The 281,339-nt window shown below is 41.1% G+C and overlaps 5 protein-coding genes and 1 long non-coding RNA gene across 13 annotated transcripts; 2 read left to right on the top strand and 4 right to left on the bottom strand.

Annotated features, from left to right (window-relative positions):
* Window positions 1-239: 239 nt before the first annotated feature.
* TRPM6 (transient receptor potential cation channel subfamily M member 6) lies at window positions 240-125,781 on the bottom strand. Its single transcript, XM_045022164.1, has 39 exons — window positions 125,432-125,781; window positions 102,159-102,238; window positions 100,529-100,567; window positions 91,715-91,895; window positions 88,022-88,235; window positions 85,335-85,459; window positions 82,881-83,052; window positions 81,077-81,251; window positions 78,299-78,422; window positions 76,302-76,374; window positions 76,078-76,178; window positions 68,586-68,720; window positions 66,200-66,253; window positions 64,264-64,404; window positions 62,809-62,946; window positions 61,147-61,427; window positions 59,313-59,541; window positions 58,992-59,147; window positions 54,995-55,135; window positions 53,235-53,363; window positions 49,916-50,167; window positions 46,844-47,018; window positions 45,974-46,088; window positions 44,249-44,448; window positions 38,970-39,102; window positions 35,948-37,098; window positions 35,664-35,776; window positions 33,608-33,731; window positions 32,317-32,414; window positions 29,244-29,302; window positions 27,611-27,636; window positions 22,588-22,638; window positions 19,712-19,777; window positions 16,783-17,069; window positions 16,450-16,532; window positions 12,838-13,043; window positions 9,787-9,838; window positions 2,142-2,248; window positions 240-961 (listed from the first exon to the last, which is right to left on the bottom strand). Exons 1-39 carry the CDS (start codon window positions 125,630-125,632, stop codon window positions 837-839), a joined length of 6,312 nt encoding a protein of 2,103 aa, XP_044878099.1. The 5' UTR covers window positions 125,633-125,781; the 3' UTR covers window positions 240-836.
* A 12,450-nt stretch (window positions 125,782-138,231) lies between these two features.
* On the bottom strand, window positions 138,232-144,206 carry C6H9orf40 (chromosome 6 C9orf40 homolog). The gene is made up of 2 exons (XM_045020253.1): window positions 143,826-144,206; window positions 138,232-138,390 (listed from the first exon to the last, which is right to left on the bottom strand). The coding sequence occupies exons 1-2, from the start codon at window positions 144,204-144,206 to the stop codon at window positions 138,232-138,234; spliced, it is 540 nt and encodes a 179-aa protein (XP_044876188.1).
* On the bottom strand, window positions 138,255-176,717 carry CARNMT1 (carnosine N-methyltransferase 1). Of its 6 annotated transcripts, XR_006580289.1 has the most exons (9): window positions 176,506-176,717; window positions 173,589-173,784; window positions 172,380-172,543; window positions 160,036-160,176; window positions 152,383-152,561; window positions 149,557-149,670; window positions 148,823-148,926; window positions 148,345-148,518; window positions 138,255-138,390 (listed from the first exon to the last, which is right to left on the bottom strand). XR_006580289.1 is itself a non-coding variant. In XM_045020520.1 (8 exons), the coding sequence occupies exons 1-8, from the start codon at window positions 176,715-176,717 to the stop codon at window positions 148,478-148,480; spliced, it is 1,164 nt and encodes a 387-aa protein (XP_044876455.1). In that variant the 3' UTR covers window positions 145,143-148,477. The 6 variants fall into 6 exon arrangements, 5 of the variants coding, with proteins under 5 accessions (XP_044876455.1, XP_044876454.1, XP_044876457.1 ...); XM_045020520.1 differs by lacking the exon at window positions 138,255-138,390 and having other exon boundaries at window positions 145,143-148,518; window positions 148,810-148,926; XM_045020519.1 differs by lacking the exon at window positions 138,255-138,390 and having other exon boundaries at window positions 145,144-148,518.
* Window positions 176,718-179,389: 2,672 nt separating this feature from the next.
* NMRK1 (nicotinamide riboside kinase 1) lies at window positions 179,390-194,960 on the bottom strand. Of its 2 annotated transcripts, XM_045020526.1 has the most exons (9): window positions 194,713-194,960; window positions 193,068-193,128; window positions 192,149-192,239; window positions 191,091-191,139; window positions 189,132-189,303; window positions 188,954-189,025; window positions 187,223-187,329; window positions 182,940-183,024; window positions 179,390-180,556 (listed from the first exon to the last, which is right to left on the bottom strand). In XM_045020526.1, exons 2-9 carry the CDS (start codon window positions 193,094-193,096, stop codon window positions 180,553-180,555), a joined length of 609 nt encoding a protein of 202 aa, XP_044876461.1. In that variant the 5' UTR covers window positions 193,097-193,128; window positions 194,713-194,960; the 3' UTR covers window positions 179,390-180,552. The 2 variants fall into 2 exon arrangements, with proteins under 2 accessions (XP_044876461.1, XP_044876462.1); XM_045020527.1 differs by lacking the exon at window positions 179,390-180,556 and having other exon boundaries at window positions 182,936-183,024; window positions 193,068-193,130.
* LOC123372446 lies at window positions 187,264-192,222 on the top strand. Of its 2 annotated transcripts, none has more exons than XR_006580291.1 (3): window positions 187,264-187,362; window positions 189,194-189,321; window positions 192,006-192,222. It is a non-coding gene; the product is annotated as an uncharacterized LOC123372446 (long non-coding RNA). The 2 variants fall into 2 exon arrangements; XR_006580290.1 differs by having other exon boundaries at window positions 187,280-187,414.
* A 172-nt stretch (window positions 194,961-195,132) lies between the features above and the next one.
* On the top strand, window positions 195,133-221,985 carry OSTF1 (osteoclast stimulating factor 1). The gene is made up of 10 exons (XM_045020525.1): window positions 195,133-195,384; window positions 207,722-207,768; window positions 209,803-209,853; window positions 209,951-210,014; window positions 214,961-215,014; window positions 215,545-215,652; window positions 216,174-216,223; window positions 216,337-216,415; window positions 216,876-216,974; window positions 221,009-221,985. Exons 1-10 carry the CDS (start codon window positions 195,351-195,353, stop codon window positions 221,065-221,067), a joined length of 645 nt encoding a protein of 214 aa, XP_044876460.1. The 5' UTR covers window positions 195,133-195,350; the 3' UTR covers window positions 221,068-221,985.
* The last annotated feature ends 59,354 nt before the right edge of the window (window positions 221,986-281,339 follow it).

A 281,339-nucleotide genomic window follows, 5' to 3' on the forward strand; every position in this document is an offset into this window, starting at 1 on the left:
GGCCCGTCACTGCATCCAAACTGCACTACAGAATCACTAAAAAGCATTTTCCCAGGTTTCTCCACACTGAACACACGGGGGCCATCTATATGGCTATAGAACTCTTTATGCCTAAGCATTCATACATTGTTTTACTGAAAGCAGGGATCAGGTAAGGTAACAGAGAAATAAGCACCATATAATTCCTACTTGGGCAAATACAACTTTAAAAAAGCAGCCCCCTTTATTTTCCAGCATAAACACCACTCAGCTTCATACCATCTTTCCAGCTAAGGCACTGAAGTACAAATGAACTTTATTAGCAGGTAATGTAGCCCCCTGTTCCAGTCTCTTTACTAAGCAGTATTACAATGAAGTACAAAAAGATTCAGTGCACTGAGGTGTGTAACTAAAGAATGTCCTTTGGAAAACATGTGCCTCACTTGCCCATAGGATATTCAGCTATGGAGGATGGAGCAATATCACTCTTGTGCATTGTGTGTCTATACTGTAATCAAAGGATGCGATTATAGCTTGTGTAGACATATTCCATCTAATCTAGCTAGCTTGGTTCCAGAACAATAAACCCTCAGTAGCGTGAGCTTCCCCCATGAATAATTACCCAGGGTTCTAGGCAGGCTCACACAAGCCACACTGAAACTCTTGCTGCCACAACTTCACTGCTCCTGGGCCTGACCTACATTAAAGCTAGTTCAGGAATGCCACTCGACCTACAGTCCTACCCTGGGGTTACAGTACAGACATACCCTCGATTTTGTCCTTTCAGACTGACAGGTGGCAAAACTAACTGAGGTGTGTGATCACGCATTCAAAAGGCCAGAAGTCATCCTGTTTGATCACAAACGGGTGTAATTTTCCAGAGGCTTGTCATCAGTAGCAACAGCACTCTCTGCTCCTGCCTCTGTCTCCACTTTGACAGCTGGATTGAGCCTTGCAGGGGTGTAATCATTTCTTCGCATATCTGTGGAGGGGAACAAATTCAGTGACATGGACAGTAACTGTTTGGAGAATATACACAGACTAAGCATGAGCCAGACCCTGAGGGTGAGAGTAAGGGGCACATGAACCCTATATTGGGGAGAGGGAGCTGCTGCACTGACCCAAGAAACATCAGACCAGAGTGGGAGGAGATGCATTAGGGGAGGACCCATGGAGAGGCAGAAGGAGGTGGGGAACTTACACAAATATATTCTCCACTGTCCTACACTACTAGTTAATCATATGCAAGTCCTGCCCCTTCCTCCCCCATCCCAGTATCCACTGGCCACAGAGGCAAGCAATCTGAAAGATAATATTACAACTCCTGATTCAGAATGAGGCAGCTATTCAAATCAAAGTATTTTTCATTAGAAAAAAAATACATAGATGGCAATTCTCTCTCTTTCATCCGACACCATATTACAACACTTTTCACCCAGAACTGCAATTATTTTTGACACTCTGAGCCCCGTAAAACAGATCTGATCTGCATCACAATGAAAAGTACATTGCTAACAAATATAATGTATGTGATAGCTGGCTCCAAATATATGGAAAGCAAAAGCTGTGATGTATGGAGCCAGGTTTGAAGGCAACATCCGCAAGCAGAGAAAGACTCACGGAGATCTCTCTGTGGGCTGGTGCATTGCTGATTTTTACGGAGTTCCTCAGATCCTTATTTAAACACTAGAAATTATTGTTGTGGGAAATGTATTGATCCCATGGAAAGTGATCTATTATTTTACATGGAGAAGAAAATAATTGAATGTGTGTTTAATGGTAGGGGTTTACATCATGAACTCCAGACCTCTGACTGATGGCTTCTAATTTAAAAGTGACAGCCAGGCAAAAGAAAAAGGGAAATGGAGTGCCAATCAGTGCAGTGCAGCTTCACCTGTGCATGGAAAGGGAGCTCCAGATCATCAGCTTTACTCCGGAAAAAGATAATGTGTCAATGTTACTTAATCACAACTGACCAGAGCTCTGAGTAAATACCCATCCTTAGTCATTTCAGGACCTTCGTTATTTTGCAGTTAGACATGGACTGGAAATAAGTCACAACAGTATGCCCATTGCCCAAGATGCCACCCATACCAGCTTCTACAGAACACTGTTCTTAAGATGGATTTGCTGAGGAACATATAAAATCTTGTAGTTCATACCAGGAAGTTTCAGTTTCCTGCAGCAGGAGTTACAACGGTGCTTTGCAATGAAGTTTTTAATTGCATGTTCCCCTAGGTTTGCTGGTCCAAATACCATCCTTCCAGACCTGGAAGAAATAACAGAATATCAGTGAGCTGAAAGTTAAAGAAAGGATGCTCCTTATGCATTATCCCCTGGAATTCTACTCTTTAGAATGTAGTGGAGCTGTTTCAGGGATAAGTTATTCAGTGAGACCAATTTTTCTATGTAACAAACCAAAGTACAATCAAACCCTTTTAAATAAATGGGGTCAAACCTTGTCTCCAGTGCACAACTGGGGAGATTAATGAAGTTACCCTCCTTCAACTCAGCCTATGGAGGAGTACCAGGTTACTCTCAGAGGTCCAGCAATACCATTGGCCACTGTGCTCTGTCTCCACTGGGGGAATCCCTGGTGGAGTTACTCAGTCCCCACTAAAACCCTCTTGACAGAATTGTGCTCTATGGTGCTCAGGGGGCATGGGCTCCTGGTGTGGACCTTCCCCCATGTACCCGACAACAGGACCAGCATGGTTGTGCTGCACCAAGTATTCTCCAGGTCTACAGAATGAACGGGATTGTGGGAGACATTAAGGTATAAACCGGAGCTACCAAAGAGGTGAAATTCAATGTAACTTTGACCTGATTTAGGAGCAGATCATTTAAACAAATACAGTTCCAGCATTTGCAAACAGAAAAAGGTTTCCTAAAACAAGCAGAGCTCTATTTACACCAACACCTGCCAGAAGTATAGGACTGTTAAGGATACAGTACATTGCTAGTAAACAAGGCTCTTCAATTATCTGCTTCCAACTGTACTCATTTCTGTATTCCTACACTTTCTGGGCAATTCAGCAATGTAACTAAATTCATTTGTGGAAGCATATTCTGGATGAAGCTGACAAAATAACAAATAGAAGTAAGATAAACCAGACATGTATTAGAAGAACTGCATAATTATAACAGATTCTTAATGTAGTCTGAAAGATCAGTGTTCATTAATTTTAATCTTTCTCCACCATTATTCTTGAGGATTTAATTGACATTCTAGACATCATGGAACAGAGCACATAAGGAACACTTCCAAAGAAACTTTATGAAAGCTAATATTTTATTTTAATGACATGCAGAGTGGAAACAACACATTTTAAAATCTGAAATCAATTATAGCTCAGAAAAGCAGGCCTGAAAAAAAGAATCTGACTCTCTCAAATCTCTACTCTCCATGCAAAAACACATCAATCACCTCCGAGGAGAGCAGCTTTCAAAAAGGGCATGGACAAAAATTGACTTTTCCTATATATGTGTATAAAATGAATCTCCATTTCCCCTGGAGAGAAGTACAGTGGCTACAATGAAGATACGCCAAACCTAGAAGGGAAGGCCTGATAACTTAATGTCTGGCTGACAAGCAGTGACTGTTCCCTAACTTATTCAAGGAAATAACACAAGTAGGACTCTTTCTAGTGTCCTCAATGGCTCCTTAGTGCCACAGAAATAGAGTAGAAGCTGCATAGTATTAAAGTGCCATCAAAGCACTTTGAATAACATGGTACGTGGTAGTCGTTTCTGGCTTTTGGTCCAATCTGGTAAAGTGCCAACAAGTTTCAGTCATAGGCACTCTTGCAAGTGAAACACATGCTAATGCAGTGTGAATCTGTCTAGTCCTGTTCCCCCCCCCCCCCCCAGTGCCTAGTTGGTAGTGAAAATTGTTACATCCTGCCAGGAGCACCCGGAGGCACTATTTAGCAGAGAATGCCTCCCAGATCTCTGGTGTACAGGAAAACACATGAGATTGCAGGGACTGAAACTGTCTGGACACTGTCCCTGTATTTTCCTGGCAATAAAGTTTCAGCTATTTATATTTGGGGCTGGAATCCAAACTGCATCAATTGTCACACTGCACACCCAGGAGCAGCGCCAGAGTTTCTGGTACCCTAGGCAGAATTCGGGGGGGTGGCATTTTGTGCACTCCCCACGGGGCTCCTGGAAGCTTCCGGTTCCACTCCCATCGTGCTGCCGAAGAAGGACCCTCCGCCGAAATGCCGCAGGCGACAGCAGCAGTCATTGAGCTGCTCAATTGCCTGCCGCTGTTTTCCGAGGCACGTCGGCAGAAGGTCCTTCTTCGGCGGCACGACGGGAGCAGAACCAGAAGCTCCCATGTGCCCCGTGGGGAACACACAAAATGCTGGCCCCAAATCCTGGCACCCTAGGCGACCGCCTACGGTCGCCTAATGGAAGCGCCGGCCCTGTGCACACCTCATGTACCGCACACATGGGTCACATCCTTGGCTGACTTTGATCAGTTTAGCTCTGTTGAAGTCAATGAAGCTATGCTGATTTACAGCAGCTAAAGCTCTGGCCCTGGGTTTAGTATTGGCCACCCTTTCTAAATACGTCTGTAATTTTAATCACTGAACTAATGTATAGAAAACTACAGAACTGTTGTGAGAAATAGCATCAGACCATCGTAGGGGGGTGGGTCTTGGCATTAAGAACTCCATTTTAAAGGCAATGGTAGAATGCATGAAAGAAAAGACCCATTATGAGATAATGGCATAAATCTCCCACACAAATTACTTTAAAAATAAACCCCAGGATCAATGGAACTAAACAACACATTAATAATAATTATAATGATTATTAGTAGTAATAAAATATGCATCAGCCCCATCAGTCAGATGTCACCCACTCTCTTCTGGTATCTAAGAGAATGTGAGCTCAAAGATATGCCTTTGAGCCTTGCTAGCAACTTTTCAAGCAGTGTGCAATTTTTGGAGAAATAAGTCATCGATAAATGAAAATATAAAACAGACCCCGATATTGCTGGAATTTTTCCCTGGTGAGTGAGTGAAGGAGAAAGTTAAGAGTGCATTTTAAAGATTTTTTTTTTTTTAGGAAGTATATCTCTGGAATGATCACTTTACACAAGTATGTTGCTAGCTGCATACAGGCTCCATCTGTAGCTTCATTGTTGTATTCTCTCAGATCACCAAGTCAAAACAATACTGTTTTGCTCTTGCTGTTCTTAAGATTTTCCCTAACACATGAAGCACAAGCTGGGTTTTTTGCTTCATTAATCAGTGTCTGCTATAACTCATCTTTAGCTAGCAAATCGAATACCTGGCTATTTTTGGAGATAACAGAGCAAACAAAAAGGATTTTGTTCAACCTTTAAATGCAAACTCTGTAACTTCCTTTTATTAATCTGGGTGTAATGCTTTAAGTGCCCATAAATGATGGAAGGTACTTAACCCTTATTAACTGGAGTTCTTCAAGATGTGTGGTTCCCATCTGTATTTCACTGTGGGTACACATGCATTCCATGTGCCTGAGACTGTAGTATCCATTGGTCCATGCCCTTGCTGATGCTCTGTGCTGATTGTGTAAGGGGAAAAGTGGATCAACGCCTCTCCAGTTCCTCCTCTTACCACAAATCAGAAATGATCTTTAGCAGAGAAGAAGGAGGGCACATAGTGGAATACAGATAGGGACCACACATCTCGAAGAACTCTGGTTACGAAGGGTACGTAACTTCCCTTTCTTCTTTGAGTGCTCGTCCCTATGTGTATTTCACTGTGGGTGACTGACAAGCAGTACTCAGCGAGAAGGAGGGCACAATGATGGAGGAGTCTGGTTGTTTGTAGAACAACTGCTTTCATTCCACTATGGCAACAAACAGTTGGGGTGACTTTCCGATCTGTTTTCTTCTCGATAGGTAAAATGCCAATGATCATCTCACATCAAGGGAATGGTGTCTTTTCCTTTGCTGGCAGCATGGGGTTTTGGGAAGAGCAGAAGTAAGTGGATAGTCTGGTTTATGTGAAATTCCAAACTACTGTAGGGGTGAATTTTGGATGTAGTCATAGCAAGACTTTGTCTTTATCCAATAGTGTGTAATGAGGATCTGCCATTAGGAACCACAGTTCACCTACCTGCCTGGCCAAGGTGATGGCAATGAGGAAAGCAACCTTCATAGACAGATGAAGCATTGAACAGGTAGCCAGGGGGTTGAAAGGTGGCTTGATAAGTGTTGAAAGTACTAAATTAAGGTCCCATTGGGGGGTTAGTTTTCTTGTTGGTGGGAAAGCTCTAATTAAACACTTTTAGAACCTGGAGGTGATTGGATAGATACAGAAAGTCATCTTTTGGAGGGTGACATGAGCTGATTGCCTATGGGAAAACCCACATCGAGCCAAGGGAAAGACCCATCTTCTTGAGTGTAAGGAAGTAATAAAATAGGTAGTTCTGATATCTTTGATTAGGAGACATACTGTGGTGTTGGGCCCAGACAGAAAAATGCTTCCACTTGGCTAGAGAACATTTTCTGGTGGAGTTCTTTCTGCTTTAGTGAGCATGGCTTGTACAGTTTCTGAATAGGAATGTTCTAGATCCAACACCTATTCAAATACCAACCCGTGAGGTGAAGAGCTTCTCAGTTGGGATTTCTGATCACGAGTCAAGAGGACCTGAAAGGGATGAATGTTGATGGATGGCGGGGCTGGCATATGCAGGAGACCTGGGAAGCGGAACAGTTCAGGCCATTTGGACACAATGAGAATGGCTCATGCTCTGTACTGTCAAATCTTCCACAAATCTTGAGGAAGTAGCGGTATAGGAGGAAAGGCATAGTGCAAATGGTCTACCCAAAGAAGTAGGACAGCATCACCTCTGAAGAACTGACCCTGATCTCCCTTGGAACAGTATGTACTGTACTTCCCGTTTGTCTGGGAGCAGGTCCCAGGTAGGCTCCCGCTGACCAAAGATGCTGTTTACCACTGAGCTGTGAGACACCCATTCATGATCAGTGGCAAAATACCGGCTGACGCTGTCGGCCAGTGAATTTTGGGCTCCAGGGTGGTATGCTGCTGATAGGGTGATTGTGATTCTTCCAGTTCCATACATTGACCACTTCTATACACAAGGGAATGGAACTTACTCCTCCCTGTTTGTTTATGTAGAATATGGTTGTCATATTGTCTGACATTATGAGAGAGCATAAGATTGGATTAATGGCAAGAATGCTCTGCATGCTTCTCTGACTGCTCTGCATTCCACGAGATTTATGTGCACTCTGGTTCCCAGGCCATCCCAGTGCCCTGTGCTATGTGACTGTCCATGTGCATCCCCCAACCTAACAAGCAGGCAGCTGTGATTATTGTCCTGTTGGGTGTGGGGGATAGGAAAGGAATGCCCATGCATACTTGTGCAGAATCTTTCCACCAAATCAGAAAGGCCCTTATCTTATTGGGGATTATCACTACAGTGTTCATGCTGTTTGCTCAGTATATACACTGTTTGAAGCCAAGCGTACAGGCATGGAGGTGGATGAACGGCGGTACATAAGTAGATGATGGCACGTTACCTAGGAGAGTAAGGCAAATCCAGACCAATGTCAGAGGATTGTGCATAACCTGATTTATTGGGTTGCCCATGAGTTGGAATCTGTCCAACTCAGCAATGGAGCTGAGCCCTTGTTTTGAATCTAAGGTCACGCCTATGAAATCTATAGTTTGAGCCAGAGCCAGGATAGACTTTTGCATGTTCACAGAGATTCCCAGGGATTCTAGGAGATGGAGCAGCGATGAGGCTGATGTTATGACACCTGAATATGTCCTGTCTGTAAGAAGCCAATCATCTAGACACTGGAAGATAGTAGAACCACCCGGTCTAAATTGTGTGGCTACTACAGAAAATAATTTTGTAAAGACACTGGGTGTAGTTGCTAGACCGAACGGGAGTTGTGTTGTGTGTCCTGGGCTTCCTCTAAGGGCATTTACAGCTCTTCTGCCACTCTCTGAACCAGCTCTTGGAATTGTCAGTGGTCATCAGGAAGAGACAGCGAGACTGGAGCAACCACTTCATCCTCCTCTTCTTCCATAGGCTCAGGAGTTTCCCTTTGACCTCTGGGAGGAGAGGGATGGCAAGACTCCCTATTGACTCATATGGACTCTGGGTACTGTGCGTATGGGTCCTGTGGCCCCAAGTAAGGCCAGTACGAGGGGTCAAAAGTAGATTGTCTTATGTTTGTTGTGAAACACCTAGCACATATTTGCAATAATACATATATAGTATCTATAATCAACCCGTGATAGTAATTATTTATTAATATTGTGTGAATGTTTATTAATTACTAACGGTATTGATAATACAGATAATATTAGTAAGAATGGTGGTTTTGGAGACAGGAGATCAAGTTTTTACTCCCAGTTCTGGAATTGACTTGTTCTGTGCCCTGGGCAAGTCATTTAATATTTCTGAACTTGTTTCCCCTTTTGTGAAATTGGGTTAATGATATGTACCTAGTACTTAGGGTGCTGTGACATCTAACTGGAGTCAAGACTTGATCTGACACTCTGATCCATACTGCAAAAGTCGTCTGTCTGTGGAACCCCACTGACCTGGGGCCTCCGTGCAGGATTAAGGGCTTGTCCACACAAACATTTAGTTCACACAAAGCTGAGGTGTGACTATACCCCTGACTTGGTCTGCCATGAACTACCTGATTCCGTGGGACCTAACAGTATAATAGTATGCCTTGATCTTCTCTGCTTTGAAACATGAGTAGATTAAAGTGCACTGACAAACTTTTGGTGCACATTATCAGGGTCCACATGAACAGTTAGTATGCAGTATATTCACACCCCAGCTTGCTGTTAACTCAGCGTTCATGTAGACAAGCCCCAAGTGTCATAATTTAAGGTCAGAAGGGGCCATTAGATCATCTAGTATGGCCTCCTGTACACCCCAGACCAGAAACAAAACCATTTTGTCTCCCCACACAGAGAAGTGAAGTTCGGGAACAGCCTTCCAAGGGGAGTAGTGGGGGCAAAAGACAGATCTGGCTTCAAGACTAAGCTTGATAATTTTATGGAGGGGATGGCATGATCGGATAGCCTAATTTTGGCAATTAATTCATCTTTGATTATTAGCAGGTAAATATGCCTAATGGTCTGTGATGGGATGTTAGATGGGGTGGGATCTGAGTTATTACAGATAATTCTTTCCTGGGTGATGTGTGGTGAGTCTTGCCCACATGCTCAGGGTTTAGCTGATTGCCATATTTGGGGTCGGGAAGGAATTTTCCTCCAGGGCAGATTGGCAGAGGCCCTGGAGGTTTTTCACCTTCCTCTGCAGCATGGGGCACAGGTCACTTGCTGGAGGATTCTCTGCACCTTGAGGTCTTTAAACCACGATTTGAGGACTTCAGTAACTCAGACATAGGTTAGGGGTTTGTTACAGGAGTGGGTGGGTGAGATTCTGTGGCCTGCGTTGTGCAGGAGGTCAGACTAGACGGTCCCTTCTGACCTTAAAGTCTATGAGTCTATGGATCCGAGCCATTGTATATGAATTGTTGTGTATATAAAAAACACTATTAACAATCCTGCTGTGAAACCAGGAATCTTGTGTGCCCAGTCCCCTCTCCATTCTCCTAGATCACATATAATTATTCAGTTGGAACTACACCATCTGGAAAAAAACAGAACTACTACATTCAAATCAATATTTAATTCCTGACTAAAAAAAAAAATCAAAAACACTCATTAGCTATCAATTGTCTGAAATGAATTACATCAAACACACCATGTTCTGAAATGACAGCTAATAAAATGACAATAAACTTACTGCTTGCCTTCAGGTTTAATAACAGATGGATCTGTCAGGTCTTCCCCAACACCTACAGTAAATTAGAAGAGAGTGTTACAAGCAGAAATTGTTTTTTTAAATATCGTGTTATAAAATCATAACCAATGTAAATATCAATTTTCTCTGTAGACTCTAAATTTACACTTACGGTAAAAATAAAATGCTGTAGCTATTTGTTAAAAATAGACAGACAAATGCTAATTGTTCTCACCCCATTCCTGATATTACATGCTCATGGATTTATGAATGGATAGGCTAGAAACTTACCCAAATGGCTCTATACTATGAAAGCATAGAAAGAGTTGCCAAAACTGTTGTAACTACAGTAAAATGAGGCCTGTACTCATGTTGAATAGCACCTTATTTCATTATTAAAATCCTGTTGATTTCATTAGGACCACTCACGGGGAAAAGTGCTATTCAAGTGAGCAAGGGTATCAGAATATGTCTCTTTATTTAGATGTGATGTGAGGATGCTGGGGTCTATTCTCCACTTTGGTGGTGGTTATAGTAGAGTTAGACAGGTAACTCCAATCAGTGCTAATAGGCGTTTTGTGATAAATGAATGGAAGAACAGTTTCCTTTGTGCTAAACTCCTCTCCTCAAACCAATGCCCCATTAGGGCTTATGGGATTCTACTTTAAAAAGTCATTGCCTTATATCTGAGTAAATGATTAGGCTGCTGATGTACAGGAAAACTTCCATGAACATTAGCATCCAATTATTTTAATTCCCAGGGTCCATTAGTGATGAACTCATGTGCTGCAATGGATACAGGTAGATAGGTGGAGAATAGCTATAACTATTGTGCTCACCATATGTTAAAACACCTGAAAATTTGTAACACATTCCAATGACAACGGGCCTTTGTTAATACAGAATATATTTAAATAAAAGTATAATAAATATAGATATTATGTGTGTGAGAGACAGATTTTTTACACACACACGCCCCTTTAGTTGAAGCTTTCCAATAGACAGACTAGTCTGCCTGGAATTCCAATTGGAACAGATTTTGTGCTCTGATTCGAGAGCTCCAGTTTAGGGACAGCCAATGTAGTATGGACAACCCAAAACTCTGACCCATACTTAAGTCAGACCTTTTCTGGGGTTTAAAAGAATTTTGTAAATAATTTTACTCCATTTTTTTCACACTTCTCTTTCCTGGTTTGGGATGGAAATGAGGGCCTCAGTTCTGCAAAGATTTATGCACATACTTCCCTGTTCCAGGCTCAAGCCAGTAGTACTCCTGCCAATTTCAGGAGTACTGTACTAAACCAAATTTTAAAAATAAGGGAGGAAGTGTGGCTCAGTTCCAATATGTTATAACAAAGATACACAAAGTCTTTTTATAAATCAAATAAGGCAAGCATGGATTTAATGGCTGATTTTGCTTGACCAGGAAGTCTTACTGTAATTCACAGCTTCTGAATGCTGTAAAATGTAAATAGGATAAACCTATGTCTAGCAGTGCAAATTGCCCTTGACAGGATTGAGAGCCAATGATGTTTAAACTGCTTGATGGATGGTGTTCATTTTCTGTACACAGTCAAATGTTTATTTTTTTAAATATACCATGTTCCCTTTACACATGTATTGTAAAGTGATCATACCACATTCTGTGCTCTTTTGAGGAGCCACTAGGCTCCAGGGCCGCCCGGGGGGGGGGCAAAGGGGGCAATTTGCCCCGGGCCCCGGGCTCCGCAGGGGCCCCCAAGAGAACAGCTGAGGCTCCCGCCTCCGCCCCTCTCCTGGAGCCCTAGCGCATCAAGCGCTGTCCTCAGACAGCGCCGCAGCGTGTCTCCGCCAGGGCCCCTGAGCTCCGCCCCGCTCAGAGCCGTGTGGGGAGGGGGCGGGGCTGGGAGCTCCGGGCTGAGCTCTGCTCCCTCCGCTCGGCGTGGAGCTCCCAGCCCCGCCCCCTCACCACGCGGCTCTGAGCGGGGCGGAGCTCAGGGGCCCCGGCGGAGACACGCTGCGGCTGTCGGGCGAGGCGCTGAGACTCCGGGTGAGGAGGGAGCCGGGGGTAAGGGGCCGGGGCTGGAGGGGGTTGGCTAAGGGGCAGGGAGTCCTGGGGACAGTCAGGGCACAGGGAGGGGGCAGAGGTTGGGGGAGTGGTCAGGGGGCAGGGAATGGGGGGGTTGGATTGTGGGTGTTCTGGGGAGGGTGGATAGGGTCAGGGCTGCCCAGAGGGGGCGGGGCAAGAGGGCGTAGGAGCATCTTCGTTCCCGGTCTTCGCTGGCGGGGGGTCCTTCCGCTCCAGGGCGGAAGGACCCCCCAGTGGCGAATTACCGCCGAAGCGGGACCCGCCGCCGACGTGCAGCCCGGTCTTTGGCGGTAATTCGGCGGCGGGGGGCCCTTCCGTTCCGGGACCCGCCGCCGAAGTGCCCCGAAGACCCGCAGCGGGGACCCCCCCCCCCACCGCCGAATTACCGCCGAAGACCGGGCTGCACGTCGGCGGCGGGTCCCGCTTCGGCAGTAATTCGGCGGCGGGGGGCTCCCACTGCGGGTCTTCGGGGCACTTCGGCGGCGGGTCCCGGAACGGAAGGGCCCCCCGCCGCCGAAGACCCCGGGCCCCCGGAATCCTCTGGGCGGCCCTGCTAGGCTCTGTGAATAGTTCTCAGAACTGCAACTTAAACTGTTTACAGTTTTATTAATGAAAAATATAAACAACAACTGATGCCAGTTTTCAGCCTTCTGATGAGAAAAATGTGTTTTTATTGCAAATATTTAACAATCTTCATCAACATTAACATGTGAAGTGGGTTTTATACAGCTAATTGAAATGTTACTGCGCATTGTTTTAGTACACGGTGCTTGTACACGTAAACTAGATATATGGGGCCAGATAGTGTTCTCATTTACACCTATATAAATTTGGAGTAACTCCATGGATGTCTTTGGAATTGCTCAGGATTTTTATGGGTGTAAACGGGAGCAGAATTTGGCTCTTTTTCTCTAAGTTGAATTCAACGTTGTTTTCTTATTGGCATCTCTAAGTTATATAATAAACTGTTCCATTTTGGCAGTCACCTTGCAAATCCAGGACAAGGAGCTCCCCTCGGGTGTACTCATAGGTCCAGTGAGAGAAGGCCAACATCATCTCTTCCAGCAAATTGCTGGGGGAAATCTCATCCCCGTTGTTGTTGTTGTACTTGCAGAACTCACCCGTCATGTACTTCTCTATGGTGAGCCACTGATTGGCTGAATGGCAATATATTAAAAAAACCTCCAGAAACCTGTGGGTAAAAATGCTGTCAGTCAGGAGCTGGCAGGATGATGAGTGCCCTCACAGTCAGGTCACAATTATTACCGAACAAAGCAAATATACTGAAAAGTGGGACACTACTCCACCATTTACAAACTTCAAACCTCTTAGAAAACTCTCAGCAGCAGAAGATAACAAATGGTAGATAGCAGGGAGTCATTCCTGAGACACGTAACCTACTGGAGAAGACACTTCAGAGAATGATCTCAAAACAAAGCCCTTCTGTGGACAGGAGTGTCAGTGAACAAGAAGCGTATGCTGAGTAAACCAGGAAATGCCATTGTTACACTAGCTAATCTCTACAGCACCGTCAAGGCTATAAGCTAAGGGTGTTATTCCCCTGTTCACATACACATACTTGCACTAGCTCTCATTGATCTAGCACAAGTATAAATAGTAGTGTATCTGCATTAGCAGGGGTAGCAGCAGTGAGGGCACAGGCCAAATTTCAGGCAGGTTTGTACTTGGCACAGTTAAGCCATGCCTCCATTGCCGCTACTCATGCTATCACAGCAACACTCCTATTTACACTTGCTCTTGTTCGAGAAGAGCTAACACAAGTATATGTTCTCAAGCAGGGGAATCACTCCCCTACCTCGTAGTGCAAGCATAGCATAAATAGATGGACTGAAATCTTTAAGATTAATTAAAGAAATGCCCTTGAACAATGAGTGCTATAAAATGCTAAGTCAGGACCCCTTTGGAAAGTTAATTTATCATCCCGCACCATTTTGTAAAAGAGGTGCAAAGTTGCACTCCTTCCCCTGCGAAAGCCTGATGATATTCTCCAAAATAACAAAAAAAATCTTCATTTTTATAAGGCACACTTGGACTCATAGCATGCACTATGTTACACCTGATAATCTACTCAGTGTAAATCAGGAGAAACTCCACTAAAATCAGTGGAACTGGGGTTTACCCCTGTGTAAAACTAATGTGAAAGGATATTTAGTGTTTAGGTTCTCTCTGTTAAGATGGCTCAAATCTTGCTTTCTTCTGCAGAAAGGAAGGAGTAAATTTATGTATGCAGTTTACTATTGTGAGGAAAAAACTGTTTTGTTTTTGCGTTTTTTGGGGGGAGGAGTTGTCTTTTTGAGGGGCTGGGTTCCTCTCAAACTCAAAAACTTTCCTCAAAATAAACCAGTCTAAAGATATCCAGTGACCAGTAATGCTCACAGATGCCACAGCATCTAAGTAATGGGGTGAACAGGGAGAATATTCATAGACTTTAAGGCCAGAAGGGACCATCCTGAATATCTAGTCCAGTGGTTCTGAATTTGGGGTACACGTATCCCTGGGGGTACGCACAAGTCTTCCAGGGGGTACATCAACTCATCTAGATATTTGCCTAGTTTTACAACAGGCTACATAAAAAGCACTAGCAAAGTCAGTACAAACTAAAATTTCATACAGACAATGACTTGTTTATACTGCTCTATATACTATGTACTGAAGTGTAAGTATAATATTTATATTCCAATTGCTTTATTTTATAATAATGAGAAAGTAAGCAGTTTTTCAGTAATAGTATGCTGGGACGCTTTTTGTATTTTTATGTCTGATTTTGTAAGCAAGTATTTTTTAAGTGAGGTGAAACTTGTGGGTACGCAAGACAAATCAGATTCCTGCAAGGAGTACAGTAGTGTGGAAAGGTTAAGAGCCACTAATCTAGTCTGACCTCCTGCATATCAGAGGACACAGAACCTCACCCACCCACTCCTGTAGTCGGCCCATAACCTCTGGTTGAGTTACTGATGTCCTCAAATCTAGACTTCCAGATGTCAAGTTACAGAGAATCCACCTTTTACCATAGTTCAAATGAGCAAGTGACCTATGTCCCACTCTGCAGAGGAAGGCAAAAAACCGTCCAGGATCTCTGCAAATTTGATCTGGGGGGAAATTCCTTCCCGACCCCAAATACTGAACCACAGTTCTACATTTCCTAAGGGGGAAAAATATGCTCATAAAGGTAACTAACTAATAAACAGCATATAGTGAGATGGAACTGGCTTGTGTAGAAGTGTGACTGCTACTGAACAAGCAAGAATATTTCCCAAGAGTATTTCTGGGTACTGGGTAATGGAATGTTTTTGGGACAGGATAAAATGCTCATGGTTTCCACATCTGATGGTGCATATTCACCCCTGATATACTAGTGATGTAATACAAAGAGATCATATCCATGCCCACTGAATAGAAAGACTCCCACTGACTTCAATGGGCTCTAGATTAGGCCTTATATATATATTCATAGATTGTAACACACATGAGGTCACCATTCCCACAGAAGCACAAGTTTTAATAGTGGCATTTCTACAGATGGTATAGAAAAAACAGGGCTGTGCCAAAAACAGAAGGAAAAGTATTGGTGCACATAACAAAATATATGCCCTAATTACGGGTCTTCAAACATCTGGGCTCTCATACTTTCCAAACCAGACCTGCTCATCCCTCCTAAACATGAGGGTTTGCTTTTCTGAAGTGGAAAGCTATTTTCACTTTGATAAAACTTTGATGAGCAGAAGGCCTTATATTTCCTGTCATACTCTGTAAAGTTCCTTGTAAAAGAAACAGTAAAACTTTACTTTAAGGACTCAGTAGCAAATATTGATCTGCTTTACCATATGAATACAGATCTATGGGGATGTTCAAATTATAAGCGATTCTTTACGTGCACTCTCTCTTCAGGCCACTGGAAACTAGTTCACAACCCTGAAAGGATCTCTCCCCCTGCAAAGCAGCTACATCTCAGAGCAGCATGCTCAGCAGAACTGGAGATCAGCTGTTCTCTCACTAACACCTTGCCTTCCTTTTTGCTCAGTAAGGGCCTTTTCCAAAGGCCACTGAAGTCAGTGACGGTCTTTCCAATTATTTTTCAATGAACTTTGCTTCAGACTCTTCTTTCACAAACTTCTTCAACGCCAACAAGCAACAGATACACTTAGAAAAATTCTGCAGTGTCTCTAATTCATCTATATTTATTTTATTTACTTATTTCAGTTTAATTAATGCGCAGCATAAGCCCTATACACTTTACAAATATTAAAAGCATGGACACAATTTCTTTTTGATAGGCATCTATTAAAAAAGCCTCCCTAATCTGCCCCAGTTAATGCACTCCACCAAATCCTTTATATTTCCCCAAAATTCCCTCACCCACCCAGTCAGATGTTATCAACCTACCCCCTCCATAAAAATAGGAAAAAATAGGCCTTGAAAGACAGTCAACAAAGCTGGGCTTCGTCAGACCACAGAGAAGGGGAATAAGTTCCCTACTTGAGAGGTCCCGCTGAAAACTCCCTGCCTCCAGTGCCCAAATGTTGCAGAAGGTTGTATTTAGTCTTTTCCACCTCGCTCTTGAAAGGCCGTTTCCCTACCTTGGGGTATATGGAATGCTATGTGGCTTCAGTTGGTTGAAGGTATATATCAGCTTCTGAGCAGCCCTTTGTTGTTGTATTTCCTAAACAAGAACACATTTATAGGTATTACTTTTACGTAAGCCTATAAAGAAAGGCCAGAATATATAAAGAAAGGAAGTGCTCCTTACTAATCATAAATAGGAGATGGATTTTTTCCATGCTCCTCTCTCCAATAAGGTTGTAACCATAATTAAACAGCAAGTCACTCCAGGCTGGAAGTGTTTACATGTACCAAACCATTTCATACCTGCCAAACTGGGCTGGACAGTTTCCCTGCAGGTTTATACTTACCCTCAGGCACAGATGTAGCACTGTACCCTCCCGAAAGATCGTCTGCCAGGTCTGAACCACTTCAGGAAGAAATGACTTCACAATGAAGACTTGTCCCAACTTCAATATATCATTCTCAGACCAGGTACAAATGACCTTCATGGCTCTCCGGAGACCTCCATCCATCTCCTCTTGGGACAAGACCTGGATCATTGCAGCCATCCCACGCTGTGACCAGGACGACATGCTTTTATCTAGGTTCAAAGGCGAACTCTCTTCTAGCCTATAGATTGTCACCTCCTCTCCAGCTGAGGTCGAAAGAAGTTTTATTTATAAATATCACAAATCACAGGAACACCGTTTGAGACTTACCTTTCTTCCCCTAAAATAGCATATAACTTTCTCACTTTACAGTACTTAACAATATGGGCTTCCACTATGCTACCGTATTCCTGAAATATCATCCAAGTCTTCTATTGTTCACTAAGGTGATGTTCAACCCTGTTCAGAGGGCCAGCACAACAACTATGGACCCCTTAAATTACATTGTCTCTCTATTTTGAGGATATATATGGTACATAGAGTTTGTACTGGTCTTCTTCATAGGGATGAATTCCAGCCTTCAGGCATGCTTCAATACAAGCTAACTGCCTTGGTTTAAACCAGTGGATCTTACTGAATACAATTGAGGTCATTTTCTTCTTTTCGGAGGCTTTTCTCAGTGTCAGCAGACTTACTGGATTTTAGGGATGATTGGGTCTAAATATTTGCTTTTAAACAAAATATGCTGAGACTCACTGTCTCCCTTTTAGGCTGTATTTGTATAAAAGAAGATTATTTATCTTACAGAAAACAATTAAAATCGATACTACTCATACCGTTTTTCCCTTTTGATCTTGCTTGCTTGTAAGAAGCAACACCGTTATCTTCATGACAATTGTAAAAGCTAATGGTTGGATTTTGCCACCCTTACTCACACTGAGTAGCACTTTGATCCATGACAGTCCCATTGATTTCAACTGAGTTATTTGAGAAATCAGACACTAATCAACATGAGCAAGAGAAGCAGAGCCTGCCCCAAACTAACACACATAGCTGGGAACTAGTGAGTCCTCTGAATCTAGAAAGAACATCAACTTTCCTATAATATTTAGGGTTCTGTTTTAATATAAACTAAGGGTAATGAGAAGAAATTAAGACAAATAAGCATGGAGATTTAAGTTTACTATTTTAAATTAAGAATTTGACCTTGTTCCTAGAAATTCCTATGTCATCTCTATTGCACAAAATTTCAGAAATTCTATCATTCTGCATGCAGAAAGCATCTGGTGAGATTCAGCTCAGTCTTACACTCTGTCTCACTATGTAGTTAAACAGTATTCTGCCTTTGACAGGGGAAAACTATTCATTATTATCTTCAATAAACTAATATATCAGGCCAGAGTTTTAAAACCTGCCCTCCCTTTTTGTGACTGAGATTATTTGCAAACTCCGTTGATGTAATACAGACATACAAACACCTGATCTGTGAGCACTTTCAGGTACTTAATATCTAACATTGCCTGGATACACAAATAATTACAGGTGCCACAAAGGAGGCCAGGTATGAGCCAGGCTAAAAATCAGGCCCACTGTGTACAAATGTTCAACTGAATAGAATACTGACCAGAATTATTGATAGAATAATTAAACATTTACAAGTACCATTTCTATGTCTTAAGCATTTTATACAACATCCAATGGATATATTCTGCAGTAATGGTCCCAGACATGAGGGATCTGATTCTCCACACCATTACATAGATCTTATATCAGCTCTGTTAAAATTGAACCAATTTAACAGAGTGGAGGATCAGGCCCTAAGTTTTATCATCAAGATGTGGCAGGTTTTTGAAGGGTGATTACTGTAGAATACTGCACCATTTCCTTAATAAAACAGAAACTGCTAATAAAATGGATAAAAGAATAAAAATCCTTCAAATTATGTATCTATCAGTTTCATTGTTTGGAATTCCCTCCACACAAAGGAACTCCGCAAGTGAAGGGTGGATTTAAAAACCATATAAAAAAAGCCCCATAAATCATGGGTGAAAAGAAGCCAAGAGGAAAGGGGAGACTTGTAGGAGAGACATGAGCTAGCGCAGTAGATTTCAGTCTTGGAGCACCCTGCACAGGAGAGTCTGGTCTCACCAAGTGGCCTGGAAGAAGGACTTGGATCCACAAAGGGACTTTGGCTTTGCAATACTCAGCATTGCAATGCCTAACTTTTAGGCACCTAGAAAAATCACTGCAACAACACTATGAACCACAAAGCCTGAGTTAGGCACCTGGGCTCCCTACACAATGAATGGGGAGAGACAGTGGCCTAAGAATGAAATCCACAAAAACCAGCAAGCTAGGTGGGGAGCCACCTAAGCTAACAAATGGGAGATGCCAACAACAGGGGTGCATCTTAAGACCCGCTCCTCTTAGGGAGTTTGACACATAAGTATGGCTGTAGGGAGGTATCTATCTGCCTATCCCAGTGGTTAGAGCACTCACTAGGGAAACCCAGGTTTAATTTCTCCCTCTGCCTCATGGGGAGGAAAGATATGAACAGAGGTCTCCCCACTCTCAGGAGCGTACTTTAGCCACTGAGCTATGGGATATTCTGATGTGTATGGCTCCCTCAATCTCTCATGTTGAAGTTGAGGATAAATAATTAAGGAGTCATTGGACTAGGAGAACTAGACCCTGGGTCTCCCAGGTGGTGCCTTAGCCAACAGGCTATAGAGTCATTCCCTTTGGTCCAGGGTGGTGGTTACAGAAGTTGTTCCTTTCAGAAAATAAATGTAAATTATATATACCTAAATTAATCCAACCTATGAGGTTTCTTAACTGTATTCTTTAAAAAAAAATCCATGCTATGATTATAATACATTCAAAGCAGAACAGAGAAACTGGCACTCACCAAAGAACTGGACCGGTGTAAATGGTATAGTCTGAGCAAGCCTCATTAAATTGTTCCTTTCAACAGCTGCAAACAAAATAGACAGTTTCGCTATGCTGGGCTAGCATTGGCTTGGCTGATTTTCAGAAATATTTGACAGTGTTTTATTGTAATATTACAAAAACAAGTACATTTTGTTGTGGCCAGCCTTTCCTCTAGCTATGTATATCACCTCTAGCACTATGACATCTGAGCATCAACCAAGTGATTATGGATTTATCCTCACAGTATCTAAGAAGCAGAGAAGTACTGTTAGCCCGAGTTTACAGAGATATGAACTGAGGCACAGAGATTAAGTGATTTGCCCAAAGTCACACAGGAAGTCTGTGGTAAAATCCAGAACTGAACCCAGATTCCATGAGTCCCATCCATTGCCACAGACACAAGTCCATCCTTGCATTACAAATGAAAAAAATTAACCCAGAAGCCTCCGAAAACATCTTATTTTTGTCAGCGTCTGGATTGCGTTGAAAAATATCACCTAATTAAATAACATGCCCCAATATATGCTGAGTCAAATTTGTCGCTGGCATAATATTATCAAAGTCAGTGGAGTTGTGCCTGTCCATGGAATGAAAAAATTGGATACTATTCATTGTAACTATGGCACAGTCTCTGAACTTCAGATAGCTGTATACTGGCTTATGTTTTATCCAAGGTTTCTCATGAAAGGGTCTAAGGAAGTGTGGTCTACAGGGACATCTGCTGGTAGGTTCTGGACAATTCTCCTCCTCACCCGAAAGCACAGAAACCTGCAGCTTTGTAGCAATCTCTGCGCATTTTCAATTTAGGAATAAAACAGCATAGTGGGCAATCAGTGTCCAAATGATTTATTCCCTGCCAGACTTCCAGTGAGTTCATAAGTATATAAACACAGATTAAGTAGTACAGTACAAATTAACTGAAGAAATCCACTCCAGCAAGCAAGAAGAAAGAGGGAAATTACAGTGAATACTGTACTTCATCAAGATGGGAGGTGACAGCTATGAACAAACCATTGCCCCTGTCTTTTCTGGGCATTACAGCTCAGTTCCTTAAGTTTTCATCAGTTGTGAAACTAAGAATTTTATTGCCAGGGCCTATTTTTTTTCCTTCATCATTTGCCAAAAAATACCTGAAATGGCCTCACTACAGTGTTAGATATGAAATTAATATACAGCTTTCACTAGGGGGAGGGGAGGGGTTCTCTAGTGTGACTCTACAAAGTGGGAGCCACAGATGATGACAGAAAAATAATTAATGTGCTTGTGTTACGGATTCACAGGGTCTGGTGTGCCAGACCCCTAGGATCCACACAGTTCCATATGGGCAGGCCCTTGGCCTCCATGACTCCGAAACTGGGCCTTTGCATGCTAGCAATTCTTGTCTCTCTCTCTCTGGCTCCCTGCAGCGAGTCCAGCCAACTGTGGGAGACTTGTTCTTTACCCTTTCAGGACACAATGTTCTAAGTATTTGCTGTGACACCAGGCAGCCTTTTCAAAGCAAGGTAACAATTTATTAGTCACCTGACATATAGACTCTGAAAGCCCTTAGGTCTATAGGAAAGAAAAGGTTAAGACATAGTCTAAACAGTCTAAATCCAGTGAGCCCTTGAGCCATGCTGCTGTAGGAACCATTTCTGCTTCCTTTCCCTGTCTCTGTTCCTTTGTCTTCAAGCCAGGTGAGAAGCCTATATCTCTAGGCATATGTCTACACAGCAACTAGACAACTCAGGCTCACAGTGCTTGGGCTGCAGGGCTGTCTCATTGCTGTGTAGACTTCTGGGCTCAGGCTGGTGCCCAGGCTGTAGGAGCCTGAGAGGTGGGAGGTTCCCAGAGCTCGGGCTCTAGCCTGAACTTGGAATAAAGTTACACAGCAGTGAAACAACTCTGCAGCCTGAGCCCAGGTCAGCTGTCATGGGCCAGCCACAGGTGTCTAGTTGCTGACTAGCCATACCCTATGAGCTCATCTGTTAACACAGCTACTTGACACCTTTCCCCTATTCTCCAGCGCCTTTGCTCTGCTCTTGGCTACTAGTGCCTAAGGGTATGTCTACACTGCAGTGCAAACCCAGAGTTAGTAGAACTTGAGTTAGCAGACTCTGGATTTGTTAACCTAGGACGTTAGTGTCTACATGCATTTGTAACCTCAGGTTAGGAATTGCTGAACCCTGGGTTCCAGCATCTACACTGCATTATGTGGACTTGAGTCCAACCACTCATACCCTAGGGTTCCTATTGCCCTCCCAAAATGTGGCCGCTCTAGCCCTTTATTTATTGTGCAGTGTGGGAAAACTTGACTGTCCACCAAACCTGACTGTCCAGAGAACAAAGAAAGTCCAATTGTGGGATTGTGGAATGCTTTTAGTGGATGCCCAGAGCATGAGTCCTGTGGGGCTGCATCTACACTGCAAATCAATAGGGCTTGAACCCTGGGTCCCATCTTGGCACAGGCTTGGACCCTCCACTCACATGGGATCCTAGGACTCTGGGTCAGCACAGTTTATGTGTAGATAAATGGAAGGGGGGTTAGGCTTGAGCCTGAGTGCGAACCCTGGGCTTACATTGCAGTGTAGACATACCCTATGTGTGAACATCCCAGACGTTAAGATTGCCATTGTCTCTTCTGGATCCTCCATTCAATGCATAGGCTGTATTCAGTTTGCTAGTGACTCTGATCTCCAATCAGATAGCTACATGAGTCCAACATCTTGTCCCTTTCATCTATATTCAATTAATATTAGTACAAAGCACAGAGGGAAACTGAGGCATGCATAAGAATAAAAAATATTACCAGAATTTCTACAGCTTAACAATGGGTGCAGTTGCTCAGCTGTCATTCAAGTACCTCCTGCTTACCAGAATAATGATGGTGCAGGTCCTGAGGTGTTTTCAAGGAGACTGAGATTTCTGAAATTATTTTTAAAGGACCATTATGTTAATTATTGTAGCAGAGATAAATGCATGATTTTGAATTTATTCCCTTCAAGTTTGTCATGAAACAGATTAATCAGAATTACTGGCTCAGCATTCTAAAGAGAGGAATCACTAATTGACGTTAAGTATGTTATAATGTATGGTATGTTGGCAGTTTTCAGTTATCAATTTAATATAGCCATCCGACTTATTTATATAAGGAAATGAAGGGAAACTAGCAATATTAACCTCAAGGACATGTCGTTTCTCTAAGCCAATTACACCTCTGGGATGTTAAAAGCACTTTGCTGTCCATCATGCTTCACAGAATCCCAAAGGCATGATTTTTGCAACTCTATACTCAGTCATTAAGCATTCTATTAACTGTGCTATTACATTAAAGTTATAATAATACAGGTCCATTAACCCATGACATCTAAAATGCTGTAAAAATATAAACAAGTAATTTATTGGCAAAATTAATTTAAAGAGACACTGTCAGGTCAAATTTGGTCCCAAATCTATGCTTTATAAAACAAGCTTTTACATTACCTAAGACTAATAGAAATGTTTCCATTATATATTTTAGTTCATTTTGTTCCAGAGAAAAAGGAAGTTTACTTACCTTATAGTAACTGGAGTTCTGTGTATTCACCATGGGTGCACATGCTCTCTATGTGCCCAGGATCAGCTATACTTTATATTTGGGAAAGATAGTATAAGGTGGATCTGTAATAAGGGCCCCAAGTTTGCCTATCTTTCTGATTGAGGTGATAGCTCTCCTCATGGTTATCTTCATTGCTAAACATAATAGGAAGCAGGAGGCCAAAGTTCAAACAGTGAGTTCCTTTAGGTACAGAGAACCAGATTCCAGCTCCTAGCCAGCACTGACCTTGACACCACCGGGAATGTTCCCATAATGCATTTTTTTTAAATTGTTGTAGGATGGGTAAAAATTGAACATTTTTTCCGATGTGGGATCGAAAGCATTAAAGGCTGCGAGACATACTCACTGTGATCTCAGTGAGAGGCCCAAAGATTTTAAGGAGAGAAGATAGTCCAGGATAAGGGAAATTCCAACCTCTTCTGGGGACAATTGATTTTCATGGTACCAAAGGGGAAAGAGCTTCCATTTGGCTATGTAACACATCCTTGTGGAGGGCTTCCTGCTATTGAGGAAGATGGCTCAACCTTCTTCAAGCAGGATCTCTCTAACCCCATTACCCATCCAAAAGCCACGCTGTCAGATGCAGAGGTGCGCGGTTGTGATAGTAGATTTGGTGATGTCTGTAAGTGAATGCATGGATGGGAGGTCACCTGGAGAGCCATCGTAACTCAAAACTGTTTCAGCCACCAAGGAGCGATTAAGATTACTGTCACCTTGATTTTCCTGCAGATGCATGGTAGGAGGGAGATGGGAGGAAAGGCATACATCAGTGGATCTGACCACTGTATTAGGAAGGCATGCCCTCTAGAGCTGCATCCCTGTGCATTGCGAGAACAGTAAATTCTTGTTTGCCTGGGTTGGCAAAGAGGTCCCAAGGGTGGGAATTGCCACTGAAGACAAATCCATTGTGCCATGGATGAGTGGTATTTCCATTCATGGCTCTCATGAAAATGCCTGATGAGGCTATATGTTAAGGAGTTCATTATCCATGGTAGGTGCGCTACCAAGAGGGTGATAGGACTCTGGAAGTACCAATTTCATATCTGTGCCACCTCCCTGCAGTGTGGTGTGGACCAGACTCCCCCGCTCTTTATATAGTAAACCAGGAGTCAGCAACCTTTCAGAAGTGGTGTGCCGAGTCTTCATTTATTCACTCTAATTTAAGGTTTTGCATGCCAGTAATACATTTTAACGTTTTTAGAAGGTCTCTTTCTATAAGTCTATAATATATAATTAAACTGTTGTTGTATGTAAAGTAAATAAGGTTTTAAAAATGTTTAAGAAGCTTCATTTAAAATTAAATTAAAATACAGAAGCCCCCAGACCGGTGGCCAGGACCTGGGCAGTGTGAGTGTCACTGAAAATCAGCTTGCGTGCTGCCTTCGGCACGCATGCCATAGATTGCCTACCCCTGTAGTAAACCATGGTCATATTGTTTGACCTGACTTTTATGAGTGAATTGGATGAAAGGCAGGAATTGCTGAAATGCTCGGTGTACTGCTCATAGCTGGAGGTGGTTGATGTGGCACATGGACTCTTGTGGCATCCAGGAACCCTTAGCTGTGTGGTTGTTCAGGATATGTATAGATTGCTAGGTCCTTGATCAGGGCTGGAGGAAAACTTGCTGGAGTCTCTGGTATGGAATCTGTCAATGCAGGCTTGGCCATGTGGGTGGTACTGCCAGTGCAAATGGTGAGCACTCTTTACAGTCCTTGCACACTTTAGTGGTTGGTTCTGGAGCACAGGGAGTGCCTGGTACCATTGATGCCTGCCCACATTACCCTGGAGCTCCAAGCACTCCAACTCTGAGGTGTGGAATGCAGATTTGACCCACCTCTTAGGAGGATGCCTCTGCTTAGCCTCATCATGCTTCCACGTCACAGAGTCTTTGGGCCTGGTAGAGGAGTCCACCACTGCTGACAGGGCACAGCTCAGCAGCTCTGGCCAATGGGGCAAGGAATGATCTGACTGCTGTCTCATGGCAAGTACCATCTCATGCCAATGGAGTCTGAACTCCTAAGACTGCCTAATCCATGAGACAAAACAGCGGCAGATCTCACACTTCAATGTGACGTGTGATTCCCTTGGGCAGTGGAGGCAGTTCTGCAGGTCACTCACCAGAAAGACCTGGGGGCAGGAAAGGAAAGGCTTGAAGCCTGAGACCTTGGGGATAAATGCCCAGGCTTTGGGGGAATAACAGGAGGAAACATCCCAAACCCCAATAACTAACTACACTAAGACATAACTAGCTAGACTATTTACAAGAGTAGAGTTTTGAACAAGCTATGGCATATAGACAGAGGAGAGTTCAGTCCCAGACAATGAGCAGTAGATGAGAAACTGAAGAGGCGGTTGCTGTGTGGTGCCACTTATGCCCTTGCTTTGCAGCACAAGTTGACATAGCAGCAGACCCACATACACTGCTACTGAAAAAATTCTGTTCTGGGTGCACAGACCCAGAGTGAATACCCATAGGGACCAACACTTTAAGAAAAACAGTTACTTGGTTGCACTGGTGGGACACTATCAACTTGAAAATCATATTTGTCTACAATTTTTCTACTATTGTTTTGTACAAACAATTTGTGTACAATTATTATAATTGAAAGAAGTTTCGCAAAAATGGTTTATTTGTTTACTTTACTATTTGACAGCACATTTCCACAGTTGTTGTGATGCTGAAGATCATTCAACAAGTTCTGCCAACAGCAGCAGAGTTGAAACTGAAACTGTAGTCACAGCAGGGATGTACAGGAAGAAGAGGGAGCATTCAAAATATTTGGTGTTGTTCTTGACCGGGGTGGCGGAGCCTTCCCAAAAGTGGGGGGCCAGGGGCCCCAGCCCCCACTCCCTCTGTGTCTCTACCCCTGCCCCCTCCTTCCTCCCGAGGCCCAGTCCCTGGCGGGCCGGAAGCCAGAGCGGGCCGAGGAGCTGTGGACTCTCAACCTGCCCAAGGTGAGGGGGCCGAGAGCAGTTCCCAGCCCATGTCCCCACCCCCCGAGTCCGCTGCCCATGGCAGGTGGAGGGTCCATGCTCCGCACAGCTGCCTGGGCAGCTGTTACTCCAACCCAGCTTTAGCTGGGGTTGGGGGGCCTTGGAGCCGCTGCTGCAGCCCGGCCATGGTAAGAGCCACCAGGGAAGCAATGGGGAGCCGCAGACCCTCCGTCTGCCCTGGGCAGGGGTCCTGCTAGGCGAGGACACGGGCCAGGGGCTGCTCTCGCCCCCCAACCCTGGGCAGGTGGAGGGTCCATGGCAGCCCACAGCTGCCCGGGCTCCCCAACCGGGCTCCAGTTGCCAGCCTGGCCAAGGGGATAGGGCCCATGGAGAAAAGTGGATGGGCCAGGCCCCTCCACTTTCAAAAAGTGGGAGACCTATGGCCCCCTGTCCCCCTCTCCCCCCCACCCCCCGTTCTGGCACCCCATTCTTGATTCCATCCAAAATTCTCTTGTAATGATAGGAGGACACAAAATACCTTAAAAACCATTTTAAGGAATTAAAAGCCAGTCTGCTCTTCAAGAAACTTGCATCTTTAAAAATAATCAGTTGCGACAAAATTCAACTTGACAGTGTCTCTTTAATATGTGACTGTAGCATCTGCAGCCCAAATACCCATTGTACTACCCACTGTGAACATAAACTTGACTAAAAAAGGCTACATACAAAAGTTCTACATTTGTTGGACAAAGTCATCCTTCAGATTCTTGAGTGAATATCAAAGATGTTTGAAAATGTATTTACCATCTTTGACATTGAACTCCTGCACTGACAATGCCACAGTGGACCTGATCCTTCAAGGAGAGTTCCACATGCAGAGGAATTGCAGAACTGAACCCAATACCATTTACCAGAGAGATGGCTGCAATCGTGACTGTGCTTAGAAACACATTTTCCCCGCATTGTAATCCGAAATGTTATGCCAGACTTAACCATCAGATATATGTCAAGCTTCCTATTTAATCCAATGGAACTCTCTTGCAGTCCAAAGGATAGAATTCATCTGTCTCTTTTTAAGTACAGCGCAGTTAATTCCTGCTGAAAAGTGTGTGATATTTTATATTACTCGGCTGAGCAAAATCGATGGACATTTCTTTTAGCCTGGGGGAAACATATCACATTATTTGTAGTTAACTGTAAAGATACAATTCTTTATGCTGGGTATTAATTATTGTTAACCCTCTTCCTGTTTACCCTCCATGCTTACAATGGAATCACTTCTCCTCTGGTTATGTATTTCAGAATTGTAAAAGTAGGATTTACAAATAAGAATTAAAGACAAGTAATAATCAATCAAAAACTTACTGTCAATGCCTTTTGAACTTCTCAACCTGTTTTAGAATCAAGCATAGGAAATTATGCTTCAAACTTTTCTGTGATTAAACAAGCAATGACATGAAAGGATTTGAACTATGTGAATTCAAACTCACAAAGATTTAAACTCACTTCATAAAACACAAGAACCACTAGCATAAAGTTGTTTTTGCTTTGACATACAGCTGATCACTTGTTTGTGCTTACAATTCTGGGTCACTGTCTTCTTTAGATAACAACAATATTGTTTAAAGAGCACTTCAATCAGATATGAGTGGTGGGTGGGTGGATTGTTTGCTTTTTAATTTTAACCTACGTTTTGATGTGCTGGCTGGTATGTGTCCCACTGCCCACTACTGGAAGAAATCAGACTTGCTCAATTTTTTGCAGTTGCCTTGCACTTTGTTAGCTGATCTTTAGGGAGGCTATACTGTAAACCCTACTGCTACTGATATTTAGCAGTCTCTGTTGCTTCAAGTTAGGGTAATCAGAGAGCAAGTGTGAAAAATTGGGATGGGGGTGGGGGAGTAATAGGTACCCATAGAAGACAAAGCCTGAAATATCGGGACTGTCCCTATAAAATTAGGACAACTGGTCACCCTACCTCAAGTTGATGGAAGCTTTTTGCTTGAGGGAGGGGGTAAAAAGACAAAAGATTATGGGCATGATTCTCCTCTTACACAGGAGTAAATCAAGAGTAATTATACTGAAGTCAGACCAGTGTAAGTGACAGCAGAATCAGGCTCTGTGAGTTCAGTTCTCAGTTTAGCATGTATGCAGGGTGCCTACTGCCTGCAAGTATGCCACAATGGACTGTTAAAAAAGAACAGTATTTTTCCTCTCATGTTGAAATCACGTGGAATGTGGCAATTGCTTTGTGCCTTTTATTTATTTTATCAGGGATGTTACTAAGTAGTGGGGATGTATACTGCAGTGATGAACTCGAGAGAGAGAGGGAGAAAGAGAAGCACACACGAAAGTATCCCAGATATTAAGACAATTATCAAGCAAGCTGAAAAAACATCCAAGAGGTTTGAAGAAATAAACAAGAAAACTGAAGACACTTTTCAAGCTAGTATGATTTTATTTCACTTTGATCAAAGCTTAACCACCACCAAAATCTCTTTATAGAAAGCAAGCCAAATATTTTGCAAATGCAGACAGACTTATTGCCAATGCAGAGTTGGTAGAAAGGATTTTAAATCAGAGAATGACAGCCTTTCATGATTTTTGTTATTTTAAAAAGAAATATACAATTTATGCAGCAAAAGCAAATGTTGCCTTTCATACTCTAGAAGATTAGAATAAGTAGTTAAGATGCTGTGGTGACTGAATGAGAAAATTAGATAATACTGGGATAAAAAAAAGATAAAAGTATTGATGTTCTTTCTAAAATTAGAAGTTATATTGGAATTATTAACCTTTTATAATTAAACAATAAACCTTTATTTTATTGAAAAAAGTCTATTGCCTGAATCCTTCATTTTACGTATGCACAAATTCCTCATGCTAATTGTGCTATAGAACTAAAATGGAAATCTGCAATATCTACAGAACTGGGTTACAATAGAGTCTACTTTTGTAGGTATGCGGCAAGTATCTTAAAATAGTTAGGAATACATACGAGGAATTCCTGCTCAGATTATTCTTCCTGGTGGTCCCAATCATGCTATTACTCAAATCCTGAGAATAAGAAAAATTATGTTACAGGTACATTCTATATATCACTGGCCTACGTACATAATCAGAGCAACTCAAAGCTACCAATCCTGCAAACACATATGCATGTACTTAATTTGACTACCATGAGTGGTCCCACAGAAATCTAAGGGTTTCATAGCACTATTAAACCTACACTGATTTGGAACATGAAATTGTCCTGGTTACAGTTTTCCATAGAATCTCCATGCATTTAGGTAGATAGTAGAATAATTTAAATGATCCAGCTATATCAGACTGCACTGTGGAAAAATTCTAAGTGTATGTGGAAGGATTTTGCAGTTTAAAAACTATTAGGGAATTTCCCTTTATAGCAGAAAAATGAAATATATGAAATATAAATATTTCATGGATAAGTTCTTTAAAATGTGTCCTACAGTGTTACACTAGCAAGGGGTGATAATTGGGGGATTTGCTTAACAAAAGCTTATGTTCAAATACATTTGTTAGTCTCTAAGGTGCCGCAAGTATTCCTGTTCTTTTTACTGTGTCTCGGTTTTCCCTATGTGCTGCATGTTTAACGAGGTGGTGGGAGAGGGTGTTTGTTGTTGCAGAGGACCAAGTGAGACCTCGCCTAGCTGCCTGGACCCTGGACAATGGCTTGGACACAGTGGATCAGGAGGCCCACCCCATCTTGGAAGCCAGATTGGTTTGCCCAGTGAGAGAACAAAGGGCAGAAGAGAGAAGGTCCAGGTGTTCTGGTTGTCCAGGAAAGAATACAAAAGATGAAGGAAGGGCTTTTGGGGAAGGTGATATAAGGAGGTTGGCTAGAAATAAGTTGCTTCTGGATTGGTATAAAGAACAGCCTGAGCCCACCTGGACGCTGCACAGGCCCAGATGGACAATGCTGAAATTTTCTATGTTAGATGCCCTAAGAACTTTCTGTGCTGTGTTCAGATGTACAATAAACCCTTCTTTTTTACACTGGCTGAGAGTGACTGCAATCTAGAGATTGGGGTTGCATTGCTGTGTCACGGTGTGGAGGCCCCGGGGTTCCAGAGTGAATGGACTCCCTGAGGGGGCTCACAGAGAGATATAGGCATGCTGAAGGCTCAGAGGTGCAGTTCCAAGAGGTGGTAGAGCCCAAGGCTTATTGCGCCAGAGTGTGACTCCTGAGGTGGGCTGTCAAACTGAAGAGGCTTCCTCCCAGGGACCATACAGAGCTGAGAGAGCATGGGTCCTGCGAGGCCATGACACAAAGAAAACACATCACACATCTAACAGTTTGAAGCACCAAGCATGGTGTATTTTTAAGAACTTTGGAGTTTGTCAATATGATATTTAGATTTTATATGTTTCATTTTGGTCAGTCAAAGGTTCTTAGTCCCTTTAATAGTGCAAAACCTTCCAGCTACATCAGGGAAAATGCTCCTATAGGACAATCTGACTTTGGGATATTCTCATGTATTAGTCAGATATGTCAATATTCCTCTGAAAACATCTGACCAAGGCAAATTCTTTTCCCCAAAAAAAGAGTGCACCAGGATTCAAAAAGATCAGAGACAAGCTTTTAAGACAAACTAGATAAAACTCATCTTTAAATATTACCTTAATTTAGTTTTAAAATTAACTATCTCAGATGTTCTCCCATGTTTTAATCCAGGAGATTACCTTTTGCATGAAAGTTCCGCTGGTAACAGGTCACCTCCCCACCCACAATCCATTGGTTTGTTCTCAAAATGTTTAATCTTGTTAGGCATAAGGAAAGACCAATGTTGATCCACAGATTGGTCTGAGGAGCACTAACCCAGGGAAAACTCATTTCTTAAAAATAGATTATGCCCTGTTTTAAAGATTTATTGAGAAATTGATTTAATCCCAAAATTAACGTTTTACAGAATCTAGGATCAGTATAAATGTTTCTATAATTTCTTTTTCTTCAATATAAAAATCTTTTGTTTAAACTTGCTCTGTTGTGTTTGGAACTCAAACTACAACACTCTGATACTACAGGAAAGTCAAACAGTGAAACTGACTAGAAACAAAGGTTTGACTATCTAGTCTACTTTCATTGCCACCACTGAACATCCTAGCTCCATCTTCTTTGGAACCCCCCTTCAGGTAGTTGAAGGCTGTTATCAAATCTCCCCTTCCTCTTCTCTTCTGCAGACTAAACAAGCCCAGTTCCCTCAGCCTGTCCTCATAAATCATGTTCCCCAGCCCCCTGATCATTTTCATTGCCTTCCGGGGGACACTCCCCAATTTGTCCACATCCTTTCTGTAGAAGGGGGCCCAAAACTGGACGCAATATTCCAGATGCGGCCTCACCAGGGTTGAATAGAGGGGAATAATCACTTCCCTCAATCTGCTGGCAATGCTCCTACTAATACAGCCCAATATGCCATTAGCCTTCTTGGCAACAAGGGCACACTGCTGACTCATATCCAGCTTCTCATCCACTGTAATCCCCAAGTCCTTTTCTGAAGAACTGCTGCTTAGCCAGTCTGTCATATAAGGTTGCAAATCAGTTCTTATAAATCATAATTTTTAAAAGACAGAGATTAAGAAAACCACACTAAATACAGTAGGAAACACCTTTGCACTAGAACAAATATTTAAATCTCACTTTGCATACAATAAATATTGTCACCTAATAGCTAAGAAGATGAACTTGCCAAAGGTTGCCTTCGTTCTCTAATCACCTCTGCTCACACATTCAACATCAGACTGTGTATTTGCTTAATGGCCTAGAGAATTACTAATAAATGCTCACCTTTCTGACCATCATCTTCACACACACTCCCATTTCATGATTCACTAGTTTAATATCCTACTTTATTAATTGTTGCTAAGTGTTAAAAGCTATTAATTATTCATTTACTACCACAGATGTTCCCTGCCAGCATGAAATGAAATTTCGCACACATCAAATGGTGTCTCGTTAGACAGAAGCTCAGCTGATGAAAATCAGTGTAGCTCTAAGGAAGCCACAATAATTTATATGAAGATTTGGCCCATGATATGTCCTCAGGTCTTACCTCTTGAGACTGCCTCAGAGAGTCACAGATTTGCAAAGAGTGCCTACCAGTTTCTTGATTTTTCATTTTCTGATGCATATAACTGAGACGTTCCAAACCTAATCAAGAAAGTAATCAAAGAAAATATATTTCTAAAACTGAAATGAAAAGCATTATTACTGTAAAATAAACACCATAAAATATCTGTATGATGCATTACTCTAGAAGCCAACAATATAAAAGCAACAATGGAATTTCACAAAACTGAAGTAGATTGTTCCCACTTTCTGTTAGCCTACAGGTTCCAATAGCCCAGGCCTTCTCATACTGTGATCTATAGAGCACCAGTGCTCCATGGTGCTTTCCCTGGTGGTCTGCAAAACGTAATCTAAGAGCTGTGTAGAGACAGAGTCAGGAGATAAAGTGATCTGTGGGAGGATCTCACTCTTAAAATGAGGCCTGTATAAGGTATAGCAGTGATTCTCTAGCTCTTTCAAGAGTCCGAAATGTCATTCCTTAGAACTTGACCTAGACCTGAAGAAGAGCTCTGTGTAGCTCAGAAGCTTGTCTCTCTCAAGAGAAGTTGGTCCAATTAAAGATATTAACTCACCCACCTTCTGTCTCTAATATCCTGAGACCAGCATGGCTACAGCTACACTGGACGCATTACTTAGAATTTATCACTCAAATACAGGTGACATAAATTTACTTCTCAGTGAAGAATGTATTCTGAGCAATGACATTGAGTAATCTAAGAATTTTTGGCCAATTATCCATTATGCTGCAAATGGAAAATGGAAGGTTGGTACATCAAATGGATTAAAATTACCAAAAAAACAGCTAATATACCAATGTATACAGTATCATAGTAATACCTATGGCCATAAACCTCTTCAAAAATTACCAATAACAGCTAGATTGTGCTTGTACAGTGAGATGCTGTGATATTCCAGAAATTCTCCAAGCCAGGAATCATGCCTCACAGAGACACAGTTCCATTCCCTAATCCCTGTTTAGTCCTAAACGGTAGTAATCTGCTACAGTACCACAACAATAGCAAGTTACTACCCCAACTCCTGGAACAGCTCAACTGTGGTGGCCAGCAAACTGGAGGAAGATGGATCCCAGGCTCCACCCACTCCATGCTTCTGTCTGCCCATCCCTTTGAGTGGGGGGAATGAGTGTGTGTAGTGTCTGCTCACAATCTGACCCTATAATTTGCCTCCCGAGATGGTAGTGATTGGTGACACTTTAGGCTGTTACTGGTTTATTCAGGAGTTCTGAGCTTCATCAGCTGAAGAATGTTACATACTTAGCTGATTGAAATTAGATACAGTTAGCCAGTTCTTGTTGTATTTGTCTTCACCCAAGAAACAGCTTTCTGCTGGTTCTGAGCTCATTTGGGTGCTCTGGGGACAACCATCCACTGTAATCACCTGGCATGGGACAGAAAAAATTGTACTCAATATTATAAGACAAGCAGCTCTGCAGCTCCTATGTGGCATGATTCTTAGAACCATTGCAAGAGGAATACCAACAATAATTATTTTTACTTGCATCAGGTCTCAAAATGCTTTACAAACAATGTGAAATATGTCTCAAAATACCTCCATGAGAAAGACAAGTGCAGCATACCCTTAGTTATCCTAACCTCCCCTATCCAAACACCCCTGGAATGCCCCTGGTGCCCTGTTTCAGATTTCAGACCTTCAGAAAAAATGATGCTGAAGTAATAGAAGTGGTTTATCAGTTTTGCCCAAGGCCAAACAATTGAACAGGGGCAGTTCAGGGACCAGGGCCGGCTCCAGAGCCCAGCGGGGCAAGCTCCTGCCTGGGGCGGCCCTTTCCCGGGGGGGCGGCAGGCTGGGCCGGCGGACCTGCCGCAGTCATGCCTGCGGGAGGTCCACCGGAGCCCCGGGAGCAGCGGACCTGCCGCAGGCATGACTGCGGAGGGGACGCTCAGCCGGCGGCTCCAGTGGACCTCCTGCAGGCATGACTGCGGCAGCTCAACCGGAGCCGCTGTACCTGCGAACCGCCCGCAGCTGCGGGAGGTCCAGCCGAGCCGCGCGACCAGTGGACCCTCTGCAGTCATGCCCGCGGGAGGTCCGCTGCTCCCGCGGCTCGGGGGCGCCTCCCGGGCATGACTGCTTGGGGCGGCCAAAAACCTAGAGCCGCCCCTGTCAGGGACAAGGAAGAGCAGAGGCTGTGAGGGAAGCAAAGCTGGCTGAAGTGCTTATATGGTAAAGCAATTCCGCACATAATATTTTGTGGAACAGCAGAAAGGAACTTGAAGGTTTTGGTGTCCTGTGGGTCTTTCAGATAACTCAGGTTACACTGTATTATTCTTCCCTTACTATAGATTGGTAAACTGAAACACAGAGAATTGATCAATATTAGCTGGCAAGTGACAGGGCAGAGGATGAAACCTAGGGTTTTCTCTCTCCTAGATTCCAGCTCTAGCCACTATGAAATACAATAATTGAGAAAAATATATTCTGTATTTGCTACATGTTGCAGAAAACACATTGCACATGTATAGAAAACGTTACAAAGCTGGTCAGCTGATATTTAAAATGAAAGTCCTGTGACTTTTTAATACACAATCTTTAAAATATAATTGTTTATCATGCTGTCTAGTGATGGGAATCATCACTTCAGGGTTCTATTCATAACTCTGGTAAGGCTGCACAATAAGCCATTATTAAGTAAATGAGTTAAACCTTCCTCAGCCTCAGTTTTTTCATCATTAAAATGGGGATAACCAATCTCCAGCTCACAAAGATGTTGGGAATCTGTTTGTAAAAAAATACTGATGCACTCCACATTCTCTTAAAAAGCAGCTAGGACTCAGGGAATGGGGGCATTGGGTTGCTGTGGGTCAGAGGCAAAGAAGGGGCTTTTCTTTTTTTCTGTGCAGGCTCCCGTCAGAAAAGCTTGGATCTTGACTATCAGCAGCTGGGCATGATTGAAGCTGCTCCTTTCTTCTGTCCCAGCCGTTATTCAAGTGCACCCTCCCAAACCCTTGCCTTAATCAGGAAGTGAGGACAGAGTCTTTACCACACAAAACTGATCTAGGGCCTGATCTTGCACCCTTTGAAATCAATGGTAACCTCTCACTGACTTCAGTGGGTGCAGGATTGAGCCACTAATTATAAATAAAGATAATTTAAACAAAAACAAAGCAAGACAATAGATTTGGGATTAATTATTTAGGGGCTTTCCAGTTTGGTCATGACTGCAGTACTTTTCCAGGGCTAAAACCCTAGTGGGCGTTAATGCTAACTTTACTATCCCCTACTACAATACTGTCACTAAAGAGCTACCAAAGCATATTAAGAACATGGCATTCAGCTTACACCTGTACCTACCGGCACCTGAAGCGTTTTTTGTTTCTTCTTCTCCTTCTGGGATTGTCTGTCTCTGTTCTGTTGTTTTGCTTCTGTCCACACAGACGGGATCAACTCAGCAGATTTTGATAGCTCTGAGGGTAAAGAAAAACAAAATTAAATTATTATACAACAGAGATTTGATTAGAAAGTGAAGGTTCGATAAATAATATTAAACTGAAGAATAGTCTCCATCCTTTCCCCCATGCAGTTCCCCAAACCTCAGTGAAAGATGCTATCATAATATAATATTTTAATATTACTACCTTTGGTTTTGCAGGTCTTCCCCACTTTCTCTCCCTTGCGGGATTGAAAGCTGCTGCTCTTGTGGAAAGTCCAGTCTCTCCTGAGTGGGTTGATCCAGAAGATGGTGCTACGCTGGCCCATGGGCTCAGGCTCTGAGGTGTCACTGTCATATCCTGATTTGTCTGAGTTGTAGGAGAAGGATTTTGATGCTTTGATCTGGACATGCTGTGGAGTACCACGGGTGCAGTTGCAGTCACTGTTACAGGTGGAATGCATGCACGATTGCTGCCTATTCTCACTGCATAAAACTCCTTTTTCATCCCCTTCAGAGAACCCCCAGTTCACATAACCACCTCTGCTTTCCTCACTGGGGTTGTGTGAGGGCACTAAGGTCTCCCTGTCAGTGGCAGATGGCTGGGGACTCACAGAGTGCTCCACCACAATCCCATTATCCTTCTCAGATGGTAACTGAATAATGGAGTCCCATTGTCTCTCTTGGCAATTTTTTGCCTTTTTTTCAGTGAGATTAGTACTCTGCAAACTTTGGTGCAATACAGTGCTACCATGGTTATTTTGTTGCTTAGCTGCCAACTCATCTCGCCTGTACTTGGCAGGAGTGCTTGGAAGGGACAAATTCAAATGGACCTCTTCAGTGGAAGCAGCTCCCTGATGTGGGACCAAGAGGAACTGTCCATATCCAGGGGTTGATTTACTCTCAGAGGATACCCCAGAAGTGAGTGTGTCACTTTCTATTTCTTGCTTTTTCTGGATGCCTGCTATCTTCATGTCCTTGTAGTCCCCAGTTTCAACAGTGTGGCTATGGCACTCTGATGACCATTGACTTCTTGCCAAGTTCCTTAGAAGGGAAGGAGGCATGCTGTAGTAGTTGTAATTCTTATCATTCAAACATTCCAAACTGCTCAAAGTCTTTGAATACATGGCATTATTCCAGCTATGTGGCAGTTTCCTACAGGCTCGGTGCTTTGTCTCAGCCAGCAGGGCCTCTTCTACCTGCAACGTGTCTACAGCAGAAATGACTTTTAGGGTATCAACAGTCAAGGCAGAGAGGTCCTGCAGGTGTCCTAGCTGGCTGTCCAGGGAAAGCAAAGAGTCTTTGATGTAGAACACCTTCTCATGCACTTCCTTCAGCAGCAAAAACATCTCCTCCACTCTAGGGGAAAACACACCCATATTAAAAAAATAAACCAGAAATCTTTGTATTATTTTATTTCTTTATTCCAAATGATGAATGAAAACATTAAAACACAGAAAATCTTTACCATTCTCTAATTAAAACAATCCACTCCTATTTTTCTACCGTGATTTCCATCTTCATAAACACCTCCATCTGATAATAAACTAACCTGATTCATGATCTACACTCAGAATTACTGGGCTAAAAGCTAGAAAGCCTAAAATGAATTTTACACTGACTTTTCCCTGGGGGGGTAAATCTACTCTAATAATTAACACAATCAAATTAACCACCACTCCCTGGCACAAAGCTAATGATCAGGAGAACAAGAGAGAACTGGAAAAGATGGGTAAATTGCTTGTGAATCTTTGGAGGTCTCTTTCTTTCTTGTGAAAAAAAAACAACACACCTCTAAAAGAGCTCACAGGACTACAGATTAGTTTTTTTGATTTCTCACATATAAAAGCCTGGTGGGAAAAGAACTTTTTTCAAAGGATCTATCTATTTGCCACCTTGGTTCATATTTTATACATCTGAATGCTACCTTTTACTTTCTCTGTAGACTTCATCTGCCAGTCAAGCAAAGTATTTTAAGACCTTCAAACCCCTAATGTACATTGTGAGACGTTCCCAACCTGAAATGATCCAATAAATTAATTTTAACTAAATGATTTTCTTAGTTTTAGCTATAGATAGATTAGATCATATAATCTCTCCATATGTCATCCCACCAATGAACAAAGGCATTAAACTAGAGGCAGGCAGTACACAAGAGGAACTGCATTCTATTAGCAGCAAGGTATCTAAAGGATGCAGTGTTTCTGGAAACCTCCAAGAATCTAAATCAGCCGCTGTGCTGAACAGAAATCATGCTACAAAGAAACCGTGGTCATCCAAAAATGTTATTCATCTAAGCAGTATTCTTTTAAGAGGGATTCTTTCTATTCTGCTAAATATATTTTAATTTAACTGATCTATTGTTTATCAGTTCAGTTTTCAATTAACTCAGATCTTCCTGGTATAATAGAAATTTGCTATATGGACAAATCTATCTTTTTATTGGCTTTATTTTTTTACAAGACTCATTCAGTTTCTTTTAGGTATTTTGGTTTGGTATGTGGAAAATGAAGTCCATGAATAGGTAATGTGTGAAGTGGGCTATATTTCACTAGGCGAAATAACTTTATGCTAATAACTCAATGGTGACACTTTGTAGGAGATTTTCAAAAGCGCTCATCATTGGTCTAACTCTGCTTCCATTGAAGTCAACAGGCGTTTTGGGGACTGAGGAAGCTGAGTTAGGCCAGCATTTGTGCTTTTGTAAGTCCCGACTAGCACACCTTTGACACGTTACGACTAGAGAGAGGAAGTGTAGCCGAAAGTATAACAAAGGTAATTCCATACGGGCTGTAGCTATTAGGCCTCCATATCATGAATGATAGGTATACATCATCTAGGGTCACTGTGAGAAGAATGCTTATCACTGGTAATTAATAAACCTGCAAATAAAAATGTGTTACGCATGCTCAACCCCGCTACCATCCTCTTAGTGGTACATAGTTTGCAAAGATAAAATGGTGTGATTCCCTAGCTACACCCTCAACTGCTCATGTGCTGCACACATGTGGGAGTGCATTTCTGCCAGAACCATTAACCAGTCACACTTTGCACTTCGTTTAAACAGATACATTATGGATGCAGGGTGGGAGAAAGAGTTATATAAGCCCTTTCCTCTTTCCCTGCACACATATATTGGAGCAACCATACTTTGTACTCAAAACATTAGTTAGCCAACAATCTTTTATACCCATTCTAGGTAGGTTTCAGCAGCAGCAAACCCCTCATACCTTTCTGATGTTACACGGATCCTTTCACTGTCACTGGAATTCAAGCTTTCATTCTTTTCATGAAAGTACCTCTCCACACACTGCTCCTCAAACTCGTGAAGTTTCTTTAAGTCCTCATCACTCAGGTAGAGTTCTAAACAAATAAGATGATAGCTGGTACCAAACATACTGACAGAGAAATTCATTTGTCCTACTTTACTAAAAAAGAAAGAAACTGTTAAAATATATTTCCTTTAATTTCTTGAAACTGTGCTTATATATGGAAACTAGTGATGTGTGTACATTCCAAACGTGTATATGTGCTTTATAGCATCTTTCTCAATCCAAGGAAAGAAAGGGCAGCTGATATAAGCCCTCTTGCATGTTGACTCATTTTATAAAAAGATTTGAAAATGCACAGCCAAATAACTCATCTTACAGATACTTTTTCTCTCCAATATTTTCATGCGCTATGTTTATATAGTTATACCTAATACCCAATACTTTCCATTATACGACTTACTTATGAGGCTCTTCTTTCATATGACTGCTCTACCTTGTCTCAAAACATTCTAAAGAGAACTTACACCAGCTATAGCAACCAGGGCTCTTTACACTAAGGGGGGGTTCGATCTAAGGTACGCAACTTCAGGTCGAAGTACCTTAGTTCGAATTACTTACCCGTCCTCACGGCGCGGGATCGACGTCCGCGGCTCCCCCGTCGACTCCGCCACCGCCGTTCGCGGTGGTGGAGTTCCAGAGTTGACGGGAGCGCGTTCGGAGTTCGATATATCGCGTCTAGATGAGACGCGATATATCGAACTCCGAGAAATTGATTGCTACCCACCGATATGGCGGGTAGTGAAGACGTACCCTCAGTGTGATAGGTGGTCATGGAGTTCTTTTTCACTTAATTGCTTTCAAACATTCATATGTATACAAATATTAACCAAGGGATATTGCAATACATATTTAAATGTACAACTCCAGATACATGTAACAAGCTTGGCATGCTTTGAGACTATTCTTACAGCAGAGCAATAAAAGATTTTTTCACAAAATTGGTCAAGTGTAAGCTACTGCTAAAACATGTAAACGATATCAAGCAATTAGTCAGTCTCCGGAGAACTTCTCTTCAGGATATTTCACTGTTTTCTTCTCCACATCTTCCAAATTCATTTTTTTCCAGCAACTCCAAAGTGGATTTCAACGCTCCAGAGATATGTTTCTTCATGTATTGGGATTCTCAGATTTAGGAACTCTAATATCTCCGTTCACACAATGCATTTGGCAAAAATTTTCTTTAAAAAATAGACCTAAATTCCTTTCACTTGGTCTTCAAATTCTCTTTTGCCATTGTCTTTAGCAACTATACTGCAATGGACAGCATTTGTCAGCAGTTACCACATAGTGGTGTCTGAGATACCATAGTTTCCCACTACACTGTGGTAACTGTGCGGAAACTGTGAGGCAATGGTTAGCAACGGTTGACATTAAAAGATTTTATTGTGTCTTTGTAATACATGGTACATCCTCTATTGGAGTACTACATTCTTCTTTGCAGTGGCCTGTACTCAGTAATCTAATAGGTCCTTCCCATGATCTTTCTGCACTTGTCTGGATGATTCCACTTACCATGCCTTTGTATATGCATTCATTTTCCACTGGGTGGCACTGTTTCCCTATGTCCTGGGTAGACACTGATCTACAGAACTTTAACTTGATGCAGAAAAAACTTGCTAAGCTGTTTTGGATGTAGTTTTGCTTTGTAAGCAAATTCAAATACCTGAAATAACTATCTGAAAAAATGTGTGAAGCCAAGTCAATAGCCTCTTTATTCAAAAAACCTTAAAGTGAGCCAAACAGCTCTTTTAGGTTTTCTGTGCCCTACAAACAAGCTGTCCCATGTGCCAGTTTATTCACTTCTGGCATGCAAATATTCCAGAGGAACATTACTACTTCAAAGGAATGATGCTGCATCCTTCCACAGCACAGGAGCTGAAACAAGGAGTAGCAGTGAAGTGGTCAAACTCTGACTAGTTAATCCTGAATATGGAGTCAATTACCAGTTCTGATCATGACTGATATCTTTAGGGATACATCTTCAGCACAGCAAGCACAGATTAGCAATAACCTGGGATGTGTTTGTGAAACACCCCGTTATAAGCATAAAGAATGCATACTGCAATGCACTGTATTCCAAAAAGCATAAAAGTTGTCCATTACTGTGGAGTAGAGAATCCTGGAGCTAAGTAACATCAACATTGGTGTCTAATTTAAAGAGGATATTTTGGATGTGGGCAGGAAACTACCTAGGCAGGAACTTCCTGTTACTTATATTGTTCATTTGCATAACCAAATCTTTTGAATAGTTTCATTTTATGGCTTCTTTAAATCTATAAGTAGCTTTTATTTACTCACGCTGAAATAGGGGTCATCAAATATCATGCTTCTTGTCATAATTGCCTGATTGCTATAGCAGCCAAGAAGGAAAACTCCACCTGTGTATAGCACTGCACCATAGGTCAGGTGCATGGGTCAGAAATTGCATTCCCTGAAGAATCAGGCATAGATTCCTGACCACTATTAACTATTAGACATCTCTGTCTATTTAGGTATTTATATGGCCTCATCATACACTATCTTAGAACGGAATCATTAATGGATTTTTTCCTCTCAATACTGAGTATTGTCTTCCTGGGTGAGGTTCAATGGCTTGTATTATGCTGGAGGTCAAACTAGATGGCCATAATGGCTTTCAAATTTATAAATGAAGGTACAATCCTGTGAAGTAAGGACATTTTATCCCAATATTACAGATGGGGAATTAAATGACTTGTTCAAGATCATGCAGGAAGTCTGTGGCTCAACTGGGTATTGAACCCAGGAGTTCTCAGTCTCAGGCCAGTGCCATATTCACTAGAGTACTCTTCTGCCCTAAGTTGTTGGCAGTAACTACATTTGTAAAGCCCCAGACTTGTATTGCTGTTTGCACCTGGGGCACATTTACGTGTGCATGTGTAATGTCTTACAGACAGAGTTGCTGGCGCGTGGGTTCACTGTGGTGAAACAGTCTGCAAATTGCACAGTATAGATGGGATGCTGGGAAGTTGGTGAAATAAATACTATGTATACTGGGAATGGCAAGTAGTGTGTAGTCACTGAAGGGGACCACTTCCAGTATGGGCCCAAACAATGTTATTTTAATTGGCCTATGTGCTGTTTCACACCTTAATTTCCTGTGGTGATACAAATCTTATATCTCCTATCTTTTTTTTTAATAATGTAACTGAAATATAGGCAAAAGGATGTTTTAAAAGTAGTAACCAAGTTTGGGAATCCTCCCTTAAACCTGGATCTTAAAAACGTAATGGCCAGAACTGCTGATCACGATAATAATATGTCCAAGGCCATTGCATATGGTATGTACAGTAATAAACTTGCAATTCATTTGGTTCAGGAAATAGCAGAAATAAAATCAGGGTTTAGCAGAATGCACTTTGGAACAGCTGGTACCCATCACCCAACTCATATCCAAACAAAGCAGTGAGATGGTTATACCAGCATTGCAAAAACAGTTAAGCTATGGTGGGCTATCCTAGAGGAGGTTAGCCTCCAAGCCACGGTTCAGACAGTAAGTTTGTTGTTAATGTGTATACAATTAATAGCCACTAATGTGGTCCTAGGAATATGCTGCTGAGTAATACATCTTAAAAACAAACAAAAAGAGAAAGAAATATGATTAAACTGAAAAAGTTGTATCTATAAAAGAAAAAAGTGTGGAATGTAGACTTATTCTGAGCAAGGGCGTGCAACAATGGACAAAGTATGCATTCATGGTAGCCTTGTAAATATTTAAAATATGCAGCTAGTAGAAAAGAGATAGTAGGGCAATAAGCAATATGCAAGAGATAACATAAGTGCGGTGAATGAACAGCTTGTGATCTGTGTCGAGATTGTTTCCCAGAAACTAATGAACCAGTTACAGAGCGTGTGATACAATGTAGAATAGAAGGCACATGTGGCAGTTTGTTTCAGAATGTGCATATAAGCTGATTAATAATTTTATACTCTCTGTGTGGTATACTTTATCCATCCCCACATGAGTCTTATCAGCTCCATATAGTTTGACTGAAGTCTTGGGAAACGAGTGGATAAGGTCTCAGGGGCTACCAATTGGATATGGTCTCAAAAGCCATGCTAACATATCCCTGAGTGGACAAGGTGTCAGAGGCTACCCTAACACACATGAATCAGCAGGGGGGTGGGATGTCCACAGGAAGGAAAGAATAGCAGGAAGCCTTACTGGCCCTTGAAACAGAGATAATGAACTTTGGGGTGATATGATGGAGCAAAAAGACATTTGAGTTGTCTCTCACTTGAGGGATTCAAGGGTCCAGAGCTCTTGAAAACACAGAACATTTGATCCTTCAACCAAGAGGGTTGAAGTCTTTGGGAACCAAATATAGGTGAGGCAAAGATTGTATCTTGCTGAAATTAATTTTTAATCTTATAAGTGTATTTTTACTTTTGTTTGCTTGTAACCCAGTCTACCTTTATTCCTTATATTTGGTATCACCTACTCCCGTGTCCTTTTGTTAAATAAACTTGGTTTCATTTTACTATAAACCATTTCAATGTTGTGATTGAAATAAGAGTGTTGTCAAACCCCAGTTAAATTAGTGAGCTGTAGCGTATTGTCTCTTTAAAGGAGCAAGGAACTTAATAATGTCTGTCAATGTTCCAGGAGAGGACTGGTCAGCACTGGGGGATTCAGGAGTTGGGGTTCACTGACTGTTGCCAGCAAGGAAAGGTTTGGACTGGCAGAATCAGGGAGTTGCCACAAAAATTAGCAGTACCAAAAAAATCTCACTTGCTCAGACAAAGGGGGTAACACTGTAACACACAGTTCTGGGAACCTCAGCAGATTGTCACACCAGCAGATGATATGGGGGAAATTCAGAACTGGGGAGGTGTTGGGCTTACTCTGCAAAAAGTAACTGGATGGTGGAAGCCAGGGTGTGACCTGCATACTTGTATGTGGGCTGTTAGCATCAGGGCTGTGAGGCACAGCAGCATAGCATACAAGGCACCCAGAGTTGCAGGGCAGGTGGTGACACAACCCCTTCCTGGTCTGGGCTGATAGCCAAATTAGGTCTTACAGTACAAACCTCAACAAGTGTCCCTTTCACTCTCAAGCCCACCAACAAGGCGGTGGAAGGCTAGCAAAATATCCCTATCGCTTAGGGATTCCTGTAGGCCCCCCAGCAGAAGGCCTGGAAAACTTGCCCTTTGCTTACTTAGTCCAACATCGCCTTCCTCTTGATCCAGCTCATTTGTGGGACGATGGTGGCAGATGTGGTTTATGAGGAGGCCAATGTGGCTCAGAATGATGAAAGGTGGTGGCAACCATGGCTTCTCGTAATACGTCATGATGTAGCGGTAACGGTTGTATTTCCAGAGCTTGTTTGATATGGATTTCATATCATAATAAACATTACTGTAAAACAGAGAGAGGGGAGAAAGAGAGAGGTTCATGTGAGGAACACATGATAACACAAGATGCCTGTCTCCAGATACACTGCACTATTGAAACAAAGGGCCCAATTCTAAAATGGGGTAAATCAGTTTAGCAACTTTAATTTAACAAAGCAGCAGCAGGTAGAGGCAGACAACGCACAGAGGCTGACATTTTCAAAGCTGCCTCACAGATTTGGACATCCAATTCCCATTAAAATTAATGGGAATTGTGCATCATACCCACTGAGGTGGCTTTGAAAATCTCAACCAGAGTGTTTCAAGTTCCCTCCTCCCTGTCAAATAATCTCAAGAATTCAACATTGCCTGAATATCTGAACTGGATTAAATGTCGGAATCAGGACTGGCAGCCTTGGAAATGGTTGTAACAAAACAATGCTGCAGAATGGAAATTGTTCTTCAGTACTGGTTCCTCCACTTCCCTCTCCATGCCTCCTTCCACCAACACCCTACAACAGGTGGCAGCAGTTCAAAAGACTTTCCTGCAAAGGGTTCTTTGGGGTCAGTGACACTGCTAAAGTTGGCACTGAAAAACCATCCAACAGTTTATTGTACAACAACAGGCCAATGCTCTGGAAATTGACCTTCAGTCTTGAGGCACAGCTTTCATTTCAATCTATTTATAACTTCCTTGTCACACCTGGCTCTTGAAGACCCAAAAGTGAATCATAACAACACCAGTTCTGTTTTTGAGAGAATAATTAGATGTACTGCTAAGTCTGTACTGAGGATAACCAATTTTTGTCCAATGAGAAAGAAACCAAACTGCAGAAATGTTGGGTTTAGCACATCATTGCTATTGAAGATTTAAATATAGAAATAATTCACACTGCAATTTCACAGCTATATATGAAAAAAAATCCATGCCTTGCCACAATTTCAGCACAGGAATTTCTGTTTGGGAATGGAAACAAAGATGGATGTTGATCATTCAATTGCCTTGAACTCTAATCACTGCATTTCTTCAAGTTGATTTTTTTTTTAATCTATGGCTGAGAATAGATTTGAAAGAATTTCTCCACTGAAAAATTGAAACTATAGAATAAAAAAACCTAACTGTTTAGAAGGTTTGGATTGTTCTTCACTGTATTTCTCTTTTGCATTAACAGTCAGGAGAAACTGACCTCAGTGCAATGGAGGGGTCTCCAGGAAGCCTCTTATTAAAATTCCACCACCAAACTGGAAGAGAAATTGAGGTGATTACTCTGTCTTTGATGGCACCTCCCATCTCTGGATGCAAAGGATGCCAGATATGATTTACCTTATGATTCTTAAAAATAATTATTAAAATCTGCATTTTTTATTTAGGGTGGATTAGACTGCACCAAAATGACAGAAACCTCCACCTGTCTACAAGCACATGTACACCCTGGAAGTTAGGGGTTTATCATGGTCTAAATGGGGGGACTTTTGTTGGAGTGTCCTGTAGAAATATCTGTAGGATAGCCACTGGTTTGGTTTTGCAACGACATATCATTGGTACCTACTTAAAGAAAGCAATCAGCAAGTTGACCATGATGATGTACTGTACAAAGAGGTATACAGCTTGGAGGAATGGCGTCAGGAAGGACCCAGGAGGGCAGTCTTCATTTAATTCACAAGCTTCACAGAAAGGAAATGAAAACCACAGTTACCACATAAATCAGCATAGCCATGGTAGGTTAATATTTAATACGTGTTTCATTCTAGAAGGACAGATCTCATCTGGTGTAAAGCAGGGAAACCTTAGTGACTTTAGAGGATCTGTGCTAGTTTATACCAACTGAGGAGTTTTCCCTTTGCTTTTAAGAAAAATCTTAGACCTCTTCAAATCACAAATCAACAAATGTTTATTTGTTACAGGTTTTTGTGGGGGGCTGTTTGGGTCGATGGGGGTTTTGATGTTATGAGTTTAATTCTTGCTGTGGTGAAAAGGCTCTGCAGTATTTATTCAAGATGGTCAGATTTTGGATTGACTCTAAGGTGCCACAAGTACTCCTGTTCTTTTTGCGGATACAGACTAACATGGCTGCTACTCTGAAATCAATCTCCTCCAGAAATTCATTCCAAAGCAGGTTCTCCTGAATGAAAAATGCTTTGTCACTAGCTCTCACATGCTCTGTCATGGGCTTTGTGACTTCATTTACAAGGTTACATTTGAGGCTCTAAAGCTGATTTAACAAAGATCCTAAAGGGAATATTCTCCTTTCTGATCACGCATGATATAGCCAGATAACATAAGATGCACACTGAAACCAACATGCTTTGAGGAAGTATGGACTTTATAGCTGGCCCAAGCTGTATGGCCCAAATCCAGCAAAGCACTTAAGTGTATACTTAACTTTAAGCACATTAGTAGTCCCATCAAGATCACTTACCATCTATTTCTCCAGCATAGACCTCACCAAACATCATCCAATAGGGTTGGAATACAATATCTCGTGCGAGAGTCCAGGTGGGAGGCTCTTCTGGGGAAAGGATCGCCTTTCGTGATACCCCAAAACTCAGCAACACTATTGCCATCATAATCACAATATAGAACATGTTTGCTGTCTGCATGGAAAGATGAAATACAGATAGCTGTATTAAAATAGCGATATTCATTCTGAGTGGGACTACAAATCACAGCTTTCACTTATATGTATTTAAATAATAATAAATGAAAAGTAAATGAATTCTTTACATTGGTCTTCATGGCTGAGGATGATAGGGAGATTCCCAAACCTGAGCCATTCTTTTTAGGTGACAAATCTGAGGAATTGTGCCAGATTGAGGTGTTATTAGAGGAGGTTTTGGAATAAATTGATAAACTAAACAATAATAAGTCACCAGGACCAGATGGTATTCATCCAAGAGTTCTGAAGGAATTCAAATGTGAAATTGCAGAGCTACTAACTGTGGTATATAAGCTATTATTTTAATCTGCTTCTGTACCAGATGACTGGAGGATAGCTAATGTGACACCAATTTTTTAAAAAGGCTCCAGAGGTGATCCTGGTAATTACAGGCCTGTAAGCCTGACTTTGGTACCAGGCAAACTGGTTGAAACTATAGTAAAGAACGGAATTGTTAGACACATAGGTGTACATTATTTATTGGGGAAGAGTCAACATGGTTTTGTAAAGGGAAATCATGCCTCACTAATTTACTAGAATTTTTGAGGGGGTCAACAAGTGTGGACAAGTGTGATCCAGTGGATATAGTATACTTAGATTTTCAAAAAGCCTTTGACAAGGTCTCTCACAAGAGGCTCTTAAGCAAAGTAAGCTGTCATAGGATAACAGGGAAGGTCCTCTCCTGGACCAGTGGCTGGTTAAAAGATAGTAAACAAAGGATAGGAATAAATGGTCAGTTTTTGGAATGGAGAGAGGTAAATAGTGGTGTCCCCCAGGAGTCTGTACTGGGACCAGTCATATTCAACATACTCAGGAACAATCTGAAAAAAGGGGTAAACAGTGAAGTGGCAAAATTTGAAGATGATACAAAACTACTCAAGATAGTTAAATCCAAAGCAGACTGTGAAGAGTTACAAAGGGACCTCACAAAACGGTGTGATGGGGCAACAAAATGGCAGATGAAATTCAGTGTTGAGAAATGCAAAGTAATGCACATTGGAAAACATAATCCCAACTATACATATAAAATGATGGGATCTAAATTAGCTGTTACCACTCAAGAAAGAGATCTCAAAGTCATTGTGGATAGTCCCCTGAAAACATCCACTCAATATGCAACAGCCGCCAAAAAAGGTAACAAAATGTTGGGAATTATTAAAAAAGGGATAGATAATAACACAGAAAATATCATATTGCCTCTATATAAATCTATGGTCTGACCACATCTTGAATACTGCATGCAGATGTGGTCGGAACATCTCAAAAAAGATATATTGGAATTGGAAAGTGTACAGAAAAGGGCAACAAAAATTATTAGGGGTCTGGAACTGCTTCCATATGAGAAGAGATTAATAAGACTGGGACTTTTCAGTTTGGAAAAGAGATGCCTAAGGCAGAATATGATAGAGATCTATAAAATTATGACTGGTATGGAGAATAGGGTTGCCAACCCTCCAGGATTGGCCTGAAGTCTCCAGGAATTAAAAATTAATCTTTTATTAAAGATTATGTCATGTGATGAAATCTTCAGGAATACAGCCAATCAAAATTGACAACCCTAGACTGGAGAAAATAAATAAGGAAGTGCTATTTACTCCTTCTCGTAATATAAGAACTAGGGGTCACCAAATAAAATTAATAAGCAGTAGGTTTAAAACAAACAAAAGGAAATATTTCTTCACACAGCACACAATCAACCTGTGGAACTCCTTGCTAGAAGACGTTGTGAAGACCAGGACTATAATGTGGTTAAAAAAAGAACTAGATAAATTCATGGAGGGTAGGTCCATCAATGGCTATTAGCCAGGATGGGCAGGGATGGTGTCCCTAGCCTCTGCTGCCAGAAGCTGGGAATGGGCAACAGGGGATGAATCACTTGATGATTACCTGTTCTGCTCATTCCCTCTGGAGCACCTAGCATTGGCCACTGTCAGAAAACAGGATACTGGGCTAGATGGACCTTTAGTCTGACCCAATATGTGCATTCTTATGTTTTTATGTAATATCATCATTTCTTCAGGAGAGGGAAGTCCAGGTTTTATTTCCATAAATTGGCTTGGCCTTATTATCCCCTAGAGGTGAAATTCATGCCACCTCAGAGAGCCAGTATGAGGTCTACTGATCACTCAAGTCCTTCTTAGAATGCGTAAGTGGCAGTGGCGGCTCCAGGCACCAGTGCTCCAAGCACGTGCCTGGGGCGGCAAGCCGTGGGGGGGTGGCCTGCTCGTCCCTGCGAGGGCGGCAGTCAGGCTGCCTTTGGCGGCATGCCTGTGGGAGTCCCCCAGTCCCATGGATTCAGCGGCAATTCAGCGGCGGTTACGCCGAAGACGCGTATCCACCTTTTCATGCTCTCTGTATGTGTACATATATCTCCTCACTATATGTTCCATTCTATGCATCCGAAGAAGTGGGCTGTAGCCCATGAAAGCTTATGCTCAAATAAATTTGTTAGTCTCTAAGGTGCCACAAGTACTCCTCTTCTTTTTCTAAGGTACTAAGTCACTGTCTGCCACAGGTAGAGAGGATTTGTTTGTTTGTTTTTTCCTCGCTGTTTATCAGAAAGCTCAGCTAAAATGCAGCCTTTCTCTGAGGAACCAAGAGAAAATTTATCTGTGGATAAATTCAAATAATGAACAAATTAGCAAAAACTGTGCTCTGATCATGGACAACTTACCATCAGAAAGAGAGGCACAACTTGTTGGTAAAATACTTATGAATTATTAGTCCCGCTCTAGACTGGCCACCACTCCCTTTTGTGTCCATTTCTGAACTTTACTTGTCCATCATATTAGGTGCCATAAGAGCAAAAATGCTACCCTGCAGTCAAATACTCACCATTTTCCCAATCATCATCAGATATGGGCCTGCATGTTGATTTACAGCAAAGAAGTCAAGGAGCCGAGCATACCAAAATATTATATCCAAGCAGTAAATTAGCCTCCCTACTGTTTGAACAGGAGGGTCAGCCCAGCGTAAGCCAAAACCAGTCACAAACAGGATGATAGCTATGGAATCAGTGAAGTTCCAGTACTCATAAATCCACACCTTCACCTTTTGGCTGAACTTTCCTGGCTCTGAAATAAAGATCTAAAAAGAAAGTGGGAAAAAAAAAATAACGGAGGCCAATAAAACCCTCACCCTTCAGTCCTCACCCTGTCTGAACCATCAATTGGTACATGGAAATACTTGATTTATGGCAAGTTTTTACAGTGAAAGTTCACAAGGTCAGTGCTCTGCAATTCCATGATTGCTGGAATTTGAAATGAAACAGCAATGATCATAGTGCTCAAGAACCCCTCTTGCCACACCAAATAGGTTAGTTCTCTCTATTGAGAAATGAATTCTACTTCTTAATTCATTCACTGAGGAATATATTCCATAGCAGAAAAGAGCAAGCAGTATACAATTGTTAAGCATGTGTATTTTTTTGTAAACAAGTATGGGATTTGTTTGGAGGAGAAATGGTCATGACCTACAGAAACCCTTTCAAAAGCCCCACAGTCATGGAAAATACCAGCCCAACCCTGCTGACATGAAAGTAATTAATGTGTTTTAGTTTAGATCTGAAATACAAAATAAGGTCTTTGTATGCCGATTCTGAAAAGGGAATGTTGGAAACTAGGAAGGTAGAGATTGAACTGTTTGCTTCTTGAACTGTAAGGGTGCCCCAAAGGGATTTTCAGCTTCACTAAGCAAATGTGTGAAATGGAATCTTTGGAAGACCATAAATAAGACCTTTACACATTGCACGACTGAGGCCAATTATGCACTGCTATGGAAGATCAAACTGATAAGGAGCAAATAAAAGAGAGATTTTGAAATGTTAGGCCCTGATCCTGCAAGAATTTACTCATATGAGTATCTTCATGTAAATGACAAATCCCATTGAACTCAGTGGGACTACTCACATGTGTATAGCTACTTACATGAGTATTTGCAAAGATCAGGCCCTAAGGCTGGAACAGTTCCTTGATACAATCTAGAGAAACACTTCTGCACAGTCAAACATAACAAGGCCCTGAGGAATCAATCAGTTGCATGTGTAAGACACAGTGTTACTTTTCCAGTAGACCAGAACTGGTATATGGACTAAGAAATTCTCCTGTAAGTCCCGTTTAATAGTCTTGATTGACATGTTTCTGAACCCACAAACAAGATGTGCCATAGCACAACTGTGGCCTCTGAGACGCTTGGTGTTTCATACTGTAATTTTTTTTTAAATCAGATAACCCTTTTGTGTCCTTTTGTCATTTTTAACCTCATATCCAGTCATGTAACTTCCACATCTGTTCCAGGATACGTCTACACTACCCGCCAGATCAGCAGGTAGTAATTGATCTATCAGGGATCGATTTTATCATGTCTAGACACAATAAAAATCGATCCCCGATCGCTCTGCCATCGACTCCAGAACTCCACCGTGGCGAGAGGCAGAAGTGGAGTTGATGGGGGAGCGGCAGCAGTCAACTCACCGCCGTCCTCATGGCCAAGTAAATCGACCTAAGATATGCCAACTTCAGCTATGCTATTTGCATATCTTACATCGACCCACCCCCCTAGTGTAGACCTAGCCCCAGATTCCATTTTCTACTCTAGATTTGGACCTCCCTTTGAAAGCCTTAATGTCCTCTTCCTCTTTTTTGCAGGGGTCACACTTCAAAAGTTTCTTCTGCTGTGAGAGATAATAGTGTTCTAGCAGAATTCTCTACTTTCACTACAAGGAATTGTCTCAAATTGGTAAAATATTTAAAGGTATCCACTACACTTCCAACAGTAAGTAAAGCATTCCAACATAATATTAAAAATATTTATGGTACTTATTTTTATTTTATTTATGTTTGTTTTTTGTCTGTCTAGCTAATACTACAGTCAGATGAAGAGAATTTTAGATTATCTGTCTAATCCCATAAAATAACGTGGAAAACATGCCACTGTTTTCGTCACTAAAATCATGTATGGCTTTGGAGTGCAGATTGTACTTATTATAGAGGATCCAATTTCAGTAATGTGTTTTTTTCACCTAACAGTATATTTGTAGATGTTTCTGTGTGTGAAGTGCCATATTGTCAATTTGGGGAGCTAAAGTCCTCTATGTTTCCACAGAACATAATGCAGTACAATCCATATTCCATTATCAATTAACCAGTGGCCTAACCCAAGATTTTCAAAAATAGGTGCCTTGATTAAGGCTGTTACCTCCATATTTAGTCATCTAAATAGGTTTATTAATTTTCAAATGTGCTGGGCACCTACCAGTTCCCATTAGAGCTCGTAAGGAATTTTTTGACAACTGTTTTAATTGAAAAATGTCAATTTGCCAAAACCAAAACTGTTGACATAACATTGGTTTCGATATATCTCATGACTGGACAGGTGGGTTTTTTTAAAAAAGTTTCAGAATAATTTAAATGTTCCATTGCAACATTTTAAAACAAAAAAAATCAAATTTTCCAGTTTGAAATGACTTTTTGTATTGAAATTTAAGCTAATTAAACTATATACATGGAGAGATACCTATCTCAAAGAACTGGAAGGGACCCTGAAAGGTCATTGAGTGCAGCCCCCTGCCTTCAATAGCAGGACCAAGTACTGATTTTGCCCCAGATTCTTAAGTGGCCCCCTCAAGGATTGAACTCACAACCCTGTATTTAGCAGGCCAGTGCTCAAACCACTGAGCTATCCCTCCCCTTCATAAACTGAAAAGTGGTGTGGGTTTTTTTGTTTGTTTTTTAAAGGAGGTCAACATTGAAATGAAACATTTCAAAATAATCAGAATGAAACATCTGACCCAAACCAAAAAAAAAAAATCAGTTTTTGGTTTGTGAAAATTTTCAAGATTTTGACTTTTTGTTCCAATTTGGGAATGTAAAAATGGTTGAATTCTCAAAAATATTTGAGGAGCATGAAAACTATTTCCTGCCAAACTATTGTTCCCACTAGCTTAGGTGCCTAAATAGGGATTTAGGAGGCAAAGATTAGTCACCTATTCTTAGAAACTCAGTCCCTAGTTTGTAATTAACTAGGACCACTGAAAAGTAAAGATCATACATATTTCTTCTGCTAAACCCTTTGGAAAGGAATCAAAGAATCTGCAGTCATTATCATTTGTTCTCTAGAGATGTAGAGTAGAGAGAGTGGAAAAGGAAGAGCTCACCTCCCTGACTTTCTCAATGGCAGTGGTGAAAATGTAGATAATTACAAGCCACTCTTGCACGCTAGGCCTGGGTTCCATCTTCACCAGCACAGTATAAGTGAACAGCATGAGAAATGCCAAGTATGCCATCTGCAGAACACATAATACACATTCCATATGCATAGGTAGCTGTGACAAAGAAATTAGAAACTCTCTAGACACACAGCTAAGAGGAAAACCAGGTGTGCTGTATAAAGAAACAAAATTTTGTCAAATTAATGGGACACTATCAAGCGCTTGATTCTAAAAATTTCCATCAGCCCTTCAGATTGCTCTGCCCTTCTGGGAAATGTCCTCCAGAGCTTTATCATCATTATTTTTTATTATCTGTATTACCATCCCCCCTTGGGAATTCCACTCATGAACTAGGACCCCATTACAGTAGGTGTTGTACAAACAGAACAAAAAGACAGTTCCTACCCCAAAAAGCTTAGAATCCTAGTAAAAGACAAAAGATAACAGATGGGTGCAGACAGAATGATGGGGAAGTAACAAGGAAATAATTAGCTGATATTGTCTAAATAGACCAGACAGACACAGAGTGAGGGAAGGGGTGTAACACATAAGCAGAGTGAACAATGTGATGGCAGCAAATGTCATGTTAGTTCTGAGAGACCAGTTTTTTTGTGTGGGGGGAGGTTGGGGAGGAGGAGTCAGTTAGGATGGGATCAGGTAAATGGAAAGAAAAGTGAAGGGAAAAGCATGAGGGGGACAGGGCAGAGGAGATGGGGCAGTTGTGGAGTGAAGTTGAGGTGAGGAGACTGTGGCTATGTCTACTCTTGGAGCTGGGGATGTGATTCCCAGCTCGAGAATGAGAAGACATACTCACATGAGCTCTCATGGGAGCTAGCACACTAAAGAGAATAGTGTAGCTGCCATACAAATGTATGGGTTTCTTACTCAGGGTGGCTAGCCCATGCTGCCACTCACCGCTGCCTGTGCTACCGGGGCTACCACAAATATTTTTTAGCACACTAACTCATGTCTACACAGGCTGGGAATCACTCCACTAGCTCCAAGTGCAGACATAGCCTGTGAGGGAGGAGAAGGGTCGGCATAAACAACTAATCAGCACAGAGCAAAGAAAGCAGGGAACATGCTACTGTTTTGCCTGGCACGTCCTACAGGATGGTATTTCTGGATGGCTGCTCTCTGCAGTTGTCCCCCAAGGCCACAGGTGGGGGGAAGGGTCCAACTGCCCCCAAGATGTGTGGGTGGCTTGTCTCCCCTGCACAGATCTATGTCCAGGAGGGAGTTGGGGGAGGAGTTTTGTTTTACTCCTTCCCCTCTCTTAGTACAAGAGTCCCTGCTTTGGCTGCATCTTTAAAAAAAATGGTCTCTTTGGTTTATTGCCAAAATATTCAAGAGAAGACATGGTAAAAACTACTTTTCCAAGTTATATGCAGCACACATTCAAAAACCACAAAGGCTCCAATCCTGCAATTTACAATGTGCAGGCAAAATGCTGCAGCTGTGCAGAACCCCACTAAAGTCAAACCAATGTTATGAGCTCATTCTGCTGGTTCTCGAGACCTAAGATTTGTACCTACAATTAATTGTGAGGATGAAAAATGGAGGCAGGATCCACCTTCCGCCTCAAGAGTGGCTGCATTTCAGTGGTAGGTGAAGTGATTATTTTATATACATATATATTTTGTTAAAGGTTTAACAGATGCTTGAGGCAATATTAATATCTAGTTATTCTTATTGCAATGACCAACCGTATGAAACCAGAACTTGACAATTGGGGCATTGTAGAATTCATAGACTTTTCTAGTCCTCGGAAGGCTTCCGTGCGCACTGTTGATGGAAAAGGTCTGGCTTTTGTCTGGTTTCTCGGGTCCCCTTTCTGCATCATAATCCTTTTTCAAAAGGAAACAGAGTTTTAAAGTCAGACAACATGCTGTACAATGAGTACAACAATTCAGCCACATTAACAGAAACACAGGGAAACTTGGAAAGGCAACTCTACAGTAAACACTGTGTGGTATATGCAGAAACAATTAGCATATCTCAGTCACATGCAGTTGCAATTGTCTTTTGCAAGAAGCAACACCAGATAATATTCTTAGCATTACACTTAACTGTGAATAAACAAGGTTCTTTTGTTTCAAAAGGGTGGTCTTATGGTTACAGCACTGGACTGAGAATCAGGAGATCTGAATCTATTCCCAGCTTTGACACAGATTTCCTGTGTGACCTTGGGCAAGTCCCTAAATCGCTTTGTACCTCACTTACCCAATGTGTGAAATGGGGATAGTAATAATTCATAATCTGATAGAGATGTGGTGACTATGAATCCATTGATGTTCACAGGACATTCAGATATTACAGTGATGAGCACAACAGAACAGTTCTAAAAAAATTTGGAATATATAATGAGAGATAAGAACTAAAGGATTGCAAAATTATTAACCTGGGGAATTTATTGTGATTTGGACAATGTGCCTGATTAAGGGAGCATGAGTGAGTCAGCACCATTCTTACACAGATCTGGGCACATAGGCAGGTCCACTTTGCTACCTCCAAGGAACAGATAGGCAGAGCCCTGCACCCACTGACCAGTGTAGATGAGCAGGCACAGGAGGGAAGTCATAATTTGCTGGTGGTATTGGCCCTCGATATATTACTACCCACCACCAGCCCATACAATTTTCTTAAAGTCTTAATAATGGCTTCTGCCAATTGAAGAAGAGAAAATTGTCCCATGAGAGGATACAACTTCTAGTTTCAGCAGACTGAAGTATAATTTACAACAGGGGTCGGCAACCTTTCAGAAGTGGTATGCCGAGTCTTCAATTATTGACTTTAATTTAAGGTTTCGCGTGTCAGGAATACATTTTAACCTTTTTAGAAGGTCTTTTTCTATAAGTCTATAATATATAAGTAAACTATTGTTGTATGTAAAGTAAATAAGGTTTTAACATGTTTAAGAAGCTTCATTTAAAATTAAATTAAAATGCAGAGTCCCCTGGACCGATGGCCAGGACCTGGGTAGTGTGAGTGCCACTGAAAATCAGCTGCACGCGTGCCATAGGTTGCCTACCCCTGATTTACAACCACATGTGAAAAATGCACTTGTACTGAATCTGTATATCCTGGAACTCTCCTGTGGCTTTTTTATATTGTTGTTCATCTCAACTCAGTTCCAGAAAATTCATAGCTAATCTTTCCAGTTTATGGAAAAAGAATGAACACTCAACACTCGATAAATGATGAAGCTAACAGTAGTGCTTCTCTAGAAAGGAAACCTTCTTGTCTCATTCAAGTCAGATAACACTCACTCTACTTTGTTCCCTTTACGTGCCTGCAAGGGGTCCCGGCTGCCCATAATTATAATTGGCCTTACCTCTGAATTGTAGCTGTTATCTAACCAGTAAGAGGCCTTTTTGAATTGACGTTATTATTCAGACCCTGCAGGGCACAAGTGCATCCACATTCTTCTGCCTCTTAGAGAGAAACACTTCAGAATTGGCATTGCCATGTCTGTTGTGTTTCTGAGGAAGTTCTGGAGAAATTTATTTTATTTTAGGCAAATTGAGAGTTAATTGTGAAAGAAACGTCCCAAACATTTCTCTATTTTTATGGATCATAGGTGAGGCTGGGAGCACCGTTGCCTTAATAATTTCCTATTATAAAACCCTCTTCTCAGATGCTTTTAACTTTGCCAGACTTAAACAGTTCGGGTTGAAATTCTCCATGAGAGGTATCTGATTCAGGCTGCAATATTATGGAAAATTTCAGCCAAAATGGTTCAGCCATTTCCAAAAATGAGACTAGGGGAAAAAATTGCCAATGATGAAAAATTCTGGTAATCTTTTCTGTGAAGAGCTCTAGTAGTCCCTTGCGTTGGAGTAGGAATTTGAAATTTGACTGGGGGTGGCCTGTGTGTCAGGGATGTGCCTTTTACTGTCCCTATGAAAAGCTGCCTAAATTTGGCCAAATTATAAGTACATGCTCAGGAGAAACTTCCTAGATTTCAGCAACAAAATTCCCAGAAGATTCTGTTCACACTAGGCATGCTACAGCCAGGGGATTTCCTTACAGTTGCAGCTTTGAGCTGCTGTGAAATGTGCTGGGTCAGGGCACCTAAACTAATAAAAAAGAAATTATCTCTGCTGTGCTGTCAATCATCGAGGGGCTGAGACAGTGTGGAGGACGATGTTCCCTGATTCAACCAGGCCTGCGGAGAGAGACATGGGGAGCAGATTGGTACAAGGGGATTGGGAGAGATTGGGACTGATTGGGCAAAGATATTTGGACTGTGAGCCAGGGAAGGTAATGGGGGATGGGGGAATGGGAACCAGTAGGTAGGTGGGAGGAGACTAAGGCTGGATGAGATCATGTAATTCCAGCCTGTATCATAATGCATAGGCACAAGAGGACCAAATTAAGGTTGCACGGGCAACCTTAACACTGGCATTTCTAACTTTTGAGCACTTGACTTTAATAATGGAAGCAGCAAAGAGTCCTGTGGCACCTTATAGACTAACAGACGTTTTGCAGCATGAGCTTTCGTGGGTTTACCCACTTCTTCGGATGCAAGACTTGCATCCGAAGAAGTGGGTATTCACCCACGAAAGCTCATGCTGCAAAACGTCTGTTAGTCTATAAGGTGCCACAGGACTCTTTGCTGCTTCTACAGAACCAGACTAACACGGCTACCCCTCTGATACTTGACTTTAATAATGTTCCTCTAACATTTTTGTCTGTGTGAAATGTACATATATATATATACACACACACACACACACACACACACTTGATATATAAATAATACATACATTTATTTATCTATCTAGATACTTATATGGCTACTATCACCATATAAACACCATAACCATGCTCCTCACAACAATGAAAGAATTTTATCCTCCCAATACTGCTGTGAGGTAAGGCGGTATTACCTCAGTATTACAGATGGGGAAGTGATTCACAAGATACATTAAGTGATTTGTCCAAGGTCACACAAGAACTCTGTGTCTAAGCTGAGAATAGAACCCATGTCTCCTGAGTTTCAGTCCAGTCCCCTATCCTTCCTAATTCTTCAGGAATATATATTGTTTATAAAGTGATAGAACAGATCTTGCCAGACTTGCCTGTCCTTGTTTGGGGAGAGAGAATCTGGATGGGGGAAAATGTGTGCCGTGTTGATTGTTCTTGTGGACAGATCTGTGGCCAGCTGCCTGGGTAGACTGATTTCAAATTGCCACCTTTTTAAATAGCTGGAGGATCCCATCCACTCCAGCACCAGCTACCCAGGCAGCACCTTTCATTTATTGTCCCCTTTCCAGTGTGTTGAACCACCAATTCTCTGCTAGCACCCTCCCCGCACAGGCCCAAGGCTGCTGTACAATGTGGGTAAAGTCTGAAAATGTCCAAACTCAACCCCAGACTGGGAAGAGCCTTTGGGAAAGAAATTCCAAAACTGAAATCACTTGAACATATGTTCCCCCCAAACTCTCATCCATTCCTTACACCCTCTGCCCCATAGTCTTCTGTGTGTGTGTGCGCGCCAAACTTACTTACAATGAATGGGACTAGTTGAAGAGTGAAGTCTTACTCACATTGAACAAGGGAGATGGTAATAAGCTTTCTAATCTAAGTCTTATAACCATTGTAGCATTTTAAGACAAAAAGCTTTCAATGGAAAACTACCAACCCAGATGTTATCCCTGTTTTGTGAAAATAAATGCTTAAAGGTGATGCCAGACTAACCAGAGACAACTCATCTTTAATGGTGGATGGGCTCTGATCACTGTGATGCCACGTGAACTGATGAAAGTCCTGGAGCTGTGGCACATGGGACATTTCTGCCTTGCTTTTAAACTCCAGCATCAAGATGGTGGGAGGCAGAAGAATACTTAGAATGACCTAAAATAGAAACACAAGTCTGAGGAGGTTCATTCAGCATGCATGCTGTCTTTAATGTGGGACTGCATTAGATTAGGACAAAACCTAGCTACATGTAAGGAGAAAGTATGCTTCAGCATAATTTTTCTCTGTGGGTTTAGATGAGGCACAAGTCAGTGAGTTTACCTTAAACCAGGAGTTCTTCCGCATCTTCAGGCGTCCCATCCACATATCAGTTAGTAACATCTGTGTGCAAGTGTGAGACACAAAGGTCCGCAGCCCCACGGACACGGCCAGTTTCAGGCAAGTTGAGTTGCTCCAATTTTTCAGCTCGGAGGTCAGTAGCTTCATGGCCATCTGCTCATTCTGTTTGAACGCATTATCCAGCACATCTAGGGCAAGCTGCCCAAATTCACTAGGACAGACAGAGAAAAAAGAAATCACCATCTTACAGTATGGAGGAACAACCACAACTGAAAATGATCATGAGGTCACATCTCTAGTTCAAAAGCTTCTTTCACATGTGGTAAGATATGAAATTGTATTAACTATGACTTCCCCATATCTTCACACTGTCTCAGCATTGCATCCAGAGGAAAAATAATTCAGGCAATAAATCTAAATCTCTCCTCCTAATCTCAGGTTTTCCTCTACATTCCTGGTCCCTGATCTTTAATTAGCCTCATTGTGTGGTTTCACACACATGCCATATAGTTCAGCCTATTATTTCATTCAGTAATGCACTTGCCAACATGGTACACAGGCACTGTGCTCAACTGCGTAAGCAGCCTCAGACTGAGTCAGATCCTAAGCACCTCTCAATGGGAGTTGAAGATGCACAGAGCCCTATAATTGCATGTAAACAAAGATAATAATTTGTCCTTGAGCTCGGAATCTGCTCCATTATGGCTATGAAAGTACAGGACATTACATCAATAAATGTCAAAGTGCACTACCTGATTAGGGAGCAGTTGTACATTTCCTGATTTCATGATACAAAAACCTAAATACTGAATATTTAACAGGTATTCAAAGAATGAAACTAAAATTTAAAAATTGGAGGACATAATAAAACTGCTTGGGCTCTTCAACAAAGTAGCTTCTTTGAGTCACTCAGCTATGAAATCAGCACATTTCTCCTTTAGGCCTTAAATAGACTAGGATAGGTGGGATATTAGTACATGTTAAGTTACACATATATACTAATACATTTGAAAAGCCTTATGTAGACCTGGCCTTAACACATGCTAAACTATTCAAGTTAAAGCCTAAAGAGAAGTTTAGGCTTTAACTTCACCAGTTTAGCTTGGTATTAAAGGCAACTGTCCTTGTCTACTTCAGACTTTTCAAACGTGTTAGTAAGGCCTGGTCTACACTACGCGTTTAAACCGGTTTTAGGAGCATTAAACCGATTTAACGCCACACCCGTCCACACTAAGAGGCCCTTTATATCGATATAAAGGGCTCTTTAAACCGGTTTCTGTACTTCTCCCTAACGAGAGGAGTAGCGCTAATATCGGTATCGGATTAGGGTTAGTGTGGCCGCAGATCGATGGTATTGGCCTCGCTCTGGACAGCAATCTGAACTCGGATGCAGTGGCCAGGTAGACAGGAAAAGCTGTTTGTTCTATCAGCGCTCTGTTACAGAAGACAAAATTCAAAATCATTTTTAAAAAATCTCCAGACAGACGCCATAGCAGGAACTCAGCTCACTGCTGCGTGACAAGCGTAACGGAAAGCCAAAGAATCAAATGGTCACACAAGTGGGGGGACAATGCTATGGTAGCCCAGGAAGGCTTAGCTAATATATACTAACATCACTCCTTTAAATCCTCATGTAGACAAGGTCTTAGTGTGTCTCCTTCATATATTAAACTGAGCAGATAGCAAAAAGTGTTTCTTGTACATTTCATAGCATATGCAGCCACTGATCTTACAGGTTAGCTGATGGAAAGAAAAATATCTAACTATTCTAAACACTGTAGATTTTTATTAACTGTAGTGAAGGAAGAACTCCTACTCTGAGTACTTCTTCAGTTCTTCCGAGGTGTCATCCACCATGTTGCTCTGTTTGGCTTCACGTGCCATTGCTCTATAGAGTTTGCAAGCCACGACTGCCTTGACCATGGCTTCCTCTCCATGCTGCCAGAAGAACATTGCCATCTTCTGTCTCTTCATTAACACTGCCCAAACCAAGAGGTCATTATAGGGGTAAATAAAGCCAGCTGACTCATGGTCCTCTAAGAAGCTGAGTTCATCTTTTGACTTCTTCCTAGACTTATGAAAAGCAGTTGACTTTTCCTGTAAAACAGAAAAATCTGAGCAAGTTGCTGCATCCTGAATACATGTAATGCATTATTAATTTGGTTGTTCCTCGGTCATTATATAGATAGGACATTAGAAGAATTGCTAAGATAACATTCAAAATATGAATATAAGCAGTAGCTTGGATCAACAAAAGCAAAAAATGCACTGAGGAAATTAAATGTGATTTCCACATTCTGAACCTGTGTCCCAGCTTTTAGATCCTGATCCAACCAAACAGGGAGTGCCCTCCACTCCCATTGATTTCATTAAACTAATTTTACTAGTGCATTAGTCTACTTATGTCACACTGATGGAAGAAAATGGACTAGTAAAATCAAACATCAGTGAGAGAGCTGTGACAGCTATCTTGATTTTTAATATATGTGTCACATTTACGGTAAGTTGTGTATTTATGGTATGTTGTGTTTGGGCCTGAACTGTCTCACATTAAAATCAGAGGGGGAAATCGGCTTCAATAAGACTGCTCTGATGAGTAGCCCTCACTACTGAGGGCCAGTTTGTGTCACCACAAACTGGCCCTCAGGAATTCTAATGAAGTCCCATGGACTCAAAGACTTTAAGGCCAGAAGGGACCTTGATCATCTAGTATGACCTCCTGCACATCGCAGGCCACAGAACCTCATCCACCCCTGTTATAGACCCATACTCTCTGGTTGACTTACTGAAATCCTCAAATCATGATTTAAAGATTTCCAGTTACAGAGACTCCACCATCTACTCTAGTTCGTACCAGCAAGTAACCCATGCCCCATTCTGCAGAGGAAGGTGAAAAACCTCCCAGTCTCTCTACCAATCTGACCTGGGGGAAAACTCTAGTTTTATGCTGTTATCTGAGAGAAGAATGTAATTCTTTTTGTTATCTGTACCTGACACAATTTCAAGAGAAAATATTTTGCCATCTGCTTGCAATTTACAACATCAGCTCTTTTCTCAAGGGGATTATTATTGCCACTTACATAAAAGTTTCTGAGAGGTTTGGGGCAATTAAGTCCTTGCTTTCAATTCCTATGCCTGCATCCAAATAAGAGGGTTTTTCATCTGTGCTTTCTATTAGGAGATTTTGGCAATGTTACATTTCAAGGGATGAAAGCCCTTATCAACAAGGGGACGGAGATTAACGAGTTTCATTGAAACAACTGGAGCTTTACTGTAAGATTGTAAAATAGCAGCAATTGTACTTCTTGAGCTGTGTGAGATACAACCTTGATGTCTTTGGTGTTTAGAGAGAGTTAAGCATGATAAGCATCCAGCCTGCATCTCGCATGTCTAAAATAACTCTCTTGACAAACTGATCTAATTTTTCAGTCTATTGTATCCCTAACGTATTCCCAGCATAAGCAAGCAATGACAGTACCTTGTATTTGTAAGGCTGTGCTGTTCTGATGAACTGAGAATGCAAGGTGTTTTCAGCAGATTCAACTCTGCTACCCATCTGATTATTATGACAAAGGGAGTGATGAGAAAGGCTCTGAGCAAAGCTGGAGACCACACTCTAGTTCCAAAGATATCCCACAAAACACAAAGAGAAAAATATAAATTAGGGATGAAATTTGCCTTCATTTATCTTGGTGATCTACCTGCCAGCCTAATAATTATTGTGCAATTTCTGGAACTTATGACATCAAAGAAAAATGGCGTATTTTGCATTTGGTGAGAATGCCTGTTGATAATAACCCTACTCTTGTAAAAAACTGCCATAAAATATGTAAGACTCTCAAGTTGTCAGAACCTCCTATTTATATTCCTTCTACCAGAAAGCATCTCTATTATCTCTGGGGACTTTATTCAATATTAATTCCAAGGGAAGATGACAACCTACTGAATTGTTAATACCACTTCCTGCAGCTCTTAGTTTTTTGAAGACCTTATCCTACTCAACCATGTGAAACTTGTGAAATTTGATGAGTGCTATGGCTGCAGAAAATTGAGGTTTCGTATTCAGAAAGTCAACTGGCACCTCCAATATTTTTGATTAAGTACAGTATATCCCAATTCAGAAAATTAATTGAGTTGCTATGTCTTCATTTTTTCCATTAATTCTATAATTGTGTTGTATAATTTTCCTCTGATTTCCTCATACCAATTTGAGCATTTCCATTAATTCTGACAGCAATACATTGTGAGTTTGGCTTATGGAATTACTGTACTTAAATTTCTACTCTGAAAACTCAGTATGGAAAAAAAGAAACCTTCTTACTCAATAGATTACTTTTTTGTGTAGTCAGCTTTATACCTGATTAATTTACTGAAAAGTTTGGACTGCTTTTCAGTTGTTAGTTCTGAAGGGCCAACACAAGAAAATGAGAGTGAGATGGATTCTATATTTTTCTGGTGCATCATCAATGAAAGTTATTGGTTTGTATAGCCAACACTAATGACCTAATCCAAACCCATTGAAATCAGTGGAAAGAATCCCACTGATTTAACTGCACTTTGGATCAGCTCCCTGGAAGATAATGTCATCTCACAGGTGTAAATGAGGAGCCACCAGCCTGCAAATCCTTTCTTACAGGGGATGATGAATGAGAAAATAAAAACCCAACTTGGCTTTCAGAGGCCAGGATCAGTTTGCTGAACAAGCAGTTAACTTAAAGAAACACCTTTTTACTTGTAAACGTATCAAGATTGATTGGGAAATTATTAAAAGACATTAATGGTAAAATGGCATTTAATGTCATTTTAACGGTTACTTTTCAGAGCAAAACCATACTTGAAGTGAAAAGTATTATGATTATTATTACCTAGACACTTCTGACTATTATATTTTGGCTGCTCCCAATGACACAAATAGCCATTTCATTGATGTTACCTTGCGTTTTCTGTAAAGGCTGTTGTACAGAACTCTGAAATGTTTCCTTGTGTAGCTGCTCCGATAAGCTCCACCTATCAGATACTCTATCACCAGCCCGATATCAATCAGTGATATCTTATAGTCCAAAGGAAGGGCACTCTGTAAGACAAACATTTACAACATTTTATAATGCTGTTTTATACAGCAACCCACGCACCCAGTGTGAGGTCCATGGGTCCTGAACCCAGCTTCCGGGCCACTGCTGCATTCACAACACCACCTGGTGGCTCTACTTGTGACTGAAGAATCGGGACCCCTAAGGCTTACTCTCAACTAAAGGTACCACCCATAGTGCACTGATTGGAGGAGCTCCATAGTCCCTGATTGGGCAAGGTATACTATTTAATCCCGAAAGAGACATACGAAGTTGTTTGTGTACAAGGTGAATTCTGGCTTATAGTTGCTACAGAGCCTGCCATCCACTACCTGACTCCTGGCCTTGTCCGAGTTCCTGACTTCAACCATGTCCTGTTCCCAACTCCTGTCCTCAGCCTCATTCCAGTCCCTGAACCCTATTGCCCTGGTTTCTGACTACTCCAGCTCCACCCCTAGGCTATGGATCTTTGGCTTCCAACTCAGTGCTGGCCCTTGGCTTCAACTCCTGTTTTCTGTCTGAGCCCAGGCCCAACTTTCGGTTCTGACACCTGGCAGCTGACTCCAGACCTGTTCATCGGCCTTGATTTCCTGAACAACTTGCTGACCTCCATGCCACACTGCCCAAGTCTTGGTCACTGGTACCAATCTTCTACAGACCCTGACACCCGACTAGCATGAATTGAGTTGTGAAATCTTAGCATAAAACTCCTAAATCTGACAGAGAACACATAGATTCTTCAGGCATATGACGCTGCTATAAAAGTAAGACAATTAAATACCTGTCAACATGTTATGCGCCAAAATTGGTAAAACAATGTCTACCATCCATTGCACTCTAAAGTTTATAAGTATGTATATTATAATAACAGCATTTTGTGACATAGTTCAAACATAGGCAAGACCAAACTGCACTGTAACAATCAGGAGAGGAACATGTCAAAACATAATCCCCAACACAGTCAAATAGATAGGCCCTCAGATAAGTAGGACTCAGAAGTGAAAACAGATTTGAAGTGAGCCACTCACTGGGCCAATCAAAATTAACTGCTTCAGACAGGTCATCTTTGAAGCATGGTCTACTCTTAAAATTTGATTAGGCTAAAGTCTAATTTGAGCACCATACTTAAGACAATCTAATCCCCAGTGTAGATGTGGGTAGGTCAGCAGAAGAATTTGTTTTATCCTACGATGTGTATACTTGGCAGACACAGTGAAATTAATCCAGTCTTAGATCTGGCCATCTCTTGCACTTGACATCAGATGCAAAAAGAACAGCCTCACTGCTTCCTATATTAGCAATGTCACAAGATACAAGAGATAAGAAAAGTTTGAAACAGATTAGCTGTTGCTAATTCCTCTCCAAGCAGTAATTATTCACTGCCACCTTCTGTTCTCCTAGAGTGTACAGTTTACAGAAAGAGTGTTGCACCCATCAGAATATTTTGCTGTCACTGTTGAGCAAGGCAATTCTTTTGACTGAAAAAAAATGGTTAAAACAATGAACTGTGGCAGGGTTACTGCAATGGTTCCCCAAATCCTTGATGTATTTAATAATGAGAGTTTGAACAGTTGTGAGGGCAAGCCATTACATTAAGGTACAGAACCCTGAAGAGCATTTCATAGATTTGGGGAATTAATGGGCTAAAGACAATTCATTCAGTAGATATAAAAAATAGAAATAAAACCATCATTTCTAATTCTAAACCTTCTACAATACTATCTGATGGCAATTTGTGTCACTAGATCCTGGTATATTAAGTTATACTCTTTGATTCCCAGACTTTCAGATTTAGATTACCTGTTTTACATCTCGAACAAGATGATGCAAAAGTAGATTTGTTGGTCCTTGTTTCTGTGATGTTAATCAAAAGAAAAAGAAATTAAACAAATGTGCATGTTTATGCATTACTTTCAAAATCTGTGAAAGAGAGCTGTTTAGAGATCCACAGGATAACCCGTAGTTATTCAAGCTTCCTGCAGTTCTACAAATGGCCTTCAATCCAAGTCTGCAACCAGCACATTATTATCACAGTCCTGGGCCTCTCCTAAGATGAGACTAATTGTCTCCTTTGCGAAACTGTATGACAATTTTTAATATGGGGCATGTACACCAGCCCAGGTTAAAATCTAAATTCATTTTTCATGACATTCAGTTTGAAACAAGCTGTCAAGAATTGAAAGACTGGTACATAGAACCAAGTATCCCCTGCCTCAAAATCTTAACATCATAATTACAGCTGATCAAAATATTTTAATTACAACTTTCTGAGGAACAATCGTCTTTCTTCAACAATGAAAAATGTAATTTGTTGTCAATTTCTTGATTTTTTTTGTTATTATTTTTACATTCAAATTTTTTCAGTTCAGATTTGGGGGGGGGGGAAGCTTTCTCCCCCCACTCCTTTTTTTCTATGGAAAAATTGGAACAAATTTTTTTTCAGATATGTTCACCATTTTTGATCAGCTCAAGCAATAGTACCGTTGTAACGCTGAAAATGTGTTGTATTTTGTTTTCCTTTGTTAAATGTGTTGGGTACCTTTTATTCACACATGAATGAAAGCAAGTTACAATTTTTACCACTCAGGCACAGTGTGGAAAGGGCTTTGGAGTACCCATCCCTTAGTAGAACCTCTGCGCATTCTGTCTATTTTTTTGCCCTGAACGGAGGGTGCAGACTTTACAGGCATACAGCTGCATTAACCTATAGAGAGCTGAAGCAGAAGCAGGGTCCTCAAAGCAATGTTCTCACTCAAGCCATGCATTGTGTAGCTCGAGGTCTTTCACTTCCCCCTCTTTCATTCCCATGAGTCCAAGGTGGAGAAATGGGCTTTGCCCTGAGGCAAAGAGTAGAGTCTGGTCATTGCAAAAAGGGCTTTGAAATTACCCTTCAAGGGTAATGCTTATCTTAGGGGACAGCTAAAGATCAATCCTTTGGGCTATATTGTAATTCACTTACTTTTCTTAAGTAGTACCTTACTCCAAAAGTACTCTCAATGGTTTCAATTGGAGTACTCCAGGAGTAACATACTATTCAGTGTAAATAAGGGTGTCACAATATGGCCCATAGATTGCAATATAATTCAGTAAAAGCCGCAGCTTCCCAGATTTGTGACCAATTTTATTAGAGTTGACAGAAGTATAACAGGCTGCTCTGCAGAAACTAGTGCAGTAAATGAACGTTATCAAAATAGAAAACTGAGGGCTATATTTTTAGGATTTCAAATACAAATGAAAATTTAATTCAAGTGGGTCAGCTTCTTGCCAGAGGCCTTCCATTTGGAAAAAAAAATACTCTCCCCATGGTAGATGCAAAAAAAATAGTCTTGGCCTAGAAAGCACTAAATCAGTTATTATTTAGGTGAGACACTACTTTAAACATTTTTATTGGCCCCATATTGCAAGATGACAGTAGTGCAGGAAAGAAGACATGCATCAGCGATATTTACATTCTTGCACCTTCGGTAGCCACTTACAACTTACAGTCTGACTTGGCAGCTTTATATACCCACTTTGCCTGGATGTAACTGGCTATGCAAAGTGCAGGGCAGGGGAAAGCCAGATCCTATAAGCTACATTTTCAAAAAGGTTGTACTTCTGAATTCGGTATCTATGTCTACACTAGCAATTGAACAACAAAACTTTTGTCTTTCAGAGGTGTTAAACCCCCTCTCCCCTGAAAGACAAAAGCTTTTCCGCAACTAGCGCCAATGTGAACATCGCATTTTCAGCAGGAGCACTCTCCTACCGACAACGCAAATGCCACTTGTTCAGGGTGGAAGTTTCTTGTTGGCAGGAGAGCCGACAAACAGCAGCTACACTGTGCAACTTTTAGCAGCACGGCTGTAGCGACACAGCCATTTCGCTAAAAGCTGTGTAGTGTAGACACAGCCTCAGTTAAAAACAGCCACTTCTTTTGAACAGCTCAGAAACTGTGAGCCTGTTTGGTTGTCCTTGTTCAGACATTTACACCAGTGCAACGAGGGTATAAAACACTATGCCCCACAGATTGCAATATAAATGGTAGCATTTGCACCCACTTTACACTGGTGTGACTACATAAGGTGCAAATCAATAGGGAATCAGGCCTTCCAAGTCTGCCATTTTTATCTAGTCTGTCTGTCTGTCCATCCAACACCTAGCTCTAGCCAGAAGTTACTTTGCAATGGGGTTTTTAGGTACTCACTGTATTGTAGAGTTCTTCCAGTCGGGATATAGTAAGGAAACGGTGCAGATTCACTCCATGCTCTATTAACAACTTTACAAAATCCACCCGGTCCATCACTAAAGCATCCAGCATTGCCTGTTCCAGGGAGCCAACCTTCAAAGGGTGAGGGAGAAGGGGAGGAAAAGAAGAAAATGAGAAAAATAAATCATTCTGGATTAAATAAAATAAACCCTGAACAAGAGTTAAGGATCTATTTATCTCAATGCTTTGTCCTTATATTTCATGTGTACTGTAGAAAATAAAAATATGTTAGAAGATGCATCTGTGTAAAAATCCAGTGGGGAAAATGATTCTGCATAAACCAAACCTTAACAAAGACATCTTCAAATTTGCCTTTACAAGCATTGCACAGACAGTGCATTTCCTATCGGCCTTCTTTTTAAGTCACTTCAGCGACAGCATTTAATCTGTCATAATGAAAAGACTTTCTGATTTGCCACATAACAAAAAACAAAGAAACTCTATGAGACCAAGGTATTTAAAAGGAAGGCTATATTAAAAAAAAAGAGAAAGAATCTATGGTAAGATAAACTTTCTGAAAATTATATTTGAAGATGATAAAAAAAAAACGGTGTAACACAGAACAGTATCTACATTAAAATGGAGGACCCAATTCAGAAAGTGCTCCAAGCATAGGACTTTCATTTACCTTAACAGAATTTCCATATGCACAGCAGCTAAGTAATTGGGCCTCTGGAGTGCTTTGATTTCAAAAATATTTACTTTGCTTCTACTAAATATGCATGCGTGCATACATCCATACAAATAGGAAACTATGTATGCAAAATGCATGTTTTGGTGTGCAAACTGGGAAATAGCCAATACCTATTTTGCACACACAAATACTTCTTCCAATGTGCAGGTTTATATTTTGTGGATGTAATCTATTAACAGATGTCTAGTATGCATTAAAAAAGATTGTCACATTATGGCTGTGCAAAGTTTGTATAACATTAAATTACTGTGGTTGCAGAAATTTTTCAGTCTTTGTTGTACAATCTATTTGATACTGAGCTTACATTTATGCAGAAATGTAGTTACAGCTGATTATAATCATTACCTGTTGAACTTTTAGGACAACATTTTTAAAAGGAAATGGTCCACAATCCATGCATAAGTGTGCACTTTCACTTGTACATACAAATACAATGAAAGTATACACAAATCACTTGGAAATTGCTGCCTTTGTAACTGGCAATTTGAATACACAGTAGCCAGGATAACTGCACAAAAATGTAGACCCTCCCTGTTGTGTATTGACTTTGGGCCCCACTAATTAAAAATGTGTCTTTTAAAGTTCACCAGCAGAGAGGTTTTTTTAAAAAAACAATAAAAAAAACAAAAAAAAATGGGCTTGTGCCTGTCTTTTGTTTCTTTATGGTGTATAATGAAAATGTTGCTGTTGAAGGTTTTTTTCTGCTTGTTTTTTAACTTTGAAATATCAGGGATCTAGACCAGGCCCAGGAAGGCCATATGTTACACGAGAAAATTAATTACTGAAAAATCCACATCTCTGCGCAGCGTAGTTACGTTGACTTAACCCCCAGTACAGACAGCACTAGGTCAACAGAAGAATTCTTCCATCGACCTAGCTACTACCTTTCAGGGAGGAGGATTGCCTATGCTAATGGAAGTATGCAACAGCAGTACAGCTGTGCCACTGTAGTATTTCAAGTGCAGACAAGCCCTCTATTTTTACTGGAGAACAAGTGAGAGTATTAAGAGTTATTTATTATAAACTCTTAAGGCTTTAACTGAAGGGGTGCAGATATTCAATATTTAACAAAGGTTTCCTTCACTCAAAATGTTAATTAATTACTGAACTTAAATAAGTAGGAACAACAACAAACAAAAGCCAAAAAAAAGTTTCCACAATCTCAATTTAAAAATCCCTTCTCTTACCAGCCCAGTTTTCACTTTTAAAAAGCAGCGAAGAGTCCTGTGGCACCTTATAGACTAACAGAAGTTTTGGAGCATGAGCTTTCGTGGGTGAATGCCCACTTCATCGGATGCATGTATTCACCCACAAAAGCTCAGCATATGAATGCCTCCAGTGCATTTGTGATCTCTTCAGTGACTGTCTCAGCCATACCGAGCACTTTCATAGAGAGGAGAGATTCTCTGGAGGCTGAATCAAATACCTTCCTGTAAGATAATTTGATCTTTCCAGCCACCCTTCCAGTAGTGTCATATCCTGAAAGAGCATAGAAACCTAGCAGTGTGGCAGCTTTTATGGTCCAAATAATAGGGACACATTTATGAGGGATATACTGCGATTCTGTTCACCACCAGCAAAATCTTGGGTAGAGTCTTACAGAGATCACTAAAACATCTGTGTCTTGCGCAAAAATCAGGAGTTCAGTAGCATCTCTCTCTGTGCCACTGATGGCATGCAAGACAATTTAAGTGTCAGAATCCTCATGACAACTAGCAAGAAACTCCTCTGAGCAGTGTGAGCCAGCAGCTTCATTATGCCATGCAGTGACAAAATTCTTCAGGCAATTATTTGAATACAGGAGCATTTCTCCTACAGGGCATGCAGTTGACTTGTCCTTCATGTAAGTATGAGATAGTAGCTTCTTCATTGTGACATTGGAGATATTCATAGAGTCAATGATTTTGTATTGGACAGGTGCAATACCATAAAGTCTCTTCTTTCTGGTGATATTTTAATTGATTCCTCTGCATACATGTCAAACACGAGCTGGACATCATCACAGGTCTAATATTTTCACTGTGACCTCATAATGAAGCGTTCAGCCAAATCTCAGCAGGTGTTAACAGTTTCTGGTTTGTCAAGAGCTTGTACGTCATCCATACCTTTTATGATTGCTATGCTGAAAGGCTTCTGTTGTCATAAGGTACTGGTCATGTTGTCAGTAGGTTCTGGCTTAGGAAGATGCGGCAAAATGTGCACAAGTTTGTTTTTCGCCTGGCACCTACACATTGTGCTGTCACATTCAAACATCAATTGTGGTACCACAGAGAACTCATACTTTCCCAAAACCTCATGAAGATCAACATCACGCTGAAATCTGGACATGAGAAGACCAAACAATGACCTATGTGCAGTTACCTCTGTATTAGTCCCTGCCACCTTCACTCTGGCTTTTTAATTTACATTCAAGCACCGCTTTAGTTTATTCTTCTTCATTGGAACCCACAGATTGATAGAGCCTTGAATAATTCTTTGGATTTTGATGGCTTCATGCAAGTCATGACCCAAAGTATCCATTGCACTGACATTTTAGCTATCTTATCACTGAAGACTGCTTTTTTCATATTAAATGAGCTCTGGTCTATCATATGCAAATAGATTGTCAGTGTGAGTAAGTTTGTCCAGTAGCTTTAAAATTGCCCCTTCTTGGCATTTAACAGCACCTAATGACTCTATATGGTGCTTGGTCACTTCTGAGGAAGTCATCCCAGCTACACTTAATATTGCATTCAAAACTAGGTGGAGTTCTGAACTTGTCAGGAAGAGTATTTGGATGTTGTGTTATGCCCACCTAACCCCAATGATTTTAATTCATCTGTTTTCATGTTCCTGGGCTTCGTCTGAAACAAGTGCACAGAAAGGAACTGGCAATCTTTTAACAACCCCATTTCCTTTTTGAAACTCCTCCCATCTTCAACTTTTTCCTGTTGCACTATGTACTTCCTCTCCAACCTTGCCAAATGCAATTTATGAGTGCACTTCTTACAGCTTATAAGGTGCCACTGCGTGTTGTGTTTAACCAGGTCCTCCACAGTAGTAGCTGAATCTTTGGATACTGACTAGTAGTAATATTTGTCTCCCCATTGATGCCTAAAAATGATCATGACCAAAAGAAAAACAAGGGTTTTGTAATAAATTACTTTGGGAGTGTAATTAAGTATGTTATGTAACTATGTGCATATCATTTGCAGATGGATTCTAATAATTTTTGGCTGGAACAATGCCTCATTACAACTCTTTTGGCATAATAAGCAAAGCTGATCATCAATACCACTGAACACCTTCTTTTTCCCCGATGATGGCAAACAATTTGAAGCATTCCATTTATAGCAATCAGCAATTTTAACATGAATCAGATATCATGTTCTGAGCATTAACTGATAATACAGTACTGTCAGTCGAGGGCCACAATTTAACACTGTGAAAGCTATGTGTTTGGCATCAGGGCCGGCGCAATCTATTAGGCGACCTAGGTGGTCACCTAGGGCACTAACATTTGGGGGGCGGCAACTGCAGCAGCTGGACCTTCCGCCGCCTTTGTTGGGGGCAGCATTTCAGAGGCGGGACCTTCCGCCACCGGGGGTGGCAAAAAAAACTGGTGGCGCTCCTGTTTGGCATACTTGTGTAAAAGTATAATTTTAAAAAATGTTGATTTTTAAACATTTGCTGGACTATATAGCTACATAATTGTTCATCAGCAGACCTCTGCCACTTCTGTACAGAACAACAGATAGCAATAACAGGTTGTCCTTCTCTGTGGGGACCAGCACACACTTTGCCAGTGGGTTCCACATAAATTTGCTGAAAGCAGAGGAAGTGCGAGACTCAGGAATCTTGGGTTCCATTCCAGTCTCTGGAAAGGAATGTTCTCCAGTGCTCACTATCCCTTCTGCCTGTTTCCCCATCATGTCCTTATACCAGACATGGCTACAGAGCTTTCTTATATACACCAGATGTGTTCATCACCAGATCCTTTAATGCTCTGCCAGATATGGCTGAGATTCATTTAAATAAGGTATTTTACTCACTGTGTCACCTAAAGGCTGAATGGTATAATACAGTTTAACATTCCATTATGCACCCCAAACTTGACCTCTAATCATAGAATATCAGGGTTGGAAGGGACCTCAGGATGTCATCTAGTCCAACCCCCTGCTCAAAGCAGGACCAATCCCCAGACAGATTTTTGCCCCAGATCCCTAAATGGCTCCCTCAAGGATTGAGCTCATAACTCTGGGTTTAGCAGGCCAATGCTCAAACCACTGAGCTATCCCTCCCGCTATACTCCATCCCCCTCCAATCTGTCCCTATACCAGACCTGTTTCTTCCCCACACCCACTTCCTCATCCCAGCCCCATTCTTCTTCCCTATCCAGTCCCAGTCTCTACCCCTCAAGCTTCTCATTCCAGTCTTTGTCCATCCCAGTCCCAGTAACGCCTTCTGAGCTCCCCCCAGTCCCAGTCTTGACTCTCCATGACTCCTTGTGCCAGTCTCTTAGCCCAGTCAGTCAGTCCCAGTGGTCCCTTGCATCCTGGCTCCTTGCCAGATTTGTCTCCCTAACTCCTTCCCCTCCCCCCGCCACATACATACACATATACATTGGTTCCCAATCTCCTTATCCTGTCAGACCTGGTCTTCCCCAACTGGCTCTCAGTTCCCTCCCCCATTTCATTCACCAGGCTCCCAATCTCACCAAACTCCTTGTCCCATTCTACTCCTTTCCCTCCCCCAGGCCATCTTTTATCCCCTCTTCAAGTCAGGAGGTTTCCTCCTCCACGCTGCCTGGGCACCAGCAAGGCCATCATTGAGCGCACAGGAGAGTCATCCTCCCTGCTCTCAGTTCCAGTGTCTGGCCTCATCCAGGTCTGAAGTAGCCAAAAGCAGCAATCTGCATAATGTACAATCCTATGTCTTATAGGCAGTTATGTTTAACCAGGTATCAACGTAAAAGAACCAGTTGTAGATACTGCAGACGACAGTCCACTAATCACCACTATTAGTGTTTTTGTGTGTGCAAGAGTGTTTTTAACATAACTAAGGCCTATAAAATGAGTCAGAGACTGATTGTGATTAAAGGACTTTGCCTCGCTTGATTTGAAAGCATGATAAAGAGCTTGATTAGATAAATGATATACTAGCTGGTCACGTTTTTCAAACTAAATAGTAAACAATACAATACAATTTATTATATCCGTTCTCTCTATTCTCCTGACACATTTTATTAAGTTGCTAATTATTTTTAACAAAATAAAAAGTCATAATCAAATGCAGTTTGAAGAAGGAAAGTGACAAATGGAATAAGAACAATTAAACAAAAACTTTTAGCTCCTTGGAGTCTGGAACAATGACTTTCCTAACCCCTAAAAGCAATGAGTGAATTCAGGCCCTTGCCCCTCTGAAGTCAATGGAAGTTTTGCCATTGGCTTCAGTGGGGCCAGGATTTCACCATGTGTTGCAGCCGAAAATGTGTTTCAATGAAACTAAAAGGATGCCAGCAGATCTAAAAATACCTCAATAAGTAATTCTGATATTGAAACATACAATTATTGCTTCAACAAGATGCAAATAAATGTGTATATTGCTTTTGTTATTTTTAAGTTGCCGGGGGGGGGTTGTACTCTATTAACAAATAATACCATAACAGTTTGAAAATGAAATCTATTTTTAATTAACTGCTTATCCTCTTTTGTTAGCTTGCAATGGTGTATTATTGAAGGTCACTAATTTATGTTGGGCTAGTCATCGTTTTTAAGAATATCTAAGCATCTGTTTTGGAAACAAAACAATGTACTGTCATTTTGGTCTGAATGTACCAACCTTGACAATGTCCCTGTAAATGGCATCATTTTCACTTAAGGAGAATCCAAAGATCTGATAGAAAGACAGAAAATAGCTAGAAAATAGATGTAGACAGAAGAAAAAAGGAGGCAAAAGGAATAGGAAGACTAGATATAAACCTATTCCTACTAGAACTGTTTATGTTGAAAGATTTGCATCTACAACCAGAAAAACATTAACTGCAAAAAATGAGTCACCTGTGTAAGAAACCAGCATATTTTATTAGTACCATCAGACTTGTTTGAAAGACTGACACCTACCAGAGCTCTGTGTTGGAGATGGGGATGGCCTCTGGTAAGCTTTTAGCATGTGTGCAGGTCCTTTTATTGTTTTTAATATGTTATCTCTATGATGCTTTTGTCCTAAGAATAAATGCAGTTTGCTTTGAGAAGACTGGTTGGCAATTGGTGTATGTTCTTATGGCCCCTAGAGAAAGAGTTAAACACAAGTGCCAGACTCTGGTCACACGTGCTGGAAAATCACAATAGTGTGCAGAGGGACTGCCAGCCTAAACCCTCAGTCTAAAGGGAGCGAGAGAGAGAGAGAGAGATGCTGGTCTCTGCTCCTACAGAAGTGATTGCTGGGAAGCCTAAAACCTTAAGTGGGTGTCCAAGGAAGACCCGGGGGGATGGAGAGGGGGGGATTCAGGAACCTAAACAGAAGTGAGGAACAAAACTTAGCTTGAACATTCCATGTTGAATGCCCCCTAGAAAAACTTTGCATTTCCAAATACTAAAGATGCTGACACCACCAGACAGGTATATGAACTCAAACTCCCAAGTTACTCATCAGACAGAGTCTGTCAGATGCAAAGCAGTGGTGAAAACACAAGGAGAATTAAAAAGCTTTGCTGTAAAAAACAAACACATGCTGGAAAATAAAATTGAAAAGTACCTTCCAGTCTTGTCCACAAACCAATATATGTTTCTTGGCAATGTCCAGTCTATTCCATGCCAACGCCAAATTTAGCTGATCTGATGCAGATATATTTGTACCTAGAAAACAAGAAAAGGCTCCATTAACTTTCATACATTAGCTTCTTTTCCTTCCTTTCTTTGAAAGGGCATGTCAATGAATCTGTAGGTCATAGGAAAACAGAAGTATTGTTAGAAAAGTACCTTTCAGGAGTGCTGTCAGGATTGCCAAATCAATGTCCTGCTGCTCCTCTGACTCTGCATCAAATATGGTTATCTGTCAGTGTTGCAAAAGCACGTTATTTTGGGGAAGGTGGAAAAGTCCTTCCAAAGAAACACATGGGTTTTCTTTCTTGACCTAGTGTGCAGTGAAATAAGTTGCACAGCTCTCAGCAACGTTAACAAAGATATCTATAAATGAATGTATCTCCTTGTGCACCACAATGAAAATGTACCATTTAGGGTACGTCTACGTCGGGGTAGGCAACCTGTGGCACTGTGCCAAAGGCAGCACATGAGCTGATTTTCAGCACTCACACTGTCCGGGTCCTGGCCACCAGTCTGGGGGGCTCTGCATTTTAATTTAACTTTAAATGAAGCTTCTTAAACATTTTTTAAACCTTATTTACTTTACATACAAGAATAGTTTAATTATATATTATAGACATATAGAAAGAGACCTTCTAAAAATGTTAAAATGTATGACTGGCACACAAAACCTTAAATCAGAGTGAATAAATGAAGACTCAGCACACAACTTCTGAAAGGTTGCTGACCCCTGGTCTACATTGTAATTAAAAATCTACGGTTGGCCTGTACCAGCTGACTCAAGCTTGCGGAGCTGTTTAATTATGGTGCAGATGTTCAGGCTAGGGTGACCAAGTGTCTGGTTTTCGACCGGAACACCCAGTCAAAAAGGGATTCTGGTGGCTCCGGTCAGCACTGCCGACCAGGCGGTTAACAGTCCAGATGGCAATGCTGCACAGCACTGTGCCCCAGAAGCGGCCAGCAGGTCCATCTCCTAGACGAGGGAAGCCATGGACCTGCTGACCACTTCCGGGGCGCAGTGCTGGAGTCAGGATAGGCAAGGAGCCTGTCTTAGCCTCACTGTGCCGCTGACCGGGAGCCACCCAAGGTAAGTCCACACCAACCCCCTACTCCAGCCTTGCCCCCAGCCCAGAGCCCCCTCCTGCACCCCAAACTGCTCATCCCCAGCCCCACCCCAAAGCCCAGAGCCCCTCCCACAACCCAACTCCCTGCCCCAACTCTGAATCCCCTCCTGCACCCTGAACCCCTCATTTCTGGCCCCACCCTGTAGCCCACAACCCCAGTTGGAGGGTAGGGGAGAGAGAACCACTGAGGGAGGGAGAATGTAGTGAGTGGGAGTGGGGCCTCAGGGATGGGGCGGGGCTAGGATGATCAGAGATACACTCTTCCTATGCAAGTGTTGTGGCACAAGCCATAAAGCAGGAGCTGACCTGGGGAAGGAGAACCACTGTGTGGAATTGGCTGCCTTGGAGAAAGAGAAAAGGCTGCCTTGGAGAAGGCTCTGAAAGAGAAAAAGGAGCTAGCTGAGAGAAAATAGTGCTTGGAATTACAAGTAATGATGCTGGAACATGACATGGAAGATTGTGTCTCCAGATTTCCAACATGGAGAAAGCGTGCTGGGAAAAAGACCAATTGATCTTGGAAGTTAGCCAGCTAAGAGAAGTGCAGGAGGGATGGCAGCCAGGAAAACAGTCTGTCCAAGCTTGATGTATGGCTGTAAATGGTAGAACCTGCGCTGCAGCCAAGCAAAGCTTTAAGGAGGGAAGGAGATGTGTAGCAGGGTGGCCGTCCCATTTAAGAGCCAGGAGGCCTGGGGCTTGCTAGCCAGCTCTGTTCAATCAGCCTGCCTGTACCAGAATTAGCTGCTTCCCAGCCTAAGGGCACTGGACTAATTGTGCTGAAACACCTGGGTCTCATAAAAGGGATGGGAAAAGTCAATTTGGGAGATGAAACACTTATGAAACCTCCATTAACACCAATCAGACTGTACAGAGGTAACTGAGGACAAACTTTGGCCTGCTATATTTATATCAGAGATAATATTACTATAGCCTCTGTGACCAGGCCAATCTATTTCATAATCAAGAAAAAGATCATAGTTTTATAGCAAATGAAAAAGATTGTAATACAAATCAACAAGCCATCATACTCACAGATTCTCTGTACACCATACACTCCATCAGCATTTGAAATAGATGAATGGACTGTTTCTGCCCAAAATTAAAGGTGTTCTGAATCATTACTGATATCTCCTCCTTCAGCTGAGGGGGCAAATCTCTGAGGAACAGATAAGTACAAAGACAAGAATAAATTGTGCCATAGGATACCTCATCTCACTGATCTCTTTCTCAGAAGTTACTCTGACAGAAGAAACTTGTCATAACAGAGTAGGCTAGTGGATACAGTAACGCATACTTTGTCTTCAGTACGATATTGCCTTCACCTTCCACAGCATCACTCATGCATAACAAAGGCAGGGCATAGACCAATATACAATATTTGTTTAATACTGTATTTAAATGTTATGAACCAATGTAAATGCAATCAATGGCAAAGCTAATTAGTTTGAAAAGTATTATGAATACTAATGGTAAAAAATTAAAACAATTTAATGAAAAACAGATTTCAAACTTGCTTTTGCAATTTCTTTCTACCTTTTAAATTATGTTCACAAAATTTAATTAAAGTTGCCTGGTATCATACTTTCCATTTATTGTTCACTGGTTTTTTCTTATCTTTTTCCATCTTTTTTCTCATTTCTCCTTTAATTAAAAAAACTTACTGGAAAATAAAATAAAAATAAATAAAAAGAACAAGCAAAAAAGATATAAAAGTATGTTACCAAAAATTGTACTCTAAAAAGCTAACAAACAACATCAAAGAGAGCTATAGAACAAAATATATATTACAAATGTTTAAATAATGACAACATTGTGAATAAGTCCATGAACATTTTCAAAAATGGACAATTTTTCACTAACATTTTTGATTTAGAAAAAAAGTCCATTTTCCCATGAAATTTTTTTTTTAAATATCCATATTTGTTTAGATTTGAGGTGCATCGATGGCCCTGAGCTAAGGTTGGGCTTGGGCATAGATGTGGGCTTTAATTGGAGGCTCCTGGCAAGTTAGGGCAACATACTAGGTTTAGTACTGGGGCCAAAAGGGGACCCCAAACTAGATTCAGAATTGAGGACAGATTGCAGATGAGGGACAGGGATTCAATATGGCCAGATGGCAGCCCCAGGAAGATGTGGGCCCCAGGTTGTTAGAACTGAAAAGTGTGGAGAGGGGACAGGATTATGCTTGGAAACTCAGACCTAGGGTTCATTTTTGATCTGAATGGGAGCCACAAATTAGGTTTAGGGATGAGGTCAGATGGGGGCCTCAATGCAGGAAAATGACTGGGACAGGATGAAGTCCCCCTGATAGGGTAAGTATGGGCTAGGGAAAATCAGCTGGTGATGCAGGGCTGGGGTTAGAGTTAATGCTGGTTATTAGCCTTGGGCAAAGATTGGGCCCGATTGTTGGCCCTGGGGGTGGGTTAGGGATAGGGCCAATGGCAATCCTGGGCTAGGTTTGGACTTGGAGTCAAGTGCTAGCCACTGCCAAGTGTTATGGTTGGGACTGGCTGAGCATCCAGCACCCACAATCAGTGTCAAGGTCAGTACTGGACACTGTATTCTATAGGGTAAGTTTCTGTTAAGGATCAAGCTGGTCTATGGCCCTGGCCTACAGTTGGGGCTGGGGTCAGTTGGTGGCCATGGCTGAAGGTCACAACAGGGTTAAGGCCAGGGCTGGTCAGTGGCTGCAGATTAGGGTCAGAGCTGGACCTGTGGGGCTCACCAGGGATAAGGTCAGGTTTGGGGCCTGCAGGTGTCCATAGGGTTATGGCTTGGAATGGAGCCCTCGGGTCCTTGGGGATAAGATTGAGACTGAAGCCTGCAGGCATCCCTGGGATGTAGGCGTTGAAATGAGTTGATGACTTTGGGATAGAGTGACACCTAGGATCACAAACTCTAACTATAGATAGGACAGAGCTATAGGCTCAAGCATTAATACTGGCCCACAGATGACTAGGTGTCTCAACACTAACCCTAACCCACAGACCTCTATGGTCTCCAACTCTATCTCTCACTGAGAGAGGCCTACAAGCCCCAACCCTAACCTTGGAAAACCTCTGGCCTCCAACCCTAGCCCTAGACCATTGAAGTCAGAGGTCTCCAACCTAAACCTGGGCCAGGGAAGAGTATGGGCCCAAACCCTATCCATAGCACGTGGAGACCTATACATTCAAAGACTAACTCCAGAATAAGGAGACCTTCAACTCTAACCGTGGCACAGCAAGGGCTACACATAGAAATGTGAAGAACCCCAGGAGGAGCAGATGTGAGGCTGGGGGAGCTGGACTGGCATGAGGTGAACTGAGAGGCTAGGGGATAGTGAATGAACTTATAGGGACTGGGTGAGGACAGAATTAATTGCTGGACATAGGACAAGCAGATATGTGAATGAGAGCTCCTTAAGCAGCAACCAAAAATCACCTTGCCCAATATATTTAGGATGGTAGGCAATGCTAAATGTCTCAAATAAAACACACAATGACGTTGTGCAAGGGGATTCCAAAAATTAAAAAATGGATCACCAAAAAATTACATTTTATATATTAACCATTTAACAATCATCTCATTATTTTTGTGCAAATCTTGTTATTTTTATCACAAGGGAAATTCCATATGAGAGGGTAAATCTAGGAAAAGGTCACAGGGGCTGGAGGGGTTGTCATCAGGGGTGGTATCAGAACCCTGGAGTTCCTGGCAAAGACTACTTCACTACATTTCTCACAATTGTCTGATTTGGAAATAGGCATTTTCACCACCACCACCCAATAATATTAAAAAAAAAAAAGGGTGCAGCGCGCAGCTACTCACCCTGTATCTGCTGTGTGTTTATGAATAAAAGCCAGAAGATCTGCAGCTCGGCCAGTGCCCTCACAGACCACCACAGGGACAGCAGGAGTATCCCTCACATATTCCCAAACCATTAGGATCACGTTTGGGCCTCCTTCTACCACTAGCCCAACCACTGGTACACCTTGTCCCATTCCTGTTTCAAACCACACACAACCAGTTACTAACAGCAAAGTTATCACTCCCACAGCACACATCATAAACATAGGTCTGTCAGCTTGTACCTACAAAAGAAACCATGAGAGATATGTCTTAATTGATAAAAACAAAACAATGCCTTTATTTCTCCCACTTTGCATCAGGCAATTCAAGGCTGTCTCAAAGGAACTCTGCCATTAAAACAAAAGATTATTGAGAAACTGGGCAAGACTATAAGCAGGCCTGGGCATGGACTCATGAGTAGGGTGACTAGATGTCCCGCTTTTATAGGGACAGTCCCGATTTTTGGGTCTTTTTCTTATATAGGCTCCTATTACCCCGCACCCCCTGCCCCGATTTTTCACACTTGCTGTCTGGTCACCCTACTCATGAGGAAGGAAATGGGGCACAAGAAGCCTTCCCTTCTCTTGCATGGCCTGCAATAGCAGTTCCTGTGAGTTCTGCTTGCAAAATTTATGCATGCATAGAAAAAGTGACTGTGCATATAAATATTTGCACACACTCAGGAGCAACTGGGTGCTTTTTTTAAAAAATTGTCTATATGCTATGTATTCTGGGGAGAGGTGATTTTAATAATTTGAAATAGCTGGTAGTTGGGTAATATTACAGTAAACAAAAATGGACATAGCAAATGAAAACCTAATATACAATAGTTACAAATTTTCTTTTTTTATATCTATAACTGAACAGGAAACAAAAAACATGAATGGATTCAGGAGATTCTTGGATACATTTCTGTGCTTATAAGAGGTGAGTAGGTAAAAGGAACCAAGGACTCAAATATTACAGTTGATCTAATAGTGTTTCTTTCTAACATACCTTGTGATTTGATCATTAGACCAGCATCAAGCTTTCCATAAATCACTGATGATGGTCTTATTACATGAAAATAAGTACTTTACACAGACTATAAAGACATATTTTATGGTTTCTTTAACTCAGGCATAAATGAAGTATTACATGTGCAAACAATTCCACAATGGAAATGAAAGTTGTGAAACTTGCCTTTTGCTTATTTCACAGACACAAAAAATTTATTGGACATTCTGACAATTCCTCTTTTGCAACCAGTTATTGCACTGTTTGCCAACAGCAAAAATGACAGCTGTGCAATACAAAAGAATTGCAAAACGTGAACACATTTCTTTGAATTTCACTGTATTTGACATTTTTCTCTCTTTGTAAATGTCTGGAAAATATTTGAGAAAGTTACCAGTGCTGTCATAAAGAGTTATGAAACAGAAGCCATGCTCTACTCTGGCTTTCTAGAACTCCAGATCAACATTTTCAATTTTTGGGTGCCCAATTTGACAAACTTTAAATGGGTCTGATTTTCAGTGTGTGATATCAGACTCATCATAGATGTTCCAAACTGGGAATTCAAAAATGGAAGCACCCAAAGTCATTAGTGACTTTTGAAAAAAAAAATTGTTCCTTTCCTTTTTCCCCCCCCCCTGAGTATTTATGGCTCGATCCTTCAAGATGTTGAGCCATCCTCACTCCCACTGAAATCCATGGAAGTTGAAGACACCCAGCATATCACAGAAAGTCCTCAGCATCTTAATAACCTTTTAACCTGTGATAAATTAGACATTATAATACTCACTGGTGTGTATTTTCTGAAGGTTTAAGTATTTCTCGAGATTCCTTCTGAGCTTCATCTCATTGCCATATTTGCCCACTGTCCCATCATCTGCCAGTATGAAATGGGAGTGCATGCTGTTGAGGGTGCTCAGCTTGCTAAGAGGATTGCTGAGAGTCTGATATAGGCAAACTACCTGAGAAAATCAAAAGGAGGCTGAAGTAGTGTCACCTGGCACGTGACCCGACTTTTATATACTTCATTGTTACATGGTAAACTTCTAAAAGTTTCTACCACACCTGGGGGAAAATTCTCCACATCATTCTATGGGAGACTACAACTGGTCTATCCTCTCCCCACTCATGGAACTCCAGTGGAGAGTACACTGGAATCAAGATCTGGAAGATAATGCCCAAAATTATTTTTCTGTGTACTGCTGCTTGGCCTCACTGTGGACCAGACTGTGGTACGCTTACTCACACTGAATAGTACCTTGCTCCATAACAAGTCCCGTTGAAGTCAATTTGAGGATTAAGAAACTACCAAATGTGAGTAAAAGTATTACCATCTGGCCCTATACTGTGAAAGGCAACTATGACATCTTAGTATTGTTTTAGAGAATACATACATGATCGCCAATTATTTATTCATTCATTTATGACCATTTTTACATTCTGAATTCTAGATGAATGGAAATCTTTAAAAAATAATAAATCTTCATGTCTGTGCAATATATAGTGAATGGAAGATGATATTATTATGGAGTCACCCCCAAGTTAAAGTTGTCAGAAATTTCAGCTTGTTTTGTAAAAATCTTAATAAGATGGTAAACACAAAACTTACAATGTAAACTTTGAACACTATTTAAATTTTCCATGGTGTTTTGATGAAAATTGGCTGTCTCCAGAAAAAATAATAGTTCCAAAGTACTGTAGTTCCTTTCTTAAAGTATTTTACAGGATTATCTAACTTTTTTGGGATACATTTGCAAAAAAAAAAAAAACTATAGCACTCTGTGCTTTGCACCACATATTGCTCTTAATCTGCTGATTAATAAAATATCAGTTATGAACCCCATCCTAGAAGGCAACCTAATATGAGCTGCAACCTCATTTTACAAATCAGTTAATAGAGAAGTTATACAAGGACACTGTGGGCACAGAACCCAGGGCTTTAACATGTCAATGCATATTTTAGCTAGTCAGCCACACTGCCTTCCACAATGAATGTGCTTTGGTTATCCTATCTAACCACTAAATCATACTCTTAGCCCAGAGCCAGAGCTATAGCCCAGCATTCCTGATATCCAGCTATCTAGCAAACTGCTGTGCAACCCACAGAAAAAGTTTGTGCCAAATCCACCTCTAGCAGCGGAGCCTTAAATAGGCACTAGCAATTACTGTTGTACATCAAGTGATAGAGATTTAAACTGAGGGACAAGGGTTCAAATCCTGATGTCCCCTATCTGAGACATTGTTATGGACATCCACATATTACAGATTTTGTTTTTAGAGTTTTGTTTTCAAAAAGAACTGGTTTATTTAAGTCACACAATGAAAAACTATCCTGTAACACATATTTGTAATTAAGGAGTACTACAATTTGTAAATTATAGTGTTACACACCAAAATACAGGTGTTTTTATATTTCTGCCATTGGCATCTCCCCCTCTTCTATCTTTGACCTTAGAGGACAACCCACTGAGGTACAACAACCCTATATTACAAAAAAACCTAGGAAATGAACACAAAAACCTCTCTTAGTGATAGTTCAGAGATACCTTGCTCTCTAGCACAAAATCGTAATAGTAACCTCAGCAATGTTAAGGCATTATTATTATTACTATTATCATTACAAAAGCACTTAGGAGGCCTAATCATGCTCTAAAGTGTACGTTTAATGAAGTTGGCGTACTTTTTTTGTATCTGTTGGAAATGGAAGTGAAAGCCTTATGGAGTGTAGGAGTGAGTTATCAACAGTGTTGCAGACAATATGAAAGCAACAAGAAATGCAGGAGAATTTCCCCTTAACTTGTTATTTCCATACTTTTTAGGTTTTGAGTTGGTGGGTCATTCCAAGTCATCCTTAGCTGTCATTAAACAACGTTTTTATGGGTTTAATATTATTAGCACTGGTTGGGAATTTGCTGTCAATTTTTTTTTAAAGGAGAAAATGTAGTTTTTACAAAACTGAAATTTTCCACATAAAAAAAGTCAATTTTTCCAATTTTTTCAATTTTTCCCATTTGAAAAAAATTGAAACAAACATTTCATTTCAGGTCTACACATGTCTGAGCTGCTGTAGTGCCTTATCAGAGCTTGTAAGGTGGGTGCTTTATGCCTTTATTCCCCCCCGGGCTGGACTACATCTTCCATCTGGTCACCAAAATTAAGATATATTACAGTGGAAACCAACAAGTGGATAAGAAAGCTGACAGACTCTTGTACAAGTGACTGAATGAAAAGTTAATTAACTCACATCTTTTCCAATCAGGTCCCTCTGATTCTCAATGATACCCCAAGGAGGGATTCCAATGGCACAAATCTTTCTCAAATATTGAGAGGCATGAGCTTTCAATGCGTCCCCCACATGCCTGGACACTCCTAAACAGATAATCGTTATTATTATTCTACATTTAGATTCCTGCTACACAACTGTGATCAACACTTCCAGAGTTGTTTCCATCATCTATTTTACTCTATAGTAATTTAAATGTAAGTATCATTACACACTCTATTGATACTATTCCTATAATCCATATGAAGTGTGAGGTTTAATTAATTGAGACAATAATATAGTGCCCCATTCCTCCAAACTTGCTCACGCTTACATGTGTGTGTAACCAATGGGACTATTCACATGCATAAGGTTAAGCACAAGTGTTTTCAGAAATAAGGCCAAAATTGACATCTTCTTTAGGATTTACTTTTAAATGGTTAAAAATAAAAATTAGATTCGATACTTTTAAATAACTTTAAATGGATATCAAGTTGATGTGCCCCAATTTTTGAGAATCTTTTTTCAAAATTAACTAATTATTTTTGGATATTTTCACCCAGAAGAAACTTGTTATTTTATAAAAGTCCAACATAATAAATCAGCAGCCTCACACTCAACAAAATAACTTGAGTAAAAAAACAAAAACAAAAATTGGTAAGGAAACATTTCTTTTTCAAATTACCAAGCGGTTATTACAACTAATAGCAATTAAAAATGATTTTATTATTATAAAAAAAATACCTGGACTGTGACCTTTTCTGATTTTTGAATTATAGAATAGCTAAGAGAACTAATGCATCTTTCTTTCTCTTGTTTATTATCCCCTTCCAACCTCTTCTAATACACACTGAAACAGTAATTTCAAAACTGAGTTCCTCAGGCCACATTATGATGAATGCCAGCCAGTGATTCAAGGCCTGATCCTGATCAATGGTGAGCACTCATACTTAGAACTGGAAAATTGCTATAAAAAAGGTATGAGAGTATCACTCACTCACTCACTCATGCACATCACCAATTCACTTTTTTAGTATTCCCGACCCGCCTTTGGTTTATTCCAAAAAGGGGTTTAATGTGGTTTAAGTAATCCACTTCAAATTTACATCTTTAGTTTATCTGGATAATTTGCCTGAATGTCCCTGTGCAGACAAGCCCTTAGGCAAAAGGCATGACCCTCAACTGGTGTAAATCAGCATTGCTACACTGATTTTCAGGGAGCTATACTGATTTACACTAGCTGAAGGTCTGGCCCATTGTGAATAGTTTGCAAACAACTCATGGTAAGCACACAGATTTCAGACAGTGTTTCAACAATTTTGAACAAGCTAATCTGTTAAAAAAAAAGTCTGTTTGCAGAGCATTTACAGATAACAGAGAAATGATTAAATTCATCTAATAATGTATAGGTTATGAACTGTTGCTCTACCATACTCCCATTAAAGGTCTCAAGACCAAGAGTTCAGTGATATGGTAAAGTCCCTCCCATAGATTTTATAAACTGTTATTGCCATTTCCATTACAGGATATTGCACAATAGCAGAGTAGTATAGGTTATTTGCAAGCTTCCCTTAGATCCAAATCTTCCTTGATGCATCAAAATCAGCATGTTCCCTATGAGAGATGACTACACTGAATACAACTAAAGAAGCAAGATTACATTCCTCAAATGCTGAAATAAAGAGTGATTCTTTAGGGAGTTTCAGTGCATTCACAGGTTAGTTAACAGAACACCATAATTTAAAATACAACAAAGAGTCCTGTGGCACCTTAAAGACTAACAGATGTATGGGAGCAGAAGCTTTTGTGGGTGAGTGCCCACTTTGTCAGATGCATACTTATGCTTATGCTCCAATACATTTGTTAGTCTCAGGGGCGGGCTCTGGCGGTCGCCAGTCCGGCGGCTCCGGGGGACCTCCTGCAGACATGCCAGGGGAGGTTCCGCTGGTCCCGCGGCTCCAGTGGAGCATCCGCTAGCATGCTTGCGGGAGGTCCACCCAAGCAGCGGGACCAGCGAACCCTCCGCAGTCATGCCTGCGGAAGGTCCGCTGGAGCTGCCTGCCACCCTGCCAGCAAATTGCCGCCCCAAGCGCGTGCTTGGCACGCTGGGGTCTGGAGCTGGCCCTGGTTAGTCTTTAAGGTGCCACAGGACTCTCTGTTGCTTTTTACAGATCCAGACTAACACGGCTACCCCTCTGATCATTTAAAATGCTCATAATTATAAAACTGAATGAAATCTAAATAAATGAAATTTTGTTTAAAACAAACACTTGACTAAAATAACTAGCAGTTGATACAGTATTAGGGCCTTAACCATTTTACTAAAGTAGATCAAAATCTATTCAAAGGCAAGCACTCCAGCCATCTCTAACTGGTCTGCAGTTTGCTTCTTATGTCATGCATAACATGATCAGGTCTTTTTTCACAGAAAGTGCTAAGAATGCTGGTCAAAACTGGAGCAGCCTGATGATACACCCCTGTCTACTATGCCCTCAAAATATCTGTTTTCTTTTATTTTTATTTCCAAATTATAGTTTCTTATTTTGTGTTATAAGTACCCCCAAATTACTGCATTACATCAATAAATTGTATCATCCCTTAAGTCTGTACATATGAGAAAAACAAAGAGCAAGTATTAGATGAAGAGGCAGATAGATAAAAAGAATTACCACTGTTGATGCCTTCTGTTATTATCCATGCTCCTGTAGTCTCAGCAGCTTTGACCAACCCTTTGCTGAAAACCTGTTTGACCTTAGATGGAAGCTTGAAGTTTTGGATGCCTCCATGAACAGAGATCACTAGCTTTGGCAGCTCCATCTGCCATTCTTTCACCATCAGATGCAATAGCTGGTCCAGTTTGGTGTCATAAGAGGTTCTAATATACTGGAAGAAATACACTCATGTATATTGCATGTTTCTTAAATAACCAAAACTAGACATGGTGGCACCTTAGAAAGTTCTCAGTTCTAAAGTCTTCAAGACCTCGTTGTGAAAATCCTAATGTTTCACAAACAAAGGGACTTTAAAAAATGAGACCTTCTGGGAATAACATAAAAGTGTCCAAGTCATTGAGACATACATATAGCCATATACATCTCCCTAGTTTGCAAGGTCTTTGTCTCTTCTTGTTTTTTACAAAAATATTTTACTATTTGAGTTTCTAGCTCTGAGTTGGAGTCATGGTCTTCCTGCCCTAAACAGGGAAAATTCCCTTTGTGGGGTTGTGTGTATGGCCCACCTAGAGGAAACAACACATCTGTGATTTGCCAGGCTGCAGTTTGTGAGGGTGAGCCGGGGAACCCAGGACTGATGATTGTCCCATGTGAGGGTGAGCAGAGGAACTAGGTGCTGACGAATATCCCATGTGCTGCACTCCATGAAGGTGAGCAGAGAAACGAAGTGCTGAGAAATGTCTACCTGTTGTACTCTGCAGATTTAGGCAGCTTAAGGAAACATTTCACTGTCACTTTGTGCTTCTCAGAGCACATCCTACAGAAATCCCCCGAGTCAGGATCTTCAGAAGATGAAGGGGATCGCGGGGTTATTTTTGCGTGCTTTATGTTGGGTGACTCTCAAATGCAGACTGATATTTCATATTGACAGTCCTGTGAAGAGGGACTGTGTGGTTACTTTTTGAACAGCTTTCTGACCCTGAGATAGAGGGGGTTCAGGTGCGACGTTTGTGCTGGACTGGGTCCAGAGGGGGCTTCTCTGGGTCCCATGCTTTGTTCAAGGGAGATTCCTAGATGTGGCCTTGAGATAAGCTGACCCCACCCCAGGAGCACACCAGGCTCCAGTCCTGGAGGTTCAAATTGGGCCACTTGCTACACTAGGAGACAGAGCTGGGCTGACAGGAGTAGTTCTGGGCTACTGCAGGGCTGGCCAAGCTGTAGAATGGAGGGAGGGGTTGGGGCGAGGGCCCCTTATCAGGCTCTCATTGCTCTGTCTGCTCTGGAACACTATTGGTAGCACCCCGCCTCTGCAGCGGTGTGAGGGAGGGGCTGGGCAGCTGTTCCACAGCCAACAGCTGTGGCTAGCATGGGCTCCAGCAGCTCGGCAGGAAGCTTCCCTGGCCCTTTGGTACAGTACTTCAATCTTCACTCCTCAGGGATGGAGGGATGGGGTCAGAGGAAGAGAGTTGCTGATTGTGCTGGTTGGAGGGCTGGTCCCCTTGTCTGTGCCAGACCCAGGGAATTTTGCTGATGAGGTGCTGCCACTGCTTCTTGGGAATACTCCTGCTTGGAGACAGAGGCTGCAGGAAACCCTGCCAAAACCCTGCCACAACCTGAGCACTTGAGAGAGGCCTGGGCCTCCACAAAAGAGGCACAGATCTCCATGCAGGCACTTAATCAGCAGGGAGGTGCACAAGACAGTGTCTGGCTCTCCCTCTGTTCTGAGCCCTCTCTGCCATGCTGCATGCTACCCGGAAAAGCAGGGGGCACAGAGAGGCCTAGGGACTCAGAGAAGAAAGGGGATCCTTTCTGCTGATAAAGGCAGATCCTGATGGTCTGGAGATTTAAACCATTTTTTTCTTTAAATTTGCTCTGCAGTAGGAGAAGAGCTGGTCTTCCTGCCTGCAACTGGAAAGGAAGATGAAATCCAGCAGTTTCTCAGAGGTGGAACTACCCTCCCCTGCCTCTGATTGACAGGTTTGATCTGTCTATGTAGAGCAGAGAAACAGTCATGGATCTGTGGACCCCATTGTGAATAAGAACCAGCCTGTTTTGATCACAGTGTACAGTCTGGGTGTGTGTGTAATTCTGTAGGCAAGTTAATGATAGAAGGGTAAGGTAGGTGTCATTTGATTAGTAAAAATCTACAGAGTCATAATTTCAATGCTGTCACCCTCGGTGGATTGGCAGGAGGAGGATTTGCTGTCCTCTCAGGTCCAGGTCCTACAATTGGTGGAAAATGTATAGCACAATGTCCTTGGAAATGGGTCACGTTGGGTGTTTTGAAAGCCCTTTCTCCCACGACCACCATGGTACCAACCATGACAAACCAAGAACAATTATGTAGATATATAGTCCAAAAAATATTTGTAAAAAAGACACCCACGCAAATGACATTGTGTTTCACCTCGAGTGGTACACCAAGAATGTACGTAACATGTTGCATCAAAAGGTAAAAGCAACAGAAACAAATATTGATTTTACCAATGCAAACTGTGTGGCTCAGCCAAATTCATAAATTGCATAAATTTTATCAGAAGGCATTTGATTCAACCTCCAAAGACACTCTCCTCACTCTGAAAGTGCTTGGAATGGCTGAGACAATCACTGATGAGATCATAAATGCACTGGAGTCATTCATATGTCAAGTTTACCATTTGAAGACCAACATTACAACACTTGCAAAGTTACATTAGTGGTTGTTTTCCAAGAAGCAGACAAATGGCCAACAAGGGGTACATATCTACCTGCTATCAAAAGGGCAAATTATCAAGAAATGGAATGGCTCCAGGCTGACTGAATGCATCTAAAACTACCCTCCCCTATAGGGCATGGGTATGTCTTGGAGGATGCACTGATCCCACCTGTCTTGTATGAAATACCATGTTCTCCCAAATCAATTCTTCAGCAAATGAAATGCTTGTGTGCAAAGCTCAGATGCTCATTTCCCTGAAAACATTTGGCCAACAGCCCGCCCTGTAGGGAAATGTGTGAATGTGGCCCAGACAAGGATCAGTGTGACAATGCGTCTAGGAGTGGTGCCCTAGATGGAGAAGATAGGACTTTGATGAATAAATATTTTCAATCCTACTTCTCAGGGCTAACTTCCCTAGGATTATCAAAGATCAATGTCTTTCTCTGTGTAATCACTGCATCCCTGTGTTATGATATAATTTTAAAAACATTCATTTTTTAAACTTTTCTCAAATACATATTTGTCTAGGTTTGTCATGTTTGGTATCATTGTGTTCATGGGAAAAAGGGCTTTCAAATGATACCCAACTTGACCCATCTTGGATGACATTGTATTATCAAAATTTCCTCCAGAGGACCCGGGGCTGAGAGCCTGGAGGTCAGCGAGTTTCCCATGCCATGCCACAGATGGTGACACCATTAAAATGACAATTCTGTGGCTTTTTACAAATCAAATGACACCTCCCTTACCTCTCTATCATTAACTTGTCCACAGAATGAGATTTTACTACGTTCTGTTCCCAGACTAATAGTGCAACATCCTTTTACTGGGCCACTTTGAACTTGGTCTGTTTTCTTGTTTCAGCCAAACAGTTTGAGGTTCACCCAGTGCTAATTTTAACTTATCCATTTTCTTTATCATTAGAATAGTAAAAAGAGAATTCATGTTAATCCAGCATTGATAAAATCAAATAAAGTTGTAGTTTACAGGCAAACCTTGGCATGGTAAGTGTGATCTCCGTCTTGGAAATTGATCGTTCCAAATGAGTCAGTAGGACTTGTATGTGTATGCTTCTGGACAGACCATTCTTCATTCTCCCTCTCCCTGGTAGGCTGGTAGACAGGAGAACTATAATCTATCCCAGGATGGTCTCCAATCAGCCGTCCACAGCAACATCTCAAATTAAAAATAAAATCATGCATTACATAGTTTATCTCAAATACCACTTGTTAAAATTGCAAAGATGGCATCACACTACATAGCAATCTGCCATCAAATTAAAACAATAAGGACAAAAAGACATGGAATAAAAATCACCAAAACACCTTGATTCCTATGCTGAAAAATTGTAGCAGCTATCGCTGGATCTTGTCTCTTTCTTACACTTTGTAAATGATTGTATAGCTTGCCACATCCATAAGTTATTAATAAATTAAACTGAAAGTTGAATTTCAGGCTTACCATGCGCAGCCTTGTAGATGCCTATGTTAAGATAAATAATGGGATTCTAAAATGGATTATGATGATGATGATGATGATTAATTTATTTGTATTGTGGTTGCACCTAGGAGCGCCAGTCATGGACTAGTAGGACATCACAAGGACAGGGCTGCCCTTTAACTGGATAGAGAGTAAGAAGAATCTTTATGCTATTTTATCTCTTAACTACTACTTAACTGAATGTAATAAAGTACGTCCACTGAAGTAGAATGTTAATGACACTTTAGCAGAATTGCATTTGGCATAGAAAACCCACAGCAGATGACAAGTTCCTAGTCTCGCCTTCTAGCTTAGTTTATTAATACACCTGGCATCTTCTCTGGGAACATTTCAGGTTTTAAAATATTCTTGTGATATTCTAAAATCTGCCATGCCCTTAGCAATGTTCTCCCTCTGATCCCATCTATTTCTATAGGGAAAATCTGGCCAGTCTAACAGCATTAAAAGATAGGAGTATTTTTAGTGTCCTAAAAATCATGGATGAGCAAATCACTCATTTAAGAGGACAAACTATTCTGAATTCCAATCCTTTCCCCGAATCAACCCAAAATTTTAAAGATTCAGATTGCTTTCATAAATCTGCACCCAGCAAGCTCCTACCATGTCCCTTAATTTTTGCCATCCACCCAAAAGCCTTCCCCCAACCTTTCCTTCTCTGTAGTACCTCAGCAGCCCCCAAAATATTTGCACTTAATTAATTCTTGAGCACTTCTGAAACAAACCATGTACAATTTAAATCAATAGTTGATCCAAGGTCCACAGTAAAGACCAGATCTGCAAAACCCCACAACGGGATCAAAGTTAAGAGGTTTATGGAAGTCTTCCAGAGAGACAGGGAATCTTGTGAGTGGAGCCCTGCGCAGATACAAATTTTTTATCTACATCCAATCCACAAACATGGTACATGGATATCTGCAGATTAGCAGGGCTCTATTTGTGAGGAGCTGAACATGGGAAGTTGGGGATACAGAACTGGGTTCTGTTGCAAAAGGGAATGATGGGAGAAGAGAACTGACAGGGGTTGGAATGGATAGTTCAGACAAGTATCTCAAATTTTTACCACTTATCTGAGCCAAAACCCCAAATCTTTTAAGGTTTGCCCAACACTGTTAAAAGCAGATTTAAAAATTATTACAAATGGGAATGGTTTGCTACAGAGAGAAAAATAGCTACAAAAGAGAGGCATAGGCATTAAACAAAGGCGGAAGATAAAAAATAAGTCTAACCAAGTGAAGGAGGAAATAGCAAGAAGAAAAAGAGCAGATAAGAAAGCAATACAGAACTGAAAAAAATATTTTTAAATGATCACCAACTCTCTTTTGTAAGAATCCAAAAAGAGGGGGGAAAATTACATCAACAATGTTTAAAACAGCAGTGTCTTTCTACACAAAACTTAGGACAATCACCACCTCCTGCAGATCCTGAGATATCTGAAATGCAGACTTCCTGGTCTCTCTACCACAAATGACAGCATAAGGTTTGAAATAACCATTGCATTTTAAACCTTTCTTTTTATACTGTGACAGACTGGAGTATCATCTGAGGGAAATCATGTTTGAAATACATAATTAGTAACAGGATATTAGTCTTTCCTCACATAATACTCTGATTAAACTAATAATTAAGCTAGGGAAAACAGAGTTGCCACAGAGAGAATGTAAAGCTACCACATCTGAACCCTAATACATTGTATTCAGCACAGCAAGGTCATTGTTGGCACCTAGAGACTGTTTAATTATACATGCATTCAAAACTCTTTGATATAAAGCAAATAAACTGAATAAAATTTGAGCTATTCAGTGTCCTACAAATGCAGACTGGACGATGAGTTTGGAGGAATGAAGACTCATATAGGTACTGAAAGTAAACTGGTACACACAGTGGAGAATTGAAGAGTTGTAGAAATGTAACTAGCCTCACTATTGCTTGTACAATGATGCTTGATTAAAAGTCAGAAGGTAATGAGGGCTCAACCCTTGAAGAACAAAACATAATGAGACAGCTTAGTAAGTGCTCACCTCCAAGACAAACAAGCATTCCACAGTCTGATTCAATATATAACAGTTGAGAGAAGTCTTTGAAACAAGGAAGTGCCACACAGACACTAGGGGTTTGTCTTGATTGGGCAAAGTGTTCAGTTTCAGTTGGGCTTAGTTAACATGTGCTAGCTAAACGCCATTTAAATGTAGCCTTTCTCTGAGTCAGGACAAACCCTGAAGTATCAACAGAAAACACAGACCTGTCAAAAAGAGACCAGGGATGGACAGGCAGACACACGCACACATAAACACAAATTCTAAGGTGTAGCGTAATGGGACAATTTTATCCTGCCTAAGGGAGACTTTCATTATTCTTAGAATACTTAGGATATATCCTACATAGCTTTGATTGTATTTCTCTTATTGAACTTGCTTCTAAAGATAATTTCGGAATTGTTCACTTATTTTGGTGTACGTTCTGAAAGCTAGAGTCAGAGACAAAGAAAACGAGCCCCTGGATCCAGATATGTCAGAACGAGTACACAGAAATACCCGCCTGGGCCACTCAAGTCAAAGGCATAGACCATGGAAATCTAACCCCTGGCTTATGTCAGCTGCATCATGGGGAAAGCCTAAAGAGCAAAAGGGTGGCAGTCATACCTTTTCTCCAGTTTTTTAAAGTTGTGCTGTCACACTGGAACCAAAATCCGTTAGACGCTCGTGGAAGTAAGTTTTCTACAATACGTTTAGGTAAATTTTAAAACAATCATTGGATCTGATTAACCCAGGTTTTATGTTGCCTTATGCCCTCCCAAAGGCAGATAATCCACCAGGGTATGAAGTTGTAGCAGCACAAACCAGCCACAAATTCGGTTATTGTGAGGCTGGAGGCCTTGGAAACTAACACAGTCCAAAAAGTGAGCCATGCTGCCTATTTGGAAAGAGCATGTGGCCAGAGTGTGTGCTGGTTCCTCACTTCTCAGGGGCTCCTAAGGACTACCAGCAGGAACTACAGTTATTCCCCCAAGGAAGAGGCAGTGGTGATATTATTATTGGGTGTATTATTGCCATGCAGTGAAGTGAATTTCCCCTGCAGTCCTGGGGGCTTAGCTCTTAATCACACTGTTCCAGTTTCTCTGGGTCTGGATCATACACTCTTTACTTCTTTGGAAATGTTGCAGACACATTTTTAAGTTGTAGCAAAATGTTTGTTGCTCATCTTTAAAAGAAAGAAAGAGAAGGGGAGAATCTGGACATACTTCTGTTCTCCTATGGTCCTGAAAAGCCCTTATGGGCTCCAGTATATGTATACTGGGACTCACATTAACATACCCTTATGTCATTACTGCTTCAGGCATCATACTGAACAACACAGAGCAAACAGCAATCCAATAGCCAAGGTGTGCATGAGCCAGCTATTGAAAGCACAATGGTTAAGCAGGTATATGCAGGAAATGGAATCATAGCACTTAGAAGTGATCAGGTTCACCAAAACTTCACTGGTGTTTTGCAAAGGCAATTTCAGCACACACAATAAACCACTATCAAAATATGAGCATACACTGACCATCTTATACATTACAGAACTATGCCGTCAGCTATTCCTATAGCTGCAGATACTAGAAAACTCAGCCTACCCTATGGAGAGGGTGATTCATCATCTGACACTATAAGTTATTCCAATGGACCTGAAGCTGGAGCTCATAGGTCCAGTGAAAGCTTAGCAGCTTTACAACAATCAGACCTTATATTAAGGGGATATTTATAAACAGTTTTAAAATGGTTAGATGTTATAAGTTTGTATAGGGTACAGGCTGTTATATGCACTTCCATGGACATTATAGATGGTTATAAGCAACCTCCTGGACTCTAGAACAATTGACTAACCATATATTCAAACATCCATTATGCAGTTATTTACCCTATGCAAACTATTTGCAAATGTGCACTTAAAAGAAAGTGTTATAATAATAATGTATTTCAAAGGAGCTGCTTTGTCTTATTTAGGCTGATAGCTCAAGCTAGCACACAGAAGGAGCAGAAGGATAGATGGATCCAGTTTGGGGAATTCTCCCTTGCAGGAACAAAGGAGTCAAGGAGGAGGTTTAAATGATGTGGCAGTAAAGCCCAGTTGTGATAGCTGGGGAAGGTTGAGAGCTCCACAGCAGAGCCAAGGAGTTCGCAAAGTAGGGCCGTATGTAATGCTGACAGCAAGTATCACATTCCCCACTGTTTCAGAAACTGACTGCAGCGAACATTCAAGTATCGTTGTAACAGAGACTGTTTCTACAAGGTCACTGCAGAGCTGGGAAATAGTCACTCCTCCTGCAAAATATGAAAGCCTCAGCAACAGCACCGAACTTGGAGATCTCCCCTGGAGAAAGAGTAAATGAGTGAGGCACCAGACACAGCCAGATCAAACCGACCTTACCAAGGAGCTTTCCTCATTCTCGGTGCCCCTTTATAATGATATGCATAAGAAACAGTGTCATATAAAGTGCAGTTTACACAGTCTACAACCCTTTGACAATTACAGTGAGAGTCGTCATTACGGTCATTGCTTCATAAATGTTGCTTGAGTGGGAGCCGATTTCCAGAAAAGGAAATGGCTGCATAACACATGCACTATAAACATAAAAAGTATGTTCCACAGATAATGAAAGCGCTGCAAGTGCCTAGATTAGACAGACAGAGACACCCTGTGACTGATTAGCATATGTCTGTATGTGGCTATATCAGTCAAACCCCACTCTTTTTTGTAAACACCATTTTAATTGCAAAATTGTGCTGTGCCTTCACTTCTGCACTGCGGCCTCCATCTTGAACTGAAATACCCACAATGTGTAGGGGAAATTCTTGCTCCTAGCAGACTTCTAACAATAGAGAACAATCTTGGCTTTCTATAAATGGAAGCTCCTTAGAACAAGGAACAGGTTGTAGCCCAGGAAAACCAGTTTTCCAAGTCTGAACTTTGGGTGGGAACTATGCAATGAATCACTTGAAAAGAGACTTGAAGCCCCTCAGAGGGGTCACCTGATAGAAGGGACATGAAGTTCATAAAAGGACAAGTTCTGCTCTGAGTTGGGTCTTGCTCTCCAGCTACCCATTGGCTGACAAAAGACAAGACTGGGTAGATGGAAAGAGGGTGCACAAGAATCCAGGATTCCCTGGAAGGACACTGCCTATGACCAAAAGGTCCTCGAGAGGGGTTGGGAAACTGAGGCAGGGTCTTGCATGCAGGATATGCCTCAGTTTCCCAATAGATATACATAGCTCTGTATATCTATTGTGCTGTAGCTGTGCTTAAAAGTGTAAAGTCTTTGTGTTACTTCCTTTAACTGTCACAAACTCCCTGAAGGGTGAGACAGTAACCCAGAGAACCCACAAGGGTGGAGCTGTGCAGGTGTGCTTAAACTCCTGGGGAAACTTGGGTCTAGAGCACCTACTGTCCCATGCCCTGAGAAGGGAAACCAGGAGGGGGAGTTTGTATCTCGTGAGTGCGTTTAAGAGCCAGACCTGGAGACAGTGCCTGAATTCTGTTCAGACTGGTAAACTTAAAAGCTCATGAGATCCAAAGGTTTGGATCCAATACAGCAGCCTGGTGAGCATCCAAAGGGGGAAGTCAGTCTGGGCTGTAACAGAGCCATTATTGAGTTGCGCTTGCAAATTGATGCTGCTCAGAAGCATGTGTCAGCCTTTCCAATGTATTTAGTAAAGTTGGTAGAATAATGGACAGAGTCACCTATATAGTCACAATTAAACTACTCAAATTTGATTAACAGCTATTTATGAGGTCATGCCATTCATTATTTGAAAATATTTGTATAACTACTGGCACTCACTAAAATGTTTGTAAACCTTGAGACCACGTGTCTTCCTTCTGACATGTCATAAACAATCCAATTTGAAAAGTAATTTGCCCAAACTATAAGGCCAATATTTACAAATATAACTAGTGCCATCTGGAATGATTTGTGAATGATGTCTAGACCAAAGTAGGCCTAAATTGGTTGGATTTTTGTCCCAGTAAATACAGTTTTAACCAGTTGTAACATTTATCTCTGTATTGAACTTTGCCAGAAAAATCCTTTCAGAATGAAGATTTGTGCTTATCTTTCAGCTAAAAACAACAACAAAAAAACAAAATCTTTTATTTTGAAAAATGTAGCTGGATGCAATTTTTATATTTATAAATGTAAATGCTGAAAAGTGCACACTAAAAAACAAACAACAAGTCACAATCATTGGACCCAGTTCTTATTTTTCCCAGTGTGTTAGCCATTGGTTTATCATGCAGTAACTCATGCAGTTTTGTTTCATTTTCCAGATTCAACAAACACCATAGCAGGAGGACTGGGAAGGAGACTTTCAACGAAGAACAAGTGCCAAGAAAGGTCAACATTCTGATCTAACAGCCTTTACAGTAGCTTCTTAAATGCACACTAACGCGAGCTGTGCACAGGCACTAATGTTAATTTCAAAGGAGGGATCAAAAATCTGATGATGAACATAAGTAGTATGAATATCAGCTGCCTAAAAAGACCACTGCCCTATCAAAACACACAAAACTATGTGAAGTCCAGTGTGCTCCCCTTTCCCATCTGCAATGTTATACAATTAATATATGACCATATAGATCATTGTTGCTACCACTGTTATACAATTGCAACAAAGGTTGTGCAAAGGTATGTCATGTAAGGTGTCTATGAAAAAGTTATGGTTTGCTGAATATAATTATCCTACTTGCAGAAATCATTTTTTATCTGAAGTTATTATGAATATTGACAGTATGCCTGTATTTCAAATGTGTTTGATCCTGTGGTCCCACCCACAATGGAGTTTAGTTCTAGTTTGGCCAGCACATTGTGAAGAGAGTAGTCAAGTTGAATGGCCCATCAAAGAACACTTAACTCACAATGGACTCACAATAAAAGAGGCTTTTCCTCACCAGATGGACATTCCTGTGGACATTCTAGCTAGAATATGGGTAATGGCCTCTGCTATGACTCAGCGAAGCATGCAAGGGCATGTGACCCTAAACTCCATCTTGTTACTTGTATTTTTGTATTTTTCCACAAACTGTGCTAAGGGCTTTGTTTGGGAAAATGGGTTTCCCTCCACATGGCAGAAGCTATAAAAGGCCCTGGAAACATCTCCATTTTGCCTCTTTCCTGCTCTAACCTCTGGACTATGGACTTATACTAATGGAAGCATTCTAACCAAGGGACCGAGGACCTTCCAAATCATTTGGAAGCAACCAGAGACTTGACAAGCCAGCGGTTTATTGCATCACTGCTCCAAGCCTGAACCAAGAACTTTGCAATTATTGTATGTTTTTGATTCCTTTAACCAACTTTAACTCTCACCTTTCTTTCTTTTTATAAATAAACCTTTAGATACTAAAGGATTGGCAACAGCATGATTATTGGGGAAGATCTGAGTTATATATTGTCCTGGGTGTATGGCTTGTCCTTTGGAATCAGAAGAACCCTTTTGTTAGATGAAATTGGTTTTAAATAACCATTCATCATTAAGTCTAGTGTCTGGGTGTTAAATCCAAGACTGGAATTCCTAAGGAGGCTGCATTCCTGACTTCCTGTTAGCCAGTGTGGGGAGACTTTTGTTGCTGGTTTGGTATATCTTATGGAAGAATAACCACCAGTTTTGGGGTATGGTTGCCTTATTTCTCAGCAGCTTGCCCTGAATTTGATATTCTCCATTGTGACCCACTGAGGCACAGTGACACCACCTTAATAAATTAAAAGAAAACAGACCAAAAACTTTCCTAGTGGCCTCATATCTTTTACACCTCCAAGCTGGTTTCTACAAAGCAGGAGCCTTGAACTACCAATGTTATCTGCTCATGGCAGATGCAAGTCCCAAATATTTGGGGGCGGGGGGAAATGTGGTGGTCCTTGCATGGTTCCTCCCACCCCCTCCCCAAGGATTCCATTCTAACCACTTTCCCTCTCATCTGATTCCTATTGCCTCTCACATCCCTTCCACATCTTGTGCCATTCAGCATATGGCTGGAATTGTTAGCTGCCTAGGAAGGAGTTTTGTACTATTTCTGCCTGGTACCCATCAGGGCAGGATTAAGACAATTTGCCACAGAAATCTTTCTTTGCACATTTCCTAGTGTGTAAATTCAGTCTCAGTATGCAACTCACTTTAGCAGAATTTATAATAAATTCTTCCAACAGACCCCAGAAATTCTGTTCTGATCATTTCAGTGGCTGACACGTTTTGCCATTGCTTGCTGGATTAAGAACATGAATTGTTTCTTTAGCCCATTTTAGAAAGCATAGCATCATATTTATAAGGTCTTACCTGATTAAGTTCTGGCATATCTGGCATCCTGCAGGACATCTGGAGGAATATATATCAATAAAACAATGTATTATTATATACAAGAAAATATCTGTAATTTGATGCATCAAATATATTAAATACTGGGTAATAAAAAGACTTGTGGGAAAATTTCTAAGCAATGGCATTGAAACTTGTGTATAAGACTGTAGTCATCATCTGAAGATCTATTCTAAAAGCTCAGTGTTTTATTTGGAATTTTAAACTGTTATACTATTAGTATTTCATAGCTGGAGTCATCATCATCCTAATAAGGCATTAAACAGTTTAGTCTCTTGAGGACTGAAATGCTTTAATCTAACCCAAGATATTGGGATAACTGGGTGAAATTTAATGGCCTGTGACACATAGGAGGTCAGACTACATCATCGAATGGCTCCTTCTGGCCTTAAATTCTATAAAACCATGAATTATCATTGTTTATTGAGCACCATCAATGCACTCAGTATTATATGATCATAGTACTATCCCCAAGAAGTTTACAATCTTAGGATCTGATCCTACAGGCCTTGTTTAGTCAAAGATACCACTTAATTAGTCATAAAGCTTGCAAGGAAAAAAAAAAGTTTGTTTTGTCCATTCCTCAAATGAGGGTTGGAGCATTTTAATTTCTGACTCTTTCCAGTGTTCTATGGAAGAACAACATGATTCATCTCACTTCTCAAGACAGAGACCTGCTGATAAGGATACTGGCAGGGCCGGCTCCAGACCCCAGCGCGCCAAGCGCGCGCTTGGGGCGGCGTCACGCGGGAGGGCGGCAGGCAGCTCCGGTGGACCTCCCGCAGGCATGCCTGCGGAGGGTCCTCTGGTCCCGCGGCTCCGGTGGACCTCCCGCAGACGTGCCTGCGGGAGGTCTCCCGGAGCCGCGGGACCAGCGGACCCTCCGCAGGCACGTCTGTGGGAGGTCCACTGGAGCCGCAGGACCCGCGACCGCCAGAGCGCCCCCCCTGCGGCATGCTGCCCTGCTTGGGGCGCCGCAAATCCTAGAGCCGCCCCTGGATACTAGGATTAATAGTAGCTTTCTTCTATTTAAAGCAGGTTCTACCTTACTGTTTCACACAAGGTCACATTTTTGGAGTAGGAAGGAGAATTTCCATGTACCAGTAATTTGGTTCTGTGAACTGCATCACACTTTTCCCTCTCAGTCTATCTCACGTGGAGGCTAGGCCACATTTTTAGCTACCAGACTTAGGGCTACATGTCTGAAAGACCAGAATGGTCAACAGCTTCCAGTTTTGGTATGCAACCAACAATGGGGCTGTCATCACTTTACAAGCGTGTTGACTGAACCGTCCATGAAACAATTAATGAACGACACTGCAGCCCTACCCTGGTTATGACTTTTACTAGCCATCAAAGGTGGCTAAATCCTCTCCTGTATATAACAGCATCTGTTCTACAGTATCTGCGCCTTCCTTAATATTTAAAGAAAACATTGGTGTGAGCTTCTAACTGCATGGCAGCAGTGGACATGCCGCAATCATGTAATTGTGGCACTGCAAAACTGTAAGAACAGTATCCACAGTATCCCTATAACATCTATCAATTCTCTTTCAACATAACAAAAATAAAACTAAAACCACAACTATACCTGTGAGGATCTTTTGAGCTGGGTATAACTTTTGCACACTCTCTTTTATTGAAGACTCCTTCAATCCAAGATTTCTGAGACTGGAAAATAATGCCAAACATAAATACAGTCCTGTACCTCAGAAAGCAAAATAAATAATTACTACAGAATTTCTACAGTGCAGGACCTGTAAAAGATCTCAGAATGCTTTACGCTACGATGTGTGTGCAGTGTAGTTCTAGCAATGTCAGTCCTTGGATATTAGAGAGACTAGGCGATTGAGGTAATATCTTTTATTGGACCAACAGAAGTTGTTCCAATAGAAGTTACCACCTCACCCACATTATCTCTCTGTTACACTATGATGTCAGGAAACCAAATGCCAATTAATATTATCAAGGAGCCCAAATGAGAACTCTGCATCAGAACAACACCAATACCCCACTCCCAAACTTAGAGGGGTTCCATCTGAACCTGAACTTGGTAGTTTGGATCCATCTCTTATTAATAAATGTGAAAGTTCACTCAGGGGAGGTTTAAGACTTACTTATAGCAGATGAAGTATCTAGGACAACCCAGAACTGGGGTGAGATATGAAATAAATGCCGATCTGTCAGTATCCTCCTTCTGGAGGATGTATGTTAAATGTCTAGTATGTGGCTACCTTATTAAGCCTGTAGTAACCCTGGAAAGGTGCAGGCTTTGAATTATCATCATTATAATAAACTTTTCTGAAAGATAGGATTGCAATTTCTCATTTTATAGATGGATGTAAAGAATTGTAGTTGTCCAGTTAAACATTTACTGACATGAAACTACAGAAAAATGCTGGAAAAGGCCTCTCCAAGAAGTTAATCCAACTTTTACTGACGTCACCAGAGTCTTTCCATTGGATAAGGCTCCTAGAGAAGGGCTATAAAATGAATTAGATATGCACTGTTCTATGTATACTTCTCATGAAATCGCCCCAGGATTTTTTTTCAATCACATGATTTATTTCAAGACCAAAAAAAAAAAAAAATCATCATCATCTCATGCTAAACTTCACTCTTCTGTCACTTTGCTTTTGGTACTTCTAGTTCCCTATTCCCCATCTACACAATGTCTATCTAGATAATAAAATGTTGAGGGCAATGATGTGTCTTCATACTTACAGTATTTATAAAGGGCCTATCACACTCTAAGAGCTATGTAAAATAGTAAATAATAACAAATGAGAATGCCAATAATTCAATTACTAGAGTATACGGTTTGGAGTCTTGTAGGCAGAGTTCTGTTATAACCCAGAATAATCCTCTTCAGCTTGTTTGATTAAGCATCATATTTCCACTAATCAGGAAAGTGTCTGTTATTTTTTAAATTCACTTCAAAATCCTTAAATATCATCATTCCAAACACAAATCTACGGCTGTTGATTTGACTGATGTACAGAACGTCAAGAGCTGTGTAAAATGAGGTGTAAACATATCTAAAAGGTCCCCTTTTGACTCCTCTTGAAAGCAATGGGATTCTTTCCTTTGAATAATAGGAGCTACATCAGGAACTTACTAATATTAGAGTTTGTAAGAAAATCAATATAAGAAATCTATTTGTGTGGCTATTCGTCTGGGAACTGCTGCATTTAATTGAGGCTAGTCTACTTGTATCTTAGAAAGATGATGAATGAGGAAGTTTGATAGGAGCTCAGAGACACACAGGAATATTAATAATCTCAGAAAGAAATTCATTGACTACAAATTTTAAAAAGAAGGCATGGAAGTACAGTTCACAGAAAATGTTGAGTAGGAGTTGCATGGAGTAGTTTATTTGATAGCAGGTTTTGTATATAAGTTTTCAGAAACCATTTGGACACATTTCTATTAGGAACCATTACGCCTTCATGCCTCCCAAACAATTCCATCCTTATTTCTTGAGCAGTCAAGCAAAAAATTGAATTGACACCATTATAGCGTCTGTGGATTCCAAAAATCCACCACTGTTTCCTATAAATAAAATTCTAAGCCCATCAAAAGTGGCAGAGAACAGCATGTCCATTAATTTACTCACTGCCTTGAGGAAGAAATCACTTTGCTGAACTTGTTAATTAAAATTACTATGTTAGGGTGACCCCATAGCTCCTTGATTAGTGCTGTACAGTACAACATGAGAGATCTGGATTCAATCTCTTGCTCTCTTGGTGGGCAACACCTGGAATCACTGACAAAGGCAACAAGGGAAGAAAATCTAAGAGAAAAAGGAATTCAGGAGAGCTGGCCATTTCTCAAAGACACAATATTAAAGGCACCACAGCAGGCTATCCTATGCAAAGGAAAGATAGGAAGAATAGTAAGAGGTGAATATGGCTCTATCAGGAGCTCTTTAATGACCTGAAAATCAAAAAGGAAATCCTACAAAAAGTGGAAACACGGACACATTGCCAGGGGCGGCTCTAGGCATTTTGCCGCCTCAAGCACGGCAGGCAGGCTGCCTTCGGCGGCATGCCTGTGGAGGGTCCGCTGGTCCCGCGGCTTCGGCGGACTTCCCACAGGCGTGGAACCTGCGGACCCTCCTCAGGCAAGCCGCCGAAGGCAGCTTGCCTGCCGCCCTCGCAGCGACCAGCAGAGCGCCCCCAGTGGCTTGCCGCCCCAACAGAGGTGGCTCTAGGATTTCCGCCGCCCCAAGCACGGCGGCACGCTGCGGGGGGCGCTCTAGTGGTCGCCAGTCCCGCGGCTCCGGTGGACCTCCCGCAGACGTGCCTGTGGAGGGTCCGCTGGCCTCACGGCTCCGGTGGACCTCCCGCAGGCATGCCTGCGGATGCTCCACCGGAGCTGCGGGACCAGCGGCCCCTCCACAGGCACGTCTGCGGGAGGTTCACCGGAACCGCGGTCCCAGCGGACCTTCCGCAGGCATGCCTGCGGGAGGTCCGCCGGAGCCACCTGCCGCCCTCCCGCTGGGACACCGCCCCAAGCGTGCGCTTGGCGCGCTGGGGTCTGGAGCCGGCCCTGCGCCCCAAGCACGCGTTTGGCGTGCTGGTGCCTAGAGCCGCCCCTGCACATTGCTAAGGATGATACAAAAGAATAGCACGAGTATCTACAGAAAGGCTCAGGCACAAAATGAGTTACATCTAGCAAGGGATAAAAAGCAATAAGAGGGTTTATAAATTCATTAGGAGCAAGAGAAAAATGGGTTCAGTACTGTTCAAGAATTTTTATAACGACTTAGATAATGGAGTGGAGAATATGTTTATAAAATTGGTAGATGACATCAAGCTGTGAGGGGCTGTAAGCATTTTGGAGGTCAGGATTAGAATTCAAAAGGAGAACTGATCTGAAATTAACAAAATGAAATTCACTAAAGACAAGTGCAAAGTACTACTCTTAGGAAGGAAAAACATCAAATGCACAAGTACAAAATTGGGAATAACTATCTAGGCAGTAGTACTGCAGAAAAGGATTGGACGTTATAGTGGATCACAAATTAAGCATGAGCCAACAATGTAATGAAGCTGCAAATAAGACTAATATTCCGGTGTCTGTCATCATGGTTGTTGTGTCTAAGAAAAGGATGGCAATTGTTCCTCTCTACTCAGCACTGGTGAAGCCTCAGCTGAAGTGTTGTGTCCAGTTTTGGAAGGCACACTTTAGAAAAGATATGGAAAAACCGGAGAGAGTCCACAGGAGAGCAACAAAAATGATCAGAGATTTAGAAAAACTGACATATGAAGAAAGATTAAAAATACTAGATATGTTCAATCTTGAAGAAAGATGACAGAGAGATACTGATAAAAGTTTTCAATGGTGATCACTTGTTCTCCATGTCTACTGAAGGTAGGACAAAGATAATCAACTTAGCCTGCAGCAAGGGAGATTTAGGTTAGATTATAGGAAAAACTTTAAGGATAGTTAAATGCTGGAATAGGTTATGATGGAAGGTTGTGGAATCCCCATCACTGAAGGTTTTTAAGGACAGGTTAGATTAAACCTGCCTCAACAAAGAGGAATGGTCCTGCCTCAGCACAGGGGGATGGAGCAGATAACTAATTGAGGTCCTTTCCACCCTTATATTTCTATACTCAGCCCTGAGAGACAGGTGAGATCCTAATCTGCTTTCACTTCAATCTATGAGCAGCACTAACAGGTCATAAGAATAATTGTCCTTTTCAAGATCAAGAGATTAGTAACTCAAGGTGTCAGGTGACTTTCCTTAGGCTACACTATTTCCAGGTATAACCAGACCAATTATTTTGATTTCCCAAAGGCATTCCCTTAGAACGAATACTATGGTCCAGCAGTCAGATCCAGCTCTATAGCATGTAGTTCTAGTGGAGATCAAGTGTACTCAAATCATCCATAGACGTCTTACTCCTGGGGGCATTCTGCACCAAAAAGTTAAAAATTCTCTACACAATATTTTAAAATTCTGCAAATTTTATTTGTGAAAATAACACTACATAATCACGCCAGCTTCAATTATTTTGGTAATTTATTTTAAAATACCTGTCAGTAAATATGTCTGTAACAATAGAGACACACACTAACTCTTTAAAACTTAATAGCATATGTTATCACTTGCCTTGTGTAAGGCAATGAAGAAGAATTTAAAGTAAGGCAGGCCCAAGGGGCCCAAAAGAGAATGGTATGAAGAGAAGTTTTGCCTGCCTTACTTTAAATTCTTATTCATTGCCTTACACAAGGCAATTGATAACATATGCTATTAAGTTTTAAAGAGTAGGAAAAGATCAAACACCACATCATAGCCATTTGGTGAAGTGTTCAAGGCCAAAGGACAACTTTCAGCTTCATGTTGTCCGGAAGCATAGAAAGAAAATGCATTAGACAAGGTAACTAAATGTAGTTTTCCTTATTTTTCTGTATTCCTTACTATCAGCTTTTAGTACCACCTGTGATGGGTTTGGTCACAGAGACCCCCTTGGGATTGTCACCTGATGTGCTGAAACTACCTCTGAGCCCATTTTCTTTGTCAGCTTGGGACTCCAAACCCCTGTTATTTTGAGCCAGACATGCTAGCCTGCTGCAACACACACCCAGGGTCTGAACCACGCCCCCAAAGCTGCAAACTTAACTGAAAACAGCTCAGCAAGTACTCCTGTCTCCAGCACCCAGACACCCAGCTCCCATTGGGATCCAATCCCCAAATAAATCTGTTTTACTATGTATAAAGCTTATACAGGGTAAACTCATAAATTGTCCACCCTCTATAACACTGATAGAGAGGTATGCACAGCTGGTTGCTCCCCCAGCTATTAATCACTTACTCTGGGTTCATTAATAAACAAAAGTGATTTTACTAAGTATAAAAAAGTAGGATTTAAGTGGTTTCAAGTAATAACAGAGAGAACAAAGTAAGTTACCAAGCAAAATAAAACAAAAAACACACAAGTCTAAGCCTAATACATTAAGAAACTGAATACAGGTAAATCTCACCCTCAGAGATGTTCCAATAAGCTTCTTTCACAGACTAGACTCCTTCCTAATCTGGGCCCAATCCTTTCCCCTGGTACAGACCTTGTTAGTTCCAGCTCAGGTGATAACTCGGGGATTTCTCATGACTGGCAGCCCCTTTTGTTCTGTTCCACCCCCTTTTACAGCTTTGGCACAAAGCGGGAATCTTTTGTTTCTTGAGTCCCCACCCCTCCTTCTAAATGGAAAAGCACCAGGTTTAAGATGGATTCCAGTCCCAGGTGACATGGTCACATGTCCTGTGAAACCCCAAGCCTTCATTCTTCCCAGCCTGACTCACAGGAACTTGCAGGAAAGCTCGCAAGTAAACACAGCCATTGACAACCAATTGTCCTAGTCAATGAGAGCCATCAAGATTCTAAACTGCCATCAGTGGCCCACATTTTGCATAATTACAATAGAACTTCAGAGTAATTCTTCATATTTCTAGTTTTAGATACAAGAATGATACATACATACAAATACGATGAACATACTCAGTAGAATATAAGCTTTGTAACGATACCTTACAAGAGACCTTTTGCATGAAGCATATTCCAGTTACATTATATTCACATTCATTAGCACATTTCCATCAAACATATAGAGTGCAACGTCACACCACCAATCCATTCTGAACTAGCATTAGATTTGTACATCTCTTAAACAAAAAGAAGCTAAAGATAGACACCAGATGTTCTGGGTACTTCCCATAACATATTTGCATTCCTTTAATACACAGCCACTTTTTTCAGTGTTTAAAACCATAATGGCAATCATCATCCCATAAAACGTAATCCTCGGGTAGCTGACCACACTAATTCTAATCACAATGAGCCAAGCCTGAAGAGATCAATAGGAAAAATCCTAATGTGCTTTGGATCAGGCCCCAAAGACGCAGTCCTACTTCAATTCAGGTCAATGGCACAATTCCCATTTACCTCAATGGTACAGGATCAATGAATTTCCTTCTAAAGCTGGGAAACTGTCAGAGGGTATATGATTCCCAGAGTCCCCACCAACCCCTACAGCAGCATTCACATCTCTTGTGTAATTCCACTTCAGAACTCTTAATAGCTTCTCCTAAACCATTCGTTAGTACCTCTAAATAATACATTTCAAATTCTACACAATTTCAAAGCTGGATTGAGAGAATAAGTAAGTTTCCCCCTGCACCAGAAAGGAGCAGGAAAGAACTGAAAATTCGCCCCTACAAATATTTCTACATTATTTATTTTTTATTTATGGGATGAAATGGTCAGGCCCTTCTACAGAATTTAAATATATATAGTGGTTGTATTATTTCCATGTTAGAGACAGCAATAATAGGCAACAATTAAAAGTTTTGGGTTGCAGGATCATCTGAATTCAGGTTTAAGACATGCGGTTAAAACAAAATGCAATAAATCTGAACTTATGAGGTTATTGCCTTCACATCGAAATAAGATACATTAAAGTACATGCAGTACAGATTTTGTGATGTTCTGATGCTTGTGAGACACTGTCTAGTTCCTTAGACAGCAATATAAACAAAAATCACAATCAACCAAAAAAGTAAATATAACCAAACCAAAACTGGGAAAAATAAAACATAGGTTTGCAACTATCCTTCTCAATGAAGTTGAGCTCCCTAGTTCCTGTGCTAAAGGAGATGGAAAATATTGATATATTTTCATTTACATTTACAGCCAGATGCTCAGCTGGCATTAACAGTCTATGCCAATTTACACCAGCTAAGGATCTGGCCCATAACATTTACTGAGCTCTGTTTCTTAAGTTAATGCTTTGATGAGGCATCTAGACTTGCATGGAGTGATCAGCAAAAAAAATTAGCTAGAGAATACTGCATGTATTTTACAATTGAGTAAGGACTGCAGGATTTGGCAGCTAGAATTTAAAAACAGATTATTTCTCAGAGTCATTGTAATTAATTATTTAACACACTTACAGCTGGCTCCCATACTACTAGCAAGGTGCAAAGGAACTGCATTTAGGTCAAGAAATGCTGACTAATTCACTATATTTTCAAATATGTCAATCTATGATGAAAAGTGGTGCTTACTTTATTAATTTTCAGACTGGTAGTTTGAAGTTTTGATTTTGCATGTCCTCATCAAATTGTGCCTGCGTATTCCATTTGAAATCATAGGGCTACTCCTATAAAAACAAGGAAGCAGGATTTGGCCCTCAGTCTATAATTTATATCGGTATTTCCAGATTATGAGTTTTCTGCAAATTTGGATAAATAGATATAAATAAAATTGTTACAGGTCACTCTGCTTTGGACTGATTGTGTAGTTTTCTGTGGCTTTTCTGTATAGTCAAAATGCAGTCAGTGTTTGGGGTATTGATGCTTTGGGCATAGAGTTCAACTATTCAGCTAGCCAGTAATATGCTTGCTTCTTCTAAATTCCAAATCTTGCTCAAGGTGGCTATTCACAACGCCCCAAATGCTCTTTATCTTATTGACTTCACCAAGCAAAGAGGTTCCAATCAACACACACCATTTTTTAAGCTACTTCTGGACAGCTGATTGGACAACCTGGATTTTTACCTAGATGTCTTGACTAAACATGAGCTACTGTTCCTAGAACAGCGCTTGGGGCGGCAAGCCACTGAGGGCGCTCTGCTTAAGTTCTGGGGGTTTTTTTGTTTTTAAATGAAAACAGGAGTTCATAATGTTCATAAGACTGATAGGTGGCTGGGAACAGGGGCAGGGATAAAAGAGAAAACACAATACACCCTAATTAAATGGCATAAATAGTTACTGAGCTGAGGGTCACTTTGGTTGGGGGCATTGTCAAATGGTACAGTAGGTACTGATTCAATGTAGATTAATTATAATTAAAGTTTAAATGATTTGGAGCCATCATGTTGTTCACATTGTTAGCCTATGTAACCACATGATCTTATTTCTGTCATTCATTCTCCCCGCCCCTTCCCTCCAGTTGTTTGTTACATTCATTTGTTGAGTCTTGTGCTCCACATGGGCACAGCAGTCCACCTGCACACTACATATTACAAGATAGGGGCTTAGAGTAGAATTTTGAAAATTGTTGTCATACAGCTGCCCCCAGGCAGGGTACCCTCAAGTAGCTGATCACAGCACAAGCAGCACAACCTGCAATGGTTTCCTTTGCTTCATTCCCCAAAGCCAGACAAGTTGCCCATCCTCTTCTCCACAAACCAGACCATTGGCCATCTCATCTCATTGGCCATCTCATCAGCCCAGGAAAGGAATGATGTCCCTCCAAAAGTTTAATAAAAGCCCTCTTCCAGGCATCATTTATTAATATACATGCATCCATTTGCAGGTCCCTCAAAGTGAAACTGTTCACAAATCCCAAAATAAAACAAGCTAAGAAAGAACAGTTCATCAGTTCTGTCATCCCTCTCCCAGGACCCCACCTCTGCAGGTCATCTACCTGAGAGGTCACAATCCTTGTTCCATGATATCTGTGCCCCTATTCCAGGGCCTCCACCCTGCTGGCCATTTTCCAAGCTTCTTACAACTCTTCTGCCACAACCCTCATCTCAGGGCTTCTGCGAGCAGGCTCCCCACAGCATTCAATTCTCTAGGCCTCCTTTGCCTGCAAGTCTCATCGCTGCTGAATTCCTCCAGAATCACCCTCTTCACTTGAATTCAGCCTTCCCCTGGCTAAGTCAGATCTTTCCCTTTACCTGGGGGCCACTGCACAAGCCTCTGCTTGGTAAGGTTCCCCAGCTCCAGCCAGTCAACTCTCTCCTGTTCTTTCTGTGCACTAGCACTCCCACCCCCCGAGCTCCCCACTCCTACTTTTGCGGGGGGGGGGGGCAGCAACAGGAAAGAGCAAGTGCAGAACTAGCAACTTGATCCAAGGAACCCTCAACAGTTCCCAGCAGCTGCTGCTCCTTCCTACATCTTCTTCCTCCCTGTCTGAACTGCCTCCTGGGTTTTTAGAGATGCCAGATGCTTTCTATCAGGCCCCATTGGGAGGTGGCTAATTACTCACAGGCAAACAGGACCCATTCCTTCTTCAAGGGGCCAATCATCCTGTAACACTGAAGCAATTTAAGTGCCTAAGTCCCATTTTCCAAAGTGACTTAGGAATCTAAGCTGCCCATAGGCCTTGTCCACCAGTAAAGTGGTACAATCCCCTCTTTTGGATGATGTAGTTGTATCACTATAGGAAAGAGGAATAAACTATACCAGTATAAGATACCTTGATTCCGGTATTACTGCATGCACACAAGGGCTCGTCCTGATATAACTATTGGTTAAAAAAAAGTCATGCCATTAATTTTAATAATTATGCTGGTACAGAAATTGTGCGTATACCAGGCCTTAGTTTATGAGCTCTTTAGAGCAGCAGCAAAGTCTTCCTGTGTGTTTGTACTCCACCTACAACAATGGAGTCCCTATTATTACAGCCCCCCGTCAGGATAACAACATTTCATTAAATAAAATAATCAATGATACATATTTTTAGTAGTCTTTACTTCTGTGGGTCCTGCAGAATCAGCACAGCTGAGAGGAAGCAAACTGGATTCTACCTTTTCTGTGGAGTCAACAAAATTCCTTAAGTTCCAGCTCTGACCCTAAGAACCCCTCAATGCCCACTGGCAAAGAGTTCACTGTCATGGATGGATATAAACTGTTCAGGAAGGATAGGCAGGGCAGAAAAGGTGGGGGAGTTGCGTTGTATGTAAGAGAGCAGTATGACTGCTCAGAGCTCCAGTATGAAACTGCAGAAAAACCTGAGAGTCTTTGGATTAAATTTAGAAGTATGAACAACAAGGGTAATGTCGTGGTGGGAGTCTGCTACAGACCACCAGACCAGGGGGATGAGGTGGACGAGGCTTTCTTCCAGCAACTAACAGAAGTTGCTAGATCACAGGCCCTGGTTCTCATGGGTGACTTTAATCACCCCGATATCTGCTGGGAGAGCAATACAGCAGTGCACAGACAATCCAGGAAGTTTCTGGAAAGTGTAGGGGACAATTTCCTGGTGCAAGTGCTGGAGGAACCAACTAGGGGGAAAGCTCTTCTTGACCTGCTGCTCACAAACAGGGAAGAAATAGTAGAGGAAGCAATAGTGGATGGGAGCCTGGGAGGCAGTGACCATGAGATGGTCGAGTTCAGGATCCTGACACAAGGAAGAAAGGAGAGCAGTAGAACAGAGACCCTGGACTTCAGAAAAGCAGACTTCGACTCCCTCAGGGAACTGATGGGCAAGGTCCCCTGGGAGAATAACATGACGGGGAAAGGAGTCGAGGAAAGCTGGCTGTATTTTAAAGAATCCTTCTTGAGGTTTCAGGAACAAACCATCCCGATGTGTAGGAAGAAAAGTAAATATGGCAGGCGACCAGCTTGGCTTAACAGTGAAATCCTTGCTCGTCTTAAACACAAAAAAACAGCTTACAAAAAGTGGAAGATTGGACAAATAACCAGGGAGGAGTATAAAAGTATTGCTCAGGCATGCAGGAGTGAAATTAGGAAGGCCAAATGACACTTGGAGTTGCAGCTAGCCGGAGATGTTAGGAGTAACAAGAAGGGTTTCTTCAGGTATGTTAGCAACAAGAAGAAAGTCAAGGAAAGTGTGGGCCCCTTGCTGAATGAGGGAGGGAACCTAGTGACAGAGGATGTGGAGAAAGCTAGTGTACTCAATGCTTTTTTTGCCTCTGTCTTCACAGACAAGGTCAGCTCCCAGACAGCTGCACTCTGCAGCACAGTATGGGGAGGAGGTGACCAGCTCTCTGTGGAGAAAGAAGTAGTTCGGGACTATTTAGAAAAGCTGGACGAGCACAAGTCCATGGGGCCGGATGCGCTGCATCCGAGGGTGCTAAAGGAGTTGGCCGATGAGATTGCAGAGCCATTGGCCATTATCTTTGAAAAATCATGGTGATCGGGGGAGGTCCCGGATGACTGGAAAAAAGTTAATGTAGTGCCCATCTTTAAAAAAGGGAAGAAGGAAGATCCAGGGAACTACAGGCCAGTCAGTCTCACCTCAGTCCCTGGAAAAATCATGGAACAGGTCCTCAAGGAATCAATTCTGAAGCACTTAAAGGAGGGGAAAGTGATCAGGAACAGTCAGCATGGATTCACCATGGGCAAGTCATGCCTGACTAAACTAACTGCCTTTTATGATGCGATAACCGGCTCTGTGGATGAGGGGAAAGCAGTGGATGTGCTATTTCTGGACTTTAGCAAAGCCTTTGATACAGTCTCCCACAGTATTCTTGCCAGCAAGTTAAAGAAGTATGGGCTGGATGAATGGACGGTAAGGTGGATAGAAAACTGGCTAGATGGTCGGGCTCAACGGGTAGTGATCAATGGTTCCATGTCTAGTTGGCAGCTGGTATCAAGTAGAGTGCCCCAAGGGTCGGTGTTGGGGCCGGTTTTGTTCAATATCTTCATTAACGATCTGGAGGATGGTGTGGACTGCACCCTTAGCAAGTTTGCAGATGACACTAAACTGGGAGGAGTGGTTGATATGCTGGAGGGTAGGGATAGGATACAGAGGGACCTAGACAAATTAGAGGATTGGGCCAAAAGAAATCTGATGAGGTTCAACAAGAACAAGTGCAGAGTCCTGCACTTAGGACGGAAGAATCCCATGTACTGCTACAGACTAGGGACCGAATAGCTGGGCAGCAGTTCTGCAGAAAAGGACCTAGGGGTTATGGTGGACGAAAAGCTGAATATGAGTCAACAGTGTGCCCTTGTTGCCAAGAAGGCTAATGGCACTTTGGGTTGTATAAGTAGGGGCATTTCCAGCAGATCGAGGGATGTGATCATTCCCCTCTATTCAGCACTGGTGAGGCCTCATTTGGAGTACTGTGTCCAGTTTTGGGCCCCACACTACAAGAAGGATGTGGATAAATTGGAGAGAGTCCAGCGGAGGGCAACAAAAATGATTAGGGGGCTGGAGCACATGACTTACGAGGAGAGGCTGAGGGAACTGAGATTGTTTAGCCTGCAGAAGAGAAGAATGAGGGGGGATTTGATAGCTGCTTTCAACTACCTGAAAGGGGGTTCCAAAGAGGATGGATCTAGACTGTTCTCAGTGGTAGAAGATGACAGAACAAGGAGTAATGGTCTCAAGTTGCAGAGGGGGAGGTTTAGGTTGGACATTAGGAAAAACTTTTTCACTAGTAGGGTGGTGAAGAACTGGAATGGGTTACCTAGGGAGGTGGTGGAATCTCCTTGCTTAGAGGTTTTTACGGTCAGGCTTGACAAAGCCCTGGCTGGGATGATTTAGTTGGGTTTGGTCCTGCTTTGAGCAGGGGGTTGGACTAGATGACCTCCTGAGGTCCCTTCCAACCCTGAGATTCTATGATTCTATGATATAGCAGCACTGCCTATCAGGCCTCACAAACTCACTATACCTAACACATTGATGTCATGGTATTTATCTATAAAGAATGTTGTGTAAAGAATTAAATGAAAACTTATACTGGTCATCCTAATCATTGCATGGTGTACGTACAGGTAACAATTAAAAAGTTGTGGGTATGTACTAAAAATATGCTCAAACCATGAAACAAGCCAAGCTTGGTAAACAAGTTTGTCCAGACAAGGAATTTTGATTTGCCTGTCTGCATAAGTCTGGAATGTAAATGGAGCAGGGTAGGCCAAAGCCAATGGGATCTAACATTTGCATCTAAACTCAACAGGAACAGCAAAATAACAAGAGGATGAGAAAAGAGTCCCTGGCACCAGCACTGTGGGAACCAACAGCAAGAATCAAGTATCAGAGGGGTAGCCGTGGTAGTCTGGATCTGTAAAAGCAGCAAAGAATCCTGTGGCACCTTATAGACTTACAGACGTTTTGCAGCATGAGCTTTCATGGGTGAATACCCACTTCGTCGGATGCAAGTAGTGGAAATTTCCAGGGGCAGGTATATATATGCAAGCAAGAAGCAAGCTAGAGATAACGAGGTTAGTTCAATTAGGGAGGATGAGGCCCTGTTCTAGCAGTAGAGGTGTGAAAACCAAGGGAGGAGAAACTGGTTCTGTAGTTGGCAAGCCATTCACAGTCTTTGTTTAATCCTGAGCTGATGGTGTCAAATTTGCAGATGAACTGAAGCTCAGCAGTTTCTCTTTGAAGTCTGGTCCTGAAGTTTTTTTGCTGCAGGATGGCCACCTTAAGATCTGCTATTGTGTGGCCAGGCAGGTTGAAGTGTTCTCCTACAGGTTTTTGTATATTGCCATTCCTAATATCTGATTTGTGTCCATTTATCCTTTTCCTTAGAGACTGTCCAGTTTGGCCGATGTACATAGCAGAGGGGCATTGCTGGCATATGATGGCGTATATTACATTGGTGGATGTGCAGGTGAATGAACCAGTCATGGTGTGGCTGATCTGGTTAGGTCCTGTGATGGTGTCGCTGGTATAGATATGTGGGCAGAGTTGACATCGAGGTTTGTTGCATGGATTTGTTCCTGAGCTAGAGTTACTATGGTGTGGTGTGCAGTTACTGGTGAGAATATGCTTCAGGTTGGCAGGTTGTCTGTGGGCGAGGACTGGCCTGCCACCCAAGGCCTGTGAAAGTGTGGGATCATTGTCCAGGATGGGTTGTAGATCCCTGATGATGCGTTGGAGGGGTTTTAGCTGGGGACTGTATGTGATGGCCAGTGGAGTCCTGTTGGTTTCTTTCTTGGGTTTGTCTTGCAGTAAGAGGCTTCTGAGTACACGTCTGGCTCTGTTGATCTCTAGCTTGCTTCTTGCTTGCATATATATACCTGCCCCTGGAAATTTCCACTACTTGCATCCGATGAAGTGGGTATTCACCCACGAAAGCTCATGCTGCAAAATGTCTGTTAATCTATAAGGTGCCACAGGATTCTTTGCTGCTTTAACAGCAAGAATGCTTTTCAAAGGTTTACTGAACTATAAAGGCAGGGGGAGGGAGAGAGACATGGTTATCCATCACTGAGGGAACAAAGAGGTCAGCATCTTCTGTATCCATGAATGGTGGATCCCCAGCCATGTGGGTTGGTGATGCTGAGAGGTGGCTTTATGGGAAAAATTGCCTTAGACAACGATTGTAGCCTGTTAAATTTTAGTCTCTAGAAAGTGTGTTATACTTTTGTTTTATTTGTAACTATTTTCGGTTTGTATTACCTTTGCTTATTATCACTTAAGCTCTGGTCTTTTTAGTAAACTTATTCTTGGCTTTATTATAAGTTCATCACAGTGCAATATATTAAATTGCTGATCCCCAGATGATCTAACAGGGTGGTGTGTATATGGTCACTTTGGAGACAGCAGATTTGGTAATTTCTGGGAGCGTCCAGTGACAGGGGCTGAGTACTTCAGAGGAATGCTTTTTAATGAGGTTTGGGGTCAGAGTGCACCTAAGGGTAACCTGCAAGGCAAAACAGAGGCTGGCAGAGCTTTAGAGGAGATGGGGGGGAGGGGCAGCTATCAGACTGGCATGTACATAAGAACGGCTGTACCGGGTCAGACCAAAGGTCCATCTAGCCCAGTATCTGTCTACCGGCAGTGACCAATGCCAGGTGCCCCAGAGGGAGTGAACCTAACAGGCAATGATCAAGTGATCTCTCTCCTGCCATCCATCTCCAGCCTCTGACAAACAGAGGCTAGGGACACCATTCCTTACCCATCCTGGCTAATAGCCATTTATGGACTTAACCACCATGAATTTATCCAGTTCCCTTTTAAACGCCGTTATAGTCCTGGCCTTCACAACCTCCTCAGGCAAGGCGTTCCACAAGTTGAAATGGAGATGACATACAGTTTAGTTCCAACAAGTCCTCCCTCACTGAGGCAGGGGGTTACAAGGTAACTCACACCAAACCCTTACACATAAAGCCAAAGACAGTTATACAAATGTCACAGTGCTTTGCACTATTTTATAACCAGCTGATTATCCCCCAACTAGTAGTAGAAAATGGAGAAGGTCTGGTTATATTTCAGCCTCACTACTACATTCCAATATTTTGGAACAAAAGTATAGTTATGTTTACTTAAATATCAATATTATGATATCAGTAATCATCACTGACCCTGTTTTCTTATGCTCCCTTCACCAGGCTTCAGGAGCAGCAGAGCTCCCTACTCAGTGCCAGCATGAGTTTGTAAGCTTGTCCGTCGTGTGTGTGTGTGTGTGTGTGTGTGTGTGTGAGAGAGAGAGAGAGAACAGTATGTCCCCATGCCAGGAGAGAGGGGGGTAAAAACAGTGCAGTGCATCCCCCTTTGGGGCGAGGGATGAAAGCAGCATAGACCCCAGCACTGCTCCTGCTCTGCTGGCTCTGGACAGTGTATTTCTGTAAATGGCTGCCCCTGTGTGGGAGTGAGGACAGACAGCCCAGATGTGCCTGCCTTTAAGATGCAATACAGGCAGGGTACTTGCTTTTTGTGTGTGTGTGTGTCTGTGCTGCTGCCTTATTGGTTACTTCCAGTTTCACACGGTGTCTGGTTGACCAGTCAGTCCATAATTCTGGTGTTCATATATTTTAGGTTCTTCTGTATTTGAAAAGTGGATTCAATTTCCTTACTGAAGTCATCATTGCAACTTTCCATAGGCAGACTTTCCCCTGTTGGAGCACTAACAGAGCAAGAGCCAACACTATCCAGGGATGAATCTGGCCCTAGGACTATTAAAATCTATTATGTTTTGTTAAGACACCAGCCACTGTGGTACACAGAAGCAACTGAGAAAAACAGAATGACAGCAGAATAGAATTTGTTGTTGCCTAGTACATTTAATACTTAAGATATCCCAAAGTTCTTTACAAATACATTAGACTCTCTTTTGCCTTGCATCTTATACATTTACTAACATTATGGGGTTGTGCTTTACACCTACCTTGAACTCATGTTGCATTGGTGTAAAATAACTAAACAAGATCAGGGGCGGCTCTAAGCCCCAGCACGCCAAGTGCGTGCTTGGGGCGGCATGCTGCAGGGGGCGTTCTGCCGATTGCCAGGAGGGCGGCAGGCAGCTCCGGTGGACCTCCCGCAGGCGTGCCTGCGGAGGGTCCCGGAGGGTCCGCTGGTCCCGTGGCCCGGTGGACCTCCCGCAGTCCACCAAGCCGCGGGACCAGCGGACCGCGGGACCAGCGGACCCTCCGCAGGCATGCCTGTGGGAGGTCCACTAGAGCCGCCTGCCGCCCACCCGGTGACCAGCAGAGCGCCCCCCGCGGCATGCCGCCGTGCTTGGGGCGGCGAAATGTCTAGAGCCGCCCCTGAACAAGATACAGGGCAACAGAGAATCATTGCCAGAAAGGCAGTCTATCTTCCAAAGCTGCACAGGTTCAACTTTAAAACAGTTTTTTCAATGATTTAATTATACCCGTGCAAAGTACAATGTGGCACTCTGAATTTGATTGATATATATTATATAAATAATAAAGTATATACAAGCAATTAAATTAAGCTAAATCAGTATACATCAATATAAAATTTAAATTGAATTAAGAGTGTCCACACTGTGTTTTGCACTGGTTTAGCCAAGTCATTTCAAAACACGTTGTTAATTAAAATGGTACATCTGAACAGAAACAAGGGGTAAAAATTTCAAAAATGCTTAAGTGACTTAGGTGACTAGTCTCAATTTCAAAGGAGACTTAAGACCTTAGGTTTCATTGATTTTCAATGGGACTGAGGCTCCTAGAGGCTTTTGAAAATGTCACTTTTGAAAATGGGGCTTTTAGAAGTTTTACCCAAGGCTAAATGTGGAATCCTGAAAGTACTTTGTAATAGCGTGCACATGCACCCAGACACAGATTTAGTGAGATCAGACTTTGTTTTATGGACAGAAAGAATATTGACCCATATACTTTGGTTATCTGCTAGTCTCTAAAACTATTATTAGACCTTTATACTTCCACCTGGATTGTCACAGACATAGAAGAGAAATCAGAAAATATTTTAAACTGCTATTGTCTTCCTTTGTTCTCCCTAACCCTGACAGATACATAGGTACATTTAAAGAGATGGAGTCCACCTCACCAAGAAGAGGAAGAGCATCTTCGCACAATGACTTGCCAACCTAGTGAGGACAGGACAGCTTTACACTAGGTTCAAAGGGGACAGGTGACCTAAGCATAAGTATAAAACAGGTGACATTAGGGTGACCAGATGTCCTGATTTCCCGATTTTTGGGTCTTTTTCTTATATAGGTTCCTATTATCCCCCACCCCAGTCCCGATTTTTCACACTTGCTGTCTGGTCACCCTAGGTGACATTAACAGAGAAATAAATGTTGGGGAGAGGGGAGACATGAAAAATTACAATAGGATCATAGGAGCAACAAGAGGGAAATCAGTGGGGGAATCTGTTCAACAGCTCAGATGTCTATACACAAATTCAAGGAGTATGGAGAATAAACAGGAAAAACTGGAAGTATTAGCACACAATCTAAATTATGACTTAATTGGCATCACAGAGGCTTAATGGGATAAGTCACATGACTGAAATATTGGTATAGAGGGGTGTAGTTTTTTCAGGAAGGACAGGCAGGATAAAAAGGGAGGAGGTGTTACACTATACATCAAGAATATATTTACTTGCTCTGCGGTCCAGAATGAAGTCAAAGGCAGACCAGTTGAAAGACTCTGATTAAATATAAAATGGATAAAAAATAGGGATGACATCATGGTAGGGGTCTACTATAGACTATCAAATCAGGAAGGAAACGGATGAGGCATTTCTAGAACAAATAACAGAAATATCCAAGCCACATGAACTAGTAGCAATGGGGAACTTTATCTACCAGACATTAGTTGGAAAAGTAATATGGGAACACACACAATTTCTGGTAAGTTCTTAGAATGTATTGGGGATAACTTTTTGTTTCAGAAAGCGGAAAAAGAAACTGGGGGCAGCCATTTTAGACTCAATTCTGACCAACAGGGAGAAATTGGTAGCAAATCTGAAAGTGGAAGTTAATTTGGGTGAAAATGATCATGAAGTGACAGATTTTGAGATTCTAAGGAAAGAAAAGAATGAGACCAGTAAAGTAAGGACCATTGGTGCTGACTCTGTGGGTGCTCCGGAGCTGCAGCACCCATGGGGAAAAATTAGTGGGTGCTCTGCATCCACCAGCAGCAAGCTCCCCCTCCCACCCCATGTTCTCCTTCCCCCCTGAGCGTGCCGCATTCCTGCTCCTCCGCCTACCTCCCAACGTTTCCCACCTGGCCGCCGCCAAACAGCTGTTTGGCAGCATTAGTAAGCTCCAGGAGGGAGGGGGAGGAGCAGGAATGTGGCGTGCTCAGGGGAGGAGGCAGGGAAGAGACAGGGCCAGGGTGGAGATTTGGGGAAGGAGTTGGAATATTGGCAGGGAGGTGGCGGAGTTGGGGGTGGACTTTGGGGAAGCAGTGGGAAGAGGTGGGGAAGGGGCAGGGCCTCATGAAAGCGGTGGAGTTGGGGTGGGGCCAGGGGCAGAGGTGGGTCAAGCACCCACAGGAAAGAGGGGAAGTCAGTGCCTATGGTAAGGACAATGGACTTCAAAAAAGCAGGTTTTAAACAGACTCTGAGAATTGTTAGGTAAGGCCCCAAGGGAAGAAAATCTAAGGGAAAAAGGAGTTCAGGAGAGCTGGCAGTTTCTCAAGGATAAAATATTGAGGCACAACTGTAAACTATCCTGATGCAAAGGAAAGATAGGAAGAATATAAGAGACCATCAGGAGCTCTTTAATGACCTCAAAATCAAAAAGAAATCCTACACATAGGTGCAAACTTTCTAATTTCCCCGGGGGTGCTTGACCCGTGCTCTGTCCCAGGCCTCCCCTCCACCCCATCCTTGCCTTGCCTCTTCCCACTCCTGCCCCGTTCTGCCTCCTCCCCCTCAGCGCCTCCTGCATGTCACTGAACAGCTAATCCCGGCTGGTGGGAGGTGCTCAGGGGGAGGGAGAGGAGCTGAGCACCAACTAATTCTTTCCTGTGCATGCTCCAGCCCCAGAGCACCCACGGAGTCAGCACCTATGATACTAGGAGGAAAAAACTTTCTAACTCTAAGCATAGTTAAGTTCTGGAATTGGCTTCTAAAGGAGATTGTGGAATCCCAGATTTTTAAGAACTCATTGGACAAGCACCTGTCAAGGCTAGCCTAGGTATAATTGGTCCTGTTTCGGCACAGGGGGCTGGACTTCATGACTTCTCAAGGCCCCTTCCAGCCCTACATTTCTATGATTTTCTAAACTTGACTGAGGAGAGAGAGTGTTAAGGGGGGAAAATTCCTTTTCCTAGAACTGCTCACTAAAAGATATCCTACACTTCCTCTTTAACATCTGATACTGACTACTCTGTGTAAGATGAAAAGCTGGTCTCTTCCACCAACAGAAGTTTGTCCAATAAAAGTTATTACCTCATCCACCTTGTCTCTCTACATACTGCACTAGACTGACATGGGCAGCTCCTATTTTCCTGAATATAACAGTTACAAGGACTTCAACAACAGTCCCGTATCAATGAGCAAGCGTATTAGGCAAACCTCAGCTAGTGTAATAGCTGCTTGCAGTGCTGTTGTAGCTGTGTTGGTCCCATGATATAAGAGAGACAAGTTGGTGAGGTAATACCTTTTACTGGACCAAACCTGTGGATAAGAGAGACAAGTTTTCAAGTTTACACAGAGCTCTTCTTCAGGTCTGGGAATTGTACTCAGAATGTTACAGCTAAATAGGAGGTGGAACAGATTAGAATAGTACATATTTCATGGGACCAACCATTCAAGGTGAAGTGGTCTGTTAGCATTTAGTGCACTGGATGAGGTACACCACATGTTGGGATAGGCATGTGTAGGACCCATGGATCTCGTAAGGTGTGTTGTGGAGGGTGTTGATCATTGTAGCAGAGGAGATGTGTCTGGGGGGTTTTCAATTTGTTGTTCTGGTACGATCTGGTGCCACTTTAAGTTGGCATGTCCTGGTCTGTGGGGAGCTTGCTTCTATGATGATGTTAGAGCAGTGGTTCTCAAACTTTTGTATTGGTGATCCCTTTCACACAGCAAGCCTTTGAGTGTGACCCTCCCCCCCCCCATAAATTAAAAACACTTTTTTATATTTAACACTATTTTAAATGCTGGAGGTGAAGCAGAGCTTGAGGGTGGAGACTGACAGCTCACGACCCCCCAAGGGGTCAGGCCCCTCAGTTTGATAACCCCTGTGTTAGAAAGGTTTCCGGGGTTGTTTGAAGGCCAGAAAGGGAACCTCGGGAAAGATTTCTTTCAGGATGTGGTCCCCATCAAGTATAGGTTGTAATTGTTTAATGATACCCCATATAGGTGGTGTGGTAGGTAGCAACCACAGGTGGGCAGTTGGAGAGGGTTTCATTTCTGTATTGAGGCAGGTTTTCTCAATGTACTAGGTGGCCCATGTGATCTACTTCTGTGGTGGAGTGTCCTTGTTTGGTAAAGGCAATTTTAAGTACATTAAGGTGTGTAATTTTCCTCTTTGGAAAATATTCTGTGCTATCCAAGTGCCTGGCTGTCAATAACAAATTGCTAGGTGTGTTTGGGCTGGTTACTGGATCTATGAAAGTAGGTGTGGTGATCTGTGGGTTTCTGGTATATAGTTGCCTGTAGAGTTCCATTGTTGAAGCTGATTGTGGTGTGGTCCAGGAAGTTGAGCTAACGTGGGAGTGTTCTAGAGATAGTTTAATGGATGGGTTGAAGTTGGGGTGGAAATCTATGAAGAAGTTTAACAATGTGATAAGCAGCAAATGATCTAAATTGCCACTATGTGGATCCTTATCACTTCAGATAAACACAGTAGGTTCCCAGATTGTTATAATATACCACAAGCAATTCAAAAGGAATCCAGTAAATTGGTTTGAAAACACAAAATGTCCTTCCATTAAAAATAATTAAACCATAGCCAATAATTCCAATCTTAGATACTTAAAAGTTAGACCCCTAAAGCCATATTTAAGCGCCTAAATAAAAGTAAGCTGATTGTAGAGGTGCTGAGAACTACAACTCCCATTGATTTCCATGAGAGCTGTACTGCACAGCACCACTGAAAATCAGCTCTTATTTAGGTGCCCAGATAGGAATTTAGTGGAATAGAGACCCAAGATGTAAAGTGTTGGCCCCATTTTTAGTGGAGTTCAAGAAGATTTATTTTATACTTTTAAAATGATATTCACGCACGATTGTTTGCACAAAGGCATCGTATTTGACTGCAGATATATCTCTCCTCTTAGTGGCTACAAACAATACTGAATTTTATTAACTGACTCAGAAGGGATTATGCTTGTGATCTATTGCCGAAGGATGCAAAACAGATGGGTCTATATAGCATGTCACCAACTCAAACTGCATGATAAGGACTGAATAAAGACTGGGAGTGGATGGGTCACTACAAAAACTAATTTTCCCCTGCTGATACTCACACCTTCTTGTCAACTGTTTGAAATGGGCCGCCTTGATTACATTGGCCTCATTAGCACTACAGAAGTGATTTTTCACTGACCTCCCACTTGGTAAGGCAACTTCCATCTTTTCGTGTGCTGTCTCCTGTATCTTCCACTCCATGCATCTGATGAAGTGGGTTTTAGCCCACAAAAGCTTATACCCAAATAAATTTGTTAGTCTCTAAGGTGCCACAAGGTGCTGATACAGACTAACACGGCTACCACTCTGAAACCTGAATGGTATGTGTTTTTCTTAAAGCTACAGATCCTGGAAGCATGTGACTCTCATCTCTAACTTTTTAAAGTCATTTGTAGAGATCACAGTTGCACAGAAAATTGAAATCCTAATGACTCAAAAACCAGAAGGCAATTTTTATATAGTGTAAAACCACAAGATGTTTTGGTGCCTGACTCAGGATATTTGAATACTTGGGGTTGGGAACACTGTTGTACAGTGCTAGTGTAATTAAACATCAGTTTTGCTTGAGGCCTTTGGCTACTACCACAATACAAATATTAAATTAAATTAAATTAAAAAATGAGGAATCTGATGGTACAAGTCCATATCTACACAAACGTCTACAATCATTAGCACCAAAAAAACAAAACAAAACAATTTAAAAAAAACACATGAAAATTGATTTACATTTAAGTATGCTAGAGTGTAATGTTTTCTCTCACAGCATGGAGACCCAAGGAACCCATTCTCTCCTCCATGTCATTTTTCACTTTCAAGCTAAATGTGTTGTTGGTTACAAATGAATGTAAACGTTACTCATTAAACACAGCTACTCATTAAACAGCAGGTAATATCCCCAACCAGCGCAAAAAAAAAAGTGTCTTATCTAAAGGCATTGTAGATCCATTAGGTCAACTGCTCTAGGGAGACGGATATCCATTCCTTACTCAGAGGATAGTCCCATTTAAGTCAATGGGAGTTTTGCCTGATTAAAGACTTTGTTCTTTTTGTGTTTCTTCAGAATCCCTTCAGCTCTGTCCTCATCTCGATCCCTGCCACGGAATAATTGGGGGATCGTTTCTCCGCCACCCCCAGGGTTCAGTCTGTGTAAATCCATTTTGATAACGCCAAACATACACTTTACATCCACAATACATGGCTCATTGTAGCACAACACAGAGCAGTAATAGAACCTTCCCCTACGCGATATTAAAATGAACGGGGGGGGGGGGGTTGGAGAGAGAGAAAAGCTTTCAAGATACAATAAATCACATCAAAGCAAATTAGGGCACAGAACCAGACTTGCCGCACCCACGTTCTCTCCCTGGTGCTGCCTAAAGCAGCTGGGCTGGGTGCTTGGAACAACTTTCCATCGCTTGGAACGTGGGTCAGCTTGTAAAGGGTTGCGGGCAGAGATCCGGGAGGAAGCAGGCGAGCCCTAGGACCAGGGAGGAGAAGCTGCAGAGGAGGACAACTAAGGATCGCAGCTTAACACGCCCCCTCCCTCTCCCCCCGGAGACGGCGGGACTCGCCTTACCTTCAGCGGGACTTTCATCTCGTCCTGCTTCCTCCCGCTCGCCGGGGGCTGGGAATCGGGACTGGTTTGCAGGTCTCTGTGCTCACCCCGCCCTGACAGCCCTTCGTGAGCAGGGTGTCGCCATCCCTCTCCCCGCCTGCTGCTCCTGCACACCGAGCCTAGCTGCGAGAAGAGGAGGTCCCTCCAAGCGGGCATCTCCATCTCCTCCTGCCGGGCTCCATAAAGACTTGATCCTTAGACCACTGCTGGAGAGGGGGTGGTTAATGTTCCACTCCCCTTATCGGTGACTTAATCTCTCTTTATGGCTCATCTTCAATCACAAGGCTCTGCAGGGCGCTCGCGGAACAAGCTGTGGCTCATTTGCACAGCAGTTTAGCAATGAGTCACAGCAAGGTCACGGTGTGCATCATCCATGCTGAAGTGTCTTTGCTGCGTCTCCTGCCACAACCATCCCAGCATGACACACCCTGAAGCATCGCGTTGCTATTATGAAGTATAGGCAGTAGGGTGACCAGACAGCAAGTGTGAAAAATCGGGACAGGGGGTGGGAGGAAATAGGATCCCATTTAAGAAAAAGCCCCAAATATCAGGACTGTCCCTATAAAATCGGGACATCTGGTCACACTAATAGGCAGGGGAGGTGGGTTTTTTGGGAGGGTGGGGGGTTTGAGTGTTTGAAAGAACAGTTACAGTTTAGGGATAAAATCAAAATTTCACGAGGAACCAGGTATGGTGTAAAACTAGGTTTGGGTGCGGGGAGGTTCCAAAAAAATCCTGCAAAGTTTCAAATTTTTGAAAAATAAACAGGAAAAAAAAACAATTTTTGATACTTTTTCCTCTCACTTTCCCAGCTCTACCAGAGATGGTGGTTAAGTAACAGAGAGCTGTACAAAAGAGCAATGACAAGATTTTTTTTTAAATTGTGTAGCCCTCTATACCAGGTACCCATAGGCAACCCCCTGCCAAGTTTCAAGTTTTTTCTCCTAAACATGGGGGTGCTAAAGCATCTCAAAGAAAAAGGTCACCATGACTTTTTACCATGGGCAAAACAATGTATTTTTCTCTAACCTCATTCTCAAAACCAGCCGAGTCACTCTGGGCGACATTTTCCAATAAATACATAAATTCAGCCTGAGGCACACACCTAGCATGGAAATTTTCAGCCCAAACAGCTCAATCTTGGTAAACTATAAACTGGGTCTTACAATGGGAAGTGTTCGACAACTTTAGTAACAGACATTGCTAGTAGCACTGCCTATAATGTAGGTCCTGGCTCTGCAATGAGTTGTGCACAGGTATATCCTAGCACCCTCATAGAGCCCTATAGGTTTCATTGTGGGTCCAAGCAGGAGCACACATCTGCCTGTGTTCATTTCAGTGAAGGACGGAGGGCATTTGGCATTTTCACAATTCCATGTTTCTCACACCTCATTACAAACTATATGAATTCTTTCAGTCATGACAGATTTTATGTTTTCCTTGGCATTGGACAGGGCTCAGTGTGGGTTCTCTCTAATACTAATTGCATAAAATCTTTTGTAGTATACTCCACCAATACAATCACCTTAACTCTGTTGTAAACTTTACCACCACATTCACCAATATCTGAAACAAGGATTTTCTAAAGACCCAATATTTGGTACCTCAGGATATATCTAACCTCACATCAGCTAACTCCGGCTTGTGGGGCTTGAGCTGCAAGGCTATAAAACTGCAGTGTAAATGTTTGGGCCATCAGCCCATGCCTGAATATCTATATTACAATTTTACAGCCCTGCAGCCTGAGCTCTGTGAGCATAAGTCGGCTGACATGGGCCAGCTGCAGGTGTTTATTGCAGCGTAGACATACCCTCACAGACCACTTAACTATCATTTTAACTATCAGGAATCTATGCATATTCTACCCTTTTACCACATTATCTCCTTGTGTCTGAATTACTGAGATGTTCCTATTACAATTTTCCTAGAAAATCAATCAATCCTATTTCAACGGGACTCACCTTTAAATCAGAGAGCTCATTTACCCATTCTTTGTCTTCAGTGTATCATTTCTTATCTATAAGGTATTACTAACAGCAACAACATCTACAAGAATAGGTGAGCTTAGCCAGGGGCTCTCTTGTACCCATTAGAATCAAGTCTTCAGAGTGCCATATTCCCTGCTTCTGATATTCCACCTAAGTGCAGTATCTTCTTTTGACCACAATCCAGATATCATACAATCAGAACTGAACCAAAAAGATAAGTTTGAGAACAGCAGATGTTCTTTTCCAGCTTTGTTAAGGTTATAAGAACTTCTCTTCAAAACAAAGATGATTTTAGGGAGACTAATATCCACTTGTTTCCATGCCATATCCAGAACATATATAATATATGTCCACTATGGTCTGATGGATCAAGCCTACTGTTCAGGAAATATACGAAACCCAGGATACTTCACCAGCCTGGCTTTAGCCGGGCAAGATCTACTATAGGAATGTCCATATTTAATTTTGTGCTGAAAGAGCCAACACCCAACTCTGACATACATACAAAGCTGCTACATAGGGAACTCCCAACATGTTTCTTTGTTTCTTCCTCCCCGAACACAAGCTTTGGAAATAGGGTTTAACTTTCACCTTTTCCTATGTACTTGGGCAGAGAATAAGGGTAGAGATGAAAACAAGAATGAGGAACAAAATAACTGAGTCATTACGCACATTGAATCTATTTCCCCCTCCCCCCCCCCATGTTAAGTATCCTCACAGCTTCTTGTCAAAGTGTCTTAAATGGGCCATCTTGATTATCACTACAAACTTTTTTTTTCTCCTGCTGACAACAGTTCATCTTAATTAATTAGCCTCTTAGAGTTGGTTGGGCAACTCCCACCTTTTCATGTTCTCTGTATGTATATATATCTCCTCACTATATGTTCCATTCGATGCGTCCGATGAAGTGAGCTGTAGCCCATGAACGCTTATGCTGAAATAAATTTGTTAGTCTCTAAGGTGCCACAAGTACTCCTGTTCTTTTTGCAGATACAGACTAACACGGCTGCTACTCTGAAAATAATTATTGGTAACAATTGTTTATATGGTTCCTTTCTTCATCTCTACATCTATGAACCCTCATTTGAAAATCTTTAATCCTAGTAAAGATCCTGCTCTAGGCCCTGAATCAGGTTAGACCACAGGCAGAATTCTAAGGTAGAGTGTAATGTTCACATTGAAATTTGTCCAGGAAATAGGATTACACCATTACTCCTATAAAAGTGGTCTATTAACTTTATATATGTAATGGTAATTATATTCATAAACTTTTCATAATGCAATATCTCTCTCTCTCACACACACACACACACCCCATTTTATCATCATTAAAATACATTACACAATCTTAATGTAATGCAAAAAGTTGTTATATTGGGAACAGAGATAGAACTGGTCAAATAAAGTTAATCAAAATGTATTTTTTCCCTTACATTATTTGATAAATACTGTTTAGGCCCTCATTTAGTAAAGCATTAAAGCTCATGCTTGAGTTTTGATCTCAATGAGATTTAGCACATGCTTAAGAGTTTTGATGAATCAGGGCCATAGAGCCAGGTGAATAATTAAAAATATTTGTGTATATGAGTTCTGCAAATATTTTATTTGTAATTTTTTCTTCAGTATTTGCCCAGATCTTATTTGGAATATATTTAAAAAAAACAAAACAAACAAACAAACAAAAACCCTGAATTTGCTTTGTCTTTCCTTGTGGTAACTAGAACATTTTTAAAGTTAATTTTAATTAGCTCTAGTGTTCACCTAGCTGTTGAAGGGGTAAATATAACCAAGTGTATTAGCTGAAAATTCACTACACAGCAGTAGTTAACACGTTGTTGCTGCCAGACATCTCTATATGGATCAAGGACCATCCAAACCGTGATACTGCTCAGCAGCACTTTCAATATTTGTCATTAGAGGTAAAACTTAATGTTTTATTAGACTCAAATTTTTTTTTTGAGTTTACAAAATCTTTTGGAATTCATTTAAACAGTTAAAAAAACATAACTGCATTTGTTTCTTTACAAAAATAATAAAAGTTATCTAAAAATGATCACAGCTGCCCAGGCAAATCCTAACATAAGAGGACAAACTTGGAGGCACCTTTAACTCTTGAACACAAAGGCACAGCCACCTTGGTCCCACCAGCTTGGGTTCTGCATTGAGCCCAATTCAGTCAGACCCAAAAACCAAATAATTCAGTCCTTCAAGCACTTGTGTGTAAATTTTCTCATTTGAGTAATCCCATTGATTTAAATGGGATGATTTATGTGTTAAGTACACAAACATTTGAAGGATCTGGGCCTTAGTAAAGTGAAACATTTTTTCTGGTCACAGATATTGATGTAGGAATATTACAGGTTGAGAATGGGAGGATGGTACCTATACATACTACATATTTCTACAGTGAATAGACCATTTGTTATGAGCAATCCATCCATGTTTTAAAACTGTAAAAAATGAAGTTTAACATTTAGAACTTTGCTTTCCGCAACTATCCTTTCTGTAATAAACAAACAGTACTAGTACCTCTCCATGGTTCTGATCCTGCAAACCTATGCTCATGGGAATGAATAGTCCTTACTCACAGGAGGAAGAGTTTGCAAGATCAAACTTCATGAGATGAGATAGTGTACAGCTTCAAGGGTTCTCTCCTAGTACCTAGGTTTCTTATAGGATCAAGTCCATATTCTTTGAATAGTTGAAGTGCAACTATATACAAAGAGAGCTGAAGTGTGGACATGAATATGTTATTATTGGAAAATCTTATCATGCCCTCCAGAGTCTGCAAGTTCAAGTCCCTGCTGAATGGAGAGCAAAGTGGTCTCTTTTAAAGTAATGAGATGTCATATTAATTGTGTTGTACCTGTTGTCTATGGTTATATTGTAACAATTAATTGCTAGTTCTTGAGTGGCACAGAAATATTTGGTTTTAGTAACTGTGCCACATCTGTAACACAAAAATGAACTTTAAGTTGTATCAAGGATAGAAACAAAATACAAAGAATCAAGGTAATGGGAAATAATTTAATTTTGGTTAAAACTGTCTAGAACAGAAAAAGATACATCAAAAACTGGGAAAACAAACCCCCAAAATTCAACTTTCCCATCAATATTTTACAAGCAATTTAGAGCCTGATCCTGAGATAATGAGTGAGCAAGCTATTATATTCTTACGTATTTACTCTTTTTTTTTTTAGGTGCTCAGTTACTACAATTGTGGGTGTCTCATAAAAACTTACATAAATTAGCAGACAGATGGATCAATCACTGACAAAAAAAGAAATCCAACTACTTTGTTTTTGAGAATGCTATTTAAGTTTTCCTGATCTTAGGAACATATTAAATCCTGGCCCCACAAAAATAAACTGGAGCTTTGCCACTGATTTATATGAGGACAGGATTTAACCCATTGTATACTCTTTTTAATTCATTATCTGTTGAAATATTGCTGTTTTGCTGAGTGATGCTTTTCTTTTTTCCAGTTTTTTTTAATAGAATTTGTAACACACTGCAGGCGAAATTCTGCTCTCTGCTGTGCAAATGGTGCTCCCATGAACAGGTCAAAGGGAGTCACGTGCTTGCATATTAGTTGTGTATGTGAATACAGGTATTGACCTCTAGTAGTATTTGTATTTTGATTCTCTACGGTGAAATGAAAAGCTATTTTTAAAAATAAGTAACTTAAGTCCCCAAATAAATACAAAATATGTATAGATGTGGAGAGTACAAATAAATATATTTTTAAATAATTGGAAATGATTGTCTCCTTCATTACTTATCTGCTGAGTCCTAAGGGCTTAATCCTGCAAACGCTTACTACTAAACTTAGTGTTTAATACTATGGATGGCCCTATTGAAGTCACCATTTTAGTGTCTAAGTGTCATGGCAATAAAATACTACTCTTTTAATGTCTGCAGGATTTAGCTCTAAATTAGAATATTGTTTTTCCCCTGCAAAAACTGATGCTATTTCTATCTCTTATAGTAGAACAATACAGAAGAAACAAAGACCTTGAAAATCAGGTCTTGAAAGGCAAAATGTTTCTTATTTTTATTCATGGGGAATCTGAATGCATATATTCACACATAAAAGGGGAAAACCAAAAAATTCTACTACATAAAATAAGTTAAGATTGAGAGTAGTTATCAGTAATTGAAGGGCAAAACAAACAAACAAACAAACAAAAAACAACCAACCAACCCAAACCACCACCTCCTCATACTAAAGAATGATAATGCATAGTTAAGGCATAAAAGAAATCTTAACCTTACCTTGTAGTTACACCATGCAATCATATTGCTTGTGATTAAGGCATTTTAGTATTTGGGTTTCAGTTCAAGCTGATTTTTTAAAGTCACTTCAGTTTGGATATTATTCATTTTAAGAGGTTTTATTGGGGGGGGAAGTGGGAGTTTACACTGCCCCCAGCCCCTCGCCTTCAGGGTGTCACTATAGAGTGAAACAGAGTACAATTTGGCTGTCAACACTGAACGACTTTGATGCACCTGATTATAAGAAAAAAGCTGTATATTTTCCTCCTTCATGCCATGTATTCCTCCTTACATTGCATGTTGTCTACAAGGAAGTACAAAGTTTTCTCTGAAGCATAGTGCTCCACCATTTAACCATAGAAGGTTTTCCATCATTCATAAAAATGAGTACTTAAAAAGCACATTAATAACTCTCTAGTATGAGCATAGTAGCAAGATTTTATGATACTGTCTGGTCAAAATATACTATGATTGACAACCGACAATTGTAAAACTGTGCGACATTTAGTCTATATCTCTTATTTATCAAATTAATGTGTACAGCATTTATATAATCAGAAGCAAAAATTATCTGTTTGAGATCCCAAGAAGAAAAGGGAGAAGAAACAAACTAACAAAAAAATTACAGAATCTGGAATATAAAAGGTCACAAAGGAAATCCACTCTGCACTTTCCCTTTATAAAGAAACAGGAGGTTTGACACTTAAGGTTTGATCCTATGAGACTACATTATATATGTTTCAATGTAATTAGAAGCATATTATGCATTATTCCAATCAAGGGCATTATAAAACTCAGCTGCGTGTGGCATCATATATTGTGTAAAAGTTCATGTCTATGGTCCTATATATAGAAAACAGAGATAACTAACATTTTCCTTCAAGTTTTCATTGAGGCCACTACAACTTTTTCTTTTAATTTCTTCTTCACAGCCTCGTATTTCTCATGCAGTTTTGTTTCCATGATATTCAAATCAGATCCCTAAAAAATTCTGTCATCATAGAACAAAGAAAAGGTGCAGTACTTCACAAGCCCGTTCCCACTTTCATCAGTTCATTCCAAGAAAATCCAAAAGTAATCTATCCGATTGCCCATACAGTCAACTATGAAATGATATTATCAGAAAACAATTTTCCAGTTTTTCAGATGCTAGCAATAAATAGCATTAAGGAAACTGTTTTTACTTCAGCCAAGAAACAGTCCATAACACTCTGGAATAATTTGCATGGTTTTAATATAGGAAGAATGGTTTTAAGTACATTTGTTCAATGATATTGGATACCATTTCATTGCACAAAAGTGCTCAAATTACCTTCATATTAACAGAACAGTTCACTTAAAGAGAAACACTGATGATTAAAAACTGCATTGCTTACTGTATTGAAATCAAATCCCATAATAAAATATGCAGTTTAAATTCAAGATCATTTTAATGAAGCAAACATATTCTTGTTTTCACTAGTTATTGAAAAGCAGAATCATAAATTAAAACCATAATACATTAGAAATTTCATCATACATTTCAAATGCCTGTTATATACAAATTCTTAAATATTGCCCCTAACAATAACTCTCATTCTTATGAGTTAACATACTTACCTTCTTCATTCCTATGACTAATGAATAAACTTCATGTAGCCTTCAGCCATTGAATTTTAGACTGAAGTTTCCATCCACCACACAATCAGATAAAGCTTGCTTTGCAACTGCAGCTAATGGAAACAGTGCTAAGAAACAATTACTACAAATTTCCATGTGCTTAAATTGAAAGGCTTTCAGAGAGAGAAACAGGGTGATGGACTCTGAAAACTCTGGTGAAATGTTTTTACTGTAATAAAATTGAAGAGCTTGTGTTACCTTGTAATCAGGAACTTGTGCCTTGATCTGCCTTCAGTTGTGAATCACAGTAAAGAAATGATTAACATTCACGTTGTCACTTGCTTGAATTTTCAGCAATGGTTCAGGATAACATTCCAATGAAAACAAAATTTTCCGTTTTACAATATTGTGTATGTACACTGCCACCTACAGTGTCAAGGTTATAACTGTATGCTCTGAAATAATTAACCCAGCCAAATGTCCAGGTTGGTCTAAAAGTTATTTAACATCCTAAGAACATAAGAACAGCTATACTGGGTCAGACCAAAGGTCCATCTAGCCCAGTATCCTGTCTTCAGACAGTGGCCAATGCCAGGTGCCCCAGAGGGGATGAACAGAACAGGTAATCATCAAGTGATCCATCCCATCACCAATTCCAGAGGCTAGGGCCACCATCCCTGCCCATCCTGGCTAATAGCCATTGATGGACCTATCCTTCATGAATGTATTTAGTTCTTTTTTGAACTGCTATAGTCTTGGCCTTCACAACATCCTCTAGCAAAGAGTTCCATAGGTTGACTGTGCGTTGTGTGAAAAAAATACTTCCTTTTGTTTTAAACCTGCTGCCTATTAATTTCATTTGGTGAGCCCCTACTTCGTGTGTTAAGACAAGGAGTAAATAACACTTTATTTACTTTCTTCACACCAGTAATGATTTTTTAGACCTCTATCATATCCCCTACTTAGTCCTTTATTTTCCAAGCTGAAAAGTCCCAGTCTTATTAATCTCTCCTCTTGCGACAGCCATTCCATACCCCTAATCATTTTTGTTGCCCTCTTCTGAACCTTTTCCAATTCCAATGTATCTCTTTTGAGATGGGGCAATCACATCTGCTAGCAGTATTCAAGATGTGGGCATACCGTGGATTTATATAAAGGCAATATGATATTTTGTCTTATCAATCCCTTTCTTTATAGGATTCCCAACTTTCTGTCTGCTTTTTTGACTGCCACTGCCCACTGAGTGATGTTTACAGAGGACTATCCACAATGACTCCAAGATCTCTTTCTTAAGTGGTAACAGCTAATTTAGACCCCATCATTTTATATGTTATAACTGGGATTATGTTTTCCAATGTGCATTACTTTGCATTTATCAACATTGAATTTCCATCTGCCATTTTGTTGCCCACTGACCCAGTTTTGAGAGATCCTTTTGTAGCTCTTCGAGTCTGCTTGGGAGTTCACTCTCTTAAGTATCAGAGGGGTAGCCGAGTTAGACTGGATCTGTAAAAGTAGCAGAGAGCCCTGAGACAGCTTATAGACTAACAGACGTATTGGAGCATGAGCTTTCGTGGGTGAATACCCACTTGTCCCACGAAAGCTCATGCTCCAATACGTCTGTTAGTCTATAAGGTGCCATAGGACTCTTTGCTGCTTTTATCTTAAGTAGTTTTGTATCATCTGCAAATTTTGCCATCTCACTGTTTACCCCTTTTCCCAGATCATTTATGAATATGTTAAATAGGACTGAGCCCAGTACAGACCCCTGGGGGACACCAGCATCACCTAAGGAACACAAGAATTGCTTTGTGACACCAGCAGTCCATCCAATCTAATATTGTCTCTAACTATGTCATACCAGATGCTTCAAGAAAACGTGCAAGAATTATGCTAGGGGCCTGTTAGCACGTAAGTGTCTTCCTGCAAGCTCTTCCCCCGCGAACTCACCCTAGGGATCTTCTACATGCTTTACTCCTGGGGGAATTTTGCACCAAAAAAAATAAAAATTCTGTGCACAACATTTTGAGCTGGCTGAGGAGATATCTGAGCCATTAGTGATTATCTTTGAAATGTCATGGAACACAGGAGAGATTCCAGAGAACTGGAAAAGGGTAAATATAGTGCCCATCTATTTAAAAAAAAAGAAAAAAAAGAAAGACAACCCAGAGAATTACAGACTAGCCAGCTTAACTTCAGTATCTGGAAAGATAATGGAGAAAATAATCAAGCAATCAATTTATAAACACCTAGAAGATAAATCCATGCTGACTTGTTACTTATCAAGAACAAATTGTGTCAAACCAATCTAATAGCTCTCTTTGATAGGGTAACAAGCCTTGGGGGTAGGGTGGAAGTGGTGTATCTTTACTTTAGTAAGGCTTCTGATACTGTTGCGCATGCCCTTCTCATAAAAAACCTTTCACCAACTAGACACTTAAAGGGGTGTTGTGCCCAAAAGCCATTAAGTGGCGTGATTTGTGTTCTAATCTTGAGAATGAGAACAGTTCTGAGTCTTGTACTAAAGAACACATGACCTAAGAGTGAGAATCCTGCACAGATGATATATAGAAAAGAATGATGTATTAGTAACCAAATTTGCCTTTTCAGCATATACAGTGTAAGATATTTAATTTCACACACACATTTTTTTTTTTAAATTCTCTATTCTTCTGCCTCACATTTTCTTACCTGGAATTTTGAAGGTAACTAGGACACCTTTTGAAACAGTAATTGGTTCTAGTCAGTGTTTGGTTCAATAGGCTGCTAAATAACTGGGTAGTGGAGTATGACTGTAACCTTTGTTAATGTGCATGTGATTCATGTTTTACAAAAACATCGCCAGAAATATGGTCAGCTTAAAATATCAAATTAAAAATAATTTTAGGTACTATGCTTGCACCTGACTCCCTTAATAGTTTGTGATTTTATATTATTTTCCTATGATTTAAAAATGATTTTTCTACTTTATTGTTGTATAAATAACCCACAAGAACTTATGTAAATAGGGGAACTCACCACACACAAAGATGTCATCAAATCACAAAATAAAGAAAAAAGAAAGAAAAATCTTATTTTCTACTAACTTCTTTCAGTTATAGTAAACATAGGTGTTATTGAAAAGTACATAATTTTTTAAAAACTTTATGCACAAAAGTGATTTTTAAAAAAAGTTGACTGTGTCCCTTTAAATCCAAGATGCTGTAAAACTTAAATAATAAAAATTGAACAGTCAAAATAAACAATGAAAGCATTAAAAATGGACCTTGATATAGTAGCAAGGATTAGAGCATTAGCTACACCTCTGGAGATGTAGGATCACATACAAATTAAAATGAAATTTATTGTGTTTTGCTATAGTGCAACTGAGGTCTAGTCAAATAAAAACACCAATACAATCATACAAATATCCAGCAATACTGGCCACTTGAGTTCAAGAAATCTATTTAGGGGAACACAGCAAAGGGGAACATTGAGGAGAGAACCAGGATACACTGAAGCAGCATGGTAAGGAAGATTTCCAGCAAAAGCTTCATGCTATGCCCAGGTCTAGCCCCTTTCTTCACCTCTGTGCGCACCACAAAAAATGAATTCAAGCTGCACACAGTGTAAAGACTGAAGACAAAGTACAAACACTCAAAAGGATTTTCCAAATGTTTACTAAGTAGGCCATCCAACTTAGTACTGTAAACAAACATATCCAAGCAATAACAAATTACAATTATGTGAATAACATTCTGAAGACAGAAGAAAAGTTGGGTAGTTTAAATATAGTACAAAAATGCTGAAATATACATTGAAAACTTTATTGTTTTTAACAAAATAAGTTTTTTAAAAATTCACCAAAAACCTTCTCAAAGCAGATATGATACCAACAAAAATATCTCGTTTCCACCATACTTGGAGACAAATCACATGAAATCAAAGTTCACTGATAAGACATCTAATTTCAGCCAATTATTACTGACAAAAGTCTATTAAATAAAAAAAAAAAAAAAAAGCTCTAATGTCCCAATCCTGCAGCAGCACATTAATTCAATGGGACTACATAGGTGTGAAAAGTTATGTACATGCTCAAGTCTTTGCAGGCCCAGGACCTAAATCACTCAACCCTGAAAAAGTGTGCCTGATCATTTCACACTGCTCTTCATGTCAGCTTTGTACATGTCAGGCAGTTCAACTCCACAAAATGTTCTAAACCCAATGACACAAAGAACGGGAAAAGTACTAACTTGAGCATGTGAAAAAGAAAACAAAATACCCACTAGCCACCCACTGCTTCGAGTTATCACTAGCGAGAAGGTGAAGTAACTTACGGCAGCTCCGAGCAGAAAAGAATATCCCACCATAGTCATTTCTGGTTTGCACAGAAATCTGATTTTTGTTTGTTTTTGTTCAACAGCTAAAGCAAAAACATCAGAAAAGGTTGTAAAGGTGGCTGTTTTGGTGTAGTTTTTTAAATAAGTGCATGGTATAAAAATCTCACTTTTATGTATGTTAACTACATCCTTTCTGTTCACGGCAGGAGGAATGTTTTAGCATTTGTCTTCTACTGGTAATGCTCCAAGCTATTCATTTTGCTGGCTATGAAAGTCCAGAAATAAATTCTGATTTTCTACAAATTATTACACATCCATGTTTTCAAATATTTCTGCCAGTCTTGTGTCAGTAGCCTTATCTTCATTGTATAGGTAAATTCACTTTTCCAGTTTATTGGCAAGTGTCCAACAATGACCCTTCAATGTAAACAAACTCATCCTTACTTGTGCAGATTGACAAAAGTATAAAATTCTTTTTTCAAAATGTCAGAAACATACTTATTGTTCCAAAGTAGTAAAAACCTGAACACAGACAGAAACAAGCCTCCTCAAAATAGATTTGCTACGAGGAATTAATTACTCAGGTCTCCATTTCAGTCTCTATGATTTCAGTCCTGGAAGTAGTTCTTGCATCTGTCATGTTCTCCCCATCTAAGTCCAGAATGACAGACAGATCAATAGCAGGTAACGGTGCTCTCCAGTACTGGAATGAGTTGTATTGCCAAAATTCTTCCTTATGCTTTGGAAATAAAACACAATGTGTTAATGTATGGCACTTCAGTAGAAAGAAAAGAATAACCCCCTTTGCAAAAGAAACTGAACCAAGAGATATTTCCCAGATGGTTTTCGGGTTATATATTTTACTTTCTTAAATGTTTTAAATGTAATACATTAAAAAATAACGGACAATCCTAACCAAATAATTTGCTTCTGTTTTTGGCATAATTATTTAAATATTTTTGCTGAGGACTATTGTATTATCTTTGAGTACCTTGTGTACAACCATGTCTACTGCAGCTCAGTTCGAAATACACGAACACTATGGACAATATCAAAGTCTGAGACTCATGAGACGTTTCTTAGCTTAAGGAACATTCAAGAACATTTCCATAAGTCAGGGGTGGGCAAACTATGGCCTGCGGGCTGTATCCGGCCCCTCAGGATTGCCACCCCGCGCCGCTCCTGGAACCGGCCGGCACCACGTCCCTGGGTGGCCCCTGGGGAAGGGAGGGGCAGAGGGCTCTGTGCACTGCCCTCATCTGTGGGTTCCACACCCGAAGCTGCCATTGGCAGCGGTTCCCTGTTCCCGGCCAATGGAAACTTCGGGTGTGGAACCCATAGGTGAGGGCAGCGCGCAGAGCCCTCTGCCCTCCCCCAGGGGCCGCAGGGAGGTGGTGCCGGCCGCTGCCACCCTGGAGCTGCTCCAGGTAAGTGGGGCCAGGCTGGAGCCCACACCTCTCCTACACCCCAACCCCCTGCCCTGATCCCCCTCCTACACTCTTCCTGCATCCCAAACCCCTGCCCTGAGCCTCCAACACCCAGCCCCCTTCCAGACTCCACACCCCTTCCTGCACCCCAACTCCCTGCCGAGCCCCTGCCTGCACTCCCTCCTGTACCCCAACTCCCTGCCCCAGCCCTACATTCATAGCCCTGCATGCAATTTCCCCACCCAGATGCGGCGCTTGGGCCAAAAAGTTTGCCCACCCCTGCCGTAAGTGTTATCAGTTATGAGAATCATAAGTATTTCCCCAGTAGAGAACTGAATGCATCTATGGTAGATATATTTAAAGAATGGTAGCTACAGTGAAAGCAATATATTAGAAAAGATTTCTAATATTTTCTGTTCATTTTTTCTTTCTACGTCTACATATATGCAAATACAAACAAAGCAATGTTAATAATGAATTTTCACCAGGGTATATGATAAGCAGTGCAGATGACACTGATAAGACTGGAACAAATTCATTACTGATTTACTCTACAGACAGATTTGTTACAAAACTGTTTTTTTCCCTTTCTGCTAGCAAATCTGCTATCTGTTTTTAGCCAGAGATCATTACTCAAATCAGCAGCATTAAAGTTAACGGAGTGAAACACTCCATGCAAAGTATCAGAAGGGTAGCCGTGTTAGTCTGGATCTGTAAAAGCAGCAAAGAGTCTTGTGGCACCTTATAGACTAACAGACGTTTTGGAGCATGAGCTTTCGTGGGTGAATACCCACTTCGTCAGATGCATGCAAAACGTCTGTTAGTCTATAAGGTGCCACAAGACTCTCTGCTGCTACTCCATGCAAAGACTGTTTCTGTTGAAGAAACACAGACCATAAAAAGGGAACATAAGTAAACCTCCAAGTCATCCATTGTGGAATATATAAAATATCTGTTATGTATAAAAGTTGTTCCTCCAGACTCATGATTCCTTCCTAAACTAAGGGACTAAGCAAAAACAATTACTCCTGTCACAGCTTAAAATGACATGTATTTTTGTATAATTTTGTTTTACTGTATTGTTTCTAATACTCAGAATCTTGAAACAATTCTTTCCATTTCTAATGGAGTCTGAAATTAATATGGTATTTCTAACTACTGAACTGGCATCATTCAATGTAGACATGGCTTTTAAAATAATAAAATTTTGCACCCTCTGCTGGCTCCGCAGTAGAAGAGAACAAAATGTGATCAAATAATAACATGGAATTATCAGGCAGTCATTTGGTGTCATAATATTAAGTGTTTGAACTCAACATGCAGTTTTTATGACAATCTCTAGCCATTCTGCAAAGCCTACATTCTCACACATGTGCACAAATGCATTATGTTTTCAGCTAACAGCACTTTATCATCATCACCATCATTTATTATTTGTATTACCATAGTGCCTAGGAACTCTAGTCAAGGACCAGAACACCATTATGCTAGGCACTTTACTGCTTACTATCACAAATTGTGTTTTTCATTTATACAAGTTCTTTGGAAACAGACTAAAACAGCATAGTATGCCCATAAGCTAGATGCCCGTGCCACAAGCAGTAGAACGTAATGCCATAGAGATAGAAGAGCTATTTACTTTTTAATTGGAATAAAGACAAAATTGCATTTATAATATAGAGGACTGCAGGCATCAAAATCTTTCAAATTTAAATTTTTATATTGCATAGTATCAATGATGCAAATAAGTAACGATTTACATTGTCAAAGCTTACACAGGCTTCAAACAAGTTAGGGTATGATTGTGCTAGGAACTGTACAACCATCTAGCAGACAATCCCTGCTCCCAAGTGGTTACTATGTAGGGCCCCAATGAAAAGAAGTCACATGCTTAATTTGATATGGGACCACTCATGTGCTTAACTTTATGCATGTGTGTAAGTTGTTGTAGGATCAGGACCTCAGCTTATTTATCTAAAGGAAAAAATAAACATAACAAAGAGAAAGAGTCTCTCTGTATCATGCACAACCTATACTGCCAAAGAAAGGATAACTTCAGACCACAAAAGATCGCTGCATGTGCCAAATGCTAGCAAAAAGAATGTGTAGGAAAAGGTCAGATCTTTTGTATAACCTTGGAATATTTTCAAAATAGGGTTTCAAAAATCCACTTGTCAAGGGTAAGTGGAACGCCTAAAGGCCTTAAACCATCAATTTCTGTAGAATTTAATCTTTGGTTTTAAAAGACTGATTTTTCTAACTCTACCGGTACAAAGATAAACTCCCATATGTGACAAACTATGCTGTTTTCTTGAGTTTGCAAAAAGTCAGCTCTAGGACAAATGCAATTATTCACAGCTTTGTTTTGCTACTGTTATTATGACATCTATAGGAAGCAATACAATTGTGAATAACGTCAATTTCATTATGCTGCTGTTTGGGCGAGCTATGAGCAGTAGAAACCTCAATGATGGAGTTATCTGTGTGCTGGACCCCTAACAAACAGGTTAGAGGGGTAGAGTAACCAAGTAGCTCTGTTATCAGAAAACTCCACCTCTTCAGGAGTATGTATGTCTGATCAATTTGAAGCTAGAGGATACAAAAAAGAAAAAAAAGCACCCTAAGCAGAGTTTATAGAAACTAGTAAATTTGTCAAGACTTATTTGTCAACATATAGCCCAAAAGATGGTTTAAAAACAGAAATTTACAAATATTTATAAAATCTTTCTGCAGAATTTTCAGTAAGTCATATTTATCTCCTTAGTAAGACAGAACAAGGTATGTTTACAGTCTTCTATACAAGAAAAAGGGTTTACATAATTACAATTAGTAATTAGAATTACTCTGACTTAAGGTAAAAAAAAAAGAGATAAATAATGAACTCAACATTTCCAATACAAATCCTTAAACCAACGTGCTACCAAAATACTCAATGGAGGAAGGAGTCTGTCTTTTCTCCTTCCAAACAGAGATATGTTCTTGTATGAAGCCTGGCCTAGTATGGCTTTTCCATTGAATTGAAAAATCCTTCCTCACTTCATTTGTGGGATAATTCTACACATTTCATATGTACATTTCGGACCATGAGGGAAAGAAAGAGGAGCAGGAGAAGATAACATGACACTGTATGTGGAAATCAGAAAGCCCAACACAGCTCTCAGTTGAACATAGTTATGTCTTCAAGGACCCAGATTTTTAAAAATGGGTACCTAAAACTGGGGTCTTAAGTCTATAATTAGCCTGATTTTCAAAAATACTAAGGCTCCAAGAACTCCCCGTAATTTGGTCAAGGCTTCTATTTTCAGTTAAAACATCTAAATTGGAAAGGAGATGAACTAACAGATCTTTTCTACCCCCAGCTTCTATGATTTATAATTGGGGAGAAGGTTTTACAGTTGTTTTATTTAGGAATTTCTTTCAGCAAAAGTTAAGTGTTTTAGAACTATTGCCTACCATTGCCATTTAGTTTCATTTTAGTTTTATTTTTCTGCCTTACCACAGGTTTAAAGATATGCAACAGGTTAGAAGTATGTACTTTCCCCCTACGTTATAATATTGCATATAATGGACAGTATCACAGATCTGCGAATTGCACTTTTATCATAATAATAATTGAATTGATACTTATTTGTGACATCTTCCCACTGGACCTGTTGCTTCAAGTGGGTCACTCTGGCAGCACTGCACAGAACAGCTGTGCCAGGGAAAAATTTCAGTGAAAAATTAGTCTCTGAGAAACCTCAACTCTTTGGATTTAGTAAACCAGAATGCTATCAGCCATTAACATTGTATATCTTTAGGGCTCCTCGTGTGTATTCCAATGGTGAAGTGAAGTCAAACTAAACTGTCATGCATTCAGGAAAAGTTGGGTTTTACCTTCTGCCTGGAGAATGAGTACAGAGAGGGGGAGTGGTGTTACAGGTCCTTGTAGTGTCCCAGTGGGATGAAACACCCCTTGAAGGAGGCATGCGTAATCCATGGAAGACTCCATTTACAGGAGGCACAAGCTACACAGAAATCTTAGAAATACAAAGTAAGGTACCTCATCTAGCTAAAATTAGAGTGAAGTCTGTGCACTGTTTTAAACCAGTACATTTTGTGCAGCGGTGGTGGAACAATCTGTATAGTGGGGGGTGCTGAGAGCCCTTGAACCAAACTGTATACACATGCATGGAAACTACTGCAAGCCAGGGGGTGCTGGACCATACCCTAGTTCCAGCACCTATGGCTTTGTGGTTAGAGACTAATGCAAATAACCTTTACATATTGCCCAGCTGAAGAATCGCTTGTGTAGGAAAACACTAACTTGGTCCTGCTACAGAAGATGCTATGTTAAAAAGCAGAGATGGTAAGGCTCAACCTTCAAACATTATCTACACAGAAGCAGCTGGGAGGCGCAGCTTTATCTGGACAGTGAACCACTACCAGGTGTTTCAAATAAACCCAACACTTGTTGGCCACACCCATTAATGGCACGTGTTTTATGTGGCCACAGAAGAGAGCTTGGTGTGAAGGGAGCAGCTGGGGATGAGGAGGACACGCCGTGCTTTCTGCACGGACTTTACCAGGCTTTTACTCATGCGGGAGACACCCCACAGAGGAGCGGGGTGTGTCCGAGTCTCTCCCACCCCGGCTTTCCCCTCAGTGCGTGCAGCGCCGGGCACAGGGGCCCTGACCCGCCGGAACCAAGCCCGGGCTGCAGGCTGGGACTCTCCCGAAGCCGTAACAGCCGCCCAGCCCCCTTTACCTCCTCGGTTCCCCGCTCTTCCCCCCGAGGATCCGGGCTTCGCGCCCCCAAGCCGACGCCGCCTGCCCGCATCGCCTGTTCCGCCCGGGGCCCTACGTCCCCCCCGCGCTGTTGCCGCGTCGTCCCTCTCGGGCTGGCGGGGTCTCCGGACCCACCCCCGGGCTTGTTGCCCTTGAGTCCAGGCCGCTTCCCCGGAGGCGCCTCGGCCTCCTCCAGTTTCCGCTTCTTGCCAGGGCCCCCAGGGACCGCGCGGACGGGGCTCCACAGCTCGGGGCCGTCCCGCGGCCGCCTCCCGGGCGCGCGGAGCAGCGGCGGCGGCTCGGGTAGGAAACGCTTCCAGGGCACGTGACACACTAGCGGCTCCGCGTGTCGCTTGGCCATCGGGGGCTGAGCGCGAACGGCTCTAGCAGGGGAGCCGCGGGACCTCCGTGGCGGGCGCGGGCGGGGCGGGGCTAAACGCGCATGCGGCTTACGGGACTTCTGCCCTCCCCTCCCCTGCCGCGTCTCGCAGCGCCCGCTAGGGGGAGGGCGCATGCGGCCAGGTCGCTGGTGCGCCGTCATGGCCGCCAACTCCACGCCAATGCAGGGGCGAGACGAGACACGGCCACGTGTTTTGGGTATTGCCGCGTGAACCTCTCGCCCGGCTGCTCATTTCTCTGTCACCCCGTCCTGCGCCTTTCTCGGGTTTAGCGGCTGGAGGGAGCGGGGGCCCGAAGCTACCCAACCCCACTAACCACCTGTAATTTACCAGGGTCCAGCTGCTTAAGACCCCTGTTATAAACTAGAGCTGAGAAGTGCTGATTTGATTTAATCCCACCCAGGACAGAGGCGCTATACTTCTGCCACTGTATTTATCTTGGCCCAGGGTGGCACCTCCAATTCACCACCCGGGTCCAGCTGTGGGCATACTAGTCACATGAAGAGGGATTTAGTACATCCCTGCTTGGGGACATAGTATCTCTGGGGATGAAGCTCAAATCTGCATACCTTTTCGCAGCTTTATCCCATTACAAACTTTGCTGTTGCTTTGGCATAACTGCTTTCCACCACTGGGACTGATTATGATTTAGGCTTGGGATAGAGCAAGCTGACAATTCTAGTAAAGATTATCTCAATAAAATCAGTACCACACAGGGCGCAGACTGAATTAAAAGGTCAAGAGTGATTGGGCAATACCGGTAATATAGGTTTAAAAAGACTGGTATGATCAACATTTACCCTAAATGTGCCTTATTTCAACAAATTTAAAAATGAAAAAGGCTTTTTGAATGTATCTATGTATAAAGGATTAGAGTAGATTGTACAAGGGGAAAAAAGCCACAGGAGACCATTAGTTGCCTTCTAAAGGCAGCAAGAGTTTATTTATTTTTATTTCCCTTAATGGCAGCATCTAAGCTTTCAAGGGGCTTTACTTGAGATTGGACTAATTTATTTTTATTAAAAAAAAACAAATCTGACTTCTTTTAGAAAGTTCAGACTACCTACAAGTAAACCTTTACTGAAAGCTGCTGTTAGTCCAATATGTTTTCTGGATAGGGATTGGAGCAGAACAGTTTTTAAAAATGTGCAGGCTTTATGCTCCTAGACAGCATTTAAAATAGTAAATGCCTTTTTGCCCATGTGAACTTTAAAACTGTACTTTCAATTAAAGCAAAATTGGAAGCATGAAATATCTGCCTTACACAGAAAGTTAAAAATGACCTTGTCAATGCCAAGGTACCACAGCTAGATGAGTGAGAGATATTTTACAATTTATGATATTTTAAACTCTCTATTATCCAGTCCCATTCCATGGAAACGGCTTGATTCCCTACCATACCTTTTTTACTTTTAAAAGGATTTTCAAAGGGGATGATAGTGTAGCTAAGTTACCATTAGATTAATGTAAAGAGAACAAAGCAGTTAATTTGATCCTTCCTCTAAACACAAGCCATTTAATAATCACTCGTAGAAAATATTTATATAACTTCAAAATACAAAACAATTGTATGAAATTACAATCTGTGGATTAATATCCATCTAATTTACTTTAGTAGGCAACTTACAACAAGGAAACACAATATTAGAGGTAGATTTAAAGTACCACGTGTAAATTGCCTTAAAGTTCCAATCAAATATCCAACAATTAACCTAGGTATGCTGAAACAAATATAGAAGTTGTTGCTAACAGCCAGAGGTGGAGCACACGGAGTCATGTGCCCCCCAGATTTCTACCAGGGTTCACACCAGAACATCAAAAATATAAGGGCTGCTGCAGAGGCAACTCATAACTGTTGATATTGCTGGGGCACAATTTAATGGTTCTGTAGTGAACGCTGGCAGCAGAGGCAACATGTGCAGTTGGGAGGGCATGCCATATGGCCTGGTGACTGCAGCATGGCCTCACAGTCACTCGTTGAGCCTTCTCCAGTGCAATGCAAAGCAGCTTCACAGCACCTCCCATCTCACAACCAGCTCCCTGCCCTCTGGCCAGCCCCACCTTTGGCCATACACTTCCAGTGCAGCCAGGCCTTTTGCCACAGGATCCCAGCTCCCTGGACTCTATTCCTGCCTTGGTGATGGACTCAGAGCTGGGACAAGGCAGCTGGGTCCAGTTCTCAGGGCTGCAGGTGCAGTCCCTGCACACACACATGCCTGCACAGCTGCATGAGGTTAAATGCAAGTCCTTCCTCTCTGTATAATGAGGTATCCCCACCTCACTCCCAGCAGCGCAATGTGGCTTGTAAAGCACTTTGAGACACTGCTGGAGCACAGCAAGCTGATTGCTGCTCTAGACATGCCCTGTGAGCCAGCCTCAGACCCTATCCATGCTGCACTGAGACCTTCAGATTTCTGCCAGCCTGGGGGTAGCTTTGAACGAACTTTGGTCCTTGGGCAGTAGCCCTCCATCTATCCCCCACGTTTAGCAGGCAGCTTACGCTGTCTGGAGTGGGCTAAGCCCCTATGCCCTGTCTGTGCCCCTCAGCCAAGGGCACATGCAGGAGGCCGCCCTACCTGGCTGCTGCTGCTGCCTGTGAAAAAGGGCAGGCGGTGCCACTTGCAGGGAAGAGGAGCCAGGATCCCTCAACCCTTACTCTGCGTGGGCTAGGGTTTGGTGTCTTCTCCTCCTCCTCCTCCTCCTCCTCCTCTCTGCCAGATCCCAACCACAGCTGCAGGTTCCCTGGGCTAGTGCACAATGCTCCCTTAACCCCTTCCTGCCTGTACTGCAGCTGGGTGACAAGAGGTGGCTGGTTTATAATCAGTGGGCAGCAGCAGCCTGGAGGCAGTAGCTGCCTTTCCATCATGGGAAGTGACGGAGCTGCTTCCAGCAGCAGGTATAAAGAGGGGGTAAAGGATGAGCTCTGCAAAGACACAGACAGGGGCAGGGGCAGCTCCTGTGCAAGACAAAGGAACAACACATAGGATTTGCTTAATTTTAAACTTAGTGACTCCCCATTATTACAGCACAGCCATACACTTTGGGCACAGTTGTCCCAACTGTGTAACTGCTTTCTAAAAAGAAAAGAAAGTAGCAGGATTTTTCTATTGTCTAATAATCCTTAAAATAAATGCTTCAAACACTTTATTTAAGCAACAGATAAGTTACACTGATAAACTTCAAATGGGCAAAGTGAGAGTGCAGTTCCTGCATTAGCAGACCAAGTCTTATTTTCGTTTCAAGGTTAATTTACTCCTGTTCCTTTGTGACATGATGCTTTGTTTCACTCCATACTATGATTTCATATATCAATATTCATATTACCAAAGCCAACAAACTATTAGAATAGATTGCTAAGCTTAGCCTGGCCAGAAAATTATAATTTAGAGTTTCTAAAATATTTTATCTTTTGTTTCTATTTTCAGTCCTACAGAAAATGGTCCTGGGAGCGCTAAGTCACAATGAATGCAGCTTTCAAGAAACATTTTAGCACTGCTCAAAAATTTCAGATTTTGTAAATATTCTATTTTTAAATTGATGTTAAGAAATCCTTCTCTAAACTGTGGCTGAGCTTGTATTATACCTCTAAACATTCACAAAGCCACAAGGAAAAATGAAAACAATTAGAATTTTGTTTAAAAACTGAGGCAGAATACACAAAGAACATTTTTTGTTTTAAGCCTCAGATCGAAAGTGGAAATAACAGTCCCAGTTCTGATATCAAACACAGAATTGTACATCCTTTCCAACAGATCTTGAGAGCTGTAGATTGTGCATGTTATATACAGCTGCAGATAAAAGGGAAATTATTTTGGATTTCGGTACTGTTGAATAATTATTAAACCATTTTTATCAGGACAACCTCATGGCAGACATTAAAACAGGAGTTTTATACTTGTGAAAATGGGATGTTTGTATGCACTCTGATGAATGAGGGCTGTGTATGTGTACATTTTCTTCCATATTCACTAGTACAGTACAAATATGCATGGCACAGTATATATCTGGATAGCAATACAGGTATTAAGAAAATAGACACTCTCAAATTCCTGTTAAGAATAAACAAGGCACCACTGATTTGAGGTTGTATCCAGTCATTACCTAGTCCATTGTGTGTTGTAAATTTTAGCGTTATCTCCAGCATTTTTTCTGAAGAATCTATTTGAAACACTGCAACTCTGGTTTCCTAACCACAAACAACACACATTCATAGTAGTATTTCATCATGGATAGTTCATTCACAGTGTATGTAGACAATACAGATTCTTTCTCCACCTGAAAATAAAAATTGAAGTTTTCAGAATATTTTCTGAAATAGCACCTGAAGCAATTCCCTCCAAAATGTGTATTTCTCCTCTGAACAGGCATCACTGTTATGTGTTTACAGTCAGTATTATTTGCCCTTTAATGAATTAAAAACCAGACAGCTTAAATATAAAACTACAACTGTCAACATAAACATGTAAGCATCTTAAAAGTTAAAAATCTATATTAAATAACATTTAAGGAAAAGCCCTAGTATGTATAGTTTTGGTTGACTCATCTACTCCAATAAGCATTACTCACAATCTATCCGTACCTCTAGATGGAATCCGTACTGTAATATAACATTTTTTATATCCTCATAACTCAATTCTATAGAAAGTTCATTTGCCAAGTTTTCAAAGTGGTAAAGGAGAGGACCTAGAATACAAAGATAAAGGGATTCAGTAACACTAATACCAATTTTATTGTCAGAAGTAAACTTTTATCTAAACTTTTATATGAAGTCAACTCTGTAGCATTTAGGATAAATATGAAATCAACAAAGAAAAAATATGACACCCTGAGCTGTAAACTAACTGATAAGTAGAGCTAGCTGACAGCTGTGCCACTTTTCATTATTAGCCTGTTTTCAGTTGCTTACAGCTTTAGCAAACTAAAGTTTCAGAAACAAATGGTTCAGCCATCTGAGATAACAAGATTGGGGGAAAAATACATTGTTTTGCCAATGTTAAAAAGAAATGGTTAAAGAATTTAAGAAACTGAGCACCTCAGTGCTTTGGAGTATAGATGTGACACTTTGGAGGGTGCAGTCCTCAGGCCAGGGAGATGCATTTTGTTTCCTTATGAAAATTCACTCAGATTTGGCTGAATAATAAGAATCTGAAAATCACTGTTGACACGTGCAGAGGCTTGAGAGAATGGGGTAGGTAAAAATGCTGAGGCTATAAATGCTGAGCAGGACTTCCCCTGCAACTGCTCCTCCCACTCACCAGGGGCCATTGGTCATGCCAGGCAATACAACTGAGAGCAAGAAGATGAATAATTTACCTAAATTTATCCATATTCCTCCTGGTTTGAGAATTTTCCATATTGTGTCAATGTAATCAATGACATTATGCGCTGTATCTATGAAGAAGCAGGTTGCTATGCAGTCCCACATATCTGTACAAAGAAAATACATTATCGAGTGCACATGATCGGCTGCAACATCAATTCTCTGTATAAGACTTTACCGTTGGCTTGTATTTAGCATTTAGTATCAGAATATATAGATATTTAGTCACACCTAAGATCAGCTTTAGCTAACAGTAAAGAGAATGGCTAGAAATTGAATATTTCCTGACATTTTATTGAAAGGAAACCAATAATACTGTGTTACTGGAAAAGCAGGACAATAAAGGTATGCCTACACTGCAAGTAAAAACCCTGGGCTGGCCCGTAACAGGTGACACAGGCTCAGGCTGCTTAATTGTGGGGAGACATTTGGGGCAACGCTGCAGACAGAGCTCTGGGACCCTCCCACCTCGTAGGTCCTAGAGCCTGGGCTCCAGCCCAAGCCTGAACATCTATACCACATTTAAACAGCTGCTTACCCTGAGCTTTGCCAGCACTGGGTTTTTAATTGCCATGTAGATCAGAGGTTCTCAGACTGAGGGGCAGAATACATCCAAGGGAAGGAGGGTGGGTGGGTGTGGGTGTGTGTGTGAAGCTTTAGAAAACACAAACAAAAAAACCTTACTGTGGACATTTTACTCACAGCAATGAATAACTAGAGTAAAGCGGATTCCTCTGCACATATCAGGTTTTCAGATGACACAGTGCATTTGACTCTACATGGCGCTGTGCCAGGGGCTGCTCCAGGCCCCAGCACGCCAAGTGCGTGCTTGGGGCGGCATGCCGCAGGGGGTGCTATGCCGGTCGCCGGGAGGGCGGCAGGCAGGGTGCCTTCGGCGACATGCCTGCGGAGGGTCCAGCTAAGCCGCAAGACCAGAGGACCCTCCGCAGGCACACCTGCGGGAGGTCCACCGGAGCCGCGGGACCGGCGAGCGGCAGAGGGCCCCCTGCGGCATGACGCCGTGCTTGGGGCGGCAAAATGTCTGCGCTGTGCATTTTGAGATTTCCATTAAACTTGCACAGTATTATACAAAGTCATTGCCATTTGTACATTAATCTGTCTGCTACGATGCAGTGTGCGTATTTAATTGTAAGCACGGACCACAACTACAGTTTTGATTTTGCTCTTATTACAGTGGATCACTCGTGCCACCTGTGGGGGGGGGGGGTGCGGCTCAAGCAAAAAACAAAGCTGAAACTGATTCGAGCTAAACACTGCTGCCGCATACATTGGTATATGTACTTGTGTGACGGGAACAGGGATGTGAAACTACTACACATACAAAGAAGGGGGGCATGATCAAATAACTTTGAGAACCACTGTGTACACATAGCCTTGCTTAATGGAAATCTGGCCCTAAGGCTCAAGAGCTGATACTTTAATTTAATTAATTGATTTTACACTCAATTGAGCATGGATACCACAACTGTGTACACAAAAGTAGGAAAACAAAAATGTACCCGGACTCTGGGCCTCTTTAGTACTTTTAAAATCCAGAACAGAAGGCTGCCCATCATCAAAATATTTGGTGATTTCACTTTGAAATATCTTTATCCAAAACCACAATTTTTACTTTTGTATTTTCTATTGTATTTAACCTTACTTTAAATTAATGCTTTGCATAGATATAAGGAAAGTCTTTTGAAGTGCAGATTTCCTTTTTCCATCCTCCCATATTCTCTGAAGTTATGAAAGATTAGGCCGTTTTAGGTTCAAAAAAATATTTTTTTGAAAACATTTATTTTTAGATTTATTTCTGACTTACAACAGCCTTCATTCCCTGGTTTGAGCTACAAACATCTGAACAATAGCAGGGGGCTGACTACAAGCCACAATGCCTGTGGGAAAAGATATTACTACTTCTTAAGAAACCAGCGTTTAGCAGGGCAAAGGTCTATTTAAAAAAAAAAAAAAGGCAGGCCAAAAACTTGCTAGCTCAAGGAGAATAACTGTGGGTTCAAACATGTATGCCAAGTGCAAGGAAGGAATAGCACCAGCTGGTCATTTAGTATAGACAAGTAACCTCTAGATAAAAATAAGAAATCCATCATCACTTCCAGTCTTACTAGTACTAGGAACTGAGGTGGAAAATATTTAAATACAGTAAGTACAGTTATCTTCTGTACATGAATTAGGGGAGAAAAATTACCTCGTCAGTTGCAACAAAAATTATTTATCTAGACAAATTTCACAAATGACAATAAGGATGTTTGTGTTGACAGGAACATTGTGATCTTTCATAAACATTATCCCTTCGCACATCCTTGAAATACTGGTCATTGATAGTTAATGAATATCTATTTGTTTTATTTGTAAATAATTGTTTTAGTAATAATTTGCCATGTTGTCAATAAATAATTAGACTTCACTTCATTTATATCCATGAAAAGCATAGGCTGTTTATATTGTGTATTTCTTTAACATCACTCTTCTAATTCAGGAAAGAAAATAGACACGAAAGATCACAGTGTTGTAAGTTGTCCAAGATATCACCATTCTCATTAAAAGAGCAGAGCATATATAACCCTACAAGGATACAATTTAGACACTTAAATATGCTAGAGCACAGGTATAACTTTTGCTTCTTTCAATTCAATTCATTTTGGTTGAGAAGAATCTAGGTGTAATATACAACTTTAGTGCCTACTTTAATGATCCAAGGCATAATTTGGTTTTAATTTTAAATAGAATTCTATTCTTCCATACTGGGTTTATATTTAGTGTGTTCATGAATTCTGACCTCTAATTTCTCTACTTACTGCACTCTGAGTAAATTTCTTGAAAATCCCCTGCTGTCATAGAAAAGTTTGCACCAGAAGGAAGACTGTGGGGGTCAACATCAGGGAAATAAACTGGTCGTATCTGATCAGCAGATCTCCTGTTATTGCTAAACTGATGAATCCAGGGATAAAGTTTATGAGAGTTAATTTCAGAGCATCTGCAAAATATGAAAGTCAGAACGATTCAGTTTCAACTAAGTGCTCACGTATTACTTAGAAAAGTAGGTGTTTTGCATTAAAATTGGTAAGTATAAAATGATTTGATTTTCAACAATATGTATGATGAATTTAGTTGCTAATCTGGATGTTATAAAGTATTTCTGTAGGCTTTTACTTAGGTTATTATTCCAACTTCTTCAAGACAAATAAAACACAGTTTTATTGAAAAGGGGGGTTTCTTCTTTTTGCTTCCTGTATTTCAACCATGTTTTATGTCTAGCTTAAAAGAAAACCAAATAGTGCAGTTATTTCTGTAAGATGAGAGAAAATTGCCATTACATATGTTCAATTGTGCTAAACCATTAGAATTCTCATTTGTTCATCATGGAAGAGCGTACTTGTTTATTTTATAAATAAAGAGAAGGGTGATGACTTAAGTCCTTTCTTATTTTTATATTTTCCTAAGAATACCTATTTTCATTCTAGATTCTTGCTAAGAGTTGCCTTTCTTGAGTCAGAATAAAAGAGACTTTGTGGCACAGAACAATAAAAACATTTTTCTGAAAGGTCATCCTTTAAACAAAAGTATGTATTTAGATTATTTCAATAGATCCGCAAAGTAAAATAATTTGCCACTGGGCAGTTTTACTAATATCATTTGAGCATATACATTTACAATAATGCAATTAATCTTAACAGCCTCATGCCATTCCTCTTTCTGTACACTGCAATGTGGACTAACACATAGCAAAGTAACATGGAACCCTTACAGACTATTTCCACTATGAAAAATGATTTAAATGACACGCTTCTATGAATTCCAACTTTTGCACAGGGGTCAAGGTGAACATTTTGAATGTTCAATAGTAGGCCCAAACTGAGGAAGAGCTCTGTGGCTTCACAAGATGCCCATGAAGTTACATCTAGGGAGCAACCTTTCAGAAGTTGTCTAGATAAGGGAACACAAGATTTCCTTTTCTGCGGAGGTATGCCCCTACTACTGACAATTTTTGAAAAGGCTGCTGGGGAAGAAAATAGGCTGAAAAGGTGCACTGTGTACTATAAATGGTCCTGACCAACAGTAAAATGTAGGACTCTTTCGTGAGATTCGTGGATCGCAATATGGAAATGTGTGTCGTGAAGGTCGAGAGCCAAGAACCAATCCCCTTGGTCCAGTGATAGAATTATTGCTGCAAGTGTCAACATTTTGAATTTTTGGGCCTTCACAAAGGTGTTAGTTGCCCTATATCTGGGATAGGTCTCTAACCCCCAGTCTTTTTTGGAAATACCAAATACCAGGAAATACCTGGAATAAAACACTCTCCCTCTGTGTTGCACAGGAACCAATTCTACAGCACCCAAGAAGAGGAGAGCGCATATTTAGTTTTGTAGCAGGTTCTTGTGAGAGGTGTCCCTGAAGAGGGACAGGAAAGGGGTGTTTGTAAGCAGAAGAGAAGTAAAATAGATGGAGTACCCTATGGAGTTGATCTCCAAAACCCACTTGTCCATAGTGACTGACTCCCAAGCCTGCCAGGTGTGGTAAAGGTTGAGAAGTAGGTGGTTTTCTTTCCTGGAACCTCTGTCTCTTTCACTTAGGTTCATATGGTATCTGGGGGAGCTCGAGAATTGGGCAGAATGAAATCTCTTCACCAACGGGAAATTACTAAGCTCTCTCTTTTGGGCAACTGTATGGAACCTGAGAGAATGCAAAGTATCCCTGGAGTCCTTTAATGTATGCAGAGATTCATCCATGCTGTCAGTGAATAATTTAGTATTGTTAAAAGAGAGGTCTTCGGCCGTATTTTCGACCTGCTTTGGAAATCCTGAGAGCTGGAGCCAGCAGGCCTACCTCATAACTACTGCTGTAAAAATCGAACAGGCGGTAGTATCAGCATCATTGAGGGAGCCTGCAGAGGCCTGAGCAGCTGGCCTTCAGCAATAATTGGCTGGAATTGCTCTCTATGTTTTAAGTATCAGAGGGGTAGCCGTGTTAGTCTGGATCTGTAAAAGCAGCAAAGAATCCCGTGGCACCTTATAGACTAACAGACGTTTTGCAGCATGAGCTTTCGTGGGTGAATACCCACTTCGTCGGATGCAAGACTTCCTGTCAGGGCCACAGGATTCTTTGCTGCTTTCTCTATGTTTTGTTAGTAGATGCTCAATAAATGAGTTCAGCTTGACATAATTTGTACGATTGCACTTTGCCATTAACAGCTGGTAGTTGGCAATTCTGAATTGCAAAGTACTGACAAATACGATTTTCTACCCAACGGGTCGAAGTGCTTATGCTCCTTGTGGTAAGTCACAGATTTAGCATGGTGTTGCCTCCCACATTCATTAACTGCGTCAAGCACCAAGGAGTTAGAAAAGGGATGAGAAAATAAAAATGTCGAGTCCTTAGATTGAATATAATAATTCTTATCTGCTCGCTTGCATGTAGGTAGCAAGGGTGTGCCATATAACCTTTGCAGGGTCCAGTAGGGCCTCTAACAGACAAGGCAATGTGGACAGATGAAGCTGTATGAAGGATGTCAAGCAGCTTATTATGGTGTGGCTCTTTAACCTCTCAGGAGGAATCTGCAAAGAATCCACAATTCTATTGATAAGTTCCTGAAACTGCTTGAAGTCATCCACCAAGGAGGGAAGAGGTGGCATAGCTGCCTCATCCAGGGATGAAGGAGAGATGTCGGCTGGTGGAGAGACCTTTTCATCAGCTCTAGCTTCCTGTTTCTCAAAAGGTTTCTTCCCGCAGTTCTGGTCTGCTAGGGAGGGAGGATGATGACTATCTTTGTGAGTAGTGGTTCTCAAGGCCTAGAAAATTGCTGATGATAGGATGCCCAAGGGTCCCGGTATGGCCAAAGAGGTTGTGCACATGGCATGGGTGGAGGCATCCATGGGTGTTCATACCAGCAAAACAGTGGTCGGGGCCATTTCTGACAAGTGACACCAATCTCCTCAGACATCTCTGGAAAAGAGCCTCAATAGGAATGGAGGGAGAGCTTTGCAGAGATATTTGGGAGACTGAGGCAAGATCTTCATCAGAATCATCCTCTTCCAAATCACTCTGTCGCTGTGGAGTACTGGAAGAAAGATGAAACCATCAGTACTGAGTGAATGTCTGGAAGTCCTCAGTAATAGGAGTAAATCAGAGCCATGTAATGAGGAGTCGGGCATCTCGGACACAGCAAAGTCGCAGGGAAAGCAAAACTCCTGTGATACCAAGTGTTGTTGGTACCATGTCCACAGCCTGCACTGAAATAATAGTGGCTGAAGGAGTTGACAGTACCATGAATCTCAACTGCTTCAAGGACAATATAGAGCTGAGTGCGCTTCTCCAGTACTGGATAAGAAGAGAAAGAGCTCTTCTTGAAGCCTTGCTCCACTGATAGTATCAGTGACCTCCTGGAGCCCAAGACTCAGCATCAGTGGTCCCCAAACTTTTCAGGGTCACACACTCCTTTACCTGTCTGCGCCTTGGCTGGAAGTGGGGCCGTGGCTCCGGGGGTGGGTGGGTGGTGGGATGTGCAGACAGCAGTAAGGAGGCTGAGCTGGCAATCAGGGCCCCAGGCACAAGGCCAGGAGCTAGGTGGCTCTCCCTCTCCACCCCCATTGGGGCCTGGCCTGGGCTCTAGCCACACTCCACCCCCCCTCCCGTGGGCACACCCCACAGTCTGGGGACCTCTGCTCTACAGTCTTCAGGTTTGACCGTATCTGAGGAATCAGCAGCCTTGTGGGTACCAGGTCAGAAAGCAATGGGTGCTGAAGTACAGGAGTAATCCGCGATCACAACTTCTTAGAAGCAGATTTGCTACATGAAGAATCTCGAGGGACGGTCTTTGTGAATATTATGGGAGGAATCTTGGGTCTTCCTCTTAGATGCCCTCAAGGAGCGCAGTTCAGAAACAGTGAAGGCAGCAGACTTATTCACAGACCGGTGTACACAGGGAGTCCCCTGGCGAGGGGCAGAGGCTAGGTGCATTGAGATCTTCATCTGTGGCCTAAACAGAGACTGGGAATGGTTGGATCTATATTTCCCTATGTTAAGTTCTCCTCACACCTTCTATGGGCCATCTTAATTATCACTTCAAAAAGTTTTTTTTTTCCTCCTGCTGACGATAGCTCATCTCAATTGATTAGACTCTTCCTGTTGGTATGCATACTTCCACCTTTTCATGTTCTCTGTATGTATAAATATCTCCTGTCTGTGTGTTCCATTCTATGCATCCAAAGAAGTGAGCTGCAGCTCACGAAAGCTCATGCTAAAATAAATTTGTTAGTCTTTAAGGTGCCACAAGTACTCCTGTTCTTTTTGATCTCTCTGTTTTTCTGGCTCTAGATTTTAATGCCAGAGAGCACTTTTGGGAAATAGGAGATTCTCTGAGACAACAGATGCACCAGGACTAACCGTCACTTATTGGGATTGCCTCCTGGCACGAAAGGCAACATTCGAGACCAGGAGATCCCAGTATGCCCTCCAAGAAAAATCAAACTCACATGAGGGGAGAATCTATCTAAAGGATACTAATAATAATATATATATATTTTTCCCTACTACAGCCAAAATTACTACTAAGTACTAACTACTAAAATAAACCTAATGGGACACAGTTGAGGTAAAAACACAGACAACTGCTAAAGCTCCATCTGAGACCGAGAAGGTTGAGCAGGAACTGAAGGCGGTTCACCCGCGCAGTGCTATATAACAGCACAGAGCATGAGACTAAGTAACATGCATGTGCAGGCTGAACGTAGACTACTACGAGAAATCTTCGATCAAAGGCACAGGAGGCTCAAGCACACTTAGAATGGAACGCCCATAGGGATGTTACTTGAAGAACCAGTGGGTTACAGAATATATTAATTATACCACATAACTAACTGGGGGATGGACTAGATGACCTCTTGAAGTCCTTTCCAGACCTTTTTATGATTTTCATATGGGAGAGGACTTTGCATTTAGGGGTCTCAACCCAACACAGGAAATCAGATGTATTAATCTACACATCTAAGAGAGATCACTCATTTATGAATGCTAAAAGTAGGAATACTGAACATAAGCAGCCTCCCAACCACCAGATATCACTGCCTCCTCTACATTTGTCTGTACGTATACATCTGTTGGCTCTTGTTTATACTTAAGAGTATGTCTACACTGCAATTAGACACCTATGGCTGGACCGTGCCAACTCACTCGGGCTAAGGGGTTGTTTAATTGCAGTGTAGACATTGTGGCTCAGGCTGCAGCCTGAGCTCTCGGACCCTCCCACCTTGCAGGGTCCCAGAGCTCAGGCTATAGCCTGAGCCCAAATGTCTATGCCACAATTAAACAACCTCTTAGCCTGAGCCCAAGACAGCTGGCACAGGCCAGTCACAGGTTTTTAATTGCAGTGTACACACAACCTTAGATGATAAACTCTTTGGGGCAAGGGCCATTTTTCTGTTCTGTTTGTATAATGCTATCACAGTGGCGTCCTGGTCCATAACTAGGTTCCTGGGTGCTACAGTAATTAAAAAAAAATAAAAAAAATTGTAAGTATAAGAATCAAAGTATTAAGTGTTTTCACAGGTATGTGTCACATCAGACAGATGAGCCAGTCTACTGGCAATCTGGTTCCTTTTGACCCTTGGGAGATAAAAAATGTGATATCCTCCCATATACTTGCTGGCATTCCAGCTCAGGATAAGAACAACTTTTGTATCTCCCCCCTTCCACCCTCCACATTCAGTTCTCCCTCTAAACAGCTCATTGGTAGTAGGACTGGCTATTTTCTTTCTGGAACTGTGATAATAGCCAACCACTCTTCTCTCTCTGCTTCCCCATCAAATTCCCATGGTTCTTAAATTTGCATACAATAATGCTTTTGAATCAAATGTTAACTTCGCTCACTTAAATACAAATCTGAACCAAGTGTTTGATGGCAAGCATGTCCACAGAGGGATGTGATTTTAATTACTCATTAATAGTCCATATCAGTTTAGAAGTATGCAAGTGGTTTGAGTAGATGCTCAAGGCAAACAATTAGATAGGATTTTAGTATCCATCAAAAACTAGCTATATTACCAGCATGTTTTTGAAACTTAATTTTTTTTTTTTCAAAATGTGATAAACAAGATATGGACAAAGGAAAAGAGAGGAATGCTATCTACACTTTAAATCTAGATATAATCCATACGAGTCCATTTTACTAAATTAAGCACCAGGGTTTGTTTGTTTTTTTAAAAGTCAGTAAATAAAAACGCAAGTACCAAAAGAGAAAATATTGAATGATAAAAAAATGGTTAGCAACTCACTTCATATGTGAAGCTTTTATAATCTTGCTGGAACAGATTCTGAATTTAGAACTTCTGCAGTGAGATCTTTCTAAATGAAATTTAGAGCATTAGCCAGAAATTGACTAAAAATGGCACCAGATTCCTGCTCATATCATTTTTCAGATAATGTACTGTTGGAGATAGCTGGTGAGGTACAAAACAGAAAGCAGCTTGACACCTGGATAAAGAAAGATTGGAGCACTCCTGATTCAGTATTGTTTTGACTTGTCAACTGAAGATTAGTTATGAAAATCATTCTATTCTATATAGGTTCTTACACTGCGCTCATTAACACACAAACCGAGCGCCTTCCAGTAGTGCGTTCAGCAACATGACTAATATCTGTCATTAATGGAAAATGAACATGGGACATCAACGTGTCATGCTTCTAATTACACATGGTGTAATGCTTATAAGATAATGTTTCTGATCATAGCCTCACTTAAACTTAACATTTATAGTGGATTCTACCGCTGTGAACCTATGAGTAATTAGAAGGTGTAAGCAGCTGCTAGATGAGAAAGCTTGCCTAATAAGTGTTTTGATATTTTAATAGCAATGAGGCATCTATTTATAAATTTTTCTGTCAAACAACAAAAAATGTATACATAAAATTAAATAAATACTTTGGAAATTTGCCTTAACTTTTAGTAATAAATGCAACCTATTTTATTTTTATTTATAAGTTTTCTTTGGTGCTTATCACCATAGTATCAGAACTCCTTGAACATATGAATCAATTTATCCTCAACATCTCTATGAGATGAGAAGTACATCCATTTTACAGATTTAAAACAGAAGCACAGAAATTATATAACCTACTCAAGCTCAAACAGGAAATATGTGGCTGAGCCCAGATCTCCTGAGTTCCAGTTCAGTGCTTTAACCACAAGGCAATTCTTGCTTCTACAATCTTTATGACATACAGGTATGGATATAATAAATTTCCAAGTCAAATTTTGGAATAATCTCCCATTCCTCCCTCCTACCCTCTTCCAGACATTTACATAAAAGCAAGAGATCTAAAAGATGTGGTTACCTAGATTAGGGATTTTGGAATTTATTTTGATTGGTTATTACTTTGTTAAAGGATTGGTCACTGATCTTTGCCTCCCTAGTACATACAGGTTGCAACCAGCAAGTAAAATATAAGCTAAGTACCTGTTGAGTACAAAATTAGAAGAAAAGAGCATAAAGAGGCTCCATTCATTTCCTTGGCAAGCATAACCGAGCATAGCTATTTCCCAGGCCAATCTACCTAGCCCAGCACCAGGTACCAGGATATTAACTTTGGAGAGATCCCTGCAACAAAACAAAAATAGTAGTTAATCCTTTATCCAATATGTCTTAATAGAATGTCTATGGGTCTGGCTAAATACTGTGGTTTTCATATATTTAAACAGAGATAATTCAGTAAGAATTTTCATTTAAACGTTAGGATTTCTCTGTAGACAAATCAGACTTGTTGTGAACAGGTGCCCCGGGGGGAAAAAAACACTATAACAGAATAAGTTATGGAATCTCAAGAGTATTCTTTTCTTTCTTTTTTTTTTTTTGCATATTAAAAAAATCTATAGGCAAAAACCTGATTTGTGAAAAACAACATTCACACCGAATAAAAGGTAAAATAATTCACACTTAGTTGTGGTATAATACAAAATTAAAAGAGAGCTATTCTTCAAATAGTTTTCTTAACTTTTTAGACCATCCCTGTAAAAAACAACTGTATTTGTTTGTAAAGGTGACATGCAAAATTAAAAAAATGGGTTTGTGCCCCATGCCCCTCCCTCCGCTTCTCTGGATGCACAGTGACAACCTATACTTAGTTTTTAAATATTAGAAATTCAGGTCTTGTTTTACCCTAAAAGAGTGCTTTTCCTTAAGGACTACGGACAACTGCAGACCTAGTAGAAGCAGCAAAGAGTCCTGTGGCACCTTATAGACTAACAGACGTATTGGAGCGTGAGCTTTCGTGGGTGAATACCCACTTCGTCGGATGCATGTCATGCCCACGAAAGCTCATGCTCCAATATGTCTGTTAGTCTATAAGGTGCCACAGGACTCTTTGCTGCTTTTACAGATCCAGACTAACACGGCTACCCCTCTGATACTTGAGACCTAGTAGAGTTTGACATCAGAAACATAAAACAAATAAAATCATATGAATTGACATGGAAGTATTCAGATGATTAAAAATTGTCTGTTGATATATTTAGCTCAAATACTTTTTTTTACATTCAGCACCCCCTTTGATTATGGATTGGACAGCTTTTTCAAACTTTATTTACATCACTGCAGGGAGTCTACCATAAAAACAGAAAAGCTAAGACTTGATATTCCGGATGTTTCTAGAAAAGAACAAACAGACAAAAATTGAGGGAGGAAGGAAGGGGGAGAAAATTTCAGGCCTCTTTTATATATTATAAAAGCAAAAAAAATAGTGTGCACTCAATTTCTTCCTCCCCCTTTGCAAGTTACCTTTAAGTCAAGAAGTCATTACATGGATGTAACTAAGACTTAAAAATCGCATCCAACTGGTATGCAGGACAACACAACTCCAATTTTCAAGATGTGGAAGTGGGAGAAAATTAAATGCAGTCTTCAGAATATTGAGAACCAGGTGACCAGAATGGGCACAAAGAGTTGATGTTTCCAAAACATAAAGAGGAGTGGGGAAAGTCAGCTAACTTTGGAAAGACTGGCTTTCAAGAGACAAATCAGAAGGCAGCGAAGAAAGTGCTGACCAGCTTTAAAGATTGTCTTCTTTAAAAAAAGATCATGTATGCAGTGTAATTATAGCCATGTTGGTCAGGTAATATCTTTTATTGAACCAACAGAAGTTGGTTGAATAAAAAATATTACATCACCCACCTTAAAAAAAAAGTTACAAACTCATTCTGTGACACTTGTTCCACTTCAGGTGTGTGCGCTCAGTGCACTGTTGGAGAGTTTCCCCTCAGAAGTATCCATCTGCTGCCCTGCGCTAATGCATGGTGGTATACTGGGTGGAGCCATCCCAAATCTACTCACTTCCTTTTTACTGGAGAGAATGATATGGAGGGTGACACATGGTAGAATGGACATATGCAACATATATCCAAGAACAACAGTTACGAAATAGGTTAATAACTGTTTCTTCTTCAAGTGACTGCACATATCCATTCTACTTTAGATGACTCACAAGCAGTTTGATCCCACCTCCTGCTTGGAGCCTACCTGAATAAGGACTGGAGGACCACACACCCAAATATGGCATCATCTCTAGATTGCTGAGTCTCAACAATGTGAGGTAAAGGTATACATTGAAGACAAAGTTGCTGGATTTTGAATTTTCTTTGATCAAACCTCTTCCTGGGGCATTAACCACAGAGCATCCAGGCTGTCAGGTGGAGGACCTGAAGGTTGGGGAGGAGGCGGTGACTGTGGTCCTGGGAGACCAGGTCTTTATCCGGTGGTAGAGTCAGCGGATCTTTGACTGAGAGGGATAGCAGAGTGGAAAATTAGCATTGCTGATATCACACTGGAGCTGTAAAACTTTGACTTGGGCATGAGCCTGCCTCATTTTCAACAATATTCTTGGTATGAGTGGGAGTGGAGCAAATGCATACAGGAGCACACTTGCCCAAGGCAACAGGAAAGTGTCCGTGAGGGACTCTGGACTGTGACCTTGTTGAGAACAAAACCAATTACACTTCCTGCTGACTTATGTTGCAAAGAAGTCTACATAGGCAGTCCCCCACAGCCACAAAATGGATGTGGCAATGTCCTGATGGACAGACCACTCATCATGACTGGTAAATGATCTGCTTAACCAGTCTACAAGACCATTCTTCACATTTGGAATGTGAGAGGATCTGAGGTTGATTAAAATTGGTGATGCGCAAGTCCCATAGCCTGAATGACTCTTGGCATAGCAGAGTCAACAAGGTCCTCCTTGTCTGTAAGTACATGTAGACTTCTCTTGATATGAGGAAGGAAGACTTGACAAACTAGTCGAATGGCCCTCAATTCTCCGACGTTTATTTGCAGAGTTAAATCCTGTGTAGATCATAAAACTTCTGTCTGCAGAGAACCCAAGTGAGACCTCCTACCTGAAGGCAGAAGCATCTGTAACTAGGGTTAAAGCTGGTTGAGGAGAAACAAATGGCACCCCAGACATACACTTGAGGGGTCTGTCCCCCAGCCCAGCGTTGCCAGAATTTGAGTGGGCATTTGCACTACCACTTCTAGAGGGTGATGATTTGGCAAGTAAACTGAAGCCAGCCATCCTTGCCATTTCCTGAGATGGAGCTTGGCATATGCCCCAGAAGCCTGAGGCAATTTCATATTGTCATGGTGGGATGACTCTTCAGGTCTAAAAGGATGGCCAACATCATCTGGAATTGTAATTGAGGGACAAATGTCTTGGCTTCTGCAGAGTCCAAGACTACTCCTATGCACTTTATTTTTTGCACTGGAGACAGGACTGACTTCTCTGTGCTGATAAGCAACCCTAGTGTATCAAAGATAGACTGGATAACAGTCACGCTGGATAGCAGCGGAGTCTTGGACTGGCCTCTCACCAACCAGTTGTCCAGATAGGGAAAAAAACTTGAAATCTTGATTTTCTGCAGAATGCCACCACCACCGCCACACAGTTTGTGAACACACCTAGGGAGCTGAACAGGCCAAAGGATAGGCATGCAAATTGATAATGGCATTGGTTGACCACAAATCTCAGGAATTTCCTGGGGCTCTGATGTATTGCCACATGAAGACATGAGTCTTTCAAATTGACGGTAGCATACCCATCTCCAGGGAAGAGATAATGGAAGACAACATGACAATGTAAAACTTTATCTTTTTCCAGAGAGGTCTGTTGAGCTATCGCAGGTCTAGTATGGGTCTGAGGTATCCTTTTGCTTCTGGGATCAGGAAATAGCAGGAATAAACTCCCTTTTCTATGAGAAACTGCGGAACCTCCTCTATGGCTGCCAAATGGAAGAGAGATTGCACCTCCCAAAGCAGAACTTCTTCATGAGAGCGGTCCCTGAAGAGAGACTGGGAAGGGGCTTGGATAGGGTGACCAGACAGCAAGTGTGAAAAACCAGAATGGGGGGGTGGGGTGGTATATAGGTGCCTAGCTAAGACAAAGCCCCAAATATCAGGACATCTGGTCACCCTGTGCTTGGAAAAGGCGGGACAGAAATTAACTAAAGGGTATATTTTAATTCCACTGTACTTAAGACCCACTGGTCTGCAATGATTTGAGACCAAGCACTTGAGCAGGTAGATAGCAGGCTGGTAAACAGAGGGGTAGGACCGGCTGGCATGATGCAAGGTGCTATACTGTCCTTGACATAAACATCAAAATATTTGCTCAGAACTCCTAGTCTGTCTGGATGAACTAGAAGCTGTTGCAGAAGAAGGGGAAAGTCTCCAATAACCTCTGTTCTTTTTCCTTGTTGGGTCATGTTAGTGAGGAGTGAAAGCAACTAGTGATGTGGCTCCTGAGGACAAAACTGCTATTAAATGCCCAAATATCAGGCTATACAGCCTGTCAGTCTGCTCAGAGAACAGCGACAACCCTTCAAAAGGAAGGTCTTGTATAGTTTGTTGGATCTCGAGGGAAACCTGGCAACTGGAGACATGAACATCTGTGAATCATAATGGCTGATGCCGTGACCCTACCAGCAGAGTCGGCAGTGTCCACCCCCACCTGAACTGAGGTTCTAGCCACTAATTTACCCTCTTCAACAAGGCAAGAAATTCCTGTCTCGCATTCTCTGGCCATCTGTCTCTTTTTAATATACCGTACCCCAGAAGTTGAAGTCATAGCACCCTAATAATCCCTGCAGTTAGCAATCCTGAAATGCAGGCCAATCATTGAATAAAGCTTTCTGCAACGGGTCAAGTTTTGTAGCAGCCCTTGACTGAAAGGTAGACAGCTGTTGCCCTTGGTGCTTTCTCATTGGCAGCTGAGACCACAAGCAACCCCTGAGAGAGGTGGGTGTAGAGGTGCTCAAACCTTGGAGAGGGCTTGACAAAGGTCTGGCTGGGATCATTTAGTTGGGATTGGTCCTGCTTTGAGGATTAGATGACCTCCTGAGGTCTCTTTCAACCCTAATCTTCTATTATTCTATGAGGGTACATGATATCTTCGCTCATTATGTGTGTGTGTGTGTGTGTGTATATATATATATAAAGAGAGAGAGATACCTATCTCATTGAACTGGAAGGGACCCTGAAAGGTCATTGAGTCCAGCCCCCTGCCTTCACTAGCAGGACCAAGTACTGATTTTGCCCCAGATCCCTAAGTGGCCCCCTCAAGGATTGAACTCACAAACCTGGGTTTAGCAGGCCAATGCTCAAACCACTGAGCTATCCCTCCCCCCACTCTGATGTAGGGGAAGGAAAGACAGAGTCTGCCACAGAACCCTGGTGGGCTCCAAGATAGCTACATTACTCAGCGTGCCACCCAAGAAGGCCTAGCAGTTGCTAAAATGTCAATCAGCTCGCGGGATGACATGCAATACTCTTTCACCTGGATATCCAAGGCAGAAACCACCCTTTTTTAAGAGGTCCTGGTGGGCCCTATAATCATCCGAAACCACTGCCTCATCAGGTAATGAAGAGGCCAAAGCCATAATTGGCTGAGGTGGAGCCTCCTCTGGCCTTTCAAAAGGAGAGTCACCTGAGCAATGTCTTCCTGCATGGTACTGAGCATCATACTGGGCATGGACTCCTGGTTCTGAACACCTACTTGATGTCACAGAAGGGGGCGGGCATGGAGAATACTCAGACATCAGTGGGAATCCCAAAGCGTTGCAGGATGGCCACTGATAAAGCCCAGGAACTCAATTACTTTTGGCCCATGGATCCCTATAGGTTGGCCTGAAAGGGCCCTACTGTGCATACAAGAAGTGGTAAGCCCTCAGAGGGAAATGGCAAGGTACATGACATGACTGTGAGACGTATGAGCAGACCTTTTAGTCTGAAGATAAATCAGCCTCTTCTGACCAACAAAGGCTGGGGGGCTGATCCTGTCGGTGCCTGTTATCAGCACTGGGAGCCTGCGGACGACAGCACTGGAGAAATCATCGCTGGCTTTCCTCTTCACAGCACTGTCTGATCAGACATTCAGATATCAGGAGGTGTCCACATTATTGAACACAGTATTGTAGTAGCTGGCAAAGTGTGACCTGCAGTTGTTGGTACAATCTGAAAGGACATCTGTACCATGAGCAACACCGGTACCTAGAGGCTGAACAAGTCCCTTGTCGCAGCAAATGCCTTCTGAGTTGATGGCACAGGGATAGCCTCTAGTGGGTGGGTTGAAGCAGACTGCACCAATTAGCTCAATGATGCCATTCAGGGGACGGTCTCAATAATGCCTGTGCAGGAGTCAATGGTCTCAGCTTCAAATTGACGATTTCCATTGTCTGCATGCCTGCCAGCCTTCAGTACAAGGGATCTCCTTTTCACTGATGTTGAGTCCTTGGAGGCCAACTTGCAATGTTTCTTTCTCAGCTCTGAGGAAGACAATCAGTGCTGGGACTCAGCCAATAGAGGTGGAGCACTCCTCACTGAAGCCAAAATGCTTTGGCACCCATTCGAAGTAGGAAGTCTCTGAGATGGTGGGAGCAGAACTGACTATCAGGAGAAATTAAAGTCTGGCCTCTCTGTGTTTCTTGGTTCTAGTTTAAAGTCCCTGTAAATTTGACACCAATCCCTGACATGCAACTCCCCATCACACTTCAGGCAACTTGGGGGAGGAAGGTGTCTCTCACTAGCACTGGTTTCTTGCAGGAGTGGCAGGGCTCGTATCCTGGTGACTGAAGCATGCCTTGGCAATGGTAACAGTACTCAGAACAGGAACTGAAGTGTTTAAAAAGATAAACACTAAAAAGAAAATTTAACTATCACTAACACTATAAACTACTAACCTATCAGTGCCAGTAACAAGGACTGGGACTAAGGCAGAGATGATGTACTCTATCCAAGAACTAGAGTGGTGGTAATAGAGATTTTGAGGAAATTCCTTGCACCTAAGTGAATGAGCTCTAGCCAATGACTGGACTGCTGTTTGCTAACTTTTAAGGGTTAAACATTTATTCAGTTCTTGGATCGTGAGAAATTGATCTCTATGTGCCATTGTACAGATGGAGAGAGATGTCATAAAATGACAGAGAGGATAACATGAGAAAGCACAAATCTAGTTTGTGGACAATACGCAGGATAAAGTGAACTCTCTCAGTGCATTTGTTTTCAACCTTCATCATGTTTTTGCATAAGAATTATTGTGAGTTACAACTTACTGAGACACAGAAAGATGTTTTTGTATTATTATTTGTTATCACTAGTAGCTGTGTGATGGAAGCAATGATCAGAGGTCTGGACCAATGATGCTGAGATTTTTCAAGGTTCTGGAATTAGGAATGTACATAGGCAAATATAAATAAAAAAAGTGCATTACATGTACAGGAGGACTTTATTTTGTGCAACATTTATGTTTTCAAGATGTGTTGGCTATTTTATAGACAATGAGCCAGATTCTAAGCTGATCTTTTCAGAGGAAGCACAGAACGCAAGATACAGCTCAAGAGGACTCGGGGGGCAGAGGTGCTTTTACTACATCCTTTCATCTCCTGGATTTTGAGCTGCTCAGGATACTGGAGTGACTCCCAGAATAAGAGTATATGTCCCACCAATGAGGTTGCTCTAATTTACAGCTGCCAGTGGAGTCATTCTGCATCCCAGAATTACAGGTATAGTGTGTCATCAATCCCTCTCCTGCTCTTTGCATCTCCACTCTGCCACACAGCATGATCCTATAATGGGGGCCATTTAGAATGGCAGTAGAGGGCCACATACATTTGCACCGCACTGAAGGAATTACGTATGGGCCACAGTGAGGGCTGGAATCTGGCCCAATATGAGACTAGAAAACAAATGATGATATGATACCTGAGTTCATGGAGCTATAAACGAGCTGTCAATGTGGCCTGGGCATTTCTTAAAGAGAGAAAATCTGAAACCAGCTATGTCAGATCCTCCTGTTCATTGTCTAGACAACTGTGCTACCTTATAGAACTCCCACCCATTTTATTCTTAACAATGAAGTGCGTGAACCAATACAAATGATTCTAACTAGGTAATGCATGTATAATTCTAGCAAAACAAATTTTAAAAGAAACTAAACGGTGACTCATTGTATCCTGACAGTTCTCATACTGACAACCGTTCAACTTTGTGTATATATTCCCCGACATTTGACATCTAGGTGAATCTGTTGACAACACCAATCTCGATAGCATTCCTTAAATAACGAGGAGTCCTTGTGGCACCTTGGAGACTAAATTTATTTGGGCATAAACTGTCACAAGGACTCCTCGTTGTTTTTGCTGATACAGACTAGCACAGCTACCACTCTAAAACCATTCCTTAAATGTAATTTTCTAGGTGAGAGGTCACATTCATACCAGAGTTTCATCCTCAAAGTGCACTTAGAGCAGGCCACCATAAAAGAGAATTCCAGGAGGACACATGGCCATACTTAAAAGTTTAAGAGTTATTAATCTGTATATAGTTAGATAACAGTCCCATTTTCTAAGTCTAGCCAGAAGTTTTACCCATTGGTGTGATCTCAAGATCCTGTGGCTGCTTTTCCCATTAGAAGCAAAGAAAAAAAAATTAATTTTCAGCTTCCAACATCTCTAAGATTCCCACTTCCCAACCTTCTATAACCAACTCTGATGGGAGAAGGGGAAACACCATCTGCCCCATATTAAACAGCAAGAGTACCATAAACACTGCACTCTGCTCAGATGGAGCACCTTGCATTCCCTTCCATATCTTAACAACTTGATTCCTCCTGTGAAGGGAAGCAGCTGCTCCCCACCAACATCCAAAAAGAGGAACCAGGTTAGTAATATCCTTTTTTGCCATACAAGTTTCTTTTTCTACAGAGTGGGCAAGGATGTTGCGAAGAGAACACTGCACGTAAACTCCAAAAATAGATGAATGTACAAAATGGGTACTACTCTGTACTGCATCTGTTGCCCCAAAGAGGCATGATATTCTGAAGCCAGAGGGCTTCCAGATTCTAGCAAATAAACCATACTATATACTAAAGAGAGAAATAAATGTATTATGTAAGCATCACTCACATTTCCATCATTGAGTAGTCTTTTAAACATAGCAAATTCTTTTAAATTACTATAGTATGCATTAAAGAAATCCCATGTATAGTATTAAAACATAGAAAAGATGTTTGTACTTTTATTTCACAGAAACTCAGCTGAAGTGTAACTCAGATATGATTGAGTGGCCTAAACTGAACCAATGGTTAGATTATTTTTAGTGACAGCTAAAGGGACTAAAAACAATGCCAGACATCCAATTAGTATTTTAGAACAAATATCTTGGTAATATAGCTACTAGGATGGAAGTGATATCAAATATTTTGTCTGGTAAGTGAAAAGAAATAACCCTTAAAACCAGCATGTATCGTTGTCAACTGAAGTCAATCTATGCCAGGATATTGCTTCCTACATGTACGTGTAAAGTTTGACTCGAGTTTGTTGATCACAAATCAAAGGTTTTGACTTTTACCACTTCAGGCATACAGTGTTAAGACCCTGAAACACAGCTAGCTTTTCCATGGCCAGATTAAAATTTTTCAAAAATTTTAACCTGAGTTCTGAGGGTTAATTTTTAACATTAAGACCATTACTCTTAAAATTAGTTGAATACGATCCCTCCTTTAGCTCTGCATTGGAGACACATCTGTACAGAAACTTCAATTAACTTGCAGTGGCTGATCCCATTTCTTTATTTATTTGTGAATTTATTCAGTGCATCTGTTCACACTCAACCAATATCTTTATTGTATTTCTAAACTATGGTTGGCCACAGTTATTTTAAACTACTAAGCAGTTTATTCTGAATATGTAACTGTGAAGAAACCATATTTTCCTCTCTATCAAAGCCATTTGACATAAAAACATTAGTCATGGCTCCACAGTTAAGGTTTGGGTGAGTTCTGCATTTGAAACAGAGATTTAAGTTGCAGTATGAATGAAGAAGACAATGTATCTTCCCCAAAATTAAAACTCTTTTTCAAAGTACAGAATGAATAAAAAGTTTTAAAATATTTTTTAAGCAAATGTTTTTCACTATTTACCAAATTTAACATACATGGACTCATAAGTAACTGCTTTCATCTGTGAGTTACAAGTCAAAAAAAGATTTAAATTTTCTTTTACATCATTTTTCCTGCTAAGCACAGTGCACTTAAGATATTTGAAGTGAAAAGCTTAATAAATATTCTCCACCTTTCATCCAATTTGGCTTTCATATAGAAAACTGCTTCAGAGTTGCCACTGCAAATTCAGTTACAGGAACTGCAAGTGGTTTTGGGAGTGACACACCAGCATAGCCTGTATACAAAGCAAAACTAAAAGAGGGATTCCATGAAGCCAAATATAAAAAACTTGTTAGCCTTTAAGACAGATTTGTCTGACACAGAGGCTCACATTTCACAAGAAAAAGCCACTGACAATATTGATGCTTGAACTGCACTAACATACCTATGAAATTTAGAACCATATAATAATGCATAAACAACTGCAACAAAGGGCGACTTTCTATGTTTATCATTTTTATGAGGGAATTTCTAAACAGAAGATAACTTTACTTAAATGTATAAAAACTAAACTTACTGTACCTTTTCTATAAGAGAAGACATTCCTGAATGTCTTGTATCTAACAAGGGAAGAGTATTCAAGTTATATTTTTGAAAGTGCTATACAAATCTCATCCTCCAATGAAATCTTAGTGGGCTAAGTCAGTGGTTCTCAAACTTTCCAGACTACTGTACCCCTTTCAAGAGTCTGATCTGTCTTGTGTATCCCAAATTTCACCTCCCTTAAAAACTACTTTCTTACAAAATCAGACATAAAACTACTAAAAAGTGTCCCAGCACACTATTACCGAAACATTTCTTACTTTCTCATTTTTACCATATAATTATAAAATAAAGCAATTGGAATATAAATATTGTACCTAAATTTCAGTGTGATACTTGAGCCTGTTTTTCATGTCTGAAGCCTGAGCCACAGGCAGCAGGGCTGCAGCATGTAACTTAGCTTCCCGGGGCCCCCTGTGGCATGGGGCTCCAGGCAACTTCCCTGCTTGCCACACCCTAACGCTGGCCCTGTACTTGCGATACCTTTAAATCCATCCTGACATTCCCCTAGGGGCTGCAACCCCCAGCTTGAGAAACACTAATCTAGATGAGTTGAATATGTGTACTACTGGTTGAGAGCCACCGGGCTAAGTGTTGCAGTAACATTTCACCTCAAGACAAGTCAAACCAAAAAAATTTGCTGATCTCTGTAGCTTGGATGTTTGACCGCATCAAAAACACTTTGCTGTCTGTAATGGTCAGCAGCATCTACTGCGGAAAACCAAATGACAGGTAGCAAGGAATATTTATAGGCCAGGTTGGAGGTGAACTGTTTGTACTATATGAGGGAGTGATTGGCTGTAGCAAGCTTAGGCTCTAGCCAGAGCTATCAGTCCTCACTTTTATAAACACCAAGTTCACAAATTAAATTAAAACATAAGTGTCAATACTGGCCACTGTTTTTCCTCTTTAAGTTTAAAAGTGAAATTATATATATTTATGACAATTACACCGATTTAATAAGTAACTAAATCATTTATATTTATATTCTTAGGAAATGGATTTCATTAATGAGTAGTTTTTTTGTTGTTTTTCATTTTTACTACTATATTACTTTTGGTAAATAAATTTGCTCTTTTTAGGTTGTTGCCATATCGGCATTCATCCTACAGACATGCCTCACTTTTTGTCAAGTCATTTATCAAGATACACACACAAACATGAGAATTTTACAAGATGCATTGTATCTTGTGTCTGAAATCAATATTAGGCCTGAACACTTGTAAACAGGATTGCAAATGTAATAAAGCTATAATAGGGGTGATAGGAACCTTTTACTCCTTTCCTCTCTCACCAAGAATAACCACATTTTACTTCCCCTTCCCTTCGAGAGTTCATATACTATGGCCTCCTCTTGAGCTAAGGCAAGCTGGACATGGATCCTACCACAGCACTCTCAGCAGCTGCCAAACTGGAACTTTGATTCCTTGTATTGTGCTGCTGTAGAATCACTAGGCTTAACCATATTACAACTTTTTGAACTCACATAATAAAAACATATTTAGACCTATCAATATTGGCCCAAAGAGAGACAATACTTAACTCTGTTATTATTTCTAGGTTTAACGTTTTGTATTCTACTGTACTTCCCCTACCATACAAGCACTTTTTGTTTATGCAATTAACCCAACACTATTTGCACTTATTTTAAAGTATTTTTAAATTCAAGCTTTTTTTTCCCCAACCAGTCTCTACAAACTTTTTACAAGTGGCGTGCAACGTGGAAAGCCTATATATTTTCTCTTATAATAAATCTTAAAAACAAAGCACTATTTACCATCTCTCTTTTGGAAAGTTCTTTACAATTTCATTAATGATTGGCTGGTAGCAGGAATCTCTCTCAGGTTTCCCCGTTTCACTCCAGTCTCTTACAAACTGTTTCAAAGTGGACTTTAATTTATCCATGTCAAACGTAGAGGCTGGCACAATCTTCCCATTTTCCTGATTAAAGGGCAAATAAAAGTTAGACAAAAAAATAAATCCAGAAAGTTAAGATGTCAAACAACCTTAGCTTTGAATACTGAAACAGACATGCTGTAGCAGCTATATGGGTGGTTTAGGTTGATAAAGCACTCGCCTCTCACCTCTGGGACCAGGGCTCAAATCCAGCTTACAGTCATATATGAAATGAGTTTGGTGGTATCAGCTCAGCCCTCAATAGACCAGGGTCCACATCACAAAATCAATATATAATATAGCATAATTCAGCACAACTGGTAGTCCTTATTCAGGAAAGGACAAGGGGTGAGCTAGTATGGAGACCGAACAACCTCCCACTCTGAGAGGGAGGTCCCTCCAGGTCATTGATGAGGCAGCATGGAGAAGCTCACACTGGAGCTGCCCAGAACTGTACCCAGCCTATGGATACAAAAAAAAAAAAGAAGACTTCAGTTTCCGTCACTGCCAGTCCCTTAAGCTTCATAAGTGTAAAACGTAATTTAAAAAAATAGATATGGCATACTAAAAAAGGTAGATCACGTATGGGGGGAAATTATGATAAAATTGTACAGAACTATAATACCACAAATAGTTAATTTACCTAAAACACATAGGTGATAAAGAATGTTGTAAACTAATGTACTAGAAAAACACTATTTATGATCAATGCAGCCAAGTGAAAGGTCAACCTTAAAAAAATAACTTGGGTAGAGTTAGAACTCCATTGGAGTTCTATCATACTGATCTGTTACTAAGAGTAATTACTGATACTTGCCATAACAGATAAGTACTGTTCTCCTGAGTGATTAACTGTACCTCTATATAGAAAAAATAGCCAGAGATGCCTTTATTGAAAAACTATACAATATAATTCATCAGGCCTATAAGACATGCAAAGGTTGGGGGCAAGGTAATTAAGCAAATATGAATTCGTAAGGGGAGGGACAAAAGAAATGGAAACCTGAAATGAGAAAAAGAAATATAAAAAACTAACAAATGTACAGAAATTTTTACTTCTGAAATATGAAAAGAGTCCAATTTTACATACATCTTCTCCATATTCTTTATTTTCAAACATATGTTTGCACTCGTTCACAATGGTCTGTAGGATCTCTTGGTTATGATCAATGCATTTCCGAATCTTGTCCAGATGAAGAAGAAATTGAGGAAGTAGGTTTTGTTGGTTAGCTGGGAGGGATCTAAACTGTCTCTCTGTTCTGTTCACTTGCTCATGCATATTAGTTCTAGAAAATAAAAAAGTTAAGGTCTGTCAGTATTTAGCTTCAACTATAAATGCAAAGAACCCACATTTGAAGATACCCCAGATTACAACTATCATAACTTCTCCATCTTTACTCAAAAAGCTTAGATCTCATTTCACAATAATCCTCTAACCAAGCCAAAAAACCTCAATTCCTAAGAATTTTATAGAGAATGTGGTTATTTTAGACAGCAAATTATGAAGCTGTTATCTATTCCCAGATCTGTGCATGTTAGCATCACCATCAATGGCACTGGTTCACAAACCAAAGTCTACGTTGGTTTTAATATCATTAGAAATTCACGGAAACAGACTGATTGGACAAACGGTTTGAAAATATCAAGCTTTTAACTGTGCATTGAAACAGTAAAGAAAATAATATTAAAAGAATATACACTATGCTGCATAAGATACAAGGAACTCACTTCACTTTTAATATCACTGTACAGATCCTGTAAAGACTTATTCACATGCTTACCTTTTCACACTGAACAGTCCAGTGAAATCAACAGAACTACTCACAATATGGAAAAATAAGTATGTGGATAAATCACTACACAATTGAGGCCTTAGTTTTTTACCTTGAACCACTCATTAACAAAAAAGTTAAGTATGAACACAAATTTCATTGTAACTACATAGGATAATGTTGCTGTTTTCATTTTAAATTCTAATCTGTACACAATTTTCAAATCAATATAATTTAAGGATATTCTATAGCAAGTTTAAGAACATAAGAATCCACATACTAGGTCAAACTAATGGTCCACCTAGCCCAGTATCCTGTTTTCTAACAGCTTCAGAGGGAACGAATTTAAGAGGGCAATTTATCGAGTGATCCATCCCATCGTCCAGTCCCAGCTTCTGGCAGCCAGAGGTTCAGGGATACCCGGAGCATGTGGTTGCATCCCTGACCATCTTGTCTAAAAGCCCTTGATACACCTATCCTCCATGAATTTATCTAATTATTTCTGAACCCACTTATACTTTTGGCCTTCACAACATCTCCTGGCAACAAACTGCACAGGTTGACTGTGCATTGTGCAAATCTGTAGCTATTAATTTCACTGGGTAACCCCTATTTCTTGTGTTACATGAAGGGATAAACGACACTTCCTTATTCTCTTTCTCCACACCATTCACGATTTTAGATACCTCTATTGTATCTCTCTTCTAAACTGAACAGTCCCAGTCTTTTTAATCTCTCCTCACAGGGAAGCTGTGATACCCCTAATGATTTTGTTGCCCTCCTCTATACTTCTCCACTTCTAACACATCTTTATTGAGATGGGGTGACGAGAACTGCATGCAGTATTCAAGGCATACCACAGATAGATAGATAGATATAGGCATTAGGATATTTTCTCTTTTGTCATTTATCCCTTTCTTAATGGCTGCTCAGACAGTCATGTAGACATTCAGTCCCCTGAATTAGAACTTACTTCATTCACAGTTTACATGGGTATCTAAAACCACTCATTTCATATTTCTATATTCAAGCATTTGGATTGTTTAAGAGACACCCTTTAATTTCAATAACCTTGGTACAGGTTTATAAAAATAAAGCTATTTGAAACATGTTTTATTGACAAGTTATTAAATATGGGGCTCATTTCAACTCAATCTGGTTAAAGCTCTTTGAAAGGAATTGCAGAGGAGGTGGTCCTATAATTTAAGGATCATGTCTGGTACCTAACATTGTTCAAACGAGACAATTGCACTATAATGGCCCAAGTTGTTAAATCAGTCAATTGAAATATAGGAAGTATAATGTGGATCATAACATCCCAACTCTGTTTCATGTATTTACACTTGCTAAAAGGTTCTACAGTGACAGAGCACATGCGATTTCCAAGATAATGTCACAAGCTTGGCTATAAACAGTTGCTTTCTCTAGATCATTTTTTTTTTGGTTAAAACTAACGGATGTTTCTCCTCTGTTCTACACATTTGGTAGAAAATTATTTTTCAGGCTTTCTACTCCAGCTTATTGTTTTTTGAAGGGTCATAAACCACTATTCTGGTAGGAAAACAAGCTCAGAAAGTTAGTTATATCCTTCAACGTTAGTATTGAATACAATGCTGTTAACAGGCCTGTTTTTCGCAGTGTTTGCATAGTCTGTAAAGTTCAATTTCAACAGTCCAAAATAAGTGTTCATTAATAATTATATACTTTTACATTTATTATCCAAACTCAATCAGGTTCACTTTAAAAAACAGAAAAACGTACTGCTCACTTCATCTCCCCTAATTAAGCAAGTTTGCCTTAAGGGGAAGATATGAAGACCCTTCAACACCACTTCAAGTATTTCTCCAGCTAACAAAGAACCGGCTTGACCGACATGCTCTGCTATCACTTCTGTACATGCACTCAGCTCCACTTCTAAATAATTTTCTATTTCCACAGTTATAAGAGGAAAACTAGAAAACGGTCATGGGGGGAGAGGGATGAGGAGCGCGCACACACCGGTGGCCGGGGTGCATGGGAGGAAATGGGCAGAAAGGTTACACAGGCAGTGATTTCCTGGCTCCACCTGGCTGGTTTCTCGGGCTCAGGGCAGGGGAAGACCCGGCCTGGGAATTGGGTAGGGGGTCTCGTCTCTCAGCCTAAGGAGGGAGCCGGCCAGGGTCGGGGTCTCTCGGGTTCAGGAAACCTGGGGGGGCGGCGGGTCTTTGGTCTTCCGCGGAGCAGGGTATCGGTTACCCGTAGTATCGGAAGGCGTTGATGATTCTCCGGAAATGCTCCCCCTCCAGCCGCTCCTCCTCCTCCTCCTCCATCCTGCTCACCGTCCCCTGCTCCGGCTGCTTTCGCCTGAGCCGCTCGCTGCTGAACGGCACCTCCCCGTCGTCGCAGCCAGCCCGGTCTCGCCACGGTCGCTGTTCCCCCCCATCCTCCTCCCGGCGCCCCCGGAGCATCGCCCTGACCGAGGTGCGTCCTTCTCGCCTCAGGGCCGCGGCTGCAGCGGGAGCTGCGCCTTCCAGGACAGGCCGCACGCGGCCGACAACTCCAACGCTGTCCCCGCCCGCTTCCGGCACCAGAGAGGCGCACGCGCCCCCCCGAGCACTTGCTTTATAGGACACGAGGACACCGCCCTCCAACGGCGATCTACAACGGGCACGGCCCGCGCAGCCGCAGAAGAGCCCGTCCGACCCCTCCTACCAGCTAGTGAGTGATCGTGAGACAATGCGAGAAGAGAAGAGTCAACGGCCTAAGCACGGACTGTCGCGGGGGGAGGGGTCACCCCTCCCCTCTACTGGCAGGGTCCACCTCTGCTTCTTCACAGTGTGTCGGAGACCATGGGGGGGCTGGAGCAGCTGGACCTGGCTCTCACAGGCCAGACTAGCGTGTAGCACGGCCCCAGGCAGGGGGAGGTAGGCGACAGCAGGGAAAGGGGCAGTAGTTTGTAACGGGGGGGGGGGGGGGGTGGGGGGGGAGATGAGTCAGTGGTGGCTATTTTTCCATTGAAAAATACGTTTGAAGCGATGCCATATCTATCTGTAAAGAAATAGGGGGCGAGGGGGCAATTTCCCCCTCTCACCATGAGTGGCCAAGCCCTTGGAAAGAGCTTGGTTGGATACCCTATACCCAGATCTACAGCCACTCTTTTCTGAACCTGGGTACTATATAATTCTTAAACATTAGTGCTAATAAAAAATTTAAATCTGTATTTCAACAACACATACATTGTGATAGGCACTATAACACTATTGGCCTCTGCTCCTTTTTAACTCCCGGGCAGCTTTGCTGTTAATTGCACAGGAGGAAGGCCTGTCCTGGAGCTGGTGAGTCCTAAGGATGGACCATAACACAAAAAAAAGTAAGAGCAGAGAGTGTGTGAGGAAGGAGTCGTCGTGATTATATTAGGTGGTAATGAGGATGGTGAGGGCCAGGCACAGCAAAGTCCAGCGTCTTGTTTAGATGAAAATGAAAGATATCTCTGGCCACTTGTTCTATTTTATATTAACTTTAATATAACTTTATATTTTTAGCACTGTAGGACTTGAGCTCCTGCAATAATACAGCAGAATGCTACATGTTACACAAATGATAGTAAATGATACACAAATGATGTCTTTTGGGATATTATTATAGCATAGATATATTGAAAAAATATATAAGAATATGCAGGGGTACAGAGGTGTGTAAATAAGATCCCTCAGATACAGAAAATCTGAGAATAGAAGGCAGATAACCTTAACTGAGGTTGGAGTTATAAGGGTATCTAGTTTAGAAAAAAACATCATCTATTGCAGTAGCCCTCAACCTTTCCACACTACCGTACCACTTTTGCAGGAGTCTGCAATGTCTTGCATATCCCAAGTTTCACCTCACTTAACTACTTGCTTACACAATCAGACTAAAGTGTCACAAAATACTATTACTGAAAAATTGCTTATTCTCATTTTTACCATATAATTATCAAAGCAATTGGAATATAAATATTGTTCTTACATTTCAGTTTACAGTATACAGAGCAGTATAAACAAGTCATTGTATGAAGTTTCGCTAGTTCTCTGTACTGACTTTGCTAGTTCTTTTTATTAGCCTGTTGTAAAACTAGGCAAATACCTAGGTGATTTGGTGTACCCCCTGAAAGATCTCTGCGTACGCCCAGGAACATGCATACCCCTGTTAAGAACCACTGATCTATGGTAGAATACATTGCATTGTAAAGATATCTTTAAAATACAGCTCAAATTTATAAATGTATCAAGGATCATTGCTCTTAAGGATTTAAAGTTAAACTAATAGGTTATAACCATTTCTATTTTACCTTCTCCAACCACAGTTAGGAATAGAACCCAAATCTCTAATGTAACAATCGCAGTTTTATCTGTCTTATGGTACAGTACTTATACCCCAGAGACAGAGATAGAATCCAGGATTTCTGAGCATCAAAAATAAGAAATTTCTGGCAAGTATCAGCTAGTTTAATACATACTTGCTTTGCTATCATGTGACTGCACACCTCCCTGCAAAATAAACATATTTTTTATATTTATATATTTAAAGCCATTTTTTGTTCTTGTAAGCCATTTGAGAAAACACAATTAGGGTATATTTTATTTTTTGTATAAAATTGAGATACAGAAGTTCACATTAGAAAGTATTTCATCTTAAACATATTTCTACATACACTTTACACTGTGCTTCTGTTTTAGTAGATCACCACAAATATATTTTCTGTTTACTATTAACAGTCTTAATATTGCATTCATGATCAGACAGTCAAGATGGCTACTATATTATAGTCGTCTGGCTAAAAATATCCAAACAAAAACACATTTCTGTGCTACCAAAATTCCTGAAAGTGAACAATTCTAGAACTTTTAGGGCTGGAAGGACCCTGTAGTAGGTTATATGGTTTGCACCTTTGGTTTGAGTAGAATTAAGATATCTAGACCAGGGATAGGCAACCTATGGCATGCATGCCGAAGGACGCACACGAGCTGATTTTCAGTGGCACTCACTGCCCAGGTCCTGGCCACTGGTCCAGGGGGCTCTGCATTATAATTTAATTTTAAATGAAGTTTCTTAAACATTTTTAAAATCTTATTTACTTTACATGCAACAATAGTTTAGCTATATATTATAGACTTACAGAAAGAGATCTTCTAAAAATGTTAAAATGTATTACTGGCACGCGAAACCTTAAATTAGATTGATAAATGAAGACTCGGCACACCACTTCTGAAAGGTTGCCAACCCCTAATCTAGACAATCCTCAAAAGATAGTTTGTTTTCAAATAGTTTTAAGTCCTCCCTGTGTGTATTTATTATATGACTGGGAAGCTGGTATTATTCCTTAGCTGATCTAAACCATATATTTCTGTTCTCTAATCACATTTATTTTTTTCATTCATTTCTAGTTAATCATTTATGATTAATGAGAATCTTATTTCCTTCTCCTCTTTTGTAGCATCTTTTTTGCATTTGTCTGCCAGAATCTTTTACAACTCAAAACCTCTTATTTTCCAGGCTGCACATTTTTCATCAGATGTTAACACATCTGACCCACTACCAACCTCTGTTCTTATCCTACAACTCTTTCTAATAGCTTAGTAGTTGCTCTTCAGATTATCTATATCCTTTCCACAGTGCCCCAAACAATACACAATACTCCAGATGCATTCTAACAAACACCATGTGAAAAAGGAAGAATTCTGTTTCTGGTCTCAAGTGCAATACCTCTATTTACATATTTCCAAAATGGCTTTTGCCTCTTTAACCACATGTCATTTAATATTCATATTTAATATTTTATGAGCTATTACTTCTATTTTTCCCTATATTACTAATGTGCAATCACTTTGCTTTTGTGATTTTCAATTCCAAAAATATTTTACTTGCATATAAAAATTGTGCACATAGCGTATACCTATGGAAGTATATTTATGAAATATCCAGGGCTATATTTCCATACATTAAAGTAATTTTCAAATTCCTTATATTACATGATTAAATATTAAATCAGGTTGAAGTTTGTCACAGGGTTACAGATGCCACTCTGAGCAAGGCTATCACTTTAAAAATACTGCACTAGTCTACTGGATGACCTATACTATTCATCAATATTTATAAGTCTAACAGAAATAGCAGTCACTACAGTACAATATGGATTGTATAAACTGGTGTTACTCATGTACATACAATAGATTGGCAAAGTGATCCATCCAGACACCATAAAATTGACCCTGAATCTCTACTGGAAAGAATCCCAACTTCTCACATGGCTTTGCTGTGACCTGCTCACCTTAAAAAAATAAAAGTAAAGATATCAGTTCACAGATATTAGATGGCATCTACTATGTCTATCACAATTCTTGTCACCTGCCTGAAGCTCAAAATGTTATTCTTTCCCTCTACTGCTCAAATCTTGTCAAACCTCAATTTTTTTGCTCAAAGTAATATGTTACCGCTTTCTCTCAAAAACTTTCAAATATCTCTCTTAACTCTGCAGTTATCCAGCAATTGATCTATCTGTTCCAGATCTGAAGCAGTTGTAAAACAAGTGTTTACATTTAGTTTGTATATAATCCACATTAAGATACTAAACGTCTCTCTCATTCATAAGGATATGGCACATATAAACAATATCATTGACTGTATTTTTAATTATTTTTCACTTAAATTTTTATTTTTCAGTTAATGTTAACCTGCTTCACTGTGAATAGCTAGTATTTGTGATGACCTTTTCTGCATGCCTATTATGAATGCTATGTACTGGCACAAACCATAACCAGGAGATTTCTTTGGTTGGGGTTTTGCTACCTCATTTCCCCTCTCTCTTGTTTTATATATATATTTTAATAGTAAAGATCAGCCACAGCTCGGTATCCAGTTATCTATATCATGTAGTGATGTATTTCAAAATTTAAAATTCAAATTTTAATGGATTTTGAGTTACAAAATAAATGTATAGATCTTGCTGATCAGTCTATATATTCACTACACTGCATCAGTATCAAGGAGGTGGTAAAAGCATGGCACATGTTATACACCAGGGGTTCTCAAACTGGGGGTCGGGACCCCTCAGGGGGTTGTGAGGTTATTACATGGCGGGTTGCGAGGTGTCAACCTCCACCCCAAACCCCGCTTTGCCTCCAGCATTTATAATGGTGTTAAATATATAAAAAAGTGTTTTTAATTTATAAGGGGGAGTCTCACTCAGAGGTTTGCTATGTGAAAGGGGTCACCAGTACAAAAGTTTGAGAGCCAGTGTTATACACAGTAGGAAGACCAGACTTATGGGATCAGCTATTAAGACACAAACTTTGCTTTTTCTTTCAGATAAATATGCACTGATTCTTCCACTAGAGTTATTTTTAAGCACCAGTGGACACATTATTTGACAGACTCCTGTTAGCTTACTGCTGCAACTCATTTAACTACTGCTTAATTAAAAAAAAAGCTGTGTGTTCTGGTTCTTCAATATTTAAATCATTATTTGAGAGCCTTCCTATTCTCTCTAGTGAATAAATGCACAGGCCTAATTGCCTAATTGCTCCACTTAAGAAAAGCAGATGTTTGCGAATCTGGGGGAACATAATAAAAAGGTTATTCCTAACATGCAAGCACCAAAAAGAGTGAGAGCAGAGAAGAGATCTAAAATGATAAAATAACTCAGCCTTTCAGTGGGGTCAAAGAACCTGGTCAAAATCCAGCTTAAACAGAGTGCCATAAGGTCTTCGCTGACCAAGCAGCACCAACATAAACTCAGTTTTTAAAGTTTTACTTTAAAGCCCACCCATAGCAAGTGATTAGTATACTCTATTGCAGGGGTGGGCAAACTATGGCCCATGGGCCAGACTGCCCACGAACTCCCACTGGGAAGCGGGGTCTGGGGCACCGGGTCAGGGGCCACAGCACATGGCTCGGCCCCGCTCCAGCACTCCAGCCGAGGCGCTGGGTCGGGGGCTGCACCACACAGCTCCCAGAAGCCACGGCATGGCCCCACTCCGGCTCCTATGTGCTCCAATGGCCCCCTCGGCACTCCAAATGGAGCTGCAGGGGCAGTGCCTGTGGATGGGGCAGTGTGCAGAGCCGCCTGGCCACGCCTCTGCATAGGAGCCGCTTGAGGTAAACGCCGCTCGGAGCCTGCACCCCTGAGCCTCTCCCCATGCCCCAACCCCCTTCCCGAGCACTGACCCTCCTCCTGCTCTCCAAACCCCTTGGTCCAAGCCCAGAGCACCCTCCTACACCCTAAACTCCTCATCCCCAGCCCCACCGCAGAGCCCACACCCCCAACCAGAGCCCTCACCCCCTTCTGCACCTCAGCCCCAATTTTGTGAGCATTCATGGCTCGCCACACAATTTCTATTCCCCAATGTGGCCCTCAGGCCAAAAAGTTTGCCCACCCCTGCTCTATTGGCATACCACAGAAGGGTGAAGGGCTAAGCCAATACTGGTGTACTTGGAATCTATGGTTCCAGAGAGTCCAAGTATTTTAGATCTAAGGTTCAGACCACAGCTACCCTTCTATTTATTTAGCTTTTTGCTTCCTATTTAGACAAAACATAAGAGTTTTGTAACACAGGACATCAAATGCTAGGTATTTACATTATCCCTTAATATTGGCATAGATTTTTGTTAATGAGTTCCCTTATCCTGTTCCAGTTTCCCATTAGATGACTTACTTTTTCCATGCTTCTAGCTCCAGCACTATATCATTATAAACATATGAAAAGAGGTCTTCCTCAGATTTTGTTCCATCCAAATAAACTGAGAAAGAAGGGGAGAGAAAAGTCGTCACAATATTAATAATTCAACTGAACTGTAACTTCCTATAAATTTGTATAGGACCCAGCAAAATCCCAAATGGCATCTGTAGGTGCTATCACCATAGAAATCAAGAATACTTCCTTTCCTCTCCCAATATCGCTTAAATAGAAGTCCCATAAATAGGGAATCAATCCACCCAAAAAATACCAGATTCTTTTTTAAAAATACATAGTCTATAGATGTCCCAAAAGGACAGAAATCCTATTTTATGGTAAGCTGAGAAATTCAGCAGAAATTTGGGAACCATTACTGCCAGAACTTGTACAGCCAACTAGAAAGTGGAGAGTTAATGCAAATTAATATTCTGCTGTGGCCCACTATGTATGTAATCTTCAGGACCTCCAGCTAAGTTGTAATAACTCTCCTAATGGGGAGAGGATACAATGATGAATGTGCTGTAATCTCTAATACTCCTGGTTGTTTAGGTTAAAAATATATATTATATATTTACTTTATTTATTTGAGTGGGGCAAAGACAGATTCTTTGTGCTATGCATGCTCTTTACTACTTTCCCCATCCCTAAAGGAAATAATGACAAACTTGACAAAACTGTTTTCCCTACCCAACTATAAATATGGATTGGTTGAAGTAGTCCAGGTCTATATTAGAAAAGGATAGATATATTGACAGATCCTCCTAGTGTGGACGCAGCCTATTCAACTGGCAAAAAAGTGCTTATCCCAGCTTGGCAAGCGGATAAGACAGGGTTTCTCAAACTAGGGGTCGGGACCCCTCAGGGGGTCACAATGTTATTACACAGGGGGGTCGTGAGCTGTCAGCCTCTACCCCAAACTCCACTTTGCCTCCGGCATTTATAATGGTGTTAAATATATTAAAAAGTATTTTTAATTTATTGGGCGGGGTCGCACTCAGAGGCTTGCTGTGTGAAAGGGGTCACCAATACGAAAGTTTGAGAACCCTTGGGATAAGCTATATCAGCAAAAACACTTATGTCAATATAATGGTCTACCTGCAAAAGCCCCAGTGTATAGAAACACTGCAAAAAGAAAAATCAAGTCACACTCCCAACTGACATTGCTATCCCAGCAAAAAAAAAATTCTCATGTAGACCTGACTCGAGGAAAAGTTGGATATGGCTCCTTCATTGTTCCTTTTTGCAGGACTGACATTTATTCTGTCATTAAAAAACATAATAAAATCCTCACCAGACAGAATATTTGAGAGATTTTGAGAATGCTGATTTGAGTCTCTCAGCATCCTTCTGCAGCCCCCTGTTATCTGAACATGTCAAATTTCACGCTAAGCAGGGTTTGTTCTGGTCAGTATATGGATGAGACCCCTCTGAGGAACAAGAAACACTCCCACTTCAGCCAGTACAACACTAGGCAATTCCTCAGCATAGCATTAAGAGGGCAAGAGGATCAACAATGAAAGGCTGGGATTGCTGGGGACAATATCATACACACAGGGTTCCTAAGTTATCAGGGCTTTGGGTACCACTAGCTTCATTTCAAACTGCTGAACCTCATTTTCTCAGATTGCTGAGTAAGAACACATGTTGCAGGTGGTTATTTAATAAATTCTTCCATTTTCTGGAACCCTACATTCATTTTCCATAAAAGATCCAGATTTCTGGAAATAGTCCAGCATCTTCTAACTACAGATTGGGGATGTCAGTCTCCCTGGGCACAAGATATAGGTTTCTACTCAATTTCATAGTTTAAAAAAAAAAAACAAACAAGTCCCATAATTCAGCCTCTCATTCAAGAGAAAAGAGCAGCACTCCCAAAAACACAAGAAAGCAGATTCTCGAAGGGTTAAAAAACGCTACTGCGGACAGAGTAAAAAGGTTGTGTTTTTTTCCACTTTTAAACAACAAGCTTTAACAAATATAACAGCTAGACAGTTTTGTTGTCTTTTTTTAATAAAAAAGCATACATACTTTGATGCAATAAAATGGAATAAACCATTCCCAGAGTAGTTATCAGTGGTACACAGTCATGCCGGAAGGGCATAACAAGTGGGGTCTCGCAGGGATCAGTTCTGGGTCCGGTTCTGTTCAGTATCTTCATTATGATTTAGATAATTGCACAGAGAGTACACTTATAAAATCTGCGGACAATACCAAGGTGGGAGGGGTTGCAAGTGCTTTGGAGGATAGGATTAAAATTCAAAATGATCTGAACAAACTGGAGAAATGGTCTGAAGTAAACAAGATGAAATTCAATAAGGACAAATGCAAAGTACTCCATTTAGGAAGGAACAATCAGTTACACACATACAAAATGGGAAATGACTGCTTAGGAAGGAGTATTGTGGAAAGGGATCTGTGGGTCATCGTGGACCACAAGCTAAATATGAGTCAACAATATAATGCTGTTGCAAAAAAAAGCGAACATTATTCTGGGATGTATTAGCAGGAGTATTGTAAGCAAGACACAAGAAGTAATTCTTCCGCTCTACTCTGGGCTGATTAGGTCTCAACTGGAGTACTGTGTCCAGTTCTGGATGCCACATTTCAGGAAAGATGTGGACAAATTGGAGAAAGTCCACAGAAGAGCAACAAAAATGATTAAAGGTCTAGAAAACATGACCTATGAGAGAAGATTGAAAAAATTGGGTTTGTTTAGTCTGGAGAAGAGAAGACTGAGAGGGGACATAATAGTTTTCAAGTACACCTCTAACTCGATATAACGCTGTCCTAGGGAGCCAAAAAATCTTACCGTGTCATAGGTGAAACCACGTTATATTGAACTTGCTTTGATCTACCGGAGTGTGCAGCCTTGCCCCCCTGGAGCATTGCTTTATCGTGTTATATCCGAATTCGTGTTATATCGGGTCACGTTATATCGAGGTAGAGGTGTATGTAAAAGGTTGTTACAAGGAGGAGGAAGAAAAAATTTTCTTAACCTCTGAGGACAGGACAAGAAGCAATGAGCTTAAACTGCAGCAAGGGTGGTTTAGGTTGGCGATTAGGAAAAACTTCCTGTCAGGGTGGTTAAGCACTAGAATAAATTGCCTAGGGAGGCTGTGAAGTCTCCATCATTGGAGATTTTTAAGAGCAGGTTAGACAAACACCTGTCAGGAATGGTCTAGATAATACTTAGTCCTGCCACAAATGCAGGGGACTGGATTAGATTACCTCTCGCGGTCCCTTCCAGTTCCATGATTTTATCTGTAAATCAGTGTCAAGATGGGTTACTTCTAACAGTGCCCCAACTAAAGATTATGTCTGACTATATGTCCCATAATCCAGCATAATCCATTTGAAAGTGACCCAAAGGAACAACTCTATTTCTGAGATGATCCTTCAAGGCCTTTTTTTTTTTTTTAAAGGCAGTTTCTATTCCATCCCCCATCCCATCTCTTACACACCCACTGATTTTGAAACATGTGCTTCAGCTAATTCACACATTTATTTTGTCACAGTTCATCCTAGTAGAGAGCCTGTAAGAGGCTCTATATACACCCGATACACAGGGCCTTGCACTATCTCTTGCCATGGGGGTGAATTTCACCATTAACCTTTTTGATAAATATAAATCTTTAGTATGATATTGATCAATACAAGAAAAAAGAATTTAACGCCTGATCACGAACAATGTTGAGCATGCCTAACTGCCATTCAATACAAGCTGAAGGTGCTCAATGCCCATCACTTTGCTGGAAGTGCTCTACATGTTGCAGGATCAGGCTCTAACAGCGTTATAAGTTTGGCATTATGCAAACTTCCCTACATAGCTCCACCAAAGCACCAAAATCCTGACATGTCTCATGTCAGACTATGTAGTGGCTTATTAATGTGTACAACTTGGAGGAATCTATTAAACTTATTCTATCTAAAATCTAAATCAGGATTATAAGCCACATCCTAATGGATCAACCCAATGAGCCATATAACTCCCCAGAATTTTTCTAGTTAACCACACACACACAAACTGGTTTGTCACATGGAGTTTAGGAATCACTAGTGAAGGTGACCAATACATTTTTGTTTATTCTTGTTACTCACAAAGGTGGGTAATCTCTACAAGATTTTCTTGCATGAAGATCACTTATCTACAAGCAGACAATAAATGCATCTAACACTGCTGCATAAATGCCAAAAATAGAGTGACTTGCAATAATCACTACTTTTAATAATTTTTATATATTTAAAGATTATGTATACCATACCGATATTATTTGTATTTTCTTCCATTTCCCTTTTATGTTTCAGATACATAGGCCATACATGTCCATCGAAGTATCCTGGTCGATCTGCTGGTTGATAAACTCTGGTACTACAGAAAAACAGATTTGCTTTCCTGTGCAAGGTTTACATTTTTTTTCCTGCTGTGCACTTATATACCCTTCATTGTTTATTTGGTAAGAATATCTATCCAAAATATTAAGAGAGGGAGGCTGTGTAACTGCTGGTCACAGCACAGGAGACTCCTTAGTTATAACAGGATTTAGCATATTGCTCACATGACCTCCATCAAATCACCTATTTCTGCCTGTCATTTCAACTACAAAACTGGATAAGAGCAGATTCTTTTTGAAACAGATGTTGCATCTTAATTAAACTTCATTGCATAAGTAAGTTACATAAGAATAGCCAAAATACATTGCAATCACAGATAATATTTTTCACATTGGTCTAAATTCTGAGAAGTGACTAGCGATTTTGGTTGCTCAACTTGCAACACCTGAGAGCACTGGCTCTCAACCTTTCCAGACTACTATTCCCCTCTCAGGAATCTGATTTGTCTTGCGTACCCAAAGTTTCATCTCACTTAAAGACAACTTGGACTTGCTTACAAAATCAGACATAAAAAAAATAAAAAAGTGTCACAGCACACTATGACTGAAAAATTGCTTACTTTCTCATTTTTACCATTATAAAATAAACCAACTGGAATATAAATATTGTACTTACATTTCAGTGTATAGTATACAGAGCAGTATAAACAAGTCATTGTCTGTATGAAATTTTAGTTTGTACTGACTTTGCTAGTGTTTTTTATTTAGTCTGTTATAAAACTAGGCAAATATCTAGATGAGGTGATGTACCTCCTGGAAGACCTCTGCATACCCCTGATTGAGAACCACTACCGTAGAGGTTCTGATTTTCAGAAGTGTTGAGTACCCACCTTTTGATGATTAAACTCCTTTGAGGTCTCTTAAATTGGGCTCCTAGAAAGAAAGGCACCGAAAATCTACTAGTCACTTTTCAAAACACAGGCCATTATGAATATGGGAATTCTGCAATCAGTGAACCAGATTCTGACCTTAGCTACACTTGTGTCATTCTAGAATAAAGCCATCAACACCAGATTTGCAACAGTTACTCCAGATTTGCAACAGTTACTGAACACAGAAAGGGGCCACTATCTAACTTAAATAATACGCAACGTAAATGCATGTCAACTCTGCCACTGAACAGCATTGTAGTGGCACAGCTTCTTGTAGATGCAAGAGTAAACACTTTGTTTCTGTCCCCTCTTAAACAATACTTAAGTGCAACTGTACTGTAATTAACCTATATTTTAAGTTCCTTGGGCAAGGAGCTTTTTACTGTGTGTCTGTACATTGGCAGTCTGAACAGTGACTGGTGTCCCCATGCACAACTACAATATGAATGATAAACAAGAGATGGATCTATACATTTGAGGGGTACAGACGCTGTTTGAACATCCCTGGGAACCACAAAGGCTCTACCTGCAGGGATGGAATAGTAACAAGGCAAAGCTCACTACCTCAGCAATAGCAAGATCACAAGAAGGGACTGAGGAGAGTCAGCAGACTCTGCTCCGAGTTGTTACAGTTGGTAGATGTGTGAGAACACTGACATACAGGAACCTTTCTATCTTACGGGTACTAGGGCACGGTGATCTGCAGTGAGCAATAATTTTAAAACATTACCTCCTTCTCCTCTTGCATTCTTCATATGGAATGGTCAGAAAATATCTTCTATCCCATACTTCATTAAGAGGCCTAAGATGACAGCATGTTTAGTCATTTTGTTTCCTTATTCACGCCCCCATTTACAGTTTATATTAACGTGACATTTTAAAGTTATTTGTAAAGTAGCGTTGCTTACTCATAGTTATACAGAAGAAAACCTTCAGCTATTAAAATGTGAACTTCTTCTGTACTTTTCAGATTGACAGGTGTACTCTTTGATTCTGCTGTTGAGACAGAAGAGCCTGTTGGGTTTTTCATCCATGAGCGTATGCTTGTCACCATTTCCTCCATATAAAGGGCATCAAGTACTAGAAAAGACATAAAAGGTTAAGTTAACGTGTTTTTGTTTTGGCTTTTCATTTTTGAGTTAAGCAAAAACCCTGTCAAATAGTTTAAGATCTAAATGTAGGTCTTAAGTAAAAGAAGCAGGGTTAATTTAAAAGAAATGGAAATTTAAATGTTAACATTCCCATTTACTACTGGAACCTAAAACAACAGCACTGAATTTGGGCATGTGAAACAGAATGTCCTGCTGATTCATCTAGTTTCATTGTCCAAACTGAGTGAAGTTCAAAAGTTCAACTGAAAGTTACATAGCTGATGAATGTTGGTAGTAAACACAGAATTCAAGATTTAGGCTAATGTTATAAATAGCCAGGTATTAAAGGAAATCTTAGATCAGCTGCAGGATATTAAACTGTAGGTTTATAATTAGAGATGGCCTGATGGCTAGCCTAGAATTTAAAGTTTAGATCCAGATCTCAAATTGCAATTGGACTCATTTTTAGTTATAATCTGCAGTATAGTCCTGAACTCAGTGAGACTTCTTGCATGAGAAAAAGGTTGAAACTTGGATCTGATCATGCTTGATTTAGGATCTGATTCTGGGAGGTGCTAAGCAGCCTTGATTCTCAATCACTTCACATCAGGAGTTGAGGATGTTACAGGAAGTGCTCAGAACCTCCCAGGACATGTCATGAGGTGCAACTCTACAAAGGGGGAAAAAGGGACAACTATTTAAATTAAATTTCACTATTTGCTAATTGATAACTTTCTATATTACATCTGATTTCATTTAACTGGCCTGGAATCAAAATATAACTACCACTCACTTCAAGGGGGTCAGAATTTCACCTCTGGAATGCAGTTCTAAGTTACTGTCAAACAAGTTATTAATATCTATATTTTAATTATTTGGTTTTAAGGTGCATATTGCTTGATATGGGCCAGATTCTGATAGTCATGTTGACAACGTACTCCACAAGTAGCCCTATTAAGTTAGCGGGGCTACTTGTGAAGCAAGAGGCTACCCGAAATGAGTAAGAGTGCCAGAATATGGCCCTAAATGACCAAACAAAAATAAACATTTAACACTGTAAAATGGTAGAATTGGCATTAGGTTTGAAATCACAACTATAATGCTGTTCAGAAGAGTCTTAATATTGACAGGTTAATAAATTGACAAGGTTTCACTATAAGCAACAGACAGTTGGCTGTGTCATACACTATAATTTAGAAGACCAAGAATAGAGAGAATAAAGTCTGTTGCAGACAGTTTGTTTAACTAGTATTAACTAGCCTCTAGAAAAGGAAAGCAAAGGATGAAGCAGTTTGGAGACCCACCACCTCAGAACTTTAGATTCATGCTGTCACCAGAGGAAATGTTCATAATACCCTATGCTAAGTGACAGCTGTTTCTGGAGAAACAGAAAGGGCTAGCTAATTTGCAAAACAGAAAGATATAAAGTCAGTGATAAATGCAGGAAGTTAAAATATTATTGCTATTCCATAGTAATGGTATTGTGTAATAGTCAAATAAAGGTATACTATATTAAACTGTCCAGTATAATGATGATGAACTTTTAAAATACTGACTTTTTCTGTTAAATTAACATCCTGAAAAAATCCTCGATCAAATTGCGCTTTCTTTATTTTGTTGCCAGACATACCCCACTAACCATTTTTTAAAAACAAAGTAAAACACTGTCCCCACTGATGACTGCATTGATCCAAAAGAAACAGACACTAAGGTTAATAAACTACAGCTGACATTTCAATACATAATGTTCACAAGCAATATACCCAATTTACTAACCATCATATTGCTTAAATCCATGTTCATCTATCTCTACTTCAGATTCTGGCTAGAGAGAAAAAAATAGGCAGTTATCAGGTCAAAAGGCAATAGTAACCCTATTACTCTGAATTCACTTGTGTAGTATTCATGGTGGAGATGGGTAGAAGGCTGGAAAGCCAGTGTGAATGGCTTAGGCAGAAGGGTTAGGTTGCTAGGATATGAAGCAGAAAATGTAACATGGGCAGGGGGAGAAACAGGAAGCCAAAGAAGCATGTAGAGTAGGGGAAGACAATAGTAGAATATTCAGTGTTTAACATAAACAGTGGATTGCAACATAGCAGGAGTGTTGCCTGCCCGCCCCCCCCAACTTAATCTTGATGTATCACTAGGGTCCCCCAAAATTACTCTTCAAATAAAATATAATTTTTCCCACGTCCCCCTGAAATAGTATCATCCAGGTAAGATTATTTACTAATCTACTGAAATTGATATTGATAATATATTACATATTATATAAACACAAGCATCTCTGGATTTTAATATTAACTTCTGAATAAACTACAGTTTCACTTGAGAACAATAACCCCATCAGGAACAAGAACAGGCCCTTCTGTATAGATACAGAAACAGTTATGCTTTTGCATTTTTTAAGATATGAAAAAAACCAAGCAACAAGATTTAATTTTTTGTTGCTATTTTATTTCTATTTGTTGTTTTCTATCTAGAGTTAAAAATAAGCTGCAAAAATAATATGAATTGCAGTAGCATGACACATTCTCTGAAATGCATCTGTTTCTCTACTCGCCTTTAAATATAAATATCAGAGGATGCAGTGAGATGATTATTCTGTTGGTCATGTTCCTAATCTTTTTTTGGCAACTGAAAGCTTTAACATTATTATAGCATTCTTAATTATATTTTCCTCTCTTCCAGATAACAGTTTATATTGACTCCATAAACAGGATTCATTTTAAATTGTCACATACTAGTAGATCAAGAAAAAATAATATAGTCTTGCAGGAACTACATTTAAAGTCTACTTTTGTGTATGAAATCATTCCATCAACTCGGGTTACCTTAAAGAAGTCATCTTGAGCGAGTATACTGCAATTTGGAAGCTGTTTCCTAAGTCGTTTTGCCAGTGTTGTTTTTCCCCCATTTGTCACACTGACTTTGAAAATGGAATAAACAATGTGTCAGGACAAAAATAATGCATAACATAGGAGTGCAATGTGTGCTAGCAAAAAGGCAATTACAAAAAGTTAATTTTATTCAGAATAATTTGCAATTTCCTAACATTTGTTTGGAAAATACTTAGTCCTGCCATGAGTACAGGGGACTGAACTAGATGACCTCTTGTGGTCCCTTCCAGTCCTACGATTCTATGATTCTATCATTTAACTCATTTTAGTCAGCTTATATGACAATGGAAAAGAGGAAGACTAGCGTTGATGTCTGAAAGGGTCAGTCTATAGTGGAGGGTGGAAAAAGTTATCAAAAATTAAACCAGTGGCATAGCTAGGAGTGGAAATTTTGGTGGGCCCTGACTTTCAGGTGGATAGGCAATGCCAGACTGTGCTAGCTCAGCTTCTCCCCCAATGCCACGCCCTCTTCCTGGCCCTGGTACCCCCAGACACAAGGCTTCACCTGCCAAGCTGTGCACGTGCATGGGGCGGCTCAGAAAATGGCATGGCAGAGCTCCGGAAGCTCTGAAGGGCGGGTGCATAGCTCCATCCTGGATTGCTCCGGGGCACTGAAGCAACACTATACCCCTGCTCAGATTTGGGTGGGCCTGGATGCTAACGGCCCATCCAAGTCCATCTGTGGCTACTCCCCTGAATTAAATACAACTGACAGTATAATATTAAGCTTAAGTTTTTAATTACTTTAAAAAAAAGACAGCTATATTCACACTCAGGGATTGTTAGATCACAATATGGAGTTTGAGGCAATATTACATTTTTGTTTTAAGAGACTGAACTTGTTTGCACTTACCCGCCAAGTCCAATGACTAACACCTTCATAATTTGTGTTCTATCCAGTTCCCTTCTTTCCACTCTTTAAAATAAGAACAATGAACAAACCTTTTGGACAATGACAAAATCAGCTGCTACACAGGAAAATACCAATTACCACAAAAGGTCTTTTAAAGGTTTTCAACTTTTACCACTTCTATTCAGCTGTCTTCACAGCCTTACTATGAGGGCTCCTTTAAGATCTAACCTGCAATTGCTTACTACCAAGCATAGTTCTTACTGTCATGAGCAGTCCCATTGCAGAAAACAGGACTACTTAGCGCAATAGTAAAGTGTTTGCAGATTGGGCCCTTGAAAGTAACCTAGGGAAGAGGGGGAAAATGAGTGTGTGTCCTGTTTTGTTTCAAGGTTTCTTCTGGGAACTACCTTTTCTGCTTTTATTTTTAACATTACAGTATCACAAATATCAGATCTTGTCTTTCCAATTTTTTGAAGGATTTTTTTGGACACTGAGAAGTGTTCCTTGGGCACTGTGACACTTTGGGGGTCACCCAGACCAAATTCTTCCATCAACCTAGCTACCACTTCTTGGGAAGGTGGATTACTTATGCCAACGGGAGGAGGTCCTATCCACACAGAAGCACTGCAGGAATGCAGGCATGCACTGTAGCATTTTAAGTGTAGACAAGCCCTTAGCAAATAACAAATATTTTATAATGAAGATCAATAAAGGCTTTTCAGTGCAGGTAAACTTTGACTCAAAAAGAAACACTAGCTGACAAGTCAGATACCATCTACAAATCTGAAGAACTTTGAACTCATTAATTTATGTCACTGTCTGTATCAAATATAGTCACAATTTAAGGGAAGGATTCCAGAGTAAATAAAGCAGGCAACTTTATTTGTGTATGCGTGAAAAATAAAGAAAAGTGGAAACCAAAAGTGGGTAGTAAAATATTTTGTTTGCAGTGTAATTGTAGCCATGCTGGTCACAGGATATCAGAGACACAAGATTGGTGAGATAGTATCTTCTATTGGCCCAACTTTTGTTGGTGAGTCAAATTTTCGAGGTAGAGCTCTGTGTAAACTTCAACGCTTGTCTCTTTCGCCAACAGAAGTTGGACAAATAAAAAAATTACAAATATACCATCTTACTGCAGATGGTAAAGTTATCATCAAGCTTACCATGAGCAGCCTACAATGCCAAACATTAAGGCACCAATCCTCCCAACACAGATGTACAGAATTAGTACTTTAATTTTGCATTTCCTATTTTTTCAACTGCTATTTTTAATTATGCCACTTCAAAGTACTGGTATATCTGTAAAGTATTTGCACAAACGACTTCAAGTGGCACAGACACAAATCACAGATCACACACACACACACGTGTAAGGAAATCCACAGAAAAACAAGGTTCCGAGAGAATTTTCAACTTTATCTGCCAATTTGGCAGCAGTGTCCATCTGCAACAGTCACGAGCCGGTGCGTGATTCCATTCACTGGCGTAAGGACAGTACGCGCAAATATGCCCTACTACAAAATACATAACAAGTGCATTTGAACTAAGCGAACGGCACTGCTGGAGCCGTGGCTCGGATTTCACGCGATGTTAGGGTGTGTAGATGGCTCCGCGGCGCTAGGTCCAAGGCGACCCGCGTTATCTGAGCTGCCGAGGCCTCTGTCGCCGCTTCCCCAGGCCGGTGGAGCGCACTGCAAGGCTATGCAGCGAAAGCACCGATTATGCAGCCAGGTCACTCGCTCCCCCCTCCACGAACCGACGCACCGCGGAGCCCTGCCCCGCCAGCGGGTACGCGCCCCCCGCACAGAGGCTACACCGCACCTCGGGGGACGAGCGCTCAGGCGCCCTGCGCGCGGAGACAGGCAGCAGCCGGCTCGGCTCGGCGCGCCCCGCCCCACCCCACCGACTGTCGGCATTGGCGGGCTCAGGAAGCGCCCGGCCCACGCCAGGGTCAGCGAGCGGAGCCGCCCGCCTGGCGCCACGCGCGCGGAGATTGGTTGCCTCGCGCTCCCGGGTCCGCCCCGCTGTGCGCCTGGTCCCGCAGCCGCCCCTAGGGGGAGCAGCGCCCAGGGGCCGCGCTCGCTGCTGCTCCGGCTCCTCTCACTTCCTCATCGAGCCCCGGGGACTCGCTGCTGGGACCGCCGCCGCTCCGCCTCGAGCCCCGCGCCCGCTGCAGAGGAGGGGCTCTGCCGCCGGGCAGGAGCACGGACCGGCCAAGGGCAGTTTGCGGGGAGGCGGAGGAAGGGGTTTCCCGGCTCTGTGCTAAGCCAAGCCGCCGCGATGTCCAAGCCGCCACCTAAACCAGCCAAACCAGGTAAGGGAGCGGCCCGTCGCCGCGCGCCTCCTACACAGGAACAGCAGCCGCCTTGCACCCCGCCTGCACTTGCATTACACGGGGTGCAAGGCGGAGCTCGAAGTTCGTGCTCGGTGCTAGACACGGAGCTGGGCTCTGACACGTGGGCGATGTTTTTCTCGTTCCCTTTTTATTTGTCCGGTGCGGGGCCACCTTTGCGATGTGCTGAAGAGGGGGTGGGATGGGGAGGCTGCTCGGGCTGGCAGAGCGCCGGGGTGGTTATGGCTCCAGAGCGAGGGGCTTCCTTTTTATCTGGGACGTGGCTCGGGCTGTCACTGTCAGAGCGCACTTGCTAGTGGCCGAGGAGAAGTAGGAAGTGAGCTGAGCTAGTCCCTGGTAAGAGGAGGAAGAGGCAGAAGCAAATGCAATTACTAGTGCTCTGGAGATCATTTTAGCGAACTCGGTGCTGCATTACAGTTGCGGAAGGACGGAAACACGCCTCGGTTAAAATGCTCTTCTAAGGCTGGTTGCTGAACAATCTGCAACATATGCTCGGAGACTTATTCTGCAATTAAGGCGTGTCAAGCTAGAAAGTTGAAGTTGATTGTCACGGGGGTGCCTCCACGTGGGAAGAGGTGTCCTAACAAGCACCCTCCTTGGGAGCAGATTTCCTTACTTGCGATAGCATTCTGTGATTTAATACTTGGTACAAATCTGAGACTTGTGCCTAAAAAACCAAGATTTTTTTCAGTCGTCATTACAAAGAATGTATTAGAGTTGTGACAGTAACTGATGAAAGGTCAGAGAATGATTTGTGAACTCTCAAGGCTTGATTAGTAAAAGTGTGTTGAAATTGCCAAAGCACAGAAGACTATCTTCTTCCAAAGCCTGAAAACACTGTCCTCTGTTGAATGGAGCCCAGGATAAGAATCCAGGACTCTATAGGAGGTATGATCTATTGGGATCAAATGACTTTTAAGGTGCTTAGTTGTCACCCTTAGACTACTGAATTTTCTGTCATTTGCAAATATGTGTCAATATCCTGTTGCTTACATTTCCGTTTAGGAAAAGATGCTATCAAGATGATTCAGTGCTTAATTTGTAATAAAAGAGGTGCCAAGGCCTGAGCTTTTTTGTTACTTTCGTAACTGACATAATAAATGCAGAGGTGCCAGGACTTCGAACTGCCAATCCTAAAAGTGCCCAGGCTTAGCTCTGGCACAAATTAAGCATTGATTAGATTCTAAATCTAGTTTGCTGTTAAGTAGGGAATGGTCTGTTTCCATTTAAAAAAATGCTAAACACTTTACTAGTTCTTGTATTTTCTAAAATAAGTGTGTGAAGTAATTGAGGGTTTTATATATGCTACAGCTCTTTTTCTCCTTTTTAGACTTTGAATTAAAAATGGTATTTTATCTGTCATGTAATTTTCTTTAAAAAAGAGGAAGAAATTAACTACACCAGTCTGGATGCTTATGCAAAGGAAAGTTATCTGGTGACTTAAACTTCTTGATAGCATCTCTTTTAAAAAGAGAAATTGAAAGCTATAATACATGCTGGGTTTATTCAAGGAAGTAAATTATTTAATTATAAACAAACACACATTTTGTGAAGCAATGCATATTTACCAACGGAATCATGGCTAATGAGCCACCATCAGTTTTGGTTCTGTTAAAATTAACAACAAAATTGTCATTGGAACTTAGAAATCGCCATATTGGATCAGACCTATGATGTATCTAGTCCAGTATCCTGTCAATTTTCAGGAAGGTGCATGAAATCCCACAGAAGACCGAGGTGGGATAATCTGCCCCCATGAATGTCTCATCCCATTCCTTAATAGGTGGAGAGTGGTTAAGCCCTCAAACATGAGGTTTTCTATCCCTTCCAATAATCTTTTTAGCATTAACTGTCAAAACTTGGGATATTGCTATCTATACAAGTGTCCAGACCCTCTTTGATTTTTGTGAAATGATTGGTCTCCATGATACCCTGTGGCAGTGAGTTCTAGTGTAACAGCTTTGTTTGAAAAAGCATTTCCTTTATCAGTTTTGACTTTGCCACTTCTCAGTTTAATTGAATATCCCCTTGTTCTTGTGTTTAGAGAACAGAAGCTTTGCCTGTTTATCTGAATGGAAGAAGGAAGGGCCTCTGCGCAGGACATGACCCTTAACCCTTACACAAATTTAATCTAACCAATTTCCTGAATAATTTGCAGGATCTAGCCTTTAATGTAGTTGGAATTGGTAACATCCTTATTTAGATGTTACAAAGTTTGTTTTAAAAATCTGTTATAGTTTTTTCAATGACCAGAAAATTCCATATTAAGTGCTGTATTTTGGGGTAGATTATACTGTATTTTTAACAGATAAGAGGTTGAATCCCTATTTTAAGTGCAGAACTCAACTCCAAAGTAATTGTGGAGCTGTGACTGGTGCCTCTAATAAAATTACCACGTGGTCACTAATATATTTTTCATCTTCAATATCTTGGCCACTTACTGTATTTCTTGAAATACTTAAGTACTTAGTTGATGTTGTTGACTAAATAGCCAATTTTTAAAAGTAACTTCTTTGCATTTGACTGTTTAAAGTCACACAAGCAAAACCCCTTGTAGGACCTGAAAATGGACATTCCCCTATCAAACTATTGCCCCCACAATGAACACACACCACCCATTAGGTATATAAATATTATTCATGCCTTTATCACCTCTTGGCTGGACTGCTATACCTGGGCATGCTGGCCGGCCCCAGCCAGCCTGGGTCAGGGTACAACACCAGGAATGGCAGGAGAGGGTCTGGGGGCAGAGCATGGCCAGGGCCACAACAGCTGCTTGGGGAGGCAGAGCCTATGATACTTGCCACCCATGGGCGACAGCTTTGCACAGTTGGCACAGTGGAACTCAACGATAAGAATAAAAGTTTGTCTGGGTGGGAGACGGATCTTTCTCTAGGACTTGTCCAAAAATTAAGGAACAAAACTCCCCCAGGAAGTAAGGGCCATTACAGACCTCACTTGTTTCCATTCCAAGTGTAAGACCCATTTCTTTGACCTTGTCTTCTCTAACAAACACATAGCAACAGCTATATTTAAAGAAGAAATAAATAATAATAATAAAAAACACCAAGCAAGAACAGCACAAAAAGCCCTACCAAAACAAGACATGCCACACACTTCTCCCTTTGGGGAGAGGAGGAGAGAACAAATGTGACAGATGTATACTCGCATAGCTTACTGCACTATGGAAGGCAGTCAGATGATGTGGTGATGAGCACAGTAAAGAATAGAAAATAAAAATCAGCTGGGCATTTAAATGCCAAGTTTCAGCCTGTGACTGATGTTGCCCTTCCTTGCTGAATGCTAAGTCCCTTTGAAAATGAGGCTTAAAGAAAATGCTGATAGAACTATCACTGTTTGTCTTCCTGTGAAAGATTATAGCTGAGTAAAATTCAGAGGATTCCCAGTAGAGTCGACCCAGTTGTCGGAGAAAAACTCAGTTCTCGCTTTTTGTTTGGGTGCAGCAGAGTCAGATACTTTATTCTGTTTAGCAGCTACAACAGGGAGAGAGTGCACTAGGACATAGGGTCTCCCCTTCTTAGACAGGTCTCTCAATAGGTAAACAATTACAACAAGCATTTATACTTTTGTTACAGACAATAATAAACAACAGCTGCATTTTGTTTATACATAGGTCATCCTGATATCTTGTTTTTCTCACTTCTGAGAGACGCCAGTCTATCTACACAAGGTCAAAACAACTTCTCACACAGTTCTTTTCTGCTCGCCTCACACAATCCTCGCTTCTAAAATCTTGCGTTATTAGGGTTACAGTTAGCCTAACTCGCTAACAAAGACTGTCATGCATTAAGATCCCTTACAAATCCCTGTCAGTTCTTTCTGTACTTCCACACAGTTTTAAGACCCAAGTGTGTATGGGTAATCTTTTTGTCTTTAATTATATTAATCTTCTAATTTACCAGACAGGTTAGTTAGAATTTCTTTTTTTTAAAAGGTTTTTCAATGAGTTTTGTAATCTGTAGATCTATATGTAGAGATAAGAAATTATAAACTAGATTACCTCTCATACTTTCTAAAGGGATATTCAGAGAAGTTTTTTAAATTGACTGAGCATTTCTAAACTTCTTAATTCTTGAGAGAATGCCTTGTGCAGACATAGTTTTCACTGCAATAATTTGTCAGGCCATTTCAGGGACAGGCTGTCGGTCTTTTTTTTAAATGTATTAAGAAGCCATTTTTATATGAAGGCTGTATTGTGCTTTTCATCTCAATAAGGCTACTTGTATTAGCCTATAATACTATCATTGTCCTATGAATCTTTGTTTTGTGGTTCTAAATGTTCTGAAAGGTACCCACTCTAACAAAGAAGAAGTAGACATATAAAGCTATGTGGACCATATCCAGAAGTATAGTTTCCTTGACAATTGGATACTCTGTAGCAGTTGTTCTCCCCCTGGAGCACCTCCTGATGGTGGTTGGTCACACTGTGCTGGTTTTTATTGTTCAGAGCTGCTAGGTGTTCTGTCTGTAAAGCCAGGCTTGCATAAGGAGTAGCAAGTCTAGCTACCTCTACTATGGGCTGTTACTAAATAAGTGAAGTAGAAAAGAAAACAGGAGCTGTCTTCAGGTGTTGCAGCCATCACCAGCAGAGGAATGTCCAGAAAAGCAGAGCAGAAAGAAGAGAAAGACGAGGTGGCAGAGAAGCATTTCTAGTAGTAGATAGAAATTGAACAGATGAGAGGAAGAAATAGTTGGCCTTTTTTTTAAGAAAGAAAAATCACAATGAAGATATTTAAAAATATGTAAGCACTCTCCTAATATCTGTGTTGCATATATGCAACAACTGTAGTTGACACAGGGATGATGTTATATGATTGCAAATTGGAGAGGGGCTGAACCATAAGATATCTATTAAGAATTAGGAAAAAAGATTGAGAACTCCTGGGAAGAGGGGGGCAAATGAAGATTACTTCAAAAAAAGAATCCCAAATAAATATATATAAACTTTGCTTAACATCTGAAAATTTAGTATTGGACAACAGCTGTATATGTTTAGTAATCCTGTCACAATCTATTATAACTTCATTTGGCATGTAAAATCTGATGCTGCCTCCCTCCGCCCAATCACCGCCGACTCCATGTTTGGGCATCTATGGTCTTTGGGAAATCATATAACATGTTTCTCATCTGGTTAAGCAGAGAACCTGGTTCTTGGGTCAGTGGAAAAAGTCTTTCCTGGACAAGGGATTGCTGTATTTATTTTCTTTTATCCCCTGTGAAAACTTTGTTGTCTCTACTCTGTATGTGCTAGGAAGCAAGAATAGTACAATGTGCCCTATTCCAGATATGTCTGTTCTTGGCAATTCAAATGAGGTGAATGAGAGTAAGATGAAAATTTCAGTTATATTCAATAGTCAACACTATGCAAGTGTTGGATCCTCCTTTTTCTTTCAGCTACTCCATTCTATCCTCAAAACACATGGCCCTTTTCAGAGTTTAACATTTAATTTTTTGTGTTGAGGATATTAATCCTATTTACCAAAATTGCAAACCTGACAAATTGAATTGCCATTGCCAGCTGTGCTCTTGGATTGTGCACTATGTCCAGTGGTGTTTCTGAATGAGAACAATACAGGCAGTCCTTGACTATGACATTAGCTTACGATGAATAGCACTTATGACGTTTCTGAATTGACCCATGACAGTTGGTTTCAACTTTACGACGCTCTGTCCTGTAATGGAGTGTATTGCAGTTCCGAGTTACGACGTTTCGACTTACGACACAATTGGTTCCTGAAAATTGCGTCGTAAGTCCGAGGACTGCCTGTACATAGATCTGTGGCAGACTTCTTGGAGTGTGCTGTTAACAGCTAAAAATGCATTACTTCTACATCCTCCACATTAAATAACTTCTGTTGTTTGTTTACATAGTCACATAGGTGTACAGAGCACTTCTCAGAGAAGAGAAGAGGCCCTGCCCCAAGAACTTTACAGTTTAAAATGAGATATTGGATAGGGAAGAGGGATGGCAAGAGGAAAACCGAAGTATACAGAATAAGGTTATGCGGTCATTTGTGGTGTAACGTATGCATAGGGTTAGTTCCTATTTTTGACAACTTTTATAAGTGTTAATTGTCTTAATGCAGCCACTAATAGGTCTTCACACTTGCAAACAGGATTGTAAAATATCAGTAGTAAAACTACTAAGGTTCTTGTTAATTTCATGGTTGAGCTAAGAAAAGCTGAAGAAAAGGCACTGGATCAATCTCATTCCCCAGAAGGTAACACTGCATTCATTCATACTTGGGAAGTCTTTGGAACCAGAGGAATGGGTTTTTTTTTCTGTTTTTTAAACAAATGCTTACATTCTGGATTCACTGATTGTTTAGGCCCCCTTGCTAGCCAAAGAAAACTTTCTGCTAGCCAGACATGACTAAGAAAGTGGATTTAAGGAGTACTGTATTGCTGGGTTGTTGGTTTTTTTTAACACCCCCACACACATACACCATCACCACCACCACCTTTATTATACTGAGCAGCTTACATAGGAAATACGAACTGATATTTCCGGCCCCGGTCTGGACAGTCATTGCACTTGGGTGGACTGCTGTGCCTGTGCAGAGCCCAGCTCCATGTAAGTGCAGTAGTCTGCTTGCATACCACAGATTGCAGGATCAAGACCTCTGTGAATAAATGAAGTTCCCAATATTAAAAAGTGGGACACCTGAACTTCACTTGTAAAGTTATTTGCAAGTAAATCTTATGTTAAATAACTTTTCATATCTTTTCCTTGATGATATCCCAATACTGTTTGTTTTTAAAAACAACTGTTAAACGCTCCTGGCACCTACAATATTTGAGGTGCTGATTGATACAGTATTACTGTAGCTAAGGTGCTCTATATAGGCCACCATTAGCAAACAGATATGCATGGCCTTCCATTTTGCAAGTTTATCTACATTTAGTCAATCTGTTCAACAGAATACTCATCCAGACCTATGCATTCAGTGGGACTTCTTGCATTCATAAGTCTTTGCAGCATCAGGATATTAAATATCCTGCATTAAATACTATGATGGATGCATTAGAAATACCTATGATAGACCTTGGTAGCTTTGCTAGGGCTAACAAATTAATTTCCCTAATGTAGTTCCAATGAAAAATTTCAAGCAGTTGATTTTTGTCTGTTTTTAATACTGAACCTTTAAAATCCACAAAGAAGAACTACTTTGCATGAGTCTGGTGGTGATAAAAATGAGACAAGTGATACCCAAGATCACTTGATATAGAACAAGCAGGTTCTGTGTAAAATTAAGACCACTGCATCTTAATTCTGATTTGCAACATCTCTGCTATACTAGTTCTGGACCTGAGAGATTCATGAGTTCAGATTGCACAAAGTGGGAATATTAACAGGGTGTCTGCAGCAGGGTGGATAAAAATCAATTACTTAGTAAAAAAAAGTTTTTTTATTTCGGATTTTTTTGATCAAATTTTTGAGGGAAAAAACCTCTTAATTAAAACTCATATCATGGAATAGGAATTATAAATTCTAATTCTATAATATCAGACAATATATTCATGTAATGTTTAAGAAAAGTTTTGTAAATGAGTTCCAATAGTTCGTGGATTAGGGACCCAATTTTATGGGGTTCCAGGGGCTTCTGTATAGATTATTTAGGTTAATCTTTCCATCTACCCAATGGGACTCAGTGCTCAGTCTAGAAGATACCATCAGAGATGTTTAGTTTTGCAGTTCTCAGACTGTGGATTTGTGTCTCCAGAGATAACAGCAAAAATGTTTTTAAATAAATAATATATAGAGGTGAGAAATAACAGACCTCAACCCTGTTGTCTCTGTGCAAATTTGTGTACACAGAGTCAATCCCTTACCTCTCTCTAGAAGTGCAAAGTTTCAAAAAGTTCAATGAATAGAAAATCGGTGGGGGCAGAATAGATCTAGATAAGGAGAAGAAGTGTGGAGATAAATGTGAGAAGGGAGGGAAAGGCAGTAGAAACAAAAGTGAAACTGTCTGAGCAGCATATTCCAGAAGTCTTGAGGTCTTTCTGAGTGTAGCCTTCATTGATTTGAGATCTACCATACCATTCTCTCATTAGAAGGGAAAACCTATAATGAAGCAGGCTGTAAAAGAGACCCAGTTTGGGAATAAGAACCATTCAAGAAATATATGTTTGTAGATCTTTTAAGAAAGTCACACCAGTGAACTGGTGGAAGTCACTTACGCACTTGGATTCAGAGACTGTTGACGTGATAATCTCACTTTTAACAGCAGTAGCTTTTTCTGCCAGTGCAGAAAATGAAGGTGAAGATGACTGAGTTAGCTGCAGAAGCCAATATTTTAAGTTTCTCATGTTGACCTGGCTCACAGTCGATTTTTTTTAAATTTCATTTAACTATTTTAATTAAAAAACAAAAAAAACACAAACCTGGTTTTTAAAAAACTTGAATTTTTGAATTTATTAAACATTAAGTTAAAGTCTAAAATTCATATGCTTGTTTTGTTAAAATATTATATGTTTGCTGTTGAAGAAAAAAAATCCAGAATACATAATTGTTGTTTTAGTTAAATAAAATTATTTAAATGTTTGTCTGGTGATGTTCTCCTAATACAGCCTGGCAAGAAACTCCTCCAAATATCAGTGATTAATCTGCTGAACTGGAGATAGTTCACCTCCCAATGACTTCATAAATATCTGCTTCAGTTACCTTTGGTAAATGAAATAACAAAACAGTCATTATTTTCTGATATAGCTATAAAACTAATTGGAAAAGTTTTCAAAATAAATCACTTTAAAATATATAGTGTGTACCTTCTAAAAATGAAACATACATCTATCTCTGAGTTGTGAAGAATATGTATTAAGGTTATAACAACCAACAAGAATGCACTTTTATGTAGAAATCCATGACTAAATCGAGTCTTCCTGACTAGTGATTTAAATCAAATCCATCCTAGTCTGCAGTGTTGATTAGGGACTCTGGAAAGAGCACTTAACTCTTTTCTCCTCACTCACCTGCCCCTGCAACCTTTTGTTTAAAGGCAAATCATTCTCCTACCCAATTACTTCCTTGGCCATGGATTTTGGAACACTTGTGAGGTATTTCCATGTCCCCAACTCATCAGGGAGTTCTGGGAGATGAGGCAGGCAGGAGCTAATGGATCTAGTGCTGTTCTGAGGCCTGGGAGGTATTCCTTTCTTCCCTACCCTCAACCCCATGAATATCTAGAGCGGCGGTGGGCCCGGGGGCAGCATCCAGCCCTCCAGATGTTTTAATCGAGCCCTCAAGCTCCCACCAGGGAACAGGGTCTGGGACTTGCCCCACTCTCGCATTCCAGCTGGGGAGTGGGGTCAGGGGCTTGCCCCAGCCGTGCGACTCCCGGAAGCAGCGGCATGTCCCCACTCTGGCTCCTACGCGTAGGGGTAGCCAGGAGGCTCTGCATGCTGCCCCCGTCCCAAGCGCTGCCCCCCACAGCTCCCATTGGCCAGGAACAGCGGGCAATGGGAACTGCATGGGCGGTGCCTGCGGACAGAGCAGTGCGCAGAGCTGCTTAGCCGTGCCTCCACGTAGGAGCCGGAGTGAAGACATGCTGCTGCTTCTGGGAGCTGCTTGAGGTAAGTGCTGCCCTGAGCCTGCACCCCTGACACCCTCCTGTGCCCCAACCCTGATCCCCCTCCCGCCCTCCAAACCCCTCGGTCCCAGCCCAGAGTACTCTCCTGCACCCTGAACTCCTCATTTTTGGCCCCACCCCAGAGCCCATACCCCGAGCTGGAGCCCTCACCCACTCCAGCACCCCAACCCCAATTTTGTGGGCATTCATGGCCTGCCATAAAATTTCCATACCCAGATATGGCCTGGGGGTCAAAAAGTTTGCCCACCTCTGACCTAGAGCATGATCCAATATTTATGCTGTGTGTTGGGGCTAGGATTTTACCCAAATCAATTCTAGGTACCTGCTCCCAGATTTTGAACTGTGCCCAGTGAAACCTAATGGGTGGAAGGATGATGGTGATGACTGTGTGCCAGTTTCAAGGCACATGATTCTAGAGCCAGCCCAGGGTTAGTTTAGTCCATTAGAAAATTAAATAAGCCTGAGAGCATAGAGGTGCTGCATCAAATCTCCCTACACCAGGTGCTAGAATAGTGATTTATGACACTCAGGGTATCCCTTTAAGCTAGTTAAGATGGCTTACTGGCTGTTTGGTGTTGCAACAGCAACGCAAAGCAGTCACAGTAGTAGCCAGAATCAGGTCCCTGGAGTCCTATTTTCCTGTGGGAGAATATGAATAATACAGTCAGTGGGAACTGTTTGTATCCTACAGCAGGAGAACTGGGCCTCTGAATTCTAATAGAGAGTTGCATCAACTCACCCTGCCATGCACCAGCTCCATTAAATATTAGTTTATTGCTTTACTTTAATGTTCATTTTCTAGTCAGAAGAAATAAACAGCTCCCCAGGCTAATTTGTGTTTCTTCTACTTCAGAAGCAAAACTTATTTTAACCAAATAGAGTTGATAGCTTTCCCTCCCCTTCCTCTCCGGAAGTTCAGCCTCACTCAGATGTTGAAATAAGTAGCTTCACACATAAGGGATAATTTTTTTTGAGGGGTGGAGCTGAAGAAGAGGAAGACAGGGAATGTGTTAGCAGTGAGTGTAATAGAAGAGGGGATTGTTACATGGTAGCATGTAAAAACTGCAAGCTAGTACGGAAGAGTTGGAATTGGAGAAAGGAAAGAACTGATTAGAAGAACCCTAGTGTGAGAAAACTGTGGCCTCTTGTCAGGAAAACACTAGGCACTTATTTAAAAACAACCCTCCATTAATACTACTGCGATTAACACAAATTACAAGTTACTCAGAGGAAAAAAATCCTTTTTCTAATGAGACAATTTTTCTTTTTTAATTACATTATAAAACACAGTTTTGTACTCATCTTGCTTGTTTGTAACAGAACATAGTCACAGCACTTCAAAATGCTGCTTCTGATTTGCCACTGCAAGCCCTTTAAAGGATTGCATTTTTGTAAACTGTATTTGCTATTCATCGTTTTCAAACAAACCACTTTTTTAGTTGGAAAGAGTCTTAGAAGTCTCTATGAGCATCATGTATCCATGCCTATTAGTAGCATTTTATGGGAGCAGTAATCCAGAAAGGCTCAGAGAGAGCCAGGTTGGCCTTATGTGGTTCAGTTGTATCCTTTAACTTAATTAGCAGAAGCAGGTCATTGATTAGAGAGCATCAGTAGTTAAACAAATCATTTACATGTTCTATGATAGACTCACACTTTAAGGCCAGAAGGGATCCTCATGATCATGTAGTCTGATCTGCACATCAGACATTCCTGTAATAGGCCCATAACCTCTGCCCGAGTTACTGAAGTCCTCAAAGCCTGATTTAAAGATGTCAAGTTCCAGAGACTCCACCATTTACTCTAGCTCAAACCAGCAAGTGACATGTGCCTGAGATTGCAGAGGAAGGCCAACTCCCCCCACAGGGTCTCTGCCAATATTACCTGGGGAAAAATTCCTTCCTGCCTCTAGATATGGCACTCAGTTAGACCTTCAGCATGTGGGCAGAGGTGATACATGGGGGTGGGGGAAGGGAGGATGGTATGCAGGGTCAAGTGCTGTCCCAGATTGGCCTGCCACGGGAGGGAGAAAGGTTCTGTCATCCTGCTGTGCCTGCACCTGCCAAGCACGCTCAGTCCCTGTCAGCAGGGCTAGTGCAACCATTTAGGTGACCTAGGTGGTCACCTAGGGTGCTAGGATTTGGGGGGCGGCATTTTCTTCGGCAGCAACCGCGGCGGACGAAGATTCGGCTGCCCCGGTTGCCGCTGGCATTTAGACAGAGGGAGCTGGGGTAGGGGAGCGCAGGAAGGGCTGCCTGCAGCAAGTAAGGGGGGGGGCAACATGCAGGGGAACTCTCCACCCCAGCTCACCCCTGCCCTGCCTCCTCCCCGAGCACGCCGTGGCTGCTTCACTTCTCCCGCCTCCCAGGCTTGCGGCTCCTAAGCTGATTGGCGCCACAATCAGCTTAGGAGGTGGGAGAAATGAAGCAGCCACGTGGTGCTCGTGTGCGGGGCAGGGGTGAGCTGGGGCGGGGGGAGTGCGGAGCTGCTGTGGGGTGGGGGGGAAAGCAAGGTGGAAGTTTTGCTTAGGGCACAAAACATCCTTGCACCGGCCCTGCCTGTCAGAGGAGGAAGTGCAGCTTTGATTTTTTTGAGCTGGATCTGTAATGCTGATGATGTATTCTGCCCTAAGGAAGGGAGAAGTATCTCCATTCCTCTGTCATTAATGTTTTTTCTCTTCTTTTTAGGACAGGTCAAAGTGTTCAGGGCCCTGTATACATTTGAACCCAGAACTGTAAGTATTTAGGTTTTCATATCACTCATAGAACAAAGTGATCTAATTGTGTGGGCTAGTGCATCAGGACTCTAAAAAAAGCATAAACAGCCTTGTTACACTGCTATATAAATAAAAACTAAATGATTGGTTTAACAGAGCTATAACTAGTTTCCAGTGCTAAACAAGAATTCACTGTCCATTTCTTACTCAAGCTCAGATTCCTCGACATGCAACTTCCATTAGGTAATGCTGTGAGCCCTGGTGTCTCCTTGGTACACCATGTCCACAATAGAGGATTAGCAGATTCTGAGACTTGGGCTCATTTATTTTTCCTCTTCCCAAAGGCAGCATAAAAATTCAGCAGGACACTAACCCTCTGCCCCTCCATCATGGTTGCAGGTTTGAGGGGCTACCATTTCTTGCTCCTTGTCTAGTCCCATTTAATTAGGTTAATTGGATTGGTAGTGAAGAGAAACCTAAACCAAATCTCCCCTAAAAAGTTTGCCATTTCGTACTCATGCTGAATAAGCACATCTTCTGAGTAGCCTTTGCCAGAAGGGCTACTGTGGAGTCCTGCCAAGAACTTAAGGTGCCTTTCCCTAGCAGAATCCCCAGGATAAGAAGAGTATTTTCGGAGGGTTTCTGTTACAATCAGTAAGGTGGCAGTACAGGAGTTAGTTATCTTTTTGAAGTCTGGCTCCTTTAGAGTAGGTAAAAGGGTGTTAACGAGGCAAATAGGAGTGCAATTCACTGCCAAAAACCTGACAGAATTAAAGGTTATTCACAGTGCCTTGTACCCTTCCAGAATGTTAAGTGTGATTATACTCAAGCCTCTGAAAACTAGGAAATAGAGTTACAGGATAGCAGTTTTCAAAACAACTGAAGCGTGTGTGTGGATTTTAAGAGCACTTTGAAATGTTGGCTCTTAAAACCAGAACTTTTGCTTTCAGGAGGAGCTACTGCAGAATGCAGGCAGAGAGCAGCTAATATCTACACCCCATGTTCTCAGAAAGCTGCCGAGATCAACACTTGAACTCCTAGTACATGAGTGCTACTTGGGCATGTCTGAGCCATTCATTTACTGTGGTGTCACACTACCTACAAAACATTGATTTGCAGTAGAATTCCTGCCTGCAGCATAAACACAAATGACTTTCTGTGCCTTGTCAGTTTGGTGTAAGCCAAATTGTAGATCCATTTTTTATGCCGACTAACTATTCAAATATTGCTTTCCAACTGGGCAGTGGGTGCCAGATCCTAGCTGAGATCAATACCAAGGGGATGGTTATCAGTTTGGGGAGGATCACAGCCTTAAGTAGTCCCAGGTAGGCACAAAAAGTTAAGATATTATTTTAAGATTATTTTAATGTTTTTGGGAGGGGGGGAGAGGAGAAATCTGTATCTCAGAAACCCTTTGCTCAAACAATCTCAAATTTGGAGGATCCTATCCTGGATCCCCTTCATCAGTTTCCAAGACATTTACTTGCACTGTGTAGATTTTAGAGCATTTAGAAAATTGGCTATTAAACGGTAAGCTGTCAACCTTCATGATAAGAGTGTGATAGCCCCACTATAACACCTAAGATTTCACACACACACGTGCCTTCCTCTGCTTTTCCCCTTCTCCCCCCCAAAGTCAAGTTGTTGAGATGTCTTAGAATCTTTGGCATTTCCTTCTCCACACTATTTTTGTTTTTTAAAAACTCGATTGCATGTCATCACTACATGCAGATAAATGACAGATTCCGTTTGCCCAAAAAATGTGTTGTGTAGAATAATTAAAAAAAACCAATACCCTAGTTACTCCCCATTCCACTTAAATTATTGCATTCAATCCATGGTAGGAAGATGACCAGCTTCCTCTTCTAGTGTACATGCCTCATACATTACTTACTGTAGTTTGACTTGCCAAGAATGTAAATGACTAGCAAGCAGTTGACTTGATACTGGAGATTTTGGGATGGTGCAATATTACCACAAAAACTAAAGGTGCTGTGCTTCTTTCATGTACTTGCTTATCTCTTCACACATTTATGTAATTTTTTTTTTCAGCCAGATGAGTTGTATTTTGAAGAAGGGGATATTATCTACATTTCAGATATGGTGAGTAACATTATTTCAGTAGTGGTGTCACATGTAGACTGACTAAGTTTAAAATTCAAGACTGTTCCTTAATTTTTTTCCCTCCCTTCCTCTCCAGAGTGACACAAATTGGTGGAAGGGAACCTGCAAAGGCAGGACTGGACTTATTCCAAGCAACTACGGTAAAGTCTAGAATTTATTTTTCTCTTCATTTACATGTCACTAAGTAGAAATTACTAGATATGATTATTTTTGGACACTGGTAACAATGCTGAAGTTAAGGGTCCAGTATCAAAGTACATCAGAATACTTAATCAGCATTTCTCAAGTACCTATCACCACCATAGGTAGACACTGTATATAGGTTATAAAATAAAACACACACCTTTGTGACTGTCCAAATATGCAGGCAGTTCTCTGTCCTACTTCTTGCTTTAACTATTGGTTTCCCACTCTGGTATGCTGTCAAGTTTTGTTATGGTTCTTTTGGAAATGCTTTGACTAAGGGGTGATCTTTGGTGGTAGTAGGACTGACTATTCTAGATATTTTTCTTTGTGGAGGATTTCAAAAAGCTACATCTGGCTCACCTTGGAACCCCTTCAGTCTATACATGTCTGTCAAAGGGCATCTCTGCCCTATAGCACCTCCTTCTGGCCAAGAGGCTCTTTAGAGGCTTGCCTGAGTTTCCCCTTAACTCAAGCTCCCTTAAAGTCTACTCCAGTGGCTCTCAACCTTTCCAGACTATTGTACCTCTTTTAGGAGTCTGATTTGTCTTGCGTACCCTCCGGTTTCACCTCACTTAAATACTTGATTACAAAATCAGATATCAGAATACAAAAGTGTCACAGCACATTGTTATTGAACAATTGCTTACTCTCTCATTTTTACCATATACAGTCGAACCCATTTATCTCGACCTCGGTTAACTTGCCAATCCTATTAACTCGAGGTTTTACAAGTGGAACCGCCAAACTCCCTCTTTATCTTATGGGTTTCTCATCCCTTATGTCGATTTGCCCAACCCTAATATCTCGAGCCCGGCTCCCCGCGTCCCCAGCCGCCCGCTCCCTGGCTCTCCAGCCGCGCGGTTCCCCAGCCGCCCGCTCCCCGCGTCCCCAGCCGCCCGCCCGGCCCCGCATACCCGGTCCCTGCCCGTCCCCGCCCGCCCGGCCCCGCATACCCGGTCCCTGCCCGTCCCCGCCCGGCCCCGCATACCTGGTCCCTGCCCGGCCCCGCCCGGCCCCGCATACCCGGTCCCTGCCCGGCCCCGCCCGGCCCCGCATACCCGGTCCCTGCCCGGCCCCGCCCGGCCCCGCATACCCGGTCCCTGCCCGGCCCCGCATACCTGGTCCCCGCTTTGCCTGCCGCCTGCCCGCCCGGCTCCGCTTCGCCGGTCCCCGCTTTGCCGCCCGCCCCTCCGCCCGGCTTCGCTTCGCCGCCCGCCCGGCCCCGCATACCCGGCCCCGCATACCCGGTCCCTGCCCGTCCCCGCCCGTCCCCGCATACCTGGTCCCCGCTTTGCCGGGCGGGCGGGCGGCGAAGCGAAGCCGGGCGGAGGGGCGGGCGGCAAAGCGGGGACCGGCGAAGCAGAGCCGGGCGGGCAGGCGGCAGGCAAAGTGGGGACCAGGTATGCGGGGCCGGGCGGGACAGGCGGGGGCGGGTATGCGGGGCCGGGCGGGCAGGCGGCGAAGCGAAGCCGGGCGGAGGGGCGGGGGGCAAAGCGGGGACCGGCTCCGCTTCGCCGGTCCCTGCTTTGCCGCCCGCCCCTCCGCCCGGCTTCGCTTCGCCGCCCGCCCGGCCCCGCATACCCGGTCCCTGCCCGTCCCCACCAGCCCGGCCCCGCTTACCGGGTCCCCGCTTCGCCCGCCCACCCGGCCCCGCTTACCGGGTCCCCGCCCCGCTTACCGGGTCCCCGCTTCGCCTGCCGCCCGGCCCCGCTTACCGGGTCCCCGCTTCGCCTGCCGCCCGGCCCCGCTTACCGGGTCCCCGCTTCGCCTGCCGCCCGGCCCCGCTTACCGGGTCCCCGCTTCGCCTGCCGCCCGGCCCCGCTTACCGGGTCCCCGCTTCGCCTGCCGCCCGGCCCCGCTTACCGGGTCCCCGCCCCGCATACCGGGACCCCGCTTCGCCTGCCGCCCGGCCCCGCGTACCGGGTCCCCGCGTCGCCGGCCGCCCGGCCCCGCTTACCGGGTCCCCGCTTCGCCTGCCGCCCGGCCCCGCTTACCGGGTCCCCGCTTCGCCTGCCGCCCGGCCCCGCTTACCGGGTCCCTGCTTCTTTGGCTGCCCGGCTCCGGGTCCCCGTCCGGCTTCGCCAGATCCAGCCACGTGCAGGCACCGCGGTAAGAGGGCAGGGAGGGGGTGTTGGAGAGAGGGCAGGGGAGTTCAGGGGTGGGGGCGGGTGGATAGGGGTTTATCTCGATCATCGGTTATCTGGACTATTTTTGGCAAACCCCTAGGCCGGCGACATAACAGGGTTCAACTGTAGTTATAAAATTAAATATTGTACTTACATTTCAGTGTATAGTATTTAGAGCAGTATAAACAAATTATGGTCTGTATGAAATTTTATTTTGTACTGACTTCTCTAGAGCTTTTTATGTAGCCTGTTAAACTAGGCAAATATCTAGATGAGTTGCTGTAACTTCTGGAAGACCTCTGTGTACCCTCAAGGGTACACATACCCATGGTTGAGAACCACTGGTCTACACAGTTTAGATATTTAAAATGGACTGCATGAGAGGATTTTTTTTATTATTAAATCCCACACAAAGTCTTTTAAAAATAGAACTCAAGTTTACACAGTCTTCATCCATGAGTGTTTGTCCTCTTTACCCCAGTCACAATCTGGGCACAGCCCTTCCTCCCTGAGGGTTTGTCTTCCTGTGTTTCCAGCACCTCTTGCCTGGAGTTAAGCCTTCTCCCTGTTAATTCAGGGTCCTACAGGAGCCTTCTTACTCCCTGCAGTGTCTGCAGACATCTGACAACCCATCTGCAGCTATCTCCTCCTTTGTAAAGTCCAGGTGCCTCCCCTTAAAGCCCAGCTGGTGCACTGAATCCTGCTCCCTTTCTTGCAGGCGAAAGTCACTCTGTGACAGTATATTTTAAATACATTGTGGTAGACAATCAACTGCTGTGGTGGCTCTGAGAAGATGTCTGAGATAGCATAAGCCTGTTGCTTTAAAGAGATTTATAAATCAATACCAGAATCTTTAGCTGACTAATAATGAATAGGGAGCGAATACAAATTGCGGAGTACCAGCGTATTGGGCTTCCTGTGCTTCTTTCTGCTTAGGAAATGGACCACTGTTTTGTTTACCAGCTGTGACTTCTTTGTGAATGTCCTATTTAACCATAGGTAGAGTGGGCTGTAACAATCCAGTGTCTTGGTGACAAAGTCATGTCCTACTGCGATGGTGCTGACCAGTTCCTCAAAGTCTTTCCTTGTTCAACTACCACCTGAGTCGCAGCCCCTGAGCTTGCCTACCAGCTCAAGTCCCATTCAAAATCCAGCTGGAGGAGGTGCCCACCTTATAACTTTTATCCCAGTGGTTACATCAGTCACCTGAGATGTGAGAGACTCCGGTTTGATTTCCCCCTCTCTGCCACAGGGGGAAAAGGATTTGAACACGGGGGGGTCTCGCACCTCTCCAGAGAGTGCTCAAACACTGTGCTATGGGATATTCTAAGGTGGGGATCCCTTAGTCTCTCCTGTAGAAGCTGTTCCACAGTGCCCAACCCCATCCCTAAGTTACTTTGGGGCATAGTACATTGGGCTGAACACTGATGTAAACTTAGTATGGATAAATGAGAGACAAGTTGCAGGAGGTCCAATTGAGGGTATATGCCCTGATACAGCAAGCATACCTGTCCTATGATCTTGTGCTCCATCTGCTTGACCTGCAGAAGCACAAACTGAAAACCAATGTAAATTTGAGAGTACTGATAGTAGGGAGATATTAAGTGCCATAATAATTGCATCATCATAAGGAATTGAGGGGGAAAAATAGTCATTGGAAATAGTACAAGATAATGGGAAAAGAAATTCAGGTTTCTGAGAGAAGTACAATCTGTATTGAATAAAAAGAAGAGTTCTACTTCACATTGTATAGTGCTTTTAGTGTACTGTAGAATTAAGAAATTCTGTTTCCAGAGTGGCTAAGATACAATGATCAAATTCCACTTTTTCCTCCATATATTAACAGCATTTGTGTGTATAATCAAAGAATCTTGGATTTGCATCTTTACTTTGATCAGGATTAATTAGGTACTTCAACCTATGAAACAGTGCAGTTATAAACCACTGTTTGGGTGATGATATCAATGGAAGACTCAAAGAAGGTCTGGATAGCACACAGGATTTGACAATGGAATTAAAATCTTTTCATGTAAAGCAGGGACTCCTACCACCACATTCTTCAGAATACAACTGACATGTCCACAAAGTTACCTAATGCACCTCAGTTTTTCAAAAACAAGCATTCCATTTGCAAACCAACTTCCTGCTGCACTGCTGTAGAGTTTCATTAGCTTTGCCACTTCCCACAGCAATAGCATAGCACCCCAGGACAACACACACACTTGCTTTACCCTGGGCATCTGGAGCTCACCCCTCACCGCCTTCTGATCTTCACCAATACCAATCAATGCTTTTCTCCCCATTCCAAGTTTTAGCTGAAAGAATTCTCACAGGAAATGCAGTCTTCAGAGTGCAGCTCACTAGATGCTGGTGGTCAACCATTAGAGTCACACAACAGGCACTTCACTTACATTAGGCTAAGAAATACCATGTGTGAAATCTTGGCCCAGTTGAAGTTAGAGGTAATTTTGCCATAGATTTCCAACAGAGTCAGGATTTCATCCTGGGACCTCGAGCTCAATTAAAAAAAAAAAAAAAAAAAAAAGGCTGTGGAAGCTAGTGTGCACAGGAAGTAGAACAGTCTCAGTGACCCACCATTCTTGACCCTACTTTCACAAGAGACAGGAAGACCACTAACCTCAGCACTTTCAGAACAAAATGCAAAATCTACTTCTGTACGCTAGTCTCTTGGACTTAATTAGCAAGAGTCTGAAAAAATAATACACAAATCTTTACTATGAGAAACTGATCAGAATTTGTGTGTTTCATTTCAGTGGCTGAACAAGCGGAGTCCATTGATAACCCATTGCATGAAGCTGCCAAAAGAGGTGGGTGTGGTTTGGACTGTGATTTCTTGGACTTCTCATTTTGAGAATTTTAAATTTTGTAATGCCAAAAGAAGTCTTTTTGTGTGGTTTGTGTATGTGTGCCAACAAAGGCATTTTATTTGAATTTTAAAGACTGAATGTGCTGCATATTTTGGCTGGTTAACCTGAATATTTTGAATACATTTGGTATCTAAATTCTGCAGCACTGAGTAGCAGAGTGGGAGGAAAAAAGCGAGGGACAAGAGGGTAGGGAAATCTTTTTACCAGATTGTACATGGATGCAATCTATGTTTGTCCTATTCCATCAGTGATTAGCTTTTAAGGTGGGGAAAAAATTGTCCTCTTAAGGTGTTTAATAAGTTGGGACTCTTTTTTCCCCCTCCATAACCTGTAGCAATAACTAATTACTGCCAAACACTGTTTCTAATGAATTGCTAAACAAAAATTAAGATCTAATGCAACATAGCATTCATACTGAGCTAAATGCCTTTCATGGTTCTGCTACTCAATTTGTTTTCTATTTGTTTCAGGAAACCTGAGCTGGCTGAGAGAGTGCTTGGATAACCAAGTTGGTGTAAATGGTTTAGACAAAGCTGGAAGCACAGCTTTGTACTGGGCTTGCCATGGTGGACACAAAGGTACAGTATAACACTCCATCAACTCTACTGATTATGTTCCAGTTTTCTCTATTTGCTGGGCTAATGGACCAGTTACTACTTAATCTGCTGTAATCAGTAACAAAGTCTATACTCTTATGTAATTCAGGTAAGCAATAACTAAATAAAAAACAAACAAGCCAGCACCGATCTCTCAAATGTAATGTGTTTTTTAAAATGGAACATCTTTAAATCCTTTTACTTTAAAAGCAGACAGACATTCTTAATCAGTATGATTATAAAAAATGAGAGGTGAAATGCAGGCTGCTGAGGGGAAGAGCAAAAAAAATGGTGTTTGTCACTGAGGTTTAGCTATAGAAGTGAAACATTAATGTATTTGTAGTGCTTGCTCAGCAATCTTCACAGGCTTTAATGATGTGGATTTTCTCTAACTGATTGGGTTTAGAGTCTCTCTGTGCAATCCTGACTTCAGTGCTGTACTTGGAATATAAGAAAGCAAGTTTTGGTTTCATAAAGTTTTCTTTTTTCTTCATTTTATGTAGATATAGTGGAAGTGTTATTTACACAGCCAAATGTAGAACTAAATCAACAGGTAGGAAGTTTATCCATTCAAACATTTACAGTACTGTTATTGTTAATTCTTTGTGCAGGCTGATTATTTTTTGCTGTGTTTTAATCCTCTTGCTTTTCCCTGTAACTCCACAGAACAAATTGGGAGACACAGCTTTGCATGCTGCTGCTTGGAAGGGTTATGCAGATATTGTAGAGATGCTACTGGCAAAGGGTAAAGATCTTTACCAAGATTTCAATACTCTATGTGTGGCAAAGCTGCTTCCTGTGTGTAAATCACTGCTGAGTTTGTAATTTGCATATTTTATAAATTTGTTTTCTATAACCTGGTTCCTAGCTAGACCAGCATATCTTTGTAAACCATGCAAACCCTGGAAGTTGTCTGTACAACAGGCTGACCTGTCCAGGGTAAAATTTCACTCTGCTGTGGAAGACAAAAATAGGTACCTAAACCCAGTTAAGCAGCAAGGGAGCTCCACAGCTCCTAAGTAGGAGCCTGATCCTAAGCCCATTGGGTATCTTTCTATTGACTTTGGATAAATCCCTAGATGAACTCCCCATTGCCCTTTCCCATCAGTCATGCTGACCAGGCTACTTGTATGAGAAGTGATTTCATTTTATTAGTTTTGCTAGGACAATATTTTTGAACATATTTGGAATTTCTTTTTGTAAAGGGGCAAGAACAGATTTAAGAAACAATGAGAAGAAATTGGCTCTGGATATGGCTACCAATGCTGCCTGTGCTTCCCTGCTTAAAAAGAAACAAGGGACAGGTATTGTTTGTTTCTCACTTCTTTGTTCAGTTGGGACCACGGGGAGCCACTCTCTGACAGAGCTAGAGTTCATCAAAGCAACTCCATTTTGATGAACCACAGGAAATTCATCAGAACTCAGCTTCTAAGTCACCGGGAGGCTAGGGAGGTTGAGGAGCATGACTATCCAGGAGGATCATGCGATTGGAGACGGGAAAAGGAGAGGACTCCTGGTGTAGAGCAAAGATGGGGATCTCCTGTGGAAGCAGGGCATTCCTGGAGGATGGAGCGTGATGGGAGGGAGAAGTGGGAAAGAAAGGAGCTGTACTCTATACTAGTGGTTCTCAACCAGGGCTTCAGGGCCCCTTGGTAGGGGCGGCGAGCTGGTTTCAGGGGGTCTGCCAAGCATGGCTGGTGTTAGACTCATTAAGGCCCAGGACAGAAAGCTGAAGCCCCATCTCGCAGGACTGCAGCCTGGGTCCCTGAGCTCCAGCACCTGGGGCTGAAGCTTGAGCAACTTAGTTTCACGGTGCCCCTCGTGGTGTGGGCCTCCAGGTAATTGCCCTGCTTCCTACCCCTTAATGCCAGCCATAGCTTTTACATGGAGAAAAATAGTTGTGGTATAGGTGGGCCGTAGAGTTTTATACTATGTTGGCGGGGGGGAGGGGCCTTCAGAAAGAAAAAGGTTGAGAACCCCTGCTCTGTACTTCATGTGGTTAGCCATATGAAATGTTCCCATGCCTATTTCTCCCCCCACAGCTTATCCCAGAAGCAGAAACCACTTTTCTGTCTGTCACAACCATCCCGCTCCATTCTCCTCACAGCCTCCTGCTGGCTTGAGAAAGGGAGTTGTGCTCTATTGTTTGTCAGAATATAATCTTCCCACAACCCACTCATATCCCCACTTCCCTGACTTATTAACTTTTTTAAAACACATATATTCTCTCTCTCTCACACACACACACACACACACACACACACACACACACACACACACGGCAGTTTTAAAAAGCGTAAAGTTGGTTGTTCAGGATCAGGGAGGAGATAGGTGGACTGTGGGAGGAAGTAGAAGTGAGATGGGGAACCTATATGGAGTGTAGATGGGGTGGAGAATGAGTGGAAAAGGAAATAGGATGAAGTATATCTCAGCAATGCAATCTAACTATCTTAATTCAAATTTAGCAACAGTTTTGTTTGGAGGATAGTTTTATGGAAGCTTAACTAAGCAAGGAAGAGCTAGTACAACCACCCTTAAATAATGTTAGTGAAACATCTGACAACTCCTTAACTTTGAGTACTTTATGTAAGTAAGTTAAGGGGTGGTAGCATAATACTCAATTTCCTGCAACATCAGAATCTCTTGTTAGCTTGGGGTCAGAAAGAAACAGCTGTAACAGCAGCCACATTGTTTTTTCCTCAGTTCCTATACATTTTTCTAGTGTAAATTACTCTCCATTAGAAGTATTTTTTATCTTCCTCTTTCAGAATTCTGGGATTCAAGCCATCTGCTACTGAATTCTTCTCTGTTCTAAGTCCCTATTAGTTACATTACTTTTTCATTTTCCATCTCCAGAAACAGGGGCGGCTCTAGGGATTTTGCCGACCCAAGCATGGCAGGCAGGCGGCCTCCGGCGGTCCAAACCCCCCCCCCGCGGCTTGCCGCCCCAAGCACGCGCTTGGTGTGCTGGGGCCAGGAGCCGCCCCATCCAGAAAGCTAATCTTTATTTCTGGAATATTTCCTTCATTCCTTCTAGACAACTGTGAAACACCAAAAAAAAAAAAAAAGTCCTCAATATCCACCTAATCTATCACCAAGTTACCTTTACTCACAATATATAATTTGTAATATTGTTTGCAGTTTTCATTTCAATGTCAGTCTTTAACTTCTTGCTCACTTCTCTCCTTTACATAGATCTTCCATAATCTTCCCTCTTGTCAATAGGGTCACAGCTACATGCGTGCTTTTCTTTTTCCCTGAATTTTTCTGATCATTCATATTGGAGTCTCTTCTTCCCCTCATATTATGTTTGTTTCTCAAATGCATATGCATCTATTGAACTCCTTGCAACTTACATTTCAGTACTTCCTATGTACTTTTTCAGGACTCTTCCTGTTCCTAGTATCAAAGTATCCAAGTTTAGTTCTGCTTTCAGTATGTTCCCTATAGCATGAATGTGGCATATTTATAGCTTCTGTGGTCTGCTTTACCTCATTTTAAAATATTTTAATTTGTGCAAGTTTTTAATAATGCATTTGTACTTAATGGCACTGCATTCAATTGGTTTATTCTTTCCATAAACCTTATTTTTAAAGCATTAGGAACCCTCTTCTTTTGTTTAATGTCAAATCATAACAGCTGTGTTTAAAAGTTTGGAAGATTAGAGGAGAAGAGTACTCAATATAAGAATATTTGAGAAGTTCTGATATTTGAAAAGTGTGATGCACTCCACAATAGTAAACTCAAGACATGATCTCTTCCCCAGAAAGTTTATACTATAATTCAGGCAAGCAAATACAGTTAGGGGATAAGTATTCAAATATAAAGTTGCAAAGGGATATTAGAGATCCTTCATTGGAAGGCTGTAGAAAAGGTAGATTTAAAGGAGATACATGGTTGGCAGAGAGCTGCAGAAAGATACTGAAGAGGAGGCAATGAAGGGAATTAGAAAAAAGATGGGAAGAAGATAGTAAATTTCTCGCCTTTCTGAGCCTTAGAATGAGAAGTAGGAGGCTGACCTTGGTACAAAGGTATTTGGAAGGTCCATAGCCCTTTGATAGATAAGGCTGTGTGGATATTTGCACTTACAGCTGGGACTAAACCTTTATTAAGCAAGATGGTGTATATTCCCCACCTTTACCACCCTAACTCTTGAGTATTACATGGATTTTCTGAGATTTTTAAAACAAGTACTTTTGGGCTCCTGTTAGCAAAACAATTCCCAAGATCAGAGTTTAAAATTGACTCACTTCTCAATTACTCCAAAATATAAGACATGGGCTGGCTTACTAAGCTGCTTGTTTGTTGTTTAAATACTCCATAACTTTAGAATTTATCAAATATATTTTATTAACCAGTGTAGAATGGATTATGCATCAGTTATTTTTGATGGTGAATGGGTAGTACAACACAACTCTGCAGGATAAGTCACCTTTGAGGAAGCAGACAAATCATTGTTGATTAGGACTGCCTTCCATTCCTTCACTGGAAGGGATGTAAATGAAAGCCTCCTTGCAGGGCTCATCTCCTGTAGGAGAGGAATTCCTGTCCAACAACAAAATTCCCCTTCTGTACATCTCTTTAAGGAGCACAAGCCAGGTGCTCTTCTCTTGACATTACTACATATCTGGGTGAGGACCACCACTTTCCCAGTGTCCACTAGTCCTTTGCCCTCCCTCTCTGCTGTATCCAGTTTTCTACTTGCCATCTAGAAGCACAAGGTTTAGATGTGTTTTTATACATGCAGTTTTTGAAAGCATAAATCCATGTCTAAAAACCAATACGTAGTCTACAAGAAGAAAACTGGGGGAGGAGAATGAGGGACAGTGGATGACAGGAGAAAAGAGACAGAAGAGGTCTGCATGGGAATTAAAGCAGAGGATGAAGACTGGCTTAGGAGCCTTGGAAGTGAGCTAGGGAAACTTTCTAGTTCACCAATCATATATTCTGTGTTTAAAACTTAAAACACAGAGATTTAAATTGTGTCCAACTTTGTTCTTCTGGTGTGCAAAGCTTTTCAGGCAGCCAGGCTCCTGGAGCCTCACATGAAGAATACTGAGCAGCAGGCATGCCAGTGTTTCTCCTCAACTGAACTTTCTCCAACAGATGTATGCAAAGTTTGTGTAGAAAAGGTGACCATTTGACCAGCTCCTGACTAGCGCCTCACCTACAAATATCTTAAATCCTAGGAAATGCCTCCCACAGACACAGCCTCTTCATGTAGAGTTAGAGTTGCTCAAGTGTGTTTGCCCACAGCACCACAAATTTAAACTACTAAAAATTTTGTTATATGCCCGATTCTGTCCCTGGTTAAAAGTAGAATTTTTTTTTCCTTCAGATACAGTGCGGATATTAAGTAACGCAGAGGAATACCTTGATGATGAAGACTCCGATTAACTTTCTTCATAATGTCTTAAGAACTATAACCTCTATTGCTTGTCATTCCCAAATCATATCTTTGCAACTGTAAAAATACCTTATATAGAGTAATGAAGTCTTGCAGTCTCTCACTATAACATGTAAACAGAGAGTGAAATCTCTGCCACAAAGGCGAGGAAATGCCAAGTTTTAAATCAAAGTTCCCTTGAAATCATCAAGCTGGAGGTCATATGCTGATCTCTCCTCCCCCCCTCCCCCCCATCTTGCTGTATGGGGAAGGGACTTGCCCCCTACACATGCCAGGTGTCCCAAGATATCCCTGCAGGTACGTAGTGTCTCTGCAATACACTCCTCAATCCTAGCTGTTTTCTTTGTCAGCACAGTTGCTCTCCCACTGGCAGCACTCCAAAGTTTCTTATGTATGGATAAGAACTAGCTGGCAGGGTGAGCATTATTTCACAAGGGGGAACACTGCAGTAAGAGATGGGATAATGCAATGGTGAATGATCATCCTCTATCTCCACGGAGCAGGAAGAGACAATGTAAGGCTTCTTTTAATTTCCACCATATGAGAGTGGGTGTGTGGAGTGAAATGGCAGGGGAAGAGCTGCCCTGAGAAGTTTCTTTGTTTACTGTTATGGGCCCAGAGAATCAGAGAATTTTGTTTAAGGAAGGAACTCAACTTTGGACTCTGACTTTGCTGTTTGAATTGTATTGGTGTTGGAATCATTAGCATTGAAGTGAGGAGGGAATATTTTTCTGTTTATCCTGCCTAAGAATTTTACTAATCTTTTGCTTTTATTTTTAAAAGTGTTCTTGTTTTTCCTCTAAAGTACTTTACCTCAGAGCTGAAGTGTTTTTGAAAATATATATTATATTAAATCAAAAAAGTGTTGAAAATTGCCTAATCTGAATAAATCATTTAAAACACTTGAAGTTATGACCTCTTCGTATGTCTTCAATAGAGCTGGCAAAAGTAAGTTGAACCACTACTTTTTAACCTTCATGTGAAATTACTCTTTAATACCTTCCAAACAGCTATACTCAAGGCAATAGACTATGCTGAGGAGTACTTGATAAATATGTTCTGTCATGAAGTTATAAATGGGATAATACATTATGTGTATGTATTAGCAATTAAACAGTTCCAACACCACAGTACATTTAAAGCAAAAAAACTTGGCAATTTGTCAAGTTGTTACCATCTTGAAAAACAAGTAGGTAAGAGGGAAAAAGATAAATCAGAGAATTGCAGAGCATTTCACAATTAACCTAGGTCACTCTATGAACGTGTCCACTTCTGTAAGATTGTTGGGTCATATTTCCTTTCAAGTGTAGAAGAAAAGGTGGTGGTAGAACACTGGTTAACTATCACTGAGACAAGGACTGTCCTGTTCCACACTGCATCTCTGGTTGTGGTTAACTGACCATAGAGTTCACTGCAGCCAGATAACCTGTTAGACACAGCAGCCCTGGGTTTACAATGAGTGCTGAATCCTATTTAACACTGAATTAGTTAACATGATGTGGGAGTAGTTGTTGCTTGCAATGATAACTCTGCTGACTCTCTTCTCTTCTCCCTGAAGCAGGACTTATCCAGCAGAACCTGTGTTTGGTCATCCCCCTGCAAGTTGCTCAATTGCAGCTAAAGGGGAGACCTAGCAGGAGATACCATTTTAAGAAATGGTATCTCCCATACCCATGAGATTAGCAGCCTCCTATCAGAGTAGGGGACTGGCTGCTTACCTCCAGGCCCCTCTGGAATGCTTTCATGCAAAGCCACCATTAAGGAACATTTGAGGTACTAGAGAGGGAGGAATGGTGACAGACATTAAGTTGGACTCAGAAGCCCAACTTAACTGCATGGATCAAGATTTTCAAATTTCTCTTCTTAAAATAATTTTTAAAAAGTGTGTAATTGTGTCAGGCAGCAGCTGATACCCTAACACTGTTTCTGGGATCAAAATCATTACTAACTGTCAAAAAAACAAAAAACAAAACATTTTTCCTTGAACCACCATCTATATATTTAGTTGTTACAGCTGCTGAGTTCCACAAGATGTGTATAAGACACAGTGGTTTTCATCTGCATCATTAGGTGCAAGCAGTTTCTGGGGATCTTCAATCTGTAAGTATGTCTTAGAGTTTTAGGTCTGAATGATTCAAAAACCGGAATAAAACTCTGGAAACTGGGAGAGGCAGAGTTCAGGGTGAGACCATGCAAAAGGGTATCATGGCTTTCCTCTGAAACCACAATGCAGTACAGGCTTCCTGAAAGATCGGGGAAGTTCTGCAAAGCTAGCTGGCTTCAGGCTTGTAAGAAAACTAGTTTATTTTTAAAATAAACTCTGTGGCTCTGAATTACAAACTCAAACATAGTGCTTTCTCTTGAGACACACACACACCTGCCTGTTTTTCCCTTCCGAAGCTGCTGGGCTCCAGACAAGAGTTCTGTGCTTTAGGACATAGGCCATGTTATCTTCTAGGTTTGCAGAGCACCTGGCTCATTTTGGGCTGTCACAGAATCAAAGGTTGGGAGTGGGAGGAGGGGAGAAGGACCTCTACATTTGCTAAACACAAATTCAATTAGAGGATTCTTCACTTGTTTTTAAATTAAACTGGAATTTAAAAAAACTGTTTAAAATGAAATCTAAATTTAATACAAAATACATTAAGGCCTAAACTTCTCTTAAAACAAAATGCTGTTTTGTGTTTAATTAAATGCCAGTTACAATCCTAATACAGCTAGACATTATGTTGAAAAAAGTTAATTATATAGTAAATAAGCAATACTGTACATCATTCACCATTTTCTTACATACCAAAATGTACAATTAAGAATTGGATTAATCTATATAATTGCTTAAATAAATGTAGAGAGTTATAGTATACTCTCCTAGGTAGCAAAGAGATGTGCCAAACCTAGTATAAAGGCTCTATTTTGCTAAAAATCAATGTTTTAAATGGTTATATCAACCAATGAGAATATACTTATTTTCTGAAAATAAGTGCAAATAAAAATGTTTTTTAAATGAAAAAATACTGATTTAAAATAGAGGCTTTCCACTTGGTGACTTTAAATTGCTGATTTAAATCAACTTACCCTAGGTTGAGCTGTTAAATTTTGGGTTCAGAGTAGGAACTGAACTGAAATTTTGGATAGTTCTTACTTCAACCAAGTTAAGGCCCCTAGCCACAAAGCTACTTAGGCACCTGAGTTTGGGGGTTTAGGCACCACTGATCTATAAAACATGCATCAAACCCTGTAGGCACTACATTCACTGGGTGCCTAAATTTTCAGGCTAGATGTTCCCTGGGTACATAAACTTCAGCATCTGAGCATGCACACTGCCCCCCCACCTCCCCCGAGTGCCAAAGCGTCTGTCTCCCACCTAAGCCACAGAGCAAATTGATGAACGGGGAAAATAAGTACGTGCCTGCCTACCTCATGTGTGGGATCCAGTCCAGTAGGTGAGCTCAGAGTTTGCCTGCTGGCTCACATCCCATTCAAAATTGGCCAGAGGTAGAGTTGTTATGCTCCTGATAATTTTTAGTCCAGTGGTTAGAGCACTCACTTGGGATATGGGAAAACCCAGGTTCAATTCTCTCCTCTGCCTGAGTGGGGGGAAAAAGATTTGAACTAGGATCTCCCATCTCTGAGGAGGCTGTTCTAACCCCTGAGCTACAAGGTGTGCATCTAGGCAGGGTTTACCCATGAAGAGGAGTGTTTGCCTCTCCCATTGGCTGGCTTAGGAAGCACTTTGCCTCCCATGCTGACTTTTGTAGATCACAGTCTTAGACACCTCTCTCTCATTGTATAGGAGCCTACACACCTGACTCGGATGTTGTGGATTGCTGTGTTGTTCCTGTGATTTCCTAAGTGCCTAGAAGTTAGGCATTGCAACACCCAAGTCCTTTTGTGGAGCCAGGCCTAGGTGACTTATCCTAAACTGCTGTTGTACTGGTTTTGCAAGGTGTTTTTAAAAAACAAACAAACAAAAAAAAACCCACACACCCACTCAGCCTTCTATCCCCAAGTGTCTCATCTCCCTGAAGTGCAATGTGTGTGCTTGTGATTTACAAGAGACATATGGAAAGAGATGAAGTCATGCTAAATACTTGCATTGTATGGCCCTTTCCTTTATTATCTTCTGCAGCTCAGGTCAGCGTTTGGCAGTTCCTAATAGTTTTAAATGTAGAGGATATTTCATGTACATTGTGGCTTTAGACATGATTTTTTCAATCCAGGACAAAGGATTTACTTTACAGTCAGTTTATCTGATCTTTTGATAAGCTAGTGGCAGGTGGAAGGAATTTCAAACGTTTAAGTGTTTGCAGCACAGATCATTCCCAATTAGAAGTACTTTGTGTTGGACTGTTGGCTTCTTAAGTTCAAGTGATTTCATTTTAAATAAAAAAAAATAGGCCATCAATCTCCAACTTCGTAAACAAAGAAAGATGAAGCTTGAGGGGAAGTACTGCAAGACAGCATATTAACCACAGTGTACACTGATCATCTGAAAGCGTCACATACAAGCAGAAGCATTTTTTCAGGACTTTGTACCACATGATTCTTTAGAGGAAGTGAATTTGATCACCAGAAACTCTTAAGAAAATCCAACAAGTTATTTGATTAGTTTCACTATAGAAGTGTTGAAGCTAGAAATAAGAGCGTTTATTTTTAACTTTGACCCATCCATGAACAGTTAACAGAAGTCTCTCTTGAACAGGGGTTCTCAAACTGGGGGTCAGGACCCCTCAGGGAGTCATGAGCTGTCAACCTCCACCCCAAGTCCTGCTTTGCCTCCAGCATTTATAATGGTGTTAAATATATTTAAAAGTGTTTTTAATTTATAAGGCGGGAGGGGGGGTCACACTCAGAGGCTTGCTATGTGAAAGGGGTCACCAGTACAAAAGTTTGAGAGCCACTGCTCTTGAGGGTCTTTCCTAAATATTACATGCAGAATTTAGATTGACAGTGTCTGGTGATTAGCACAGGGCAATTGCATGGTATGTCAGAAAAATAATAATTGAACTCTGACAACCTGATGGTTATGATGTAACAAAGGTTTTCATCCTACCCTGTGCCCACAAGGTGATAACTGGTGTAAAGTCTGTGCATCTCCCCTAGCCAGTGTTGATGCACCCTGCCATGACAAACAGACTAGCCTTCAACCTTCCAGTCTGCATCCCCTTCCTAGAATGCTGCTCTATTGCATTTCATTCCCCTGCCAAACTCTCCAATCCTCCTTTGGTGGGACCAGGGCCCAAATCTAATACTCATGGGACAGGGGAACTATTTTCTGCGTGTTAAATACCTACATTATATAAGGATGATCAAGAATACTTAGGCCTTCTCCTTCAGTGGATGGAGAACAGCTTAGATCTATGAAAAATATCCTTGTTGACTAGTTCTGCATGGATTTACTCCCGCCTGGAAGTCTCCCTGTACTACTCAGGCCCAACAATATGTAGGACATGGACTGTGCTTAGTTTGTAGAGAGGCCTCCTCACCCTCTGCCTGTTGAGAAATGAGTTTCACTCAGCCTCAGTTACATGCAGGGGAATTTACAGGATCTGCACTAATATAGATCCACTTACCCTCAATCTCTTTGGAGGAGATGCACAGGGGCAGCAATAGCATATGAGACTCCATTATCTCCCCACACAGATTCGCTTGGGATTTGTATAGGGGATGATGAAAGGTCTCTTCTCCCCTCCCTCTTTTCCTCAGCAAAGATATAGGAAAACTGCAAATGCTGCAGTCACCTTACAAGTACATAAAATAGAGATATAAAAGATTTTTCAAGCACCCACAAGCATGCTGGGCACTTCCCAGGCATATCAAGAGACATCTCTGGCCTGAAGATCTTGCAATCTAAATGATGACAAGTGAAGATATACAAGGCCCCAACTAGTCCAACCCACTCTTTTTGTGTAACTTCAAGCCCAATATAACAGCTCATTTTTATTTGCTTGATCTGTTTTGTTTATTCTGTAGCTCAGTGCATTGCTTTATTGCAGTGTTATTGACTATTTCACTTGAATTCATCTCTACCAGGAAAATCTCATCACAATGAAGTTAGTTGATAGTGCTCTTTGCAGACCTACAGTTATAATTAATTCCTAAAAGTTTACATCTGATTTTAACAGGTTTTTCCTGTTCAACAAAAGTTAAAGCATCTAGTTCCAGATGTTAGTAATTTAGCCTGGACTTGACGAGATTTTAATTTTATCTTCTTGTATTTCTGATCATAATAAAAGATATGGCATACCTCACAATCTGAAATTCATAGTAGTAGTTTTCTTCCTTCTCGGTCTACCAATTTTTAGATCTCTATGAAAGTTAATTGAGTTTTGCTATAAAGGTATTTCAGTATTTTTATTTATTTATACTATTATTTTGCTAGGAAATCTTCCAGAGATCTGACATCCTTTTGTCAACAGGCTCCAGGGAAAACAAGAACAGCAGCAAAGAAAGAAAAATAGATTCCAGGATTACCCAGATCACAAGAGATTCTTAGGAGCCTAACTCGCATTACTTTCAACAGCGGTCAAGCACCTAAATACCTTTCAGGATCTGGCCTTGTGTTACTACATGCACCAAGGGACAGTCTGGTAAAGATTTTGATAACGGAAGAGAAATTTCTTAAAGGATGTTGCAGAAGCTCACGCCTCATCTATAAAAGAAAGTTCTGCTAGTTTAACTAAAAGTGTTGTTTTAAACCAATTTAATTAGACTGGTACAAACCTAGCCATGAGCATTTATTCTGGTTTTATGACTTGTCTACACATGGAAAGTGACTGGCATAACTATTCCACTATAGCTATGCTAGTATAAAACTCCCCCCTGTGGACACAATATTCCAGAATAAAAAATGAATTTAGTTTAGATTACTCAATCTTCCAAATTTCCCTGTGTAGATGAACCCTCAGTGTCACAGCAATGAGATAAAGTGACACCCTTATTTACAATAGAAGGGCTTTAAAAGTTTTTCAAACACAAGTGACTGATTATGATGGTTCACATCTGGTCCCCATCAGCTGTTAGATTGTTTAACTGCTACTGTAAATGTGACAAGATTATTGTCAAACAGTTGCAGGAAAGTCATCTAGAGTAGTTAAATCATTTCCTTCCACTTCAATTGATGATACCCAGTGTTAGCAAAGAATCATTTTCCTTGTGGTGACTGAACCTAAGGCCTGGTCTACACTGTGGGAGGGTCAGGGTCGGGGGGATAAAATCGATCTAAGTTACACAGCTTCAGCTACATGAACAACATAGCTGAAGTCAACATACTTAGATCTACTTTACCATGGTGTCTTCACTGTGGTAAGTCAATTGCTGACACTCCCTTATTGACTCCACCTGCGCCTCTCACTCCAGTGGAGTACCGGAGTCAACGGGAGAGCACTCAGTCGTCGATTATCGCATCTAGTGAAGATGCGATAATTCGACCCCTGCTGGATTGATCGCTCCGGAGGCAAGTGTAGCCATGCCCTAAGGGTGGAATCTTCAAAGGGACATAAGCGTTGCAATGCTGAACATCACGGTGCCTAGGAATCACGGGAACACCCTCCTCAAGATAGCCAATGTGTGATGCTGATGTGCTAAACCCTGGTCCTCTCTCTGATATAGATGCCTCAGTCCAGGCTGCAGGGAGGTGCCTAGCTCTCCTAGAGATCCACAAACAGGAGCCCCTTTCCTGGCTTAGCCACCTATGTTGTTTCTTGCAGGAATGAGTTAGGCGATTGCCTCACTCCACACAAGATAGGGGAGAGGAGATGGTGGACATGACCACCGTATAACCTTTAGCCCAGCGGTTTGATTATTCACCTGAGAAGTGGGAGACCCCAGTTTAAAATCCTCTCACACTCTGCCAGTGAAGGAGGAAATTGAACCTGGATCTCCCACACCCCTGAAGAGTACTGTTATTGGGCTAAAAGTTATAAAGTGGACACCACCCACCTCCAGTTTGCCTTTGAATGGGGCTTGATCCATTGTAGGCACACCGAGCACACCTACCAGATCAGGCCCCGCATGCAAGTTAGGCAGATGAATGCCTGTTTTCCTCTGGTTTGTGGATCGCTCTGGGGCTAGGTGGGAGACAGGCATCTGGATGCCTAGTAGGAAGAAGCAGTTCACCTGCCCAGAGGCAGAAACATAGGTGCAGAGGAAGCTTTTACTCTGGAAATTTAGGTGTTCAGTGAGTTTAGGAGCCTACAGGGATTGGTGGGAGTTGTGGAGCCAAAATAGGAACTTAGGGGTGGGATCCAAAGAAGTGCTTAGGTGCCTAACACTCAGTTCAGTGCCTTATCCACTAGATCATGTTCAGCATTGGACACTTGGTATAGTAAAGCCCCACCTTATGGAGTCATGTGACTCCATGAGAATTTGAGCTTTCATTTTTTACATGAGTGTATATTTCTAGCCCTCATGGTTGCAGAAGAGCTTGAAAATATGACTCAAGTGTACCCTAAAAGGTAAATAACCCAAACTGCATTTAAAAAAAAAAAAAAGACAAAACAGATTTAAACTGGTCTGATGATTTTTGAACACCCAGGGTTGGCAATAGTGATTGCTGCCTCTTTCAGGCACACAGATCAAAGGCAAAACTGGCTGCAGTGCAGCATCTCTTTGCACATACTTTAGAAGGGGTAGGTACTTAGCTCCAGCACAGCATCCATAATTTCATGTTAATCCTAGCAAATCTACTTTCAACTAATGTTACAGTTACAAAGAGCATGGATTACTAAACATCTGGATGGAAATTTGCAAGGGGCAAAAAGTGTGACTGTCTCCCAGCTCCACAGGAAAGATTTGATTGCAGGATACAGTAATGAGAGCTCATTTAAAAAACAAAAAAACCCTCCCACTTTAAATGGATGAGTTTATATTAGAGAGACAAGATGGGTGAGGTAACAACTTTACAACTGAGTATATTGATATACACTGCAGAAGTTAGAATTACAGAATTAGTATATTGTGAAGCATTGTATTGTAAGCTACATTTCTGAAAAGTGAAGTACACTCTATGAATCTGTTTTATTGTGTTTGTTCATTTACAGACCAATTTTGCTCTCATTTGAGGGGAGTGCCGGGAGTGCCCCCTTTGAAGTCAGTTACATCAGTTTCAAAATCAGCATAAGATCAGAATTTGGCCTTAACACACATACTAAAAAACCAGCAATCACTGAGTTCATTGAGATTCTATTGCAGTTAACAATATTTGAACTTCAATAGGGGATAAATTAAGTTTTGTGTAACTCAATGATACTAGTGGAGCAGATTTTGTAAGAATCATTGTTGCTCAACATAGAGCTCTAAAACAAAGTTTAAGTGATTAAATCCGTTATTTAAAATGTGGTTCTACTCTGAAAATTGAATGTAAAAATGTCATTGTGAGGCTCCATGTTTGTCTCGTTGATTTCTATATCAAGTATGCTCTGCTTAAGTGTTTTATTTTCAACTGTCACCCTTGAAAAAATAACTGGGGCTTTGAAAGCTAAGCCGTATTCTTCCCATCTCAGGCATCTGCACCAAACAGAAGGTTCTGCAGGCCAAGATGGGGTTTTATAGGTGTCAGAGGGCTATCACCTTTCATGTGTTTGCACAGGTGTAATTGACTGAAACCAAGTAAACAAACCTGTTGATGCACAATAGAATCCAGTGCATTTTTGAATATGCAGTTGCACATGCACAGTTAAGAAAACTGACACCACAGAGTATGGGCAATGTCTGTCAATTTCTAGCTAGTTAACTGCACAGTACTGCCTAATGAAGTTATTCACATTAGTGAATATTTACTTGATAGCACACTAGCTAAATAAATATTAAAACTCAATTTTTCACAACGCCCTTCAAAGTCAGTGAAAGTTATGCATATCTATCACGGAGCAAACTTTGGCTCTTAGTAGAGAATGCTAGGTGTTTTGCAAAGATTGACTGAAACAAACAAGTTGGATTGCTAACACAGGATAGAAGTTATCTAAACTAAGAAAAGCACATTGTTTAATAATTTAGAGTAGTCAGTCTCATTGACGACTTTCCACCTGTCTCCAAAAAGCGCAAAAGCAGCACTCTTCTCCCCCTCTCCCCACCACCAAACAAAATCCTTCATCAGTTGATTGTTTCATTAGAAAAACTAAACACATATTGGTTTTGCTGAGCTGTGCAGTAATTCTACAATTATCTGAAGTAAACCTGCATTGTACTGGATGCAAAGTAGTCTGTTGATTAAAGAAACTTAATTATCTGAGTATTGACAAGACTTCCATGTTCAAAACAGAAGCATGGGCACTGGCACAAAGTTAGGCTTGCATTTCCATCACCCTTATGAAAAGGAACTTTTTAGCCGTTTTCCAATAAATACAATCTTGATGTCCAGTCATGGAATTGTGCCAGGACTGAGCCCCAAGTTGTTCAGGAAGCTCCTCTTGTGAAGGGAGAGGACTAGTTTGAATGAAGAATGGCCTTATTAGATCTGGGGATTAAATGCCAGATTTTGACAGAAAGGACAAATTCTGCTCCTGGGATGTGTGTATGCAGTTCCTACAGCCTTCAGTGTGGTTTCACTGCTCAAACATCTGACGGCAGAATTCAGCCCTTAATATGGTATGTCTACACTGCAGTAAGACAGCCTGAGCCTGAGCATCTACACTGCAACTTCATAGTCCCACAGCCCAAGCCCTGCAAGTCCGAGTCAGCTGACACAGGCCAGCCACGGGTGTTTTATTGCAGTGTAGACATATCCAGAGTGTTCATCACTGCTGAATATTTGCATCTGCTTTGAGCGGATAGACTGACTTCGTTTCATCTAGGATTTTTCCCCCCCTTTAAATTGTGTTTAGACTGAAGGGGACAAAAAAAAAATCCAAGAACAGTTGCTTTATTTTTGCACTGTTCTGTAGTGACTGGTTACCAGTTGCCCCCACCTTTCCCCAATAAGGTTAATAACTAGAATCTGCTTCTTTATTCTGTTTTCTCAACCTCTTTCTTGTAATTCCAGTAGCATTCCATCAACTGGAGGAGGATTTAACTTTCACTTTTATATTAAATAATGAATATGTAGGCAATACAATTCACCTTACCCTCAATAACCTTGTCTACATTACATGTATTTGTTGTTGCAAGCAGTCAGCCACATGAGCAGCTACCAAGAGAGGGTCTTTAACCATCCAAAGATGACAAGCAATTGTCACCAAAGACTTCATACTAAGAAGAATGTGCAGAGAATTCAGCAAAGGCCACATGGACAACAAGGTGGCATGTTATCTCCCTGGAATGAATATACTTCCCAACTTATTCAAAATGGAAGTTAACAGCAAGCAGTAAGATCTAGTGGAAAAAGGGGCAGCCCAAGAATGGCTGCTCTATGGTTTTCCCAGTGCAGCCAAACATACCCCTAGATCCCACTGAGCCACAACATTGCTGTGTTTTCTAAGAGGGACTTCTGCCACCCCCTTCTTGCTCACCACAGAAGTATACTGCCTTACTTCTGGTCCCGCCCACTCCCATTTTCATGGCTTTTCTACATGTCATGATACAGTAAATCTCAGTCTCTCAAACAGGAGACATCATACAAAACAGCTGTTAGCTAGAGACACAAACAGGCCCACACAGCTCAAGTTCCAGCTTGATCTGCCTTTGTTTACTAGAGACCATATGATGTCTGGAACTCTATACAGCATAAAGAAGCATCTAGTGATAAACTATTATACTATCCCTTGTCTTACATATTCATAAGGGAGGATTTGATCTGAAGTGAGGGGATAGTAGTACAAAACTCGTACTGAAAAAGAGACAGAGCAGACGTACCAATATAAAAAGGTAGATGTGGGATAAAGCACAAACAGAGTGAGTTTTCCCATGAAGTATTTTTTCTTTTTTTCCCCCAAAAAGCTTTCAGACATACAGACTTTCCACTCTCCTTAGTAGTATCAAGTATTCATAGGAAGAAACTTACAGTTATCCTAATTACACATCTAGAGTGAAATCCTAGCCCCATTTAAGTAAAAAATCAGTGGTAGTTTTGACATTAACAGGACCAGGATTTCACCCCTGTAAGATAAGTTATGTATTTTCTGAGGCCGTAGCAGAGCTAACCAAGCCCATCTAAGACCTCAGCAATATATTTTCTTTATCTTGCAAGTTCCCATTCAATGAACACAGCAAACTGATGTATATATTTACAAGTTATATTTCAAAACAAAAAAGTTAATGATAAAATATACTGGGGGAGAAATGAAGTTACCTTCTCAAACCCAGTTTGCTCTGAAGCATAAGGAGAGGTAGGTAACATTGATGTTTCATCCTATAATAGCTAGTGGAACTGCAGTTACAATTCTTGGTTCTTTGAATGCTCTCCATGATGGAGAAAAGAACTGAGGCAGTTGGGATTGCACTGCCTTATACAGACTTGGACATCCAACACCAGGAGAGGGTGCATGTGCTCAGCCCCAGCTTTGCAACAAGGCACTGATGGAGCGATTCCCACAAGTGGGAATCAACTATTCTTAGTCACTCCTATGCAAATTAGGCCTTGTGCTGGCTAAATCTACAGGGGTAAATTTCACCTAAGTTCTAAATGTCTTTTGAATCTAACGTCAAGAATTCTCAGAGGGAAAACAAACCATTTATTCCCTATCTCACATCAAGCAGACACTTGGAGGAATGGCCTCCTTTCAGCCTCCCTTTCAGAGGATTGGCATAAAGTACATTTTATATAAAAGTATGGCCCTAATTTCAAACAAATGTTGATTTGTTCCAATATGAAGGGGCATGTAGGCAAGTAGATGGCACACCCCTATTAATGTCTCAGATGGCATATGTTAGCGCCTGCATGTGTAATAACCTCCCATCACTTTCAGCACAATGTGTTTCAACAGGAAAAGTCCTAAGGCACTTAGAAGGAACACAGCAGGATTTGATGAAGCCATAAGCCGTATTTTGTCACTTCCCAATTAAAGCAAGCAGTTTTTATTAGCTGCAGCTGTGGGGTGTGAAAAATCTAGCTTCCTTTGTGTTAGATGTAGACATCTTATGATTTACATAGTGTAATGTATTTAAATGCATAGTACTGCATCTGAACAACAAACATTGTCCCTGTACCTTAAGATGGAACAGTAATTTTAGGGCTTATTCAACTGTATTTTGAAAATATCAGGCAAAATAATTTAACCTTCTATTTGAGTTCTAAGGGTGAAATAACATTAGTAAAAATGGGGCTCTATTCACAGAAACACATGACTATATCTTTGGAGGGAGCCAACATATCATCAGCTGCAGCTTCAGTGCATGTTCCATCATGCTGCATGGATCAAGTGTCTGGACACGGAGATGGAATACTGTATTCCATATCTACAATGTTTCTGTTTATCAAGAAACTATAGGATACCTTGGACCAAGGAAATGGTCTTTATCACCTTCCAGAAATGTGGAATATTATAACTCAGAATTTAGATAAAAAATGGCTTTCTCCCAACTAGTGTCTGAGTTTGCAATCTTTACACAAGCAGAGCCATTTAACTTGAACCCGTGTATGGTCCTTATACTTTTGGCAATGTGACATACAGCCATTTAGAGTTGGACAGAAAATAAAGACGGAGGTATAATTTTACACAGCCTGTGACATGTGCAGACAGCAAGATGGAGCTGCTTTTTGATTTGCTAGGTTTCCCCGATTAAGAATATTTGCTTATAACTAGAGCAAGTGTTTTTAGGTTTGACCTTTTAATTGATTGGCAGCATGCTTGATGCTGTACAAACACCTGCTCCTGGTTGCAATCTAAGTTAGAACCAATTTTGAAAAGCCACAAATGCTTAGAGGCTACCTGTCACCACATTGTACAAGAATTACACATGAAATACGTCCTTAGCCAAGCACAATCCTTCATGTTCCTTGCTTTGCATTATGCATGCCTAAGCCTTGCACTTCTGCTGGTATGGAAGCAGCTTTTCTTACAATAGATAAAAGACTCTGCACACCAACAATTTTATTTTCCCACATAGTCGCCTATCCATCCCTAAAGTCATGAACTAACAGCTTCCCTCTCCTCCACAAAGCTGACTCACATGCCTGCACCAAAGGAATACATTGATTTGGAAAAATTGAACTAGCATAATCTGAAGCCAAGGAATCTTTTGAGTTTATACTGTACATCTTCCTGTGGCTTCTGTTCCCCCCCACCTGTGGTCATCTCTCCACAAGTCACATCACAATTTGCAGCTACAACACTTAGAAAGATTCTTGGCCCAGGGACCTTGTCTTTAATTTGTCTGTAAAGCATAATGCACACATGTGGAGCTAGTCAAAAATAATACACTAAGGCAGGTTACTGATCTCTAAGGCCTTGTCTACACTAAAGAAATTTTTCAAAAGTTTCCACCTGTTACTAGCTCTAGTTCAGCTGAGGTAATGCACCCCAGCAGGATTCTCTTGAAGTACTCTGAGATATTGCTAGGGTCTAAAGTAAACTGTGACTGCCAGGAAAAGAGACCCCAGAGAGGGCAGCTTCAAAAAAGATTTAATAGAATTAGAAGAGGTCCAGTCACAGCTAATTACTGCAATTAGAGAGACATGGAAAGGTAAAGGAGATTGAAGAGACTGGGACTATTTAGAAAAGGAATGAATCAGAGGGGAGATGTGATTGAGTGTCTTACCTCTCCACTATCCAGATGCATCGCTCTCACCTGCTAGTCAGCAGGCCTTTTCGCTTTAGTCACAGGATTACCTACTCAGCCCCTCAAGGTAGCACCACTGAAATGTAGGGCATCCCAGCACCTTCTTCTACTTCAGGCTTCAACCTAACAACTTTTACCCATGAAGCAGCTGTCCTCTTCACTCAAAAGCACCCCCTGCTTCATTTTTTCCCCTGGGCTTCTTCTATACTGCCTGTTTCCTGTTGCCTTCTTCCAGGCTCTTTAACTGAACATATGATGGGTTCTGTTCCCAGTTCCCTGTCTGGAGGGAGCAACTCAGATCCTTCACAAGCTTCTCCAGCTTGCCTCTGTGTTAAAACAGGACACTCTCCAGCTCCTTCCTAATGAGAAACCACACTGGTACTGTTCTACTCACTAGAGGAGGAGGAGCAACGCCTCCTACTCCTACAGTTTTACTCTATTACTGAGATAGAGGGCCTGCCTTTTATCCCACTTCCTTCTTCCCAGTGGACATTGCTCCTGGTGCACAGTCATGTGAGTGGGCAGGGAGGAGGCAGAAGCCAGGCATGTGTCATAAATGGGACTTGAACCTCTTAAAGGTTCAGCTCACCCAGGTCTAGGACACATTATAGGTATTTATACAATGGGTGCTCTCTAGAGAAGGTAAACCAAGCACTCTTATTTCCTTCTTTCTCATATTTCAAGGAAAAAAAACAGGAGTACTTGTGGCACCTTAAAGACTAACAAATTTATTTTAGCATGAGCTTTCGTGAGCTAAAGCTCACTTCTTCGGATGCATAGAATGGAACACACAGACAGGAGATATTTATACATACAGAGAACATGAAAAGGTGGAAGTATGCATACCAACAGGCAGAGTCTAATCAATTGAGATGAGCTATCGTTAGCAGGAGGCAAAAAAACTTTTTGAAGTGATAATTAAGATGGCCCATAGAAGGTGTGAGGAGAACTTAACATAGGGAAATAGATTCAATTGGTGTAATGACCCAACCATTCCCAGTCTTTATTTAGACCACAGTTAATGGTATCTAGTTTGCATATTAATTCAAGTTCAGCAGTCTCTCACAGGACCTAATCACATCAGACACACCATCAGGGGCTCGTACACCTGCACATCTACCAACGTGATATATGCCATCATGTGCCAGCAATGCCCCTCTGCCATGTACATTGGCCAAACCGGACAGTCTGTACGCAAAAGAATAAATGGACACAAATCTGACATCAGGAATCATAACATTCAAAAACCAGTGGGAGAACACTTCAACCTTTCTAACCACTCAGTGACAGACTTGAAGGTGGCAATTTTGCAACAAAAAAACTTCAAAAACAGACTCCAAAGAGAGACTGCTGAACTTGAATTAATATGCAAACTAGATACCATTAACTGTGGTCTAAATAAAGACTGGGAATGGTTGGGTCATTACACCAATTGAATCTATTTCCCTATGTTAAGTTCTCCTCACACCTTCTATGGGCCATCTTAATTATCACTTCAAAAAGTTTTTTTGCCTCCTGCTAACGATAGCTCATCTCAATTGATTAGACTCTGCCTGTTGGTATGCATACTTCCACCTTTTCATGTTCTCTGTATGTATAAATATCTCCTGTCTGTGTGTTCCATTCTATGCATCTGAAGAAGTGAGCTTTAGCTCACGAAAGCTCATGCTAAAATAAATTTGTTAGTCTTTAAGGTGCCACAAGTACTTCTGTTTTTTTTGCGGATACAGACTAACACGGCTGCTACTCTGAAATATTTCAAGGAGGAGACATACAATGAAGTTGAAAGGTAACCCATTTAAAACTGACAAAAGTAAACTTTTTCAGAGAACCCACTGTGTTTAATTATATGGAGAAAGTTTACTGCCATATAATAATCACTGCGGCCAAAGGCTTCTTAGAAAGGCCTTACAAAAGGATTAGCCCTTTATATTGATAATGATACAGGGAGCATTCTGGGGAAGGCTGAAGGCATGCTGCATTTCAATGGTCCTGGAAAAGCAGAATGATTCTATCCCTCACTATTTATGTGATGGGCCCGTTTAGCTCACCATAGGATTGTCAGTTTTGGTTGGATGTATTCCTGGAGATTTCATCACATGACATAATCTTTCATTAAAGATTAATCTTTAATTCCTGGAGACTCCAGGTCACTCCTGGAGGGTTGGCAACCCTAGCTCACTGCTGGCCCCAAGAGTAGGGAGGTGGTAAAATGTCTTGTTACCTTTGTTTCTCTATCTCAGCTGTATCAGGCTTGGTGCAGCTGAGGATCAAAGCCCTAAACTCCTAAGTGGGAGCATGTTGTGCTACTGCTAGGAAGTTAGGCTGACCCTCTGAACTTTTTTCTGAGCTTATGATTTTCACGGCTCCACATTCCTTTTCTGTATATACATAACTGATTTAAAGCTGCTTGTTTTGCTCATGTGAGTAGATCAACGGAAATAATTACTGATGTTGCTAGGATTTGGTCCATTGTATCCTATTTGCACCTAAGTAAGGGATCTGCTTCTCCACTGCCTCACACATTGTGTATCATTTGCACCAGGAAAAGAAAGTGCAAAGTGTCACCACTCTGAAAGGAGGATTCTGATTTAGTAACATTTTGTACCTGATTTGTACTCCCTTTGCATAGATATAAATAACTAAGGGGCAAGGCAGTGCAGGATTAGGTCCCCCGGCTAAAGCCATCAAGAGAGCCGAGATATAAACCCCAGATAGATTTATAATGGAAATGCTGTCAGGACCTTAACAGTAACTATTTTTCATATTTGTTATGAAGTATAGTTGTGCATATGACAAATCTTGCATTGAATTACACCTAGTGCAACTCCAGTGACTTCGGTGTGGTTCCATAGACTGTAAATCAGTGCAGAATTTCTCCTTATGATTCTAGTTTGAGAAAAATGTTCTGATAGCAAGTGAAGGTGCGTGAGGTAATATTTCTTTTTGGACCAACTTCTACTGGTTAAAGACACAAACTTTCAAGCTTTCAGAAAAAGACCTCCTTGTAGCTCGAAAGTGTGTCTCTTGCACCAACAGAAGTTGGTCCAATAAAAGATATTACTTCACACACCTTGTCTCTCTTATATCCTGGGGTCAATATGGCTACAATACGGCAAACTGATAGCAAGTGTTAATTATTTCAACCACTAGAGGTCACTCATAGCAACAGTAAACAGCTCACTTTTCCAAGCTGCAGTTTAGTAGATCTATTGCTCCCCCTTTCTTGTGTGTTGTCTGACTGATACTGTATTCTTAAGATTTGTTCAAATACCATCTACAAAATAGTTTCATACAGAACATACAGCAACATACAGAATCATAAACGGTAACAACTCATGCATAAATCTGCAAGGATACAGCCAAAAAGTAGACTAACAAATCCTCACTCAAATTGAGGAAGGCACAGTGCTGCGTGTTAACACAATACAGCTAACCCAATGCCAAGGACTAAATTCCTTTTGGTCTCAGTATGTGTATTAAGTAATTCTATTGGCTTTGGTGGAGATATTTTGGATTGATGCTAGAGCTGACCAGAGGATGACAATTTAGTTTGGCTGTAACTTTAGAGGTTTTGAAATTTGTTTTCATTCCACACTGGAATGAAAACAAAACTTTTCAGACATTTTCACACAAATGGAATTGTGTTGACATGTCCATTTTCAGACTGAAATGTGCATGTGGCTTGGGAATTGGGAGATCCAAATTCGAGCAGGGACCTGAACCTCCCTCAGCCCAGTCCCGTGTCATTACCACCAGACTAGGGAGTGTGAGGGTCTCTTTTTCTTTCTCCTGTCTCTCTCCCATGAAAACTTTGTCACAATCAATACATTTCTGTAAAACATTTTGGCCTTGACAAAACTGCACAATTCAGCAAAATTTAATTTTGTCAAAAAAATTTCAACCAGCTCTAAATTACACTAAGATATTGGGATTTGACCCAATATATCTAAAATAAGGTGGTAGGATGACTGGTTTGTTAGAAAGGCTTGTAACCTAGTACAGTTCAGTTACTTATGATAACTGGGTACAAGCTCTCTAACAAAGGTACACAAATCTGGGTAATAACTTATTGTGAGATGATTTTGCTCACTGGGGTTGAAATATAAGTATCTGTTTGGTAACCCTGCTCTAAAGGACAATTGTAGACATTTGAGAGAGGACATTTTATTTTTTTGGAGAGCAGTGAGTGATGACTTTGTTCATTGGGTCACGTGGGAAAGGGGTTTTTGTTTTGAACAAAAGCAGCGAAGGAGACAGGGAGCAGAGTTTTTTTGGGAAAAGTTAAGTGAGTTGAGAAAGAAAAGAAATGAAATTCCCCAAAATAATTGCGCCTGGACCTCCCATTGAGATCCATGAGTGTGGATGGGGCTCAGCACAAAACAGGTGGCTCTCAGGACGTTGCAGAAATGAGCCTTACATAGGGGAATGGAGGGGATTGCTGTATTGCACCAAATAGCAGCTCAAGGCTTCTGTGAAGATTTCAGTGTTTGTAAGCCAAGTTTAAGAGAAAAATAAAGAAGCTTTCTTGATGTTTAAGGTACAGTATTCCAAGCCATGTTACTTTTCAGTTATATTGACAGTCACCACTTATTTTGACAGGACTTAAAATGCTTGGCAGCTGAGTTGAACAAGGTATCATGTTTTGTCTGAGGAATTGAACATCTTAGGCTGTACTCAGAAGTACCCTTGGGCTGATTACATTTCTTGATGACCCTAATACACTTCCCAGATCAAGTCTAAGATCTGTCCCAGCTCAGTTTTGCAAGATCTTTATTTAGCAGAACTGCTAGAAGATTTACTTAAACCAAGATGTTGATCTATTTTTCCCTCAGGTGTAATAAACGTGACCCCAGTTCCCTTCCAGTTTTGTTCCCAGTATAAGAATTACTTTCTAGAAACACAAACCCCCAAATTCTGGCAACTCAGTTATAATTAGAAAAGGAACTAACAAGATGTTTAGATAACATACGCATATCCCACAATCTTTCAGTTCTACCACTCCTCATAACTCCACTCTCTTTGCTATGTCTGAATTAGATTGCAGATGTCTTGAGTCAGAGACCTTTCTTTTATGCCACAGAGCAAGTCCATGGGCAGCCTAATAACTGCAGCTGGCCTGGAGTAGGCTGCATGATTGGCTACACCACCCGATTGGTGGGAAGAGTCAGCAGACCAGCTCTTAAGCCCAGTAGTAGCAGCAGTTTAGTGGCTGCTCAAAGCCATTGTTATCTATGGCTGTGAGTGCTCCAGTGCCTTCTTGTTCTCAGCTCTGCTCCTGTCTTGCCTCACTCTAGGTAACCTGGCTCAGTTCTGATTCCTGTCTTCTGGCCCTGGGCTCCTAGTCCTGGCAACTGACTTCTGCTCCAACCTTTGGGCATGACCCCCCCCCATGTGTTTGACAGGTGTTAGCAAATAATGATTAAACTTTTATTGCACTTATCTCAAACTCTAAATTCATTAGAATTTTAAAAGTATACAATAGAACAAACATCTGAAGAACATGTCTTATTCCTAAAAACTCCAGAAGCAGGAGAATTTAGGGCCAACTATAACTAATAAAAAGGTACTGTGTATCTAATGCGGAGCCTAAACTGTAGTATGTGAGCTTATTCATTGAATATCGGCACTCTTAACCTTGTTGGCTATGCCCAATATCCCTTGGGTAACATTTAGTCTACATACTTTTATAAAAAAAAAAAAACCATTCAAAATATAAAAGAAAAACAAGAGCAATGGTACCTGAAGCTGATCCAACTGTATAACAAGAAATAAAAGCTTTTTGGATTTACTGCTTACCAAGGTTGCATCCAGGCTTCTCTTCTCAAGGAAATAAGCTCACCTCTCAGAGACAGAGAATGGAAAATCAATTCACCTTACGAGCGTTGGACTGTGCTGACAGAATTTATAGTAGCACTACTGCATCCTTCTTGCACAAGATGGATACATTGTGTTAATATGCAGTATTTTCACCTGATCTGATGGAAAGAGGAGCCCATAGGGAAAGAGGAGCCCATAGGGAAAGTGGGTGGGGGGAGGGGGCTGCTAGATTTCAGACAGATTGGCAGTCACTGCAGAAAGCTGAGTTTTGAACACCACAGTCCATTTAGATAGAACCTTATTTTTTGTGAGGAAAATATCATTTCCCTGCTGGTAAATTTGTATATGAATGTCATTGTTTGAGTCCAGAAAGCACACCAAGCCAAATTCTGCTAAATTATATCAGTATAAATTCAGATTAACACCTTTGACCTTCAATGACTTTACACCTTCAATGTCTGTTTAAACCAATGTAAGTGACAGCAGACTCTAGCTCACTGTATTTATTCAGGTAACAAATGCCACACTATCAGTTTTCAAATACAGAGTTGAAGCTGTATAACTTTTAGCCAAATTATTGATGGCTACCAAGTCCATCTCTATTTTTGGGTTCTAGTGGTTGCCAGGACAACTTTACTTTTGGATTCACTTGTTTTGTATCACTTAACTTTCTGGCTCACCATCTTTTCCCATTGTTAATTGGTCCTTGCTAGACAATAAAGGTTGAGGGAAAGGTTCACAGACCCCTACTTCTTTATGTGCAGTACTTCTATCAATTTTACACATGATTACACATATGAAAAATGGGAAGCTATAAAGCTTTTACTAGCTAGAGGCACCAAGTCTATCAGAAGACTGGGGTTTCAGATCTGAGTTGTTAGGAAAAAGCATATTGATGAAGCACCACCTTGTATCTTTACTCTGCAATCCTCTGGCAGCAACATCTGTTAATAACCTATCCATCAAGCCCCTTGGGAGGGAGCCTTTCTATTCTTGCTCTTCAGTTCAAGTGTGTGTGCATGTCTCCACACACTCATTTTTCTAAGTGAGGGCTGTCTTCTGGTACACTGCAGTTATTGGCCCACTTGTAGAACGGTGTGATCTTGAGGCAGTCCATGGCCATGTTCATAGAAAATATGTGGTGTAAGATGCAATAAAGCTTTTGCTGGAGTTTTCATTTGTCAGTATTGAATGTGATCTGTTTTGGTGCTGCCTACTCACCTAGCTTTGTTAGATTTCTTGAGTTTCTCAGAGACATCCTTAATCCTGGCTATCCTAAATAACTGTTTCACCTGCAAAAATGTTGCCACCTCATTCTTCACCCCATTTTCCAGATCATTACTGAACACCCTAAACATTGGTCTTAATACAGGACCTTGGGCACACTGCTGTTAGCCTTTTGCTTTGTAAACAATTGGCCTTTTATTTCTTTGCTTTGATTTCTCTCCTAGCCAGTTTCTAAACTATGATACAGATTCACCTCTAACCCCAAGACATTTTTCCTTAGTAACCTCTATGGAAGGTCTTTGTCAAACAGTTTTTAAAAATCCAAACACAAATTCAAGCTTCTAATTTTATAAGAAATAATTAAGTTCTTAGACTAGTAGCTAGTTAAGCTTTTTGTATCTGCCCTTAAGAACCAACATCTTTTCTACCAACTAATTTGCTATTTCAGGACATAGCCCATTACAAAGTTACCACCAAACCAATCTAAATATGCTAAAACCTATGATCAGTGAATACCAAGATGGCTGGACAGAAATGCAGGTCTTCTAACATTTGACAAATCTGAATTGAGCAGTTCTGTCTTCCATGATTTTACTTCTACAGTTTTCCACGATTTTGATACAGTGAACTATGGCACAACCCTCTTTGTGAACAACCCTTATGGCACAACCAAACAGATGTTAGGTACAAATCTAGATCTTCAAACTAATGCTAGAAAAGAAGGAATGTACTTAGGATTATATTCCATCAATCATATTTCACTTTCTTCTTCCTCTCCAAGTAGGATAAGTGGTGGAAAAACTCTATAATTACTCTGAATGATTTTTGGATTTTGTCCATGCATGTTGTCAGTTCTTTGTTTATTAGATCAAGCTAGATTTCCCCCTGAGACTGTGACAATAGTGTCATTGCTCTGTAATCCATCCAGTCCCTCTGAAACCTCCTCTGATGGCTTTTGTAAGTTTTAGGCCTCTTTATCAGAGTGCCTCATTATGTAAAATGCAGGTAATGTTTTGATCAAAGTCCTCCTTTGTGATAGTTGGATGCTAACAGAGAAACACGATCTCCTTGAGAGCTTTACCAAGTGTAATTGGGAAGCTGAGGTACCAACCAGCTATGAAGCAGGTAATGGTTGCTAAAGAACTTCGGAATTTCCAGTGTGCTTGAGGACTGTTCTAGGTATTTCAACAAGAGTTCAAATAATGTTCTCAACACAACACTCATATATCAGAATGAATTCTGACTTTGCATTTATAACATAAAGATATCCATTGTCTACTCTGGGTACCTTTGATATTGTTAAACAAAACCCAAATTAGCAGTAATCCCCCCACCCCCAGAAGAATTCCAGCAGAGCTCCACCCCCAAAATGAGGATTTACCTCCTCCAACCCACTGTCCCTCACAAATAACTACCCTAACTGGTTCCCACCCTCTTCAAATGATCGCAAAAGTGAGACATTTTCAACGCCACTTTCATCACATGCGATTAGGATCACTGTTTCAAGAAATTGTTATTTTTTCTTTCCATTTCATTTTGATCAAAGATCCTTGCCATATTTTTATCTGCATGCTAGGATGCTATTGTCAGCATCTTGGACACAGTATTCTGTGGTTTTCTTTTAAGATGTAGAAAGAATAACATTATTTCCCCCCATATGGATGCTTGTAGCCATTTCAGTCAAATGATCAAACATGGATAATAAATCATTGGTATTAATGTCAATGCTAATTCTTTTAGTTGTTCTCTTATTTCTTCACTTGCATAATCTAGCAGTGAACATGTAAATGTAAGTCTGTCTGCAGGCCTATATTTAAAATAAATATTTTAAATTGCACATTTTGTGCTACCTTTAAGGGGATTTTTGCCTGAGTGAATCCTGCAACCATCTTATCAAATTTAAGTCTTTGCCTTTCAGTTGTTCTTATGACACAGTCACTGAGTGGCAAATGGGGTGGCAAATATGATCAGAGAGTGTTTCTGAATGAAGAGGACATTGAAGACCTGGAATAGGGACCTAAATCTACATCACAGCTGTATTTTGATGACAATGACACTAAACATGTCTCATTTGTAAAATCATGCAACTCAAGCTCTTCCACTTGGAGATAAAATTCCATTCAATGTTAACTGGAATTACAGTAGTTCCTAGAGGCTCCAACTAAAATCAGAGTTCCAGTGTGCTAAATGCTATACATACATATAGTGAAGAACAGTCCCTGCCCAGAGGAGTTTACAATCCTTGGCTCAAATCCTTCAACTGGATCAAGATGGGCATATCCCTACACCTGTGTAGAGCTCAAGGATTTCAAAGCAGAGCTAGCTGCATGATGAGAGCTCAAATGGACAAAATGGGAGAAAGGAGTTGGTATTATCCCCATTTTACAGAGGAGGGAATTGAGTCAGAAAGATTAGATGATTTGCACAAGGTCACACACAAAGTTTGGTGCAGAGCTAGGAATTTATCTCTGTTGTTCCAAGTCTCAGTCCAGTGCCTTAATCATAAGGCAGCCATTCTTCTCAAGGGCACAGTTCATCTGGAAAAATCTGAAGAAACTGATTCTCTGCACTTTTTGAGATTAGCACAAATCCTCACTATCTTGCTACTTAACTTTTGATAATGTTGACATTATACTTGTTAAGTAATCTCTGCTTTCTTTACTTCATGTCCATTCAGTTGCTTATTTCCTATTACTTCATTCAGCTCTAGGAATGTTTAGTGAGGTCAGTTCATACTCTGATGTGATCACTAAACCACCCATTTGCAGTACTGATCACCAGCTTTCACATTTACTACAGTTAGAATGTGAAGATAACATCTAGTGAATTATACACTGTGAAGGCTGAAAAAAGTAATGGGTGTTTTTCATTAAAAATACCTGAAATCTTTCAAAGATGAACAGGTTGGGAAACCAGGCAGGTTTTTTTTTATCAGAATTGCATAACAGAACCAATTAACTTCCTATATGACCAAAGGACAAAAGTGCACAGAGTTTTCATCATTTTAAAATATGTTTTCAGTTATTTTTGAGCAGCCTACAAGCAAACAAAAGAAACTGTTTGCAGGACAGGGATTTTTTCATGATTCCACTTATACATTGTATATATTCCTCTTAAAACTGAACTAAATAAAATACATTCAGTTTTAATGTGGCACATACTGCACATTTAAGCTTGTTCTCACCGTCTTCAATCTGCCTCATTTTGAATGCATTTAATTAAAAAAGGAGAAAAGAGAATTTTTGTAATTAGCTGGGTATTTCTTCCCTACTTCGTTGCTATTTCACTATCGTGTTATTTATATTATTTTTAAATATAACACCATCTTGTGAACATTTGACCTGCTGCGTGGCCCTATTTCTGCCCCTGCTAGTTCTTTGAGAGAGCTGGAATGCTGACCCAATCTTGATAGCCATGGAAGGATTGCCCGGGCAGGCTTCATAGTTTTGTGGTGAGATGCACTTGGGGCCTGATCCAAATGGGAGACTCATCATTGACTTCATTGGGCTTTGGATTAGGCTGTTGCTCTACAACAAGACAGAGAAACCCTATAATCAGAGGACTTCATACCCTTTAGGATGTAAATTGGATCGCTAATCTAGCATTCATCCCATCATTTTCTTGTTCATTAGTGAAAGATTCTGCACTGCTGCTTCAGAGGACTGTAGTCTCCATCTGCCTCTATTAAGTAGAAGGCAGGATATACCCCTGTCTGAACTATGCTTCCATTTCTCTTGAAATTCACCTAAATGCTTGTTCTGTAGACTAGAGGAGAATTAATAAAATTGTTAGTGGTTGATCCTGCAGCCTTACACAAACACAACTCCACTTGACTTCAGTGGAAGTTACAGGGTACATAACTTTTGACGATCAGCTTCTGATTTTCAACTCATCTCTCTCCATTCCTGCATTTAGTCTACTCTTTTCCTATGGATGAGGCCATTGAGCTCCTAGCTCTGCCCAATCCAGATTTCCATTTTTAATTGTACTGCTGCTTTTGTAGTCTGTATTCATTGAAACTGATGCCTGGGGGACAGCTTACAGTGAAGGGGGAAAAGTTTCAGAAAATTCTGATTGTTTTTAAGTACACAAATAAACACTATGTTTATTCTCACTTATAACTAATATTTCTAAGTATTAGGCATAGCTATTAACAACTACTAATTAATATTTTGACTTTCTAGTCACTTCTAAACTGTCCTTTCAAGGATCTCAAAACACTTCACAGAAATGAACTAATTTAGGATATGTCTACACTACACAGTTTTTAGCGACATGGCTGTGCTGCTACACCTGTGCCGCTAAAAGCTGAGCAGCATAGTCACTGATTGTTGGCTTTCCTGCTGACAAAAATCTTCCACCCCCAATGAGCGGCATTTGCGTTGTTGGCAGAGAGCCCTTCTGCCGACAAAGTGCTGTTCACACTGACACTTGGCAGTAGCAAAACTTTTGACTTTCAGGTTTGTTTGTTTTAAAACACCTCCGAAAGACCAAAGTTTTGTCATTCAATTGCCAGTGTAGACATAGCCTTAGGCTCACAACATCCCTGTAACATAGAGAAGTGTTATCTTCCACACTCAAAGATGGAGAAACTGATGCAGAGGGAAGTTAAGCGATTTGCCTAGTGTCAGAGAATGAGTCAGTGTTAGGGCCAGAAACAAACCTAGGTCTTGGAGTGGAACTACAGCATACCTTAGGCATGTAGCTGTCTCAGAATAACCATACTGCACTTGCATTCACAATTATATCATGCTGATGCTATTTGTTATGTGTTTCTGGGGTAAGGCCCAATCTTGCAATCCTTAATCACATTCATAATCTTTCTTCATGCAAGTAGCCCTATTGAAGTCAATACAATCACTTGTATGAGTAAGCTTTGCGGGGTCAGACTTGTAAATTGTAAACTTAAGTGGGGTACTGAAACTTGCCTTCACTGCACATGGGCTTACTGACTAAAGACCCTTTTGAAAGTGTTTTGCTGTGACGGGAACTGTGCTGCAACTGTAAATGCTGTGGAGAATTTGGATGAAAGTAGATTTGTTTTACTTTCATTTCTCCTCCCAGAAGCCCTTCGTTTTTCAGTATCACCAGCTGTCCCATCAGCAGAACTGCAATGAATCGCAAGTTCATTGGGGGGGGAGGGGGGACGCGGAATTTTGTCCTCTTACATGTTTTGTAAAATGTACATTTATTGTGACATTAACTATAACAATAATGCTCAATTAGCCAGTTTGAAAGGTCAGATACTTACACAGATGAGGTGTAACTATTGATTGTGGGGGTGGGTGGGGGGGGGAGAAGGGGACACAACTGAAAGGTTCTGGTTGTATGCAGCAGGGTTCTGGTAGGGCATATAAACCCTGTCAGAAATCTGGGGCTGGGAGGGGGATATATGACCCTGCATGCCCCTCCACACGTTGCCTCTGAATGCTTATGCAGGAGGAATTCAGTCTAGATTAAAATAATGATATGTTATTTTAAAATATGCAGATACAATCATTAGTATAGGTTGTATATATGCATTTTTTTTACTTCTATCAATGGACAGTTAAACAAATTGTTTCATATAGGCTTCTTGCTTAGTAGTATGATATAAAGGCACATTTGTGCTAATATGATGAATTTGAGCCTGTAAACATTATGGATAATCTCTTCTGTGCTAGCTGCTTTCCAGGCCCAATGACACATGAAAAAGTGAATAATACAGCATAAAGTGTATAGTAATATTACCACATAAAGTTGTGTCAGCTGCAGATTCAAGCAACATATTTACTTGTCAGGAAGTTTTTTTTTCTGTTGAAAATAGTTTTGTTAGTGGGAAGCAAAAAACATTAAAATAATATTAATAATAATAGCCCCAATCCTTCAATGATATCCTCACAGGCTCTGGGATCTGCCCCTGCTGATGTCATTATGGGACTGAGGCCAAGGTTTCTACATCTGTAATTAAAAAGGAATATTTGAATACAAATATTTTTGTATCTAGCAAGATTAATATCATAAACTCAAACACACTGATGTATCTCCAAGAACTTACTCAAATGTCAAAAAATCCCTAGAACATCCAGCCGGATCTAATTAAACAGAAGGACTGGGCAGCACAACAGCAGATGAGTTTAAATCAAATGAAAAACAAGCCACTTTGGGGAATATAATCTGAACTCACATGCACTGATGAGATCTGAGCTAGCAGCATCTTTCCAGGAAAGAGTTCTAGGTAAGACTATGGATAAATGATTGTATAGCAAGTGTGAGGATTTGGGGATATGTCTGTACTAGGGCTGTCAATTAATTGGAGTTAACTCATGTGATTAACTCCAAAAATTAATCACAATTTAAAACATTAATTGCAGTTTTAATCGCACTGCTAAACAATAGAATACCAATTGAAATTTATTAAATATTTTGGATGTTTTTCTACATTTTCAAATATATTGATATCAGTTGCAACACAGAATACAAAGTGTACAGTGCTCACTTTGTATTATTTTTAATTCCAAATATTTGCACTGTAAAAGTGAAAAAAGAAATAGTATTTTTCAATTCACTTCATACAAGTACTGTAGTGCAGTCTCTTTACCATGTAAGTGCAACTTACTAATGTAGATATTTTTGTTACATAACTGCACTCAAAAATGAAACAATGTAACACTTTAGATCCTACAAGTCCACTCAGTCCTACTTCTTGTTCAGCCAATTGCTAAGACAAACAAGTTTGTTTACATTTACAGGAGATAATGCTGCTGCTTATTTACAAGGTCACCTGAAAGTAAGAACAGGCGTTCGCATGGGACTTTTGTAGCAGGCATTGCAAGGTATTTACGTGCCAGATACACTAAACATTTGTATGTCCCTTCATGCTTCAGCCACCATTCCAGAGGACATGCTTCCATGCTGATGATACTTGTTAAAAAAACTCATGCGTTTATTAAATTTGTGACCGAACTCCCTTGTGGAGAATTGTATGTCTCGTGCTCTGTGTTACCTGCATTCTGCCACACATTTCAAGTTATAGCAGTCTCAGATGATGACCCAGCACATGTTGTTTGTTTCAAGAACACTTTCAGTGCAGATTTGACAAAACACAAAGAAGGTACCAATGTGAGATTTCTAAAGATAATTACAGCATTCAGCCAACGTTTAAGAATCTGCATTGCCTTCCAAAATCTGAGAGGGATGAGGTGTGGAGCATGTTTTCAGAAGTCTTAAAAGAGCAACACTCTGATGCAGAAACTACAGAATTCAAACAACAACAACAACAAAAATCAACCTTCTGTTGGTGGCATTTGACTCAGATGATGAAAGTGAACATGTGTTGGTCCGCACTGCTTTGGATCATTGTCGAGGAGAACCCATCATCAGCATGCATGCATGTCCTCTGGAATCGTGGTTGATGGATGTGTTGGACCATGGGTACTGTGCTATATAATTGGTTATATTTTGGCTATATACAGTGTATGATTTATAGTAAGAATTAAGGTATTAGAATAAATAAATAGGATAGTGGATACTAGTATTAATCATTTTTTTAAAAGCAGCAAAGAGTCCTGTGGCACCTTATAGACTAACAGACGTTTTGGAGCATGAGCGTTCGTGGGTGAATACCCACTTTGTCGGACTCTTTGCTGCTTTTACAGATCCAGACTAACACGGCTACCCCTCTGATACTTGACAATCATTTTTTTGAAATTTATACCTTGCAAGTAATAGACAGGATCCTATGTTAATTAAATTAGATAAACTCTAAAGGCCTAGGCCCCAATGTAGGAAAAGATAGTTGCAAAATTTAGTAAGGCCTAATTTATGATGCCTTTTTTGTTTAACATAAAACATGCTATTTGTTACCTTTTGAAGGTCTTTGTAAAAAACTGTTTGTGTAAATAAGGAATGCACGCATTAAAAAAAAAAGTGTAAAGGCCATTGTTGAAGCCACATTGTCAAGGAAGGAGGAGTGAAAAGATTCAAAGACACCAGAGAACCATCAACGCACATCCATGGTTGAGGAGGGGCAAATTGACGACCCTGAGGTAAAGGCTGGCACCCTTAAAACACAAAATAATTGATTAAATCAAAACCAGACACAATGACCCTCCCGGAGGTGTTCTGGGCCATCAAAAGATAACATCCACTGAAAAGTAACCTGTCATAAATTGACAGAGCAAAATCCATAAACTTCAATGAAAAAAAAGGACAATAAGAACAGGTGCTTTGCCATGGAGCTTTGGGTTCGTCTTGCTAATGACTCCAGGAGCATCGGATCACGACTGACAGAGCCTGGCTCCCCTTTGTGACCAATCTGGCTGGCCACTAAATTGATCCAGACTCTGGACTGGCAACTATACACATTGACTGGCAGGACTGCGTGCAGTGTGTGTGTGTGTGTGTGTGTGTGTGTGTGTGTGTGTGTGTTAGAGAGTGTAAAAAGCATATGCTAAATTGCTGTATTCTCAATAAATGCGGCGTGTTGCCTTTTCTCCTATTAAAGATCTCGTGTGCTTTTTATATAAGCATAACACATGAAGGGACATATGAATCTTTAGCACATCTGATATGTAAATATCTTGTGACACCAGTTACAACAATGCTATGTGAACGCTTGTTCTCACTTTCAGGTGACATTGTAAACAAGAAGTAGGCAGCATTATCTCCCGTAAATGTAAACAAACTTGTTTTTCTGAGCAATTGGATGAACAAGAAGTAGGACTGAGTGGACTTGTAGGCTCTAAAGTTTTATATTGTTTTATTTTTAGTGCAGTTATTTTTTGTACACAATTCTACATTTGTAAGTTCAACCTTCATGACAAAAGAGTTTGCATTACAGTACTTGTATTAGGTGAATTGAAAAATACAATTTATTTTGTTTTTTAAAGTGCAAATATTTGTAATAAAAAATAAAGTGAGTACCCTTTACTTTGTATTCTGTGTTGTAATTGAAATTAATATATTTGAAAATGTAGAAAACATCCAAAAATATTAAAATAAATGGTATTCTAGTATTAACAGAGCGATTAATTGCGATTAATTTTTTTAATCATGGAATTAATCACGATTAATTTTTTTAAATCGCTTGCACAGCCCTAGTCTGTACCCTTTATGAATTCTGACTGCATCATCTACATCTATACCTATGGGGATCTACCATTGCTGACAGTCCCTATAGCAGATATGCACCCTGACAGATACAACAGATAAGACTCTGTGATCCTATTCAGGTGCAAACATATATGAACAATGGGTAAACTGCATCCTTAGAAAACCAGTTTACCTGGCTCCACTGAAGGGAGGGGAGAAGGAAGGAGCAGTGGAAACTTACCAGGAGTAGAAAAGAGAGAAGGTGACCAGGAAGGGTTTAAATAAATAATCACGCAGGACAGGAGTGGGAACCAGACAGGAAGAGGACACATGAGGCAGGGGAGAAAGCAAGGTCACAGAAGCTATGTAAGGTGCTGCAGAAGGGACAGGAAGTCAGCATGTAGCAGCCTTATGGGGGTGGTGGTGAGGGTTCTGCCTGCTTCCCTGAGCTCAGAAGGCTCCAAGACCTCTGGAGAACCCAAAGAGTTTGACCACAAATAAAAGAATGCCCTGGAGTGGTGAGGAAACTGAGGCAGGGACATACATTTAGGCCATATCTACACTACCACTTATATCAGCAAAACTTATGTCACTCAGGGGTGTGAAAAAAAACAAACACTACCAAAGGCATGATACTGGGTTTAAGAGACCAAATTGTCTGATCTGGTATTTCAGTTCTCAAGTTCCCATGTTACACACAACCCAGTGTTCTTCAGCATCCTTATGTGAAATTCAACCTCGCTGAAAAATAATTTGCAGAGCAGTAATCACTGATCTTTAGGATGTAAATAATCACGTCCTTTATCTCTAACTTTACAAGCCGGAACATCACACACAAATTGATATAATAAAATGCAGATTGGATTTACATCCACGCATACGTATAAAACACAAACTTACTGGGGAAAAAAATCTGGGGAAAATAACCAGAGCAATGAGCATATTCATTTTCCAAAATGCAATATTAAAGATATAAATCTAAATAAATGAGAAATGTACTTGATTTTTTGAAAGTAAAACTGACTTTCAAATATAGTCAATCTAGTATTATTCACAGGAAAGCAAGCTTTGTTTATGTTCAATTAAGGTAGAACTAATCAAATTTAAAAAAAAATCGTATAATCTGAGAAATACGCTCATAAGGAACCGTCAGGTAATTTCTTCTACGTAAACAAATATTTCAATCAATTTCAGGAATTATCCCCTTTGTTTTTTATATAATTACACTTCATTTAATGATACTAATGCCTTACAATATATTTCCAACTAGAATTCTGGCTTACTCTTGTTGTTCTATTGCTTTTGATATTTAGTAAAATTTACATTTCTATGTACTATCTACACAGATTAAAAGACACTGTAGTTTAATTATTGTACTTACATTTCTCCAAATAATTTAGATCGTTGGAAATTAAGTTCTTCATGTGTACCAGTGTTTTCTTAATGTATAGGCAGTTTTATAAGGATTAAAATTCATTTTTTGTTTTATTAAAACTCACTCAAAGACACAGACATTCACCATTCTTTCCACTGTCAAACTGAAAGTATTCAATACAACCTTAACCATAGTGCAGCTACTGCTGCCCCATAATATTTAGATTTGGTTTACTTTTGGGTACATCGCCAAAGTGCCAGCCATACTGAATGTAACTAGGAAGGTAGTGAACAAAATTTTACAGAGACAGTCTCAGGCTCAGAAAGATTCTACCCACTCCTGACAGCTAACCAGATGCTGCCGGCAGGTGTAATCAATTTATATGGTAAATTTATAGTTTACTGGTTAAAATGAATGCAAAGTTTTTGATGTGGCTCCCAATCACCTGTTGCTTCATATACAGTGATAGCTCCTTCATCTCTATCACTCAAGCTGAATTTGACAGTACCCTTGATCTGGGTTTAGTTGATAGTTAGGTACAGTACTCTGTACAATGCAATTTAATTTCACAGTATTTAGTCATAGAACTCTTCCACAGTTCAAAACACAAAACATTTTCATTTAATCAAAGCAGCATTTTTCAACATTTTTGTTCCCTGCTCAAAAATAATTTCAACTAGCTTTAATATTTGAAAGTCTTTTGGGGCAGCAACCATGACAGTTTTAAATTGCTGGCCTTCTGTGAGCAAACATTTACTCAGTAGAAAGATGGCACTTCATTCCCAAATTGTGATGCAAGCAGATCCCTGATTTCCCTCCAGGCTGAACAACCAGTTTCTTATCTTTGGAAGCCAGCCAGCTGCTGTGTGTCTTGCAGTAGGTGCACTGAGGAACTTCAGCAACTTTGGCTATGTGGCTTCACATTACTCTTTTAATTATTCTGGCAGAGATTCAATTTACACTTTTTTTCCAAATCTGATTTTTCTTTGGGCAGAATTGAAGGATGGTAAGACATGGGGACAATGTTCATGTAAGTCTTTGTCCCAGTTGATTCTTCTTAAGCTAGGTTCAGATAAATCTCTGTCCTTATATTTCCAGGGTAGAAGTTCCAGTGTCTGAGGAAATTCTCTCTGAATATAATTAATTTGAAGTGACTTTTGAGACTTTTCTTTTTTATTTCCAAAACCAAATTCAGAACAATGTATACATTATCTCTGGAATATGATTTATGTTTAATTGTAAAATATACTTAAAACCAACACAGTACAAACCCAAGAATACAGAATAACTATGTTTATACATATGCCATTATTATCTGCAAAAATTATGGAGTAGAGCAGTGGTTCTCAAACTTTTGTACTGGTGACCCCTTTCACATAGCAAGCCTCTGAGTGTGACCTCCCTTATAAATTAAAGACACTTTAAAATATATTAACATCATTCTAAATGCTGGAGGCAAATCGGGGTTTAGGCTGGCGGCTGACAGCTCACGACCCCCCATGTAATAACCTCATGATCCCCTGAGGGGTCCCGACCCCCAGTTTGAGAACCCCTGGAGTAGAGTTTGGCAAGTAAGTAGTATGCAAAGCAAATGCCAAATAGTCAGTTAAAGCAGTTAACATCTAATCAATCCATTATGCTCAATAAATAAGTGACCATGCAGAACAAAAGTATAGAGCACCCATAAAATATTTAAGTAGAGAGGTCCTGTAGAGAGGCATAAGGATGGGACTGGGTCGGGCTAAAGTGCAGATGTGGAGATCTCATCAGAGCTGTGGAAAAATCAAAAAGCACAATCTGGGAGCAGTCTTGATGTCCTAGCCAGGTGATAAAGGACAGGGGCGGGCTTTTCTCCTTCCGAGGAGGTATCAAGATTGCTGGGGTCTTTGTTAGCATGTGGAAAGTTGCCCACATCTGCCATAATAGATACTGCAAAACTTCTTGTCCCAGTGCCATCCACTCTCTGGTAGTTCACTGCCTATTCTCTGTTTGGATTACTGAGCCACCACTGGTATTTCAAATAAAATAGATGAATAAATATTTGAGATCTCAGAAACTAGAAGAGATAGCACAGGAATTGCTAAAGGCTGGTAGCTGCAACAGGTGTAAATTGTCATTTGACTTTAATTGAACTATGACAATTTACATCAGCTGAGGATCTGGGCCCCTGGGTCCAAAGCTACTATCACTGAACTCAAAAGACGTCAACGGGTGAAGGATTCAGCCCAACTGGTATGCTATCAAAATGGGGTTATATGTCTTGATGCAGCAAAGCACTAAAGTATGTGTATAGCTTTAAGCATTTGTAAGTAGTCTCACTGAACTCAGAAGGACTATGTACGTGCTTTGTTGCAAAAAGCCCATAATTTCCATCTCTAGTAAAATACTGCATATCAGTAGATAAAATAAGAACATTAGTCTCTGAAGAAATGAAATTTGCATTATGGAAAAATTGTTTCTGTGGATAAGATTTTTATTGTGAAAACAACTCAGTGTGCTAACATCTTTCTAACACATATTTTTAAAAAATACGTCAGGGTGTTGTCTTTACAGACAAAATTAAACCAAATAATCTGCTCTCTCAGTATAATATGTTTCTAGGCATGACAGTATAGATGTGTAATATTAAAAGTAATACAATTACATTTTTGGTAATTGATACGGTTTTTACCTGATAACGATCGGGGTCAGGAGTTTAAAAGCTGCAGCAGAATATGCTTTGCACATAAAAACACCCTAAAGTTGTACACTGAAAGCCAGAATTAGAAGATTTAAAGGATAATACAGTGTTGCCAGTTCTCACAATTTTATTGCAAGTCTCATGATATTTGGTGTTTTTCTTAAAGCCCCAACGGCTGGAATCAAGACATTAAAGACATGAGAATCTCAGCTGTCTTAAAAACACACAAGTGTCTAGCCCATATGGTTGTGGAGAAGAGCCTGAAAATGTGAAGGAAGTGCATCCAAGATACTCAGAAACCGAACAGTAAATAAAAACAGTCCATAATTAATTACTGAACATCCCTCATGATTTTTAAGCCAATCTCATGGTTTTGGGGGGCTGACCTCTGAGTTTGGCTGGCTTGAGGTTGGCAGCACCGTGTTTATGAATTGTCTGAGTGGTTTGTGGTCTGTCACAATATTTAAAAGTCTATCTTATAGAGTAAGTGATAACTAATCTTATTACATGAATTTAAGGTAAAAATAAGAGCATATTTCCCATATTGAAAACTGGATTTCAGTAGGGAAATGTCAACATTTGCAAGCATGCATAGATCCAAAACACTTGTTGAAAACATAAGTTCCTAGATTCCTGGCATCACATACATCAGTGTTTTTCGAACTTTTTTTCTGGCAATCCAGTTGAAGAAAATGTTGATGCCCAATGGAGCTGGGGCTAAGGGGTTTGGGGTGTGGGAGAGGATCAGGGCTGGAGCAGAGAGTTGAGGTGCAGGGGTGAGGGCTGCGGGGTAGGGCTGTGAATGAGAGGTTCAGGGCGCGAGAGGGGGTCAGGGATCTGGATGCAGGCTCTGAGGTGGGGCTGGGGGGCTTGGGGTGCAGGAAGGGACTCTGGATTTGGGGGGGCTCAGGGATGGGGCAGAGGATTAGGGTGTGGGGTTGGGGCATGGGCCTACCTTGGAGGCTCCCGGTTAGCGGCACAGCAGGGGTACTAAGGCAGGCTTCCTGCCTGTCCTGGCACCATGGACCACGCTGCGCCCTGGATGTAACCAGCAGCAGGTCCGGCTCCTAGGCAGAGGCGTGCAAGCAACTCCATGCAGCTCTTGCCCACAGGCACCATCCTCCCCAACTCCCATTGGCCAGGAATTGGGCAATGGGAGTGCGGAGCCAGTGCTCAGGGTGGGGTCAGTGCGTGGGGCCCCATGGCCCTCCTGCCTAGGAGCCGGACCTGCTGCTGGCTGCTTCTGGGGCGCAGCGCAGTGTCAGAACAGGTACGGACTAGCCTGCCTTAGCCGGGCAGCACCACCAACAGGACTTTTAACGGCCTGGTTGGTGGTGCTGACCAGAGCCGCCATGACCCAGTGCCTTACATTCTGTGACCCAGTACTGGGTCATGACCTGCAGTTTGAAAACCACTGACATACATAATAGTACCTGCATGTTCATGCTATGGACATTTTCCCTTGTTCGTATATATTTCCGAAAACATGATTGCAGTAACAATTGGAGCAAGAGTACCATCAGATTAGTGAGGTAATGAACAATTGAAAACCAAATTCCTGTCCTCCTTTTCCAGATGGAAGCTAAGAAATGACTAGGCATCTGGATACAATATGCACTTATAGAACTTCCCATTGCATTGCTTTAAAAAAGCTGCTGTGTCCAATACTGAAAGAGCACAGACCACACTTACAGGATGTAGAAGGTAGAACTTTGCTTTGGCCTCCTCAACCACCCAGAAGGTAGATTCAAATGGAAGTGACGATTCCTTAGTCTTTTAAAATTGAGGCATTTGCAGTTTGTGGACACTCTCACTGCTCCATTCTTCCTCCTCCAGCTTCCTAAGAAACCTAAGCTATACAGCAACATGCACGTCCAAATTCAGCCCTAATATGAGTTCACCCATCTAAGGGTATGTCCACACTACCCACCAGATCGGTGGGTAGCAATCGATCTATTGGGGATCAATTTATCGCGTCTCGTCTAGATGCGATAAATCGATCCCTGAACGTGCTCCCCGTCGACTCCAGAACTCCACCAGGGCGAGAGGTGGAAGCGGAGTCGACGGGGGAGCAACGGCGGCACGGGAGGTAAGTCGATCTAACATACATCAACTTCAGCTACGCTATTCTCGTAGCTGAAATTGCGTATCTTAGATCGATCCCCGATGTTAATTGGAATAGCACACGGATCTTTGAGATCAAAATTTGGCCAATATTATATAATCAGTTGAGACTGTTATCTCAAAGGCTATTGGTATGTTTTAATATATTTAGAAGTGTTTGTACTCTAGTATGAACATGACATTTGCTGGTATAAAAATTCAAATATATTTAATATACATATGTCTATTGACTTTTTGGTACATATGTATAATACTCAGGCCTGATCAAAACCAAACAATTTCCCCAGTCACTTCAGTGGGAAAATTGTGGGTTTCTGTTCCCATTTTAGAGCAGTATGTCACTTTTCACTGGAGGATACTTTAACCCATATCTCATGCTGTATTCTCACCTCTATCTAGCTAACGATTCTAAACATTATTATTTCTATTTTCTGCCTGGCATTTACATTGTGCTTTATTGGGTGATTTCACCTTCCTTTTTGATAACTCTCACACTCACGCAGAGTTTGAAAGAGACAATTTCCCTCTCCCCCTCTTATTAATTACATACATCTTGATGGCTAAAATCTTGTACTAATTAATGCTACCTTTTTTCAGGCTGCAACTTTGCTATGTGTTAAACTACCTCCCCTGATATATCAAAGATGACCCATCTGTGGGAGAATTATTCTTAAGCAAGAATCATGGAAAATATTTTAATTTGGTTTCTATGGATTCTCAGTTCAGGAAGAGAGAAGAGACAATGATGCATCACACTGTGCTGTCAGAATTGAATCAGAAATAAAATCTTCAAGATAATTATCTTTATGATATTGCATATTATTATGGTAATGTTGTAATAAAGTTACAGTGGCATGAGTCATGAATAGTACTGAGAGGTAACCTCTTAAATGCTGGAACAAAGTTATTTCCCACCACCTCTGTTTAACTCTGGGTTTTAATACCATATCCACCTCTGTAGTATCTGAACATGTCATTTATTTCTTGGCTGTCTGTAATGATATTGGGGATGTTCCAGTATAATCACATTATTCAGGAGCAAAGGAAGTGCCCTTAGGATAGCCCATGGTATATTCATTGGAAAACTGATGGAATCTTGACAAGAATAACTTGCTCTCCTAGGTTGGTTCTGTACCTTTTAACATTCTCTTTCAAGGTTGTCCACACAATTGGTCGAGCCTCAAGCTTCCATGGGGTATGGGAAAATCTAAACACTTTGAGGCAGGGACGATGGGTGAAATCTTGGCTCACTGAAGTCAACTGCAGGACTCCCAATGATTTCAATAGGGTCAGAATTCCGCCCCATGTCCTCATATTTGTTTGTACAGCACTTCCATACAGGGTCAGTGCCTTAGTGTGCTAACTTCTGAGCACTGTCTAAGGCTACGTCTACACTGGGGGGGGGCAGGAGAGTTGACCTAAGATACGTAACTTCAGCTACGCGAATAGCGTAGCTGAAGTCGGCGTATCTTAGGTCGATTTACCTGGCCATGAGGACGGCGGAGAGTCGACCACTGCTACTCCCCCATCAACTCCGCTTCCGCCTCTCACGCGATAAATCAATCCCCAATAGATCGATCACTACCCGCCAATCTGGTGGGTAGTGTAGACATACCCTTAATATAAATATTGACATAACAATGATAATGGCCAAGATCTTTTTTTCAATGGGTCAGTGCCGAACATTTGAAAAAATGACTGAGGAGCCTACTTAGGAGTCCTACCTAGGCAGCCATTTTGGAAAAGTCTTCGCTATTATATATTTTATTTTGATTAACATTGGATTGACCATGTGTCACAGACTGAGTACAGACCGAGTACAGAACCAAAGGGATCACAAAAAGTTGTACCTAGTGCAGGTCTTGTTCTCCATCCTCGGATGAACACTCACACACTCATTGAATTTCTACAGATGCACATATAATTCCAAGAGATTGTCTATTCAAGAAAATTTACCTGCATAACTATACTGGTATATTATTTTGGTATAAGAGTGTCCGCACAAGAAGTTATACCAGTAAATTTCCTTACATAGATAAGCTCTAAGAAGCAAGCTGATGATGAACCATTTAAATGCACTTTTAAAAATGAATTAGATCTTCCATAAATCTTATCTGTTCCAGGCCATGTTATCCCTTTGCAGAGAATGGAGACTTTAGAACAGAGATGGGCAAACTACGACCCGTGAGCTGTTTTAAGCTGGCCCATGAGCTCCCACTGGGGAGCGGGGCCTGGGGCTTGCCCTGCTCCGGCGCTCCAGCCTCTCCCCACACCCCAACCCCCTGCCCCAGCCCTGATCCTTCCCACCCTCCAAACCCCTCAGTCCCAGCCCGGAGCACCCTCCTACACCCCAAACTCCTCATCCCCAGCCCCACCCGAGAGCCCTCAACCTCAACCCGAGCCCTCAACCCCAATTCTGTGAGCATTCATGGCCCACCATACAATTTCTATTGCCCAATGTGGTTCTCAGGTAGGGTGACCAGATAGCAATTGTAAAAAATTGGGGCAGGGGGTGGGAGGGGTAATAGAAGCCCATATTTAAAAAAAAGCCTCAAATATCAGGACTGTTCCTATAAAATCGGGACATCTGGTCACCCTATCCTCAGGCCAAAAAGTTTGCCCACTCCTGCTTTAGAAGAGATGGTGAGTTAACCAAGCATTGAAATTTATGCTTCATTTCTTCCAGATGCCCTTTACAGTGATGCAATTTTCTATCAGTAGATGGTCATATCGTCTTACAGCTTATTTCCCCCTTCTGGTTCCTTGAATCAAACTTTAAAAGGGCAAAAGCTCTGAACTCTGTGGTGTGCTCGTTTTAGGAGCAATTTATGAGAGGCAAGGGAGTTCTTCCATTGTAGAACATGAATACCACAGAGCTGGTCAAAGCCTTGTCAAATAAGCTTCATACTAAAATAGATGAAAAAAGTTCAAACTCCAGACACCCCCATCCTGCCCACACACACACAGAGACTCCCACCTCTCTAACAACAGACCGCCAGATGCACTTCTGGTTGTTTAAGCACAATCATGTTGTATCAAAGTGTAAAACAAAAGACAGCGGAATCCTTATTAGTCACGAGGGTCTGTGCATTTGTCATAGCACTTCTGTAACAAGGTCATCCTGCTGTTAAATGCTCGTCAGATGAATTTATATACACCTTCAATATATATTCTATACAAAAAGCTAATTACTAGAGCATTAAGGTTGCAGTTAAGAACTCAAAAGGCAGATAATAGCAAAGCTCTAGTGCAATCAGGTCCTGATCCCTGACTGGGGCTCTTATGTACTGCCGTAATCCAAATAATTAATAAAATATATGTGTATATTTATGCATCCCCAATTCTGTGCTCCCATGTGTATGCATTACACTACCATCTTTAATTACATAGTCACGTATTATGTCTCAAGTTACACAATATCAGGCAATTTCTTCAACAAGCAATACACATGGATAGTACTTTGTATTATTTCATCGTCAGTGGTCTAAAAATTTTATTTGTTGACGTAGGGCCTGCTGCTCCACTCTATTATGTTGGTGTCATTCTATTGCAATCAATGGAGTTATGCAAATTTAACACTGATGTAATGAAGTGGAGATTTAATACAGTAAGTTCTTGTCTAAGCTATATAATGTAATAATACTGTTAATGTCCATGCAGTACACATTTTCTGGGCAACCAATACCAAAGCCTTCAATAAGATGCAATTCAGGGAGTAAAAAGTCTTTTAAATCCCACTTTAGCTGCGAAATGATGTAACATATCACTACATTTTCAGTATTGCCATAAGAGCTACATAATATGTAGTATGTTGTATAACTACAGTTTACTGTACTTATATCAATGACTTCTCATTTCACTTCTTCACATATACAATGTATCAAATAGTTCTACAGAATGCTACACATGCTGTAGCAAAAGGCTGCATGATATTCTACAGTATTATTAGAGAAACAGTATGTGTTTATGTAATTAAAGACTATCACATTGCACATGCATAATGGAGCAGAGTTAAGATTGCACATGCAACCTTAACTTTGTCATTTCCAAATTTTGGAGAGCCTCACTGTGCAATTTTAAACACTCACTTAAAGTAGATTTAAAAAAAAAAAAGAAAACAGGAAAGGAGGAAAAAGGTTCCATTTCCTTCAGTAGGATCTCTATACTCTGTTACCTTGCAATAATTTGGCAATAGCACATGTAATTTCCATCATATGTATCCATTTGGCTAGACACCACACACACCTTGAGAAATCGCTGAGAGACCATTCCCTGGGGATTTACAGAACTCTAAAGGTCCATCAGAACTCCCTCCTGCACATGTTACAAAGTGCACAGCTGCCCTCCCTACTTTACAAGATTTGCTGGGATTAAGGGCTCCTCTGGAGGGGGACCGGGGTGGGGGGAGTCTAAGTTATAGCACATGAATACCATGGTGTGGTGAATTACAAGGTCCTTTACAGACAAATCTAAGATGAACTTAATTTTGTAATTATCACCTAGATCCTACATTGAGACTTGCATTAGAAACAGATACATGCAAGACACAGGAATGTCCTCTAAAAATGTCTGAAAAAATATGCTGAAACTTTTTCAGAAAGATTGAAGCTGCAGATGAAAACAAGGTGTGAAGGGTGTCCTCAGGTCACGAAGCCCTCATTCACCCCCTTAAGAGGTGCAAGTTGTCAATATCTAGATACAACGGAAGTAGCTTACCTACATTGAGGACTACATCCAATTTGCAGCCACCATCTATCTTAAACAAAACCTAATTGGATTCACTCTTGTTATAAATTACACCTCCTAGCGCAGCCTGCACTTTAGGGGAATTCACTTGAGGTCAGGCAATAGAACATCTGCCTCTTTCCACTGCTTGGAGCTTTAAATTTCCACTGGGGGCGCCACAGCTGGCGGTAGCAATATGCTGAGCAAGCAGTTTTCACCAGCACCACACACTTCTCAAGATGCACTGGTCTCCTATAGAGTGTCCAGCTGCTTTGTATGACCCCAGCCAATCCCTGCTGGACCAGCACCAACAGGTGTGGGTGAAACTCTTCAACCCAACTCTCGTTGCTAGATGACTTTTGATGGTGGTTGTTTAAGGCAGGTGTAATAATAGGGGCCCATACGAGGCTCCCCAGTACTTTATTGTCTTTATTATTGCACACTGTGCACCTAAAGAAAAATACCCCAGCACTCAGAGCTTGATACTACAAGCAGTCTCTATGAAACCAAGCATTTTTACAGCAAGGACTTTTTAGTATATTCCTGCCCCAGTTGTGTTGTCAGTGCAGGAGATGCAGAAGAACTATTGTAAATGTCAAAAATGAATGAGGGATCAGGGCCAAGAAGTGGAAAGGTCATGAACAGCTTCATTTCTGCTCTTTCAGTGACATACTACAGCAGCCGTTAAATACAAAAGATTCATCAGTTATTTGAATGTGTCACCCTGCATTTAACGTCTCAGATAATCAGTCTCATTTTGCTGTTTGTTATTATAATCCATTTGGTACTAATGGACTGTCATTCAGTCCCACCTATGACAGGTGTGGTTGGCCACCACTGAGAATGGATGTGCTCACACTCACAGCAAGAGTTATATACACAACAGGCGTCAGGATTTTAATTATGAGATGGCAACTGAGTCCACTGAGGTTTCCTCTGCTCAACTTCTGTAAAGGATGATTTGGAGGGTATTGTTCAATCTGGGCTCCTGAATGCCCAGGGAAGTGTGCAGATTCTTTTTATTCAAGACAGACATAAAAGCCCTCACAGCTTAAGCCCAAAGGGAAAGACATATGGTTACAACTGCACCATGCACCTGTACACACACGGCTTTGTCTCACCAAACACAGCTTCTTGCATGATCAGGAAATCAGCAGAATGGTCATTGGGAAATAGTTTGACCTCTCTCCTCTCTGAAGAGCACCCATAATCCTTCATTAACAAATCACTCCTTCCAGCTCAGTGCCCCTTACAAAATACTGCCTGTTTTCCTCTGGCTGAAGACACCAATCAAGTATAAGTTCCACCTGGCACTCTGTTACATTTTGTATTACACATAGTATGGATTGCATTGCAGCTTCAGACTGTAAACTCAGAGTCCCTTGGTGCAACTTTCAAAAGTGCCTAAACTGCATTTTCAAAAGTGATTTAGGAGTACTTAGGAGGCTAACTTTCAATGAGACTTAGGCTCCTAAATCATATACATTTTAACAACAGTGTTGAGAATGGATTAGCTCTCAGGCTTTTATTTGCACCATATACATTAGTGTGTACCATATAGAGACAGGCAGGAGAGCTGGAAAATCCCAAATTCTAATTCTGACTCTAGGTCAACCCGGGAAACTCTCCCAAACGTTTCTTGTATGTAACCTGGAGATACTTAAATACCACTGAGTGAGGACTGATTAACGTTTGTAAAGAGCTTTGAAGGTACTTAGTACTATATATTATGTACTTGCCCATTTGGGTATTATATTGGGTAACAAACACCCACTCCCCCAAAAGGCAAAACAGCCTCTAGCATCTTAGGTCAAGAAACCACTGATTTACAAAATCTACTCTAAATAATAATTTAAGCAACATCATGCAAAGCTATCATGCTATTTTCTGCTTTCTTCTTTCTTATTCTCTAGATGCTGTTTTTGGCACATCTGACAAACTTGTAATTTTTGGAATGTACATTTTGTTTTACAGTTGTGGCACTTTGTGGAGAAAGCAGGGCTGATGACCCACCAGCTCTGGGGCTGATTATTTCAGCCAGTAAAACTCCAACATCTGTTTCTGTAATAAAAATCCAGGAAGAGCAATGTAAATCATTTTTTCACCTCCATTTCTCCAGCATTTTAAAAAGCTGATCACCTACAGTCTTGGTCCTGGTTGCAAATGAGGTTGCAGTGTCTGAACTGATGGCATTCAATAAGATCAATATCTAAAACAGTAAAAAGTCAATGAGGCATACATTTGAAGTGGAATCTGTTGGAGCTCTAGCCTCAAGGAGTCAAATTAGTTGGTTTGGTTTATACGGCGGTGTTGTGTGCAATTCCCTGAAAAAGGAAAACATCTTTCAACTTAAAGATAACGGTGTTGTTTGAAAGAATTATTTTATCTGCAGTCCTGTGTTATATTACTGTCCTGTACTGAAAATTCTCTGCCAGACTATTTTGGGGCACTAAATATTTTGTATCTTAAAGCCAATAATGTCTGAGAGTCAAAGGCAATAGCCATAATTAATTAAGAGGCCAATGGACACAAAGGCTGTTACACCAAATATTTGTATAAACAAAATGAATTTATGAGAGGTTGAGAAACATGGATTTATATTCACTACTCAATCATTAGGAATGTTTAGAAGACCATTAATTTACTTTTCTAAAACTGCAGGCAAGTTTACAGTCATTTTGTGCAGTCTGTCTATTAAAGATAGATCAGATGGGCAAATAATTTCAATATGAACCTAGCATCATTTGTGCTCCTTGTTAAATATACCACAAGTAGTTGTTGTTTTAAAGAAAGAACAAGGCACTCAGAGGAAAATGGTTACTATGATCTTCAGTGAGAGAGAAGCTTGTGTATTAAAAAGTGTAGACCTAGAAGTCTCATGACACTGTCTCATGTTTTAAAGTATAGATATTACACATGTATATAATCCAGAATATCCAAGGAATAAATACAGACAAAAAATCTAAGGAATAAATTAATCAGCAAATTCTGGACTACTTAATCATTTAGGTGCCTATTTGCTCCCATTGGAGCCGATAGAAAAATTCTCATTAATTGGGGATAAGATCTGGCGCTAAGAATATAAATGGTGCATTTACCTGGGGCGGTAAATAATTCAGAGACAAAGGAGATGCATAAAGCCCAAGCCCAGCAGCACTGGAATGCTGTTCTGTGACTGATCTTTAAAATGTTCCAGTTACACTTACTTATCTCTTTTCCTTTGAATTGTCTCCTCCAACTCCATATACTGTTCTTTGAGCTAGCCAATAGCATTATTCATTAATTTTAAACTATAACCTCATTATTATGATTCTACAACACATGAATGTGTTGACATACTTATAAAGTACTATTTCAATAAAGCAGTTGTTTTTACATTGTTTAAATGCTTTGCTAGTTATCTTTTTAACCCCAATCACAATCCAATCTGAAACCAGCTTTTAACACAGCTCCCAAAACTACTCTAATCCTAACCTCCATAACCACGAATTGTAGATTCTTCTCATCCACTGTGCCGTTACTCAGTTCTGACCTCTTGCACCGTTGGCCAGAACCTACTGGGCCTCAGTCCTCCTTATACTGTTCTGTTAAACTGCTGCAGGATTCCAACATATATGCATCTGGGGAGAAAGCTGAATATGGTACCACATCAGCAAATCAACTTAAGCATATGCTTAAATCCACCCTGTTCAGGAAAGCACTTAAGGACGTGCTTAAATGCTTTGCTGAACTGATGCCTGTTTCCCTAACATGTAGAAATCTGGAGTGATTGTAGTTTACTGGAGACTACTGAATATGGGGCCAATATAGTGAAATAGCAAGTTATCTAAGAGCCCAGCTTTTAAAAAAATATTTTACACTTCGAAAAGATGTCAGATTAACATCCCTAGAGACCGAACTCCTCTCTGGAGGCAGTGTTGTCCAGTGGATAGTGCACTGGACTGGGACTCAGGAGCCCAGGCTTCTGCTCCTGAGTGAATTGCTGCATTACCTCAGGCAAGTTTCTTCACTTCTCTGTGCCTCCATTTTTCCCTCCCACATTTTGTCTTGTCTAGTTATGTTGTAAAGCTCTTGGGGCCAGGATTGTCTCTTACCTTCGTACAATGCCTAGCGTACTAGGGGCCCAGTCTCACTTGACACCTCTAGGCACTACTGTAATACAAATAATATATAATAATCTATTTATGCACAGACCAATGCAAGATGGGCAGCAGCTCCATAAATTCTCCTGTTTAATGGAATGCTAAACCAGATCATATTGTTCCATCAGTAGGTGGCACTGAAGCTAATCCATACCTGGTACAGGACCATGACACCCTGCACTGAGCCTACATTTTGATATGGAGAAACCATTTCTGGGGCATCATATTTGCAAGCACAGTAATTCTGATGCACACAGAGAACGTTTGTGTACAATATTTATAAAACCTCAAATCTGAAAGTGACGTTTCGTTATACAAGGGATCACTCCTCCACGTAAAAGGCTAAAATCTGGTTTAACATATCCAGGACAATCCTACTGATGTCAGTGGACTGCACAGCATGAAACTAAGAGCAGAATGTCTCCCTGAAGCTATTTGTACATGTATTTCTAGTGTGGCAGACAAGAATGGCATGTAGAATGGCTTGGCTGTATTTTATGCTTGAGTTTACTTTCATCTCTCCTTTTTATTTTATTTTTTTTTTTAAAAAGGAGGAACAACTTCTAGATCCTTGTGCACAGTGTGTACACATCAACAAAATGGTCTTTTAATCCTATCATAAATCAATCAGAAAACATACGTTATCCCGTAATTGCAAAATTGGCACTAAGAACATGAACAATTCCTCTTTCATCACTAACAATGTGTCACTTCCAAGGAGGCCAGTCGTTTAAGAGAGACAAATCTGAGATGCCAAAGTTTAGCATTTGACAGTCACTGTATGAACAGTCTGCTAAGAGAAGATCTAGACAAAGTATATGCAATATCAGGGAGGGGACCTGGCTGTACCTCAGTCACAGAGATGCAGTAACATGTATCGATTTCATTTGTCCTTGTGAACAAATTAATTAATAGAGAGAAAACTTTGCATTGTAAGACCTCTAAGTGAGCAGATTTCAAGCGTCAAAAATCAAGGGAATCATGTAAGCTTCCTTTCTGTTCTTTGTAAGACTTGCAAGGTTCTCAATATTTTTTCTGCGGTAAAGTATAATACCTTGCTGAGATATATGTTTTAAGTACAGGAAATTCCTCAGAAGAGTGAAAATATTGGAGTGTAATAAATATTGACTTTTCCAGTTTATCCACCATACTGCGGGACAGAACAAGGGTCTACAGACTACTACTAAGGCTTGATATACTGTGCCACGTGTGCTACAGGACATAGGCACCGAGTGGGTAAGGGAAGAACGCCAGCATTTGCAATGAATCTTCACTGTTGCTTTAAGTAAAGCTCTTGGGGGTAAAATCTTAAAGGTGGTGCCAGGGATTTTGGCACATGACTCCATTGAGGTTAATGTGGCTCACACAGCCAAATCCCTTCACAGTGCTCTAAACATTTACTCCTTATGCTGTTTTCATATATTATTTTTGCAGTTATATTTTGTTATTAACAGTTTTACCTAGGGCCAGTTGCTTAGTCTTTCTGTGTCTCTATTCTTCATCTGTAAAAATAGGAACAACAACTTACCACCTTTCTAGAACACTTTGAAATCCTCCAATAAAAAGCACTATTTAATGAGTACAAAGTAGCATTAATATTTAGTGCATTAGTAATCCATAGGCAGTATGAAGCCATTCAGCTGTCCCTGAAGGAGGAAAGAAACTTCTAAAATAGCTAACATGAACATTATGAATGTTGCCAACTCTCACAATATTTGGAGTTTATCTTAAAACCCAGCTCTGGGATGCCTATGAGAATCTCAGCTTTCAAATTTTTTTATAAGTAAGCTTGAAAACGTGAACCAGGTATATCCTTAAGACTCAAAAAACAGAAGGCAAATAAAAAGAACCCCAAATTCACTATTTTAAAAAAGGAATCTCATGATTTTTAGCCCCTCTCATGATTTTTGAATGCCTGGAGTTTGCAGTACAGCATTATAGCCATGTAGTGTTATTCACCACAGTGTGACTGAAAGTTGACTGCATAACAAAAACAAAAAAAATCCCAACGCATTAAAAAGCAACAAGCTAATAAGGTAATTTGAAAGATAAATTTTTAAAATCTTTTCCATCAACATCTAAATAGTATGGTCAAGTCCAATGGCAGTTACACTAAAATGATATGGGTGTATTAGGTCTAGAAAAACCATATCACAGCAGTAGTCAGGTCAGGGCAGATGTTCATGAGAGTGGTAATAATGCCTGAGCTCTACCTCCACTAGGGGCTTACACCACGGCTACCACCAATGCAGATACACTGTTGCTGGCAGTTGCTGTTAAGGAGACTTGTTTTTCTAACACAGATGATCTCTGTGCGGGTGTCATGTTGGGAAAGTGCCCACTGGGTACAGCTGGACCAAAAAGACCATGCATCCAGCTGGTGTTGGAAAATAAAAATCTTTACTTAAAAAGAAAACAAGTCAATCAGAAATGTAACCCTGGCCCATGCTGGGTGGGGGTTAGTATCAGGGCCGGGGTAAAGAACCATCTAGTGCCTTCCCTTCTCTCAGGGAGACTTGGGCACACTCTTCCACCCGCCAAGTGGTTGAACAGTCTGTTGACTGAGTCTTCCCTTTTCCTTGGAAGTATCTTGTCTCATTGTCTGACTGTAGTCTCCAGGCCTGTGAACCAGCTTCATATAAGGAGAGGTATCCCTCTGGTCAGGGCAGTCACTTTTGTATCTTTTCCCCACTTGTTATTAATTCAGTTGCAGGTGCTTCCTCCAGACCTTGCACTTTTGGCAGATGTTGTGAGGCAGGACTAATTTAAATCTGTATTACCAAGATAAACCACTTACCCCTTCCTGTCCTGACCTAGTGTGGGGTTTGCATACCCCATCACAAGGCTATATTGGCAGGGCCAATCTTTGGTCAAATAATTCCCTTGGCTAACCAGAAGTTGCCGCCTCCTAAATGGTGGTCAACTAGGGAAGAAAACTCTCCTGTGAACAAGCTGAATCCCAACTTCACTCTCAACAGAGCAAACACACACACTGAGATAGTGTCAAAACCCCACTCTCCTTCCTGGGATTCTCCTTTAGGATACACTTTAAATAGATAAAACAATAGAAAAAAAGCACTCTTGGCTTCTTGAAGAGCAGGGTGTTTCTCACATTATTCAAGGAAGGTTTCCTGTCTGACCCTAGTACTTTTTGCCTCAGAGAAAGAGCACAAACCCTTTCATACTTACAGATTGGAGCTACCTTGTTTGACTGCCAGTCGAGTAACCCTGCTGCTCTGTGCAGAGCCCTGGAAACTGATATCCAGTCACATGCCCTCTATATTTTAGCTCCTTGGGTAGTCACGCCTGTCAGTCACTTCTAAGACAAGTCCATTTTCATACCAAATGCCATGTGAATTACCACTGACTCATACATTTTCTGTATTTGTCCATCTTCAGAACTGTCACAATGGCAACAGGGCAAGTGCATAGTTTGGGGTTAACTCCTTGATTCTGTTATACATTTTAGTTAAGTATTTTTTTACTATATTCATTTTTTAATTAATTTTAAAGAAAAAATAGAAGATTGGTGCAAGCGTCTATTACATTTTACAGTTTGACTTCGGGTCTCCTGTGCACTATGTATGGAACAACATGCTATGTTTTCATGTCTGTCTAGCCTCTCAAACTGTGCCCTGTCCTGGCTGGAATGTTATTGGCAGTCCGGCTGAAGTATGTGTGTATGGGATTATTTGTTATCCTCTAATGGTTGCAACCTACAAAGGATAAAGTCCTAAGGAAAGGGGAGGAGAAGCTGAGAAAAGAGGCTACTTTTGCTGCCATAATTCCACCAAATCTCAATTCCGCTTCTCTCCCACCCCCCAACCTCCATGAGTGCAAGTTAGTCTATATAACAATTTTTCCCTCTGTTTTCTGTTTCAAGGATTAGATTTTTTTTCTCATGAAAGACACTCCTATAAAACAGCCTCGTTAGTGGGAAAGTATACAAAACTTGGAGGCTAGTAGAGGTGGTCAGGAAACATCAATGAACAGAAAAATGAGAAAAAGAGCTACTGATGAAATTGTGTAGAGATAATGAAAGCTATGTTTTTTATTTGATGAGGTTAGAGCTCTGTCATGCAGTCTTATGGAAATTCAATTAAAAATACATTTCAGATTATTCCCAGCCCCAGATTAAGCCATACTTGACAAAAATATCTCAGATTGATGTTGGCAAGATCATGGAGGGAGGAGAAACCTGGAACATGTCCCAGAATTGGTAAATATCTAGTCTATGACCCAGAGATAATTAGAAATATAACAAATAAGCTATTTCACTGGAATAATATCTCAGCTACTTAAGGTTGATCTCCTCTCTAGTCATTGACTGCTCTATTTATTGCTGTTACTTGTATAGTGCTATGGCACATTTAATATATTCAAGAAACTTCTGTTCATTATCCATCAAACTACGTGACAGAAATCAATTTTAAAACTGAACAACTAAATAACACTTTTACAACCAAGCTATATTCCTAGTTTAAAACCATTGTTTTAGAAAACAAGAGACTTGGTCCTACACCTATTCAAGTCAATGGCAAAACTCTCAGTGACTTCTAGGACCCTGACCTTCTAATGGACTCAGTGCAGACATGCTTGTGATATGGGCGATTGTGTCTTTAACAGATGAGCATCTCGGACAGAGAACCTGGCCTGTGTTATTGTTACGCACAGCCAATTGCCAGACACAAAATAAAGCAGAGCTGTTGCAAGCACTTTAAGCACTGAGGCCCCTATCATCAGGTGTATTAGATGCCTAACTCCCATAGAAATCAATTATTTCCAATGGGAGTTAGGCACCTAAATCTCTTTGAGGATCTGGACTTGAGCGATCAGTGAGCACCACAATTTCCAAGTACCCATGAAGTATCCCTGAAGTGAACAGAACTGTGCACTGGTCCAGGTGTTTGCCTGTGTAGAATATGTTGCAGGGTCAGTGTCTTAGAACAGGATCAATTCAAAATTTGCGGTTAGTTGGACAATGTGCAATTTAGATTTCAATCTTATGCAACTTCAAAATAGCTGCATAAAGCCCTTGCACTCCAAGTCCCTCTCTGTATGGGGTGCACAGTGGGAATGGCAATTCGAGGTCAGATTCAGGAAGAGTGGGCTCTTAGTTCAGCAATTTTGGGGCCTGTAAACATAACAACATAACATACAATTTTTGATGGGCCACATCTATTCAACATTATGACATGTGAGGACTCCTGCAATTATAAAGCTGTTGAAAAGAGGATGGTGAGCCTCCATGTCCGCAGAAGGTAGGACAAGAAGTAATTGACTTAATCTGCAGTAAGAGAGATTTTAGGTTACATATTGGGAAAAACTCTCTAACCATAAGGGTAGTTAAGTACTGGATGAGGTTACCAAAGGAGGTGGTGGAGTCCCCACCATTGAAGGTTTTTAAGAATAGGTGAGATACACAGCGGTCAGGAATGGTCTAGGTGTACTTGGCACAGAGGGATGGATTAGATGACCTCCTGAGGTCCCTCCCAGCCCTACAGCTTTATGATTCTATGCAGCTTCATGCTATGGCCTGCATCAGCCTAATCAATAATCCAGCCCTGTACCAAGTGATCTCCAGCCTCAGCATGAACACAGTAATGCAGTGAAACAATGGGCCAAATTCTATTCCCTGTATGAATCCAGTCAGACATCAAGCAAGAGTTTCGCCTCCCTTGCACCAGTTTTACACTGGTGCAACTTCATCAACTTCAACAGTTATTGCTTATTTACACCAACGTGAGTAAGGCAATAAGTGGATCAGGGCTGGTTAAGAGAGAGGAATTGCGTGTCCGTTATGTGGGTGTAACTGACTTCATTTGAGTTACTCCAGATTTACCTCAGTGTCAATGACAGGAAAATCTGGCCCACTATCTAAAGATTATAAATGGAAACAGTGCATTTTAAACTGCTGAAGAAATGCCAGCAGCACAGTTTTTCCCTACCGCACTCATCTGTTTTGATTCACTCCTTGTATGCTGGATTTTCCATCACTACGCTCTTAAAAAACCTTTGTCTCCTTTATCTCTACATGTAATAATCTTTCTTGATTTCCTACAAATGCTAACAATAATAATAATAATAATTTTCAATATCAACTGAAAATCAAGCAGTAAAATTAAGTCCCAGGGTTCTTTCCTGCAATTTAATTTATAAAGCCTCTTGAGTTGTAGTCTCACAGCTGATGGTATTAACTAGAGGCACCTCTGGGATGAATTACAGTTTCTCATGTTCAGTCAAAGGCTATGTACTATCATAGTGATGCTTTCCATGTTACTATATATAAAGACTGTGACAAATTTGGGCTTTAGATCATATAGATACGTATTTAAGATAGTGTTGTCCAAACTTTGCAATACTGGCCATCTCATTAGCAATTTACCAAGTCCCTGAGGGCCACACCCTGTTTGTGAATACATTGATAAATGTTCCTACTATGGTGTATTGAAAAAATGTGTTAAAATTATAAGTTATCAGTTTAAGTTTGTAAGGGGCTTCAGGGTCCTGCTTTCAGGTGAGGGGGCTCTGTTGGGACATGTGCAATCTAGCAGCAGTCAGTCTGCATGGTCGGATGAGTTGTGCCCCTCTGCCTTAGAGAACAACCTGTTTTTTCTCTCTGTTTTTGGTTCTTGTGTGGAAAGGTTCTAGATTTTACAAAATAACAGTGTTATGTTGCAACCTTTCAGCAAGGGTATTGTATGTTTGTTTAATCTAGGGTGACCAGATGTCCTGATTTTACAGGGACAGTCCTGATTTTTGGGTCTTTTTCTTATATACCTATTCCCGCCCCCATCCCGATTTTTCACACTTGCCGTCTGGTCACCCTAGTTTAATCAAATTTCTCTGTTTGTATGCCATGAACATAACACATCACCTTTGTAAATTAGAAACAAATGCATGCAGTCATGGTGTCTACATGTACCTATGTCTTCCTTGATAGATACAGAGAAATTGCTTATTTGAGCTCACTGGCAGCAACAAAACAACAACAAAAACAAACAAAACAAAAACAAACCACCCTGCAGCTGAACATCTTTGGCTCAGGCCTCATTTGGTCCTTGGAATGCATATTGTGCATTTAAAAACTACTATTAAATAAATAAAATAAAGGAAATAAATGCACACGCATTTTCCCCACCCTGCAAAGAATCATATGACTTCTTAAGAAGTTGTGCAGCACCACTTTTACTTTCTGACCATTACAATCTCCTTAATGGCATGCCTGAGACAGAGGCTGGAGATGTCAAAGTGAGCAAAATTTAAGACCCATTTCATTCCAAGTGAAGAGCTACCATCTAGCACCATTTTTAGCTCATTTGAGCTGGTTGAAATGCTTTTCTACAAAAATTGTTTTTAATATTGAAAACAATATTTTTTATTTTGATTTTGATAACAGCAACAATTGTGCAAAAATTTAATTTTTGTCAATTTTTTTTCCCAAGGAAAATTTCTTCAAACTTTTTTGAATTTTGCAAAATATCTTGTTCTGAAATTGTGGGGTGCGTCCCCTCCCTTTTTTCCCCACTGGAAAAAGATAGGAGGAAAAGTAAAAATGTTAAAGAAATTGGGGGGAAACTCCAGTGGAAAACAGGGGTGACTTCCATATCCAAATTTCAAAAATTAAATGAAAATTTTTTCATTCCCCCCCACCCCCAAATCTTTAGGTTTTTTTTGTTTTTGACCAGCTCTAGACATAAAATGCCAGCATGGATATCAAATGAAGATATGTGATTATAGCTACAATCAAGCTGTTTTAGAAAGCACAGGTGTAACAGTTTCTAACAGACCAGAAATTTTAGTCAGAGGTGATGTGCAAAGGGCTTTAGGAGGAAATCAGATAACTGACTCCTCTTTGTCCTTCTGCTTCTATACCAATCCCTCCCCTTTCCCAAATTCCCTCTTTGGTTCCCAGGTCCTGCAGCTCACTTTCACTGTGACTCGCAACAGATCTTACAATTTCCCACCCACAATGCCTAATGTCCCCAAAAAGATTCTCAGCAATCACCAAAACAATCTACATTTGGGGAGCCTGCTGTGAAGGGGGCCTGATATGCTGTTCTACTGAAACACCATTATCAAAGCAATCCCTGCCTATAGCGTAGGCCTCTGACAATACTGCCCACAGGGTGTCCAGGGTTTGAACAATTGGCAGTTTCTAGCAGACAGCTTGCTAGACTTGATGGGGTCAACTAAATTTGGAAGCTTGTGGGGCAGAAAGGTCACACAGAGAAGGATGTACCCAGTTTGTGTCAGGAAAAGAATAAAAAGAGGCTCTACATGGCCCCAACTAGGGTTTAAATTAATGAAAGGAGAGAGCAAGGGACCAATCAGCTCCCTTCCTTCCCTGGCTGGCCAATGAATAGATACTGCCTCCAGTTCCATCACCTTAAGGTGGTTGGTTGGCGGGAAGGATGACTTGACTGAATCAATGTAAACATATTTCAAAACATTTGGCTTTGAGTTGAGAAGGGTCTGAAGAACAGCTTGAAATTTTTGGGAAAAGTGATGGGATGCTCCAAAAATGCCAGGATTTTAATTTAGTCTCTGTTCTCTTCATTCAACACTCTCCCCTCCATCTTTATTTTTCAAGCAGCAGTGAGAAGTTTAATATCTTAACAATACCTATACCTGGTCTTTTTGAGGACTGGGGATGACAAAAATCTCAGAACTTAGGGTTTTTCCTGGAACCTTCATATTTAAGGTACCTTGGGTGTGTTTTAAAAATAAAAGGTGATGAGAATACCAAGTGATACTCTGAGGAAAGAAGGAGGTAATATATCTACATATTGTGGAGGCCAGTGCTCTATGAATACAGAGACCAGCTAGATTAGACAGAGAGGGAATCAGAAGGCAATAATGGCATTCCAGAAAAGTATGACATTAGCAGACAAACTTATTCAAATACTTAACAATCACATCCAATAGATAAAGTTACATATGCACAGATGTAACAGAATACAAGTTCTATAATGGTATTAAGATGCTTATGGTCTATTTACAAGCCACAAACCCACATAATGGTCAGCTAGCGCCTTTACTTAATCAAATTATTATATTACAAACAAACTCAAAACATTGATGAGTCAACTACAGATATTCTCTAACAAATGAACACTGTTTATATTAGCATAAGGTTTCACCTTGATTAGCTAAAATAACTCTTAGCTGGTACCTGGTATACTCTAATGGCCCTCGGACTGCTTCATTCTAGGAATCAAGAATTAATTCCCTGGACTTGAACCCTAGACAACCACTTTTTGCACACAAAAAATGTGTGCTTAGCAGGGCTGATAGAGAAATGATGTTTCAGGAAATAGATAAAACACATTTAGATCATTTCCTCTGACACACACACAGTAGTAGCAAGTAGCAAGTTATTGCCAAATATTGTGATAATTTGCTAATGGAAGGAGTGTTGGACTAACTGTCTTGTCCCTCAATTTACTCATTTTGCCAGTGTTTTAAATGGCAGCATCTCACAGAAATTTTACTCTGTTGACAGATATTCAGGAATATATTAGGGAGAGCTGGATTTTTTTTTTTGGTTTAACATAAGTCAAAATGATATATTTCAATCATTTCAAAACTTAGTTTTTTGAATCAAACAATTTGTCAAAACCAAGCCTTTCCAATGAAAAGTGACAGTTTTGACAAACTGGTATTTTCCAGTGACAAAAAGTTGTGGCAAAAAAATTGCTGACCAGCTCTAACAGTAGGTAACTATTTTCTTCTAACATGTATTTTCACTCTGTTATTTCCTTTCCATCTCAGAGTATCCCTCTTTGGTTTCTTAAAAGTGATGCCATTGGGAGACACTCAGGCTATAAAACAATTCCATTTCTCATCACCTAATTGCCTGAATACGAGCACAGTGGTTATCCACCTGATGCATCAGGAGAACCACTCTCCTGAGTGACTGAAAATACGTGGTCCATCATTAAAATAACAGTCTCACTGAGAATGTTATATTCATAGTGAGAACTGGGATTTACTGCACTCGACTATCCAGTATCCATGTCAAAAGGTAAGAGCAAAGAGTATGTTGACTAGAAGTGAAAGAATCTCAAAAGATTCAGAGTTCAGGATCAGCTTGCATAAGCATGGTCTGAACCTCCGGAGGTTGCAGAATTGGTTGGAAGTCTTGCGAGAACAAGCCATCTCAGCAGAAACATCACAGTCAGCCTCTCATAGTATAATACTATTTCTGGTCCAAAATAAAGCAGTGAAGAGGTGGGGAAATGATAAATAATGGGAAAAACAAAACAAAAACAAAAAGCCAACAACCTAGAGTTCTTGAACTTAACCTGCCTTCTGTGATGAGAGTCTCTTTGGAACTAGGGTGACCAGATGTCCCGATTTTATAGGGACAGTCCCGATTTTGGGGTCTTTTTCTTGTATAGGCTCCTATTACCCCCCACCTCCTGTCCCGATTTTTCACATTTGCTGTCTGGTCACCCTACTTTGGAACAGATTGTCTCCTGTTAAGCAGAAGAGTCACTGACCTTTTACGTTCAAAGCCAGCAAAACTTGTTAAGTTGCATCAACTAGCTAGGAAAGAGGAAGCAAGAGAGCTTTTCATTACTCAAGTGAACTGACATGTACTTCCCTACAAAGTAAAGCAGTAGAGTATTAATATACCGGAATGTCCCTACGCAAATGCAGAGTCATGAGAAACATGCACAAAAAGTTGTTAGTGACGTTAAAATTTCATAAACTCATAAACATGAAGTTTTCCATGTTTCATACAAAGACTCAGTGCTGGTGTTTGGGGAAACACTGCCTATTAAGTTTGTTCAGCTAAGGTACTATTTAATGATCCCAGAAACTCTGGGTGGGATCTTGAGTTGGTAGTATTTGTTAGAGGGATCTCTAGCTATTTGAACCCAGTTCTTGTTGCTGCTAACAGCATCTGGCAGACGGGTTACATAGAAAGAGAAAAAGAAGAGGTAGAGTGCTGTTGCTGTGTGTTAAAATGAATTACATTGGCAATCTGCAATTCAGGAAACAAGAGCACAGTGGTGAAAATCTTTGTAAAAGGAGAAATGACAGGAGTAGTGGAAGAGAAGAAGGAGAAAACTTTAATGGGCCAGTTTTTGAGGTGGTCTAAACCACAACACACCATAAGGGATTTCAACTACTCATGTGTCAATTGCCAAACATGCCTCAGCAATTTCTAAATTAGGAAGGCAGCAAGAACTAATGCAAAAATACTTGATGAGGTTAGAAAAACAAACAACTTATCAAGATTGCCCCTAACCAGAACTGAAGTATCTCTACTTAGAAGTTGGTCCAATAAAAGATATTACCTCACCTACCTTGTCCCAGTCAAAAAACCTGGATTCAGTTTGGAATAATACGAGCTAATGCGTTTGGGGGGAGGGTGAAGGAATGCTCTGAAACACACAAATACACAATGTGGGAAGTTAATTGGGAAGCAGTACATTTGAGAAAGACCCCAGCATAGCATGGATTGTGAGTGGCTTATGGTGCTTTACACCCATTCTAGGCCACTAAAGGGGGGTCTACAGCCCGAGTCCCAGGTGTAGAAGGGTAATTCTGGTTCAGCGTGTTCAAAACTGTTTTTTTTTTTCCATTTCTTGATTTCAGACAATAGTTTTGAACAAACAGTACCCTACTTCTGTATTTCAAAAGGGAAAATCTTTGTTTTTTCCTTCTCTCTCTCTCAGCAATATGGTGGAATTGAAGGCTCATACTTTCTGGAGATAATAACTAGAGAGCTGTGATTCATCCTTTTGCTTTCCCGTTGAGTATTGTATGTACCGACATTTGTGAAACCATATTTCTCACCCTTACAATATATGAAACTATGGAATACATTTTTTAAGTGAGCTTCGGCTACCGTAGGCTGCTTGTAAAAAAAAAAAAACCAAAACAGAATTTGTGCCTTAAGACTTAACAACTGTCTCTTTGAAACAAGCAAGTAAATAAAATATATAATATTACTGCTCCAAAATTAGAGCTAGAGTTCAGGAGCACGCTCAGATGGATTACAGAAGAATTCTCAGTATATACATTATGTAGGCAGCGTGAGAGAAAGAAGAATGTTCTTCTAGGCGCTGGGTTGGGGCTCAGGAGATAAAAATTCTGTTTCTGGCTCTGCACAGACTTCTCATGTGACCTTGACCAAGACACTTGATCTCTCTCTGTCAGGGGCAGCTCCAGGCACCAGCACGCCAAGCGTGTGCCTGGGGCGGCAAGCCGCGGGGGACGCTCTCCCAGTCGCCGCGAGGGCGGCAGGCAGGCTGCCTTCGGCAGCATGCCTGCAGAGGGTCCGCTGACCCTGCGGCTTCAGCGGACCTCCCACAGGCATGTCGCCAAATCCGCGGGACCAGGGACCTCCCGCAGGCAAGCCGCTGAAGGCAGCCTGCATGCTGTGCTTGGGGCGGCAAAATACCTAGAGCTGCCCCTGCTCTCTGTGCCTCAGTTTTCAATCTGTAAAATGGGGATAGTACTTCCTTTCCTCGCGGGGGTATTGTGAAGCTAAATTAGTGGGGCGCACAAATATTATAGTGATGAGGGCCATGGAAATAGATAATATTACTGTATATTCCTGGGAATGCAACCCATTCTAAAAAAGGACACAGTATTTGACAAGAGCCAATATAACATCTAGTCTGTGGAACATTTCTATGGAATACTGCACTTTCAGTTTAAAGATTTTAAATTTCCAAGACAAACAATTGCATTACTGCCCTTATAAAAAAATATTAACATAGTATTCTACGGTAGTGGTCCAAACCTCTGAAACTTTCAATAATGTTTTGAGCTCTTACTGTAGTATTTTTAATAAGGGAGTATTTTTCTGGTTTTTATTTAGCTGTATTTAAGGGACCAAACTTTTCCTGCAGTCACTAAATATGTGCAACACCATAGATATGAATTGAATTCCATTTGGTAGATGCAACTTAATTGGTTACATGGATGTAGATAAGAAAAAAAAAAAATCTTATCTCACTTTGTTCAGTGTTACTATGGGCCCCATCCTGGATTACCTGCATGTCTAAAACTTCCACTGAAGTTAATGGAACATTGGAATATACATTGATAAGGCCTTAATTATACAACTGTAACAAGTCTCAGCTCATGAGTTTTCTAACCCACCAGCCAGAAGAAGAATAGGCTATCACTATTTGACAAGTGCTAACATAGTATCATATCTTGTTGTACTTGAAAAGTTTAATAAAAAGAGAATTATAAAAAAAACCATTAAAATGACACACACAGGATATTTAATAAAGCAGATTTAAAGCTCGTGTTTGATATTCCAGTTCTACACAGCCACCATTCATTTTTATTGTTATTAAAAATGATCAAGGCGCAAACATTTCACATTTTTCCTCCACATGAGATTCTTGTAAATGCCCTCCTCTTGAAAAGAGATAGCACAGAATGAAGCTGACTGGTAAGTAGAGACATCTAGTAGCAGAATGGCTTGTGATCATGGCTGCAAAGTCAAGGCACCGATGAGGATTTAATATGCCAGCAATATATAGATGAACATAATCATTCATGCTATGTTTTCCTCATAGGAAGTTTCTCTTTCAGAGACGGATGCTACAGCAAGTTTATGCTGCCATTGCTCTACAACAGGTCCAGCCGCAGGAAAAAGCAATATGCAGATTGTTAGAGACAGGCCTGAGCCTCTAAATTCAGATCCACGTATGAACTTTCAAAGTACAAGGAAGTGTTTGGATCTGGGATTTTGATTAATCCCATCAGAGAGAAGGAGACAGCTGCAAATCAAGCTTGCTCAAAGACCAGGGATGGTGGGGAAAGCTCGATCCAGAATTTGCCCATATTTATGTATTATCTAGATTTTGCCCAGCCCTGCATAGGTGCAAAAAGAAAGAAAGAGGATGCAAGGAGACTTCATCTCTTTTGCCCTGCACAGTCGCTGGGCACAGCAGCAGTCCTTGTGCTCTGATAATGCTGGAAGGGGTGAACTGGGAGGCTGAGTTCTGGGCCAGAACCCTTGCACTAGACAGCACCTCCTGCCACATGCAAAGGGAGCACACCCTTCAGCCAATCAAAGGTGTTGCAATGGCTGTGCTCCTGTTGTGCTCCAGGAAGCATGGAGCTTACCAGAGATACTGTGTCTCCAGGCATCTCACCATAGTGGTGAGCCTCCATAATGCCCCTGAGCATGGTCTGGGGCTTAAGAACCACTCTGCAGTTCCTTATGTTTCAGGTTTGAGACTGTCCTTGTTTTCACTATAAGAAAAGTAATAATTTAACCCAGCAACAACCCTCCCCCCTCAAAAAAACCACTCCAACCAACCACAACCAAACCAGACTCTCTTGTCACAGCCTAATCCAGAGGGTTTAGAGCTGACCCAAATACATGTGCAGAGGTGAGCCTGTGGCTGTCTTTAGTTTAAAATAAATAAATGAAACCAAAACGTTCCCACTTCCAGCAGC

The sequence above is a fragment of the Mauremys mutica genome, chromosome 6, assembly GCF_020497125.1.
Source record: "Mauremys mutica isolate MM-2020 ecotype Southern chromosome 6, ASM2049712v1, whole genome shotgun sequence".
Lineage (NCBI taxonomy): Eukaryota > Metazoa > Chordata > Testudines > Geoemydidae > Mauremys > Mauremys mutica.

Excerpts from the sequence above, each read along its gene's own strand:
- OSTF1 (XM_045020525.1), top strand. The coding sequence starts at position 195,351 with ATGTCCAAGCCGCCACCTAAACCAGCCAAACCAG. Across the intron at positions 209,854-209,950 it reads TTATCTACATTTCAGATATG|AGTGACACAAATTGGTGGAA; the intron begins GTGAGTAACATT and ends CTTCCTCTCCAG. Across the intron at positions 216,975-221,008 it reads TAAAAAGAAACAAGGGACAG|ATACAGTGCGGATATTAAGT; the intron begins GTATTGTTTGTT and ends TTTTTCCTTCAG.
- C6H9orf40 (XM_045020253.1), bottom strand. The coding sequence starts at position 144,206 with ATGGCCAAGCGACACGCGGAGCCGCTAGTGTGTCACGTGCCCTGGAAG. Across the intron at positions 138,391-143,825 it reads AAGAGCGGGGAACCGAGGAG|CATAAGGAAGAATTTTGGCA; the intron begins GTAAAGGGGGCT and ends TTATTTCCAAAG.
- TRPM6 (XM_045022164.1), bottom strand. The coding sequence starts at position 125,632 with ATGGAGATGCCCGCTTGGAGGGACCTCCTCTTCTCGCAGCTAGGCTCG. Across the intron at positions 47,019-49,915 it reads TGATGATGATTGGGAAAATG|ACAGCAAACATGTTCTATAT; the intron begins GTGAGTATTTGA and ends CTTTCCATGCAG. Across the intron at positions 17,070-19,711 it reads TACACCGGTCCAGTTCTTTG|CTGGAGAGGAGGTGACAATC; the intron begins GTGAGTGCCAGT and ends TTTCGACCTCAG.
- CARNMT1 (XM_045020519.1), bottom strand. The coding sequence starts at position 176,717 with ATGCTCCGGGGGCGCCGGGAGGAGGATGGGGGGGAACAGCGACCGTGG. Across the intron at positions 173,785-176,505 it reads AACGCCTTCCGATACTACGG|AACTAATATGCATGAGCAAG; the intron begins GTAACCGATACC and ends TTTATTTTCTAG. Across the intron at positions 172,544-173,588 it reads ATAAAGAATATGGAGAAGAT|GAAAATGGGAAGATTGTGCC; the intron begins GTATGTAAAATT and ends CCCTTTAATCAG.
- NMRK1 (XM_045020526.1), bottom strand. The coding sequence starts at position 193,096 with ATGAAGGTGTTAGTCATTGGACTTGGCGG. Across the intron at positions 192,240-193,067 it reads TTAGTCATTGGACTTGGCGG|TGTGACAAATGGGGGAAAAA; the intron begins GTAAGTGCAAAC and ends TTTCAAAGTCAG. Across the intron at positions 183,025-187,222 it reads AGAAAATACAAATAATATCG|TTTATTTGGATGGAACAAAA; the intron begins GTATGGTATACA and ends CTTCTTTCTCAG.